Source organism: Atractosteus spatula, chromosome 11 (assembly GCF_055471065.1).
Source record: "Atractosteus spatula isolate fAtrSpa1 chromosome 11, fAtrSpa1.hap1, whole genome shotgun sequence".
Classification (NCBI taxonomy): domain Eukaryota; kingdom Metazoa; phylum Chordata; class Actinopteri; order Semionotiformes; family Lepisosteidae; genus Atractosteus; species Atractosteus spatula.
The window spans coordinates 28,786,303-29,074,660 of NC_142716.1; the positions used below are offsets into that span (position 1 = coordinate 28,786,303).

The 288,358-nt window shown below is 39.1% G+C and overlaps 6 protein-coding genes across 11 annotated transcripts; all 6 read right to left on the reverse strand.

Moving 5' to 3' along the window:
- Nucleotides 1–7,620: 7,620 nt before the first annotated feature.
- qsox1 (quiescin Q6 sulfhydryl oxidase 1) lies at nucleotides 7,621–58,168 on the reverse strand. Its single transcript, XM_088928294.1, has 12 exons — nucleotides 57,854–58,168; nucleotides 51,283–51,383; nucleotides 46,887–46,935; nucleotides 45,487–45,589; nucleotides 42,992–43,082; nucleotides 41,435–41,580; nucleotides 36,435–36,569; nucleotides 35,031–35,160; nucleotides 22,618–22,740; nucleotides 21,130–21,271; nucleotides 17,675–17,851; nucleotides 7,621–10,787 (listed from the first exon to the last, which is right to left on the reverse strand). The coding sequence occupies exons 1-12, from the start codon at nucleotides 58,134–58,136 to the stop codon at nucleotides 9,904–9,906; spliced, it is 2,364 nt and encodes a 787-aa protein (XP_088784420.1). The 5' UTR covers nucleotides 58,137–58,168; the 3' UTR covers nucleotides 7,621–9,903.
- Nucleotides 58,169–68,608: 10,440 nt separating this feature from the next.
- cep350 (centrosomal protein 350) lies at nucleotides 68,609–134,249 on the reverse strand. 3 transcript variants are annotated; one of them, XM_088927521.1, is made up of 40 exons: nucleotides 134,021–134,249; nucleotides 133,432–133,567; nucleotides 122,285–122,370; nucleotides 120,906–120,949; nucleotides 119,894–120,008; nucleotides 119,453–119,624; nucleotides 117,718–118,331; nucleotides 116,412–116,525; nucleotides 115,249–115,362; nucleotides 111,046–111,168; nucleotides 108,673–109,280; nucleotides 107,611–107,735; nucleotides 104,230–105,140; nucleotides 102,116–102,266; nucleotides 100,791–100,939; nucleotides 100,201–100,372; nucleotides 97,984–98,228; nucleotides 96,268–96,431; nucleotides 96,045–96,155; nucleotides 95,492–95,632; nucleotides 94,953–95,089; nucleotides 94,314–94,409; nucleotides 93,911–94,077; nucleotides 93,188–93,378; nucleotides 90,316–90,500; nucleotides 89,769–89,856; nucleotides 89,225–89,371; nucleotides 88,645–88,802; nucleotides 86,225–86,347; nucleotides 83,999–84,198; nucleotides 82,983–83,182; nucleotides 81,627–81,771; nucleotides 80,936–81,096; nucleotides 80,111–80,247; nucleotides 79,102–79,178; nucleotides 76,335–78,412; nucleotides 74,532–74,957; nucleotides 73,796–73,942; nucleotides 72,782–72,904; nucleotides 68,609–72,201 (listed from the first exon to the last, which is right to left on the reverse strand). In XM_088927521.1, exons 3-40 carry the CDS (start codon nucleotides 122,355–122,357, stop codon nucleotides 72,037–72,039), a joined length of 9,297 nt encoding a protein of 3,098 aa, XP_088783647.1. In that variant the 5' UTR covers nucleotides 122,358–122,370; nucleotides 133,432–133,567; nucleotides 134,021–134,249; the 3' UTR covers nucleotides 68,609–72,036. The 3 variants fall into 3 exon arrangements, with proteins under 3 accessions (XP_088783647.1, XP_088783648.1, XP_088783649.1); XM_088927522.1 differs by having other exon boundaries at nucleotides 94,314–94,406; nucleotides 133,432–134,249; XM_088927523.1 differs by lacking the exon at nucleotides 86,225–86,347 and having other exon boundaries at nucleotides 133,432–134,249.
- Nucleotides 134,250–138,783: 4,534 nt separating this feature from the next.
- On the reverse strand, nucleotides 138,784–157,036 carry LOC148823806 (legumain-like). Of its 4 annotated transcripts, XM_088926638.1 has the most exons (15): nucleotides 156,641–157,036; nucleotides 155,016–155,148; nucleotides 154,710–154,832; nucleotides 153,722–153,819; nucleotides 152,037–152,118; nucleotides 149,483–149,568; nucleotides 149,153–149,228; nucleotides 149,001–149,063; nucleotides 148,851–148,917; nucleotides 147,028–147,146; nucleotides 143,549–143,638; nucleotides 142,568–142,768; nucleotides 141,610–141,774; nucleotides 140,820–140,887; nucleotides 138,784–139,448 (listed from the first exon to the last, which is right to left on the reverse strand). In XM_088926638.1, the coding sequence occupies exons 3-15, from the start codon at nucleotides 154,782–154,784 to the stop codon at nucleotides 139,400–139,402; spliced, it is 1,239 nt and encodes a 412-aa protein (XP_088782764.1). In that variant the 5' UTR covers nucleotides 154,785–154,832; nucleotides 155,016–155,148; nucleotides 156,641–157,036; the 3' UTR covers nucleotides 138,784–139,399. The 4 variants fall into 4 exon arrangements, with proteins under 4 accessions (XP_088782764.1, XP_088782765.1, XP_088782763.1 ...); XM_088926639.1 differs by lacking the exon at nucleotides 155,016–155,148 and having other exon boundaries at nucleotides 154,710–154,818; XM_088926637.1 differs by lacking the exon at nucleotides 155,016–155,148.
- Nucleotides 157,037–159,110: 2,074 nt separating this feature from the next.
- On the reverse strand, nucleotides 159,111–165,744 carry LOC148823807 (legumain-like). Its single transcript, XM_088928185.1, has 5 exons — nucleotides 165,615–165,744; nucleotides 164,432–164,572; nucleotides 163,558–163,731; nucleotides 161,495–161,562; nucleotides 159,111–160,505 (listed from the first exon to the last, which is right to left on the reverse strand). The coding sequence occupies exons 2-5, from the start codon at nucleotides 164,564–164,566 to the stop codon at nucleotides 160,442–160,444; spliced, it is 441 nt and encodes a 146-aa protein (XP_088784311.1). The 5' UTR covers nucleotides 164,567–164,572; nucleotides 165,615–165,744; the 3' UTR covers nucleotides 159,111–160,441.
- Nucleotides 165,745–172,350: 6,606 nt separating this feature from the next.
- On the reverse strand, nucleotides 172,351–206,537 carry spata6 (spermatogenesis associated 6). Its single transcript, XM_088927560.1, has 13 exons — nucleotides 206,445–206,537; nucleotides 202,818–202,955; nucleotides 201,775–201,823; nucleotides 201,644–201,685; nucleotides 201,019–201,143; nucleotides 199,892–199,972; nucleotides 195,573–195,833; nucleotides 189,769–189,868; nucleotides 189,260–189,300; nucleotides 188,075–188,259; nucleotides 180,234–180,333; nucleotides 175,656–175,744; nucleotides 172,351–172,510 (listed from the first exon to the last, which is right to left on the reverse strand). Exons 1-13 carry the CDS (start codon nucleotides 206,535–206,537, stop codon nucleotides 172,351–172,353), a joined length of 1,464 nt encoding a protein of 487 aa, XP_088783686.1.
- A 3,821-nt stretch (nucleotides 206,538–210,358) lies between these two features.
- agbl4 (AGBL carboxypeptidase 4) lies at nucleotides 210,359–242,623 on the reverse strand. The gene is made up of 4 exons (XM_088928025.1): nucleotides 242,446–242,623; nucleotides 238,367–238,529; nucleotides 212,117–212,210; nucleotides 210,359–211,809 (listed from the first exon to the last, which is right to left on the reverse strand). Exons 1-4 carry the CDS (start codon nucleotides 242,551–242,553, stop codon nucleotides 211,698–211,700), a joined length of 477 nt encoding a protein of 158 aa, XP_088784151.1. The 5' UTR covers nucleotides 242,554–242,623; the 3' UTR covers nucleotides 210,359–211,697.
- Nucleotides 242,624–288,358: the final 45,735 nt, after the last annotated feature.

The window sequence follows — 288,358 nt, forward strand, 5'->3', positions numbered from 1 at the left end:
CCAGGATGTGCTTTTGCTTTTGTGCACTACAGATGTCTATACAGATGTACTAAACAGATCTATTCAAACCCACTACACCGACTATTCAAAGTACATTAGTATGGTATCTGGAACAATACTAAATGTACCGTAGGTGAAATGCCAGCAGTGTTAACATTTTCTGTGCTACTTTTTTGGATCGTGAAAGGAATAGTGTGTTCTCGCATTCAATCAATGTACCTCGTTAGATGACTAAAAGCTAAATTTCTTCATTTTATAAATTAGCACAGAATCTGTGATAGTGAGTTTACTAGACTAGTTCAGAAGAGAATGGTGGCACACTGACCTGTTTCTGCAGATTGTCATTTGGCATGGAAAAGCAACATTCCCATATAGCAGATCCTGTTGTACTGCTTGAAAATGGTTTTCTTCCCAGATCACACAGCGGTCTGCACTAGAAAGATGACATATCTAGTTCTGCTCTGAAGAGCATTTAGTGAACCTTTCAGGGCCATGCTTATACGAGACCAATCTCTCAAAAGTGTGAACACCTGGACTCAGTGGAAGAAGGAACTATACTCCTATGGTATCCCATGCTGTGAAGGTTTATTATTCTTGGGAGAGCCTGTAACAAGTGTGCCTTTTATCAAACCTCTGCTAAAGAAAGAGTAAAAGAGATCTATAAAAGCTTTGATGCCTTTGACTAATGAAAGACATAAGTTTAAAAGGAATATAGTTTTTTCTTTTGTTGATAGTTTATAACCGCTTTAAAGGCTGATGAACCTTCATTGTAGTACAGTACGTTAATGATACAACCAAAGTGCACTGTAATTTATTTCTAGAGCAACATTTCTACAGTACCTTCGACTGCCTGAATTTGTTATTATGTATTCAGGGTTAAAAAATGATTACATGGGGACGTTCGTTCTGGTAACAGAAATGCCACCTGCACTCAAACAAAACTCTTGGAGGTAAGCGCTCCAGAATCACTGCTTGAATCTGACAAATATGTTCTTGTTTTGAAAGGTCATGTAAATAAAGGTAACAATAAAACAAAGGCTGGCTTTGGCTTATAAAGATTACTTTTAAGACTAGACAGGAAGATTGATAAATTGAGAATAAACCTCATAGAATTTCGTTACAAGAAAGCAGGCCACATCATTCTAGTGAACGGCAAAAAAACATTATTTTGAATAATTTATCTGCCTTCATAGAACAATCCTTATGGGTTTACTGGCCTTGAGGAGATTTAAACTGAAACCAGTGTGTGTAACTGGATCAGTGGCATTAGAGCTGGAATTAGATTTAAGGATGTGGCTATTGATTGATTGTTTTTTAAGCAGAGATGCCTTAACCCAACTTTAGTGCTTTTGGTTTGAACTACATTACAACTCGAGAGTGGATTTTGAAGTCTGCCTAGAAGACTAAATAATTATTTCCTTCAATACAGCTCTCAGTAAATGTTACTAAAATTAAGATGACATAAGGCTGGGTCCCCTTCAATAAAGAAACCTTAGGACATCCTGAATTTAATTTTTATTTTTTTATTTCTATTCTATTGCAACTGAACCTTCATTTTTCTACTCTAATTAATCTTTATCCTTTCTGTAAAGTTTGTTTTGAGTTGTTGTATTGATTGTATTTTTTTAATTGTTGTCAGCTGTGGGCTTTTGGTTTCAGATATATACTGTCTTTAAAAGGTTTAAAGATGCTCAGTAAATGCAGCATTTTAAGGTTATCCTCAACCTGTTTAATAAATTGTTGCCTTACTAATCTATTGAAATAAATAGCTCAGTAAAAGAATATATCATTAAGACTTCAGGATTACAAATTGCCAGGCTAGTAATAAGGATTATTACAACCCTAGGTCTGGGGAACATTGCTTTCAGACCATGTTTGGAATATTATAAAACTAAAACATGTTGTGCCTTACCATGACCTTAAACCAACATTTTCTTCTTTTATGTAGATCACTTTAAAATCACTTACAGCGCTTAAAATCAGGTTTCTCACATTACCATTTCGTTTTATAGTATTGTTACATAACATGTTTCAGTTATGTACATATCTTTATCTAGTGGTCTTTCAGAATCTTTTTCTGATTGTTAACAAGAAGAATGTAACCAGAATCCAAATGTCTACCTCGTGGCATGTGGTTTTCTTTCATTTTTATTTCATCCAGCCTTTTTAATACACAAACTCACAAACTACAGTACAGATTGTCAGCAGATTTCAGCACCATTATATGATGGACAGCTCCCAATCTGCCTGTTTTTCAAGTACAGTAATCTGTGTTAATATCTGAGGAATGTTACATGACAATAAAGGGCTTCAGTACATCACCCAACATTCTCCATCTACAGTATTTCTCTCTTCTAGATGTTGAAATAATGTCACACGGATTCTCTTCTAGACAACGTTCTTGTGACTGTGCCAATAGGTGCTCATTTTTGCCAGGGCTGGCCCAAATAAGAATGTGGCTACAAGTCTTTCTTTCATTATCTTTTTTTATTGCACAATTAATCAGTTAGTTATCTAGGGAGGACACCACCATTATATGCTGGAGTGTCAAATAAAAGCAAAGCTATAAGTCTGTTCATTTGTGGATTAATACGAAAAACATAGATTTATAACCTCCTTTATAAATGATTGGAATTCCCATCTGGTATATATGGTTATTTTATTCTTGCCACTTTGCTGTAAACCTGTTTTATAACCAACAGAAGCCTAAATGTTCAAATTTTACTGTTTTTGGTGCACTCTTCCTGCCAGATCATCTTGGTTATAAAAGGAGGGAATTCCCATCTATCCTGTTAATTAGTTGACCTGAGGATTTTATTTAACCATTTCATAAGTGAAGTCAGGGTATCTGCTTCAACAACAGGTCTGGCTAGCTTTTCCTATACTCCCATGGCTTGGTATTGTCTCCATTGATCTCATTGCCCAGTCTTGCTAGCAAATAAAACCATCCTTCTGTTCTCACCATCAGTTAGCGTCTTTGGATTGTTGCTCCCATGAAGAATTCCTTGTTACCACACTCTCTTGTTCCAGTTCTACATCTGTCCATAAGAACAATTTCTGCAAATGAATGGAACCCACTGTTCCATTCATAACACTGTTATGTTAAGAACATACAAATAGGTACAAATAAAAGGAGTCATTCATTCAGCCTATCTTGTGCAGGTGGTAGTTAGGCTTTTTTTAAAAGAAGCTAGGGTACTGGTTTCAACAACGTGGTTGGTTAGCTTGTTCCATACTCCCATAACCCTTTATGAAAGATGTGCCTCCAGTTGTTGTTCTTAAATGGAGTTCCAAGTAGTTTCCACTTGTAACATTTGGTCTGTGTTTCACAGTGCGATCTGAAGGAATCGGTTGGGTTGACTGTGCTGGAAGTCTTTAAGGATGCTGAACATTTCCATCATCGTCTCGTCTGCTGAGCCTGTAAAAAGGTTCAGTTTAGGTAACATAGTCTTAGTATTGGTTAAAGTGAATCACAGTCTCAAACTAACCTCATGAAATGAAATTTGTGGCTGCAAATAAAAGCACAGACTAAAACCATTGCATCTGAAGATTCATAGCAGATTGTGAATCATTTCTTGAGAAGGAGAGGTTGAGGGCTCGGTGGCGTAGCAGCATGATCCAGAGGTACAGTACATTAGAGACGTGCCTACAGGCACTCTTACCACAGGGCACTTCCAGAACACGTGTAAGAAGGTAGCAGATAAGTAAATGCAGATACAACAGAGATGGTTGGTAATAATAATCATCTGGATCCCCTGCTTTGGTGTTGCTTAAATTCTGTGTGCAGGTTTAAGATGGATATACAGTACTAAGTTTTAGGAAGAAGAGAAACCCGGACTGCATTCCTATCAAGTCTGTCAGGATCTCTGATCTTTTATAGAGCATCATATATGCCTATAAATATATGTGGACCATTTGCAGCATAAGACTTTGTCACATTCATACTGAGCTTTTAATGCAAAGTCATAAGCTGAAGTCAAGGTTGGGATGTCCTTACAAGACCATTGAACACAGCAGATGACAACATGTATTTCTGTCCGTCCTCTATTTTCAGAAAAATCTTGTTTTTTTAAAAAAAATGCTTCTTAATGCTTTAAAGTACATAATGATACTAGTTGATGTAAGCAAATTGAACACAATATAAGTTATCAGAATTTAAAAGCAATCTGTGTCAACATTTGCAAAGTCTTCAGGGAGATTCAACCAGGTCCATGTTTAAATTACAATAATTGTGTGATCTGTAATTACAATTAAAATATAAGTGTAGCTGAGCTCTGACATGTCTAAATTACTGTAATTGTATTATATCAAATAATGTACATAAATGAACAATTACAGTAACTGTGCCTTTGCTAAGCTTTCCCTCGGAATATCATAATTTAGCCATTATACCAGTTTTGTTTAATGGCAATTTCAAGTATATAAAGTGAAAGTTCCTGTAAATAACATTTTTGTATAAGCATAAATAATTTATTTTTTTATTTGAACAGGTAGTATTGTAATTGTAGTTTTGAATTTTTCCAGTCAATATGTCTCCTGTGAATGCAGTTACTACAGACTGCTATAGGACTTGTGGTCTAGGGACTAGCACTGGTGATAAAACCATGATAAAGTTTTACAATGTTACAATATCTCAAGATCCCCTTAAGAAAGGTTATTGAGAAGATGAAATTACCCCCGGATTCTTTATTTTCCAGAAACAAGTGTACGGGGATTTTAATTAGAAGCGCAATAAAGGACACGCAATTTTACTCTGTAACTACAGGGCCGAGACAAGTGGGTGGAGACGAGGCAGTAAAATTAAATTAATCTGACCCCTTTTGACTCCAGATGTTAGGGGTATATGTAAAATCCTGGGTCATTTGGAAGATCGAACGTGATACGAAAACCGCACATACGTTCACCCTTTTGATCTGCCTCTTTAATTAATTCCTTCTCTCTTTTCGAAACCAGGCTTACACGAAAGCTTTATAGTATTATTAAAGTCAGGGGAACACGGAGAAAACCTTATCAGCCCTGCCCTGCATTTTAATATAAGGCTGGTCATAAACAGCGAAGTGCTTGTAAAACCGAACCTACCAATAAAGCTCAACATTTTTTCATTTGTGGAATACAAAAAAGCGTCTGTCGCTTCACCGCCGCCGCATATACCCCTTAATTCTGCCAGACGTGTTTGTTTGGTTCCAGTTTACAAACATAGATTCCATATTCATAGACTTCATATGCTCCAATTTCTCCTTCATTTTGCCTCATCTCGCATGAAAAAAAAAATTTGTAGTACCAAACTTCCCCGTGCGTACTGTAAATGAGGAAAAACGGGATTTCTTGAAAAAGGACTTCGTTTTCCGTAATGCAAGAATTGCTTGAATGTAGGACTATACATTTCAGTATACACTCCTTATAAAGTCCCCTGTAACTCATGAAGTACCATTTTCTTTATAGGCTGTCGGCGTGTGTGTGTGTAAATTTGGAAAAATACTGATTACAAGTTCAGGAATTGTAAAAACAAACAGATGGAAATAATCGGAAAATCCTGGATTCTGAGAAGTGCAGAGATACTCCATGCTCAGAGGCTCTCATGGTTACAACATCCTGGATTATGAAGTAGCCTCAACACAGAACATGAATTAAAAAACTCTCCCAGGTTTGGGGACCGGAAATTCACTGAAAAAAACACAGAGAAAAACAACCTTATTACTCTCCACTTTTAGAGCTCTAAATGAAAAAATATTTCCACTTGGGAAACTTTACACCAATAAATCCATTTTTAAACTGTAACTAAGAAGCTTTTACCAGTCTTGTGGGATAACATCTTGTCATTGGGTGTTCCAGAGTTTTGCCGTTAAATTATTGAGCAAAATATTTGAATGAGCATAACAAATCACTGGAACCTCAAAACTCAAAAGTTTTTGTTTTTGCTTCAGGTTTTATATTCCATGTTAGTTCTCAGATATACTGTACAGTAATAGTGCTCATCTTTCTGAACCATGTCCGAGATGAAGTGATAAGTAGAGCACCTGAATGTTGAGGTTTGTGGTAGCGATGGCTCTCACTACGTGTTACCTGTGCAGCAGTGAAATACATCCCCACAGGTATCAATCAGTACTCTGCAAAATCCCTTGAGGAGGCAGGAGCAGGTGGAAATTAAACGTGGTAAGACAGTGCCCCTCCTCAGTGCAAGGGCTCTGCAATGCCACCCATATGACAGGTTAAATTAGAGGGCCACGTCAAATCATTTCCTTTTTTGTTGCACTCTCTTGTTTTATCTGTGACTGATTGATTCCTGTTGCTGCTCCTACCTCTAAGACACTTATTGTTTTGAGAGACCTCAATAAAACCTCCCATGTGCCCTTAGTAAAAGTGAAAATCAGAAGCTGAGTAGGACTTTTACCCCAAAAAGCTTTCTTGACTTTGCCTTCAATATCCTTCAGGGAGACCATAATCGGGACATGAAGTACATCAAAAGCACCACATCTCCGGTCTCCCCTGAGGCCTGCGGAGCGCCTCACACCCCCTGCTGATGGCTTCCAAACTGTTTGAAGGAAAAGGCTCTGAAAGCCGATTGCGTTTTAATAAAGTTTATTATCGGGTGCAAGCTAATCCTACTGCTAATCCCCTCCAGTCCAAAGGGAAGCTGGATTACGCACTTGCTATAATCCCAATGAAATTGCTAGGATTTAGCCATTGCTACAGAGCAGATGGCCACAACAGTGCCCACCCTCCACCTCCACCTCCTTGCCCTTTACCCCTAGAGAAGAGAGACCCCTGCCCCCGAGCCACTGCACCATCCTTGACCATGGTTTACTACGAGAAATCTCCGGGTTAGTCTGTGGACACAGTGTTCCCAGCAATCTCTAAAACCAACCTGGCATGTTGTAGAGGAGGCTCAGGGTTGTTGATCCAACGAGCTCCTAATCATCTATCCATTTTTTAACCACTTTATCCAATTCAGGGTTGCAAGGGAGCCAGAGCCTATACCAGCAAGCAACAGGCACAGGGCAGGATACTCCCTGGATGGGACGCCAGTGCATCACAGGGCACACACAGACACAAACACGCACACACTCACAACACAACCTATTTTCCCAGAAAGCAATTTACCTATTGGTATGTTTTTGAACCGTGGGAGGTAACAGAAGCACCCAGAGGAAATCCATGAGAACGTACAAACTCCACACAGATAGCACCCCAGGAACTGAACCTTAATTCCCAGTGCTGTGAGCATTGTTGCTGTGCCACCCACCCAATCATTTGTCATGTTATGTAAATCTGCAGTGCTGTACACTATGTATAAAACACACCCACATCTTCCATTTAAAACGTGTTAACATACCCAAGTGTTCAGCAAATTGATTGCATGTGAACTCCAGGCTGAATTCTTCAGTGACTTTGGGAAGATTGTGTCAGATTTGTCAAGACTGACACTCTCTTGACTATTTTTCAAGCACATCCTTATTGATAGTTTCCCCATTGAGTTTTAATATGCTGGTAACTTAAGAGCTATGATAGAATGCCTTGTGCTTGTCAGAAGATTTTCTGTTCTTTTTACTAACAAGTCCTTAAGAATCCCAAATATTGCAGCAAAGGGTGTATACAATTAAACAAAGAAAACAAACTAAGTTCTTAGCAAAAATAATTTTATTGAAATTAGTTCAAGCTACTTCACTTTGCTATTTTAAGGCTTTTACATACCACTTCTTGTGCAGTCACTCCTGGAGGGGGTGCACAGATTCAACAACCAGTATTCAGAACAGATTTGAACAAGATGATCAGCAGATGGTAAACAAAAGACTACTGTTAAACAACTAAATTCTCCCCGTACATGTTTACATACCCTGTGTCACTTGGAAAATATCATTTTAGGTCTTTTAAAGGATTTGTAAAAACCAAATGACTCTTCAGAACAAGAGCAACACATCCCAGTGCCACCTTGGCTGGCATAGACTTGGTGTGCATTTTAGCAGAGTTTATGCCCTGGCAGGCTGACAATTTAGACCACTGCAGAAGCACTATGAGTGTCTCTACTGGCCTTTTACAGTAGCAATGCTTCACTGTACCTCTTCTGCCAAATGCATTTGCAAGCCATGAATCCTTCAAAACTAACCTGGAACAATAGTTCACAAATGTTGGACGGGATGATGAAGACATGCAAACTGACTTTCAATTCTTAACATTCATTGTTTCCAGATTCTCTTTGAACTTCAATTCATTATTTTTTTAAGTGGTCTCCGCATTTTCACAAATAGAAAGTGAATTCAGCTCTTGGGATTTGGATGCTTTCAACCAATCATTAAAAAATAAAATAAAAGAAGCTGCCTAAATGGCTATTTCATCTTGACACAGTATCTGTCATCCAATCTTTTGTTCAAGTACTACACAAAAATAGCAAAAGCACAAAATAACTGCACTTGTTGCTAAATTATATAATTGGAGGAATTAAATGCAAGTCAAATGTTGTGAGAGCAATCAGGGTCACCTGTCAACTCTGTTCGAATTACAGATTAAAAAAACAGTGGTAATCATTTTTTGTGGTCATAATAAAATAAACTGGCTTAAAATACTCACTAATGGAACATCACCTGATCACTAATAAGCACCAAAAACTGGAAACCATGTTAAGCTGTTATTTTACAATGAGTTGCCTATAAACAGTTAACAGGACAAATGCAACTTTCCGGTCAGTTGAACTTCTCATTGACATTGGCACAGCCACATGCAAAGGTCACAAAAACAGTAGGAACCAGTTTCTTTAACCTAACTATTCTTTAACTTCTTTTTTCTACCATAGTGACCTTAAATCCTGTAGTAATATTTACTTTCAGCTGAAGTTTGAGAAATAGTGTACAGTATACCTACTTATTTGAAGTGTGAATTACTGCATGCTTTAGGCATGGGATTAAGATTCAGATATTCAGATCAACATTCCCTGAAACAAAACCTATAATTCACTTAATTCAGTAAATCACCAATATGTTTTAATAAGATCATTTTTTCTTCTAAAAATGCTTTATTATCTACTTTTTAAATGGTCTTATCTATATAGAATACACAACTCCTCTTCTTTCTTCTTCAATGATATTGAGGGTAGTCATCTTCTGTATAATCAATTATTAGTGTAACTGCAGCTCCAATAAAATAAGACATCATAAGAAGGCACAAACATGCTTGAGAGCATCACCACAATAAATCTTTCTTGTGCAATTTGTTTTGTTTTATTTCTCCATAATTTGAATTGGCAACTTTTCCCCAAAATAATAAATAACCTCTGCCTAACCTTTGCTTTATCTTGGGCAGGTAATACCATTAACCTAAGTAAGCCTATCAAATCCAAATGATTACATCTTTCCTCAAATTAAGAATATCTTTTATATTTTGGATGTTCATTCTTTCAAAAAACATGGATTCAAATCATTCAGGATGGAAATGCAGTCAAATTCTCTTACGTGTGAACTATTGCATGTTTGAAGGGTGTGATTTTGCAAACGAGCTGTGCCGTCCATGTGATCTTAAGAACCATTTTTAGACATTTTATTACGCACTGATTACTTTTTTTAAAATCAAAGTCAGTTGTTTGAATATAGAAGGAAAAAAAATAAAATGCAACACATTTTAACGGGTCCTAAATGAAGCAGGTTTGGCCCTTCATCTGATTCCTTACTTCAGTGGTGGGCAAGCTTGGTCTTTGAAGGCTTCTAGTTTTTGTTCTATGTTAGCTCTTAGTTACTGCAGTTAACCATTTGCTTTCTTAATCTAAATAAAGATAAGATACTTCCAGGTTTTAAGAAGTTGGGAACCCTCGCTCCCCAAGACCAAGGTGTCCCACCACTGTGTTAGACTCATGACTCCAGAGTGGTGGTGTTGGGCAACAGACCTTCAGACAGGCAGAAAGGGCTGCCCCTCAAGTCAGGGCAGAGCCATCTTGCCCCTTCGCAGGCGCAGCTTCATCTTGAAGTACAGGTACATGGCCAGCAGGCACAAGGAGGAGAGGCAGTATAACAGGACACAGAGGCTAATGTCTAGCCGAGAGAAGCCTAGACTCAGCAGGGAGATCCAGTGCTTCTCTTGGGCCGCCAGCTCTGCTCCCTCAACTCCCAAGTACTGCCCTGTCAGGTCCCGCTTCTTCCGTATAGCCACGTAGTCTTGGGGCTCCTTGGGCTGGAGCTGGGGTGCCCACAGCCTCTCCTCTGCCTTTCGGATGGTTCTCTCTGGGACAGCCACCGCAGCGGCTGCATCACGGACGGCTCTCATCTTATAGTGCTGGTTGATGAAAGAGTCCAAATCCACAATGTCCTCTCCCCTTGCTTTCCGCCGCCTCAGGCCCACGATGCTGGGCTTGGGGTTTCTGGATGGACTGATGTGCCCCCACTGTTGGTCTGCTTCTGCTCTCTCCCTCCCCAGCTCGCCAGCTGCCATCTGCTCCTCCCGATCTTCCTCCTCCTCCTGTTGCTGCTGGTACTCTACCGGACCCTCTTGAGTCTCTTCTTCCTCCTCCGCCGCCTGCTCCCCCACTGTCTCCCCTGCCTCCCTGGCTCTCCTCCCGGGTCCCCTGACTGCCTTCTCTGCCTCCTGCTGGACTGCGTGCGTCTCGGCCTGCTTGGCTAGCAGCACCGCCTCTCCCTCCAGGTAGTCCCGCAGTATCCTGTCCGCTGCGAAGTGGCTCCTCAAGAAGTCCAGCACAGCTCCCTGCTTCCATTCGTGCTCGCCACCTGTCACACTGTGACATTGGGGGCACATGTCCGGAGGCGGCCACTGGATCTTGGGGAACTGGGGATCCTCACTTAGAGCGCCTTTTAACAAAGAAGACAAAATAAGTCACTCTAGGTTTGAGCCAAGACAAGTCGGCTGCTAGAAAGATGGATGGTACCATCTCAGCAGCCACACATTGTAACACACTGGTGTTTCTTTTTTAGAAGGGTGATTTTTTTCCCCCCCAAGTGCATTTCCACACCCTAGCAGATCTAAACCAACCCAAACTGTTATAACCAGGGGAAACACTGAGCCCAAGCTATTTTCAAAATGAAAAATATCACTTAAAAATTGCCGATATTTACAATTATAAGAGAAAGTGTTTAAATGCATATCAAACTTTCTCTCTCACACTCACTACACAAACTATAAACAAGGCTTAATATTCTATACCGACAGTATATATATATATGCACAGGCCTTATTTTTGGGAGATGAATTCCAAAAATATTTGAAATTATTCTTCCAATTCTTGTATAACCAGGAATGTTAGTACATTTTGAAGAGACGGTATTAAACTGAAAGAATAAAAACCAAATATTTTAATAAAACACACAGTGTTTGGCGTTTTATGGCCCTATGTTAAGACACTCCTCCAGAGCTGTGAGCCAGAGATGTTAAAATGTGAACAAGTGCCTGTTAACTCCACAGCCCTGTGGTCAACCTCCCGGGGGGGCTGCAGTAGCCCCAGTGAGGCATTCAGGGGGCAGCATATGCCAGCAGCACCTCGCTGAGGGCCAGGCTCTGGATGGGACTGCTGGTGCTGGAATGAGGAGGAGGCTCTGCGAGACACGGCGAGGGAATGATCAATGATGAGGCCCGGACTCCCAGGGGAGGACAGTGGGCTTCAGCGATAATGAATATAGCTGTGGAGGAGATTCCTCCCTCCCTCCCTGCACACACCCCTTTGAAGGGAGCACTATCTCCAGATTGGATGTGAAACCAGGCACCTCGAGGGGAGCTCTTGTTTTAATTGAATTTCCTGCATGTTTTCTCCCCCAAAAGGAGGCATCTGCTAATAAATTGCCCGTTGCCACAGTAGGACCAAAAAAAAAAACTCCAGCTGTTCTATCAGTTTGCAGTGCCATTGTTATGCATTCCATTTCAAAGATTTATATATCTAAATGCTGAATGTAAAAAAAGACAATAGATTGATTGTGGATACTAGAAACAAAAACATTTTCTATAAAAACTTTTTTTTTTTGCAGATTCAGCAATGGATCTGTTCTGGGTAGTACCAATGAGGTACACGACAGCATTACCTTCACTTAATTTTTTCATGCCAAATTTGTATTTGAAAAAGAAAGCGGTATATTGGCTGTTGAAGTATTATTGATTTATATCACATATACAGTATCTGAGGAGACGTCCATTCAATTAAATGTAAGGAAAAAATAAAAGCATGTATATGTACAGGGATAAATAAGAAGCAAATCAACAAATGTTATACAGTAGGGGCTATAGCTATACTGAGATGAATCATACGCTCCAAAAGTAATTTAATCAGTGGGAAGTGGAAAAAATATCTTCAGGTTCTGATCCATTTCACCACTCAGTGGAGTTTTTTCGTGGTTTATGATGGACCTTAGCCCTTCAGTGTAAAACTTTCTTTCAATCCATTGCATAGATATACTATCCTGTACAAGACATACTGTAGTATCAATGTTACTCCTTTGCTGGACACACTGGGCCATGTTACATTTCTCTCTGCAGCTAATTCATAATTTGAGAGCAACTGTTTGAGAGGACAGAACGTCGGGCTGTACGGCTGAATCCTGGCAACAGGCAGTAGTCTGGCAATGTTTTCAACTCCATAATTACTCATCCATTACTAAAGATCCACTGTGGATAAGCCTGAGCTTGTTGGACTGTTTTTATGTGTCCATATTCTTCAAGCCATTTTTCCTCAGTTTGCTTTTAGGAACAAAATAAAGTATTTTTATGTTTTTATTTTTCAAACCTAGTTTCCGAATGGATAAAAGCATCACTGTTTTAACAGTAGATGCCTGTAATAAATTTTAAAGTTTTTACCACTGGAATTATGATTATCTTTCTAAAAATACACAACTCGTTTCAGAAGACATCTCACAGAAAAGTACTGCAAAGTATTGCTATACTAAGAAGAACATGTTAAAATATTTCAGCCACCAGTGCTGCCTTCTGGAATAACTCAAGTATATGAAAAGAGAATCACTTATCAAACCCCAGATTTGAGACAGAAAGACAGAAAAAAGTTGATAAAAGCTAGAAAAATGTATACAGTGCTGGAACTGGAGTTGAGTTTGCATCGACCTAGATGCAGAGTGCGTGAAGTTACACAGTCCATTTTTTCTTATTTTTTAATAATCTCTCTTCTACTGTATTTAGTTTATAACCTATGCTATAATATAAAGCCTTTAATATATAATGCATGTGCAATACAATTTCTACTGTGGTAAATTTAAGACTGATAGAAAAAGCTAAAAAACTGATAACTTAAAAAGGTTATCGTAGTAACATAAATGCCACTATGCCTACTGTACTTCACTGTATTTAGTTGAGAATATCTAGAAAGCTTTCACAATAATAACATTAATGAAGTCAAAAGGGAAAATTGCATTGTTTCTACAAGACAATAGTTCTTCGTGACACACTGTTGAAATGTCAAGTCCCGTTATCATGAAATATGTACTCTGTTGTGTATCATGTACTCCATCAACTGGCGTTTTAAGAAGAAATTACAGAAGAAAATCATAGTCAGTTGAACTACACTGACTGAAGTCCTTCTATTTCTTGTTTCAATATTATTTAGACTTGACATTTAAATTCTATCATTCATGGATCAGTGGGTTGACATATGAAGGTCTGCAGCCTTGGATTAATGCTAAATGTAGACACACTCCACCATGCTCAGAACATAAGCATTGGTCCCTGCAGCATCATTCCCAGAGGACCTTGTGCGGAAATGACTTTTACACAGGTGGAGACACAGGGCACATCCTCCATTACTCTCTTGTTCCAACCCCAGAATTCAGCATGAATAAAGGAGTCACCAGGACAAACAAGTAAGTGAAGAAACAAATCCTTCTACTAGGAGCTACAAGGCCTCTGCCTCTTTGAAAGGCAGCCTGCTTCATACTATGTGCTCAAGCGGTCTTCTTTGTGTGCATGTTAACAAGACACACAACCCCTTGGAACTGCCTCAGGAACCACACTGCTGCTAGGCTTTGGCCTGTCCTGCCAGTAAAATTAATCATCTTGTTGCTTTACAAATCGGCCCCTTGTTCACGCTTTGCTGCTCCTCAAAGGGGATTTGTTAAACTGGCACACTCCGAGGGAAACTCCCTGGGGGCTGGGGGATGTGTGGGGGCAATAGTGCTACTCATTGCCACGTGCTAACAGCCCCCCCTCCCCACCACGCACACTTACAGCTCTGTCAAACCCCACGCTGTCACAACACTAACCAATTTACGGGAGGATTACAATGGCTGGCTGGTTGGGGCTTGGGCTTGACTTGTGCCACCTGCTGTCACAGCTATCCTGGGAATTTGCAATAGGTCCCTTGCTGCTGCTTTAGTGGATTGCATACAATATCTATTGTTCACTGGAAGAAATGTCTGTCTGGGGGAAAAGACTGCCTCAATTAGACGAAGAGCATGTCAGGGGAGAGGGGCTGCTCTGTGGCTTGATAGCTTCTTATTCATATCTCCACTCATCCCAAAGATTAAGTGAGGCTCCACAATCAGCCACCTGATTATAATTCATTGAAAAGATGATTTGATGAGATGTATTAAACTTTAAAATGATCAGGAATCAGCTGCCGAAAGATATATACTGCATGAACTGGTGGTGAATAACACAAAACAAGTTATTTGTACATCAAACCATCAGCAAGTTTGGTGATTTGCAGGACTTTTAAAGATTTGGCAAGAAACTACTAAAGAAGGTTCCCCACAAATCAAGAGTTTTATCATTCTGTTGTTCAAAATAATTAGCCAGCAGTCAGTTTTTCAAACTTTTAAATCAATACATTGATCCACTTGCCAACTGAAAAGTATAACCCTGATGGTGTTTTGTTTTTTATTAGCACAGGATGCTCTTGTCTATTCATGGAAACCAGCTGTAAAGTACTTGGCTTGTAAACTGGTAGGAGGATCAACTTTTGATTTAATCCTGGTCTTAAGAGTTATTTACCGGAGGAGGAAGAGTGGCTGGAAAACCAGAAAAAGAAGAGCTTTACAGAGACTAAGTATAGCAGTACTGTATAGATCATTGCTTCCAGGACAGAAATGATACAGCAATCAACAGTGCTGGGAAGACATTCACGAAGACTCATCTTTGAAAGCTGGCATTAGTGAAACTTTGTTCATGTTATGTCAAATTTTGCCCACATGTAACATTCAGTTTTGTCAAATATTTGTGGAAGGCAATTAGGGAAGAATGCCCTTTTCTGCAAAATGTGCCATGCAATAAGACTTCCATGTTAAAGATGTAATGGGAGCAGCTCCCTGCGAGTTCTGTGTCTCGGGGACACAGCTAATCCCATAGAGGAACAAGAGATCGGACTCTGTCAGGGCCAGCTGGTGTCTGCAGAGAGGATAGTCGAATTAGATGGATTAGGGATTGAGGAGTCAGGCAGCCCTTTAAAATGAAAACCAGCAGACTTTCAGGAGAATTCACCTGAGCAAGTCACTCTTTCAAGTGAAAGGAAGATTTGGATACTCTTGAAAAAAGCAGTTGTGGGGAGGACTTTGTGAGCTATCGTAAATTCATCATTTGTGTGCATGTGACATCTCAGTAGATGAGCCTAGACTTGAGTGATTGATGACAAATGTACACAGTACTGTATATTTGTGCAACTGCTCTAGACAAGCAGTTTGTATAAAACTATGGGGTACAACATCTCCTTTACAGTTAATGTGGTTCACAATCATTCTGTGGCAGGTGTTGAATTAATCTGACTACAGCCCACAGCCATTTCAGTACTCTCAATCTACTGCCTTCCTGGTATTCTGTATTTTTTTCAGTATTTTGTTCCAGATGCTCTACTGTTTAACTTTTGGAAGACGCAACATATAAGATGAGGAAAGTGGCAACTCCTCCGTCCAAAATTCATTTAGGGGTCATTACTTAGCAGGAAAATTATCTTTACTTAAGTGTTGAGAAAAAGGGTATCCCCTGTAGCAATGAGAACCCCATTGAAGTTGATCTTGGATAACCTGTATTTAATCTAACTGCTGTACTGTTCACAATCAGGACAAGACACTAAAATATTAAGTATACAATCAAAGGGATTTTGAGCAGTTTAATAAAATACTGCTGTAGTGATTAAAGAAGCTGCTAGAATTTACCCCTCAGTTTTCAGAATAAATGGCCTCTCTTTCTCAAGCTGCATATGCGGCTCCGATAAATGTTTTTAAAGCCAGCAAGCTGTTGTTTTTTTTTTGTATTGCAAAGGTAGCAACCCCTCATATGGACAGCCAATGATTACCCTAAATGCTATATATACAATGTACATTTTGTAGTTTAATTCTAGATGAATTATAGAATAGCTCTATTTATGTTAGGTTTTGATTGGGGCCAATATATCAAAAGGAGTGTATTGAGGTACACTCAATAACACAAAATCATGGGCAAAGACAGAATTGTCAGAGATAAAGGAAAAAATAACATTACAACTATACTGACAGCTATAAAACACTATATGATATCAAAGTTTCAAATGTAGTGCCCATTAGAAAGAGGTTCAAGGCTAATAGGATGGCTTCCCCAACCCCACCCCATGAAGATGTAATAAAGTGTGTATATAATGCACACAGAACAGTCAATTTGCAAAACATTTCTGGTCAGGGGTTTCATAGCTATTCATGTTCCACTCTGATATTCCCACAGACAGGGAGGTGCAAGAAGCAATAGCAATAGAGCCTCTGTACTTCCGCTAGCTGTACCAAATCAGTTTTTCCATCTAACTGATTTTACATTAAAACAGGCAGTCAGCTTCTGTTGTACTGTTGTAAAGTTTTTTTCATTATAACAGAGAAATGTTTAAGCTAAATCCTGCAAATACAACCATTAATACACAATAAATTCTTCTTTTTACAAAGTCCATTAAAGGTTTGCACTGACAACATGAAAAATTGTGCTCTAACCACCAGATTATTTTAACTACGACACTGGTTTTAAAAAGTACTAAAGTTTTCCACGTGTGGCTTAAGAATGTAACATTAAGGAACAGAAAATGTAACATGAATGAATGTTATTCAATTAGTCAGTTTCCGTTCCTGCCTGAGGGCTGGGTGGTATCTTACCAGATTAGCAACAGTATACGTGAAAATCCCCATTACTGAATGTGTTTAGCTGCACACATTGTCTCAAATGAATGAGACATGTTCAGTTCTCCTGCACCGCCGTAGGGGGGCTGAGTGACATCACTCCTCTCAAAAAAAGAAGGTGCTATATCTAGTGAAGGAAAGCAGCACAAACACTACATTTAATGTCACAAACAAACATGGTGACAGTCACTTATGATGCTGTTTGAACAGGGACCAACTTCATGGAGCTTATCGGGGGTGTTAGTGAACCAGGTGGCGATACTGCTTCATTCTCGACCAGAACCTAATGAACACCTATTAGTGGCAAAAGGGGACATTATGATGAATGAGGTTCCCGTCATTCAGATGAGATGTTCGGAATTCAAAATAATAGGGGTGTTAACACAAGTATCTATGCCAAAACTCTAGTTTCATGTTTATATTTACCTAAATTATTCCTCCTAGTTTTACTGAAGAAGCAATTTTTCAGTTCTCCACCTCTGATGTGTAGCTGAATTGCTGGTGTAGAATGGCTACCCCAGGCCATCCAAGAGGGAGCCTTCCTTCAGAGGAGGACTAAGTAGAATCACACCTGTACAAAAAGTGCCGTGGGGTTCTTCTGGATGAAAATGTCTTACCTGCCAGGCGGTTGTTGACCTGATTATGCCGTGCCCACAGCCAGAGCACAGATGTGGTGCGGTTGGTCACTTCGCCCATGCTGTCGTCTGTCATGCTCTCAAAGTGTGTGGCACACTCTCGGCAGCCGAAGAAGTTCTTCACGTAGCTCCTCATGGCCTTGAGAACATCCAGGGGGTCTGCAGAAGACACAACCCGAAGAGCAGTGAGAATCATGCAACATAATTACATCCCATATGAGCCTGCATTGCTAGAGGAAAACAACTGCAGCCACTTCCCCCGTATCATGGACTGGAGAAAGGTATTTCTCTACTAAGGTGTTTCTCAACTCAGCCTCAAGTACAAACCAGTCCAAATGTATCCTGAAAATAGAGTAGATTGATTAGATTCCCATGTTAAAATACAAAACGACATAAAAATTAAAAATAGGAATAACCAGGATGTCTCTTAAACATTTATTGCAATACACAATGGCCAAGAAATATACTGCAGGAACCAGGCTTGGCTTGTTAGGCTTGTTGCAGGACAGACATGTAGCTAATTGGTGTGTTAAGCTGTAGCACCACAGAAGCAATTTACCCATAAGTGTATCAGTCATGTATCAGTGGACTTTAGCTTTTCATGTTCTTGAAGTATATTGTGAGCCGGGGGGTCTTAACCTGTGGCTCGCAACCTAAAAATGGGTTGCCATGCCATTTAGTGAAGGTTGTCCCAATTCCTTTTTAATGAATTTAAATTTACTCCTACATAAGTATGTTTTTACAGAAGCCTGGTAGCACAGCAGAGAAAAAAAATACTATTGCTTTTTAACAAGATAACATTTTCTGATTTGCAAAAAATATTCATAAAAATTACTGAAAAAAACATTTTGCAACTTTGTTTAAAAATAATTGTTTAGGAATCTTCATTATGTGTTATAAAAAAGTAACATCACACTTCATTTTGTGGAAAATAATTATTATAAAGGAAGATGTTTAATAACTCTATTTTTAGACAAGTATATTTCCAGCAATCAAACACTCCTGGGCTACACGTGTAGCAGTAAGACAGATTTCCAGAAGGGCCGTTACATTGTAGAGGGTACAGTATGACTAAATACAGCTGGGTGCACAGCCCATTTGACACTGACATCCATGATCTGCCTGATGACATCTCTAGCACTGCCTTCGAGAACAGCTTATCGAGATCCAAAACGACGACATGCTGTACTACGATTTTCAAGAACAAATTCACTAAGCGTGTTCTGGATCAAAGTGAAAAAATAAAACAATTCTGGGATTGAGGCTCTACTACCCTTTTATGAAATTTACTTGTGTGAAGCAGGTTTTTCAGCTCTTGTCATCTCAAAAATAAAGCTTCTAAGATGATTGGACAACAGTCAATTAAAAAAAAATCATTAGAAACTGAACCATGGAAATAAAAGTGACTCCAAAACTTTATCCTAGCCAAGAAAAAGTTAAAGAACTCTTGTCTTAAGGGAGCCATCCATCGAAGGCATACATTTATCACAATCACCACTTCAGTGGTCCTGAAGAGTTTAACCCTGACTACTTCAGATTCGGCCATTCTCCCACTGCAAATTCCTAAACAATTCCCAACAGTAGTATGCAACAGGCTGAGCCCTACTTGGATTATGGTTGGGTGCAGAATCCAACCAGCAAACCCTGTCACTTAACAGGGTAGCGGTGGGACTGACTGCTTCAGATAAGAGCTCTATCTGTCCTCCATCTGACCGTAGCTCAGGAAAAAGAAAAAGCAGATGGTTTGATGTCTTAAAGTTGTCTCATGGCCAGGTGAGGCTGCATGGATAACTCATCTTAACTAACATACTGGGGCACCAAAATGAAATACAGCTATAAGTTTTAATTTTCGGCAATACAATTTAAATAAAAATACAGACAACTGCATTAAACTGAGCTCTGAGATAGTAAATGCATTTGTGGTAATATAACTAGATGAACAACCAAATATCTTAATCTGGAAACCTGGCTGTATGAGTCATGCAGAGCCTGAATTAGAAGGTTCTGCAGAATCTAAGGTGGAAAGAGAAATACTGTGGAAGAATTGGAAAATTATACTATTTTCAGTTCTGCCTTCAAAATGACACCTCTCTACAGTAATCAAAATCTCTTTGACCCTAGATAAAATGATCCACCAAATTCACCAAATAATCACTAGACTTTGTCCACTCTTCTGAAACAACACGGAAGCAGACGTTCGGGGTATATTTACAGTACATTTCTTACTTTTTTGTCTCTTTTGTTTAAAAGCAGCATTTTTAGAAGATCACATTGGTCAGATAACGTCTGAAATAATCCCGGGGCCGCAGGGGACAGATGGACATTTCTGTCAGCCCATCTGCGGGTCACATGATGTCCCCCTAAGATCTGGGATTAACCCCGCAAGGAGGGGAGAGGAGTGGCGGTCAGCTGCCTCTGTCATTAACCGCTCAAATTCCACTAATCTAACCAAATCCCTTTTACCCACCTAAACAAATTACTTTTCCAGTAGCTAAATAAAACAAAAAAAAGGATTTCCCTTACAACCTGAGCAGCTGTAAACGTTCTTATATCTCAGTTTGTCCGCTTAATTCAAGATTAAGCATTTATGGCTAATATATAACGGAACTGTCAACACCCATTTCCCATCCAATCAGACGTACGTTTTAGTTATTGCTGGAGAACCACAGTGAACCACAGTGAACCACAAACAAAATGAAATGTTTATGATACACGTTGCCCACAGTAAGCACTGATTGTTATTAAGGCATGTGTCAGAAAAATTGCACTTGGATTTTCATAGCCCCTGTTTTGCTAAACTTAACTACCACATTTCTTGGTTTCCTTCATTTATAGAACAGTGCTCTTTGAACTTTGAACTTTGTACAAAGACTAGCCAGCTGACATTTATACTGAAATTTATTAGCCCTGAAGAGACAACTATTGACACCTCTGCATCTGCCAAAAAATCCTAATTTAGAACATTCCTGAAATGTGGTTTAGAAGGAAATAGCCTCTTCTTTGATTAACACAAGGACTTGGGATGTCGGATGTTTTACTTCAGACTCATCCAAACAAACTTTCCCAAACAAATGCAAGTGTACTTTGAGACCATTGCAACCACATTAAATAACACAACTGCAGAACTCTAACACTGATTTATGTCTACACTGATGATGTTCAAAGAAAATGTTCTTTTCATACAGTACTATCTGTTCCTATCCAACTCATTCTGTTGTTCATTGAGGAAATACACTGCACTTTTCTTAAAAAATACACATTCAAGGAATATATTGTTGCTTTTCACATCTCTGCACACATACACTGTATATAGGTATGCAGGCACAAATTTGACTGCATTATATTTATATATATTACAAACTGCTATTCATTACTTTGCAACACGTATGAAAAAAGGGTAGATCTATTCATGTATGGCACTGAAAGCAAAGTTATACCTGAGGAGGACGTGCTCTCTGCAGCTTGGACTGTCAGCAGATGGAAAAGTGTCCACACAGAGCAGGGGTAACCTCTGTAATGTGGCTGTGACCCCTGACACCCCACCCACTTCTCTTCATTGGGAAGCACCGCGTTGGGAACCTGGAAGAACAGAAGCAGCATCCTGAGGATTCCCTGTCTGAGAGCCAAAGTAAAATCTGAACTTTCTTAGAACACCTCAGGGTTTGAAATCACCAGTGTGGAACCGTTGGGAAACACTTGTGGAACACTGCTGTTGTCCTCTCAAGTGGAGCATTTCACTTAGAAGACTTACTGTAGGTATCTGGTAAAGTGCCCAGCCATATATGGGGGTACAAATGTACGTAGCTTTGGATAAAAACATCAACAAAATTAATAATGATAAGATCTATTGATAACTACACACATAGAACTACATTATTTTTTTATAGAAATTAATTTAAGTGATCATGGTAGTCTGCTTTCAATGATGACTGCCTTTGGCTCATCCCCATTTGATGGCTCATTATGTGCCCAATAAGTGTGATCTGTGAAAGGAACAGAGTTGTAGGCAGCTTCTTTCCGATGTATTGGGATCTACGTACAGTATATATGGGTATGAACATCCTGCTACCCTCAAGCTAAAACTGTTTGAAATGAGTGAGCAAGTTCAGACAACAGCATTTCTTTTACAATTAAAGGGATCAGTGGCCTATACTGTATGTTCTCATTGCTGTCGAAGATTCATAGATATCTCACAAAAGTTTTAAATAATTTTAGAAATGCCTTAATGTAATTCATACATTTCTGATAATATGGACAAACTTTTATTCTGTCCTGTTCTGCCCTTTGAATGTACAACTGGACTCTGGATTCAAACAATTATCCCTGTTACTTCTGACCACCCAGTTCGCAAGTTTAGATGCCTGCTTGTCCTCAGCTGTCTGCTTTCCAACCGAGAACGTGCATGTTAATACCTCTCAGTTTGTTCCCGCCAATTTCAGCAGCACAGTGAATTTATCACTTTCCAAAAAAATGGACAAAAATATTTTTTTTAAAAATGGGATGCTCAGGACAGACTTCAAAATATAAAACTGATGTGAGAAAATGGGAATCCAACCTAGCTTTGGAGTTAAAAGAAGGGAAAATCCCATTAGTGAGTCAATAAACGTTTTTCATTCGTAACCTAGGAAATATGGAATTCCCATTGTCATACTTTAATTCATCTCTTAAAAACAAAGACAGCTGAAGATCACCAAATCTCCTGATATCACAAGGTCTTGCCAGACACATCACATCTGAGGATGTTTTGCAAGACAGGTGGTTGAACTGTGCAAGACTGAACTTGTGCATCTAGTTCCACAATGCAATTGATCACTGAGCCTCAGAAGAAAAAAAAAACACCAACATAAGAAAGAAAGCTTATGTGCCATTTTCAACATGACCCTGTCCAAAGACTGTAACCTGGGTCAACTCACACTGCTACTCACCTCCCCTGCGTTGTCTAGCACTGCCTTGATAGAAGAGTAAGACACCCTAAATTCCTTGTAATTCGTCAGCCAGCTGTCCAGAGCCTGCAGCAGGTTCATGACCACTGGACGCCCAGGGAAATACTGTGAGGAAACAACAGCACAGCACTCTTCTTTAGGAATGCCTTTACATTTACTAATACATGCACGCACACTAACATTATTTTTTATTGATCAAATAAAAACTTAGAAGGAAAGACAAAGATAGATTGTAATACTGTACATAGGTGAACAATGCTGAGAGAAATTCATTTAGTTAATAACATCACAATTAGGTAAGAATGATTGAAAAAGAAATGAATATATAACATGAGTACAAAGAACATCTGTAATCGTTACTTCATTTTGAATGATTACATCATTTTTGTTTTCTCACAAGTATAGCTTTTTTGAAATAGTGCCATGGTGGTAAAAGGCTTTGATAGACTGAAAGACTTTTTTATATGAGGAGAAAGTGTCCAAACTGCAATTGAAGATGTGCTAAGAGAAAACTTTTGTAGGCAAAGAAAAAAGGCATTAAGTAATGAAATAATTGTTACTATATTTGAAGTCAACATCTAATCTTGACAGAACTGTTGTAAAGGTATTAATGTTAAAAGCCCCCCAAAAATAACAGTGAGACAAGAATTGGGAAAGGCAAGCTAAATTTAATCCCTCATTTCTTTTCACTGTTAACTTAATGGCAGGGTTATGGCCTAATAACACTGTGATACCATGACAACCTCATCACTGTTGCAGTCCTAAACCCAAAACATAAGGATAAGGATCTAAAGTCAGGAAGGTGTGTAACAGGCTGCTGTCACGAAGCTGTTCACTTCTCAGGTGTTATTTAAAATCTGTGCTTTGCTTCTGAATACCAGCACCTTGACATCTGACATTTACTAATACTAAAACCGTATGAATACATAAATCAATAGAACAAAAATAATTTAGTTGAAATATAACAAAAGTCATTTTCTAGACTGAATAGACAAAACACGTATTGAACAATAATAGCAAAGCAGTGCCCAATATCTTCTTCATTGTGTACAGTTATATAAAACTGCCAAAGACAAAAAAATCACGAATCACTGCTAAGATTGGTAAATTTCTCTAATGCTTCCTCCAATCTACTGGAGGAACTCTTTGTTTAGCAATCAGAAGGTCAGCCTTGTGTTTACTCACAATGCTACAAGCATAACCCAGGCATCCACCAAGCATAACCTATCAGAACAATTATTTGTAAGGACATATACTTCATATGACAGCAACATTATTATTATCATCAAGTTTCTATTAGTACCATTTTTATTAAAGAAAAATTAATAAAATGGGCAGCCGTCCTATACTCTGATCCCACATATTGTTCTTTCCAGAAGTGTTTCTGACAGCAATACTATCCCCATGTGCTCTTTACTTGATATTCATACATCCATTTTCTAACCTCTTCTTCCAAATCAGGGTCGCAGAGTAGCCAGAGCCCATTCCAGTAAGCAATGTGCACAAAGAACTGGTTTATACTTTGTTAGAAGGTGGCACAATAGATTAGCATTGCTGCTTTACCACACTGGGACCCTGGGTTCACTTCCTGACCTGGGCTGTTATCTGCGTGGAGTTTGTATGCTCTCCCCATGTTCGTGTGGTTTCCTCCCACAGCCCAAAGACATACCGGGAGGTTCATTTGTTTCTGTGAAAAGTGGTTCTGGTGTGAGTGTGGATGCATCTGCGTTTGTGTCTGTGTGTGCCCCGCAACGCACTGGCATCCCATCCAGGGTGTACCCTGCCTTGCATCCCATCCAGGGTGTTGCTTGCACAGATAGGCTCTGGCTTCACTGTTACCCTGAATTGGATGAAGCAGTTAGAAAATGGATGGATACATTGTTATAAATACTGCCATTTCCAGCACATTGGAGAGATAAACAATCATTTAACCAGAAGCTGAAATGACAAATCATTACTGAACTGTCAGTCTTCTATCATTTCTAAGAATTTCACCTTGAGATTGACTCCAGACTGACTTTACTGTACATTAGATGTGGTGTAAGGAGGTCCAAAACTAAGACTGTGTTCAATACAATCATTGGCTTGTAGTATATAATATTGTATTTGTGTGTGTTGGGCTTGAAATTCAACTGTCCTGCAGACCCTTTATACATAAAAACCCACATTTAAATTCTCAGTAATCAAGCCTTTACATATGCCTTTTCAATTCCTTTTGACACAAATCTGCCTACTGCTGTTATTCTATCTATATTCAATCTGTGGTATAACATATCTACATCATTCGCACACTAGTTACATCCCACCTCAAAGCCTTTCACATACAGTAGGTTAAAAAATGAAAATATCCAAAGGCTTCTTTGCGTGCTGTCCAGATCAGGTCTCCACAGTTCAACTCCTCTTGATGTTATATATTTCAAATCGACTCCATGCTTTAGCCGGCTGTCAGCTGCATGTCAAGAAATCTGCTATGAAGTTTCATATAGTATAAGTGGTTAATGCAGAAAACATTAACTTTTATCCAGCCTGTATAACAGGTAAGTAGAACATGATAATGCACTGTCTGCAGTTTCATGAATTTCTCTGTAAATATAAGCTAAAATCAGGTATAAGATATTTCTAGCATGTTGCCTTACTGTTGAATAGGTGTGTTCAGGCAGGCATGAATCAAATCTGATGCTTTTTTAGTACATTTATCCAAGAGTCTTCAAGATCAAATACCATGCAAATGGAGCCTTTTCTTACTTTACTTTATGTAAAATTTTAATTTCTGTGCAAAATGTATATGAAGATCTAGTAAATATAAGACAAGAAAAAAATAGCAAATACAGACACTTTCAATCGACTATACACATGCACCAAATTTCAAATTTCTTGCACGCTGAAGCACTGGCAGTGTTTGTGCAGCTCCAGAGAAATAATTTGCTTCCATCGTAAAACAAAAGAGGGGCAGGGGATAAGAATCCCAGAGGCACGGCCTTTTTGATTTGTGCTATGGAGTCCTGCCATTTGTGTTTGCCATCTGTTCTACTTCGCCATGGTGGGACCCAGGTTCATTCATCACATTTAAAGGGAAATCCATTAAACAAATTCAAAGCAAAGGTGCCTGATCATTTACTTAAAACCCTTAGCGCAATCTATTTCTTTTGCTCAAAGCCTCAGAAAAAAACACTTTCAAGTATTCCAGACAAATGCGATCAAGTACTACAAATAGGGTTTAACAGAATAAAAAAAGGGCCATTCTATTCCTGTCATGAAGACAATTGATTTAGTTCAGCCATGTTTGCAAGATTAGGCATTTACTAGCTTAAAAAAGCCCATTAGCACTTGTTTGGGTCTTAGAAAAACACAGGCACAATATTATTGATCTTAAACATTTTCCTCATGTTATATCTTGTGTTTTAAGTTTACTAATATTGGGGTGATTTTTTCTTGGTTCTGCTTTGATTGCTACTAAAAAAGCTAGTGTATGTCAGTACAGTATATCAGACGAAGAAGAAATGGCATAGGGATGCAGTCTCACTGGCCACAGTGTTAGGAAGTCTCAGTGAGGCTTTAGATGAACTACTGTAGGTGCTTAGGCTAAAGATTGCACAAATCTCAGGCCTATAAAGAAGTGGTGCAACCAGTGGAATGCATTAGTCCAATCTTGCATACCCTGGCTCTCATACAACTGCGTCTGAAGGCAATACTACAAGAAGAATGAGATAGGATTGGGCTGAAGAGCTTGTGGAGTACATGTCTGATCAAGCTAGGCTTGCTGTTAACAAAGGCTCAGTTAGTATAGATCTGTCTTGCATTGGCCTAAATTCAAGAATATTTGCCACTGAGCTGCAGATAATAGTCAACACTAATCTTCCCCCCTTTTATGTTTCTTGTTTACAAACATTTCAGAAACTACTTTGCTGTAAGGTAAAATGTACAGAGATTTGGGAGAGATCAATCTGCACAAATGCCATTCTGTACCTTTGCTGTTAGATGATCTATACACACTCAAAGAACAAATCCCTTTCCATCCCTTATACTGTTGCAGTTAGGCACAATATTGGCATTGTAATCATGGCTTATCTGGTAAAAGACATGGGAACACGGCGACTTCTAGCTGTAAAAAAGAGGAAGGATGCAGAAATACTGTAAAAAATTGTAACAGACTGTTCATGGGTCCTGGCAGACAATGCCAAAGTCCTGGAGAAACACTGGCACCTCATTATACCACATAATGAACCATGGCCTTAGCAGCAATAAGACCATCCACGCCTTATTTCTGAGAGAAATAACTACACTTACGTGCCATTTAAATATGTTATTATATATACAGATTTTAAGACTGAAAAGTAAATCTTGCATTTAGCTGAAGTATCTTAAACTAAGAGCAGTAGGTGGACCTTATTGTAGCTGATTCTATGTGGTTTATAGGTGCAGTAACAGCTCAAAGTCACTGAACTCAAAAGCAAATTGATGGAGTCAGAATGTGCTGATGTGGGTCTGCTGTGCTATATTATTTGCTCTTTTAACAACAGAACCACTGACACTTAAACTGCTATCCAATACATCTGCAGAACTCCACACCATTGTGTAAAACACTGATTTTTCCTTGTTTCCTTACTAGTTTGTGCACCTTAATATAAAAGGTGAGAAACACTATACTCCATAAAAGACTTTCAATGTGCTTTGGTTCATTTCTTCAGAAGAAATGTTGTCATGGTGACAAGCAAGAATGAGAATCTGTATATATTTAAGTACTATTTCTGAACTACTAAATATACTGTGAAAGTGTGTTGACAGAGACACCAAATTAAAAACAGTGTTCTTTACACTGCTTTGTGCACACTGTAAATAAAGTACAGTATACTGTAAATACACAGTAAATGAAATTGTTAACGCTTGTTCTAATCTAAAAAATAAAAAACTAGGACAGTTCACATGCCAAGACATTGTTTTGTAGCTATTTGTTTTATCCCAAGACATTTATATTTGTACCAATTTAAACAACTGGGTAATTTACTGGAAATGGCAATTTAAGTGAGACATCTTGCTCAAGTATACGCTCCACCCTGGATTTGAACCAGTAACCTTCCAGTTACAAGTCCAGAGCCTTTGTCACCAGGACTGCTCCCCCTCCCCTTTAGTATAGGGCGTAGAGCACAAAACCCATTTGCCTGAATTTGACCAATTTATTCCCTAGTTATAATGTGAATGTTTTCATTGTCTTGCCTTTTCAGAATATTTCTGAAGCTTAAAATAAAGTGACCTTGAATATATGAGCTCTGCATAAGTAGCCCCTGCCTTTCATCCATAAATTATTATGAGTTTATTTGGCTAAGGCTTTTATCCAAAATGACTTATGGTTACTTTTATTTAGATGCAGATGTTTGGATTCATTGATACAGTTAGGTTTGATGGAACAATCTGGACACCTTGCAAAAGGGTACAGCAACATTATTTTCCGCAGAGATTTACTGTAAAAACAACTTTAACCCCTAACTGAAATTACTCTCCACTGCCAGCCACATACTGTAAGCAATATAAGTAGTTAGCCTGTGCTGTACCATGCTTTCCCTGAGCGCTGTTACTCATTTGCCATGTTAGATTTCAGCTTTTTGCACTTTCCTCTCCCACAGACTCGCAGTGCCTCAGAGGGCCATGACAATCCACTTCACCTCTGCAATATGTCATCCTAAATCCGATTAGTATCAGCACTTGAGAAACCACAGCCTCCTTTGAGAGCCGTTCAAAAGAGAATGCATCTGTCGGCTGGCCCAGGGAAGCCCTTTTTAATCCAGCCTCATTCCGCCATTGGGAATAACGTACATGGCACTGAGCAAAAGCTGGTTAACAAGGCACCTAAGCAGCACAAGCTTCTGTTTGCAGAAAGGCACTCAGCATATCTGTCATTCCACTAGGCTATGACACAGTGGGGCTTGGTTTGACAGTAAATAAGCCAAAAACAGTTTCCTGTACCATACAGTTATAGTGTTACACTTATAGTGACCAGACTGCATACTAATAATTCTACCAATAAAAACATCCAAGAAATGCCCAGATATTGGTAATTCAGCATATTCCAGAGCGCACAGCAAGAGTTCAAATTGTTTTACCCATTAAGCTTTTACTTTCTTGGCTGTTTTTCAACAAAAGCAGAAGAGCAATCCTATAAACCTAACTGTATGGAATACTATCTTACATCAAGCCCAGGCTTCCGGTAACAAAATTCATGTTGGATTTTATTTGGCTCTGTGGTACAGGACCTGGTGTATACTGTGATAAATCTACTTGAATATTAGAACTATAGTGCACAAACTTAAATAAGATACAGTAATTAATCAACATTACTCTGTAACTGAAAAAAAAAATTGAACATGATTTTTTACTCCATATTCTGAAAATTCAAAAAGGGAAATTCTCCTGGCAATGTACTAAGACATTAATGGCATATGGCACTCTAGTGCCACCAGAGAAGGGCCTGCATCAAATTAAAACTTTAACCCACAGGAAACTGCAAATTGCAAGTATAATTTATGATAGTGGCTATTTGTTTGTCCAATGGGGGTTCTTTCACAGAAGAAAGGCAAATGACAACTCAGATTTAAACCAGCGGTCTCTGGACTGCAGGGTCCAATGCCGAATAAAGTAATTTTACCAGCGAATCCATTAGCAGGCCCGTATAACATAAGAAACATAATACAGATTACAAACAAAAAGGCCATTCAGCTCATCTAACCTGCTTGGTAAAATGCTTCTAAGTATTTAACTAATTTCTATACATACTGTATATTTTATACACTCTAAGATCAAGGTTAGCTTACTGCAAATTTCAGTTGTGGGTTGTATCTGTAGAAAGCTGTTTCCATGTGTTTCAATTGACATACTGTATAAGCAACTGGTTCAATAAGAGATATCAGTAACAGCTTTGCAAAGATTCATGGTTCATAATAAAGTCTTTCCAAGGCTTTCGAATGATTATTTAAGAAGGTGGTACAAAAGAGAAGTTGCACTCTTGCCTATATTATTACCTACTAACCTTTTGATTTGAAAAGTATTTACCAATAATATGACTCAAAAGCTGATAATGCATTATGTGATGGCAGACTATTCCAAGACATTATTAGGCAATAACAAAAATTGAATCCAGTTCAGGACTGAGGTACTGTGGGCTCCTGAGTGACATTAACCTGCTAAAAACCACCTTAAATTAAATATGTAGTAAATTAAATGATATCCCATTCAACCCTTTCCCCCTTTAAGTATATGCTGTGTCATGTAGGGTCTATCCTTAAAGATAATGATGCATTAAACTAATGTAGTACACAGTTTCTGAGATGTCTCTAAAAACCTACTGTAAGCATACAAGTCATAATGGGTGGTAATAATAAAGGACAAAAAATAAGCAAACCTTAAATGGATTTATAATCTTTAATACCCTTTAATAGTACATGAATCCAGATCCAAAGGAAGTTGGCAGGACTACTGACAAAGGAAAAGACTCGATCAGTGAAAGTTACAGAAGTTGGTACAAACAGTGCCTAAAATGGTGCCAACAAGTGATTCAGCATAATTACTCATAATTACTCTGAAACCTTTTTCTTGAGGAGCATTACAAAAAAAAAAACCAACATTCCAGAACAGGTTCAATTCACTTCCCATTTGTGTTATGAACATTTGCTAAAATCAAGCTGCCTCACTGTTTTCTTAAATATTGAACATGTTATTGAATCAAAGTGTAGGTCTGAAAATATGCTGGGATATGCAGTTCTACGCAGAACCTTGCAGACGTGTGGTTAGCATTGCTGCCTTGCAGCGCTGGGGCCCTGGGTTCAATTCTGGACCTGTGGTTGTGTCTGTGTGGAGTTTGTATGTTTGTGCGGGTTTTCTCCAGGTGCTCTGGTTTCCTCCCAAAGCCCTAAGACATACTGGTCGGTTAAGTGGCTTCTGGGAAACTTGGCCCTAGTTGTGAGTTGTGTTGTCAGCCCTGCGATAGACTGGCGTCCCTTACAGGACGTACCCTGCCTTGCTCCCATCCATTGCTTGCTGGATAGGATCTGGCTCCCCCATGACCCTGAATCGGAAGAAGTGGTAAGTAGATGGATAGATAAGTTACCCTTAGTAATGGCAGCAAAGAACAAAGAAAAAAACATGTTTTTTGCATACGTATCCAGACCCCTGAACTCAATATTTGAAGGGAGAACACTTGGCAGCAATTCTAGACAAGCCTTTTTGAGTAAGTCACCACTACATTTGCCCACAGGCATAGTGCACTTTTTCCCTATTCAGATTTATTCTGGCTATCTCAAGTTGCGTGGAGATTGCTTACAGACAGCAGTTTTCAAGTCCTTCCACAGGTTCTCTGTAGTATTCAAGTAACAATTTTGACTGGGCCCCTCAAGGACATTTGTGTTCCTATTCTTAAGCCACTCCAGTATAGCTCCGATCTTGTGCTTTGGATTAGTGTCCTGCTGAAAGGTGAAATTTTATCCCATGTTTTAAGTCAGAATCAGGTTTTCCTCCATGAATTGTCAGTAATCTGTTCCATCCACGTTCCCATCAGTAATAACAATCTGAACATAATGCTCCCACCACCAAGCTTGATAGCAGGAATGGTGTTGAGTGCTACACTGTGTATGGTTTGTGTCAAATCTAACTCTTGTATTTGTATAACTCTTGTAATGAGTCCCCAAAAAGTATCTGTCTTGTCTGACTACAAAACCTTTTGCCTTATGTTTGCAGTATCACTTAGGTGCTGTGTTGTAAACCCCATAAAGGATCTGAGATGGTTTTATTTTCAATGTCATACAGTCTTCCTTTGTGGAGTGGCTGGGGTATTGTTGACACATGGACATTTTCACCCATATCAGCCACTGAACATTGTAGCTCTTTCAAAGTCACCTCTGGCTTCACAGTTGCATCTCTAATCAGTGGCTTTCTTGCCTGGCTGCTCGGTTTGCAGGGACAGCCTGATCGAGGCAGTGTCTTGGATCCTTCTATCAACTTCACCACATTTAAAAAGGGTCTTAATATCTCTTGGTCTGTGTCTTTCCACAGATGTAACTTTTTTAACTTTAACTATACAAGTCCTTCTGAAAGCTCCTTAGCCTTCATGGTTGAATCTTTGCTGGATTCCCAACCTGCATAAGACATCCTGAAGACAACTGTATTTATTCTGAAATCATGTAAGCCAGTACTATTGCACACAGACAAAAGGCCACAACAATTTGCGTGTCTTGTTAAGGTAATTTTGTGCCCCTAAAGCAATAAGGGTTTGCCACAGCAAAGTGTTTGAATACATATGAATCGTTACCTTTTCGTATTAAATTATTATCTATTTAGTTTATTTTTTACTTCGTATTTTCTGGAGTACATTGTGTATACGACGAACAAATATCTACTTAAGAGTGTCATAACTGCTAGCTTTATATCAACAAAGTGGAAAAACTGTGCAAGGGTCTGAATACGTTTGCAAGACAATGGATAGATTATATGTGTATAGTTGGAGATGGCTGAACAAAGGATTGTAAAAGAAAAGTTGGAATTCGGATTTGTACACAAGGTTGTATGCATTGTTTCTGAATCGTCAAGCCATTCCTCTTGTAACTCATATTATTCTTCACCTGGTTATACTGAAGTCCCTCTCTTCTGCCTCCAATGGAATCTGGTCAGCTGCTCAGTGACAAGAGGTTAAATGGTTTTTTTTGTTTAGACAGGCCCTGTGCCTAATTGATATCTCTGACACACGTCAATACCTGCCGTAGCCTCTATTTCTAAAGCCTGCAGTTTAAACGCAGCCATCCAGTCAGTTAAAAATCCAGAGGGAGCAAAGATATTGATGGGAAGAACTGGAGTTAATGGGGGGGTTGCACTAACCCATCCCCAGAGAGATGACAATCACAGAGATGGAAGTGGAGGGGGGGTTTGGGTCACAGCAAACAGGGACAAGTCTAGGGAGGTCAATGTCCTGAGCTCATTTAAAACCATACCTGGCAAAATCCAGGCTCCTGGCACTGGTTGCATACTGGATATGGAGACAGTATCACATTTGTTATGAAATAACCCAAGTTCTTGTCTCTCTTCAAATAGCAGGCAAAGCTTCTTCAGTGACACAGGCCTGAAGACTTTGCCAAGACACATCAAAACATTGTGGTCTTTATTAATCCACAATGAATAATAAAAAAAACAAAACAAACCTACTGTAGATCAACTTTGTTGGTATATTCATTCCAACATGGATATATCTAGACAAACACACTGCTAAACCAGGATTCAAAAATGTCCTTCAAGTAATTCTTGTTTAAATTTGAATTATTTTAGCATATTGCATTTGTCATCACACATAGTCTTAATCCATTCAAATATCCCAACTACGCAGATCTCCAAAATGTGAAAAATAGCAATCGGTTCAGTACGAAAAACCTAGAGTGAACTCTTTCAATTGAATGGGGACCTTCATGAACATTTGACTGGAATAAGACCATGAACTTAATGGTAAATGCCAAATAAATAACTTAAAACAAAAATTATTTTAAAATTGAACAGATATAGTTTACCATTACTACTATTACTTACATCATGGTTATATCTCATTGTAGAATGAAACCTTAACTACGTCGAAGAACATCTGCTTTAAAAATCATTCTTACTGTATATGGTCAGTATCGAGTAAATGAGTTTAGCTGTTTTGGTCCTCATTCAAAAACAGAGAAAGTCATGTTTGTGTGGCTTTCTCCCTCTGGTGGCTACTAACCTCAACTGCACCAGCCTAATTCAGAGGGAAGCCCTCTTCCAGTGCATCCATACCACTGCGAAGATTCTGAAAGAACATGGTCACCCTGCATGCAAGAGCGTGTTCAGACACACAATTCTAATCACTTGATTTGAAAAGGTGTGTGATAGTACCAGTTTAACAGACGAGATCCCAAAATATTATTTTAATATCCATAACAATATACGGAATGTGAAGTTTAGTTAGACTTAATTTGTGTTGAGGTTTGTAACGTTCAAAAAAGAAGTTGAACAAACAATCTGTAGCAGCTGTATGATTTTGTAGCACTTACTTACTTGACTAGAACCCCTAGTGCAATGTACGGCATTGATGAATACCTGGACAATCTATAGATTTTAAACCCTGTGTTAGGGTTTAAATTTATGTTACTACCAAGTATGTCCTTTTTCTTAACACAGCACTTATGGTTACACAAGCGTTGTTCATGACTGTCTTTTTTTATAAAAAGCACTCAGAATGACCTGTCTTTTCAAGTGGAATAAATGAGGACACACTAGTATCATCCTAGATGCCTCTCCATGGGCCTTCATAATAAAATTGCAGTGTAGACTTGCTTTACATATATTGTACCTCTATCGGTTTAAGATCTATGATCTATTAAGAGAAGCTGTGCAAGGCTGAGCCTGGTCAATACTGTGGTGGGAGACCTGCCAGGAAAAAACAAGTTGCTGCTGCAAGTGGCACTAGAATTTCCATTACAGTGCCAATGAACAGCAACAATGTGTTATAGGAGGTATCAACAGGATGAGTACTAAGGTTTTGACCACCTGGACATTAACATTTCCATGGCACTTTTTAAATGAATGGGTGTGTTAACACCTGTGTTCTAGCTTGGATCCACTCTGGGCTAAAACAAACAGGCTTTCCTAAATGTATTTGTTAATTCAGGTGGTGAAGTGATTTCTCTCTTCCCTGCCAGAGAAGAGCAGTGGTGCATCATCTAAGTGGGTGCTGCACTTCAGTAGTGGATAAAGAGGACCTTTGCTGAATGTAAAAATGTTGAAATTCTTTGAGATCCCTTAGGTTGAAACGCACTTTATAAAGCCAAAGATTTATAATTGTAAATTCAGAATAATTTTGAATTTAAAGTGAGTAGTTTAACAACAAAATCCTTTATATCAGAACAGGACTAACAAGAATTCCCCCACTATACACTAGAATAAAGGCTGTGCTCAGTGATTGAAAGAAGATGTACAGTATGTTTATAATATTGTATAATATCTATCTATGGAAAGTCAAGAAAACACAAACATTTGACCTTCTGAGATAAACACATCTCTTCTTCTGAGGCTGCACAACATTTCCAGATGCTGGTTTCACAAAGTACTGTATATGGAAATGGTATCTGAATGCTCTTTGGCATCACTTTCAATTTCAGGAAACACCCACACTTTGAAATCAGTTTGTTAGTTCATGCAAAAGGACTTGTAAGAACCATTATTTCACAGGACCACTGTCATTGTCACAAAGAAAAAACAATGGATAATCATTTATTCCTAGTGTGCAGAAGGGCCATACCATGGAGTCTCTCTATCTGAGGATACGGATACTTACCATAGAAGCAGTTAAACCTGTGTGGATTCAGGTCCTATGGCTCTGGACACCCCTCTGCCTCACTCACCTTGGCCAGCACAGAGATATAGAGCTTGAGAGCGCTGAGAGCTTCTCCTCTGATCTCTGGGTAAGCTGCCACCTCCACTCGCAGAGAATAATGCAGCGCTGACTCCAGATCTGCCATGTACACCCGCGACCTGCCAACACGGTGAAACGCAATTCACTTTTTACCCTTTGTTAGAATGGTAAAAACCAGGAGAACATACTTTCACCTTTCTTTTACTGTTTTAAAGTCATTGCATGTGCAGTACATCAAAGCCATCAACAAAACTGTCTAATTAACCTAATTTGACTTATAATTTATAATATTGAGATTTGATTTCACATTTCCAGCAAATATGAACTGCTGTGTATCAATCCAGAAATGCTTCACTCAACAGATAGTGTAGTGGTTTCAAAACAATGTGTTTTGAAATGTGTTGTGATTTTACACCTTGACACCTCTAGCAAACTCTGGATTCCTGATACTCCTTTCATCTCCTTTTACTCCACAAACCTCACGATCCTTACAGTTACTAAAAGTACACTAAATTCTTAAATGATTGACATTGGGCCCCCTGCCTGAGTCCATCTCTTAAAAAGTTTAAAGATCTTTTTAAATCATTTTTTAATGAAAAGCCAGCTTTTCATAACTCCCCTATCTCTGAGAATTATTATTGTTTTATTTTGAATTACTTGTATTCTATTCGATTTGCACCATTTGAAATTTGTATTGAATTAATCATGCACTGTACATCTCGTGATCCTAGGTGCTAACCTAATGTTTAATATAATGAAGAGCTTTTAGAAGTACTGCACATGAATTACTCTTCATAATATAAAACGATGAATGATTTTGTAGAGTCCCTAAGCAAAATCTGGACAGTAGCCAGTCACCCGGACCTGTCCTATCACAGAGTAGACAGGGAGGACCACAGTAAAATTTGGACAGAACACCCAGTGTCAGCTTCTGCATCACAGTCGGTTTTTGTAAATAAACGGCTCATGCTTTCAGTCTTAAATACACTTATTCTTACTAAATGTTTACTATTTAGGAGTGAAAACCATATTAGACTAGAAATACAAATTTATGTAATGCAGCCTTATACCACAAATGTCAAAAAACAAAAATGCAGACGTCCAAGCATTTTAAAATAGAATGAATAAAAACTGCAATTCAAAAAATCTTGGCTGGATACAGAAAATGCTTGCTCAGGAAAGAGATAGCCACCAGCCGCATTAGGAAATAATTTCAATCACCATCATTCTTCCAGGGATCAGATTTGTAGAGAGGGCAGATTTTGTTTGCCAAACTACCCAAAGAAAGCTTGTTAAACAAACTGTGTGGATGGCATAAATCCCCAGAGAGACGAGGGTTGGAAGTTCTTGAGATAATTGCTTGGCTCTGGTACCATGTTAACTCTGATCTTACCTGTTAAACTCCCTCCACTCTCGATCCACGGTGCTTGTGCTGTGACTGTCGTTCGCGCTCTGAGGTTTTCCTGCCCGAGCCACCCTGGGTAACTTCTGGAGGGCATAAGAGTAAAAGGAACGGGCCTCTATGTCCCTGTGAAGGACCGAAAAAAGGCAATGTCAAAAACACAGCAATGAGTCAACATCAGTGATTTAACAAATGTTCTTAAGTTAATAATGAAATTACATTATATGAAATTAAACTATGCAGAAGGATAAATGTAATAAGCTTTGTGAAGCAGTCCAACAATCTACAGTATTATAGTGCACATTTAAAGTGTTAAAATGCAGAGAAGCATGTATAAAATACAAAAAGTACAGGTGAACAGTAAATACGTTTCAGGGGTCCAAATCAGAACTCGGAGACAAAAGCAGGCCAAGCATACCTTTACTGTACTGTATGTACATAATTGAGTTTAAGAAAATGTGCATGTGGCCTGATAGCTTATTGTAGTGGGACCAAGCACTGCTCTACTGGCGATAAATCTGCAGGCTTAAAGATTTGGTTCCTAGCAGGTCAGCCTAAAAAACTAAACACAATGTCCATTTATGGTTTCCAACAACAAACTGTATGACAAATAGTATCAAGGATCAACTGGAGCACATATTTGGAAAAGCAGATATCTGGACTGGTGTGGCACTGCAATTAACCTCCTAACAGGAGAGCACAACACAAATTTAAAATGCAATGTCTCATTGCAGAAAAAACTCACATGGTCAATTGAGAGACAGGGAGTACAAAACAAATGACAATAAAATGAAAATGAATAATATTTTCTTAATTGCTAAAGAGCAATTTTACATGGACCTATATTTTGAATCTCTATTATCACAACTGATTAAGAGATTACTCTCCATGCTCAATAGGTGATTGTTTATGAAATAGAACACCCCATGAATTTCAGTAGTGTGTGCCACAAATCTCTCATGATAGAAAGTCTAAGTGAAAAAACGTAGTAGAATATTCTACACTTGCATTCCTAAATAGATGGCCACTACTTCAACTCTCTAAGCTTTAAGTAGTGAGTCTCAGTTACACCGGGGCAGCTTGCTAAACCCTGAGTTAAACAGTGTTGAAATAAAATGAGATGACAGGAAAATAAACACTTCGTATGTCAAGAATTTTAACAAGGGGAACTGCAGTTCTCAGACTGGTTATTAATTCATTCATTCATACCATAATTCATACCATATGAATTTATACCATAATTCATTGATGGTATAAATTGTTTTACAAATTTCAAATTATGTACAAAATCATGAACTTTGTGAAAGTACTGTAAGTCGCCATGTTGTAGCAAGCCTGTAATGGGCGAAAGTGAGACTTGTGACGCGAGGTGGCCCTTCCTGCTCGCTAGTCACTGTAATGACTAATGTCACGTAATGTACGAGCAAATAAAAATGTGTTGTGCAGCAGACATTTCACTGCAGAAATGTGCCAACATGATCTGCATGCAACAACAGCATGCAGAGTTAACAAGTAGTGTCTGCCAGCAAAACCGTGTTGAAATCAAAAATAATATTTCTACTGGATTAAAAGATATATTTACAAGATATCAGATTTACAGATATCACCGGAAGCTTCGTTGCCTCACTCTGAATCGCATCCTGGGAAATTTAGTCTACATTGTGATGTAAAATGAAGGTTTTACACTTTACTGTGTACATTTTACTTTTATTGTGCTTTGAAATGCACTCGTCAATGTTAATTCTTTCTAATCCCCAAAAATAAAAATAGTGTCGCAGTTCCGCTTTAACAGATTCAAAGCAAAATCACCATGCTGTCTTTAAATACTACATAGTTTTGTGAAAAGGGCACAAAACGGCCAGTAGGATTTTGTAATGTGCTTTAAGACATTTTTTCACCTTATAAATATTGTCCCCATTAGGCAATTTCTATCAATGTCTGAAGATGAATGTCTGATTCATGCATTTAGAACCTCAAGACACTTTTACTCTATGGGCTCCCCACTCTCTACTCAACAAGTTGCAATATGTCCAAAACTCTGCAGCTAAACTGCTGACTCACAACAGACCTTGGCAGCATATCACTCCTACACTTAAATCTCCAAATTGGTTGCCTATAAAGTCACGTACTTAATATAAGATCTTGTTACTGACTTTCAAGGCTCTAAATAATCTGGCCCCATCATACATGTCCAAAGTCCTCCATGTTTACACTCCCTCCAGTGCGCTGCGTTCATTTGAGGCTGGTCCTTTGCTCACTATATCTATGACTAAATCTCAGACTTTTGGTGACCGTGTCTTTTCTGTTGCTGCTCCTCGGGCCCTACGAAAGGCAAATTCAAGCTCAAAACTCACCTTTTTACCAGGGCCTATTTCTGATTGCCCTACATCTGTATCTGTATAAACCGCCATGCTCTTGCTTATTTTTCTTTACTTTATCACTACGTACAGCATCCTTGGATTTGGAAAGGCGCTTTATAAACAAAAGATGGGACGTTTTTGCAACTAGTATTCAAGAGCAATAAGCAAAATACTCCCACTTAATTACTCTTGCTGTTATTTGCTTCTTCAAATGATGAAAACCTAGACAAATTGTTTTTGAACTGAAACAAATTAACTATTTAGCTTAGCTTTCTGCTCTTGTTTCAGAAAGCCACTTCATTTCCAAATAAACCATATGTGTATAAAACTCTTAACTGTGAACTTGTAGGTTCAGGTACCCCATCTGCCTCAGTGTGAACATACTCACATCTGGTACATGAAAGTACAAAAGGGCAGTTCCACAAATAATTCTTAATATTCAGACACTGATATTTGAATGGAAAGCCGTTAAACAAAAAAAAAATTGAAACAAAAATGCATGATGAAACTGACTTTAGTGTTACACTGTGAAATATTTTAACATTTCAACACAACTCATGTCTCAGGGCCCCTTTCTTTATTCTTCCTAAATCATACTCACAGCTGAATCACAGTGCGACAGGTAGGCAATAGCTTAATCAATCTGCATTCAGCACTGCCCTAGTTTTGAGCAGATGGCAGGAGCAGATAACATCATGGATAATTTTCCCCTCGACTGCCCCAGCAACAAATACATAACAGTTTGTTTTCCTGTTGGTGTCTCTTCCCAAAAACGAAACCTGCCATTATCTGAAGAGAGAGAACAGAAGCAAGGCCTACACAAGCCACTGCAGCCTGGGACTCAATTACACTTGACTAGGGCCTATTCATCCACACTAGTCCCCAGAGCACAGGCAGCACGCTTCTGGGGGAGACCAGAGGGACTTGGTTCACCTGGGAGACTGCGTGTGACAGCTCCATGATCCACTGTATCAATCATCCATTCAGACTGATGAGTTACCATCTGCCATGGAGTATTTCTGAGGCCATTTGGCAGGTGAACTGCAGTAAAACACTGGCATTGTTTTCATGCAACAGATTAAAAATCTTTTCCCTCCTGTACACCAGAAAAAATCAGTAATAAATCATTTTTGCATTTGTAAAGTGAAGACTCTTTATCGTGCCAAGTTATTAAAATAAACAAAAACAATCTCTTGATTTATTCACAGGGTAAGTGAGCTTCATCTTGTAACATCAAAACAAAAATCCCTTTAATGATGAAAGCATGGCTAACTTATATTTTCACTTTTCCCATTCAAAATCTTTAAAAAATATAAATTATAAATAAACAGCATTGATAGCCAATTTGGTATTCCACAAAACGAAGAAATATTACCTTACAGAACATATTCTTATGCCATAAATTTTACAGTTCCTTCCATACATAACACCCCTTTGGAACAAAGTCTGCTATTCAAGCTACTGAGGTCAGGGTATGAGTTTGATTTTATTTATAGCATGAGAGTGTTTTTGAGTGATGTTTAAACACGACAGACTCATTCTATGACTATTAATTGTGAAAAGGGCTTCACATACAGCAGTTTGGTGTGCAATACCAGGAAATTCCTTTTTTAATGATTAATATGCTTATTGATTAATATGCATTTTATCGAAAGAATATTTTGAGAAGAAAGAAAAGGGTAAATCCGTCAGGGGCAGCAAATGCCCATCTAATACACATTTTCAGGCCAATTATAAATTTTCCACTGCTAAGGAAACTACCTGTCATGTATTATACAACAAGAAACCCACATACTGAGGACTGTCCTGTTGAAAATGAGGGAACTTTTGCATTGCTTGTCATCTACTGAGTGGGAAATTAGAAAATACTGTATGTCACCGCACAGTGTGCAAAGAAAAAACTGTGCTTGCCACTTGCTTGTGCATGCATAAAAGATGCATAGGTTTGCCAGTTTCAATCGCACTACAATCACTGCTGTCGTTCACAAAAAGAAAGGGCAGGGCGCCACAGGAATGTTGCTGGCAGGAACATTACAAAGTGCATTTGTTAGGGAATTCAGGATCCATCTATCAATTTCCTCTGGGCCCACAGCAGCACTGCCAGTTAACAGGAACCACCTGTGGTCAACCAATAGATACTCTAAAGCGTATACTGACCCCCGCAACACCACCTAAGAAACCACTTTTGTACAGTATTAGCTATGGCTGGAAACACAATAATCCATCATCTCATTATATGGGGACCCATAAAATGTTTTACAGGAATTAGGCAACTCAGAGACACCAGCATCCAACGTAGGCAAGCCTACAATGGAAACAAAATGACATAGCTGGGCTGCATGACTGGCTTTTGTGTATAAGTGCAGACAATCACCCTGGATTTCTGGTGAAGTCTGGCCCTGGTGTGAGTGTGGGTGTATTTGTATTTGTGTGTGCCCCATTCAGGGTGTGTCCTGGCTTGCACCCAATGCTTCCTGGGATACGTTCTGGGCCGTTGCATCAGTGAATTGGATAAGCAGGTATTAAAAGTGATGGTAATAAATAGGTGAATTGATTTTGATTCCTTCCTTAATTTAATGTCTGGCGGGCAAGTTGTGATGCAGGACCTCAATACAGTTTAAGTAGACTTACACCTTGACCCTGGTGTAGTTCCCATTGGCATAGTACAGGTAGCAGGAGGGGAAGTCTGTGACCCTCATTCGGGAGACCAGGCCCTGCTCACTGCTCAGCACCCTCCTCACCGCAATGTTCTCATACTGCAGCAAGTCCAGCGTTACCTGAAAACACAAAGAACACTTTTGCTACTGCTTCCATTCATACCCCTTCACAACACAAACACACCAGAAATACCGACACAATGACATATTGGTTTTCCTTGTACAGTAGATTCAAGCCACTTTCAGAAGCACACTTCAAAAAGCAATGAACGCAATACACCAAAGGCCAATGCCCTGCGTTGGAGCATCTGAAGTCACTTCAGAAGTCAGGAATGTCATGACACTGCAACAGGTTTGTTATTATCAATCAGTATTGCACTGACATCAGTTTCTTCTTTCGTGAGTTTTAAAGGAGTACTTTATTTTACGTATTCCTTGCTGAAAACTCTCTGCTATTTAATCAACTTGTTATTCACACTACTCAGCACTTCGACAAAGATACCTAAAAAGAGGACCAGGAAATGCACAAAAAAGGTAACAATCTTTAAATAAGTTAGAAATGAAATAAGACAATTCTGGGCTGCTAACAAGAAGCTTATAACCCAGACTCCCATTTACCTGATTCTTCAAGATTTCCAGAAAATCTATTTAATAAATATGCTTTTTTTTCCCCAGACATTTATAATTTGAGTAAACAAGAACCTCCAGTAGGCAAATTCCAATATTTTGATTCTATCATAAGAATATTGTTTCAAACTCTGAATCCCCTCCTTAAAACAAGTTCTACTTTTAGAATATTTTACTAATATAGCAAGAGGAAAGAGGCAAGAGGAAAGCCCTGGGAGCCAAGAAACAGAAAGAAAAACAAAACAAATACAGCTTAATGGGACATGTACAGTAACACATATTGCATTAAATTGCTGGCAAATTCAAATGACTAAATGGAATCCTTCAAACACAGGTCATACGTTCAAATCGCCCCACAGACCTTAGGGTGCAGCCAAAACCCAAGGATCCTCAGAAGGAACGGCAGCCATTTCCAATGATCTGTCAATTATACTGCCTATGTGGCAGCAATGTCAAAGGTGAAAGGTCACAGGGGCATGATCTTGCAGTGACTTTGGCATACATTTACTTGTGCAAACCTGCTTAAGAAATGATCTTGCCAATTCAGAACAAAGCTACCGTATTCTTTAAAGGTACACAGTTCATTTTACCATCACAAAACCTTGATATAAAGTCCTGCTATACAGTATGATAGCAGCATAGGAGTACTGTGATGAAGCTAATGTACAGCTTAAAGAACAGCATTCACATTCCTGTGATCAATAATCACAGTACATGTTCAGTCCAATCACTCCATCCTAAATATTCAGAACTGCTCTGACTGAGTCCCCTAATCAAGAGTAGACAAGATTTTGTCTTGTCACTGACCGTTCATTGTCCTGGCATAATAGAAGCATAATAGAGGCGTAATACGGCTGTTTTTTATTTCTATTTCATTTTCATTCACTCTGCTGTTGCAACTCACCTCTCGTCCCACGTAGGAGTCTGCTGTCTCGAAGATGAGAGCCAAGTATTCCACATTGTTGGATTCAAAAAAGTTGTCAATCTCCACCTCACTGCAGCGGAAGCAGAGACATAAAATTCATGTGAGGATTGAATCGTCTTCAGAAACAGAATTTCTAGATCAGAAGATGAAATAGCACAGCTGCTGTGCTATGTGTGGAGACTATTTCCTGCTATGTGTGGAAGGAGCTTCTGTCCTGCAGCCTCGCTCTGGGACTCTGGCAATCACTGTTAGAAATCCTACTACTTCCTCTCTCTGCTTAAATCTTAACTAGAGTCATTGTTGTATTTGGCCAAAATGGTTACTTTTATTACTGCCTCTGTGACACTACTTTCTGCCTGCATGTCTCTTTAACTGTGACTTCTGTTGTGAGACATCCTTAATTCTTACAAAAATAAAAAGACTTATTTTACCCTTCAACTCCCTCTGTGTTCTAGAAATGTACTAGAGTACACTGTACAGGCATAAGGCTATGCCTGAAAATTTAGAATAGTTTAGTTTTCGGTCTTTTATCAATGGCAACCCTTACCACTAACCTAATTTCTAGCTTTTATTTTCCTGCGTCTTTATTACTTGTAACTTTTTCATTTTTTCCTTTAGGTCAGACTTCATAATTCACCTTTATCAATCACCATGTCTGGGTGCTACAGTGCATCCTGCGCAACAAGCACTCAGTGTGAAAATGTATTTCACATAAGCATCATGGCACACATAGAACCTGACATAAGCATAAGAACCCCAGAACCCCCGTCCATCCAGAAAATACAACTTGAAGCTGGGGTGGTGCGGTGGCTCTGTGGCTAAGGGTCTGCACCTGTGGCTGGAAGGTTGGTGGTTCGGATCCTGTGGCTGGCAGAGGAATCGTACTCCGTTGGGCCCCTGAGAAAGGCCCTTAACCCCAACTGCTCCAGGGGCGCCGTATAAATGGCTGACCCTGTGCTCTGACCCCAAGCTTCTCTCTCCCTGTCTGTGTGTCTCATGGAGAGCAAGTTGGGGTATGTGAAAAGACAAACTCCTAATACAGGAAATTGTATATGGCCAATAAAGTGATCTTATCTTCTCTTGAAGCTGTCAAGATAATCAGAACCACCCCTATTAACCTAATGTCATGATCGCATCTTTAGTTGAACATGTTTCTATTCCAATTGATTTCACAATATATCTATCTCTCTAACTCATTAATAGTTAACTCAACCGGTCTGCACAATTGCATGAACCCTGAGAACAGTCTTCATACAGTATACGTATAAACTTTTCTCTTATGACAGTGGCTGTCCAGCCTCAATGGGTCTTGGAGACAATGTTGCTATTCCAATTAATTTGCATCCATACACATTTATGCATCCACCTGTTAAAATAATCACTCCATAGTATTACTGGATACTAAAATTCTTCACCACTGGCCCACTAAGCTATCTAACTATGTTGTGATGTACGATGCCATTTTAACCCTCTGTAATAAATCTAAAATGTGGCATGATTCTTTGTCAGCCCTTACATCTGAAGCTTTTTCCTGCAGTTAAAGTGACAGTAAGCCAATATGGAAACCAGAGAAAAACATAATAGGAGACATCCAGTATAAGTTCTTGGAATATTTTATTTCGGGTTAGTGCAATTAGAAAAGAATTTTACAGCACTGTTATAAAGTGATCCAAATACATTTGTTAGTTGTGTAAAAACAGACTAATATCTAAAAAAAGGGATCTATCACTTAAGTTAGATAATCATTTTATGAACTTAATTCAAGTGGAAAATCTAAGAACTGTTAAATACAGTATATATTAAGCATCAAGAGATACAGATCATTTATAACTGCAACAAATTGATAAAAATAAAATTATTAAAGGGAAAATTAAACTTTTTTGTAGTAGGTGCAATGACATTTTTTGACCAGACATGAGATAGGGAAATTAATTTAACACTTATTACCAATGGTGGGGTCAACAGCAAAAGTCACAATATAGTAGAATGTGTGGTTCCACTGGAAACAATACAAGCAGTACATCTGCTTTGCACCAAGTAGCAGATATCCTGGGATTCTGTCCCATTACTCTTGAAGAGCTTGGACAAACATGTGTTCCTGTTACTGGTCTCTGACCCCTACATGCCACACATCCTTCCACTTCACCCTACACATGCAACGTTGGCATTCAAGTTTGGAGGGCATCAAAACACAGCATAACTGTTACCTTGTCAATCTGCCCGATAGCTATAGCTATAGTAAGAATTACAGCTTCATTAAGGCTACCTAAAGTCTTAACAGGTCACTTATCAATGCTGTACAAAGGAGGGAAAGAAAGTTTAACACCGTAAACAGACTTAGTCCTGTATGGAAGCAGAATTGCCTAAAATGAACTACCCATAGTTCACTGAAACACCAGTCCTGCACAAGGGGAGTTGTGAAAACTAGCACAGGACTCGTGGCAGCTTTCTGAAGAGAAAGCACTGTTTCCTACCTGGCAGGCTCAAGGGGAGGACAGGCAGGAGGCCAGGCCTCCACATTTGACTCCAAGAGGTTGATGATTCCCTGGCGCAGTGCCTTTACATCATGGGGGACATCTGCAGCAGGATAAGAAAAGAGGTGCTGTATTCTTTCAGTAAGATCATCATCAACGAATTACCTCACAGAAGGGGGGAAAAAACTAACCATTAACCCTGTAGTTCTGAACACTTAAAATAAATACATTTAACATGCATAAGTTGTCCTTTGATGGCAACAGAAGACAACGTGGTCATAAAATGCAAACTACTGTATATTAAACAAAGGTGTGTAAAATCTGTAAAGAACAAATTAATACATTGTTTAGATAATATTTAATATGTGGGTTTATCAATGAAGAACTGTTGAATATTGTTCATTTGGAACACTGCCACACTTTCCAAAATACATCCAAGTTCTCCATTTTTCAACTTTCTCAGCAGCAATGCAACCCCATAAAACTAGATCTTGGTATGTGTCCTATCAGTTTCTTTAAAATAAAATGTTTTCACTGTTAATTATACGCTTCATGTATCCACCCCAATGATTAACTGTATCTGTTGTACAATGACTGTTATATTGCTCTCCAGTCTGCCTTCACACAAACAGCTGCTATTACCAAACAGCACTTTTTTTCCAAGGTTTAATCATGCCATTGTTTATTTTCTGTTGCCCATTACAGTCTTTTGTTTTATTGCTTCTTTTCAACAATGGTTTCTGAGTAGTTACATGTTCCCCCAAACCATTCTGTTTTCTTGCTCATCTTACTCTTCTTGGAAAAAAATGTTACATTGAAGAAATGTTAACACTTGCACTTGAAGCAGTGTCAATGGTAACATCTCTGCTGGTTCAAGATGAGCCCCTTCTATGAGGAATGTTAGTTGTTTTTCGTTTGTGTTTTCTTCCACGGCCACTCCCATTCTCTAAAGTATGAGTTTCAGAAGCCCCTGTCATGGACTTGCTTGTGTGGCATTGTGTGAAACGTAGAGTTGTGATCTGTCAACAGGAGTGACTTCTTCAGCTAAAACTTTGATTTCTATATATTGTAGAGTCTTTCTTTTCTTCTCAAGAGCTACTGTTTTCTCCACAAGTTTCAAACTCTAAACCTGTATCACTGCATATACTAAAATAAGCCTTGTACAGGTTTAGCACAATTAGATTAGTAGCTGTCCAGCAACTATTCACATTGTGCTATAACAACATTCCACTGCATTTAACAAGATTTCATTTTGACCCCCAAATACATTTTCTATCACTTGTATTTTGCATCATACACACTTTGTCCTCTGTTTCCCCACTGACTTCCAGTAACGAATATATATACTCTCACACCTCGCAACTGCACAGATTCATGGAACATAAACAGGAGCACTTTACCTCTGATATGCTGCCCTTTTGAACCTCTCTTTGAGAAAGACTGGAAGAACTATGAGAAAGAAAAAAAAGAAGGTATATACTATTTGCTTAACACAAGTGAGAAAAACAAACCCCGTTTTCTGATTTAAAGACCCGCCCTCATAGTGCTATCACTCCACAGTACATGAGAACAAACTTCAGTTGGCCATTTCAACCTTACGCAACTGAAGATGCTTTCCTTTCACAACTCTTCAGCAACAGAATGAACCACCTACCAGTCACAGTAGGACACTGCAGAAAAAAATCAAGCCATATATAGCTAATCCTAGTCCTTGAAATAACCTAGTTTCTAGTTTCCTACTGTAAATCTGATTACTTTTTCACTGTAAAGATGTGCTGATGAGTTTTCAAAATGTTTATGGCTGCTACAAAGCTGTGCATCTAAATTTTGTGCTAGAATACAACTGTCTTGAAAAGGTGTCAAAAGGTACTGGGGTTCCAAGTGTTTTACCTACATTACCTAAACACTCAGCATTTTTTAATCCTGGTACAGCAACCATGAGTCTGAATCTGCAGTCAGAAATGTCCATTGTCCAGCAAATACTTAAGGCAGGGCCATTTGAACAGGAGGCATTCTGTATTTTGCTTACATACAGGACACTAAACTGTAGTTCCACCGATTTCAGCTGTATATTAAAGAGACTAATGTTTAATGTTTAAAGACAATTCTATATTGTAGCACATTTAAAAAAAATTACACATGAAGCATCACAACTGTGCATATTATAGACAAACGAAAATAAATTCTGCAATTAGTCCAAACTGCTTTTAGGAGATTCCTACATTAATCTTCTTTCATAAAGTAAAGTATAGCCAAATTACCACTCTATTGCACTTTCTTTAGATTAGCAGATGAGCAAATGCATGTAAGTTTCCAAAGCTGCATCTCTATAATTCGTAATAATGTTCAGTGTTCTTCACCTCTGAAACACAAGACACAAGGAGCATTTGGTAAAAATGACAGTGACTGATTCCCTACCCTGACAGTCAGACAAAGAACAGCTCTTTAGAGAGCTGCCACATCACAGAATCTATTTCTACAGTTTCTAAAGCAAGCTAGCTGGCCACTTCCTCACTTCCCCTGTCAACAGAATCAACTACATGATCACTATCAACTGATTTCAAATGAGTTCTGTCAGAGTGATGAAACTACCACTTCAAGCAGCTGATACAGGTCTGAACTTAACCCTTTCATGTGTCACAACAGACAAATCAAAACAACAACAACAACAAAGTTTCCTTGTTTAGATGAAGTATGTTGACTCTGCTACTGAAAATCATACCAATGGTGAACAGTTCCAATCTGTATAGTACACTTAACGTCTTGAATGCAATTGATTAATTCCTGAGAACTCAACAGAATGTAAATAAGTTCCTCCTTTGATATATCTAGTAACATGCAAGCTGCATATAAGGATGCTATTTTTAAGACTGCCATCCTTAAGACACCTATGGGGATAGTAAATTAGAAAGTATAACAGATATTTATACTTGCTTTAGAGGGTGGTACGGAGACATGGCAGTTATAGCTGCTGCCTCAGATCTCGAGTCCTGGGTTCAGTAGCTGACTAAACTACCTTCAGTTTGGAGCTTGCATGTTCTCCTTGGGCTCATGTGGGTCTCAGTACCACAATGCTTTTATATTGATAGATGATAATAGTGTCCCGTAAAGCCAAAAGAAATACAAAACTGTGACAGTTTTAGACCCAGGGTAGACTTTTACAGAAGGGTTTTTAAAATCTGCTGTTCATTACAGCTGTACTCTGTACTTACTTCGATCATTCAATTTGAGTTTCCTGATTAAACAGTTTCTCTTCATTAGTCTTAACTCACCTGACACTTACAAATCAATTTATTTAATGATCTGATTTCTGAAAAAAGACAGGATATCAGCTTGGACAACACAGGCTTGGACAATACAGGTTAACTTGTTCCAGACTTCCACAAACCTTTGTGTTAATAACTGGCTTCTGTTCTGTTTTATACATTCTTCCACATACTGCAGTTTCCTCTTGTTTGTAACTGTTCTGAATCTGACGACTTTTACTTTGTAATATTTGCTTTGTATAAAATCGGGTGCCCTCATGGTCTTCATTTTGCCAATTCACATTATGGCAAATATGGTCTTTGAGAAACAGTCCAAAAAAATAAACTAAAAATGCAGAATGCTTAATACAGGACATGCAATCCTGCAATCAAAATACGCCCTCATATTTCTTCAAATTCCACACATTATTGTCAAAACATTCAGTTTGTATGACATAGTTCAATGTTAAAATGGTAGTGCAAAGCTAAACCATGAAAAGTGTATTAAATAAATTACAAACAAGCAATCCTTTAAATACATGGGAAATGAATACAAAAGCTTCACTTAAAATATTTCCAATTAGAACATAACCACTGGCAGGTGTTCAAACTGCAACCTGCAGATTGTGGGTGAACTGAATAGACGTTGATACTCTCCATTGTCTGTCATGTCTCTGCGTACCGCTGTACCAGGATGTTACCGTTTTTAATCTCTTCTTTAACCTGCAGCTTAGGAAAAATACCTTACCTCGTGCAATCCACCACTAATCTCAAATTAATCAAGCCCCCTTCTGGCCGAAGGCCAGTGCATCAAGGCGATTACCCTACAGATGAGGACCACAAGATCTCTTTTAAACACAAGAACATTAAAGGTCTTGTGGTCCCACAAAATAAACATTTAATAAAATTACTTATATATCGGGAAAATAATCCATTTTAACATTCCTTGTCTTCTTTGTAAAATTTTGGACTTTGAAGTGCAATATTAAATAGAACACATTGAATATTGTAATATATTCAAATATATTCTATAGCCTGTTCTACATCCTTTTACAATATGAGAGATACTGTATAACTTTTAAATAACTTACATATGCTCAGAATTTAACTTTCCAAATGCACATTAGCTACTGTTTGGTGCAGTCACCAAACATTATTGAAGTCAGTACCTCGGCTTCTTTTAAAAAATGGTTGAATGACACCCTTTGCTCAATTCTACCAAATGGGCTACTAAAGCCAAATGCCTCCTCTTGTTTGTAAGCTTTCTTATGTATTTTTTATCATTTATAAACTTTCTTTTGTATTTTGCAATTGCAAACAGTGTTTAGGAGAAAATATTGATAGATGGAGGACTGGGTTTCACTGTGGTCAATATAACTTACAACATATTGGAAATCCACAATTTTGGAACTGCAACTTGAAATAAGTCAAACTACTACTCAAAAGAAGTCAAGGATCCAGAGCCTATAACCACTGTATTATCAAGCTTTTTCTGTGAAAGCAGATATTTCTAATAAAAGGCCTACTATGATCCTTTCAATCATGAAATCATGACCACTCCTGACAGTTGATTTTCAAGCCAAAAACCAAATCAGCAGCATCACTTGGTTGCGTAATCCATCTGTGAAAGACACTTTTTTTCTAGCATGTAAACGTATAGATTCATTCTGAACTATCAGCATTCCATGAATATGTCATGGACCTATTCAGACCTAGTTTCATGGCCCTGCAGGGCCTTCTGGGGATAATACATAATAAAAACTAACCAGAATATTCATATTATCCTCAGTTATAAACTCCAGATTTTTATCTATGGTCCATAAACTTGTAGAGTAATAGGCACATGTAGCGTTGTTCTCATCTGACAGGACATTACAAAATGTTACACTGAAGAAAATATTGAGGAGGAATGACAGTTTTAAAAAACAAGCAATCTAGTTCTTATACAAAATACTCTTTACTGCCAAATACCCCATTCAAAATGGGAGAACCACTAGTTAAGACAAATCCTGCTTGCAGAACAAACTGTAATTGAGTATAAGCACAGTATACCTTAGGGCATACCTACTGGCAGCATAATGATAAGTGTGAATACAAAATAAGACAGTGCTACAAATGATTATCAAGCTCTGACTATCCCATGTGTGTCCAGTCAAAACATATGCAGCACAATGAACGTTACTATTTCATGAGCTATTTGCGAGTCCCTTGCTTTCACCTCTATACTGCTGTGTTCAGGAGCCCTCTAAACATGACATGACCTCTAAGCGAGACAATTAAGTTTCAGATATTATGTTACCGTCAGCCAGCAGATCCTTCATTCTTTAATGAACACCAGAATTGTCACAGAGCAGGAAAAAGGGGGAAAATGTAGGGCAGTTGCTAAGGTAACTATGGTTTGTACCAAAGAGACTCCTGACCTTTATTTCACCTCATCGGGCTCTTTCAGGTGAGGTAAAAGTCAGGTTCCTGTTTAAGTGACTGCATCAGTGGTGGTTGATACACAGTCATAAAACCCACAGTCTGGTTGTCTTCCCTGTCTGCTCAGTACCTTTATGGTGGGGTATCCTTGTATATTATAATTGTAGCAGGTCTCCCTATTGCTTCTCTCTGCACAGTCCATGGCTGCAAGGTCCACAGCAGGCTTCCATTCTGGAATAAACACACATAAGGAGACATAAGCCAAAAAACAAAACCACTATGTAGTCCAAAGGAATATGCTGCCTTTAAAGTAGTTCTGTCTGAACTGTAACAATTCTTTGCAATGCAAATGCTGTCACTACACTACATTAATCTAAGGTCTAATCTAAGGTGTACATAATCTAGGTTTAAAAGAAAAGGAAGGCACGAGCTTCAACTAAAACTGCACTGCAATTCACTTGAGTGGCAGTCTTCAAATTGATTTCAAATTATGCCTTTTTCATTGGTTTCAATTCAGAAAATAAAAATCCCCTTTTGATATCCTACCACAAAAAATGCAGGCTATAAATTGTGTTGCTCAGAAAAAAAGGAACTGCCACACATTTACACAAAGGTCGGAGTTTCAGTCAGAGTTTATTGCCTTCTGATCAAAGTGCTTGTTCCTTTTGCCTTATTTAACCATACAAGACCGTAAATTTTGAATGATATGGCGTGAGATTTTTACTGTTTATACTATCGTTTTTCTGTCCTACACACGTTACAAATGTGAGGATTTTACAAATATTTTTTGTTGCATACATTCACAAAAATAGGTCGTACTGTATATGTCTGGCTGTGATTCTGGTGCAGTCTCTTGAGGATAAGACTCTATTCTAGTCCACACCATCTATTATAAAAGAAAATACAGAGGGAATCTGGGGAAAATGGAAAGGATCTCAAAGCCGGAAAACAGCTGTAAATAAACCCTTTAATATCTTTCTGGTTCCTTAAGATGTATCCCAATCTGACACTTTTCTTGAGGCTTTTACACATGTGCTTGCAAACCTTGCTTGGCACATGAAATCTCACAGGACTCACTCAAACACTATTGGATTTCACAGAGTGAATGCCATTGGCTTAGATCCGGTGACACTGACTCGGCAACAGCATTTGAACAATGACTTCTTTCATATTAGCTAATGCAAAGCCCCGCAAATATAAAATACATGCAAAAATGGAAAAAAAAAACTCCTAGCTTTTCTTTAACAGCATTTGACTTATTAGTACCTGACTAGTACAGAAGTGCTCTCAAAGGGTGTGATAGCTTGAAACATGTAAATCAATTACTGCCAGTTGGCTAAAAGCATACACCCAACATGAATGAGACAACTCACCTCTAATAGCTGACAAGGCCTGCAGTATATTTTTAACAAAATATTGGCATATACATATATTATGTATTACTTTATATTGTTACGGTAAGTGAGAGGTGTTTCTTAGATTTTAGATAAAAGTTGTGACACTTGGCGGAGTAAACACTACTAGCTTCAAAGCAGAGAGGATGTTTGTTGAGATGTGGGGGTCCCCCGATCAGAAACCATTTTAAAGGTTACCCTGGTATAGTTACGTAAGTGGGTTAATGATTGTCAATCAGCAGCACAGAAAACACAATATAAGAGAGACAACAAGGAAGGGGAACAATGAGAAGGAGGGAAGAAGAGGACAAGAATAGAGGAGAGAGGGATGGGAACTTTAAGCTTATGCCAGGCAAGAGCCCTACTTCATGATCGATCATCCAAAGAAAACCTGACTGGATTTAAGCATCTGAACCTTGCTAGAGAAAGGTTGCTATTGGGTTTTGTAGGAATGTGGCTTTCCAGGGTTAAAGATACCATGGTTAAAACCATTTTTCCTGCTTAGTGTGCATTGTTAGAATAAAGAAATAGGCTTCCATTTATTTTGGGGCATCCGGGGTGCAGAGAGGTCTAACTGCAGGTTGTATTGCATTCCTTTAGAAGACAGCTTACAGGTATCTCTTATTTGGCCTCTGTAGGCATTATTTAAATGTTTCATACTTAATAGAAGTCTGTTTTTTGGGGGGTGATTAGAATGTTAGGCCCCTGAAACGTCTTTTTGTAAATACTGTACATACAGCAACTTGTGTGGTGTATGTTTTGTTGTGTAAAGTGTAGCTTGTGTCTTGACAATGTAATAAATATTTTTTTTAACCAAGTGTGCCCTTATTATTACTGTTCTCACCAAAGCTGTGCCAGAGAATAAAGAATTTGTGTGCCTCTAACTATACCAACCGCTTGGGTATATTCTGGAGAAATAATTTACAAGTTGGGGGTTTTGAATATTTATTTTACTTATGGACTAAATTGCTTGGTCAATTCCAGATTTTCACCATTTTCGTAACCCCACATTTGTAACTATATATATATTATTTCTTTAAAAACAAAAAAGTGATTTTTAATTTTTAGATCAGAATTAACCTTCACAATTTTGCCACATTACTGAATTGCAGACTCTCTGGTAATCTCTCTATCTCTGGTAAATTGTACTTGGCAAGAACATTCAGTGGTGAGGACTACAATTGCAACCCAATGCAAAGGTTTTCGACAATCAAAGTTGAATATATGTACATGATGATACATTTTAATTTCATCTGATGGAAATAGTCATTTTTCACCCTCATCTTTAGAGAATACAAAATTGTAAAAAAAAATGAATTCTTAAAAAAAGTGAAGGTAACATGGGGAGGACAGCTACTGTATTTTAAGAAGAAGGAAAACTAGGCTCTCCACTAGAGGGCCAACACCACGAATTTTGGTAGCTGTAACAGATGTAAGAAAAAGCTCCCGATATTCTCCAGTGCATATCACAATTCTCCCCATATAGCCAAATTCACATGCAGGGTAAGCTTTGACCTCTAAGCACCAGCTCTCTCAACATACAGAAGCTATACAACATATAGCAATTATATAGTAATTATATAGTAATTACTGTAGTAAGACAGCTAGTTTAGAAGGCAATCAAAAAAGTATGTATTAAGGAATGGAACCGTTTTTTATACATCATTAGCTGGTTAATACCAAAGTATCTGCTTTAGTACAAACTTTTATTTGGGAGTTATTACTGTATGCTTTTTTTCCTAATAAATACACTCTTGCAATTTGAGTGTACTGTTGAGCCAATTCGTCGATCCAGCTCAGTTAAGTGTAGCTCAGTAACCCAATTAACCTTTTTTTCTATGTTTTGCCCACACAGTCATTCTTGAAAATTAAGAGTTAAAAAAAACACCAACTAAAAATCAAGAAGGATAAAAATCTACATTTTTAGGATTGGAAATCATATTATATGGTGAAGGACTGTACACAGCTGACCAAGCACCTGCCTCCTATACTGAAGTAAAATTGACATTCTATTATCAGATATTCCTAATCAGGACCATGGCAAGCCAGTTATTGTCTTCCACTCAGGGAAGAATAAAGATTAAGGCTGGCCAACACCTTCGAGAGGATGACAGTCCATCTCAGCTACCGTACATACGGGACAATTCAGAGACACCAATTGACATAACCAGCATGTATTTGGTAGATGGGAACGAACAGGACAAACATGTAGACAATCCAGTTTACATCCAGATCCAGAGCCCATTAGCTAAAAATAGCAATGTTGACTGCTATGTCACCTACTCCAGTATACTGGTCAGTAATGATACACTGCTCAAAAGTTGTTTTCGTGTAAAATCAGTTTCACATCCAGAATAATGATAATGTAATGGATTGTCCTGTTAGAGAGTGGAAAATGCAATGCTACTGGCTAATGAAATGACATGTATTGTACTTTCCATCTGATGGTGCAACATTCTTACCACTCAGCTCAATACATGATCGTTTAGTAAAGCATTCCAGGTACATGTGGAGGTGCAGTATAAAAGTAAAAAACAATTCACAGACTGGAAGACAATCACAGCAGGGGTAAGAAAAAGGGCTATAAATAATGATGAATGCTTCACTGACAGCAGAATGAGGTTAGGGAAAGAGTGCACAGCCATCAAACAACAATTACTACACAAACTTAATGTGTGACAAACTAACCTCTAATCAAAGTGAGGCAGAGGGCTGGTTTAACTTGCCTGTGTCATTTTTAGTACAACTACAGTGGCTTTGTCCATCTGTCCTTTGCCTGCTCTGTCCCTGCTCAGCACTGCTATCCATGCTATCTTCTTCATCAGGGCAGGATTTCTTTCAGACAGACTATGAATTGCTTGTTTTCCAAGATGCGGGTCTGAATCGATGCTTGCTGTTCATGGCATCCCTGCTTCTCCTAGCTGCAGGTTGGCCTTTTAAAGACTCAAACTTTCTACATGATTCTGTCCTTTCTCTTCCCCTGAATGCAGGTTGTAGTGTCTCTCCATCCAACATATACAGTATTAGACAACTGAGTCTACTAGAAGACAGCCCTTCCAGCTTTCCTTTGCTCTTCATCTGGTTTCTGTTCAAATCACCTGGAATTGTAGCTGAAGCTCGATTCCTTAGATGTCTTGTGTAAGTGCCATTGTTCCTTTACCCTGTATGCAGAGGGGAAGATGCAGATCCCCTTTCTGGCTTTGCCTGCTGCCTTGTCACAAAGATACAGTACACAAGCACTAGGAAGTGACCCCGTTCTGATTACCCTCCTGTGAAGAATCACCATTCACACTGATCCTATGTCTAAGTTCATTTCCAATAACGACAATGCTAAATTGTGAGCAGAAAGGAACAGACCTATATCACTGCTGCATCATTTTGCTGTTTTTAGATGCCATTAACATTCTACACCCTTCAAAGTACAACGACGAACACGCTCATGCAAATACAGAATAATTATGGATCCGGCAGCATTTTGTTCTGTAGTTCTGCTCCTTCTCTAGTTTCAAATTGGACATTAGCTCTAATGTCTTACGTGTGGGCAGCTAGAGAGTACATAAGCCGTGCTGTAGCAATATGAAGATATTTGCACAGTTATTCCCTACTTTCTACTAGCAAGAGGTCTCTGGATCCTCTCCTAGGTAGGCCAGGCTAAAAACAAATTGACAAGCACTGAGTGAACCCAATGGCTTTGCTTCTTCTGAGCTTCTTAGACTCTTATACTGTAATGTTTGGTAGATAGACAATTTTGTCATCCAGAACTGGAACATGGTTTGCATGAAAATGTTTCTGTTATTAGAAGGTCACATCTCCTGCCATACACGATTGCTCATGACAATAATCGTTGTCTCTATAATGTATTCTCAGTTTTGTGGGCTCCCTAACCTAGAGAAGCTTTCTTATTTTACCTTGGATTTTGAAAATCTGAGTAGGCGATTTGTGACTTTGAAAGGGTGCACACCATGAAAAAGAACCTGTAAAACGAAAGTCATATTCACTGATTTGTTGTGTAGTTTTGTATGCACTTTAGCTTGTTTTCTTTTCTATTGCAACTTAATTATGCAATAAAATCTGCTGCTTTGTGACCCACAGTAGAGTCCAAGATCATATACATTAAAAATTAACACAGTTCTTAAGAAAATTAATTTAGATGTGTCCACCACAGTATTCCATATGACCTATTGGACATTATGTGGCCACAGAATTCGGAAATTAAATTAAGCCCTTTATTTGGTTTTTTATTAAACACATTTTCTCTCTTTGCTGATCACTATTGTTGATCACTTCCATTTCTAGCTCTTTGTGGCTTTAATCTTTAAAGGACATTCAGTGCTGGTATTATTTTTCCCATCTTACAAAGTTCATGAAATCCACAACAGCTCTAGTCGAAGGCAGGCACTACGCCAAAGAGTCTTCCCGAGAGCTGCCTCGAACGGCTAACAAGTGCACCTCAATCAAATCCTCAACACCCCCTGCCACACGGTCCTGGTTCTCGGCCAACTCCCCTGAGAAACTGTATCAAACCAGGCCTAATTGACAAGACCTTTTTGTAATGTGGATTAGGTGAAGCCTGAACTTTAAATCAATCCAGTGATTCTCACTTGAGCGCCCCATGTCAACTCTGTCCCCGCGTCTACGGACTGTAAGAACTGAAAAGATTACCGTTAATGCAGTGCTGTATATGCCCCGTGGCTCAGTATTGCAAAACGTACATCATAACAGAAAGAAAGTACAAACTAATTTAATTTAAATGCCAGACATACAGTACAACGTCTAACGTTACATTTCACCACCTGTAAGGGTAGGTGGTTGGTGTGCAAAGCTTAACTCTTGTCACCTGCGACTGCGAGACGCCCTATTCATGTCTTCTACCATAATGACAAAATACAACAATAAACAATAATAAAAGAAAACAATAAAAAATGCAATAGAATGTTCTCTTTCTAGAAAAAAAAGGAATTCCACATTATAAAATTGGAGAAACATTGTTTTGGGAAGTTCCCCTTTTGCTCATGCAAATGTTGCATTTGTCAAGTTAACATAGTACACGCAAAATAAATTGTAGTTCCCTTAATCATTTTCATTACGGTCACGTTGGACATAATGTAAAAAAAAATCACTACTTGGTAAAAAAGAATAACCATAAAGTTTGACCAAAGAAAACAGTAACATCTGCTAAGAAACTACGAAGCGCTGTAGTTCACCGATCATGCACTCTTTCCAGCGCATGACCTTACGAAATCCCAATTTGCAACCCTGCAGTCAGCAACAAAGTAAGCCGCATTTTTTTTTACAGAAGATACAAACCTTTAATGTCTCTCGCCAAACCTTTCCAGGTAGGAGAGAAGGCAATGCAGTGCCCACACCAAGAAGCGTAAAACTCTACCAGGAAGGATCGGGAAGAGTTAAATATCACGGAGTCGATGTTGTCAGGACTTAACAGAACGATCTGATCAGTCGGGGTGTAGAGCCCGGCTTTAGCGGTCACAGCGAGCAGCAACAGCGAAGTGAAAAGAGATGTCCAAGCCCTGAAAACAGTCCTGAGATTCTCTGTGTTTCGAGACGTGGCAGAGCAGCGCTGCTGCGCCATCTTCCACTGTTCCCTCACGCACTACACTGAGCCAGCCAGCTATCACAAACTGATACAAACTTTTTTCTTTCACTTTACTCTCCCACATCTGCATGAAGGAGGGGCCCACAGTTTCATTCTCATATAGGCTACACATTGCAAGGTGCTCAGCAAACAGCGTACGAGGATTGGTTTAAACAGGCGAAATTAGTGTTCATCGCGAAGCGTGTATCTTTACGGTTGAAAAGAAAACCGTTCGTTTCGTTCTAAAACATTATATGGCCGCGCAGCACTTTGCAACAGACGGGGGGTTTTGAACTACTGTACAATAGTATTAATCGAGTCGTTCCACCAGTGCGTATAATGAGCTCGATGTCGTTTTTTACGCATTATACTGTTCACTGACTCATACCCCAATAAATCTGAACTGACAGGCAACCCTAACGAAAAATTAATGGAATGCACTCCACGAATGTGAACTGCGATTCACAAAACATGCGAGGTTATTTTCAGTTTCTTTTGAATTAACCAATATTTGGACATCCTCAGCGATTTCTCAAACGAAGTTATCAACAAGTTGTCTAAATCTATTTCTAAGTGAAAACAGGAAAGTGAATGTTTATTTGCATATTCAGTAGCTGCCTCCCTGCTACGGAAATGTGTTCTGCTGCAGTAGAACAGCAGTTATCACATGATTATTTCAGCAGAGAAAATTACTACAGGAACCTTACAGAATTTCTTGTGGGAAAAGTACCACAGCTACATAATATTTCAGGAATAACTTCTCTAGTGGAAAGGCAAGTTAAAAGTTCACGTTTTTGCTTAAAGTTCATAAATGTAGAAACCAGTTTATTGCAGCAACAATTTAAAAGACAAAGTTTCCATTCTACTGGTAATTATTAGGTAATAGTATAGTATGCTAGTATTAGGTTATACTAGTGAGGAGTTCAAATCAGCTCATATACTGTACCAATAGATGCTATTTCAAATAATTAGAAATCACTTTCTAATCTCTATTTAAATCAGCTAGAATTTCCATTAGGGTCAGTACCTTGTGTAGTAAATTACTACAGCTATTGAATAGGACCAGAGTATTCTAAGACATCTTGTGGTGAATTACCAAGTAAACATGATATGAAGGAATCAGCTGTTCCTAAACCAATGCTTAGCAATCACTGGTTACATACAGTATTGTATGACAGAAGTGTCATAATATATTTTGAACCTGTCCTACCTGAGCCACTCCAAGAAGTGTTCTGTATAATTCTGGAGACTTGGTGTACAAGCACATTAATTAGAGGATCCAATTATTAGCAAATAACAAAAATGACAGGATTTTGTCATGGGATAAAAACCCAGGAATGCTACAACAGAAGAACAGTTCCATGGGACTGCTACAACAGTAAATATCATGTGGAATCTTGGGACAGTTGACATTTTTTACAAAATACCACATCACATGATCACTAAATTAACTAAAGTAAGGTTGTAAAGCTCTCCTAAATACATACAAACATGATATTGTGTTGTATTACTTTGCAAAAGTAATGGGTGACTCCTTAACACATAATACATAATAAAAATCTTCCAAATTTTTCTACAGGCTGACATTGCATTTGATAGAAATTAATTCTAATTAACTTCACAGTGACATTCACAGTTTTTGCTGGAGGCATGATGCCTAAAACTCTAAATTTGTATACTTTTGTTAAAAATCCAGTTTTCATAATTAGCCTGATTTTCATAAATGCCTTGGGGAATTATACCTTCATGTGTGTCTTTCTAGTGAGTAGGAATTAGTAACTTGATAAAAAAAAATGCTGACCTATGTGTTTATATGGTATCTTTCAGTGGTTAAGGACAACAGTACTGTTTCCAGTGTATTGCTCTTTATAAACATTTTAACACAACCCAAAAAACATTCTGTCAGACATTTTTCTCTTAACACTTACTAGAAATTGGATCACCTAGCCCAATTTATTACAGTAATTCTGCAGTCGTTTTGAACTTTCCCTACTATCCCATGATATTGTGAATTTACACTTTGGAAATTTCTGTTTTGCTGGATTGAAACAACTGGCAAAAACATGGGTAACAAGCCTCATTTCCCTCATAATGTTTATGGTCATACTGAAACCTGTTTATGGAGCTACAAAACTTTTTTTTAATTACTGCACAAACAGCAACACAAAAGAATGCTGTACATGACCCTAATCTTCTATAATAGACCACAGTTTTTGTTGGTACACAAAACATCACAAAAACACACATTATACAGATCTGCTCTCCATGCTTTGCAATAACTGTGGGGTGTATGAATGCAAGAACATTCACCACTTTCATGCATTCATGCATGCATTTCACAGGTACTCATTCACCAAGTGAAACCATGATTAAATAACAGGCTTCCACCACACAATTCTCCAAACCAATAGCCCCTGGCTGTCTCAAGTCCGTTCCAAATGGAGACATGTCTGCATCATTATCACAGTAAAGCCTTTGTGTATGAAAGAGGAGTGGCACAACAAGAAATGACATTTATGTGCCTAAGCACTTTTGAGTTGTGACTACTGTCATTGCCTTATAAAATACCTTAGATTTTAAATACAGCTACTTAATGATGGCACCTGTGCTCAATGTGTTCAACTTCTCCGTGTGATAAAACGTAACTAAAAAGTTAACAAATTTAACTTCAAAGTTGAAGTCTAGGGAGTCTTTTATCTGAAGGTGTTTTATGCAAACAGGCTGATGCTTTCATTAGCAAAGAAAGCTCTTCACACCAAATTAGTTTTGCTACTCAGACACAGCCCTTAACAGCAGTATCGTTCAAATCTGGACCTGAAGGGCCATACAGTCTTTTGTTTTTCATTTATCGGGGGCTCCATTAGCTCGGTAAAATATTGATTCACTTACCTGGATGAACTGAAATTGAAGAAACTTTAATGTTGATGCATTGTTTTCCGTTTTTGTGGTGACCAAACTTGATCCCAGAGAGTTGAAATCCAACAGGTTTTAAGGTTCACCATAATGGTACAACTTTGTCCTTAAAATCTTACAGTTCATTGAACAAGCAACAACAGTAATGTACACACATAGCTTACAATATGGTGTAGTTAGACTTTCAGAAGGTTTTTAAAACATTAATACAGGCAGTAGGCATTTAAAGAATATGTTTGGATTGAGAATTGGATTGAGAAAACACAGAGTACATATGGGCTATAGTGGGGTATATGCAGAGAGTACATATAGCCATATGATCCAATAGGGGTGATGTTATAAGCGGATTTCCACAGGGATCTGTGCTACTCTTTCTAATTAATATCAATGATATAGATTGTGCTTGTTAGATAATTGGTAAATTAGCTCGTTAGTAAACTAGCCATTTGCAGACAATGCCAAAACAGGAGAATTAGCAAACACTGTAGAAGCATTAGTGAAAGTCTACAAGATTTAGATAAAATTTAAAACTGGGTAAAAAGCCCTTAGCTGATGTTTGAATTAGAGAATTGCGGGCTTTTGCATCCAGGTAGTCAAAACATAAGTTCTAAATGCAAAATGGAAAAATATTTTTGCTCTAGAATATGTCCAGAGACAAGCCATTAGATACATGCTTACATGTAGCTTAAACGAATGTTCTACTCTGACAGAATGAAAGAACTAAACCTTTTTAGTCTGGAACGGTGAAGACTGCAAGGGGACAAGATCTGGGTATTTAAAATCCTCAAAGACATTGACAAAGGCAAACCAGTGGATTTCTTCAGCATCAATGATGCAACAAGAGCCAGGTGTTACAAGTGGAAAGCACATGGAAAAGCGTAAACAAGAACAGGATTAAGAGCTGGGAGTATGGAACACACTATTCAGCCTTGTTGGAACCCATACTCCAGCTTTATTTGAGAAAAGGCTGGATGAGATCATCAGCCAAATATGCTAGATCAACTGAATGGCCTCTTCTCATTTGTAATCTCCCTTATGTTCTTATGAACCCTGAAGTAGGTGAAATAGGCCATTCCTGACCTAATCAAATCGACCCATACATCCACCTTCTAACAGCTTAATCTAATACAGGGCCGCTGGGATACCTGAGTCTATCCTGGCAAGCAAAGCGCAAGGCAAAATACACCCTGGATGGGATAACAGTCCATTGCAGGGCACACACAGACACAACCACACACCAGGGCCGATTTTACAGGAGCAAATTAACCTACCAGTATGTCTTTGGAAGGTGGGAGGAAACTGGAGCACCAGGAGGAATCCCACTCAACCATTCCACACAGATAGCATCCCAGGAAGTGGGCCCAGGGCCTCAGCACTGGGAGGCAGCAATGCTAATCTCTGCACCACTGTGCCGTCTCCTAGTGCAAATCTATTCAATTAATACACTGATCAACACTCATGTATTGATTCCAGGGTTACCTGTAAGTGCTAGACCGTGTCTCCAGGTTTGGCCTCCCCTGGTGTCTAGAAATTCTGTGGAATAAAAAAGGCGAGAGTGTAAAGGATCATCTTACACTGACAGCCCATAAGTACTGAATCTCCATAGTTTAAACACAGATGACTAGGGGAGTAGGGGATTCAGGTGGATTTCAATTCCTGTATTTACAGTGTTTGACAGACCTGACTTCCTGGTCAACAGAAAATTACAAACTAGAGAACACAAGAGAAAATCATGAGTGTTTAAGAGTGATAACAGGATATACATCAATGCACAAAGGGGTTCTGGACAAAGCTACCTAGCCATGTTAACCAGGCTTAAGGTAACAGACCAAATCAACTCCTCTCATTTGTAACTTTTCTTGAGTTGTTGACTTTACACATTTTGTAGGCCTAAAGCATGTAAAGTATAAAGAGAGCTACTGAATATGCTGCACTGTGGCTATGGAGGAGCTTAATTGCTAAAGAATTGCTCTTTGTGTTCACTAGGGTACACAACAGCTAGGGTGTGGTCACCAGCAGAGTGGATCATGAACAGTATATAACAGTATCCAGATTACAGAGTGTTTGTCTAAGGGGAGTGTGACAGGTGATCATCATAATGTCATTTTCAAAGAACTAAAAAACCAAACAACTTTTGTCAAAGGCCCTTTTAAAATATATGTTGTGTCTGCTGTTTGTAATACAATATTTATCTATAAATGCAGTTAAGGGGTGGTGGCAGCTTAACCTTGCAGAAAACTCTCAGGCCTCATGACTGGTGGGTTATGGTTTCAAGTCCCTGCTGCAGATATTACTGCAGTACTCTTAGGGAGGTTCTTTACCCTGATTGCTCCAGTACTGTTGTATGAACTGAGGACCAGCATCTGCTGGAGGATATTCTCTGTGAGCAACTGATGTCCCATCCAAGATGGAAGTCACATGCTCTGTTATCTACTTATTGCCATGGAAACCAGGATAAGTTCTGGGCTTTTGTGGTGTGAATGCAGAAGTACCTTAAAAACACAATCCTCATTACAGATGTAAAAAAGGACAGTTTGAGAGGCAGTAAAAATGTTTTCTATCCATGCAGATAATTCTTTGATAAACATTTGCTATTTAGGAGCATTTCTCCTTTTACAAATTCGGAGTTGTTTGTTTTGTGGAATAATCTGAACAGTAAATTTACCAGAGGTGGCGGTTTGTGTCTTCCCATACCATCAATTTACTATTTGTCAAAAAACAGATCACGCATTCATCAGCTAATACAAAGTCTGTATTCTAAAAGATAGCCTTTTTAGAGGCTTCTGAGCACACTTCCTGAATAAGATATTGTTTTATCTCCTGTAACACATTCACCGTTTCATCGCATTCACAGAGCTGTAAAACATCTATTTCACTGCAACTTTGGTCAAAAGCAGGGAAACAAATTTTGGGTAAAATTCAATAAAATCATTATTTCTGAAATTCATAAAACATCTGTCTTGTGCAAATGTTTTGTCCATTTTTCCTTAATAAGAACACAGCAGTGTGGATGTAAACTGTAATGTAAATCTTCCAGGATATTAATCCCAGGGTGTCCCTGTAGGCAGATTACATTTCTGTTTGATGAACATGTGGAATTTGTACAGAAAAATGTGTTCTGTGTTCTGGGAAAGGTTTATGGCCCTGGTCATTATGAACCTATAGATTAATATAGTAGTTCTTCCTGTTTAAGAACCATACTTTCCATTTCTTTGCAACAATACAAACAATTGAAAGTGAAATCAAAGACATCTGGAAATGAGTGTTATAATAAGAATAAAAATTGTATGGCAAAAATGAAGGTCTGCAGAATCTTTGTGAGTGCAAAACCTTTTTTTGGCAGCTAATCTGAGTTTAATCAGATTGAATGAAAATACACCTGAGAATATTCCTAGAAGCTTCCCCTATTATATACTGTCTTGTTTTATATACTGTTTTGTTTGATGTCTTTTTTGTTGTTTCAATGTTGTTCAATTTGAATACCACCTAATTTGTATAGAAAAGCTTCTGGAAAAGAACAAAGTAGTTGATTGCCATTGCCTCAACAGGGAATCACAGAAAAAAAAATTCGACCATCATCCAAAAAGTTTAAAAGTGTTTTGGTGCTGCACAAGCTTAAGATCTTTATTGTTAATGAAAACCTCACTTTTATGAATCAATAATTTGCTTCCTCTGCATATTTTCTGGCAATCATTACGGATCATGAAGCTACTAACAACCACATAATAGGAGATACAATGTCTTCCTGTCATCAGTAACAAACTTTTTTATACTTGGTTGTTCTGTATGAGTTTACCTTATTTACTGCACGGTCTATTAGCTTTGAGATGCATTTTTAGCATCCAACTTTTAAACAGAAAAAATTACCTGTTAGTGGTAAATGATTTTCAATGTAGAAATCCAAAAGACCACTTCACTTTTACCACATTTACAATAAACATTTCAACCAGGTAAAAAAGAAGTTAGGAGTTAAAATCGTTCAGGGAGCATGGGAGCTTCCAGGCTGGGCTGTAAACCACAGTTTAGAAATTGTCAGCTAGAAAGGGAAAGTCAGAGTTTTCATGGAAGACAAACATCAGCCACAAACACTCATGGCAGTTAAACCATGGTGTTACTAATCAAAGTGTTGCTAATAAAAGACAGAAAAGACTGAGGGAACCCCCCCACACACACAAAACAACAGCTAGAGCCACCCTGCATCTAGAACAAAGATGAAAAGCAGATGCTATGTTATTCAAGGATGAAATTGAATCTATGTTCAGAGATGCTAATCTATGGAAAATTTTAAGAAGGGACAGCGCCAAGTGACAGCTCATTGTGATATTTAGCCAATGAAGTCCAAATTCGGTGACTGTGCAGTTCACATCCTGAATGAGACATTTTTAGGAATAAAACATGGTAATGCAAGAATTCTGGGATAGCCCCTGGACATTTAAGACGTGAAAGCAGCTGTGCTGACCAAGAATAAAAACATAGTGTCACGCATACGGCCGACATTAGAGGTTGTGCGAGCCGGTTTACCAGCGCGGTGACGTCACCACCCTTCCCTGTGAATAGCAGGGAACTCAGCCGCCAGGCTGATGGGAGAATTCCCTTTAGCTCAAATGGCTGGGTCCCTGTTGAGTGATGCCGGAGGCCCGGGTTTGAGTCCCCAGCGGTTGGGGGCCGACCTGAGGCGGCAGCGGCGAGGGCGCATACCCACGTGAACCCAAGAGTGCTACAATATGTTGAAATAAACCTTAAATCTGTGATTTCTTGTTCATGGTATGAGCAAACACACTCACAGATATGACTTGCAAATTATTCTAATTTAAGCCATATCCACCTGAACCACACAAATTGGTGTGAGACCAGCTATATTTAAAAATTATGGAAGGACTGTTGGCGATGAGGATTGACAGCATTTCCGTATTCTGCAAAACATATCGGCTTTCTCTAGACCTCAGGATCATGGACATTCAAAGCGTGAGATCAATGGACACAGCTGCAGAATCTCTGTAATCACATGGACAGCAGAGATCTGAGAGTGCAAAGTATCAGAAAGTCATCCCTCTGAGAGGAACAAGGAGACTGGAAACTGCTAGGAACTTGGGGATCAACAAGCAGAGAGCTCTTATGTGTCATTTCAAGATAGACATTGGCTCTTATTGATAAAGCTTTGAGTTGGTGGGGAAATAAACAGCATGAATGAATTATGAAGTGCCATTCAGAAATTTCATACGTAAAAGCTTATGCAATTTAAGAAATTCACTATTGAACTTTTGCCTGCCTTCTCTTGACTTTACAAACTGTTAGACGAGCTGAAGCACATACTCCACATGTTAGAGGCACACAAAGTGTGCTTGTTAATCTGTTACTTACATGTATTTCTGGATAAATCTTTTGCGTCACCTTCCTATTTTAGATGCTGTCAAGGGAGCTATATCTGCGGAGATGAAACATACAGTACACGTATTAAAACCATATAACTCCCAAAATACGTCTGCCGTAAGCTGGCAGGATAAGAAGATAAGTGCCAGGTCAATGGTTTAAGTTCATTTTATTATTTTGTCAGATCTTCCTGTGCAGCGGATTTCACAAGGGCAATGCCATCAAACAGCATTTATGGTCTCCTCATCAAAGTGCAGGCATCTCGCACTTTATCTTCAGATGCATCCCCAATCTATCTGGCCTGTAATAATGCAGGTTGTGCAATAACACTGTTTGAATGAGGGCGATTCAATGATTCTGTTTACCTCTTTAGACATAAAGCCTAGCTCAAGTCCTTGATCAATGACCTAAATCAATGCACTTTTAAAAACACGAAAGAAATCAAGAAAAATCTGTCGCTGTGCACATTACGTGACGGCCAAAAACTCCCCAAACTCAATGTGCTTTCTAGTTTTATTCTCAACGATTTACAGGACCATTGATTTGTGACTTCCTCGGCAAACTTGAGGAAAGGGGTGATCACAACATTCATCCATCCTGGTTAGGGATAAGCAGCCCTTCCAAAGACTGTTTTGGAAGTATAGTGTGCATGGCATGACTACCAGTCCAACACAGGGTGAGCATGCAGCCAAATGAAAGCCATCAGTTCAGGTAGCCAGCATGTAATCAGAAGGTGGGAGGAAACCGCAGTACATGGAAAAAATGAATGTGATTGGACAACACGTCCAAGGCACTGAAGCAGATGGGCCTTGATTTTGAGGATTATAACCAGTAAATAATGAACATTTTCTATTTCTCCAGCCAGGATTTATGCACCCCGCTCTAGAGCAGAAGTGAGGCAACAGCACTACCTGCCACGGCTGAAGACAAGGAGCAACTTGATATAGAAAGGATTTATTTGTCTTTTGGACACAGTCTCGATGCGTTTGATTTCTAAGGTAGAAATCGATATTAGGGCACGTTTTGCAACTGGATACATTCTCCAGCTTTCCTCGTGTGAAGGAAACATTCGTGGTTTGGTTTGTGACACCCCCCAGATAAGCCCTCATTAATAGTAAGCTCACTTTAACAAATGGCAGCACTGAAGAAATCCCCCAACCCAGTCCAAAGCATTCATCACCCTTTCATGTCCGTCAGCAGACAGGCATCTTGTATTATTCATGAGTGAAGGCCATTAGTACAGCTTCATCTGTCCTGTCCTAAAAATGGCATCCCGCGCTTGGTGTTGCTATAACTCAACAGTACAGAGACAGCGCAGAGCACAGCCTCCCGACAGCTCCTCTTCATCCTGTCATCTTATCACCTGCATCTGCTCAAGGTGACACATTGAGATGCGGCCATTTTTCATTCTGGAATCCCGCACACATTTATGGCCTTTTTCTTGTTTTATCTTCCTTCAGACTTCCTGTACACAGATAAGCAAAGGGAACAGCAGTTCCTGTAAATTCCATCGCACTTAATATTACCTGACACTTAAAACACTTTGTCTTCTGTTGCTAGGGAATAGGACAGAAAGAAAATGGGATGTTCGAAAGGAATCAAACGCAGATTGCCTCTTAGAACCACAGCTGATACCTATGTCCTGAACCTAAATGTTCTGAATAAACGTGATCACCGATATGTACATTGTTTTGGAAGCATTCGGCTAATTCAGGTCTGTACCTGTTCTTTGTTAGATCTATTAATGGGAAGAATATTAAATATCCTAAGATATAGCTATTTTCAGACAAGGACCTTAAATATGCTATTTTTCTCATGTACAGTAAGTGAAAGCCCCCTGTTTATATTTAGTAGGGTTTTCGCACTGATCTAAAATCATTCATATGTGTAAAGTGTAAAGTTTGTTTTACAAGTACATAGACTAGAGGTAATTTCCCACTTGTTTTTCCGAAACAAATATGTATGAGACAAACACTAACACTGGCAAAAAAAACAACTTACAAATAATACACTTATAAACAGATAAAGACTATTCAAATCATTTAGAAAAACCTGTAGTCAATTAGACAACCAAAAACGCTACAATAAATGTTAGAAGTTGCATAGTAAATTTCAGATAAATGCCGTTTGTAGATGGACAAGAAACACACCACATCTTCCTTGGAATAGTAAAATAATGAAAACGATTTTTTTTTAAATTTAGAAATCATTAAACCTTTATTTACAATTTTAAAGTTCAATTTAGTTAACAAATATATATATGTATAATATATACATATTCGTATACACATAAGGGAACCAGGTTATTTTACAACAATCTTACACAAGTTCATTAGTAACCGAGTCATATCAAACAGCAGATGAGAGCCTACATATTTACACCCTGTAGACAAATCATTAAGTCTTCATTTAATTTGTTTCGCTCACAGTACATTATTGTCATTTAAATAGTCACAAACTCTGAATTGCAATTGCCCTACATTAAGAATTTAAAAAAATGAACTGATTAGCATTTGTGCCTAGCACCACATTCTTTTGTAAAACCAGCCTTTGACTGCAGTTTATCCTAGGATGCCCTGTCTTACTAGGTGCCTCTAGTACTCTCACACCATTTATGGCTTCGGTTTAACCCTTATGCAAAAACACTAGCATCACTCTTCTTTGACCTAGCAGTTGTGGTCAGTATCAGATACTGACCACCGAACTTGCATAATAAGGTGTTGCAAACAGTACAGAATGAATTATTCACGTCAGCTCTCAAAGGTATCACCCTATTCGTGTTTACACAGGGACTGTACCATCAATACAAAACAGGATAGCCCCGCAAGAACAGGGGTGACCCAGATGAGTCTTTAGCCACACTGCATTCACAAAACACCAATGAAGGGATGAGTGTGGGTCAAGATGCAGCTTTTAGTGACCATTTAAAAATACTTTAACCGTGGTGCAACGGAGCAGGTATAAATCACTCCCATGACATTTCAAAGAGGGAAGACGTACTCCTCATGTCACACAGCATGAACACCGGGGACAGATTCAGAGACTGGTATCTAGGAACACCTTTGTATCAATAAACGTATGGTTTTACAACTCGGCTTCATTTACCATGGATGCTCTTCTTTCTCTGATAGTGTGGATTACCAACACAGAACCTAAAACAACGTCAAGATGCCAAACAATGGAGATGTTTTTTGTCTCCCTTCATCGTTAAGGACACTTTTAAAAAATACATTGACAAGCCACGGCTAGCAATGGGAGCAGTGATCAGTCATTATTAACTGGTTAGAATCTAATTAGATACTGAATCACTGATACAAACAGCCAGACAGTTGCTAAACTGCAATAAGAAACTCCTGTGGCAAGATGGAAATTGCTACACACAGCTGTCCCAGTCATATACAACAATATAAGCTGGACTTTCATAGGACTATGACAGCCCTTGAACTATCATTGCACCATCATTGGCAACATTTCAAAGTAAACAGCTACACATTTTCTTTCCACTACATAACTGTGGATCTAATCGATAGCCAGATGGACTGTCCCAGATTAAGAGCTTTTGTAGTACAACCTAGCCACTGAAAGTATGTGTATTTCCATTTATCTGACTATTTCTTTAAAGATGGAGGACCTAGGAATTCGAAAGTACCGTACCATTGTTGAGAAATCAGCTTTGAGAACAAAAAATGATAAAAGGCAGGAGGCAAAAGGTAAAAGAGAAAAACAAAAGACTGGATGCAATCAGTGACCTGTCATCTTAACATCTTAGGATTGCTACTGTGCAGAGTACTGATAACAGAATGCACCACAGCATCTTGTAACCTGAGTTCACTCATGTTTCATTTTTAAGCATTACACCTCTGTTTCTTTGCAAGGAAACCCAAGCAGTAACCTTGCTGCATCGCCTTCGGTAAATTAATCTGTTTGGTGGGAGTTAAATAAGGCTGAATTTAGAATAACCTGAATGGAAATGAAACATGATGCCTGGATGGTAAATGTTAATGTAGCCCATTAGAATAAAACTGAGGATTTCTACAAAAGCGTCAACACCTACATAACCTATGAGGCACTTAAAACAGAATCAAGTAACAGAAAAGGCAACTCTCGCTACTGAAAATCCAGCTTTGCAGTGCTTATCTTGGTTGGAAAGCCCTCATTTTATATATCGAATAAAAAAGATGATGTTTGTTGCACAAGCAAGACTGGTCTGCAGCACAGTGTCAAGTATCCAGGATGGGATTGGTACAGATCTATATTTTCAGTCCAGTGCTTATTTAAAGATAGGTCACCAGAAACAAAATCGCATTGCATCTTACTGCGTTTTAGAAAAAAAAAACAGTTTTTTTGACTGTATTTTCGTGTTTTTTGGGAACAAAGGATTAATGTTTTGTCCTGAAATATAACCATTCCACCTTGTAGAATTGACCTTGATGTATTACTAGGTCATTCTTCTGTGCTTGAACTTTAAATTCAGTTCTGCATTAGTGTACTAACCATTTAAATCTAAATCTTCCTAATACTCGCATTTAAAAACTCTTTTATGATGCAAGTGAACGCGGTCTTGCTCATTTCTGGGTTTCAAAAAAAAAATCCCCAAGGAATTTTAAAACGTGTCAATTTATTTTAGCCTTGCACATTACTCTAAAAAGACTTACCTCCTAACATTGAATTATGTGTTCTACTTAATAAATTAAGACAATGATTAAGGATACAACGTTACAAAAAACTTCTCTTTTCTACTATAAATGTTTATTTATATTTCTTATAGTTTTTTTTTCCCCCGTGCAGAATCCACTGGCCCCTGTGCAAAACCTTAACTGCCGGTGTCTGGGGCCTATCTTCGTTGTCCAGCTTAAGATCCAAATCTCAGATGCAACTGAAACAATCCACAGGTGCTTGACCATTTTTCTGCTTTACTCCCATAGACTGCATGTCTCATGAGTGCCTTGTACAAATCAAAAAGTCAAGAGACCATAGATGGGAAAATGAGCTGATGGTAAGAGCTTTGCCCTCTCTCCTCCTTATCTGGGTCTGAAAACCACCTGACACTTTCTGAATGCCAACATTGCCAATTGCTACATTTTGTGACACGCTTAAGGCAGATGAAATCTTGTGGGTACAGCAGGAAAAATGTGACGGCAGATGGGTTTCTGGGATCTTTCATTAATGAGCAAAGTTCTGCATCAAGGATGCACATAAAGTGAGTCCACTTATTCAAGTAATGCAGACTGAAATGCCTTACCAGTATATGGTAGAAAGCTGGCAAAAAAATAATTCACAAGCATGAATTTGCACAGATCCAAGGGGAAGAGAAGATATACAGAATTGTCTTTTTATAATAATCTTTAAGAACACGAATAAATATTGCTGAGGATAAATTCCATCATTTTTGATGATGTGAAGAATAAAGTCTGTGACAGGTCTGAGGTTCCACTGGTTGGCAAAGGTGGCATCATATGTCCAGGCAAAGGAACTAGATCTGAACAGGTGAGCTCAAAAAGGATGGCTAAAGGCATGAGGCTTTAATTGGCACGTTGGGTTCAGGTAAGGAGGTGACAAAAGTTGAAAAGTGAAGGGTAACAGGCAACTTGGACCTGTAAGGTAGAAGAGGAGTTCATGACAGGACTTCCTCGGCCTTCCTGTCCTGTAACTGGTTCAGGACATCAATTGTGTCTTTAAGTAAGGCATCAAAGATCCCATCAGCAAGCTGCATCTTCACAAAGAGCTCATCTTCATCATAATTAACCCACTGCGATTCCTCCTCATGCAGCTCCTGGACCTGTTGGCAAACAGAAAGGTACAGAATGAATGTCATTTGAGAGCTAGACACAATTCAGCTATATACACACTTCAAGGTGCTGAAGAATTGGCAAGAACTAACCACAGGGGACTAGCAACAAAACAACAGCATTTTTATCATCATTGTGATGTACTATTTCCGTTGACTACTAACGAAGTTCGAAAACGCAACATTATTTCAAGTAGGTAGCTCCATCAGCATACGCAGACTCTAAGGAACAAGTAACGGTTCATTCCATGCTGAAAAAAGACAAGAAACACAACGTTTCGGCTGTAGAGCCTTCCTCTCGAGCCGAAACGTTGCGTTTCTTTTCTTCTCTTTCCAGCATGGAATACACAGATTATTTGGTTACTGCGGATGAGAGGTAGGTATAATGAGAGGTAGCTTTAAATTAATTTTGAACAAATGGCCCACTCAAAGCTCCTATAAATGCAGGTGATTTCCCCTCTCATAAAGGATTTGATTGCCATTTATGTTACAAGCATAAAGATGCCCGACTTTATTTTTAATTTCCTCTCACAAAAACAAGGAATGAACAGAACCTGGGCACAATACTTACCAAGATGTGATCCACTCTGTCACGCTTTTTCCTTCCAAATTTGAGCATTTTCTGCCAGTCTGTTTTCTGATTCTGGTCTTTCTTCAGGCCAAACAACTTCAATACCTCTGCAGTAATAAAAGCCTAAGAGTGGAATAAAACAAATACAGTTAAGACCTGAGTCATCTTCAAATAACGCATACAGTCTACAGCACAAAAAAACCCAATCACCACTCATGAAAAGAAGCATAGCAAGGAAGAGGAAGGTACAATCCATCTATTTTTTTTTTGGTCCGTGTTTTTTTCCCCAACTACTGCTAAGATCACAAAAGTGAATTTGAATAAAAAATGTAGACATGGGTCACTTTTGAAGAGAAGCCTGTATATAAAACATATCTTACGACTGCTGAAAGAGAAACATTCCAACATTGATGTCAGTAGGTATTTTATAAAAAAAATTGGCTGCTTAATTTTTTTCTTGTAATTCAAATATTGCTGACATTTTCTGAAGTTCTATATAGTCCACAAGTGAGGTACGACTACTGCAAAAGGAATGAATGTAATAATCTGATATTAACAGATATGAAATGGAAAAGTTTAAAATGTTTAAATAGGCAGCGTTCAATGAACGGCAGAGCGTGTCTATAGCTCTAGTAGGCTGGGTTGTGTTTGTGAAGCAAGCAACTTGCACTGTTTACTTTTTGGTTTGTCCTGCACAGCCCAGCTTAATCAAGTCTTTGCCCACTGGCCTGATGTTAAACACACAATGATGCTTAAAGTACACATTGATCCCTTGTTGCCGACTCTGTAAACATTAGAGTTCAACATTTTTCCAGGATGGTGTGGTTCAAAGGCTGCAAGGTTTTGCCATCCATGTGGCAAAGGAGATAAGGACTAACAATCGCATTGCTTAAAGAACTCAGGTCCATTATTTGTCTAGCATTGTGGCCGCAGGAAAGGCTTTAGAAAATCTTACATTAAGGTCTGAGCTAGGACAGTCAAGCAGAAAACAGAAACTTTTAGAATTTGCCTCACCTTCACTTCCGAGATGTTATTGGGATTTTTCACTCTCCTGAAGTAAGAAGAGTTCAAGCGGCGAGGTTTCCTCCACTGGGGCTGGTTGACGTTGGGGTCTTCAGCAAAGATCTCCTGGAAGATCTCCTTCGTCAAGTCGAACACAGACTGATGAAAACAATGACAGAAACAATCAAGAGCACATCCACTATAACGTAGACTGGACTGGATAGACTTGCTCTGCATTATCATAAAAAGCTGTGTAGATATAAACTGTATGCAACAAAGTACAGAGTACTAAATGGCAGTACCCTGCCTAGTACTCCACTTGCAGTTGCTTGCACAGAAAGCTGATTTTTACACCATACATGGGGTGAGATCAGTGGAAAAACTATTTTAAAATATGTACATCATATAATACATGGGCCAGAATTTGAAAGCGCTCCCTTTTTAGACGGCACAAAAAGTTGATTTAAATGGTCCCTCATTTATTAAAAACCCATTATGCTAGCTAACACTTTGCAACAATCCTACCAAATGTAGAACTTTAACTTTCCACTCCTGAGAGCACTGCAAATGAGTGGAACCCCCCCCCCATATGGAAAATAAAAGGGGAATCGTTGGGAAACTGTTAGAGAGGAGTCAGTGTGAATAAAGAAAGGAAAGGCAAACAAATCTGTTGAACCTTAAGAGTTTAATGCAGCTGGAGGAGGCCTAACATCACTCATATTTCGGGGGGGAAGGGTCAGAGACATACCCGTTTGTAGCTGTGCCTGCTGATGCTTTCGATGTCCTGTCCCTTGGTGTCGTTACCCAAATAGTGGGCGGGGGCAGAGACATTCTGGACGCTGTGCCCGAGCTCCTGGAACTTCCACAGCTCATCAGTCGCCATGTGCACCAGCCTCTCAACCTGTGGCGCGACGTGCGGCACCACCATGAGGGGCTCCTCCCGGGGCTTGGCCGGAGACGGGGGCTCTGGGCGTGAGGCGGCTGCGGCCTGCTCCGCGGGGGCGCCTTGCTGCTGCTGTTTCTGCTGCTCCTTGCGGGAGCTCAGGCCGAAGTCCTCGTCGAACCAGTCCTGCTCGTCTCTTCCCAGCACGTCCAGCAGCTCGCGGCTCAGCTCCAGCTCTGCCAGTCGTTTGGCCAACTCTTCCTGGCCACTGGCTCCAAACACCGGACTCTCCTGGCCGGCAAAAGCACGGAAAACAAGTTTCAGGGATCGTCAACAAACAACTGTGATGCACTTATACTGATACAACTTATTGAAACAAAGATATTAATTTTTAGCAATATGTGAAAAGAAAACATCTATCCATAAAGATATATAAGGAAATATTTGTTATTTTTTGTGTTGACTACAAAAGAGTAATAAGTAATTACTTTAAGTGCTTAAAGCTAGCTAGGATATATGGTGCATTGACACATGCACAATATGAGGTGATTCACTTTTCTTTGGAATGAAAACCCACTTCTGAAGTCCATTTTTGCAAAACATTTAGGTACACTACAAAAACCATGCAGCTTACCAAATGTTCACCACAATGAGAATATGTTCCCCAGAGAGTGGAAACCAGCTTTCATTTTGTAGTGAAGATTATTTGAAGCATCATCATTAAATTTAGATTTGACAAAATAAAGACCTACTGCTGGAGGATTTGCACATTCAACATTTACTGTCTGGTCCAAAGTTAAACAATGTCTTGCTTTCTGCTGCAAAGTGAAGGTATTCTGCTTTTCAAATTGAATTAGTGTAACTATTCTTAAAAGCATGAAATGTTGTAATATTCTAAAAACATTGAATGATTACATTTTTTGAGTTTGATAGAACTGGGATTAACTATCTATTAATTATCTATAATCAACTTATACAGAAAGGGTATCTGCCAGCTGAGACAGCAACAACAGACTGCACTGAAAGTTTCACCTATTTTTTATGTCTATATTTACATAAACCTGTAGGGAAAAGAATCAATACTGAATAAACAAGTCTTTGGACTCTGTTAAAATGCTTTTCGTTTTAGACAGATGTCAGTATTGACAAACAGTTTCAGAATATGGATGATATAAAACTACCAAGCAGGTTTATCAGTTCCAATGTATAATCATTTACCGGATTGGTATTTAGTTTGTACAGGGAAAAATACACAGCTGTTTACAGTTGGCAAATTTTATCTAGGCTTCAACCTTTACCGACAAGAATAGAAAAAAAACATTATCTTCCTCTGGACTGAGTCTGAAGAACAGCACGAGCAACTATATTCATTTTTATTGAAATGACAGTAAAACCAGTCTCTTCACATTTAAGCCTGTATTTAAGCTCTATTTCTGATCTTAGCAAATATGCTCTGACAAATATCCTAACTTTCTATGTTCAAATTTGGTGAAGTAATAGATAAAATTGATTAATAGGGGTTCTTTAAAGCTCTTAAAGAGACTGCCATGAAGAATAATAGGGATTGACCGAATCTATAAAGGAAGGAGAGAGAGATTTGCATCTTGCCCACGGCAAGACACATATTAGTTTGCAGATACGATATGTATAGAATGGACATCAACTCACCGGTCTAGGACAGAGCTCTGGGGAGGAAGCTCCATCCCCCTCCTCATCCAGAAATTCAGAGGCGCCGTCTTTCAGCACCTCAGAAGGTAATGTTTGCTGTGGAGGATCTCGTGGGGAAGGTTCCTCTTCAAAGTCATCCAACACTTTCTGATTTGCCAAAGCAATCTTTTCATTTCGAGCTTTCTTAATTTGTTGTATCTGCTTAACAGCATCTCTCATAAAATTGTTGAGAACCCTATCGGCAAATGTGCTAGCTTGCTGCTCTCTTTTCTTGGGCGTCTCTTCTGCCTGAACCTCAGGGGTCACATCAGGCTCGAGGGGCTTCAGCTGAACCTCCAAATGGTCCTTCTCCCGAGCCAGAAGGTCAAGCAGAGGAGTAGATGACTTCTCCTGCTCCTGTTGGTTTGAAGCTTCCTTACTAAATCTGTTAACCTCTGAATTCAAGAGATTGCACTCTTCCACCGATGAAGTTTTCATGTCCAAATCAAATTTGTGTCTTCCATTCAGAATTAGATGCTTGTCTTCAGTTAATTCCTTATCAGATTCTAATTCAAGGTCATTCAGTTTAATACCCTTTTCAGCTGATGTATGGAGAGCAGGGGGTTCTTCTGGACTGTCAATGGTAGGTGTGCTGTCTCTCAAATTACCTTTAGGCTCAGTTTGCTCTTGCTTGTGGTCATGTCTGTTTTGCTCATTCTCTGCATCTTTCTTCCCATCTTTTCCTTTATAACTGCCATCACACTGGTCATCAAGAAATGAATCTTCATCTTCTGTGGTGTCCACGTACATCTCAAATGTATCTGGTAGCCGGGTAATTTTGTCAGGCGGAGCAAAGATGCCATGCCCTTCTTTGCACTTGAAGTAAACAACCCCATCATATGTTCCGTTGTTACTTCCCTCTGACTTGTCCAGCTCCACTCCAGCCCAAAAGCCATTGGCAAAGATGGTTTTGCCTTTGAAACGAAGCGTGCCAGGTTGCACACTGCTTACCAAAACCCTGTCCCCAAGGTTGAAATCAGACATTAGATCCAAGTCTGAGGTAGTTGGGGAATGAGGTCTGGAATTGGGTGATGATGGTATTGGGCTAAGGACCTCATTTTGTTCCCTGTTGCTACTCTCCTTGCCTTTTAAATCATCAGCCTGAGATGTCAGCTCCAGGAGTCTTCCTGAGTGGAAGCTGCCACTAGAGGAACTGGATTTTTCACTCAACTCTTCGCTGACTTCTTCACTGATTGAAGCAGGAGACTTGCACTGAGATCTTTCCTCCCCTTCCTTTTCAATGGATGCTGCCTTGGATTCAAGCGAATCTTTCAGTGATGAGGATTCTGATGAAGACTCAAAATCATCCCAGTAGTTTTCTACAGGGGGGTATTCTTCATTTTCCTGTGGTATCATTTCTTTTTCTGGTGACAACGCATTAATGTCAGGAGAGTAGGAACTTTGTCTTACTGCAGAAAGCATCTCTGTTAATGGGAGGTCAATATCTTCATGCTCCTCAGCAACAATGATAGTAGGCTTTTCTGATTTTTTAGGTCCTGATGAGATGCTAGACTTATTGCCCTCATCTTCTTCACCACCATCTACAGCAGATTCTTGCTGTTCCATTTTCTCTCCAATGGAAGCATCCTTTTCAAGATCCATTCCTTTTGCTGTTGTTAGCTCATTGTGATCATGTAGTTCCTCCTTCTGAGCAGACTGATCCTGGGATTCAGTAAGCAAACCCAGATCTAATTTGAGCAGATGTTTTAAGTGCAAATCTTCAGACTGGGAGTGCAAACTTTCAGAATCTGACTCTTCATCGTTCAGCTGCTCCAGTTCTTCAACAATTTCAGATCTCTGGCTTGAAACAGCACTCTCATCTCCAGAAATCTCTTCCTGTGTGTTGGCTGCTTCATTGTGAATCCCAGTGCCTGTAGAAAGGTTTTTGAAAACAGGTTCAGGTGAAGTTAGGCTCTCAGGAACATTGGGAGTTTCTGGACTGGCCTGGATGGGAGATACAGTAATAGTAGGTTCTTCATTGAAAGGCCTCTCCTTGTTTGTAGGTACAAGCTTCTCCTTGCTTGATAGGGTGTCATCATCTACAAATTAAATTAAAAATTAGATTAAAATAATTTCAATTATATGATATGAAGCATCCTAAAAGTACTATAATGTCTTGCCGATGCCCAAGTCAATTTAGACACAGTATGTAGGTACAGTAGAACCATTTATTTCAAAATCATGCATAACTTTGGTGTAACATGACCCGAGTTAATAATGATTTAACCTTTTACAAGAAAGAAGCATATTTACACAATTGCATACTATTCCTGGTAAACAATCTGTATGAAGGAGTATCAGTATGCACTGAATCTCTCTGGTGACAGGTATTATCTTAATACTGATTAGAGGAGAGGAGCATCCATTACCAAGAAGATTGCAAGTGGCAGTCATGAGCTAAACGAGCGGCGCTACTAGGAAATCTTGGTCATGGTCAGCTAGTAACGGAGACCTTTGTTTAATTTCCAACATTAAATTTACAGAGCTCAACCTACACTATGACTGAACGCTTTTACAGGCTGAGACAACCAGAATGCCCTACAACAACTGATCTTGTCCACACAAAATCAGATTAAGTATGATTGGGTTGATCTATTGATGAAGCCATACATTACATAATTTGAAATACATGTTTGTACCCGGCATAAAGGTTTTTTAGTACAGGTCTCTTTTCCAGTATATTCAAAGTTTGACTACAAGACTGTGTGCAATAAATACTAATACTTACCATGTTTTGCAGGGGAATCTGGCAAAGGAGATTTTTCCGATTCACTACCAATCTTCCAAGTCTTGTTTGTTTCACACCTAAAATATAGGGCTGGATTATAATCTTGTTGTTCCTTAACATTTTTATGTGATTTTGTAACTTAATTCTGAAACTGAATAGAAGAGTCATTTCACCTGGACCTGTGAGCTGGAAGCTGTTTTTCTCCCACTTTAAAAACAGCCTGCAGCTCAACTTTAAACTGCTTATATATATATGTATATTAAGGTTGAAGAATAGAATAATTTGGAAACAGGGAAAGCTGAAAACAGGAAATCCAAAGTCAATTAAGCAAATTCAAACTTACTAGTTTTACTCTTACAAGCCCAGCCAATAAAGTACACCTAGGTGTATTCTACAATCCCTAGTTAATAATATGATGAAGGGACCAGAGACCAGGACCTACAGTAAGAAGCAGTCTCTGAAAGAATGCACTGACTCCTAGCAGTGGAGATGGGCTTTTCTGCACCATATATGCTGCACTGACAAATCTCTCTGAATTGAATGATACTTGAATTGACAAATGCCTGCTGGCGTCAATAAGATGCCAATTTAGTATTCTGCACCATAGAGTGGCAACAGAACAATGAAAAAGTGAACAAAGTGTTACAAGGCCATGAGAATGTAAACTCTTGTACTTTAGGAGGGTCCAAACCCGGCCCTGTGGACCAACTCATCTGTTTATTTCACTGCATTGATCTGGACACTTAAAAAAAACCTTAAATTAACACACTGCTTAATCTGAACATTTGTAAGTGTGAAAGTCTCCAAACATTTGAATTTACTTAAGAAACACAACAGTTAAAAAGCTCTCAGCATATTTAAGAACGGAAATCAGAGTTCAAATTAAACCTATTGTTAAATTTATCAAGGATTAAATTATTTACTGAGTGCTTAGGAGGATCAAAAACCAGCAGGTCTGCGAGTCTCGGGAACCAGAATTGGGAAACCCTGTTGTGTTCATCTCACATACCTTTGCAGTGGTGGGGGTTTGATCTTGGGTTTCCCAGAGACAGAGGATGGTGTTTTGATCTGAGGTTTGGTTGTGGGTGAAGTGTCGGGTTCTTTATCCAGCTCAGCCTTGGTCTTGTTGATGAAGTCATTATAAGACTAGACAGAGAAAGTTGAGAAAAAGTTTAAGGTACAAAACAAATCGCCAGTTACACTAATAATGCATTTTAAAATAGTTTTTTTTTTACTTCTTACGGGTTCCAATTATATCACATTTTCTAAAAAGTTGTTAAAAAACAATATCAAGTATTTCCCAACTTTATAGTATCTCAAGGATATAAAAAATGTAGCTCTATGGAATGAAAATATTAAACCATTTTCTGACATTTAAGGTCTGTTATCTATGCTTAGATGGCATAAAATCCGTTCTAAAACAGATTTTGCCCAGACATTCCTGCCAGAAAACTTAATCCTTGTCAGCCACAAACCTGATGATCAGTAGCAAACTCCTTTACCTCAACAACACATCAAATGTTCTCTTTTGGGGATTTTGTTATATTACCTAAGGTGCTGCAAGTAAAGATCTTCAAACTTTTCATTTGTGTTTTTTCTCTGGTTAGGAAACAGACCTTTTGCCATTAAGCTCGCCTATTCACTTACAAAGGCTTACATTATTGCGAGTGGTTAATTCTGAAACTGAGTAAGCAACCGCAAGGTTCTGCAGCCGCCAAAGCGCTGTGGTTAATGGTACAGCGATGTAAATCTCGTGATTATAGCCAGAGATCTGAAGCGGGCCTCTCCACATCCAAACAATGCAGTGAGGCCTTGCGATGGAGTAAACACTGACCTCCAGCTGTTTGAGCAGGCTGGCCTCCTGTGCCTTCAAACGCTCCTTGTGCCGTTTCTTCTGCTCCTTCTTCAGCTGGTACACAATGGATTTGCGTCTCCGCAGCTCCTCCTTCAGAGCACGAATCCGGCTCTCAATGTCACTCTGGTCAGATGTCGTTTCTATAAAAACCGGACACAGAGGTATGTAGGCATGAAAAGGGTTTCTGTACATAAGTGCCAATATTATTGATTTACTAGCTCGTGGCTTACAGGATTTTCACTAACTAGAAGGCAATGCTTCATTATTGAAAGCAATAATCAAAAAGGGTGAGGAAACCTTTTTTAACAATTAAACTAAACCTCTCCCCAGAATTGCTTTTTCCCCTAGTACTTTTATAATAGTAATTATCTAATACCTTTGGTAAATGCAAATTCATGGCAGAACAACATGCATCAAAAATTGCATGAATGCACAATATGAATAAATGCAGTAATAACAGATGTACTTATGAATTTGTCAAAATACATTTTTCACGTGATAAGCAAGAAAGTGTTTTCTTAGTTTAAGTGTATATCCATTACATTTAATTCCGATAGCGCCATGAAATTGTTGCACTGCAACTTTCTATGAACCCCATTTTAAATTTAGAAACTGTTAATTAGGAGTCAGAAGGTGACCTCACAAACCTTAAAATGCCATTTAAACCTACCAGTGATGGATGGAGATTCATCAGACAAAATCTCAGGAGCTTTGCAAGGCTTGGATGCTGATCTCACTTGCATCTTGCTAGCCCCACTGCTGGATTTGGTCATGTCCTGCTTTGATTTGCTGATACTGGCTTTTGAAGACGTTGCCTGTAAAACAAGAGGACGACGGGCTCAGGAGGATTCAGGGTTTAAAAGTACATTCTTAGGTTTACAAACCCAGTCACCGAGACACTTAAATTAAAAACAGCAAGATGCACTTCTATACCACACTGCTAATTACACAAACAATTCCCAACTCAGACTTGCGTTAATGTGAAATAAAAAAATGAGAAAGGCAAAAACGTAAACAAAACCTGGTCAAATTTTAACTCTCGAAAAATATTTGCTTTCCTTGGAAAACCAAACAAGTGGATAAAAACTGCACATCACAGTCAGACAGGCACAAATATTTGAGGATTTGCTTTTGATGACTTTACCAACATTCACTCAACTCATTTTTGAGATATATATCTTCTTTACAAGGACTGTTTTGTTTTTCCTTAATTGAATGTGTGATGATGGTTTTAAACTTGTTAAATATCTACTGCAAGAGGTTGCCATGCACTCAGTTTCAACTGTTTTTAACTGAAATGACTGTGGCAGAAAGATTGAAGGATACTGCAATGGGCAAATGGTGAATGATTGTGCTGACAAACAGAGCCTTGTGAGAGCTGTGCAAAGCACACCAATCAGGACCATCAACAGCCTGTCATTTAAGCATGTACGAACAACAGGTACACTGCAGGCAAAAAGCTTAGATATTCTGCAGTGTTCTACTCTTTTCAGTCATTAGCTTTCCTTCCTTATGTAAACAGTACTAAACAAACATTTCTATAGTAATTTTTAAGCCATTTTGGCATTTAAGCCATTTTGTTCAAACCAACAATAATTTTAGAGCTTTAATGATGTGTAGAGAAAAGCAATCTTAATGACCAGGGACAGTGGACCAACTGTCAATTAGATCTGGTAATTGTGACTGATTAGCTACCACAACACTTGGTAATAAACTTGGTTTATTCTCACCCAAACTAAGCAGTTTTAATAGCAGATAATGTTGCTATAATAGCAGAAAACACTACTGGAGGAATATAGTAAACTGTTTATGTTCATAACATATACATTTTAACTCCCGGTTGTCTTAAGTACAGCAGTATAGCACGTAGATATTATAAAAAGCTATGTACGTACAATTTTCAGAATTTTTCAATGGCAATTAAAATCTTACATGTTACAGTAAGTCCTCAAACAGAAGTTTTATAATCAGGCCTGTTATAGAGTCAGAATGATGAGAAGTTCACCAGGCAGAATGATGGCCTTACTGTCTTGTCATGGGAAGAGGGACTCTCAAAGTCCTGTGAATAGGCAGAGCTCTCTTGGAGACTGGTTTCCTTATCTGGAGTGGGCAGCTCAGAAACAGGAGTCTCTGCAGGGGGGCTGCCCACCTCCTCAGGGATAGAAAGATCCGTGCGAGGACTGAAGTGGGTCTCCACAGCAGTACCCTCCTCCTCACTCCCGGGCTCTGTGACACAAATTACACACATTAACTCATAGGAAAAGAATAACCGTGCAGAAATATTTTGCATTAACAGTGCAAACTATTTTGTATTTTGACCACTTTACTTTTACATGACCATATAGTGTTTCTAATTCTAGTTTATTGAGCCACTTCAGCCTTTTATGTAAATTGAAATAAAGATCTGTATTGAATAAATAATAATATTGACATATAGCATGCCGAAATGCTTTGACTAATTAGAGCATACACTTAAATGTGAATCCACTAAACGTTAGCAAGATCATACAACCTTTGCACGTTATACAGTACAAATACATATTCTTGACAGGGACAAGATTAATATATGATATACAGAACATAAAAACCAGAACAGAAACAAAGCAGCAGTATATGACAGCTTGATCTGGTGCACAGTACAGAGCTTAAGCCCAGAAATTCCTGTAAAAGGATGATATTTTATGACATGGCATACAATTTAACAAGACATGCTACTTGCATACATCTTTCCCGGAGAATCAATATATCTGCACGAGACTTATTAAGATCATTTGCAAGAGAAGATTAAATGGCCAAAAGGAGCCCTCCCTCATCGTGATGTACTGATATAAAAGACCAGCAGCTGTGCTTTGCAATATGTTAAACAGCATTTCCTTTTCAAAATGTACAAAAAGTGCAACGTTTTAAAACGATCCCATGCTTGTTCCTATATTGTTTGCACAATTTGCAGGAGCTACTACCTACTCCCTTGCCTTCTTATTGCTCACAAGCCTCAGGCCCCCCCGAGCCCACGAAGATCTGAACTACGTCCTCGGCTCTCACCTCGGCTGCTGGGGCTGCTGTGACCCGGCTCTCTCCGGGCTGCGCTGTCCAGCAGCAGCTGTCCGTCCCACACAGCCAGGGCCTCCTTCTCCATGCGCCTCACCTCGGCCTCCTCCTCATCCAGCCGCCGCTTCCACTCCAGCAGCTCCTCCGCGTGGCGCCGCCGCTGCACGAGCTGCTGCTCTCGCTTGGTCAGGAACCTGCCCAGGACGAAACCTGTGAGGGGCCCCGCTGCTGCCAAGCTGGGCCCCACCAGAGAGAGACACCCACCACAGGGGCTCCTGGCTAGCAGAACACAGAGCCCCTCCCTCTGAACCACTGCAATCACTTAAGAAAGTTCTAGCATCTTACATCCCTTGATGTCACATTCATGCACCTATTTTGGGACAAAAAAAAGCACAAGGCTCCTGAACTGAAGTTGTATACACAGCATTTGGGCAACAGAAATGCCGCTGTGGATATAACTTTTGATCAAAAGTGTCTGACCAAGGTTGCGGAAACAGAGGACAATACATTTTAATAGAATGAAATGAGAGTTTGTATTTAGGTACACAGTGAAAAGGTCCAATTAGCACAAACTAAAAGCCCTCTGATGTTCTGGATCTTTCTGCCAAATTAATATTCCAGAACGTAAACCCCCCTACAGGTCATCCCTGCTCAAGAGATGTTCTCAACATTTTTATTCCTTTTTTTAAAAAATTAGGACCTCTAATTAAAAAAAAAACTTGAACAATCAAGAATGTGGTATTTCAGGAAAAACAGGGAGCCTTCTTCATGTAAAACCAACCCATTTTAGAACTCCATCAAGCCCCAGCAATACATTCTTATTTTGGTGCCCTATCCTACCGATTTTCTCCTTAGTAACAATAATTAGTTAATCAGCGACATTAGCTAAGAGATTTAGTTTGATCAATGGGTATATAACGGACAAGAAAATGGCATATATTTTATCATTGGTAAATAATTCAGCAATTAGCAGAATTACCTCACTGAACAGGCACAGTACTTTATTTTTTCTTTATATTAAAGGCCTGAAGATAGATTTTTAATGTAACTGACCATAATAAATTATCTGAGCCATTATTCAGATCATTTATTACCCTTACATTTAATATACAGAGTCCTGAAACTCTGGGGAAAAGTAAGTCAGAATCTTAAAGAATCCACTTTAGAAGACTTTAAAATCAACTAGACATAATATTCCTCAACAATAATTTTTCATAATCATAGAAGAGCCTCCTATATTTATCATCAGCCTCCTATATATCATTATCATTTACATTCATAAGTTGTTGATGTTACTTTACTTTTCCAGAATGGACAACAGACATCTCTCAGAGGGTATTCTGAGACATGAGGAAAAAAGTTTAATTTTAAACTTTTAACATTAAAATAGTTCTTGCTGCATCTTACTGTATTATTTACTAAAACGTATTGAGAAATCCTATTTAGGATAGTGCACCAACTCTAAAATAACAGGCTAAGGATGCTTCTTCAGTGCTTTAAAGCTCACAGGGTTCTGTCCTTTTATCAGTGGTGTTTTGTTAGAGTTGGGATGAAGGTGAGGTCGGTGGCATCACTATAGGGGAGGGAGGGTGCTCGTCTGCATTTTTCAATAGGAAAATATCCTTACAGTAAAGCCGACTGACAATGCCTCCACTGTATTGCATAATCCAGTGCTCACAGAACAAAACTAACCTGGACAAATTAACTCTGAATCACACTCACAAATATCAATTTATAAAACAACAAAAAAAAGTACTGTTAGATGAAGGAGTAAAAAAAAAAAACAACTACTTTGGAGACCAGCACCTTTAGGGCATGAATAAATTATAACGGGACAATCTTACCATTAAATTAAAAACGCATCTACCACGTTCTCGCTCTGAGTAACGACATGGTACACAGACAGGGATTCCTGAAAATTCACTCCCAGGGTGTATATCCGACTCCAAAATTCCCACCAACTCTTTTCACTTATTGCAAAATTAACCTGTGCAAATCAGATGAATCCCACTCAAAAGCTTGCCCCTAAACAACAGAGGTGTTAGAAGCCTGCCCTTAAACCCTGTGCCCAGAGCCCGTTTTCCTAGCAGCACCCCAGCTCTCCAGAAACCTTGTTCCCCAAGCCCGACACCACCTCCCACCCAGCGCCCGGTGGCCGCAGCTGAACAGAGCATGCTCTATTGGAGGGGAGGAAGCAGTGAGAAAGGCTGTACACTGTACCTGACCAACTGGTTGTAGATAAACAGCTGGAATTTGGGATGGAGGTTGGGGAAACAGACACTGAGAGAGGCCCAGTGGTGAGACGTAAAGACAGAGAAGAAGTAGTGGACAGGAGAGCAGTGTCTACAAAAAATAAGGAGGAAGATTTGTTTTTTTTTTTACAGAGGAGTTTCATTTCGAAATTCAGAAAAGAGATAGAGAGGTGGGGGGGGGGGGGGGGGAGAGAGAGACAGAGAGAGTGAGTGAATAAGCATGTGTTTATTGCATTTAATGTTAATGATTAAAATAGTGCGGCTTCTTCACAAGGCCATGTAGTTCATAACGACCCGGGTCCTGCTTCAGTCAACTCTTTAAACCAGGCTCTCTTCTCTTCAAAAATGATGTTTGATAAAGGAACCTTCAGGAGAGGTATCCACTTGTTTAAAGAACAGCATATTAATATTGACAAATGTTTTGCAATACATCATGGAAGGCTTTTAATTCCAGATGGAGGTGGCACGCATGCACACTCATGTGACTGATAACCACTAATCCCAAAAGGGAAAGCAGGATTGTTTCTAATTTTATGCCCCGATAGACTTCACTATTCCTAAATTAAATTTACTAGAATAAAGAATTAGGGATTTAAAAGCTAATGGCAAATATTTTAATTTGTTAATTTTGTTAATGTATTGACTTATCACTAAAAACCGATTAAGTCTAGCCCACATTCAAGTAACTAATGGCTTAACTGAAAGTGGACCTGAATCATCACGTAACAAAAATAGTTGTAACAAAAATAAAATTACAATGTTAGGAAAACAAAAAAAAACATTTCAGAAATATTGTTCATGCTCCATGTAGAGTGTTAGCTGAAGAAAATCTATAAGGAAAAATATGAGCAGAAGTTAATAGATGAGTTACATATTTATGTATTGAAATGTTAGGTTTAAAAAATACTCTTTCCCTTGAGGTTAGGATAGCGACAATTTGGTTACAATAGCAACAGGACAGTAAACTGGCATAGAGCATGCTCATATTCACAGGCACACCACAGACAGAAAGGGAACAGGAGGGTTTAATCAGGTGTCCTGCACTATAATCTGTATCCTATCATTTATAAGTCCCCACAATACATGCGCTACCACAAAACTAGGGTCAGGAGAACATAACTGTCTTGCCAATACTGCAATCACATAGGAAGAACAATCATTTTAAAAGTCAATGGTGACAGTTAAAAGTACAACGTGAGCACTTTGTAGCTAATGAAATGTTTTTATTAAAAAGGAAAACAAAACAACCTTCCTCTTAAGTCATTCCTTTTGCAGTCATGTATTCATGCTATACATTGCACTTCATCTCTAGAGCACGGCTGCGTTCGAGTATAAGAATATAACTGTAAAATGCAGGCCTGTGTAATGACAGGCAAAACTCTCCATTAATAATAATAAAATTAATTTAAGGCTCCAAATATCTATTCTTTTCATAAGCAGAGGTTTTTTTTTATCAAGAAATCATATTTCCCTACAACACGCATCACCTTCAGCTTCTTATCAACCTTTTCACATTGGTCACAGACCCGACGAGGACATTACTGACAGGGTTGAGCGTCGGTCGTGGTGACAGTGTTAACCAGTGGTACGTGAGACATGGATCCTCAAGTCACATCAACTGTTCACAGGGGGTTAGTCCCAGATAAGGTATCGCTGGAGCTTTGACATTCATTAATATTTGCTGTATTTCTATGATGTGTTGAGTAAAAAAAACACTAAGCAATAATTACTACCCCTACACTTGAGAGGGAACCACCCAATGGCCCTTTTTCCGAAGGCGAATCCAAAGCAGAAAACTATCAATAACAAGTTCTTCCAAATTATACTTAGTAGGGAGAATGATAAAAAAGCAGCTACAAAACAATGCCGTATGAACCAGTAGGCTCACGGCCTGAGAATTACACATGGGTGTAGCTCCAGAAAGCATCAGCAACATAAACACTCTTTGCAAATACAGGAAGTGCTTTTTTCAGCACGTCTGAAATTCACAATAACCCAAATGTTCAACTTAGAAATTTACTTTCAACAGTGCCTTCGTTGCACAAGGTACAGTATGTACTTCACTAATGATTCAGCACAGAACTGCAAATCGGTAACCTCTGAAAACCATCTGAGGTAAATAGCCAGTAATCTCTTCAAATCTACCACAAAAGGAGGAAAAACGTCCAAATGAAATATTCCTTTAAATACAGCATGAATAATGTTGGTAGAATAGCTTAAATGAGAAAGTTGTGGAGGAAAGATTTCAAGTGTAAAGGGTGAAGTACAGGAGTACACCCAGGATGAAAGTACTAAACAGAGGTTTAATAGGTCAACAGTGTAATTCCAATTTTCAATGTAACCGTATGAAGTGAAGTTCAAGAGAACTGTTAGTAAAGCAGTCATTACTTTTCATCCATGTGGCTGCGCATCTTCTTGAGCTTCTGCATGATGCTGCTGGTCTCGCTGCCGGAGACAGAGAGGGGTGAGGGGCTGCGTGTTTCCAGGTCCGTCTGGGCAGGGCTGGGCTTCAGCTCTTCTTCCAGAGTGTCCGAGTTGGCCGTCTCCTGGACAAGCAGGACCAGTTAAAGGCATGGTTCAAAACTGCCACAAAACGGACACAATGAACTCAGGCAGCACCGCCAGCAAGTACCTGTTCTTGAAAAAACTCCTGTTACACAAATGACCTATAGGAATATTAAGAGGATCATATTTATGATTAATTAATTTGTCTAAAAATACAAGCTGATTTAATTAGATAGGTAGCTGCACTGGAAAACAGAATAACAGAATTGTCCGAAGAGGCAGTAACCACTTCACTCTGACTTAATGAATTTTACGTAGTAGTTTATTTAATAAAATTGTCATAATATTTCATAATATTGTCTCCTGTGTAGACCAATATAAAAATATATCCACCTTGAAGAAGGATTTATGTATTGGTAGCAGGACAAGAAGAGCAAGTGAGTGGGAGTTGCTATGCACTAACCACATTTATGTCCCCTGCTGACTTCAGCTTCTCCTGCAGTTTCATGGTGGTGTGGCGCATTCTTGCGATCTCCTCCTGCTGCTTGAGGAGCAGCTGCCTCTCCCTCCGGGCAGCCTTGTTGGCCTCCTGAAGCCGCTTGATCTCCGCCTGTACCAGAGAGATGCCAGAGCTGCCGTAACTGAGCAGAAACCAAGCTACCACTCCAGAACAACAGGGTGGGTTTCACCATAGGCACTGGAATAAAACCATAACTGTCCATCTGGCTGATCATCCGTTCTCAAAAACAATTCACAGTTAAACACTGCCAACTTTATCATGAGTAACTGAAGAGAACTGCACTTCTGGATCTACACAAAGGTCTCGAGTTCATAATGGTTCAAGGAACAGCTTTGCTGCTTAAATCACCTGCTTAATTACTCTCAGGTTATATCAGATTGCTTCTTAAGACACACTAACTTTCTGAATCAGTACAGCAGGTGCTGATAAAAAGACATTTCCATACGTGCTCCAGAGCTCTCTTGATGGCACTGTGGTCTGCTTTTACCTGCTCTTGCTGGAGTTTCAGCAGCAGCCCTCGCTGCCTCTTACGTATGGGTGGCATTTTGTCATCCTCCCCTTTGTCCCTCAGCCGCCTGGGAGTCAAATCAAAGAAGCCTGTTATAAATGTGCTTCGAGGGCATTTCAAAGAAACCACAAGCTTTAAAACGCACGAAAAGCCTTCTCCTTCTAAAGAGGCCTATGCATTTCAAACAAGGGCTCCAAAAGTTTTAGCTTCCCACAAAAGGAAATAAAGGAAAATGTACAAAAACAAACAGCGGAAAGCTGGAAGTTTTTGCCATCATGTTATGTATGTGTGTGAGGGCGGAGGGAAAAACATGAGGCTGAGTAAATCATTTTGCTTACAAATCCTTTAAATTTTATAACTGGTTTAATTTAATTCATTTATGCTTGCAAACAGTCCTGTCATTTTTGTCTGTCCTTATATTCCTTCTAATTTACCACTTGTCATTAGCCTGACGAGCTTGGCGAGTGCGTTTTATTACTATGAAATGAAACATCATTTCTTAGGGGAGACTTGCGGCCCTTCTTGCCTCTTCTGGTGCTCCAGCCAGGCCAGCTCGGCCTTGGTCTTCTCTTTGAGGGCCTTCTCGCGGAGCCGCAGCAGAGAGGACTGGTGCTGGGCCCGGACCTCCTCCTCCTTCATGTACTGACGCACCATGTCCATGGTGAACTTGGAGAAGCTATCCTGACCGCTGGAGAACGGCATTCGTCCCTCCTGCGGCGGGAAAAATACACCAAGAGGTGGAGCTAAAAATAAAACCTGCAGCATTCCGCCATAATGAATTCCAGCTATGAGTGAAATAAAGTCTCTAAAGTGTTAACGGCCTTGTCTCACACATTTTAGTTTTGCTTTTGGATTTCAACTGAAGATTACTTTTAATAATGGCGAATAATTATAACACAACGATGTTAGTTTAAGACTCCCAAGACTATTAATAACTGTGAAAAATTCAGACCAAGCAGTGGAAGGTCTCATGGCTTCAGTCAGTCACAGGGATTCTTCCAATGTTTCCAGTGTTTTAAGCTATCATACCAATACTGAGGTTTTATTAGTGACAGGGTGGGACAAGTAGTAATTGAAGGAGGTCCAAATCCCTACAGATCTAAACACTCAGTAAAAAAGCAACCAGACTTATGACAATTCCTAGGGGCAAGTCACAGCAGCAGTTCTGCATACAGCTCTTTTCTAATTAGTCTGAGACAGATATATAAACGATTTGATAAATCACATGACCAATGTTACAAACATAAGACAGATACGGCTACCATTATTAACTGCAATCCAGTCATGATTCTATATAATCAAATAATGCATATTAAAGATAATACTGCAACTATGTCCTGGAATAAAACATAGAAGTATCAAAACTGCAAATCAATTAACCATAATCCAAAAAAAGAGAGATAAAGTGAAGCAAATATCACTCTATAAACGACAAGAAATCTCATTACATATTTCAAAGAAAAAAATGTCATTTCAGCTGAATGCCTCTGGTTTTAAAGACAAATTCAAGGGTAATTGGATTTATAAAGGGAGTGTTGCACCATATTTCTTTTCTATAATTTTTTAACGGCACATTAGTGGAATACAATCTTGTGTTTCACTCTTAATAAGGATATATTACAGGAACCTTTAAAATACAAAATGCACAACTGTCAAAGGACTCATCAGATGTTGCACAGGTTTAAATTAAAAACAATGTCATTCTAAATGCGAAATCTATCAGTCTGTTAACTGCTGTTACAAAACAACACTGACTGAACTGAGAACTGTAGATTTCACCTCTTAGATGAAACAAGCACAGAAATGTATCTATAGAAAAATATTCTTAAAATAAACGCATTCATCAAAAATTATTCAGTTGCTTTTTTAGAACAATAGTGGGATGGATGACATTATTTAAAATATATTGCCAACTTGAAGCTTTATCAGTGCCTATGAATTTTCTAAGTAGGTCTTACCAGTTAAAAAATCCTAAATTTATAATTCTTTAAATCTCTAAAGTTATAACCCAGACAAACTAGTAAATTAAAAACATAAGAATGGTAACAAACAGAGTATTATCATTCGGCCCATATGTCTCCTTTTTAGCAGCCATCTGAGACAAGGACCTAATCAAGCTGTTTGTTGATGGAAGGCAGGGCATCAGCTTAAATAAGATACCAAAGAATATGTCTATGTGATGCAGTGGTTAGGGTAAAACATTTTTTACCCAAGGGTTCCCAGGTTAAGCCAAAAGTCACCAAGTCATAGTGTTAAGCTGGGCAAATAATGTGTGTCATACCTTAACTAAGACATAATTATGGGTTTCTACTTAAGTGACTCAGTATTAACAATTAGTTAATGAGGGAAAATCTAAGCATCAAATCATCTTAAAGATGTTTCATTAAGAATTTTTGGTGTAAAAAGCAGTTTATTTAAGCCAGAAATGTAATCTACCTTAATAACCCTCAACTTCATAGGCCACTAAAGCAGGGCCACAATTAAATTTAATTCTACATTTAATGTTAAGGTCTCTGCGTTTCAAATGGGTTTTCCCCTCTCCTGGCAAAAGCTGTTTTTTGCTAGATGTGCTGCAATGGTTTCAGGCTTCTCTAAGGAGCCATTAAACCTGAGCACACAGCACTTTTATTATAGAAAAGGATTTAGTATGTTCAGCAGACTCTTGCACTTCACTTGCCAACACCAACTCCACAATCACAGGGGATAAAGCACAGTTTATATGTTAGGGGAAGTGATGAAGTATGTGTGCATGTTTTTCCATATTTCCTCTAAAGGGTTTTATTTAAAACAGGCATTCAAGAATCCTATTTCTCAAAAGCCTAATAGTTGATCAATTCCGCAACTAGGGAAGGACTACACATAGACATCAGGAGCTGCAGTAAGAAGATAGTAACTGGCTTAGAACTGCAAATTCAGGTTTCACAATTTTAGCAAGAAAACAATCAGTTACACAATACAGCAAAGCCAAATAGCAGTATAGAACAAAACCAATGCATAGAAGATAAAGATAAAAATAATCGTAAGATAAAATGATTAAGCTAAAACCACTCAATACAGCCTATCCATCCATCTTCTAACCCCATACAGAGTCACGGGAGTGCCGGAGTCTATCTTTGCAAGCAACAGGTGCAAAACATGATCCTAGACAGGATTCCAGCCCATCACAGGGCACTGCAGCCTATCATAACGAAAGATGATCTTAACAACTGTAGCCAATCACTGTTCAGAATTTCTAGAACATTGAACTCATAACTTTGGTTCCTATGCCAACACAGTAGTGAAAGGGGACAAAAATAACAAAATCATAACTTGGCACTGAACTAGGACAGGATGAGCTGCAGCTAGTATTGTTCTTGCAAACAAGGACACACTGAGATCTCCAAAAAGGAGTTACTGACAGCGTAAAGCGTGGCTTTGTCCTGGGAGGGCTCGTCATCCGAGTCTTCATGAGGGTCACGCTTCTTCTCAAGGGTGAACCGGCGGTGGGACTCGGACGGCAGGAGGGATCGGAAGGATTTCTCCTCAATCTCATCCTCCGTCATCGACTCGTCGAACTTCAGAGAGTACTCGGTGGCAACAGAGATGGTATCTGCAAAAAAAAAAAAAGAGATTCCCATAGGAACCTTCTGAGGAAGTCCTGGACTGATAGTTACCAACACACAGAAGAGTATTTCAAAGTCCTGTTTAAACTTGTCCCCCAACGGAACTGCCTGGCCAAAATAAAAATTCAAAGTAGCCTAGTACTGCATTTGATCATAATAAATGAGCACTTCAGTGTCTCGGATTTCACCCAACATTTTTTCTTCCCATCAAGAATTCAGCTCATACATACATAAGATACTTGTGTATCACAATTACAGCTGAGAAACATGTTAATCCAGGTTTGATTCCCTGCTTACAAATGAAAAGGTCTGGCTGTTTGATGATTTCACCAAGCAGTATTAATTACAAAGAGAAACCCTTATTTCACAATCAATCTCCGAAGTAGCTGAAGTAAATGAGCAATGGTGGAGGGGCCTGAAAATCGGGAGCTCTAAACACAAACCACATCATTATACACAATGGCATGATCCCACCAGGAAGAGCCCACAAGATACTAAAAGCAAAGGCAAAGCACTCACCTTTCTCATCAGGCAAGGAGGGGACACTATCACTGTGAACTGAATCATCAGCTGCTGCTTGGATCTCCTCCTCCACAGAGCTGCCCCTCTCATCCTTTACAGGTGATGCCTTCTCTTTCCTCTCCATAGAAGGCACAGACAAGCTCACTGGTTGACTGCTGCTGTTACTGTAAAGGGACGACCAAAAACCGCCTGTGAGTTCCATAAACCGCACATTGAACGCCACCACTGCTGCAGGAAGTGAATGCAGGGCATGGCTTTAAGATACATTTTGAAAGCAGCAGATGCCAACTAAAAATAAGAAGAGAACGAAGGGCATCAAATCATACAAAAATATACCGTAGCTTCCAGGTGCGTTTTATGATTTAAGGTGAAAAGTAATCTCTTAAGGAAAAGACCTCACCTGGGGGTCTTAGAGTGAGAGGACTCTGAATAGCTGTCCAATGATGAATGATGCTCCTCTGTCTTCATTCTCAAAGGAGACCCATCACTGTTGCTGCTGGAGGAGGCGAAAGGGGGAAGGGATGGGTACACAACGCCAATTAATGCCTTACACAAGTACTGATTAATAGAAGTTCAAAGCACGGCACTAATTAACCCACCCAGGCCAGTCTGAAGACTCAGACCTCCTCCCCCACAGAGAAGTAAGAAGTAGCCATTCAACTCTTTACAAATGAGAACTAGCCATTATGTATTTGTTGAACCATATCCCCCTAAGAAGCAAACCATTTGAAATCGCCCTGGAAAGGTACATTTTAGAAAAGCCTTAATATACACGTCTCTGGGAGGTGGCAGGAAACATGAACAGCCAGTGAAGACCCATGCAAACGCTGGCAGCAAAAGCCAACTCCACCGATATAATTCAATGCAGAACCTGGAGTTGTGAGGCTGTGGTGTTAAGTACAATGCCACCAAAAACCTGGGAAAACTGTCATTTGAACCAGTTGTGTAGTAAGAAAAGGCCTGTAATTAATCCCAGAAGTGACTACTGCCACACTAAGTGCATAACCCAAAGTCACTAGATGTTCTGTTTTCATGTTACCTGTCCAGGTCACTGAGGGAGCGAAGCTGCTTTATGAAGCTCGAGTGGTGTTGACGCTGCTGGTCGTACAGGGCTGTGATGGGGGCAGCGGGCACACTCATTGCACTAGCAATCTGAGAGCGTGCCAGCTCTGTCATCTGGGGAGGAAAGACCAACAAGAGAATCCTCAGTCCTGACTCAATCGTTAAACTTATCTACAGGAATACATGGACTAAACTCTCAACACTTTGGGGTCACAAATTGTATTGACTGAAATGATATAATTTTTAAAGCCCATATTTGGGGAAAACAGCTACAGTTGAGAGGCTTTGAAAACACCTTACAAATAACAGCTTACTCCCAACAACAGGACTATCTATGTAACATATACTACAGACCTAACGATGTATAAAACAAACGTTGAAGTATTACTAAATGAATTAAAGATTAAATAAAACTTTCTATGGAAGTACGTTTATGTATAGAACCCCCATTCTATCTTTGAATTTTCCAATACCCATTTTTCTACCATTTCAGAAACGAAAAGGCAGTGTTTGTACCTCCTTGATGTGCCAAGCAGCATCTGCAGTGTAACGCACGGCCTCAGCCTGCTGGGCGATCATCCTGCTGGTGGCATCCTGAAGGCCTCCCAGCGCCTCCTGCTGAGACTGAGCCAGCACCTGCTGGGACTCTGCATGAGCCTGGCAAATTCCAAATACAGGAGCAATATCTTGAGGACGCAAATCAATACACAGCTCGGCCTTTTCCAAGATAGCCTACCGCAGTGGCCACAAACATGAAGGCGACCACAGGGCCTCAGTCACGGCCTGCCTCGTCTTTGAAATGCTGCAGTGCGTGCTTTTAAAGAGCCACTCAATAATATAGTGAGTGCAGAAAAATTTAAATACACAACCATAGAAGTATCACTCAAACTAATCACAAAAGCAGAAAATGCATAACATTACACGTCAATGCGTTTTATAGACTTGGAACACACTGGCCCTGCTTATTTGAAGCAAAGAGAACAAGCACCTTCAGACCCAGGTTTGGATCCAGGGAAATGTATTATTATAATTATTATGGCTGTCTGCAGCCTACGCCCCCCCCATATACCTGTGCGGCCTTCTGCCTGGTCTCCTCCAGCTGCCGCTGACTGTCAAGAGCTTCCTGTTCGGCTTTCAGCTTCAGCAGGTACAGGTCGCGCTCATGCCTCTGCTGCTGGGCCTGGGAGTTCACAAGGTCAAGGCATTAGCTACAATGGCGGGTCAAGATTAGCCTTCTCAGTAACATGCCCAAGCACTGGGACAGTTGATAGGGTTATTCGCCTGCTGCTCACCTTGAGGATCTGGGCCAGAGAGACGCTCTCCTGCTGTGCCAGAGAGATTCCCCGCACGCGTTCCACGTCCGAGAGTTGCCGTACAGACTCTTCCATGGCATCGAGGTAGCTCAGCTCTGCTGTCATGCGCTGCTGGAGCGCACTGGGCGAGAACTGCAGAGAGCCTGTACAGAGAGAGTCCAGAGAGTTGAACGACGCACATCATAATCAAACAAAATTCAGAACAACAATTCTCAACATAAACCCCAACTTGAACATAATATTCTTTCTTTCGAAAGGTTTTATCCTGCTATTATAACATATATACGCAGAAATAATGTAATAGCTTAATAATTGTATTAATCGACTGCTTTTCATTTGTATCTCTATATGCTATGTGGTAAATGGATGGAGAAAGACAACAATTATAAAGAACTAATGGCTTATTTTCAAGTCACAAACAAAGTTAGTGGAAATCAGTCAGGTGATCCTGGCAGGTCCTAGGGAGGCTATGATATACCACCTTCTATGATCTCTCACTTATCACCAAAATACTTCCATATTATTTAAGCTTAAATACACATTTTGTATTAACTACATATAATAATAAACTATTAATGAATATGGACAATAAATGCAGAAAAACAGATGCCCAGAAATCGATTTTTACTGTTTTTTATATTTTGTATAACACTGTAAAATAGGTACCTTTCACGCACGGTTTCTTTTTACGCTACTGAAATTGTGTTCTGACTTGGATAAAGAAGCCATCTAAGAGATCTTACTAATTACACAATGTTTATTAACTTACCACACTTTCCGCACGTTGACATACCAGATCTTTCCTACTATATTAAATATTTTCTTCTATAACTTTAAGGAGAATGTAACACTACCATACAGTATCAAAATAGATCAAGTAATAACAGTAAAAGCTATGTTTTTCAAAACTTTGCCATATCCATGGTAACAACATACACAGAATATCAAGAGGTGATGTCACAATGCAAACATCTCATGAAAGTGCATTTATGCAAAGTAGCTATGCATGATGACAACATTCCACGTGATGTCATAAAGCTACAACCTTATATGGAAACTTTTAGGAGAACGTGGTCAAATTCAACTTCTAGTGTAATAGGTCTAAAAACCCAAAATATATTTAAATGGGTGACTGAAAACCACTTTCAAGTTAAGAAACTTTTTGTAACCTCTTAAGCACTATTATCTGTGAGAACACATTTAATTAAGTCTGCCAAGGGTTCAGGTTTACTCCATTCCAGAAGCGTTAGCACATATTCAAAACGAACATATAAATCAGCATAGACACAAGAAATATACAATATAAGAGAAATGCTACACTAATTACACACGTGAACAAGTGCAATTTTACGGAGATACTAAAAGAACTCATCTAGAAATATAAGCAGGCCTTGATTTTGGTGCATATTTTATTTACTCGGTCTCCGCATTCTTCCTGCTTTTTTAATTTTAATGCCTAGTCGTTTATAAACGACTGAAAAATACTAGTCGTTGTGTAAAAAAAACCCCAAAACAACTGTTTAGATGACTTCTAGAACACATTTTGCTCTGCAACATTCTTCCAAATGCTTCAAGTCAAACTCTACAATCTTTCTTTTCCATCCATACACCTGGATCTTTTGTCTGGCACAAGCCTGCGGTCACAGCACGGAGACGCCCTCGAAACGGACACACCCACAAGCTCTTGCTTTGTACCTGCAGCACTGGGCTCCACGTCAGCGCTGACACTGATCTCTGTGAAAGCGCTGGCAGCAGCAGTGGGCTTGAATCTCACGGAAGATGAAGGCAGAGAATTCGGGACAGGAGGCGCAGTCTTCATCCGGTCAGATCCGACTGAGGACGCTTCAGCCGGTGGGGTCTTCTGAGCAGCAGAAATTGTGGGAGAACCCGAGGGAGATGAGGCAGGATATCTCGGGGATCTCTTACCATCGGCTCCCAAGCTGAAAAACAGCGAGAAGAAATTCAGGAAGAGTGGACCGGGAAAAAAAACAGTCAACACTGGCCATAATCCAAGGTGGTTTATAATCGAGCGGCCCGAAAAATTGATCTACCACTCTGCTGATCAAAATTCTTGATTAAGATCTTAGGTTAGCTTCTATAAAAACGTCCAGTATTTGCAGTGTGCTACACGATCACAGGAAGGAGGTCATAGTAAGCCACTCTTTTAATTCTTTAGTTCCCTTCTCTCACCAATAGAAAAAGTTGACGTATTTTGAACATTTGGAGAAGTTGAAAAATAACATGACAAAGGGTAGAGTTGCAACTGGATTAAAGAGATTTTTGATTTTTGATACAGTAATCAGAAAATCTTAAAGTATACAAAAATCTCATTCTCAGATGCAAAATCAGTTATAAAAATGTACTTTTGGTAAATGTCATTGTTGTGCGATCCTTGTTACAATATAACAAATATTGTAACTGTAAATTGATTTGAAAGGTCCAGCTGAAGTGCATGTGAGAGGATTCCACTGAGGAATCCCACTGTCATACAACTAGCATCCCCCTCTGGTAATACTTCAGACTTGCACATTTTTCGGTTTCATTTCATCCCTTTGAAATGTACTCTCATTTTAAAGCAGGAAAAGGCAGCTGTGAAAACACTACTTGGCAAGAACATAACGGATGCCCAGCATGTTTCTTATGAAGTGACTGAAGTTAATCCAAAACCAGCCGATTACTGAATAATGATCAAAACGGCATAATTTATTAATCAGAATTAATACAGAAACTTAAAACACTCTGGACGAGTACAAAAGACGTCACGCAAGGAAAAGACATGAACATATCAGAAATATGGAGAAACACAAAGAAAGACGATATTGTTTGATAGAATCTTTGAAAAAAATGTCTTGATATACTTAGTTCACCCATTACACATTGACTTTTGCAGATCTACTTTCCAGAAGTAATGGTTGTGTTTAAAACAACCTTGGTTGAATGGTGTGGGAAAGACAAGAGAAAAACCTACACCCAAGCTTTAGTTTTCTCCTGGAACCGAAAGCAAAAGGTTCGATTGTGACAAAAATCTCCAACTGGCTGAGCGCCAAGGTTGTGCCAGTAGGGATCAGACCACCTCTCTTCTGAACAAAGGGCCCAGTGTCTGCCCACAGCCGCCCCCCGCTACGCTGGACACAGACCCTCTGACCAGACAGATCTGTGGTAACAGTAATATTTTAACTGGCAGCGTTTGAAACAGCTCAAGTTGACTTTAATTACTTGTATTATGTTTTGTGTGTTTTTTTTATCCAGACACCACTCTTGCAATGAAAGCAACTCTTGATTTATTTATGCCTGCTTTTGTTTTGAGAGCAGGTTCAAAACGACCAGTTGCAATATCACAAACGCATACTAAAGAGCATAGCTCTTTGAAACCATAAATGAAAAATACTTAGTACACTAACTTTTAATAAGTAGTTGCAAAACATGCAATCATATGACAAAAAAAGTCACTACCGGCATATGAAGTCTATGGTATTCTATTCAAAATTCACTAATGGAACAGCCCTTTAACTCAAATTAAAACCGCAATTTGGTAGTTTTAGCATTTTTCTGTACTGTGACTTTCATCACTCTGTTATTGTTGACATCTGTTGGCAAGACATGCAGGGCTGCTCTGAATGTGTTATGGGATTTAAATGGGAAAAGGATCTTTAACCAATGAAATTTAAGGTTAAATGACTGATGAAACTGAAATATTACATATTTCTAAGATTCATATATCAGCATGTAAGTTTTAATTTAAAATGATCAATCCACAGAAAAGACAATCAACTACAAAAGAGATCAAGAAAGATGGCTATCATTTCTGACCAGTAACTGCTTTTTTCAGACTGAACTCCATGTAGTAAGCTCAGGTGATCTGTTGCTACTAAACCCAGAGGGGTCGAGTGTGCGAGCCCAGCCGTGCGTCACCTGTCCTCTGCGCATCCGTTTGTTTCGGGGCTCAGCTCTGTGTTCCGAGGAGACATCTTTCCTGGGGATGCCCTCCTGTCCTGGCACACTGGCTCTGAGCCCTGCGAGGAAGGACTGTTATCTTCGACCAACAGCATTTGTCGAGGAGTGCTCTCCTCCGTCACGTCGCCACCTGCCAGAACAGATTCAGTTAATGATCCAGTGACTTTGTGGTGCAACTCCTTTCATCTTTCTACTCTGAAACAACAGCATAAACACGACATTCTTCCTTTTAAACAAGCAATACAAAGCTTGTAACTTAGTAGACAAACACGTTTATTAATAAATTCATTCCATTTGAATTGACACAAAATGCAGAAATATAACATTCTAAGCCCACAAGAAAGACTTTTTAATTCAACACATTCTAACTACATTTTAATTCTTCCCTTAAATAAACTGACTTGGTCCTCAGACCACTGACAAAACTTAATGCAATAGATAATTCCTGATTTTAAGTAGGGGTAGTCTATCAACCACATATATGCACAATTTGAGACAACTGAGATTAGATGAAATGTTATTAGTTTATTTGTTTTAATATTTCTCACCTCTCTTGCGACTGGAACTTGATGACTGTGGGGATGATGTCAGAGTGGACACGGATGAATGATGGGATATGTGTTCAGGTGCCTGAGAGTCACAGGGTGACTGATGACTGGGAAATTCCTCCTGAGGACTGCTAGCACTGCTTCCATTGCTGTTGATACAAAGCATGCATTTTATTATCAACAGTAGGCAGGGAATAAACAAGGTTTATATGATCTCAGTATTAAGTCCCATTACAAGATGGCCTGACTTTCATAGGCTGCTGCTATCCCATCATTTGACTGGCAGGTCTACCCAAAGTGACTTAAAGGATTACATACAACGATATACAGTACACTGCAATAAGATACATTTCCTGACACAAATGTCACCTATTAATATTATTCAATAACTTATTCAATAGATTAAGATACAAATTCAAAAATAAGTGCTTAAAGCTTATTGACATTGCTTAACTGCAACAGTTAGTCGTAACGATTCCAGCTGAAGTGAAAAGTTCATAAAACAGTTCCCATTGCACTAGTCTGGACGGGACACAAGGACCTACACTGTGGATAGCTAAAATATCTAATTTGATGTGATAAAAAGTGAACTGAAGGCAGAATTCCATTTTAATGGAGAACCAGATATTTAAAGCCTAAAACTGAGTTTTAAATGAGACATCGGGGAACAGATTGTGAAAAAAAGAATGTGATGTGCAGCATGAGCTCCCCCTGGTGGGCACAATGTACATATACCAATTTATATCCAGCTTGATGAGAACTTAGATTCTAAGACGCTACTTAATTATTGTTATATCAATATAAAAATGCATAACTAAATGTACTAAACTGATTCCAAATAATGCAAAAGGATCAGGTGTAGAAAGTGGTTGTTTTTTCATCTTGTCATGAATAACCAACTTTTCACTGGTGTGTAAGGAGAATTATTTATAAAGTCATGGTACAGATAAAACTGTAGTCTGGTGCATGATGGAAGGAGAATTTGGGGGATGGTGGGGTTCTACTAAAAATTAAATAGAGTGTCACCCCAGTTTGTGGCTGTGACAAAACCATCTTGGATATTTCTAACATCGACACTCCACAATTTAGTGTGATGTGCAGTGCTGCTAATAGTCTTAACTGACACCATCGTGGAGCTTGTTTTCCTGTCAGACTAACGCAAAGTAACCACCTTAGAAGAAACCCGCTTTTTAAATCCTTGTTTTCAATTTCCCCAGTGCTTCAGAACCTCTGACCTCTTAATTCTTTCGAACCTGTCGGGTTTCCTTGAAAACACCCAGGCTTTCATCTTGCATGCGATGGCAGAACACTCGCCCGACACGCACCTGAGCCTGGCAAGGCCTCGCCTGCTGGGGTGGCTGCCGCTGCTCGGAGAGGAGACGAAGTCGTCCTCGTACGAGGCCGATTCCGGAGAGCTGGTTACCCGCTGGAGGGGCTGCAGGGCTGGAGAGCTCCTCTCCAGCTTCTCTTCCAGCACTGGGGGAAGAAACAACCATCAGCCGAAAAATCCCACACAGGGCTGCAAAGGTGTGATGCATGCACCTCTGCTTCCTTTGTTCATCACCGATGATTGAAACTGATTAACTCAGTGGTTCTCAAACTTTTAGGGTCCAAGTACCACCCCTGATCAAACCAAAGCATTCAAGTACCACCTACAAGTCGTCATCTCAAAGAAACCACAAAAAACCTCAATGACCAACATGAGCGCGCGCACACACACACATTTAAAAAAAATAGCACCGAGCACTTATTTAATTTGGATCGTACCACCTTGTTCCGACGCTTGCTAACACTAGCAGTGCGGTCCGTGTCAGGTTCCGCAACAGAGCTAGTGCCGGTGGCCGATAGGGTTACCATACATCCGGATTTTCCCTGACACGTCCTCTATTTTGATCCTTATATCTCTGTCCGGAGGGAATTTCAAATATCCAAAAACGTCCGGGATTTCGACCGCTTTCTTTTCACCATGAAGAATAATGAACAAAAGTTTTAAAGATAGCAGATGAGGAGGGTAGAAAGATAGCAAGAGAATTTATTGACTTCTCTAGTTCGCTTCACGACCCACGTCGTTGTTCAGTTTGCGTCCCGTACGTGTATGATTATGTCACGAAAGAGCGAAATTGGGTGCCGATATCAGGGTCTTTACTCAGTCTGTGCAGTGCAGAAGCATTCTCTCGAAAGGCTCCCTATTCTGTTTCTCGTTTTCCTACCCTCAAGCAACGCCAAAGCGAAAGTGTCAATTCACAGCAGAACTAAAAAATAAATTTCCGTGTTTTCGAAGGGGCAAAAAAGACAGGGAAGCTGAATGTTTGGTGTGTCAGCCCGGTACTTTTGTCTCCGTGGCAAATAAAGGTGTACTTGACTTGCAAGCTCATGTTGACTCAAACACAAAAAGACAATTTGAGGAGAGAGTTCGCCAACCTAATTAACAGATTATTTAGTAAAATCTGGCATTAAAACAGAGGATACTGTTATTGCAGATGAGGGGACTTATGCATTTCACACAGTTAAACATCACAGTTACATTATCAATGAAAATAAAAGTGGGATATTTTGAAAACCCTCTCCATCCTGACCCCCTTCCCAGACAAGGCAATAGGAAAGTTCCTCAGGGTGTCCTCTTTTTTTGATGTTCAAATATGGTAACCCTAGTGGCTGCTGTATCAGAGCTGGCGCCAGTACTCTTGGTGTCTATTTCTTTCAGCCAAGACATAATACTTGATTTTTGCGAGGAATTCATTTTCGATCACTTGTTCTGTTGGCGAATGTGTCGCTAAGCTGTTTCGGAAAGTTCGAGAGGAGTATCAACACTCAAGTGTTTTCGTGCGCTGTATCAATGTACCTAAGTATGTAGGCTGCGTATTTCACAAATTAATTTAATTAAAATAGAAAAATACAAAAACCTGTCTCAAGCTTTCTGAAACCGATTAAGTAAATCACAGATGAAAAATTTACATCATTTTTAATTATTTAAATTTTTTAATTCCCAAATTTTCAGTGCACACAACAAATTTCCAGGGTCATCTGGCGTACCACCTGAGGGCGCTCCACGTACCGTACCACAGTTTGAGAGCCACTGGTCTAAAGAACAGACAAGATATTTTGCGTGAGTAACATCTACAAAAATCTCATCTATATTTATTTACACAAGTATTTAAAATGAATATTTATGAAATGAATAAACAAATGACTTGCTTTTTAACCCAGCTTTCAGTAGGAAAGCTATGATTCCTTGATTAAACTCACCACATTTTGTGCTCTATTTTTTAAAGAAAACACACCAGCTTACAGTCATATAAACAATTTCCCAGATTCACTGGTTAAATTAAACTTAGTTGGAGACTATAATAATGTTTTCTACAATGTCTTTTCTAGTGAAATGCCACTAATGGCCTACAAAACGCAAATACTTCATTTTACTTCTCTGGCAAATACTGACCTTTTCCATAGGTCTGGAGGCTCTTGGTGAAGATGTTGATGACACTGTGGGGGCTGCCCTTTGCAAGCTCCTCCCAGGGGCCTCGATCCCCGGTTTCAGAGACAGAGCTGAAAGCCGGATAGTTCTCCGCCTCTTTCTGGAAGTGAGAGATGGGACGGAAGGTGTTCTGCTCTGCCACACAGAACTCTCTGCTCTTCAGATGGTCAGCTGGTCTGGGGACACCTTTCAGATGGGATGTCTCCATGTCCGAGAGGCTGCCCTCGCTCAGGAGAGGCCCCTCACTGATGGAGTCAGCACTGGAGTCCTGAATGCTGCACTTCTCCTCCTCCTCTGAGGCTCTGGCCACCTGGCCAGCGGAGACGGACTGAGGCCTAGCTGGGTCTCGGAGCCTTTTGAAGTCATGGAGGTTACCTACTCCTGGCAAGGCACCATCAAAGGCAGTGTGGCCAGCACTCAGAAGCCTCTGGATTCTGACCGACAAGTCATCTGGATCACTGCTCTCCCGGACTGGGGGACTCACTGACTTTGCCCAGCGCCCGTTGTCGTGCTGACCGGCAGGCAGCATGTCCGTGTCCAAGTCCCTCACTGAGCCGTAATTAATGCCCGCTCCAGCCAGTTTCCGTGCCTCGCTCTCTATCCGTGTGGAGAGGGACGCGGCAGTGGCTTTCAGGGCTTCTATGCGGTTTATTTTGCTCTTGTTTTGAACACTGACTTTAGATAGATGGCCGGGAACTGAAAAGGGGGCGGCCTGGCCTCTGGTTTGGCCTTCCTTCTGCATCGACGACAAACCAGACTCCAGGCCCAGCAGCTGTGTGAAAAGGCCTCCTGCAGGGGGACCCAGAGGGACAGGTCCCCTGCCCGCTGGGCTCAGGCGGTCTGGCTGCATCCAAGACGCTCCTGCCAGATCACTCCTGGAGAGACAAGAGATACTAAAGCTAAAGATGGGCATTAAATTTAAACATGGTACTGTTTTACCCTAGACAATCTTAAAATAAACCCCCATCACTCTGTCTTTATTTCTTAAACCAAACTAATTATTTGCTTAAACCAATGCCCTAAGCAGTTAAGTCCTAAAACATCTGTCATTTTACAAACACTCCTGAAACCATTCAATCTAGTATCTAGTTGTACGCAACAAAATGACTTGAATTGGTTTAGCTACAGAATGTATTAGGGATGTATCATTTAAAAAACGCTATTGCAAGATACATTCCATAGACAACTTTTACATGTACACTTCCTAATCACTGAAATACAAACCTGATTAGGGAGTAGACCTTTCTCCTCCCAGTGATAATCACAGAACAGAAAAACACACCACGAAGAAGCTCTCTGAATATCAGAATTCCAGTACCTATGGTTCAGCGCACAACACCCAAATTGGGGTGACAAACACCTACAGATATTTTACATACTGTACCTATTCATGTTAATCTTCATCTTTTCATCAAAAACAAATACCGTTTATCAATCAGACACTGTTCTTCAATAAAATGGGTTTAAAATTACACAGCATTTTCAAAGCGTTATGTGAAGCTCACTGTACTGTACCCTATTGCTATGTGTTTAGTGTCCATGGAAAAACTGTAAACACAGAGCATAGATACAACCTGCATTTGCCTTGCAGATACCTCAACACATTCAATCTGCTAATGCAGCAATGCACATTTTAGAAGAAGGTTCATTTATTTTAAAACGTATGAGTGACCATGTTGGTTACTTGATATTTACACATAAAAGCAGAGATTTCAACAGTGCAACTTTTCACATCTGCTGTAATTAAGGAGTGACTTCAGTCACTAATACTTTTAGCTGCTTAACAGTCACAGCACCAGAAAGACAGTCATGGAAAGCCTGATCAGATGACTGAAACTGATCTATATCATAGGAGAGTCATGAGTCAGCACATGAAGAGGCAGAATGATGAGGAGAGAGAACACGACACAGATAAAAACGTTTCCTCATTAACACGACTGATGTTTGGTTTCCTGGTATATTCTTTTTACTGACCCCACAGCAAAAAAAATCCAATAGCGTTTCATTCATTTAAAACTTTTACAGACAAGCTCTGGAAATTGGCGTTACCTCAGAGATCCACCCAAAAAGAAAGGACAGAAAAGGAGAATAATAAAGATCAAAATATCTGCATGTTATTTTTATATTCTTAAGCCCATTAATATTGTCAGTATCTGCTTTAGTTTTTTTTTGTTAGAATGCACATGCAGTGGTTTAGGCTACTTGTTTACTGTATTTCTGACTCTGGGGAACTCACACATACTGCTGAAAGAGGCATATAAAATATCTGATGTAAGAGCTAATACTGCCTATCACAGACTTATCAGCACACAACATAGAAAGTCAGCAATTAATAAGCCTTGCTTTTTTTCCGATGTTAATCACATCACCATAAGATCTGAAACATCCATGCTCAATGTACTTTTTGATCAAATACTTTAACACTGTATAGTACAGATCTGTTAACAGCAGTATGACTCATACTTTTGAATTTCCCTTGTTTTTCTTTTCCAGCAATAATATACTGTTCTCACATCTCCATTACCTCAAAATCAGATTAGGAATTCTTGTTCTTATTTAATGTAAATCCACAATAAAGAAAATAAAAGCTTTCATGATAAAAAATTATAACTGTCGTTTGAAATAATTTCCCTAAATTCAAATGATTTTGTTTCCACTAAAACATGTTAATGCATGCAGCCTCAACATTCACTAGCTTGACTATTCTTCGACAATAGCCATCACATTTAAGTGTAGAATATCAGAAAAGTCATTAGAAATGTTTGACAAAGGTACTGTCAATCCAACATTTTTTTACTTTAATTGGAAAGTTTCTAATTACATCAGACAAACTGATTAACTACATCTAAATTACCTCATTTTAAGGAAGAATTAAATCACATTGAAGCCGAGGTTTATATATAATACAATATTTCCTTGGTAATCATTGATATACAATATGCAGCAAGTAGAAATTTGCTCATTTGGAACCCATCCTTAAAGAAGACAACAACCATGAAACCAAACCAGGTAAATACAAACAGGCTTTACTTCACTTGCACGCAAGGTTATGGACATATTATAATTAGAATTAAACTAGAGGCAAAATGAGAGTAGGGGATAGCTAACACAGATATAAAAGGTAGTCTTTCTTAACTTATCTGAACAAGCAACAACAGTAAAGGACAAACAGTACATGACATGCATATTCAGATTGTGAGAAGACTTCCTTATACAAGATTTAGAACAGATTTACTAGCAACCAAAGGCCTCCTCTCATTATAGGCATTTTGAAGTCATTGGTTTTCCTATCTAAGAATGACTTAATTGAATGGGTATATACAGTAAGGTATCATTTAGGGTTACCTGTCCAGAGGAGGGGGCCGTGGCTCAGACAGTGACAAATCGCTGCTTGAAGAAGCACTCTGAGGTCGTTCTTGGCCCTTGTTCTCCTTATCCGACTCTCCTGAAGGCTGGTATAGGGGTTTTGGCTGGAGGAATAAAGCAAGAACGTAAGTACAAGAATGCGGGTTTCTCACCTGAGCTACTACAAACAGAATGCAGGCTGAACCAATCCAGCAACTTTGTCGTTCATCTAGTAAACCTGCTGCTTCACCATATTCCTTTCACTTGACCAGTACAGTAATGCTGCTGTAGGCAAGTAGTTCAAATTCAGTTTTATCTATATATCTATCTTTAATATAAAGTAATACAGTAACAGCTACATTTATATAAGAGAAATATCTTCAATATTTTTTACACTAGGATTTAATTAAAATGTGATATAAATCTCTTCAAGACATATGCAATAGAAAACAAGTCATTTCACATTACCACGACACAGAACATAATACATTGTTCCTTATGGTACACACTTGGTAATCAGTGATACGCCTGGTCTTGGACAACCAAATGAGAATGTTTATCAATGAAAAATATTTATAGTAGTTATATTTACTTAATATTATAACTTACAACTACTTAATATTTATTAAGTAGTAATATAGTGACAAATATGATAACCATCCTCTGTTGCATACCCCTAACCCTAAGACCATCCCTGGAAGTAACACTGTAACGTATACACCATTAGTAACCTGTTAAATAATTGTTAACAGTCATAATGGAAAAAATGGAAACGGAATTATGGAAACCTAACTAAAGCAGATTTAAAAAAAATATTTATAACATAAAACAGATTTTACAAAAATGTATAACATCACTAACATTTCAAGATGCCTGTATACATGTTATTAACATGCACCAAAAACTACTATTACTAGTTCAGCAGCATGGTCAGACCAGAAGTGAACTTTCTTTCAATTAAAAGTGTATTTTAATATGTACATAGACTAAGGAAAAAGAAAACAATATTTCCATAAGGATTCGTCCACAGCTTAGCCCATCCTTCCGCTGTCGTCCTCTCACCTGCAGGCTGTTAACCACTGGCAGCGACTGAGGCAGCTCCTCCAGCCTGTCATGCTCCGCTAGGAGTTTGGAGTAGGTATCCTGGAGCCGTTTCTGCGCAGGGCCCTCGGGAGCCAGCCTAGCCTTGGCGAAGCTTTCTTTCTGCTTCCTGTAGAGCTCCTGAAGCCTCTTGTTCTTGCGCTCGGCCTCCTCCTTCTGCGCCCGCTTCTCCTCCACCTGCCTCTTCCTGCGCTCCTCCTGCTGTCGCGCGATGTACTGCCGCACCGTGTCGGCGTCGTAGTGCCGTTTCTTCGGGCCCTCCTGTTTGCGCTTCGCGGGACTGGCGCTGCGGGAGAGCCGCGAGGGGGCCCCCGCCCCTGGGCCCTTGCTCCCTGGCCGGCGCTCGGACTGGCCGGCCCGGCTCTCCAGCTGCAGGTCGTCAAGGATGCCCTGGATTTCCGCCGACAGGAAGTCGTTTTTGCGTGGCAGTTTGTCCTCAGCCACTTTTGGCTGGGAGCTCCTCAGCTGGCCCTCGGACTGAGCCCGACTTCTGGGGCGCTCGGCACTGCTGGCTCTCAACCTGCGTCTTGATTCCAGGCGAGTCTCGGAGGTTGTCCTTGTGGGGGGTCCTGGAACAGGACATCGGTTCAGGTGAGGAACACCAACCAACAGAGCCGAAATGAGAAAATAAATTCCTGAAATGATCCAGCACTGCTCAAGACAAATTAAAATCCATTTTAAAAGTGGAAGGCGAGATCTGACGTGGTGCACCGGCGACAACGTTTATCATAATTTCTTTGTTATACGGAAAAAAACATTTTTTTTACATTTTTGTCAGAATCAGGTCAAAAGAAACTGTCAGAAAACTGCAAGATTTTTTAAATTCAGTCTTGGGTCTCCAGGTGCATGAATAACTAACAATCATCAAGAATGACGCAAAATTTCAACCTAAACCAATACCTTTAGGACTGGAATCAGTTTTAAAAAAAATGTCTTAAGTAGTCAAGTTTAAGATACTCTAAAATGATCTAAGCAATCAAGAGTTCTGCTGGAAAGTTACCAAAGACACAGGGGATCCTGAGGTTTAGAAATTAGGAAATACAATCACAGCCCCTCATGTCTTACCAATACCCAGGCCTTTATGTGTTTTTACTTGTGCTGTCCCTTAGTATCCCACATTCCATGTTAGATGCCATTTTAATCTGGAACAAGGTCAACCCCAGGGAAGCGGGTCACACAATTGTGCAGCCAGTTAGAAAAATCAAGTCAATCCGCATTTGTTCCAGTCACTGCCAATAGCAACCCATTTCTCTAAACTACACAGCCTCCACTACAGACGAATGTTTTTCACTTTGCATTTTTCCCCCTTTGAAACACTATTGTTCAAAATAGCTGGCTTATTTTGATGTTTTTAGCTTAAATAATATCTCCGTTTAGAAATGCTGCATCTATAAGTCACACAAAGACATCTGGAAAATAAAACGTTATGGAATTCATACAGAAAATCATGATGGCTGTATTTCACAGCCTGCACAAAAACTTAAAAAGAAAAGCCTTCTGCAAAAGGCTAGTGTTATTTTAGCATGATTCTCCTACTTACACATCCCAAAAGGAACTGGTGATATTGTTGTTCTTTCATTATTAATCATTACATATTGAAATTATATGATATAATATGAAATTGATATTCTCTGGCTTTTCTAAAACTAGAAATTATTTTTATGGAGTTCATTAAAATTAATTACTCGTATTTACATCATATAAGACAGTAACTATCTTCATTCCATTCTCTGATTGTACTATCTGCAACTGTTTCTTCATTCATTTTTCTATAATTCATTTTCTATTGGGATCTCTTCCATACAAATACTTTATAAAACGAGTTTAAATTAACATCCCAATCAAGTGCCTCAGAATTGAAAAACACTGTTCTGGGAAAAACATTTAGAAATTTGAATGACAGGAAAAGCATTAGAGGCTACAAGCACAGCAAACCATGCTTTTCATACGGTTTGCACAGCAACAAATGTCTGAATGAACAATCACAAATGAACAGCCAAACAAAAAAATGTTCTTCAGACAACAAAGATGCCAAGTATATGACATTAGTGCAGGAATTTGTAAACTGCTTCCGAAAGCTAATCCAGCTCGATTTATAAATTGCTTTCAATCATTTCTATTCCTAGTTTTATCACAGTGATCAATGTCAAATGCACAGAAAAATAAAAGATGCAGTATGGCAGAACTATAGATATATCTGAGACAATTTTCTGTCATTTGATCAAGATTTTTAGAAGCATAAGTTAATGACTGTGTGTTAACTAGTGACCTGTCACTGCAGAATGATTGCACACAGCATCCACATATCCTATGGGATACTGCCTTTGTGCCCACCTGTTCTGCTGGATCTGTCAGCGGATTCAGCCCTCTGCTCCTGCATTGTCTTGGGTGCTGGCCCTAACACCATTTTTACCAGCTTCTGTCCTTCCCGCCATGATGCTGTGCTGATAACGTGTCCTGTTTAGATGACACAAACGAGGAACAGTTCTGTTAAAGCTGAATCTGCTCACACATTTCTCCTTACCACAATATCTCACATTTGCTGAAAACTTCAAATGGATAATTTTGTGGTGAATGATGTTACATTCAACAACCCAGCCACATGGAGTCTGCATTGGCTGTGAGCCGTTTTACTTTTAAGGATTCGTCTGTTGTCTGAAGGTGACATTTAAAAAAAAAAAAGATGCATCAAATGGTCATCACCTTGAGTTATTAACTTTGTGTATCAACAGTCGCCATGGAATTGCCCTAATGGAGATCTGCCTTTACTTGCAAAATGAATAATAAATACAAATGCAATTGCAAAATTGAAGTTTATCATAACATACTAATCAATCATAATTCAACTGACAACAAATTCCTACTTACAGTAATAGCATGACAAGAGACCAAGTGTTATATAAAATACTGTGATGTTTATAATTTTTTTAGTTGTCGTGTCACTTATGTCTTTTTTAAGGCAAAGCAATCCACAGGCTAGATGCACTATAAATCTTGCTCTCCAGAAAATTTCATAAGCTGTGCATGTAATTTTAATGGTTATGTTAGGCTCGTTTTACTTACACACCATTTAGTAAATTAAATTTGAATACATAAAACAACTCATGCAGGGAAAATATGCCAATGAGTTGTGGATTGATTGGTATGGAAAGACTTTGAATGAAATGATGAATAATATCCAGCATTTAACATAATACTTAAGATTATGAGACAGCACTGCATACATGCAACTGTATACTGTATAACCGAAGTACTGCGACTAGTTTCTAGGTCTTTTCACACAAACATCATATCAACAGTTTTTTAAAAGATCTGCACCAGAAAAATAAAGGATCACATACAGCTGACATTTATCTCTGTTACATAACTTAAAGAAAATCATGGATAAAGCATGTAATTTATATTAATAAGGTAAACCCTTGCTTTAGCGGACATCACTTTAACAGGCTTAGGATTTAACAAAATCTGGGGTTTTGGCCGCAAACGTGATATTCATGGTGTGATCTGTAGTCAATCTAGCTAAACACATGACACTGAATTTCAAATGCAGTAACGGATGGCACTGGCAACTGAATGAATAATTCAAAGACGAAGGCATCATAATATCCCAACTATACAATGCCAACAAGTCTGGCCTCTTCCAGCGTTAGCTCAGCAAGGAAAGTATCTCAGCATTGTGTGTACACGCTGACAGCTTACAGATTGACACCTGTAGTTGTCAGCAAGTGACGGAGACCTAGGGTTCTCAAGGATATCATGATCGACCACAGTTTACCTCTGACAATTTTTTGTTCATATACATGGACATAGACAGCAATACTGGACGCACTTTTCCCTTTTTAGTCCGGTAAAGAAAGGGTAAACTGTGCTGTAATAAACTACAGGGTATTAATATAAACAGTACAGTAAAATGTGTACAACTGCACTGCATATTAATACTGTACCTCATATAACAGTGGATTTTTCCATCATCATTAATTATTAAATCATCACTAAACATCGTTCGTGATATTCAGCAATAACAGAGACCCCTTCTCCCCATTAGTCCTTTAAACGGAGTATTTAGACAAAAGTGCTTTACAAAACCAAAATGCTTCTCTGAATGTGGGTTAGAATTAGTCTAACTTCATCTTATGAATATTGGATGGTTTTATCTATATTCTTGGAGCTGCAAAAAGTTTCAAGAGAAGATTACAGGGTTGCAAAGAATGGATTTAAATGAGTGAAATTAATCACAACTGTGATTAACAGCATATGCAAAATTAATTATATTCATATCCACAGCACAACACTATTTAATACACCATTCTTATAGATCTAGAAAAAAATAATTGAAATCTTCTCGACAATTGGGAGAGTGAAAATCTGTATAATTCAGTGTCTAAAACAACCCATCTGCCACTGTTCTTAAATAACTAGTTTGGGGGTCAAATTCAAACGTGAGATTATCAACATACCCAAATCTTTTTCTGCACCAGACAAAAAATGTTTCCAACATTGTTGTACTGCACTTATTGGAGATGAAATTGTAAGCAGTGAAAAAGCCACACCTCAGGAAACTGGGGACCAGAAATAAAAATCAAATACAGGGCACACCTAAATGTAAATTATTGTAAGTCTCCAGTACTTATCACCTCTATGTAAACCAAAGAACGTGCACAGGCAGTAGCGGAGCAGCTGTTTGGTCTGAAAAGCAGCTAACAAAGCTGAACTTGATAGCAAGACTTCGGCATCCTATTTTTAGCAGGCGGTGCTGAGCAATTGCTTACTGCAGACGGCAGTGCTAAGGGAGGATGCTGGAAAGAGGGGCTCCAACCACTCGGCACGCCACATTCCCCAGAGGATCGGGGCAGGGGCTCTGTCAAACAGCTGGGAGAACTGGTATGTGAATAAGCCCAGGGCTTCTCCCACACAACACCCAGACAACTGGATCATTCCAGTGACTCCAAGGGGCCCTAAGCCATAATCCAAACACTATACATTTCTCCACTGGCGAAGGTATGACAAACATGCCGAGCCCCACTTGTACCACGTGCAAAGTTATCATAGCACAGTCCAACATGGTACAAGCTTCAGATACCTTCCTTAGCCTCTTATCCTAGACTGGCATAGAGTTTAAATGGAAGATATAAAGGCAGCTAATGGAAATGGATGAAATGGACAAAACATAGAAGACCTGTTAGTTCTAGTTCATATTAAGATTTTTATTATGGTAGAGACTAGTGTAAGTTACATTTTGAAAGACAAATCTGTATTATATAAGTAACTTTAAAAGAGAAGAGCAGAAGTCAACATCTTTAGCCTGAAATTCGTCTGAAATTCAGGTACCCAGTATTCTGAAGGGAAATGACCAAATCAATACAACACAAGGTATATCCTAAGTGCATTTATCCATGCAATGTTTGACACAATGTATAGAATTTGCAATAAGACTTTTTTGTGTACTGTTCTGGTTTGTTCTTTGTGTGTTCTGGACTGTGAGTAACTCTTCTTAGTGCATATCTCACTGTACTGATTGTATTGTATGTATTGTATTATTATAATTGTATCATTCGTTACACTGTAGCTGTGTTGTCTGTGTTAAGCTGCTGTGGCACTGCAATTTCCCTCACGGGATCAATAAAGTATCTATCTATAACTCACAAAGGTGTGGTACATGATACACAGTAAAGCTTTAGAAATGTTTCAATACGATATCGAAGACAAACTGAAGACATTTCTCGCATTTGTAATCTGATTGATGTTCATTTGTAAAGTTTCCCATGATCAAGTGCAGCAGCACATTACTCAACAGTGTTTTTAATGTAGTTCAGGTGGGTAGCTGCGTCAGCATGCGTAGGCTGCAAAGGAACAAGTAATAGGTTTATTCCATGCTGAAAAAAAGAAGAAAGAGAACACAACGTTTCGGCCGTGGAGCCTTCTTCAGGTGTGACACCTGAAGAAGGCTCCACGGCCGAAACGTTGTGTTCTCTTTCTTCTTTTTTTCAGCATGGAATAAACCTATTACTTGTTCCTTTGAGTGTTTTTAATGTATGAGGATAACGAATAAAGGGCTGTCAGGTAGGATTTCTCAAATTCAGGTAGGTAGCTTCTCCAAAAGCACAACTTGATCTACTCCTCAGTCACCCATTTGGCCTTATCTCAAAGAGTAACCAATTGATTCTTTTCATTTCAGAGATCAGAAAGGTAACTGTAATACTAAAAAAAGGCTAACACGATGGCTCATCTTACTGTTTCCACACTTCATCTAACAGCTCAGTGCAGAATTTTTAGGAATGGGTGGAAATGATACACAACTATAGAAAAATGACCTAAAAAACTACCTAAAGGTTTCCTGTCAACCATGAAAGGACAAAAGTTTTTATTCAGGTGCACATGTAAACGCTAAAAAGTAGCACTGAGACCTCTACAGGATAAGCAAACTAACAACATGAATGAACAGATGAAAACTAATGTAGTACTCCTCACTTTATTTATTATGCTTCAACAAATAGTCTCATACAAAGAATAAAAAAAAGATTCCTTAAAAGATCAAACCTGGCTTGGCATCGGGACTAGGTGATCGAGCAGCTTTGTGTACTTTTCTCACAGGTTTCAAAGCCTTCTTGTCTTTTCCTTTCTCTGCAGGCTTGTCCTTTGATTTTGCACAATCTAAGAGACAAAACAAATAGTTAACAAAGAGTAAACTTGTTTATGAAGCTCAGATTATAAATTTGAAGCTCCTGCTTTGTCAGTAACAGTATGTGCATCTCATGGTTCTTTGTAAAGCAGATGAACTGTTCATTTCCTTTTACCTGATCAAGTATTTGTAAATATGGTAAGAAATTACACTGTGATTTCCTATCAATAACAAAAAAATTAAATATGGAGCTTGTGAATCTCTACTACACCACACTGTGCAATTGGATTTCTTTGACATTATGAAACTGAGGTTTTCAGTCTCAGAACCAGAACAAAAATGACTAAATGCTAATCAAAGACTTGCTCAAGTGGTGACTTGGCAGTTATAGGAAAATGTAAGAGCACGGTTTAGGAATCTAAACAGACAGCTGGAGGTTTACGGAATGAGAATCCATTGAAAAAACACAGAATACCTAATTTGGAAGCTTCTTGAAATGCTGCCTGGCAATAGCTTTGCATGGTAGCACGCCAAGAAAGACTGAATGATTTGAAACTTTAAAACTACGCAGGTTTTTTTTTTTGAATGTCTGTCAGTTTTTGAAATATTCAAATACCTCCACTGATGGATGGTTTTTATGTTCAATATGAAAAAAAACTGCTTTCCAAAAAAACATTTAAACTTTTGCATAAACATCCTTGACATTTCAAGAGCTTGAATTAAGCAGCTGCATTTTATTCTGTTAAGACCTAAATGTAACGCACTTAACAAATGCTTTGTTTAAACATACATGGAATAACTAAAAACACTTTAGATCTTAAAATTAAGATGTTTTTGAACTGTAATGCAATTTTAAAAACTGCTTAGGACAGATGTAATATTTTAGCATTTTGATTAAAAATTTAGATGCTACCAGAAGGTTAACAACAAGAAACATTCTGCTCTTACAAGCGAATCAGGGCTACATGAGCTGTCAATTTGCTTTTTAGTTAAAAACACATGATGACCTCAAATGCCTCTTCACCAGAGACATTTGAGGCATTTTAAGATGCAAACCCAAGACAAACTGGATGCCTCTCACCTGTCAGCTGCAAAGATAAATCCCTGTAGATCTCCCTACTAAGGTTCTGGAAGTCCTCTTCACGCCACACTGTGCCATCTGCGGTGCGAATCTTGGTCTCCGAAGGATTGAAACCTGAAGGATTAAACAGTGGCAAAACACTTATATCAGAAAGGACCAACTTGATCCACTAACGAAGTGAATCAACAAACTGTGTTACATGCAGCAGGCCACTACTCAGATCGGTGAAGTTATTAATGTAAAACAGCATGAAAGGCTTTTAAAACACAATGAAAAAAGATCTTCGTTTCTTTTTAATTTAAACCGAACGTATTCCTTCCCACTGTTATCCTCAAGAACAGCAGCACTTCCAGACCACAGCAGTGGTCTAAAATCCTGTATGAATTACCAATAGGATCACAAGATCCATTCAGTGAGAGGAAAAGACAAAAACATTACTGCTACTAAACACACTGAATTTCAAGGAAACGGGTCAAAATTATAAAGTCAAAGATTATATTAAACACAGTTCCAAGGAACACAACACAATAACACAGTGCGTGAATACAGTTATAATGTTAAAAGAACATAAATCTACTGACGTTGATTAAAAAAAAGAAATAACACTTATCTGGATTTCAAATGCTCCTATGAGAATTCACCTGCTATAACAATAGACTACAAGCCCATTTTGTGCAACTCAAAAAAACAAAGCCTAAACATTCCTCACGCCTCAGCAGTCATATCACCCTGCAACTCACAACTGGCAACCCACTGAAGCTCAGCAGGTGTGAGCCTGGTCAGTACCTGGATAGGAGACCTCCTGGGAAAAACTAAGGTTGCTGCTGGAAGAGGTGTTAGTGGGGCCAGCAGGGGGCGCTCACCCTGCGGTTTGTGTGGGTCCTAATGTCCCAGTATAGTGATGGGACACTGTACTGTAAAAAGGTGTCGCCCTTCGGATGAGACGTAAAAGCGAGGTCCTGACTCTCTGTGGTCATTAAAAATCCCAGGGCATTTCTCAAAAAGAGTAACCCCGGCGTCCTGGCCAAATTTCCCATCGGCCCTTACCAGTCATGGCCTCCTAATAATCCCATCTATGAATTGGCTTCATTACTCTGCTCTCCTCCCCACTGATAGCTGATGTGTGGTGAGCGTTCTGGCGCACTATGGCTGCTGTCGCATCATCCAAGTGGATGCTGCACATTGGTGGTGGTGGAGGGGATCCCCATTACCTGTAAAGCGCTTTGAGTGGAGTGTCCAGAACAGCACTATATAAGTGTAAGCAATTATTATTATTATTATTATTATTACAATAATAAGGCTGTACCTTTATATGTAGGTGCAGGAGGTGCTGTGGCCACCTTGCGGATTTTGGCTGTTGGTGCTGCAGTCTCCGTGCTGCTGACCTCCACAGGCTGGTCCAAGTGGCCCAGAAGTCGCTCCCTCTCGGCCGCCTCCTCCGAATGCTCGCGCTGCTTGCGGATTCGCTCCTTCAGTTTCTCCAGCTTGTTGTCGTGCCGCCGCCGCCGAAGGTTCTCCAGCCGCTGGGAGGCGGAGCCAGGGCTGGATGACTGTGACGACTCCACCGCCTGAGCCCCATCCTGGCCTTTACCACTGGAGGGACAGGGCCCTTCGTCTTTCGGCTCCCCCGTGACCCTACCACTGCAGTCCCTGTACCCATGGTGCTCGGTGGCACTGGACGGCATTTCGGAGGTGTGCAGGGCCTCCAGGGCCGTCAGGTCGTTGAGGTAACGCACTACGGTGCTGTCAACCGCAGAGGAGCGCGTACTGTCAAAGTCTCGGCACTGGAGGTGACGGGTGTCACTCTGGTAGATCAGGCGGCTGAGCCGGTCATCTCTTGCCTGTGTGCTTGAGGGGAGCTCTGACAGCAGACTCTGTGCTTCCAGCTGGCTGGGTGTCACGTGAGGTGGAATGGGGTCTCTGCAAAAGAGAAATTGAAAACCTTGAATAGTTATTGCAGAAGCCAATATTATCCCATTGAAAACAAGACCCTCTTTCCCCAAGAGTATGAGGCTGTAATATGCTTGATTGATATAAAGGAGTCAGAGAAGAAAAAGTAATACATATGGCAAGCCAAAAATGTAATTAGTGATCACAGATTCATTTAGCTGTCTAGTTTCACTTAAACGGGTTCAGTAAACAATGAATGCAATAACAGATTATCTTAGCTTTAACTGGATGTATTTGCTTAAATACTTTTGGATTGAACACGGCTAACATGCACACTTTATTTTACGCTTGAAAGCTATTGATAAGGACACATCAAAACCATATGAGATGGAGACAATCTGTCCTTTAACTAACACCTGTGTTAAGGTAGCACAGTCTGTTTTTAAAACCTGTTTGATGAGTGACCTGAATTTTTGTAGATTGCAGATTGTAGGTAGATATCTATAAATCTTACATGATTCTATTAAAGAATGATGTGCTCACCCACTTAACCAAACCTAGGTTTTAAGGCTATCCAATCCATATTTAAATAACAGAATGCACAACATTATGATCTACTTCAGATTTTGCAGACTCTAAGCTCTCAAATAAGTCAAAACCCGTGGAATGACATTTCAGTCTATAATTCACATTGCACGGATAGAGATCAAACAGGAATAAAGCCAAAAAAATATTGCACTTAAAACTAAATTCTGATAGAACATGCATTGCGCAAAACCTGCAAGGTTTTGAGTATATTGAATATCAAATGGTCAAGATGACCTCCTGTTTGCAACCATTCTTATTTATCAGGAACAAGTAATAGGTTTATTCCACGCTGAAAAGAGAAGAAGGAAAACACAACGTTTCGGCCGTGGAGCCTTCTTCAGGTGTCAAGGCTCCACAGCCGAAACGTTGCGTTTTCTTTCTTCTCTTTTCAGCGTGGAATAAACCTTTAACTTGTTCCTTTGCAGCCTACGCATGCTGACGCAGCTACCCACCTGAACTTCTTATTTATTTATCTACACACTGCTATGAATTAGGCAATGAACACCTTAGGGAACGTGCATCAGCAGAGCACTCCCCGGGTGAGACGGACAGAATCCGCTGACCTGTAAGTGACCAAGGGGTCCCTGAACTCCACGCCGCTGGCCTTCTTGACATTACTCTCCAGGGTGGTGGCTCTCAGGGGGCTGCGAGAGCCCTTCTCCCTGCGGGCCCGGCCGCGACTCCCCGCTTTCAAAGAGGGGGCCGAGTGGGAGGAGTCTTCTAGGTGCCGTCCGTCTGACGGAACAGGAGGTGGGCTGGTTAATGTGCTCGCATTTTTAAATACCTGAGCAAAGCATTCACCAGGCATTCGGCAGCACAGCAGAACTCAATCAAGCAACTTGTGCATGGCAGAAATCAGGTTTTACTCCTTACCTACTGATTAACTCATGGAATTCAGCAGGAATGTGTTACATATTAAAAACAAAACACAAAAACAGGAACGTCTTTGAAACAAGTATAGGAGCTAGAAGCAGGCTTTCTGCTGGCCTGCGTTTACTACCCACCTTTGCGGCTGACTTTCCTGGTGGCACTACTGGACGTTTTCTTGGTGTCCATCACAGAATCCAGCAGCACTGATGTACTGGGGGCAGCTTCCAGGCGATTTTCAATGTGTCGGAGCTGAACATACAAGGCAAAAAAGACTTAAACTGGTTCAGTAAACGCAGTAAAATGTTCATCAGTTTTCCCCCCACAAAGTAACAGGCTCTGAAAGCAGCTACAATTACTGCTCAGAACAAAGATTTTGTGTTGTATTTTAGAGCTTTGGAGAATACATTTTTTTTTTTAGACACAAATGTCATTTGTGTGTTTTTTAAACACCCTACATATAATTACAAAGACCTGTTTCAGTCTGAAGGGTGAATGTTTCCATCAGTTAATGTCAAACACTTGCTCTCCAAGGCAAACGGTATAAATGTACAGAACACAAGGAAACAACACACCTAACACAAAATGAAGCAGACAAATCTAAATTAGGTAGGTTTCTTACTGTTTAGTATTTCTGTATGTGTCCTGACCACGGTGTTACTGCCAAATCTAGACTTTTAGAGTGTGCAAATAATGCAGATTTAAAGTCCAATAATTATTTTCACTTAGGACAACATCCAGGCCAGACTTAACATAACGTAGCCAGAATAATAGCATAGGGATTTCCCAAGTGGCTACACAGAACCAGATGAACTCTGCCAGGCGCAGGGCTGGGATTAGTCACACAGGACTCAAAGACAGAAAGCACCACCTGTGACTAGCCAGGTGTTTGCAGGCTTTCGCTTACATCATTAAGTGATGTGCCACTCCTTCAAGTGTTCAAGCACCGTTGAGCTTACAATGTTGTCTAACGACAAAAGGCTTTCCAGATGGCATGCTGCAGGAGGCAAACTCTCTCCTGAGCAACACAGGAGGGTCACTCCCAGCTTTTAAGCCAAGTATGAAAAAATAACCGTAGAAGCCTGAATTGCCTGAGTTTTAAATTTTAATTAAATGCAAGAAAAGTGCAGATACAGTAGATGTACTTACAGCAGCTTTGGTCTGGCTGAGACTGTCCCATGCTGTTGACAGTTCTGAAATGTATAAAAGAAGCACATATCAAGCAGCCCAATTATAAACCACAACTTTCAAAAGTCATAAAATTATCTAGTATAAATAAATACACGGTATCAGTTACTCGCCTTCACCTGCCCTGCAATACCATGCTAAGAAAGATATTTTGGTATACTTAGTTTAAATGAAAATGATAAACAAATGCACTAAAAATGTTTTATGAAACAAAATCTTTGATCACCAGTAGAACACTAAGAAAAAACCTTCTCTTAAACAGCATTAACCTAGAACCCATTAACCAGAATCCAATATGAATTTAAAAACTTAGTATTCAGTGGCCCTTACATAGCAGTTGTCATATGCAGCTGTGTTTGACCCTGAACAGTCTTAGCTTCTATCTTTGCCTCCTGTGGTGCTTTAAAAAGTATCAGTTTTGCTTTTACACAACATTCTGAACCTGTTCTCCAGATCAGGAAACATGAATAAAACACCTTCTGACACATTAAATGTTCATTTAATAACAAGATTTCACCACACTGTGAAAATTACACCTGAGTGGTAAAAGCCCATACCTTGTGCTTTACTGTAAAATCATTAAAGGTAGATAACGTATTAGATATTTTGCATTTAACTAAGCAAATAAGCTTCTGAGTACACAAGTTTCATTTCAGTACTTTTCTATTTAATTTAAAGTAATCATACAAAAATCATGCACATAAAGCATTTGCTTGAAACATACTGTTCTTTGTTTGTACAAAATTCAATGTGCCTACAAAACCTTGCCTAGGGTTAAAACAATTCACAGTTTTTGTACAAGTTTAAATAATTATACTCTAGAAACTTTCCGTTTAGTTGCCACGTAACTAGTATAGTAGTATGTTAAGAGCTATGTCATTTTTGGAGCCTGATTTTGTCAGACCCCAGAAGTCTAGACCTCATCAGTACTTGGACAGAACTCCTACAAACGTCACCCTGTACCACCGAAAGGTACTAGCAGACAAAAGCGATATTATTAATCTGCATTCTTACAACACGTGTTCGTTATTAATCCTATGGCACTGATCATAAGAAAAAGAATGCAAATTTTCCTTACCTAACCAAATTGATTAGCTAGATTATCTCCTATGCAGCAAATTACTGTGCTTGTGTAATCGATGAAAGCCATTCTCTTCTTGATTAAGCACATTAGAACCCTTCTGGATGAAAAGTGAGTGTAATACTGTAAATAACCACGAGGGCTAGGAGGATGAATCTGGTCATATAAAACCATGCTATTTTCGAGAGGTCTGATCTATTTATTCAGCTCTGTCCTTCAGCAGACTCGAGCACTGAAATGACAGCAGATAGGCGCTCACCTCTGCCAGCGTCCCGGCCGGCGGGGTGCACGGGCGCCGTCAGCTTCGCCTCACTCTGCTTGCTGCTCCGCATCTCTCTCGTATGCCTGCAGTGGACAAACAGCTCTGTGTCAGAGTGCTCCTTGGACACTTCCAGCCAACAGTTATTGAAACCTCAACTGCATTCAATGACTGACACATAGGCAAAGAAGTGTTTTTTTTGTTGCCAACTTTAGAATACAGCTCCAGGAAAAGCCACTAAAAAGTTGCACACAATTTGGCGTAATCCTTAAAATGTGATTTGACATAGACCTAAGTCTATATTACAGCTTGACTGATCTGTTCTTGAAAAGAGGCAAAATTAATGCAGGGTAGTAGCAGGACGGATTATATTTGATTTTCTATTAGAATTACTTACAATTCTACAGAATTAATAATGCACACAGACCAAATGCACAAAAATATCTTAAGGACAGCAGATAAAGCCCAGTTTTTCTGGTCACCTCCATAGATAAGGTTAAGCTTGTTTGACTTGATATCTGAAGTGTTGTTTGAAGGTCTGAACCAACCCTTAATTAAAGGCAAAAGCAAAATATCTATTTAATGTCTATTTGTTATACAAAGTTCCATTAAATACAGAAAAAAAAGGTGTCATTCATGTTCACATTTTTCTCTAGTAGGATAATACAAACACTTATTGCCAATTATCAGGTTTTATGTAAAATGTAATGACTATTTTGAGTTCAAAACATAGGCATATATATCCCACACAGTATTTCTAAAACAAGAATTAAAAACATAGCATAGATATACATGTAGGAAAAGAGTGAACTGCAGAAGTAGAGTAAGAATATGAATACATGCTGAAGAAGCAGCTGAGGTAGCTTGTACCTGCAGTAAAAGTGAAATTGTAATAGTTACAGATATTCTTATTACTTGAAAACACGACTACTCACCCCCATATTATGTTAACAATAACTGTCCAAGTCAAGACAATGCAGCTTAGCTATGATGAACTGGAACATGTCATTTGGCCTCTAAGCCAAATAAATTCAATTTCAGCAAAGCCATCAGCTGCTTACAGAGATCAGATGGCAATGTATATCTCATCACTCTTGTTAGTTTTAGTTTTATTTTATATCTGCAAGGGACGAGCACAGGCCTGCACAGTTTTAACGACATATCATGAGGACTTCTTTCAGAAGCTTTGCTGCTCACGGTCAGTTTTCTCAGAAATCCTTCTTGCTTGAGAATCATGTAATCTGATTCTGTGACAAAGTTCAAACAGGTAAACAGGAGACTACCTTCTAAATGGACACAGACATTGTTATAACAATAGCACCCAAAGCAGCTATATTTTGTTATAAATACCTTTGACAAAACTTCTATCAAAATAGTTCTGATTCACCTTACACCTTTTTTAAAACTATAAATGTAGAAAAAGAAAAAAAGGAAAAATGTAAGAATCTGTAAAAAAAAACAACCTTGAATTAACCGGCTAATAACCTTTCTGAACTCACGCAGATGTATAAATACTTCTCCTTTTTCTTTCAGCTCTCTGGGCTGAACACCAGTGTTGTGCAGACAAAGCTTCTTTCCCAGATTTCATTAACCACTGCCGTTTTCTAAACGTGCCAACAATGCTTAGTAAGACTAAGCAGTTTTTGCTCTTCTACATGCCTGGATGGGAAAAAGTGTAGCTGGACGGGAAACGAACATTAAATCACATAGAGCTGATTTACACATGCAATCAAGGATCTCCCTGCACTCCAAATACTGGAAGCCCCGAGACAAAACACCCTGAATCACAGATTCTGAAAGAATACTCAGGCAGCTTTGCTTTATGAGAAGTTAAAAAGGTATCTGCACATATTCTTTTTAACCAGCAGGTCACTGAGGCTGGACTGTGACCCTGTTTACGTCATGCAGACAACCAAGAAGCTCTGGAGAATACCGGGAGTAGCTCCAGTTGTGACAGTTCTTAAATTAATTACTAAAGCAGAGCAGCTCATGCCAAACATAGGATGATAAATTGCAAGGCTGTACAGTATATGGTTTTTTTTTTATAACTGTTCTCTTTTTCAGACCTCGCATTTGAGTTTAAAGGAAACACGATCATCTTTTGCAGCACATGTTGCTTTTCAACACAGAACAACAAAGACATTTGGCACTTGCAGAACTATCCTACACATAAATGGTGTTTCCTTCATAGTAATATGCAAATTTTGCAACCTGTTTACTAAAGGCACTTTGAACTCTAGGGATTTGTCTTACAATGAAAAGGCTAAAGGTCAACAATACATTTTTCACCTTGGACAACTGATACATGCACACGCATAGCCAACATGACTAAATCACCACGAACCTGCATGCACTGTTGAGTTTTTAAGCTTTGGTATTAAATATAGCTAGTTTTGCAATGGTCTCACTTGCCTTTTAATAAAAAGGAAAGCCTGTTCACTTTCAATACCTGAAACTATTTGGAGCTCTGTAGATCTCTAATATATAAGCCAGCAGGCAACTGAGAAAAATTTTAAAAGTTGGGCAGACCATTCTGCCTATCAAATGGCTTATCAGATCACTTATTTATATTTTAGATTAACATTTTTGGTGGCTAGAGAAGAAGATATTTTGACTTCCTGCACTAGAAATATTAACAATAGGGAGGCTATGTTTTCATGTCTAAAAGTTTTTATAATAAATATTTGCATAAATATAATAGAAGGTTCTGGTCACTCTATTACAGAGGATCAATTCAAGTTTCCATACTCCCTTTTCTCAGAAGGCAACTTAGCTGGCACTGTAGAAACTAAAAATAGCCCCGACTCTCTACAAAACAGGCCAATAGTGGTCACAGCACCAAGTATGCCTCCAAGAGATTTCTGTTTCAAAGGGAATTTTTTCCATTTTCTTTTGGTCATATGACATTTTTATAAAGCTGCCTGCCCTACTACGGCCCACCACAAGTGCTTTAGCAAACCTTTCCACCTTAACCTCTCTAATGGATTTTAGGAACCAGGACTTGGAACACAGCTACAGAATTTCTGTGCAAATATTTGGATTATAAAAAGTAACACACTTAATTGGAAGTAACTTGAAGGACAAAACCCAAGAACACGAGTAAGAGCAAAGAATTAATTTTCTCTCCTATAAAGGAAAGCAAATGAAATCAAACTCTTGGAGCCCTGTTATGAATGTTAACCATTTCATTAAATTCCCTGAAAATTACACTTGAGCACAGCGATTCATTAAAAATTTTGAACTGTGTCCTTCTTCACTATGTATACTACCTTTTTACTGTGAATGGGGAACAGAATATGTAATTCTACAGGAATTCAGTCACAGTGCTGCAGACACCATTGTTAACTTCTGACCCAGAGACTCGCACCTAGTTACAGGAATGAGGATATTATGTATAGATCTACGAGGAGATTCTTAGCTAAAAATAAAGGGATCAGTCTTAAAATCTTATCGCAGCTGATAATATCACAACATTTACTTCTTTATAGGTATACAAAACACATAGGCAACTTAGAATTACTACAATTACTAACTTAAATTAGACCAGCTGTGTAACTCAAAAGCCTGGGTGCACTTCAAGCCTGTACTCTGTCATCAGTTCAATACGAGTGGAATTCTGCAACTGGCCAAGCCCATCAGGGTTCGAGCGAATTAAGAGTCAGCACAGAAAACCAGGGGCGGCGACAGGTAACCGCAAACTTGCTCTCGCTGTCACCAGGAGTCACTTCTCCACTTCCCTACAAGTTCCTTGGAAGGCTTTATCGAAAACCACGAGCAATGTAACATTACCACATTATTCGAAAGACTCTGACATTTGACTAAGAGACCGATCCAGCATTCATCAAAAAGAAAATCCTTTCTACTCCGGCTTCCAATGTGCTCATTTATTAAAGAAAACAATCCTTCTTTCGTGTGTTCAAGAGTTAACCTCCACACTCAGTGTTAATCTCATCTCCTCCTTGAAAACTGAATCATTTCTCCCCCCCCCCCACGAGAAAGCCCCCTAATTGTAATTCTTGGAGGGGTCACACTACATTGTACCGACAACCCACAACAGCCTCGAAGTGTTTCAAGCAGCACAGAAATCATCACACGCTCGTCGCTGTTTGCACAGAGATACTCTCCGTTCTCTGGCCCACATGCAGCCTGCTCTTTGCCAGCTCTCCTGCAAGGCCAGCAGACTGTACTGAGAGCACTGCATGGGCGTTCAGCTGCTAATGCAATGTGACAGCCAGAAATCATTCTGTTCAATAATAGATGGGATCTAGTCTCAATATCCTGGAAAGAAGATGATTAACCCCTTTAATCTAACAGAGAGTTTAGGTTTCATTACAACCTGCATGTTTTGTACAGGACAATCACGTATTTTTATCATGTTACCAATTTCTCACAAGACAAGCATTGAAGATCAAAATTAGAGCACATTCCAAACTATTCTGCTTTATCATCCGAAGCAGCACAGTGGTGTGGTGGCTGGCAGCTTTAGACACTTGGATACTGACACTGGGTGTCTATGTGGGTTTTGCGTGATCCTCAGTGTTTTCTTTGGGATTTTTACTGAAGGCTGATTTTCTCTGACCACACAGAGAGACGCAAGCCTGGTTAAACTAGGGTAAAAATCCTCAATGTCTCTGTGTGGCCTGAAGTAAGAGCCAGGAGGAGGGCAGTTGTATAGTTTTCATACTGCCTTGCTGTGATCCCCTCAAAATTGCAACCTAAACCCAGGGACGTGCTCTTACTGGCACACGAAGGGATTTTTAACAGCATGTCAACGAGAGAGGCACGTACAATAAAAATCCACAAAACATAAGTTAAAAAAAATAAATCTATGTTTGATTGTTCTACGATTCTCTACAACATGCTACCCAATGAAAGCTCTTCAGCATAGAAAGAATAATCACTTAGCTAATTTATTGCATTGTTTTTAATCTGCCTATAAAGATGTAAGTGTGGTGAAAATAATAATTCACAGTACAGTCAAATGGGTTTCATCTTTTTTCCTATTGTAACTTTATTATGACAGTTTATACTTCACTCACTAAACTAGATAAGAGTTCATTTCCATAGTATTTCACAAGTTCAAGCTTTGAGAAAAATGAACCATCATAGAGTATGAAAAATAAATCAAGCCAATCATAAAAAAGACATATCCTAAATTTAAAAGAAGGGCTGAAAATATCCTTTACACCCCAAAGACAAAATTTCTTGTTTTTACACAAAAGATAACTTTTTAGCTATATTTTCTCTTAGATAGGGTACACCTTTCTTACAAACAGACGTTAAACAAAATTTAAAGAAATATTAGTTTTCATTAAAACCTTTGTGTTAGCTGGACAAACCGCTGCCAACTGATTCGTCACTGGCAGAAAATACCTTAACACTAATATTTGGAAAAGATGTTTAAAGGATTCACCTTCCAAGTGCAATTCTAAAGAAGACAGAAAGTATTATACAAACTATATAGATCAGTAAATCACACACACACTGCATTAAAACTACACCAGTGTCAAACTGAAGGCAATGGATATGTAAAACAAAAAACAGTGGCGAAAAAGGTTCAAAAGAAGCCATTTTAATTTATTATATATTCCCATTTTCCAACTCTCTCGAGGCGCAACATCAAACTTGCCATTATTTATATTCAACAGCAAGGAAATTAATTTAAAAAAAATGCATTTATCATTCCATGTTCCAAGCACAGATGACGTTAACAAGGATTTGGGGCAGTTTCTATATAACCGTTTCTATTCACTAATGGACTAATTACTGTGCACTTTTAAAATGCTAGACAACTGCAGCTTACATTATTTTTCCCCTGGAGGTGTTGCCAAAGAAATGATGAATCCCACTTTGTCAGAATGTCAGAAAAATAACGTCCCTCTGATGTATGCAAGGTCAATCAACGACCAACTACAGAGGCCCTCTGCTTGTCTGTAATAAGCAAAGTATCACCACATTTCTTCTTGACAGAAAAGAGAAACAATGGATTTCCCTGAAAATCAAGGCTATGTTCCTTTTTTAAAAAAAACTGTGGCAGATAATATTTTTTTAATTATCCTTTTCATATCCACCTTATCTGGAATTGATTATCAGGTCTTTAGGTTTCAGGTCAGCTCTTACACTAAACTGGGAGAATGAGACAGAGCAGGCTTTTCCTCTGACCCATCAGACCACTCAGCGTTTCACATCAGAAGCTCTGCAGAGTTAGTGCTGAATAGACATCACAGGCAACCTGCAGGCACCCAGGCAACTGCTTATACTGTACGTTTTGACATACTTCTGGCATTTTGGAAGCAATGACAGCTGTGTGTTCGCATCTACCTGGATGGTTCTGCGGAACAGTTATACTCCTACATATTTTGACAAAAATGAATCAAAAGCTTTTTCAGATTTATTGAGGACAATCTAAATTTCTGAAAATAATCACAGACAGTGGCTTTAAAGGACTCTGGGGCAATCCTATGATTTATTTTTAACATTGCGGCTTCCATGCCTAATCAGATGAGCATCTTTTCAATCTGTTTCAGTAAAGAATTATATATGAAGTAAATCTACATTGAAACCTATAATCAACATGGTCACTGACAGTCAGGAGTGAAAAGTTTAGTGTCACTTGTGCTGAAGTATCTATTGCATTACTCGGTACCAAACAGGAATTTCTGGAATGGCATGCGTTCACAACGTCAACGAAAGTTACATCAGATAGTCTCTAACATTTGTTAGGAAAACATGTTTAACAGACTGTTGTCATTGGTTCCCTCATAACACCATTTCATTAAAGATTATACAAAGCCTTTCCTACCTTAGAGGATCTACATCAGAAGTCTCAAGCTTAATTCCTACAGGGCCTGGTGTCTTCTGGTTTGTGTTCTGCCACAGGCTCAGTCATATAGGTGGTCTACTTATTTAAGCAGCAGCATGCATAACTATAATACTTCACAAAAGTGATTTCAAATTAACTGTGCCTTTAAGTAAATGCTCCATGCAAAGAACTGTAAAACTTAATTGCACAGAACGCTAAAAAAAAAACTACCATAATGTTTGGAAATTTAGAAATTAGGTTGGTTGATTTACCACTCAGTTTGGATCAAAAGACACACAGCCTTCTAGGAACTAGTTTGACACCCCTGATCTAAATAAACATTTTTTCCCCCCACTCAGCTTCTTTTTTTTGGTCTACCTCCTACAAAGACACGGAAACCTTCACAACTCTGTCAACAGCTCTCCCCCTGTCTGTCCTTGCACACCTGAGGTCTGTCACACCCCTAGCGATTGTTCAAGCTGTCTGGGTGAAGGCTAACGCCCTTCATGGTCAACAGCAGGACTCATGAGTTTAATAACTGCTCCATGTTATGGGAAAACGAGCCACAATGGGCATGTGCAAGCTCTCCTCTGCAGTCCCTAAAAAAGCATGCCTGTCGAGCTGGGGTGGGGAACCTTTAGCCCCCAGATCTGGCCCGCGCCCGTGGGGAGTATTTTAAAAAGTACACAGACTACAAACTTTTTCCATAAAAAGTGCCGGAGTATGCAGCACTAATGGAGATGAGGGCAATGCTGGTAATGGCAGATACCATCTCAATCTTGAGCATATCCTTGGCTACTGTACGGTGATGGTATAGTTGGCAGGAATATAAAAGCAGGTCTAAATATACGCTACATTTAAAAAAAGTATCCTGTAAGCAAAAGAAGAAAATAGATATCAAGTGTTGTATTTTTAATGGGAAACGCACACAGTTTTTCTGAAGATGAAAGCGCAGGTGGAGGTCTAGAGGTTGCGTCACTAGCTGACTGTGACTCTGCACTGCCACTTGGTGAGATCCAGTGAGTGTTAGGGTTGGGGTTAGCTGGCTATGGGTGCTCTAGGCTCTGAGCGAAAGGACGACTTGCAATTTCCCAGCCACCTGCTGATTTTCATCTTCTCCGAGTCAGCGGTGTTTCTGCCAATTCCACTGTAACAGTTTGATCTATGGGCAGGTCAGAGGATCCTGGGAATTTCCACATTCACTCTGGGTAGTGTAGAAGCTTTTACTTTGTACTGAAACATAAAACAACCCACTGGAGATTCCCAGCTGGGTATCTATAAAACAAAACAAACATTTTGAACAATGCTTTCAAGTTCTAAACATATATCCAAAAAGTTTTTTCTTCTCCTGTGGCAAAGTGGTAATTATATTACCTGACAACAAATCAGCAAACAGTCTGAACTCTATACAGTTCATCAGTCATTCACTTACACGTGGCTCTTCGTTTGGTAATCTGTAGTTCAAATACAGTTACATGCAAGCTGTCAATCTTAATTTTCAACAATGTTACTAATTCATTCAATGATTTTAATTTTCAGCTAAACTGCATTTGTGGCACTTATTTCTTCTGCATATTTTGCCATTCAGAATGTCTATTTCTGCAATGTACCCACCCAGTTTGGCAATACCGGTTTGGTATATCCCACATCTCAGCTCATGCAAAGCGGAGCCCTCCAGCTGCACACAGGTAAGAATGAGAGCGGGTTCCTCTGGCCACTCTGGAGTCAGTCAGTGGTTAACATGGCACAGGCTATGCAGCCCAGTGAACTCCCAGGTGGTGACAAGAGCAACGTTCGGACCCATGTGATCGAGGATCACAGTGCTCAACCCACGCCTGGGAAAGGGGCCTTGGCTGATTGAAAAGACTTGAAAGACCTCATCCCTTCACAAACTTAGGACTCATTCATCCTAACAAGTAGGGCTTCCAGATTGATACAAAAACCTTTAATCTGACCATGATAGGGTTGAGTAGGGAGTTGTTTGAACCTGCTTAGGCTGCAAAGGAACAGATAAAGGTTCACGCCGTGGTGAAAGGTAAAGAAAAGAAGGAGAAGGCGGCAACAGAGGAGAAACTTAGCGTTTTTAAAGTGTTTACCTCTAAGCATGGAATGGCCCTTTATCTGTTCATTAACAACCTGGGAAATTGCAAGTCGTCCTTTCGCTCAGAGCCTAGAGCGCCCATAGCCAGCTAACCCCAACCCTAACACTCACTGGATCTCACCAAGTGGCAGTGCAGAGTCACAGTCGGCTAGTGACGCGACCCCTAGACCTCCACCTGCGCTTTCACCTTCAGAAAAACTGTGTGCGTTTCCCATTAAAAATACAACACTTGATATCTATTTTCTTCATTTGCTTACAGGATACTTTTTTTAAAAAGGAGCGTATATTTGGACCTGCTTTTATATTCCTGCCAACTTTAACATCACACAGTAGCCCAAAACAGGATATGAACAAAACTGAAAAGGTATCTGTTCAGAGCAAGCTGGGGTATGCAAAAAGACAAAATCCTAATGCAAGAAATTGTATATGACTAATAAAGTGGTCTTATCTTACCTAATTTTCAGAGACTAGGTGGCCTCTGTAAGTTGACTAATCTTAAAAACACTTCCACATTTTCCCCTCTTTTTTTCAGTATAGATTTTTGACTCAAGCAGAACAAGGATTCAGCACTACGAATGAACTCTTATTAATACACTCATCACAGGCCCGCAGTAGAATTCCCCACTACAGAGCTGGTGGTGTTGCACTGAATGTTGTTCAATGTTCCTCTGGGCTGACTGGTAACTTCAATGATATGTTATTAAAGCACGAGACACTTTAAAAGCAAGGCATGCATTGTTAAATGTGCTCAGCACACATCAGCATCAAACGCAGATTAAAGAACATCAACAGAATTAGGCTACAGAGATATTACCTTAAAGGAGCAGAGGTTCTTGTCATTTAATACATTTAAATTCTTAAATGTATATACACATGCATACTGCAGTATTTTCCGTGTAGTGATCTGTAGCTTCATCTTAGGTCGGACGTCAGAATCAGTTAACAGTCATCCTACTTTTAAGAATTATTGTAACGTATAATGTTATCGGACAACTGTGGAAACTACTAAACTCCATCAGAAGAAGGGAGATTGAAGATTTTTGTTCTCCTCAGCAGGCGCGATGGGGTGTTGGTATAAGAATGTGAAAAATAACCACATAAAACCCAATTACTGTGTTTCAGTCTTGGGACACAAAGCCATGGGACAGCAGTGCCCCAGTCACCAAGCTTCTGGAACATCGTGGGGGGAGCAGGAGCCTACTGCCGCAAGCAGTGGACGCAAGGCTGGGTACACCCTGGATGAGATAAGAGTACATCGCAGGGCACACGCTCAAGCCTGCAACAGATCCCCCAGAAGTCAATTAACCCACGAGTGTGTCTTGGGACTGTGGGAGGAAACTAGAGCACCCAGAAGAAACCCACTTGGACACCGAGAGAGAACATACAAACTCCCCACAGACAGCATGCCAAGTCTGGAACTGAACCCAGTGCCAGGCAGCCACACCAACCACAATCTTCTGGAAAAAGGCAAATTAATGTGCCACCCCCTTCTCTTTTAATATAAACAATGGGCATGACCTCAGAGATTATCTAAAAGATTTCTACACCTGTCTCTGTAGTCATCTGACATCAAAAAGACCTCTCTCAAACGCGGTGGAGAAAAGCTATAGGATTTGATTACTTGCACAGAAGGGAAATCCCCTTTTTATCTCAATCACTTTAGTGCTCAATACCACAGATATCCCACTAATTCAAGTGCATTTTACAAAAGTCTTTTAAATCTTCAAAAAGCAAACGATTTTTCCTAACTCTCGGCAAGACGAGTCGTGGACCAAAGAAGACCCTCAAGACGAGGTCGAGGTGGAGTGGGAACCAAAATCATTTTACCGACGCGAACAAACATTCCTTAAAATCGTAAATAATGCGAACGACTTTCAGTTTTTAAATGACACATCGTACAAAACACCCGGCTTCTATTAACGTCTGTCTGACGCACAGCTTACACTGTCAGCTAAGTTATGGGTTACAAACTTTTCCACGCAAATCGTTCAAGAGAATAAACTAGTGTACATGCCAGGAGGAACACAAATTAAAGGGAAGTTTCGCTTCCCACTGTAAACTACTTACAGTTTCATGATAACGAACTTATACAATATAAACAGGAATAATCTATCCCCTGACGTCCGTGGCAACAATCCAGGGAAATTTCTGTAAAACACCTACCACTGTGGACTAGGACAGGATTTGATTAAACGGATTAAGCCTATATCGTCAAAAACCAGTGGCCAGGACAGGTGGACTCACCTTCAGCGCCGCATCGATCTCTGTGGTCCGGTGTCCCGGGACATCAGCCGGGGCCCTGCAGAGGCTCCGACCCTGACCCCTCGGAGGAAGATCGCAAAACAGCGAAAACCGATCTTTCAGTCGCTCCTCCTGCCACCTTTCAAAACAACAATTCCCAGCTGAAACTCTCGGTACAGCCGCAGTCCGCGATTCCTCGAAACCCGCGGCTCGATCTTCCCCCGGGACAAGGACGCTACGGCAGAGACTACTCCCCTGAAAGGGTGACTCACAAACCGGCCGATCCCGGCGCCTCCGCCGCTCAACCGTCCTCCCACCAAACACGGGACACGGAGCCGATGATCGGAACACCCGGGTGAAGGTGGAAAAACCACGATGACAAGCGGGCAACACGGGCACTTGGGCGGCTGGTTTCAACACCCAGCATCCAGAATACCGGCTGGCGAGTCTCAACAGCAGTCCTCTGGCAGGCTCCCGTGCAGAAGACGCGGCGGCATTTCGGCTATATCGACTCAGCCCCCGGTGCCCACTCTTTGAGGAGTTTGGAAGTTGCTAGCACGTCGATTTCCCTGTTCTTAATTCTACAACCTACCGATAAAAAATCCAGCCCCGGGGTCTTCAGGCCGCTGAATATTGTACAGTATCTCCAATGTTCCCTTTCGCTTTTCTTCCCAGCGACAGCTCAACCCTTCATTGTTCCGTTTCTCAGTCCGCACGTCGGATCCGCACGAGTGATCGCATGTGTCAGTTTATCGTTACCCGCCCCCTGTGCTTTGTTTTCCCGGTTTACAAGCCGCACTAAACCAGCCGTTACTCCAACCCATCCGCCATTAACCAAACAACTGGGGAGACAGGAAACCAGTGAGCCTAGTCAGGCGCGTTGGCTCGCGGGAATCATGAAATACCGCGAGAGCAGGGATGTGCGAGACTGACCTTACTAAGATGGCTTTGGAGATTCACCAACTTCCAAAACAAAGATGGCTGAAATGTTGAGTTTGTCGCCCTGGTTTCCCGAAAGAATATGGCTTTATTATAGTTTCTTATAGTTTTTAAAATTGATTTTACATGTGACACGTAATAGAAACAAGATACGACAAATTAAGTCTCAGAGTAAAGAAACAGTACATCTTCACAAAAATACAATGAAAAAGAAAATTAAAATAGTTTATATACTGCATACTGCATGAACGGGAGCTCATACTAGTCTAAGATTGGTTATGTTGATTACGATTGAGTCTTAAGAAACGAATAGAACAATAACAGATGTAGTCTCTCCATTTAAGGTAAGGAGGGGTGGAGAAGTGGAGCTACAGTCATGTGAAAAATAAAGTACACCCTCTTTCAATTCACTGGTTTTACATATCGGCATAACTAAAAATCGTCTGGTCCTCACCAACTTTTATAATTAGACAAATCTAGCCTCAGATAATACACAACACATAACAGATTTCACTTGTCATTATTTATTCAACATAAGGTAAGCCAAAATGCAGAAACCATGTGGGAAACAATAAGCACTCCCTTACTGCTTCCATGGGAATTAAGAAGGTAATTAGCAGCCAGGTGCTGCCAATCAAATGCACTTGATTAGTTGATCATCAGGAAGTGTGACCACCTCTATAAAAGCAGAACTTCTGGCAGTTTGGTGGTCTGGAGCATTCAGGTGTGTGTTAACACCATACCAAGGAGAAAAGACATCAGCAATGAACTCAGAGAAGCAATTGTTGCTGCTCATCAATATGGGAAGGGTTATAAGGCCGTTTCCAAGCAATTTAAAATCCATCCTTCTACAGTTAGAAGGATTATATACAAATGAAGAACATTCAAGACAGTTGCCAATCTTCCCAGGAGTGGGCATCCCAGCAAATTCACCCCAAGTTCGGGCCGTATAATGCTCAGAGAAATTGCAAAGAAACGAAGAGCTATATCTAGGGATCTGCAGGCCTTGGTTAATGTTAAATGTTAAAGTTCATGACGGTATGATCAGAAAAAGACTGAACAAGTATGGCTTTCATGGAAGGACAGCCAGGAGAAAGCCCCTTCTCCCCAAAAAGAACATGGCAGCACAGCTTAGATTTGCAAATTTGCATCTGAACAAACCACAAGATTTCTGGAACAATGTCCTTTGGACAGACAAGACCAAAGGGGAGATGTCTGGTCATTATGCACGACGCCATGTTTGGTGAAAACCAAACGCAGCGTATCGCCACAAACGCCTCATACCAGCCGTCAAGCACGGTGGGGGAGGGGTGATGATTTGGGCATGTTTTGCAGCCACAGGACCTGGGCACCTTGCAGTCATCGAGTCGACCATGAACTCCTCTTTATACCAAAGTATTCTAGAGACAAATGAGGCCATCTGTCTGACCGCTAAACCTTGGCTGAAATTGGGTCATGCAACAGGACAGTGATCCCAAGCACACCAGCAAATCTACAACTGAATGGCTGAAAAAAGAAAAGAATCAAGGTGTTGGAATGGCCAAGTCAAAGTCCAGATCTCAACCCCATTGAGATGCTGTGGCAGGACCTTAAGAGAGCTGTGCATGGATAAATGCCCTCAAGCATCGATGAACTGAAGCAATGTTGTAAAGAAGAGTGAGCCAAAATTCCTCAAATGGTGTGAGAGACTGATAAAAGCATACAGGAAATGATTACTTCAAGTTATTGCTGCTAAAGGTGGTTCTACAAGCTACTGAATCATGGGGTGTACTTAGTTTTTCACACATGGCTTCTGCATGTTGGCTTATTTTTTGTTAAATAATGACATAGTGGAATCTGTTGTGTGATTATCATCTGAGGTTAGATTTACCAAATTTTAGGACCTGGTAAGGACCAGATGATTAGGTCCTAATGTATATAAAATCATAGAATTTAAAGAGGGTGAACTTTCTTTTCACATGACTGTATGTTTTCCAATTACTCCTTCTCAGATTGTATTTCTTTTCAAAACTGTTGAAACAGAGATTATACAGTGTCACCTTTTTCTTTATAATACTTCATTATCTCTCATTTGATGACTAGACTTTCTTGGAGTCTTAATAATGAAATAGCTACTGCATATATTAGTAAGGTGGGTGCTGGCAAAGGTATTTATATTTTTTTTTCTACATAAATAAATGCAAAAATGGAAACATCAATAACTATCTACTTCTTGTTTACCCATTTGCTGGCTTGCAGTTTTACTGAAAACCATTCAAGCATTAACTTGATCCTTAGAGAGAATTAACTTGCATGGTTCTTGTAGCAACACTGTGAAAATATAATTAATTTCCCCAAATGCAGCTCTTCTTTGTTCCTGTCAAAAGACTGCTCTGCTTTAGGTCATGATGGTGATGACTGCCGTAACAAAAGGGCAGTTCTTTTATCAAGAAAAGGGGAAAAGGAGAAGATTTGGTCTAGTCAAAACACAATTATCAGACTAGTGCAAGCAGTGTAAATTGAATTTGAGCTAATAAGGAAAACATAAATGTCATATAAAATGGTGATTCACCAAAACAGCTTTCAAGTACAATACAGTGCTAATGGTGCTATCTGGGCTGTTAAAAAAACTGTATTGAGAAAACTAAATTAGACACGCATGTAAATGAGACTTGAAAGGACACATAGATCACAATAATAGACATACATCTGCTCCATATTATTGTGTTTTCATCATGTTTTGGACACATAGAAGAGCACCATCACACTCCCTCCATTTTCTAACTGATTCATCCAATCTAGGGTTTTGGGGGAGTTGGAGCCTCAGCAAGCAACAGCTGCAAGGCAGGGTACACCCTGGATGGGATGCCAGTCCATCACAGAGCACACACAGCCACATACTGTATACTCTTAAACCAAGGCCAATTTCTGAGAAGTCAATTAACCTACCAGTATTACCAGTGTGTGGGTGACGTGTTGGTGCAGTGGTTTTGGTACATGCCTCTCAGACCACAGAGGTCTGGGTTTGATTTCTGCTTAGGGCACAAGTTTTTCTTCTAACAATCAAAGATGCTTTTTCCCAGGTGAACGTGAAGCTGGGTCTGTGGAAAACATGGTCGCTGTCCCTCATGGGGAAAGTGATGGTGTTGAAAGCAGACATCCTGCCGACTTTGGTTTACCTGGCAGTGCTGGCCAGACTCAGACGAGCTCTGCAAGGGATGGTCTTCAAGTTTGTCTTCAAGTTCGTCTGGGGGGGGGGCAGGTACGAATACATCATGAGGAACTGGATGTGCCAGCCAGTTGAGGAACGGGGAAGAGATGTGCCGCATTTCTGGGCTCATCGGGATGCAGAACCATAGCCACAGACTAGGCCCAGACAAGGACACAGCCAAGGACACAAAGACACAGCCAAAGGAATTGGACAACAAGCTGAAGGATCTTACCTGAATGGCAGGGCACCAGAGGCTGGCAACCAAAGAGCACGTGTTCTGGAGCTGGCCCTTCGCCAAAGCGGTGTGGGGCAGACTGGACAACACTATGCAACTCCTGGGAGCGGGAGCAGTGCTCAGTTACAGTACCTGCTGGGGCTGGCACCGACCGGACTGGACAAGGGGACACAGTACTTGCTTTGGCTACTGGTGTCCTTAACAAAACAAGGGCTCTGGAACGTGAGGAGCACTCTCATTCAGCACAACACAGAGTGGGGAGCGAGGGAGCTGGAGGAGAGGATCCTTGCGGACCTCAGAGGAAGGGTGAAGCGCAACGTCACCAAATGGGGCCTCTCCAATGGTGAGGGAGCGCTGGAAGTGGCTCTGGGCCCCGTACAGGGGCTAAAGCAGAAACCCCTGTTCCCTGAGCTCCTGCGGAGGACTGGACGACCGTGGTTTCAGAGCCAGGACAGGGAAATGGCATGGATAACAGCAAGTGGTAGGGCTTGGAGGAACTCTTTCATTGTGCAAATCCGGCCCCACAACCCACTGGAACTGATTGATAATGGACAATCACCTGATTTAGAACATTCTTAATCGATGTGGGCTTGATAAGTTGTTAGAGTGTGTACTTATTGTGAAATGTTTTTTTGTGAAATAAAGTTTACTTTTTAATTGGAAAAAAATGACCAGTGTGGGAGGCTTTTTAACAGTGAAGGAGCACAGGAAGGGACTGTGGCCCCTGAACAGGGACTAATGAGGAAATCCCTGTTCCCTGGAGCTCCTGCGGAGGACTGGACGACCGCAGTTTCAGAGCCAGGACAGGGAAAAGGCATGGATAAAGTGGTAGGGCTTGGAGGGACTCTTTTCAGTGTGCAAATCCAGTCCCAGCATCCACTTGCTCTGATTAATTGATAAAGGACATTCACCTTTTTTAGAACATTTGTAATATAGTAGAGATCACATGACCTTGCATGAGTATATATTTATTCTGAGACATTTATTGTGAAATAAAGTTTATTTTGATAGAAAAATTACCAGTGTGGGAGGAAGCCCATACAAACACAGGGAGAACATACAAACTCTCCAAAGATAGCACCTTAGGTCCGGAACTGAACCCAGGGCACTTGTGTTGTGAGGCAGCAATGTTAACTACTGCACCACCAAGCTGTTCCACGCACGATCATCTTCCAAAGAAATCAAGTCCCACTTTAACCCTTTAACCCAAGATTCAGGGATTTTTAGACCATTAACAATAACCATTTTTAAAGTAGTGACTATTTTAAAAAGTTTACATAAGCTATATGTAATATTCAGTTCATACGATTCTGTGTACCTGAACAAATGTCTTCAACTACTATCTTTGCAAAGTTCAATGCAGAAAACGTTTAATGCTATGTTCTAAGTACAGTATATAAAGTAAATACAGGAATATATAAAGAAAATGCATGCATTTTAAAACATCAGTAAAACAGATGGGTATAAACGGAAAACAAATCAAGCTTTAGAACAGGTTCTTAAAAACATTAAAAAGAGTAAATACATATGTAATAATAACTATACCTAACAGAAAAAATAATTGGTTTACATTCCATCCTTTAGAGATCTTGTCTTGAACAAAATATTCAATGCTTTTGCAGGGTTTTGCTCACTTCAGTTATAGCAGTCATAATTCTGTAGGAAAAAAAAGGTTACAATTATTTTATTTTAACATAGGTCTAATATATATATTGTAATTATACTTGCCACCACCACAAATATTACACTCCTGGAGCCAAGCACTGCTCACGATAAATAAATCTAATAAATAGAAAATAGGCTTTTAAATGTTTCTGTACGTGTAATTTATGTGTACCCGAACACACAATCATCTGCACCACAAGTTAATGTACTTATGTGAATTATTTTGATTGAAAATTGGGTTTATGAAAATGAAAATGTATGTGCCTACTTGATAATCCAAAATCTATTCCAATCTGATCCTATTGTAAAATTTGCAATGTACCCTACAGTCTACCTACAAACACAGTTAGCTTGGAAACAAATACAGGAAGAGAAAATGTATGAATGAACTATGCTGATGTTTTTCTCTATTATCCAATGGTACATATACGTACAATCTAGAAAAGATGTACCACAGACAAACACGACTATGTATCGAGTGTTTGTAGAATAGTTTGAAAAAAAAACACATACCAAATGTAGCACACTGTGGTTTATGTGTAGATTTCACTTTGGAAAATGAAACACAATTGCAATTGCACTATAATATATAGAGACAGGACAAGATAGAACTCTTTCCTGCAGCCAGCACAATGGAATCCCAGATTATTGACTGTTTTAGGCTTGGTGAAAATTCTTTGTAAATTAAAAAAATAATTCTCTAAATTATTCTTCTATGCTCAACATGGTTGTATCTTATATTTTTCTCTTGCTAAATTACATAATCTATTGAATCAATTCACACTGAAATCTATTTTATGAAAAATACTTCTTATAATGTACAGGTACCTCAAAACCTGTCAGTATCAGTAACCCACTAAGTAATATTATTTTATACAGGTGGGTAGCTTTGTCAGCATGCGTAGGCTGCAAAGGAACAAGTAATAGTTTTATTCCATGCTGAAAAGAGAAGAAAGAAAACAACGGTTCGGCCATGGAGCCTTCTTCAGGTGCTCACACCTAAAGTCACACCTGAAGAAGGCTCCACGGCTGAAATGTTGTGTTTTCTTCTCTTTTCAGCATGGAATAAAACTATTACTTGTTCCTTATCTTTATACAGAACAACCTCTTTGTAATTTCAAGGTTATGGATGCATATTTTCAAGAAATAGTGAATTGCACTGATTTAAGATTCTAATATGCTACCTGCATGTCTTTTGTGTTTGTCTGTTCTGCACTAATGCATGCAATGAAAATTAAAAAGAAAAGGATCTCACACTATTGAATCATGTCCACTTACTATTAACAATAATATTGTAACTTTGGTCTGTACATATGTATTCCTGTATATACAGCACTGATCTTACAAAAAAAGAAGACCAACCTTTCAACTGGTGTTCCCGATTCACACAAATTAACAAAGACATGCATGTGTGAGATAGCATATTTGTACTGTAAAGAAAAAGACAACAGTTATTATTTAACCAATACCACCCCCAAATTAATTAAAGAAGGAAACAAAAATGACTGGACTGAGAAAGACAATTCACTAGGAATGACACCCAAGAGCAAAGGGTGATGAACTATTATGGTGCAGATATATACCTGTACCTGGATCTGAGACCTCCTGGGAAAGCTAAGGTTGCTGCTGGAAGAGGTGATAGTGGGGCCAGTAGAGGGTGCTCACCCTGTGGACTGTGTGGGTCCTAATGCCCCAGGGTGTTTCTTGAAAAGAGTAGGGGTGTATCCCCAGTGTCCTGGCCACATTTCCTCCTGGCCTTTACCCATCATGGCCTCCTAATAATCCCCTCCATGATTTGCTTTCATCACTCTGTTCTCCTCCCCACTGAGAGCTGATGTGTGGTGAGAGTACTGGTGCACTATGGCTGCTGCTGCATCATCCAGGTGGTGCTACACATTGGTGGTGGTGGAGGGGAGTCCCCATTACTTGTAAAGTGCTTTGAGTGGAGTGTCCAGAACAGCACTATATAAGTGTAAGCAATTATTAATTATTATTAATTTTGTTCTTAATCTACCATCTCACCAGCCTTTCTGGTGAAAAACCAGAGAGTGAACTAATTGCAAGTTTGTGGAAGTGGCAGCCCATTGAAAACTAGAGTCACAGATCTCCTTTTTGGCATTTACGACTAATAACCTTTCAAATGCCATCTCACCTTTGTGTCATTCCAGTCATAACAGCAGGTTCTGAAGTGCTGTGTGATGATCTTCAGCTCACGGACTTGGGTTGGATCTCTTCTCTCTCTCAGAGCTCTCTCAGCTCCAGATTGACAAGCATGTTTTGCGATGGCATACACTGCCTTGTCAATTTCCTCTCTTGTCTGAAAAAACAAATTGTTAGCTCCCTGACTGATGAGGGCATCTGTTCTCAAGTCATAGGAAAATCCTAAATTTAATTTCACAGCATAAGTCAAGAAATATGTCTTACATAAAGTGAAGAGATAATATTATCTGTCTGTGTTTCTAAGCTTTCGAACAGTTCTACTGTACATTCAGGTGGGTAGCTGCGTCAGCATGCATAGTCTGTAAAGGAACAAGTAATAGGTTTATTCCATGCTGAAAAGAGAAGAGAGAAAACACAACGTTTTGGCTGTGAGGCCTTCTTCAGGTGTGAAGAAGGCTCATTACCTGAAGAAGGCTTCACAGCCGAAACGTTGTGTTTTCTCTCTTCTCTTTTCAAAAGGGAATAAACCTATTACTTGTTCCTTTACTGTATGTACAGTAAATACCTGTAGCTGTTTTGGGCTAAGCACACTACTTGGATGAACACCTGTTCTTATGTTACAGCCTGTCTTTGTGTTTCTGCCTGCTTTGATCAACATTTAAACCCTCATACCATTTTGTTTCTGTGGTAACAATAGGATATACAGAGCTTAGCAATATGTAATGGACTAATTATTTATTAATGTCTTTTTCATGATCAGTAGAATAGCACAGATCATGGGACAACAAATCATGAAAAGACTACAATGTATAAACAAATTTAGTTATACAATTATCTCTCAACAGTTTACACAACACCAACAGAGGATTGTGAGAATGATTTGATATAAGTAAAGATGAATACATGTCTCTGAAAGAAAAATGCAAATAAAAAATTAAATGCCTGTTTACCTGGAGCATCTTTTTGTACTCTCTTTCATGTATTGCTTTTTGTGCTGGGTCACGTGCTCTTTGGATTCTGTTATCTTGGATTTTCAGTGGGACATTGTAACTGGGTATAATATCTGTTGGCTTTGCAGCCGGAGACCTCCTTTGGATACGTGGAACTGCTGATTTCCCTAAAAACTCACTAATTGTATCCCTTGCAATGTCCTGCAAAATAAAAGAGAACCTAAGTGCCACAAAAAATTGCATCCTAAAAACTGACCTTACACATACTGTACATTGCAATGTTTGTGTATTTGGAAATATGACAAAATAAACATTTGAAATCCAATGAAAACCATTTTACTGATATACCGATTTTAACATAATTTAAGCATATTTTTAAATTTCACACATGTAAGCATGTATCAAGGTCCATATATAAACATACAGTATAAGAGGCAATCCAAGTCATATACTGTATGTATACAAGAAGATATTTTCTTTTCACTTTTAGTTATGACCTCAATTAATCACAAAACACAGGAATACAATGATAATATAATTACATATACTACATACAGTATGAGTGGAAAACTGTATTAACATCCAGCTTCAAAAGGAATAGAGATTAAGTCCACAAAAAGTTGGAAAGAATGCAAAAATTTGACTGTAGAGCCTTCTGCAGGTATCTTCTTTAAAGCTCACACCTTCTTTCTACTTTTCAGTATTAACTCATACTTGTTCCCTATTATTCACATACTATATAGATGCAGGGTGACAATACTAATGTCCTGTAATAACATGTACCGTATGTGTCCTCAGCTTTATTTATTCCATCAACTGTTGTAAATTATGTATTTAAAGAAAATGTTATTTGATATTCGGAATACTATACACATTAATAAATAATTTGCTTAACATACTGTATTGTACATTTTTTACAATAAAGCTATAGGAAAAAATAAACAAAGTTTAAAGAGAAAACAGATTTGTTTGAGAACATACCCGGTTTCCATACTGGCAAGGGACGGAATGTTTCATATTCTTCTTTACATAATTAAACTGCTCTTGGAGAGTCTCCCCTTCTAAGTCAGACTTTAAAAGAGAGAGCGGAGACAATCTTTAACAAGCTGGTTAGCCATTAAACACTATCATATAATAGAAGAAATAGCAGACAAATTTCAAATTTGCATTTAACACATAATACAGGGCAGAGACTGATACTTGAGCATGACAGTATTACCGTCCCAGTGTTGAGAGATCCAACAATCCATTCGTGTTCTAACCTCTTTATCCTACACAGGGTCGCAGGAGAGCTGGAGTCTATCATGGCAAGCAACAGGCTCAGGGCAAGATACACCCTGGACCAGTCCATCGCAGAGCACATACAGACACAAACACACACACACCAGGGCCAGTTTTCCCAGAAGACAATTAACCCATCAGTATGGCTTTGGACTGAGGGAAATTGTGCTGGGTCATACAGAAAGAAGAGCACGTCTGTACTACCTCTTCTGGAAAGACAGTGAGGAAGCCCGTTCCCCCTCCCCCTGCCTTTAGAAAGCATCTGAGGTAAAGGGGAATGCTAATATACAGTATACTCATATGGTATACATTGACTACCTCAGAAATGTACTAGTCACCCCCTAGCAGTTAGCAGAATAACCTGGTGCTGGCCCCGTTGTGACATTTCTGGAAGAAGCTAAAATTGCAATGGACAAACAGTGACATTAATAAAATCAGAGGTGAACATGAAAATCCTTTTCCAGACCCCCAAAGACCTTGAGGACAGCCTTCCTGGAGCATTTGGATCAGTAAAGCTCTCTGGTTAAAACTCTGTGGAATTACCAAGAGTAACTGGAAATTCCTCTCTTCTCAATTCATTTCTTTCTCAGACCCATCTTATTATTCCTGGAGTACACCTTTGTTTTAAGTTTCCAATTCTTTCTTCCATTAAGACTCCACGTAACAAAGCACAATCATCCAGGGTGCAAAGATGAAGGGTGACAATACTCATTTCTTTAATCTTTAATCATACAGTATCTACTGTACTGTATGTGACCTCAGCTTTATTTGTTCCATCAACTGTTGGTGATAAACGTACAAAAAGAACCAATACATAGGAAAACTACACAAGACAATCACCCACAATAGTATTATATGAGGTGAAAAATCTTTAGCTGCAATTGAGAATCTCAGGTGACTCAGGTGGTTCGCAATGTTGTCAAGTGTGTTGAAAAAAGCTGTGGCAGACAATTTGAGGGAAATTGTCATGATTGCACCCATACGGCATCTCTCAGCTAGCAGTTACCCTAGGTAACCATCACATTCTCACGAGGGCTCATGGTTTTCCAGGGCTTGCTGCATAAACCAGTCTGCTCAGACTCTGGTTCCAGGACACTTAGCACTGCTTCCTCCGGAATTGGACTGCTCGGCGACCCCAGACCTCCGCCCTGGGAACTCTTCTCTGCTGGTCTCCCATCCCCATGGTTCCGTCCCACTTCCAGAAGGCAGCTTCTGTCATCCAAGACCCCAGGGCTCTCTCAGTGCAGCCCTGCTGGTCTCTATCCTGGGAACCCTGGACCTTTTCTCTGCTGGCCTCACATCCCCATGCTTCCATTTCACATCCATAAGGCAGCTCCCGCTGTCCAGGACTGCAGGGCTCTCCCTGTGTAGCTCTCTGTCCAAGTTCCTGACTGCACGGCCCTGACCTCCACCCTGGGAACACTGGATTCTTCTCTGCTGGCCTCCTTCCTCGCAGTTCCGTCCTGCATCCAGCTGGTAGCTTCTGTCACCTAGGAGCCCAGGGCTCTGTCCTTGCAGCCCCTTCACCTCCTGTCCATGCAGTCCCCTCACCTCTTTGCCCGCAGCCCAGTTTTGTTCCCTGTCCCTTGCACTTTTTCTCTTCTGTCTTCTTTCTGACTGCCCTTCTACCTTTTTTTTGGGGAAGGCTTTCTCTTTTAGTTCAGGGCTGATTTCTATTCCTTGCCCTCCTGTTTCCCAGGCTGTCTGGGTTCTATTCTTTCTCCCTTTTCCCCAGTCTCCTTCCAGTGTCCCAACGGAGCCTTCTGCACCTTCCTGAGGCTTCTTGCAGCTGTGTGGACAGCTCTGAGAGCTGAGAGGGATCTTAGGATGGGTCTTTGCCTCCTGTCCTTCAAGATGTCGCCCGCAGTTGATCCAGAGGACACCTGGGTATCCGATTCTGCTCGCACCCAGGCGCCGTGGTCAGAGAGTGAAACCTGGAGACTGTGCTTTGACAGTGCACGCCTGGCCTGGGCTTGGAGGAGACCTGGTTCCTGGACCCTCTGACTGCACCATGGTGTGGGTATTTCCTGCCTTGCCAGTTTGGTGAGACCCCTCCTCTCAGTAAAGCCCTTGGGACAAAGCACAGCTGCACCCTGAGGAGACTCCTTTTCTTGTCCTGCACATCGGCCTGTGGGTTTGCCGGCCTGCACTCCTGGCTACCCAGATCTATGCGGCCCCCTTTTCTTGTGGAGGCTCGGTAGCTGGTTCCATCCCAGAGTCGAAGGTCCCAGTTTCCGGTTGGCGGCCTGGGATGAGCAGCCCTAATTTGGGACTGGTGCTTAGGTTGCCAGGGGTGCAGACAGCCAGTATCTTAGGGGCCATCGTCCCTCACTAGGTTTTTTATCTTGCTGCCTAGCTGGTGCTATCCTTACTCTGTCGGCCATTTCTGTCTGGCTTTTTCCAGTTTCTCTTCTTGTTACTGTCTGTCCTGGGCTGTTTTAGCCCTGCTGGCCAGTAATTATTCTATCATCGCCCTTTCTGTTTTCACTTTCCCTTTCTCCTGGAGCATCCTGGACCTCAATCAGCTGGGTCTCCTTGAGTGTTCCACCACTCTCTGGTCACTTGTGCTTGGGCTCTGATGCATCACCACCCTTGCGGCTGTAACCGGCCTTGGCATTTCAGCAACACTATGACCTGCCAGATATCTTCATTGATCCCGATCTTCCTAATGTCTTTGTGTAGCTTCAATGTGGTTGTTGCTGGGATTGAAGTCTTTGATTGTTTCCTTCCTTTAAGGCAGATGTAGCATAAACAGCATTGTGTGCCTTCCCATAAACAATGAATCCCAGACACAGTGGCACTTTGAACTTGTTAACACCTTCCAAACTGTTCTAAGCACTTGAAGACGCTCCTTGTGACCTAATCCTCTCCTGAATCCCACTTAATTTTGCTGAGATGAATATTACATGGAATAGCAAGTAGCAAGGACCACACCTGCTGGGTTTTGTTCCAGCCGAGCTCTTGGTTACACAATTGAACCAGGATCAGGAACCCTGTCTTCGGGAAGTTACACTGCCATGACAGGCTCACACAGAACAAGCCCTGTTACAGAAGCCGCCATCAGCTCTCAATCAGTAAATATTTTTATCTTTTTCTCATGGAGTTTATTGCATTGTTTCAGAAAAGTACATGCGAGCAAAAACAAAAAATGCAATGATTAAAAAAGAAAAAATACAAACCGTTTCAATGTGGTGCATCCAGGGCACACTAAATTCATCTGACAGATAAGCATTCCTGTCTCTGTCAAAATAACAGGCAAAGGTGGGTTGGTGTGGGCGGGCTGAAGAAACTCCATACACTACAAATGCAAACACAATATGACGTTAATATGAGCAAACATAATGCTGCTGCATAAATGTTAACATGCTAATAGTAAATAAGCAGAAATTAGTATTGGTTTTATATTCTTTTAAACTAGGTGTACTTGCAGTTGAGTTTTGTAGCAAAAACCTCTAGCTTCGACTATGATAACTGTAGCATATGCCGACTGATGCAATGTATGTTTCCTTTTGCTGCAATAATTTAAATTAAACCTGCTTTTTATTTGCCAGGTTTTGTTGTTGGAGACTGCAATACAGCAATACAGAGTAAATAACATTTTACATCATTGGTCCACGGTTTTGTGACAATGTCCTCTGGAGTCTATAAACTAGTGATGCTAAAATTACATGTGGTTCTGGATTCAGGAAAATACAGAATTGTATGAAGACCAGTTACAGAATTGTAACAGAAATGTAATTTTAAATGCAATGTTGCCACAGCATTTAGAGATACCACAATTTGACCAAGTGGTTTTCCGAAGGCAGTTTAATAACATTGCATTACAATATTCTGACACATCCTTTGGAATCTACAAACGTGCATTGGCAGAAGGGAACATCAGCTTTGCTTTGCAACAGCAGTACAACAATGTTGCATTAACACTGTGTTACTGTTACGGAATATTAACAAGGACCCTATGCAGAAAAATCAGGACGAACTCCAGAGGCGTAGTCGATTTAACAGTCCGAGGTCCGAAAGCCGAAGGAAAACAAACCGGTGCAAAAGTACAAAATCAGAATCGGAGCTGTATGCCATGAGGAAGCCAAGAGTCAAAGCCAGAACGATAACCAAAGTAACCAAACAAAACCTGGAGACGTAGTCGGAGAACAAACCAAGGTCAGAAAGCCAAAAACCAAGAATTAACTAATTACAAGAAGGCGAGGTAGCTCTAACCAGAAAAACCTAATACTGAGCGCAGGGGAGAGCATTAAATAGGCTGGGGGTAAATGGGCTAATTTGGAACCGCGCTTGAATGCGAGGTGGAACGACGAGTCCTCCGGGGGCGTGGCGTAACAGTGACATGGTTAGCTGGGTCTGGCCTGCATTATCCATTTTGAACTCTGGCGAGACTGTGGAAATGCTGTAAGAGCCAGGCTGATGCCTCTCACTACTTACTGTAAGTAAAACAAAAAATGCACATTTATGAATTCTATACTACAGCTCCGGAAGAGAGAAAAAAACACAAGCAGCTTGGCATGTGAAAACAAATTTATTGGTGTGAAAACAAAGATGGCAACAAGAGAATTGTTGACATAAGTAATGATTTATTGGAGTGAAAACTTGAACGTTTTCTTATAAAACTTAAGAGCACGCATTTTTTAATTTTGACTTGCAGTATGTGAAGTCAAACCCGTATTACTGCAAATTCTTGAAAATGGACAGTGCAAATAAATTATTGTGAATTGTAAATGCTTGGGACTTTTAAGGAGCTATATTAAAGTAGAGTGTATATATACTGTAGTATGTGAACTATTCACTGTATATTTGTGTGATCAAATAAATTACAAATTTGGGAGTGTTATAACAGCCCTGTTCATTACTATATTTGTTTTAGTAATAATCCTGTACAGCATTCCTGTATTTATCAAAATGTTAAGAATGCTAACAGATGAACAACAGAACTAGAATTTTACTGTAAATCATGTACATTGATACAATAAAAAATTCAAAGAAAATTTACCATTGACATCCTTTGGGAGATTTTTGATCATTGATCCAGAGTGGCAGCTTTCAATATAAATCACCATCTAAAATGTTTTAAAGACCATTTATTAGATTTAAACTTGTAGAATTGGGTCAATTTTATTTTTTCATTTTCTTTCACACTTACCTTGGAAAACTGACTATTTCTGGACATTTGTGTAACGGTTTCTACTAATTCCGGGGCCAATAACTGCAACAGAAATGATTCCACAAATTAAAAGTAATTACAATTTAAAGTAAAAACAATACTAAATGAATTCGAATAGCAAAATATCTTACTTCAGAACTAGGGAATGTAAATATCCCATTGCTGCCATGGTCAGCTAGATACACAAAAATGGTATCATAGTATCCGCTGGATAAAAACAAACAATAGAACGTCATTATTTCAAGAGGATAATAAATTGCAATTATGTAAACCTTTACAACAAGCTGAACTAAGGATGTTTTCCACTATTATGGAATATTTCAGAAAAATATAATAAATGATCAGATTAAGGGTGAATAAAAAATGTGTTTAATTTAAGGTTTTAACCAAATTCACATAATTAACACCCATTTTAGGAACATTCAGATTGTCACTAGAAGAAAGAGGCAGAACAGACTCACCTCCTTATCACTTTTTTGGGTCCCCTCTTTCTGACGCCTGACACATCTCCTTTGAGGACTGCAAGAAAGTTCTCAGCGGACACATCCTGCAGGAGAGCAGGGATTAGGAAAAGCAATGTCATGATGTCAAACTGAATGGTTCTGAGCAATCCATAATTTAGAACGAAAGGAGAGAGAAAGCAACTATTACAAAGACCACTTAAATATCTATCCATCCATCCATTTTCTAACCACTTCATCCAATTCAGGGTCGGGGGGAGCCGGAGCCTATCCCAGTAAGCAATGGGCGCTTAAATAGACGACAGGTAATTTATTCTGATAATCAAATCACTTCAACTCTAACTTCTCCAATTAGTCTTACTTGTGCACACAAAAGCAGTAGTAATGGAAAAAAGTGTAACTAAAAATGATAAAGATAAAAAACTACAGGATTTTTAAAGGAACAGCACAAAAATTAGATAAGCATTAAGGTGCTTTCTGAACATGAAACGAGACCACATCAGTGTTTCGGAGCCTTTTTTTGTCTCATAGACAAGCTCTGTAAGACTCTTCACCTTTGAGGACCTCTTACTGTACAAAGGATTCCATAGCAAGAATAAAACACTACTTGTTGGTAACACTACTAAAGGGCGGGGCAGGGACTTGCGTCAGTCGGCTGACAAAGGGTTAAGAAACATGGCCCTACAGCCCTTCAAATGTTTTTACAACTACTATAACATCATCACGGCCCCCCTCTACTGTCCAGCTAGGGATTTTCGCAATGACAAGGATTAAAAAATCACTTTTCCTCTTTTTCTTAACTGAGCATTGATACTTTGCTGGGTATTGCAAGATACATCTGTTCTTTTTCTTTTCCCATTTAAAACTGTTTTTGTGCAATATATGCCAGGGACCTCCGCAATACATTTATATTTATAGTCATATTGTGCAAAATGACTTTTTTGTGTATTGTTCTGTTCTGGTTTGTTCTTTGTGTGTTCTGGACTGTGAGTAACTCTTCTTAGTGCACTTCTCACTGTACTGATTGTATTGTATGTATTTTATTATTATTATTGTATAATTCGTTACACTGTGTCTGTGTTGTCTGTGTTAAGCTGCTGTTGCACTGCAATTTCCCTCACGGGATCAATAAAGTATCTATCTAAGATAGGTAACATTTTAAGTTGTTTTGCAACGTAATATTCTGGGAACAAATCAAATTTCGATGTGTACACAAGTTTGGATCTTGAATATAACCATTACCTTTGACATAATAATGTAACCCTTCATCCACCCATCTTTAATAAGCACATTATTTCAACTCATTACAGGCTACTGAAAATTATTTTTATTTAGCAAATAATACCATCACTGAAATACTTTAAAGGTGGATTGGAATGAAATCCCAAAGCTGGTGTAGTCAGTACAGTCCAGTGTTTCTCAGCAATTTTCAGCTGAAACATAACAATCCAGTAAACGCACAAGATTATGGCATAATGTACAGAACTTGATAAAAAGATGATCAAGTTATTGTACAGTACATTTTTGGTAATATTGGTACAACTCTTCCCTCTAGTGCCAGGAAGATGCAGCTCACCTTATTCTGTATTATTCCTCACATTTAGCAAAGAAGATAGCTATTTTATAGAATAGTTCCCCCTTGTTCATTGTGTTTTAATTGGAGAAATCCCTTTTTGTGTGATGTATGATAAGTGTTACCTAGACCTTTATTTAAATTGCTTTTATTCTGACTGCCTGTTGATCCTCTGTATAATGTCCTCAATGTGGAGACGTAGTTCTATACAGTTTCTTTTTTACTACTATCACTTTCTTTGTTACTACTATCAGTTTCCTTTTTACAAAGAGTCACTTTCTGACAGAAGCCTTCTTATTCTCTGAGACACGTGGGAGTAGTACAGGAATAAATAGTATTATCACTTTAGAATCTGAAAACATCCATTGAACTAAGCGAACCTACTTATTCAAAGATGAAGAATGTTTAAGCCCATCCTCTCAGAGAACCTCAAGAAAATGTTGCTCTGAAATATTAGCCTAGATCAACACCCTTAACCTGAAAACCTACTGACCTCTCATTTTCCTAAGCACGTGTGCATACAGTATATTTTAAAAATACACAATATCACTACATTACTTCAGAATAAACTGTACAGCACAGGGCTACTCAAAGAACAGCACACCTAGTGAAAGACTTCAGTAGCTCTCTAAGCCAAGCAAAGCCGTAAGTATTGTTTATACCTGGCTCTCTATAACGAGAGTGCTTGCAGTTCTCATGAAAGACATACTGTGGAAATCCATCCACCCATCCATCACTTTTCTCACCACTTCTCCCTATCGAGGGTCACAGGGGAGCCAGAGCCTACCCTATCAACCAACAGGCACAAGAGAGAAAACACCCTGGATGGGTCGCCAGACTGTGCAAATCATTCATTCCAAAACACACTCTTGATAAAGGAGTGTGGGCAAGTAAATCGAACTAAGAAGAGATGTGTTTTTAACTGTGACCCAAAGGGAGCAGCTATTGTAAAAGGAAAGACAGAAGGAAAGGGTTACCTACAGCTCCAGTATAATCCTTAGGAACTCCTACGTACACGTTTTCTCCTTCAGGAACATTAATGATATTCCCTATGTAAGGATTTCTGTGAGAGGAAATAAATATATATTACACATTTTATTATTGCTTGCAACTTGTTTATTATTATGATGGCATCCAATTGGCAGTGATCAATTAACAATTTTAATGCATGCTAAAAAAAAACAGCTGAATGAACTCCAGTACTCGCTTTCTTGTTTTCTCACAATGTCAGCGATGACTAAGCTCCAAGATACAGTACATCAAATTTGTGCTCAGTAAAGATATGGGATTGTCATGCAGTCTTGCAGGTAATGCAAGCTTTTAAAACAACGTTAACCCAAGGCTATGTTCGGTCCTATGGCAGTGCTCCGTAATCCTGCTTTGTTTCCAAAGTTTCTTTAACTTTTTCAGTCTTCCCCACAAAATTTCATCCCTCTAAGTTTAGCAGGTCAAGTCATTTTTGCCCACTCTTGCCTGCAATACCAGAGGAAGCTGTAAGTGAGCCCTCTTCAAGCTGTAAATCTCCTATACTTTTGGACCTTTCAGGATGAAAAGTATTGTATAAATACAATATATATTTAAAATGACTTTGTGCTGTTCAACATCCATCGACATCGAACATCACCTTAGGTGAAGCACAAGCACCTCCTAATCCAGGATTGCCCAAGGATCAGATCAAGCCGTGGGCTGGTGGGGACTGGGAAGAGCTTGAAGTTGGACAGAGTTTCCTTGGCTTGCCATGTAAAACTGTTATCTGCGAGCCAGGTCAGTCATGTGTCCAATGCCTTACCTCTGCTGTTGGCTTAGAGCATGAGAAGAAGAAAATATGGCAGAGTAAATTTTGGAGGATTGGCATATTCTGCTCTTCTGCTTCTTTTACTGAATTGGCAAGAGCCTGGAGCCTAGAATGGATCTGCTATGCAACGGGAGCTTTGTCACACTCCTTGCAAAGAGCTGCTGTTGTCAGAGAAGGCATTGGGAGCACCAGGTTGGACCCTATGCGGCGCTGAGACTGAAGGTTATTGCTACCGATTGGCATCCAAATCCCAAAGGCAAAAGGCAAAAGTCGTAGTCGAGGCAAAAGAACTAGGTCAGGTAGCCAAAAGAGTCAGGTCGAGTGAATCCAAATCCAAAATGAGAAGCAAGGAGAAGTCAAACCAGGAGGAAACAAGGTTGGGTAGCCAAAAATCAGGTCAAGACTTGTAGCGCGCACCAGAGAAAGCCAAGGGTAATTCTCAATAGCGAGCAGGAGTGAGAGGGGATAAATAGGGAAGAGCCTGAGGAATGACAATTGATTAATTAGTGCGCGGGTGTTGGCGGTGAGAGGTGCTCGTAGGAATGCGGTTCGTGACAGCTGTTTCAAATTCTGGTAGCAAAAAATCTTGCAACACGTCAGCTTTGTCTGGGAGTGCAACTGGGGTCAGACAAAGGTGTTCCAGGTTGGAAACAATGTAGCACACTATGAAAAATTATGAAAAACTTGGGATTTTAGGACATATTTTCCACACTTTACTTTGGGTACTGATAGATTAGGGAGGAGAGATTGAGGGATGAGTTCTGTCGGAGGGTAGGCAATACCATGCTGGGGTGCCAAACCAGCATGAAGCGTGTAAAGGACTAAAACACTTTTCACTGTGTACACATCTGAGAATGTTTTCAAAACTTACTCTTCATTATAGGCGATGTCATCATACATCATAACCACTATCTGCTCATCTGGAATCCCATTTCTCTTCGCAATCTGATATGCATGGCACACATTGGCCTGTGGTAGACAGTAGAATACGACGGAGAAACACTTGGCAATTAAAAAAATCTAAGTTCCTCTAGATGTCCAAATTCAAGTTACATGGTCAATGAGGTCAACAACATTAAAAAAGTGGAATTGTACATTTACAACATTTGTGTGCGATCTCGCCACTATTGATGATATTGATGCAGAGTAACATACATGAATTAGGTAACAAAAGGTTAAACCACACCGATGACCACTTCTCAGTCTTCTGCATAATGTGTAAAGCAGTAGTCCCAATATACTAACAGTATCTAAAGACACGTTCAAACATTAGTTTATCTGTTTATATCGATAGAAGAGGCATCGGACTCCTGGCAAATGAGGGGAGAAAGGTCTCATAAAATATAATCTGAGCATTTGTAGGTACTGTATTTGATGTACTGTGTCAGGAAAATCCTTGCTCTTTATATTGTTGTAACCGACTTTCTGAAAAAGAATGACACAAATTCACTTTTACATATTTTATTGGAAACACTTACAGTATCTCCTTAAAACCTCCCTATAAATGTCTGTACAATTTCTTTTTTTGCTCATCTGACAGAGTTCACTACACTACTTCAACATCCTAATCCTTTGATAGTCTGTATAGAACAGCACGCACCACTTAAACAATACTATATTACCTCACATCTCCAAAAAAGTTACATAGGCCTCAATTAAGACTAAGGTTTGCAGTATGAATGCCAACATGCTATGATGTATACAACTACCATCTCTAGGCACGATGTTAAATTAAATATGTCTTTTGAAATTTAAAGAAGACAGTTTGCTCTACAAAATGTCACATTTCACTATGACCGTTCCGTTTCATAAAAATTAGGATTTACAAAAAAGCATGTGTATACTGATGAGACACCTACTTGATGCCTGTAGTTTTCCCAGCCTTTAGATCCTGCTGCAAGCAGAACCCACTGTTTAGAGCTGTTTCCACCCATTGTCCTTTCTTTGGGTCAGTTCAAGTGCAATGGACTGTAAAACAAGACCTGGAAATAAGAAAATAATTAAATAACCAAGATACCAGTGGTCACGTGGCTGGGTTCAGAATGCCCAGAGGGTGTTGGGTACAGCAGAATTCAGAAAGAGCAACATCTTACCAATAACAAAATAAATTAAAATAAAGGTAACACAGGTGAAAAGCAGCACTCTTAATAATAATAATTGCTTACTCTTATATAGCGCTTTTCCGGACACTCGACTTTACGGGTAATGGGGACTCCCCTCCAGCACCACCAATGTGCAGCATCCACCTGGATGATGCGACGGCAGCCATAGTGCGCCAGAATGCTCACCACACATCAGCTATCAGTGGGGAGGAGAGCAGAGTAACAAAGCCAATTCATAGATGGGGATTATTAGGAGGCCATGACTGATAAGGGCCAATGGGAAATTTGGCCAGGCATCTCTGGTGCTTTGGGCTTTATTCTGTGAAGCTGCCCCTCCCAGAGCCCCTGCAAGTCCTCCATCGTCTCTCTCTCATCTTCCTGTAACCCTCTTTCATTCTACTCCTTTTGATCTGCTGTCCGTTTTAAAAGTCACCCCCTGTTTTCTGGCCAGCTACCTGACAGGCCAGCTTCTGTTTCAGACTCTGTAATTGGTGGGTGGTTCCTCAATACCTTCTGTAACTATCTTACACTTTTGCAATAGGAGTCAAGATTTTTAAGACAGGAGCCTGGTACCCCCAAGGCTTCTAACTCATCTAAAATCTGGATACCATCCAGGTACTGTACTGTAGCTCTAGTCCAGCACACATCATTCTTCAGGGATGTTTGATGTGTTGAAGTCTGGCTGGTAGTTTAATATTGGCAGTGTCTTCAGTGTTTTGTTTTATCTGTTTGGGCAGTCACAGTGTTACTGCACGCAATACATATGCCAATGTGCAGTCCCTGGCACTATGTACCAGAAAGATCTCTTAAGAACAACCAGATTCCATGCTAGAAATCAACCCCCTTTCTGAACAGGGCTATGTATACAGAAACATAGGACATTTAAAGAAACATCTTTCAGATGAGAAAAAACATTGCTTATATTGTTTAGAATTTGTAGGTTTCTCAAGTCCTTGAAATTCTGTGCATGTGAAACCAGACAGTCACCTGTTGTGTGAAACATTACAGAAAAAGTACCATTGTCCCACATATAGTAATCTGTGCATCTGAAAAGTTAATATAAAATTATATTATTATGATTACAAATCATATAAACTAAATATATACTGATGGAAAAAAGAAACGCAACAATAATAATAATGATGCATTTGTTGTCCTCAAACGTTTTCTAAGCTTCTTATTTTATTTACATTGTATTTACCCAAGGTGCATATCAAACCTTAGGAGGATAATTCATTGCAAAGCCCAAATACACGTCTTTGAATACCCAATCCCAAATCCTTGCACAGCTTTTACAAAAGCACCTTCAAGGCGTTTGAAGTTTGAATTTTTGCAGATTCTTGATAATTTCATAAAAAAATTATTAGAACAAAAGGTCGTCCCATTTACTTACCATCCTTCACAGCAGTAAAACTGTTGAAACAATCATTCCATTGCCTTACAGTGTTTTGTCAAAACCTTGTCAGACAACAGTTTTCCAACAGTTCATTTTTTTCTTTGAATTAAGCCTAAAACATTAAATGGGCCATTTGGCTTCCAATCATGTGTATCCTTTCTTATTTAATTAGAATATTACATTTTACACGTTGTGTTACTTATTCTAAACCTTCCACTATGCTTCTTATGCTGTTAGTTTATGATTTCTGGGATCACTCTAGTAAATGAAAAGAATTACATCTTGGTCTTACCTTTCTGTACTGTCCTTTGGTTAGGTGAACAGCAATATGAGGCACGTTGAGGAAATTTATGCCTTATATTTTTCCAATTTGTTCCAATAACAGCAGTATTTTATCCCACCAGGAATCTGAATGGGGGACAAGGCTGTGCCTTTACCATCTGCATACTGTAACTGTATAAAATTCTGTTGTGTAGAATGCAGTTTCAATTTCAGCTTCAAGGAAAGAAAACTGAAACCACAATCTGAATCATAACCGCAATACTGTGTTCACCTGACCTTTTGTTACCATGTTTCTGGATTTCAAATTAAGCACATACTGTACCATCATTAGCCATTACCAGTATTTTAAAATAAAATGTATATTAACTTGTGTCAAAGATGATCTTGTATGACGGAAAGTATTTGTTTTTCCAGTTTCACTGGAATTTTTATAAACTGTTTTCACGTTTTTAAAATTTTGAACATTACTTGTTAGCTATGAAATGTACTGTACTAACTGAACTATGTTAAATTGTAGGTGAAATAAGATATAAAAATCAGTAGTTCAATGAAGTTACTTGAGAGCTTGGTTGGGAGACAGAGGCACTCAAGCAGTAGTATTAGGAAACCTTGAGATCCATTACCATACAAGTCCCTGGTACAAACAGCTGCTTAGTTATACATTATAAAGTTGATCAATTCATCAATTCTCACAATGGAATTGATTAGGGGAGTCAGGATTTGACTAATCCTGTTACGAAGGTTAGATACTAAGGGTGTTCAGCTACAATCCTGGAGGGCTGCTATGTCTGTAAGTGTTTTTTCCCAGTGTAATGATTGGCTTAAATTGCTGAAATTAAAGTATTTTGAATTGAATTAAAATTAAATTAATCAGTTGAACACCAGTTCTTTACGGACCGAAGACAGAAGTATTCAAAATCCTCAAAAGCATGCTCAGAGGATTTCTTCAGAAACTAACAGTAAAACACAAGCCAGAGGACACAAGTGGAAAGTGCAGAACTGCATTTAAAACTTAGAACAGAAGGCACTTCTTTACGCAAAGATGTGCCGGAGTATGGAACACTCTACCCAGTCTATTAAAGCCAATTTCCTGGCTGGATGGGGCTCATTGATCAATTAGCTACTAAGTAGCAAACAGGCTAGATGGGCCACTTGGCTTTCTTGTTTATAACTGATCTCAAATTCTTATGATATAAAAAGACCTATACCACATTTAAAAACATTAAGAACTGAAGTTGAGGAGTCCTGTTAAGATATTAACATCGAATATTCCTAACCTGCCTCCAGCAATCTCCTTCATTTTCTGTTTTACACTGCAACTGAACTTAATTAAAACCTTAATTGAGCTCATAATTTGCTTGATTGAATCTTTTGATTTCCAGCTCTCAGTAAAGTGGCACATTTGCAGCTAGTTTTAAAACTTTATCAGCAGCTTAAAATGTCCAACTGTTTTACAGCTGAAAACAATTTAAAAAGGTCTAATTAAGCAACTGTTAGCCCAATTAAAGCTTCAGTTAAGCTCAGCAGGAACCAGAAAACCAGAAGGTTTTCCCTGAGGATTTTTTAAAGTTACATCACCACCACAGATAACTTCAAAATAAGAACAAAAAATAGCTGGTATTAATTTATATATGTTTTACTTCTTATCCAAAGGCTTACATTTAAAAAAAGTATTTTTTCAAGGAATACATGCTTCTTCTGAAATAAATTAAGACCTTCTTAATAGACAGTACAGTAAGTTTCCATTTCCACTGAACTCAGTTCAAGTAAAAATGAAACTTATCTTATCCTATAACAAGTGACTTGTCTGTTGGAATGTCATGAAATGTGTTAAGTACAAAGCATTGATTAATGAGATATTTGTATAAAAAATAAAAGTTACACATTAAAGTTCATTTATTTGGATTCATTCAGGTTTAATGTGCTTTGATCTTAACCAAATTAAGAGGTTATACTGTAGCTACTGAAATATAACTCTAAAAACATTGCTATGGAAACCATAATAAACAGATGGTTCTGTATCAGTTTCAAAATTAGGGTTTGTATGTCGCCTTTCTTGACAGAATTACAGTACAGAGGAAAGAACACCTGGCACTTCCATAAGCCTTCTGAGTATCTTCACAAATTATGTAATTGTACTGTTATTCTGAGTTCATAATAAGATCAATACAAATGTACAGTTTCAAGCTTGGGGTATGTATTGTATTATTTAGATCATTAGACCAGATCATATTATTTTAAAAGAGTTGGAAAGGGATCTCAGATAGCACATTGCAACAAACCATTAAAATAGGAACATAACCAGTACACATAATGTTCTGTTTAATATAAAATATTTAAACTGCAGGTATCATTATGGTTAGAAATTTTAAATGTACAATTCTTTAAGAACTCAAAAATGTTCACAGATTTATTTTTAACTGTTTAGATTAAAAAAAAAAGATTTAGGTTAAAAGAAAATAAGATTTCACTTGAAAATAAAGTATGAGCATTATTTTATTTTATTTTATTTTAGAAGAACCACAATCACCACACCACCACATACAAACCCTGGTTTGGGGTTTCTGGGCTGTGAGCTAACATGGAAAATTTTTCTGCAAACGTTGGAAGCTGGATGTAGGCAAGGCAGTGGGTGGCACTCTTCCAGGGATTTCCAAGCCAGTAATGGTCATAAGGCTCACTGTCCAGTAGAAAATGCCAGCATTACACCTTTGCAGCACAAATTAAGATCTCTTTATTAGCCCTATACAATTCCTTGCACTATGAAATTGTCTTTTTGCATACCCCAGCTTACTGTCACGATTGCACTCCTCCTCTTAAAGGCGCTCCAGCCCTTCCTCGTTCTGCCTCATTCCCCACACCTGTCCCTTATTCCAGCCCCTCTTTAGTTCCACCTTAAAAGCCAGACGCAGACATCACCCGAGGTTCCTCATTGAATCGCGTTTCAGGAGAGCCCGGGGTCCTGCTGCATCTGGCTCCGTTATGCTTTTAACTTTCTGTTCCTGATTTCCCCTCGCCGGTTCCGACCTGGTTTCTGTTCCTATTCCCCCCGGATGGATCGCCTGGCCATGGACTTCTGCCTTTGTTTCTGATTACCCGTTTGGATTTCCTATATGGATTGTTCGCCCCGGACTCACTCCCCCTGGACACCTGCACTCCTTGGACACGCCCCCTGTCTCCATCCCTTCTCCTGCATGATTTTATTCCTACTGTGTCTTCACCAACCGGATTGTGTCGTCTGCATAGGGCCCGGAAAGAACTGCTACGTGACACTTGCTCTCCATGAGACACACAGACAGGGAGTGAAGCTTGGGGTCAGAGTGCAGGTTCAGCCATTTATACAGCACCCCTAGAGCAGTTGAGGGTTCAGGGCCTTGCTCAGGTAACCGGTAACCTTCCAGCCACAGGCACAGATCCTTAGCCACAGAGCCACCGCTCCACCGCTCAAGAGCCCACTTTGAGCAAGAGAAAAGGTATTAGCTACTTTATCCAAAATACAGCTAGGTAGGTAGGTACTTTATTAATCCCATGCGGGGAATTCAAGTACTACGGCAGCCAGGCACAATCAACACAGTGCAGTAAAAATGTAGTTGTAGTAATACAATATAGTAAATACATTAAAAAGAAAAAAAAGGAATAAAGAATTACAAACAAAACAGGAAAAACACACACACACAACAGAATAACACTGTTTCCTGTTTCCCAGGCCTCTCTAGAATGAAAATATACAGTGTCTGCCCTGTTAGTGTTAGTTCAGCTGTGGCTCTGTAGTAAAAGAAGATGCTCCATTAGGGTCGGTTCTGGCTGTTGCTCAACATCCAGCTGCATCTTCTTTCTTCAGGTTTTCACTTACGACATCAATGGCTGTTTTAATGCTGTAAGAACAGACAAGTAACTTACTGTGCATATCTCTTCTACGCTAATCCTGTTTCTACATCAGGATTAGTAGAAACATGTCGTATCACCGAACCCTCAAAGTAAAGGATGCTGGGTGAAGGTTGTAATTACTGCAGCATTAGGGCAGCAGAAATAAACATATATACAGTATGTCATTCCTATGAGATCATTCATGCACTGGCTTTTACTCAAAAAGTCAAGGAAAAACTAGCCGAATCCCGTTAATTACAATGTTTGCCTTTTCTAAAAAAAAAATACATTGAGACGTTACAGGAAATTCCAGATGGAAAAACTTGAAACTGGAAATCTTGTCATTTATATAGCTATGCATGTCATTTGTTTTTCCACATCAGGCAAAATATGTTAATAGGAAGAAATTATTGTCACTTATTTTTATATTATTAATATTAATTTGGCTGTGACCTTCATTCAAAACAACCTGCAAAGATTCCTATCAGAAATACATTGCAATTAAAAAAAAACATTTTAGGTCTATTCAACTGTAACAGAAAGCTCAGCACTTTACACAAGGTAGGTAATGGCAAAGGAGTGTCAGAGTCGTGTGACAAGTACTGTATAGTAAGGTACAGGTATATGTGCCACGCAGCAGGATGGCAGCAATGCAGAAGGAAACATCACTCACTGGGTGTGGGGAAGGAGGAGCTTGTAGAATCTACTGGTCTAACCAGATGGGCTGGAAGGTGCAGAGTGCAAATTGATTTGGTGGTGGAATGATAGTGTTTGGTACAAATAATGGCAAAGTCAGATCTGAACTCACTGCTCTACATTTTAGTCTCCCTGCACAGTGCTGACTGAACACCATCTTACCACCAGTCCTCCTTTTATTGTAAGTGCAACATGTCAAATACACAGCTCAGTTTCCCCAGCTGCCAATGGCCGACCACTGCACAGCCAGGTCAACACTGTTCTAGACATCTATTAGAGTCAATAACAGAGAAAGACCTACCGCTCCACGGGCACATTCGCCTCACACAGATTTGAGAACAGGTGCAGCTGATGAAGGGCATATGCATACTGTGAAAGGTAATTAAAATGACAAAGATTAGAACAAGTTTAAATCACTTCAATGATTTAGAGATAAGGTCTACACCTTCTGAGTCCCGCAGGAAGGTATACTGTAGGTGCAAAATGCTAAAGTTAATTTAATATGTTCTAACTACTGTAAATTCTTACATATACTCATTAATGTACTATTACATTAATGAGTATATGGAAGAGGTGTTAGTGGGGCCAGCAGGGGGTGCTCACCCTGCGGTCCATGTGGGTCCTAATGCCCCAGTATAGTGACAGGGACACTATACTGTAAACAGGCGCCGTCCTTCGGAAGAGACGTAAAACTGAGGTCCTGACTCTCTGTGGTCATTAAAAATCCCAGGGCGTTTCTCGAAAAGGGTAGGGGTGTAACCCCGGCGTCCTGGCTAAATTTCCCATTGGCCCTTACCAATCATGGCCTCCTAATAATCCCCCTCTATGAATTGGCTACATTACTCTGCTCTCTTCCCCACTGATAGCTGGTGTGTGGTGAGCGTTCTGGCGCACTCTGGCTGCTGTCGCATCATCCAGGTGGGGCTGCACATTGGTGGTGGTGGAGGGGAGTCCCCATTACCTGTAAAGCGCTTTGAGTGGAGTGTCCAGAAAAGCGCTATATAAGTGGAAGCAATTATTATAATTATTATAACACAAGTGATACATTCCAGATAATGTATATGACATAGTTCAACATAGTTCAGAAAAAGAGGCTTGAGGGATGAAAGAAAGCGCAGCGAGTCAATGCTCCAGGGAATGAAGGAGCTCTTTCGGCATTCTCACAAGGAAAAACCCCAGGACACCAGGGTAGAGCCTGATTTCTCAGTATATAAACAGAGTAAAGGCAGACCAGCTCCACCAATGACCTTAGCCTCACCAGTGACTGGTAAAGTTGCGGGTCAGGCACCAGTTTTAGGAAGGCAATCTTATGAATTTCAAACCAGGAAACTTAGTGGTAACTAAATTCATCGGTTATTGTGTCAGATTGTCAGAGAAAACAGGCAACTTTTTATTCCCGATCTCTGGCCAAACAGTATCTGCTGGGTTAGCCTATAGTTTAAAAAAATACTAGGTTTCAAGAGTGCATCTCTTATGTCTGAACACCTGGGTGCGACTAAGTGAACATAAGGACCTCAAGGGAAAATGGAAAACAACGGATAGATCAATTCCTTACACTTATATAGCACTTTTCTGGACACTCCACTCAAAGTGCTTTACAGGTAATGGGAATGATGCGACGGCAGCCAAGTGAGCACAGTACACTCACACACATCAGCTGTCATAGTGAGGGAGGAGGGCATAATGACAAAGCTAATTCAGAGATGGGGGATTATTTGGAGGCCATGATTGCTAAAGACCAGGGGGAAATTTGGCCAGGAAACCAGGGTAACACTCCTGCTCTTTTCAAGAAACTCCCTGGGATTTTCAGGACCTCAGTTTTATGTCTCATCCAAAGGACGGCACGTTTTTACAGTATAGTATCCCCATCACTATACTGGGGAATTAGGACCCACACAGACAGCAAGTTAAGCACCCACTGTTGGCCCCACTAACACCAGCAGCAGCTTGAGCTTTTCCCAGGAGGTCTCCCATCCAGGTACTGACCAGGCTCACAGCTGCTTAGCTTCAATGGGTTGTCAGATGTGAGTTGCTGGGTGATATGGCTGCTGGGCAATATGAAATGGCAGGCAGATATGATTTCAGAACTGAAGCTTGTAGTAAGCTCGGCAGTCGAGGGATTTACATCACACATACAAGCATAAACCTACACATATACCACATGGAAAAACTTAATGTTTTGGGGACAGTCTTTTATCATTCTTCCATGAAGACTGCCTTTATGATCGTGCCACATTAGGCTGTATGCAACATATATTTAATAAAAAAAGTGATGTACATGTATGTATTGCTGTTAGCCAAAATGTTATTCACTTTACTAAAGAGGAGCAGCAGCACATGAATGTGATTCAAGTCATTACAAACCTTTGGGTTGTGCCAGTTAAAACATTTCTGCTTGTAATACTCTGTGACCTCCCGGTACACCTTGTAGTTGGTGATGTCGGCTTGTCCCGAGGTTTGGATTGACTGTGCTTGCTCTTTGGAGTCGGTGGATTTTTCAATGATCTGTATTACCGATGCCCGGATTAGCTCTCTTGTCTGTGGAAAAAAATGTGCTGTTTGTTTTTGGTTTCAAAAGTTTTACTGTAGATATATTTACAATCTGCATGGTTTTTAAATAAGCCTCATCTGCCTATTTGCATAATCATCTATGCTCACAGAAATTCTTTAGTAAATGTTGATCTGGCACAAAAATCTATTAACCTCTTTACCATTTGTTGAATATGTAAATGTCTTTAATTTGTGTAAATTAAAGAATTTATTTTTTCAACATTGTCAGCCACGTGTCAAAATAGACAGCACCTGTATATCCTGATAAACACGAGCAGAATCTTTAGCGAGGGAAGGGTTTCAAGAAATACAATAATAGATACTGCTCTTTTGTGCAGCACATTCCAGGTTTATTATTGAAGGAAATGTTTTGCATTCATGTGTAGCACAGATGGCTGATTTTTCTTTTCAGGAGCCATTATGTAAATGCATTTGTAACATGTTTCAGAAGTTCTTTTTGAAAACCGACATCAAATGTCAATGATATTTGATACTGACGAGCTGGAACATTGGAACACATAATTATTAAAACAAAACAGACTCTAACGCACCTGGAACAACCTCTTTCCTCATGGTCAGAGTGCCACACCTATAATTCACACAACCTCTATCTGGATATCGTGGCCTATGTGTTTCTTTCTTAAGCATGACACTTTAGCCAATGTTAAGTCTAATTAGCTACAGGTACCTGCATCAGGTCATCTAGGTCTTTCTTGAGCTTTTCTTTTTCTTCTGGGGTTTTGGCAGATTGTATTTTATTCTGCAGAGTCACTACAGGAACATCAGAGCTTTTCACGACTGGATCAACCGCTGGGCTTGTCATTATAACCTGCATGACATATGGAAACATGGTTCAGATCAGATTCCTTTTCTATTTCAAAACATCATCTCAGGCCTTAGATAATGTCAGTGGAAATACTGAAATATAGTATCAGAGAGATTCATAGCACGTGCCTTTGCACTGTCATGGCTTTGGGCTCCAAAACATTCTGTCCCCCAAAATACAGAAACAAGTCAAATACTGAAAGCTGTTAAGACACCACAAACTTTTAGACAAAGAATGACTGAAATACACATCGCAAGCCTTTTATGTAATTTTATTTTTAAATTACGCTGAATTAATCTAGTTACAGTAAGTGTACAGGGTGCAATGTAGACATTGCATCTTAAATACTGTACATTACTACAAAAACGGCGTATTTCTTTGAATGCTTCTTTTTTTTCAAAAAATGGCTCTTTATATGGGAGAAAAAATCAGTTGTCCCATCAGGTCACATATCATATAATCTGTTCCTTTTTAGAATATTTATAGGCTGAACATTTATAATTAAAGACTGAATATGAATTTGGACACGTATCAACAGAGTTGGCACACTTTTTGTCAATTCTGCAATTTCTGCAAATTCATAAACTTTTATTCCCAGTCCGTTTCTGGTTTCCTTCCCAGCAATGTGGTGGTCTAGCCCAGGAGAGCGTCACTTTAAATTCAATTGTCTCTTCGCTGCTAAATTCATGACACAACTGCTGTGAAAATGATGTCCGGCCGGACCAGGGACAAGCAGAAGTAATTCATTGTAAAATTAATAATAGTGACCCAAGGAAACATCCGTATCAGCATTCATTACAACAAGCATAAATATTACCGTAGTTTTAGAGACACAGGACTACAGTCAGCGTGGACTGGAAGAATGTAATTGTAAAGCTCTGTCCTGCGTCATACAGTATCTCTCAAACGATACAAAAACAACCTTCACCACAGCAGCTTAATATAAGACAGGGGTGTAATGTATGTTTCATTTCAACCTGACTTCATACTAATCGAGCAGAAAACTGAAATAACATCACAACAGACTCTAACAAAAACAGCTTACCTCTTGCTAAACCTGTATAGCAACAACTACGATCTAAAACACGAATTAAATCCTCAGTAGAGAGAAGTCTGCTGCCTCGTCACTGGTTCCAAGTTGTGATGTGGGATACTTACTGCCCGCCCTGCCGTAGGAAAATGAAAGTGAAAGTGTAGAGAAGAAAACAGTGCTGCCGCTCAGCGGCGAACATTCGTCAAATAACAACAGCATGTATAAACAACAAGTCAAGCAAGACTGCTTTTTAGAAATGGACGAGCTAACGCGCCGCAAACGGCAAAGGCGTTTACTCTCCACACCGACTGTCATTCCTTTAACCCAGTGGTGCTTAACGCTAGTCCCGGAATACCGCTCCAAATTTCGGCTTTCATTTCGACTGAGATGCACATTACCGATACGAAAAACTCCCTTTACTAGAGCTACTGTACTTGCATTATTGATTATAAAACACTCGGTCGGCTCGTTTAGCATGTTTGTTCGCTAGTGGCTATTTAATCCAGGCCTTTTACTCAAACGTTTCTTGAAAATGGCCGGGTATCAGCTCCAACAGCACTTCTTGCTGAAGACCCCTTCAACCTTCTGTGTAAAAAAGTGGCTTCTATTCTCAGTTTTAAATGCACTTCTCTATATGAGTTTTTCCTTGTACCCTCTAGTTTGTGTTTCACTATAGATTCTCAAGATGTCCACTCAACTGTTGGTTGCCGGGTGATTCAGTAGGTGCAATGTAGAGTATATATAGTGCAGATATGAATATGCTATATTTGCAAGCACTGTGTCACAGATTATTCGGAAAACATCTTGATGAATCGTTATATAATATAAATATTTTTTAGCTGTACTTGAGCAGCTCTAATTGGAGGTGGAAAACAAGTTATGGATATTTAACCATTCACAAGCAAATACATTTGTCTGTGTTGCACAAATAAAACATTGCAAAGACATATAATGTCTGTATACGTTAAACCCCATAGCACACAGTAATACCAGTACCTTCACAGCCGGCACAGAGAGTGGAACTGCAATCGACAGCTCTCAAAGTGCCTCCCCTCTTCCATAACGACCATCCCTCTCCCTTCTCTCCTCTCCCTACAAGACTGGAATCAACATTCAGGAAAGACCAAAAGACAAAGCCCTGAGAAATGCAAAAGGAACGGCAGCTTGTTGGAAGACAGTAGATAAAATTCACACCTAAACTCCCAAATTGACAGGACTTTCCACTAAATATACCTTAGCAGAATACATTAATATTGGTAGTGTCAAAAGCAGAATACGCTGAGAACTAGTAAAAACTTAGTTGCATGAATGAAATAGCTTAATATATATTCCATGTATAAGAGGTTCATTCATTAATCATTTGGTTCAGATTATCAATGCACAAAGCAGAGATAACGATCACCATCCTCAGTAGGTGATCTGACAGATATAATAATATTGTGTAGGAGTTACTGATGCCCAAACAGATCTTACCGTCTTGTGCCCTGCTTAATGAGGCATTGTCCAACACAAGCATATCACAAGTCATTGTGGAAGAGCTGTCCACACCTGCTGCAGGAGTCGCAAAAAATATTTAGTATTTTGTATTGTGATATTTTGTATTCGGATTGGATATTTTTGTATTGCGATATTTTGTGGCTAAAAAAGTTGCTGTTGGTGTTCAATGGGGCTTCAATACTTGGATATTTTAACCGTGAAGAAATCCATGCGTAACCAAGGATGTGTGCAGGCAAGCATTGTTGAAAAAAAGGTACCCATGTCCACCAGGATGCAGGTGTGTCTGAGGACTGGTCACTCATAGCAATGTCTTCTATGACCATCTGAGAGAAATGTTTCCTAATGCATGCAGTTGCTGCTTAGCTATGAACTTTTAACATTTAATTTTTCAGGTAGTCTAAACACTGGTGAAGGGACCAGCCCTCACCTCCAAGACAGCAGTTATGAGTGAGACACCAGTGGGGAAGACAAGGCAAGAACTGCCTGTAACCACTTTTTAACAGGAGTGTAATTGCAATACAAGCCTCATTCTCTATGTACATTTGCTCTTATACCAGACTATTGTTTCTGTTTGAACCAATAACAGCAGCAATTTTAACCAGCAGCCATATCACTCTGCAACTCACAACTGGGAACCCACTGAAGCTCAGCAGGTGTGAGCCTGGTCAGTACCTGGATGGGAGACCTCCTAGGAAAAACTGAGGTTGCTGCTGGAAGAGGTGTTAGTGGGGCCAGCAGGGGGTGCTCACCCTGCGGTCCATGTGGGTCCTAATGCCCCAGTATAGTGATGGGGACACTATACTGTAAACAGGCGCCGTCCTTCGGATGAGATGTAAAACTGAAGTCCTGACTCTTTGTGGCCATTAAAAATCCCAGGGCGTTTCTCAAAAAGAGTAGGGGTTTACCCCGGCGTCCTGACCAAATTCCCATTGGCCCTTACCAATCATGGCCTCCTAATAAATCCCCATCTATGAATTGGCTACATTGCTCTGCTCTCCTCCTCACTAATAGCTGATGTGTGGTGAGCGTTCTGGTGCACTATGGCTGCTGTCGCATCATCCAGGTGGATGCTAGACACTGGTGGTGTTGGAGGGAAGTCCCCATTACCTGTAAAGCGCTTTGAGTGGAGTGTCCAGAAAAGGGCTATATAAGTGTAAGCAATTATTATTATTATTATTATAACAGATGAATAAATCAATAAATTAACATATGTTAACTCAGTTCTAGAGCAAACATGTTGGCTGATCTCATGTTAGCTTGCAGATCTGGCAGTTTTCAGAGCCTCTTGGCAGTGAAAAGGCTGACGCTGTATAAGCAGTGAGCTCTAGAGAGCACTGAGTCGAGTTCCAGCACCAGGTGTTTGATTCACAAATGGAAATAGGTCAGAGAGGTGGTGGAGCTCGTAAGTGCCTGTGGGTCTCCAGACTACCTTGGGAACTGTGAAGCACTACATGCTTGGTCAGCCTTTTCTGATACAAGCCAAGGAAAATCTTTACTGCCTGGTCATGTGCAGAAATGACAAATTTTATAGGAACTGCTTCAGCAGTGGGCACTAATACAATGTTCTCTGGAAATGAAAAATAAAACTGGAAATGCTCACAGAAATATTGATAGAAATATGAGCATATATCTATAAACAGAACGCAACTTATTCTATTGGGAATTGCAGGTATTTGAAGAAATGTTTTTATGCTGATCTACCTATAGTTTCAAACTAAAATGCTACTAAGGAACAAGTAATACTGTAGGTTTATTCCATGCTGAAACGAGAAGAAAGAAAACACAACGTTTCGGCCATGGAGCCTTCTTCAGGTGTGAGGTAAAATGCTACTATATTGGTGCTTTTATTTTGTGATTAGGATTAAATAATGCCCATTTTTGAAGAAGCCAGCCATCGAAAGGAACATGCATTATAAATCAGGATAGTATGAAGTAGGACACATATTGTTTATACTAAATAAATGTGCTTTTCATTCTACTGTCTGTTCATTGGCACACCATTGGAGCAGTCCATTAAAAGAAAACTTCCACCCGGTGTGCTCCATACGTGTCAGTATGCATATTTTGAAGTGATCAGTAAACATGGTCAAGGAGGATACATGAAGCTTATTATTTAAAGCACACATTTATTATTCTTCCATAATCAAAATAACATTATCAGTGAATTGTTTAAAAAAATAGGCATTAAAATACATAGATCCTTTGGTAAAGTATTAGCATTAACATTTGATTAAATAATCCTGTAAAAAAACAAAGAATAACGTACAGTACGAGGGAGATCACATGTAACAGAATTGATATACAGTATATTCTGTAATTCATATAAAAACTTTTTTCAACCTGCATACTTTTCTGCATTTGACCCGGAATTATTTCCTCAGTTCGATTAAAAAATATTATATAGTATAATCACACATTAAGACTCATTATTTCTGAAAGATTTAAAACACTTAAATGAAATTACAATTTACCACAGTAGACAAAAGTGGAAAATTGAGTGGGTCCTGACCTCACAATCCAGCTGTGATTACCCATTGTTTAGAGATCACTTCTGCTGTTTTCAGGAGAGCACACATTCCATTAACGCAACACTTAACATTAAATACTCATTGTCCAGTTAAAACTAGCTCTAACGTGTGTTATTTATGTTTATGTCTGGACTGGTCTGGATTTTAATGTGAAAACTTTAAAAAACGAAGGCTTTTGTAGATTGTCTTTATAGTGTTAATCTGTTAAATATGTAAAAAAGAGGGGTAAAAGACTAAATCTAATTTTTGCCTTTTGTGAATATATTTACCTGAGCCTTTTCCCAGTACAGGGATGCTGACAGCTTTCATAAACCAAAAAATGATAAGCACCAAGATGTGCTGGATAGTTAAAGGGGAGAAACATATTCCTTATGGCAATTGCTATATACTATATCTAAAATAAAAAGATTATACACCCAATAATTTCATCCACCAATCAAGTCAGATTCTCCAGTCCTGGAGAGTTCATTAACCTAGAGTACATCTACAAAGATAACAGTTGTTATCAAGTTGCTATGTTGTTAGTAATGAAGTATGAGGTTGGTAAGTGATCTGCTTTTTCTTCAGTTAATGAAAAAGCCAAATGAGCTGCTTCTAACCATGTAAATAAAATGGTGTTTCAGGTGTTATTCACCATGTTTCCAATTTTTTTAAATTTGGGTGCACCAGTCGATTTCTATTATGCATTCAGTCATTCTGAAATTGCCACTTGTTCATTAGCTTAGGTTAACTGCTATGATCTCAGTATTACCTGCGGTCACACATGCCCCATTGTCAGAAATATTTCTCATTCTTAATGCTGCCTCTCAAGGGAGTTAGCACCACTTGGAGGAGCACCAGGAGACCCACTGATGTCATTCCAAGCTTGCAGGTGTCACGAATGATCAGCAGACAGATTGGGAGGATGAACCCTGTGCGGTACCTCAGTGGTCAGGAGACAAAAGTAAAAGACCCAGTAGCTTCCAATGCAAGAGAGGGCTAGGCGAGCGACGCGGTCAAGGGCGAGTACCGTAGTTCGTATCCAAAAGGGCGCAGAGAAGGCTTCTGATCCAGGAGAGGGCTAGGCGAGACACATGGTCAAGGGCAAGTTCCATAGTTCGTATCCAAAAGGGCGCAGAGAAGGCTTCTGATCCAGGAGAGGGCTAGGCGAGACACATGGTCAAGGGCACGTTCCGTAGTTCGTATCCAAAAGGGCGCAGAGAAGGCTTCTGATCCAGGACAAGGCTAGGCGAGACACATGGTCAAGGGCACGTTCCGTAGTTCGTATCCAAAAGGGCGTAGATGAGGCTTCTGATCCAGGAGAGGGCTAAGCGAGAGATGTTGTCAAGGGCGAGTTCCGTGGTTCGTATCCAAAAGGTCTTAGAAGATTTGGAAAGGACGGCGAGGTACGAGCTCTGAAGGGACGACCAAAAGCAGGCAAAGAACAGAGGGTTTTAGAGGGTTTAAATATTGTGAGAGGAGGGAGGTGCGCTGACAGGGAGAGTGTCGTGGTTGGTTGATTGACAGGAACAGTATCGTTTGGAAGAAGTGCTCGGGCTGAAGTGTAATTAGCATGAGGGCGCTTCCATGTGGGAATCTGGTTGGATGAGGGCGTGACAGCAGGCTGATGGGGGTGCATGGCACACAGAACAAATCCTGGCAGTGTCAAGCCCACCCAGTGTTAGTGGTTCTCAAAAAAGCTCCCCCTGTTCAGGATCCTGGACATAGTTGGCTAAAATCCGAACACTAGACATGTGCCAGACAAACAATGCAGATATAAAGGCTGGCAAACAGGCTGTAACCAAATCAGCTGTACAGTATTGGAGGCTAGGAATACTCTCTGGGCCTTTTAAAGGCCAAACTAATGCTAATATTTGTAACACGTCCTACATTCCACAACAAAATCAGAAGCTTTTGTTGGAAATAGACAAATAGAGAAAACTATTTTGCAGACACACAGCAACCTTCAAATAATTTAAAGTGATCTCCATACATCATATAGAAAGGCTTGAAAAGGACGTTGATTGGTAATTAGCTTGTTTGGACGTTCGAAGCTAAGTGATTATCCAGTTCTTTCTTGAAAGGTCTAGATGTTAATTTTAACCCTTTACCTTTCAGCAAAAACAACCATGATTCATCAGGACCAGCTCTTACACAAAACAGTCTAATGAAACATTTTAGAGGAAACTTAAGCTTGCAGGGCTTGTGTTACTCTTATTATAATTTTAAAAATAGGGGTTTTAAACTGGTCAAGCTGATATTGAGTAAAGGAAACATTCAATTGTTATTTCACTGTATTAAGTTACTTGGGCAAAAATACAGATCACTGTGAAGCAACATTCTAGAAACATAGCATATACAAGATTACCTGGATAAATTATCCATAATTAAGATAATAAATACAAGTTTTAACTGCAACCATCCTGTAACTGCTATATGATGGCCTTGCTGTAAGATGTTTACCCTAATTGTGTAGAACAGAAACAACTTAACATGTTGATTTTTGTTTTTTCACCACCAGGGTGTTTGCTACTATACATTGTGTGCTTCTTGTTCCTCAGAGACTGAAACACATGGATCACAAAATATTGATTTTTAAAGCAAACACAAACCCCAAATCCTTCGAGTGTTCTGTGGCCTCTCTTTTACACATGGATCTTTTAGAATAAAGAAAATAATACTTTTTGACAGTTCCTCTCCCTGTGTCGATGGGTAAACTCACACGGCTGATCACAGATCCCGCTCTAGGTGGTGCTAGAAGCCTTCTTGAAGAGGTTTCTGTAGATCTTCCCCAGACTGTCCTCAAACACAGCCCTGTGTGGCTTCCCTGTGTACTGGGCAGCCTGATTTGACCAGAATGTCCCATTGTCTAAATGGACTGTGGCCTCACCAAGACCTCTAGAGCTGGAGGGTAAAGATACGACTGTCAACAGATGTGTATTGTAGCAGGGAAAACATAATTACATTCTGAGACATCTTTCAGAATTCAGCATTTCAACAGAAACACAAGAATCACTGCAATACTTCTGTAAATCTAGTTTACTTTCATGTTTTAAGACATTTACAATATCTTTGAATTTTCTTTTATTCACGTTAGATAATTACGTGATTGATCAATTGATCTGACGTCATGTTTCATCCAGCCATTTCTTGAAAAAAAATACAGTTTTGGCTTCAACGGTCTCCCACAACCTTTTGTGTAAAGCACCTCCTGTTCCCAGATTTACACCCCACATACTTCCATGTAGTTTCCACTCGTGACCTAGTTTGTGTTTCACCTCTGGCACTGTAGAAGCCTTGTGTGTTGAATTTAATTACGTGAATTAAGTCCCCTCGCAGTCTTCTCCTTTCAAGACTAAACTAGTTTAGCCCATTTCAATTTATTGGCGTAGGACATTCCTAAGCTCAGGAATACATCTGGTTGTTATTCTCTGGTTTGATTCCAGAGCAGCAATCATTTTTTAACGTGGTAACCACGTTAACAGTACACAGTATTCTAAATGTGGTCTTTCTAATGAATTACATAAATTCTATCTTTTTAACTACTATATTGTAAACTGAGAGCTACCCATACAGCATACTGTTTGTGCTGTGTGTGTCCATTACTGTTGTTCCTTGTTCAAAGAACTGTAAATAGTTTTTAATTTAAGCAAGACCTAACTTTTGTGAAACAATGTTAATTATCTTCTAGGATCTTATTTACAAATACTGAAGGTGATCCTCTAGTTTAATTATAATTATTATTTCCATTACATGTAAGATCTAATTGGTCTGTACTTAGCAGGTTCAGTTTTGTGAATGTGTTTTTGGATGGGTATAACATCAGCAATGCTCCGGTCTGTCAGTACAACCCCTGCCTTGAGCGACTGATGAAACAGTTGCATCAACAGCTTCTGAACAATATCTCTTTTCTTAAGTATATTTGGTAGGATACTGTGGAGTTTTATTGATCTTGAGTGATTCCATAACCCTAGACACCCCTCCAGCTTCTATAGCATTATATCTACCAACAGCCTATACTATAAAAATAACTGAAAAATAAAAGTTTTTCCATGGTATGCAAGATTTAAATAAATAACAAATTGCTTTGAAATTAAGAAGCATACTGTAATATGGTTACATTTCTTTGTAAGGGTCGGAAGATTTAAATCCTTTACAACTTCAGTTTCCTTTTTCATCTTCAGTCACTTACTGTCATTGTTATTCAATTGTCTCCACAGTGCTGCTTGAAGGCTTGTGTACCCCTCTAGTTCTTTAAAGAACCATTTTTTTAAAGAACTAGAAATATTTCTAAAATAAAGGGTCGATATCCCCAAATTCTATGTAATGTTTAGAGAAATCTATGTATGTAACAGAAAAAGAAATAGTAAATAAGAAAATAAGAAGGTAAATAAGAATTAGTGTATGTGTAAAGATGAAGGGATCACATACTTTCAAACAGCACTGTACTGTATATTCCTCACTGCGCTTACCAAGTTATCAAAAACAATAAAAACAACAGCTTTTGACCTTTCTAGAGATTTCTATGTTATGCAGACAAGGTCTGTCATCACCCACTCTTTGACTAATTGAGTATATATTAAATCCACATCATTTCATGTGTTTATTGTAAATACAGGAGTTGTCTGACTATTATTACCATTTCATCCCGTATCATAATGTGCACCAATTATCATAATATTCTGTACTCTGTGACCATTTCAATTTTTTCCAGATCTGGCAATGCAAGGGAACGCTGATAATTTTCTCATTTAAAAATAATTTGAAGAATTCTTGGTTGTCAGAATCAGGATTAGTAAAAATTTAACATAAGAATAATCCTATTATGGTACAAACAAATTATGATTGCCAGACAATTGTTAGATCTGCTTTGTTGTATCAAACAACTGCATTACTCCAAACCTTAGATCTTACTTAATCTGCTAATGAAATAAATTACAAAATAATTTGAATTATGCACATTTAACACAATAAGAGAATAGCAGATTACATATACTACATGAACCTGTAGAACATGATAGGTAGTATGCATGAAAATCACAGAAAGAAAGAAATACTCTGAATTTCTAACTAGTGTGGTTCTGTGCATTTTTGAAAGACCTGTCAATACAAATTCACTGAATTTCATGAAAAAGTGCTGTTTTTTTCCTGAATTTGTCTTTATACTATAGGTTTATTACATGATAAAAGTTTGCCTGTGTATTTTGTTATGACAGTGTAGGCCTGCAGAGAGAATTTAAAGGTACAGTGCTATCATACCATATGGAGAGGCACGTTAGTTTGTTAGAATGGCTAGAAACTGATACCAGAGTTACTTGACTTTTTCTTAAAGAATCCTTTGACACTATCCTGATAAAATGATTGGATCCCTGTCTACAGGTACGGAGCAGTCATTTCCTGTTCTATTTAGCATGCACCTCCCACTATGAGGAACAGCATTTAAAGTGTCTTTCCCATAGGCGCTTCTTTACTCAAAGGGTTGTGGGTGTATGGAACATGCTACTCAGCCATGACGTTGAAGTTTATACACTGGCTTCTTTCAAGAAAAGGATGTATGTGATCCTAGGTTCAATTAGCTAACTACCAAGAGAGCTGGATGTGCTGAACAGCCTCCCCTTAACTGGTAATTCTTATGTTGTTATGGTTAGTTCTTCCCTGTCCTACACCCTGATACTGTGATAGAATAAAGCATGACCTTAGTTTTACAGCACTTGTCTGCCTCAGTTACACTCTTATTCGCTGTTTTCCCATTTGTTCTTCTATTTTTTTTCTCTATATAGTTGGATATACTTAAGTTTTTTTCATTCCTAGGGGAGAAAAAAATGATCACAAGAAACAAACAAAAAATAAATACAGGAGTGCAATTTAAATGTAATGGAAGCAGTAAAAGCTCTTGTCACAGCGGTGGTGATTGTCTGAGATTGGGCTATTAAGATAATCACCAGAAAATGTTCATTTCCTCAGATGTCAGGGATTAATATGCTAGCAGTTCAGCAATTTAGCATAGGGGAGAGCTTTGTAATCTAACATCTCATGACAGGATGTTTACCTGTCCTCTTGGACCTGGCTGTCACATAGAGAGTCGTTACAGGATGTGGAGGTCTTCTGATGCACAGAATCTGTAAGGCTCCCCCAAACCTGTGAAAACAATGACAGAATCATTATCCGATGGACAGGGGCAGGAGAGGTATGAAATATTAACATGCAAATCCTGGTTTGTACTCCCTAAAAATATAAAAGAAAATACAAGAAGGCATTCCTTTTGCCTAAACCCGTAGCTTGAATGTTCCAAGATATGCTTTTGACAGCTTTGAGTGCCTGTCTATGGGGAGTCTGCATGTTTGCTTGGCATTTCACAGGTTTTCACGTGGTGTTTCCATTTACTCCCACCTCCCAAAGGATTGCAGGATAGGCCTGACTGTCTGTCTCAGGGTGCCCATTCCTGATACCCACGAGAAAGGAAGTTCAAGATTAAAATGAGCACTTTGAAAGAAAGTGGAATTGTCTGTTCTTTCTCCACAAAAGTTTCTGTGTGGTGGTAAAAATAACACTTATCTTCATTTGAGCCTGTGTTTGCCCCTGCATGACATGACAGAGATACCAGGTACTCCTGTGCATGTGTCTACTTTGCTTTGTGCTTTGGATACTGGAACACGATATTGACTTGGGCTTGGTGATTGATGAACCTGAGTATTGAATTACACTATTAGCAGAGAAGTTTTATGCAGTGTTAGCATGTAATAACAAATGATGATATTTTGTTTCTTTTTTTCTCATACCCAAATGCATTTTTAAGAAAAAAAATATTTTAAAGATTAAATGTTTCCATGTAGACTTAACCAGCCATATTAATTTTTCACAGATGTAATCACAGGGCACACGCTGGTATTTTTGAACTGGGATTTGGCTTTTGCAATTACGACAGTCTAAAAACACAGCTTCGTATGGGGGGGAATAAAAGCAACCTCAAATAAACTGAAAGTTTCTTATGTACCCACTGATCAGCCAAATATTACTGCAGGTGCCATTTAGGATCCCTCTATGTCCTCAGACATTAAAGCACTGAAAGGCCTACAGCAGCCCATGGTTTTGTTGCTAGCCAGGACTTTTGAAACCTCTAATGTATTGCTGAATTTTGGATGAACCAAAACATTTTGCATTTGAACAGCAATAAGACTGAGGCCATGCTACTGGGTGATATTTCTACTCTTAGGTCTTCAATTCATACTGAGTTTGTCGGTTTGTTTCTTTCAGAATTTAACAGCCTTTAAAGAAATCCCATAAGCTGTTCTTTTTTTATTATGTGAGGATTATGGTTTATTCCCTTAACCCATTATAAAACTCATGCCATGTTGTCCTGGCACTTGCTGAGATGCCACTGTTATCTACTTCCTTTTCTTTGCCGTGAAGATGAGGTTTAGTGCCAGCTTTCCGTGAGAAGTTCCTCCTCCCAGAGCATTGCCTTACAGAAAGGATTTCAAGCTTTAGAGTAATTAGTTAGATGTCATTTGCGTTTCACCATAAGGATTCAAGCACAGAGCGTGGGAGGTGATGCATTTTATACAACACCTGCCAATTCCAAAGCTTTATGTTTCCTCTAAGGCTTTCAGCTTTCGAAGTTCTAAAGAAATTCAATTGATTTCAAGTGAAAGAAAAATACAGTAATGACTCCACTTACTAGGCCTCGGACACAAATCTGTTGAAGAGATGTTTCCAATTGAAATAAACCCAGACTGAACTCTATGTCTTGATGTTTTACTGCAAGGCAGCTAAATCTGATCCAGTTCTTCTAGATCATGTTCAGAAAACAGGTAAATAGAATAAAAATCAGAAAGCAGAAATGTTGCCCAAATCACAGAAGTCCACCACATCTGTTGTGATGGCAGTGAATCTTCTAAAGGCTAAGAGTTTTGGCTGAACACTTTTATTTATATGCATTCTGTCTTAATACGCCCAGTTAAATGTAGGAAAACTCATGACCTTACGAATGAATCCAAGATTGGGTTCTAATGTGTAACTCACACATGTATATGAATTAATGCTTTTAGAAATTCAGGATTAAACCCTGAATCTCTGCACGATCATGGTGGATGTTTTGACTGACACCACTTGACACATAGTGACACACTCCTTATAAGTATTGCTTTCCTTCGCATTTGTTCACTTAATTTTTGCAGAAGGGGTAATTTAGAAAGATGAATCCTAACCACAGATATCAAATAGCAGCATTTCTAGTGCGGGAACATTCTGTTGGTAATCACTATATCTACATGAGACAAATCACTGATAGATTGTCTTTTATGAAATGGTCACATTTTATTAGAGGATTCCCTATTTCACTTCCATTCCCTATTTCAATGTTTTCAATTAGTATTCATATCTACATCTACTGGAACACATTAAAAACATTCACTTGTTTGATTTCAATGCAGTCACTATTCATTTTCTTCTGCTTGCACAACTGGCCAGCAAGAGTTCTTAAGATGGAGCTCAGTCTTATGGCATCCATATGGCCTAAAGAGCTGTGAAAACACCATTTTATAAGACTTTTCTTAAGCATGGGATACACTGCCCAGTTTCATCAATGGTTTTTTGAGAGGTGATTTTACAGGGCTGAGAGATTGATAAAAAAGGCTTGCAAAGCTTAAACATATAGAATCGTTTGTAAAGTGATTCCCTCACATTCAGTAAGGCTATTATATTATATTCCCTTGCAAATCTTTCAACCAGAACATTCATGGGTTATGGCTTATGACTGCCCTCCCACCAAATGCCAAATTTTGGAGCCATGATAAGTACTGCATGAGGATCTGCTGGTCCACACAGTGGCAGAAGTGTCTCTACCTTAGCGTCACTTCAAAATTCTACTGTAACAACGCAATAACAGCTGAAGTGTACGATGACTTGCAGACAGTCCTGGAAATGTGCAATTGGACTGTAATTACATATCTCTTTTCTGTAACTGTCATTGCTAACACCATACATGTCAACAGTGGTGCCCAATAGTGTAATTTAATAGTGTTCATAAATCCAGTATCTTACCCCATCACCACTGTACAAGTAAAAACTATACAATGTTTACCGGGACCTTGGTTTATGTTTTATACCAGAATAAAATCAGAATATGTCCCACTTCCCTTGATTTCTTTGAACTGTGTGTGATGCCAGCTATTAAAGTTTTTTTTTAACCCCCCCCCAGAGAAATTTACGATTATTAGGGAGACCATATTCGCAAAGTGCATGTTTCTCATGAAGGTGCATACAATGGAAATCATTAGCATACCATTAGCCTAGTAAAATGCATTTTAAGAAGACACAGCTCTTACCGCAAGACGTGCAGGGTGCACCCGAAGACAGGTGTGCCTTAGGGAAATGCTGATATTCTTATGGACCGGTTAACATAAACGAAGGAGCAGCGACTCAGGGTGTGTGGGAAAACATAGGACAGTGGTGCTCAGACCTTTAGTATGCTGCCCCCTTCTGAAAATAATTTTTTATGCCCCACTCCACACAAACACACACAAAATGTGAAACTTTCAATGCCTAGAGTAGAAAAGCTTGTCCCAAGTTGAGGTTTACCCATCAGAAAACATAATGAGTATATATACATTTAATTTTTCAATCTTCTTTAAAAATACTAGACATACTTGCTAATGATATATGCCTGGTAACGGTGGGAACATTTGTTTTAAAGTGCACTGTCAGATGTCATTTATATGCTGTGTGCCTCTCCTACTGCTTTTTTATGCCCCTGGGGTATTTGGAAGGAATTGTTTTTTGGACATTTAAAAAAAACACTAAAAAATGCCGCAGATAATTGTGCCATAAAATATACTACTCATAAAATACATGCACTGTACATTAAAAGAGAAAGCATAAACATTTGCTGTTACAGAAATGTACTTTGCCATTAGTGAAATTACGTTGCCTCAAAAAAAAAAAATCCTGTTTTACAGCACTCTGAAATGACAGAATCTGACGAGTCTTCGCGGGCAAGAGGACGGCAGAGAAGTTCGGAAATGAAACATGTAAATATATACGGTATACAGTATATATAACTTGTATCGAATTTTATGTTCTAATCTGAATCTGGTGAGGATGGCTTCTTCTGAAGGGCCTAGTAAAGTAACACCTTCTAGTTGTCTCTGCTTTTGGGTTCTGGAACTTTCTCCCCTTGCTCCCTTTTGATATTGACACCTCTCTGTGGTGGCAGGGACTGCCTCTACGATAAGACAAACCGAACGGTACCTTTTAATGAGATGGAGAGCAGCTCGTATCACCTGCTTCCCATCAGTGTTACTAGCACAGCCAGTTTAAATACTGTATATCTTATGGTTAAGAAGTTGCTGTGAATACTACAGTATGTGCATACAACTCCCCTCATTAATGCTCTCTTTCTGTGACATTGGCATATTCAACACATTAATGAACCCATCATCTTGACTTTAAGAAGTGCATGCTGTCATACTGTATGTCCTTTCTTGTTAGACATGCCTTGTTAGTTTGTGAAAACGGGTTAACATGCCATTTTCTAAACTTTCAGCACTATTGCATCAGAATGATTTGTGAAAGAGGACCATAGAATCTAACTGCCTTTTGGAAAAATGAAACTTGGAGTGTTACTTACAGGTGTCATTCCATGCCGGCTGCGGTGGGTTTTGAGGATCTTCTGAACCCTCTCATGGATCTCTTCCCAGTGTGTTGGAGTGGAAGGACTGGTCTGGAACCTTTAAAACAAAGACTTCAGATGAAGTCTTGAAATGCGGAGGAAATAGCTAAAAATGCACAAGTAGAAGCTGACATGCTCTGACGGTCATTCATGAAATTTCATTTAAAACACGTCTGAGCTCTCACACTCGTCAACCATAGCATAATACCCGATTTTAATATCCTCTAAATGTTCTAAATTCTCTGTCCCAAATGCACATGCAATGCAAATCAGTGTCTTCTCTAATCTGTACATGAGATGTTTATTTTTGCATGTCTGTTTCCTTGTTTCAGTCTTGAGCTTCAGTCCTTGCCTGGGGTTAATTTAGTCAATACCATTAAGTATTAAATACCTGAATCTACTGTTGGAAGGAATGATGCAAAGGACAACTAATATAACAGTTCATTATAATGGATACTGTTTTAAGACACACGCCCACACAATAAGCTAGTTTTAATGACTATTACCACCAGCTGTAGCAAAGGCATTATACAGCTAATTTCAAAGAAATAACAGTAAAGGAATGAAAACTTTTCATTCTCCTCTGTGGAGGAATTAAAAGCAGGGCCTTATAAAAAAGGAAATCAGCTGTGCAAGCACACTTGGCTCTGACCGAGGTGGGTGCATGGATGACGAGACAATATTTGCGCAATGTGACATAAAAAAGTTTAAAATTCAGGGCAATAATAAAACCCAACAGAATTCCCTTTAAATAAATTACACGGGCAATGCCAACACAATTGTAAGAGTAGTGCCCCCATGTTTGAGCCAACAGTAAAGTGCTCTTACTAACGTGAGAAAGGTACTGTAGCTCAACATTACAAATATATCCCTTCTAATAGGTGTTATTTCATCTTATCTAGAAGTAGAGTTTCAATTCGGACTTGTTTAAGAATGGTAACAATCTTTCTATAAACAGCAAAGACTGATAAAAGAAATAATAATAAATCAGCATTCATTCTAACTTTTAAAGTGCTGCACAAGTTAACAGATTTAGCATAACTGCTTGCTAATATATCTTAGTGGGTGGATTTAAATAAAAACAAGAATTCTTGCATCAAACGTAGGAAATTATGCTTAACCGCCACTAGTCTGTGCTCAGGCACCAAGAACAGCACAAGTAGAAAAAGAGGTAGAACTGTTGCAGAGACTGCTGTCTTTATTTCATCTCAGGTTACTGAAGGCAGGGTGGAGAGGATATATAAGACAATGTAGATTTTTATAGTGTTTTCTTCAATTTTTTACACAAGGTTTACATTTTATTATTTTCAAATTCAGCAATATAATTTACATTTATGCCTGTAGCAGTTATTGCAGTCTTTATTTGATCACCTACTTGCCTTACATGTTTCTGACCTCTCCTTTTTACCCAGTACAAAAAGCCATATGTGATATCATTTGAAATTAACCCCACTAAGAAACTCATGAAAAAGTGTCATTTGCAATTTTGAAGCTGCCCTCCAGACAGGCCGGGACGAGCCAGAACACTGCCCCTTTTGCTTTGCTCAATCAACACACTCCTGAGCAATTGGTGGTTCCAGTTAAACATTTAACACGGCCATTACAAACACCAAACCACCTTCCCTATTCCAACAAATGTGAATGGATTTAATGTCAGAGTCATCTGCAGCTGGTACAGAACATACTTAAAAACACTTGAATTCTACAAAGGAGTAGCATGCAGTCACAAATGTCTTTTGGCACAGCATTACTAGGACAGCTTTAAATTAGGCTCTTGGAGATTCATGTTTATTATTCATTCTTACTTATTAAGAACCTGGGATTCATCCTAAATTTACTCTTGCAGAGAAACAGACATCAGTTGTATGTGTCATTGTGGGAATAAATGCAAGGCGGGGAGCCTTGTCAAAAACAGCCAGTGTGCTGGATGTGGAAAACCCCTGTATAGGTTTTAATGCATACAGCAGTACTGGAAAATGACTGGGGCTGTGCTCAGATTACACAACCTTCCTGATAACGCTTGAATTCAGATCACTGAGAAAGACGCAGTGTGTTCCAGAAGTTTGCCTTTTCGTAACAAATTAAAACTCATTTCAACCTTCGCTGCAGCGGGCTGTGACTTCTTACATCCTCTATACTTGCAAGCACCATGAAGAGCTTTATAGGAAACCCACATGACACTACATTCTGGAGATTGGCAAGGCCAAATTTACCGGAATGAAAACTTTTAATCTTGAGAATTAACCTGGGCACCACGTTGGCATGGCACCTGCTGCCGTATAGTGCTTGGGCCCGGGCTTTGATTCTGGACTTGTGCATCTGTATTTGAGAAGTCTGCACGTTCCCCTGTGATAAGGTTTTCATTTCCTCTCACCTTTCAAAGACATGCTAGCTATGTTTCAGTCTACGGCAGCCCGGCGATGGACTAGCATCCAGTTCAAGAGCGCAGTCATGTGTACCCACTTTGCTCCGTATGCTTTTAGGAAAGGATCCAGCTGTGAAGCAATCCTTATCAGGATAATAACTGACGGAGGAGAATTCACCTTGGAAAGCCTTGTTTTAATGAGAGCATGTTTCAGAGTGTAATACAACCCCTGCAACTTTATGTGAACTTGCACCTGGGCCTATTAAGATGTCTTGATGTAAACAGCTCATTCTTTCCTTCTTAAGGTCAATAAAATGCTGTTCTCACTACAAAGACCAAATCGTGGCTATGGTCATCCCAGTTTTTAAAAAAAAGCCAAACAGACAGGCTAATTAAACCACATGTGAAGAACTTGGAATTATAATGTGGCAAATTTCCTTTTTAATTAATAACAATGTCCTGGGTCATGCATTCTCAATACTTATACTGGCAAGATGAATGCATGTAACCTAGCACAGGTTACACATACACAGGTATTCAAGCAGAGACATTGTATTTTAGCATTGTGAAGAAAAAGCTTCAAAATCTATGTTTTAATATATATTTTCAGGCACGTCATGCATGCAAGTTTCCTACTGTAATAAATGTTTTAAATAAGATTTCTATTCTATGTGCTCGCAATCATCCAGGCAGTCTTGAAACAATTCGTCTGACAGACGTATATCATCAAGCACATTTCTAACAAATAGTTTTACCAGGTGTAATTCAAATTATGCAAATAAAAAGTACATGGGTTAGAAGACTGAATATTTGTCACAAGCTGTATGATAGAAAAACAGCTCATTGCAACACAGACAGTAAATCTGAAAAACCCTTACAAAAGGAAGAACTAAACAATGTGGCATTGCTATAGACTCTGTACTGCTGCTTTACAAGCACCTGTGCAAAAACGTGATCTCTCTGCTCTCGATTCACCCTTCAGAATCCAGAGCCAGAGATTCATTTTGAGTATTTGAAGTGCATATCACCATTAACAGAGGTGGAACAAACAATGCCTGCATGCTGAGGAATTAAAGCAAGATCTCGGCACCAAGACACAAAACATTCTTTAAAAGCATTTCTTCCATTATCGCCACTGTCCCCAAGTCTCCAAATGCACTATAGAAGCAATTAGACCATTTTTATATCACCTAACATACATACAGACTCACTTCCTTACCAAACACACATATATACATACAGTGACTACTCACAATTAATGTGCCGCCAGGAAATCATACTGCAACTACAACTATGAAATGAAGAGGCAAAAATAATTGCTTTTTAATTGCAAGCTGTTCTCATCAAAACATCTTTGCAATCACTGATTGCCATTTAAGCACTATTGATTAATATTGATTTATTGATTTGTCTCAGTATTATCAGTGGAAATAAATAATATTAAAGTAAATAATGAAATAATAAAAACAGGTCTTTAAATAAAGGAAACTGCTGCATACTTATGTATTCTACTGTACATAAATACATTCAACCTTAAAGGTGCTAGTTTTCCAGTTCTTCAATTACCATTATAAGATGAACCGAGACAGAAAAAAGGTGATTAGCATCATTTTTAGCTGAGAAAAAGACATATATATTTTTTTGGTGCAGAAATTCAAAAATGTAGTGTCTCTGCACAGCTCCCATGGTCAGAGTACTGAAGTATTGAAGTGTATACCCACGCTGTGTGAGTTTTAACAATAAAATGTTGATAATGAAACCAAAAGAAAAAATACATTGCCTAATTTTACTACATTAATGTTCAAGTGAAAATATCAGTTTGATATGGACAAAATGTAATATAAATGTTAAGAAATCGTTTTACACATTTACTTCATAATTAAGCATGATACTCAACACATAATCATAAATGCATCATAGAAAAAGTATTACTAAAATCTGTTGTCTTGTTTAAATAGGATTTAGACAAATTACAGTCATTTAAAAGCCTTTAATTGTGGAAATAAATGCCATACAGCATAAAGGTGCCGTGGATATGTACTTAATATCTTAAAAACGTAATATCGCGCATGCATTTAACACAAAAAAATTGCTATGAGTCAAGGAGTGGAATATAACATAAATCTCCCTTGCTTTTCCTCAGAGAGGCATGCTGGAATTAGTGTGTTTTTTTATTTAGAAATGTATGCCTTGTTTATTTTAACTTCTACCACAGGGTGATACATTTACATGGGCCTGCAATTTTTAATTCACTTGAAGTTTGAAAAAGCAATTTGATGTAGTTCCTTCTTGTGCTTTTCTCTTTAGCTGTGTTTTTTAAATTGGTATTGTACTGTACTTCTTTAAGTGCCTAGATTAAATAAATACTTTTAGCCATGTAACATATTAGAGTGTAAGATACAAAAAAATCTTCAAATATAAAAAGAAGGAAAATTTGGAGATTTATTTATTTCCTTAGATGCCTTGATACATTCCCGCAAATTGTTTGATTGCAGGCTTTGTTTTCATGTCAAACTTTGTCACTACCAGTACCAAACTGATGCATCTCATCTGCAAAGCGCCTCTTAAAATTATTATGCAGAAAGCTGTCGGTGTCTTCCAGCTTTGTATAATAAGCATAGTCTTACAGACAATTTGGAACAGATACCGCAAAGCTAGCAGATAGAACACATTGTTGCTACGTACTCCAATCTGGGCAGTGGGAGATAAAAGATAGCATGAAAGAAGTCGGAGAGAACGCTGGGTAATTCAAATAGAATTTGCTTAACTGAGTGTCCCAACAAAAAGGTCCTCTTTACGCATACATTAGGAACAGCTGTTGTAGATATTGTGTTCTACAGTTTTGGGTCTCCAATTTTCACATTAGAAAAACACTTTCCTGAGGGTACAGTATTATTTTGAATCAAGTGATATTTTATAAACAGTATTTGTTTACGTTTGTAATATATTGTACGATGCTGGCTCTTGTATCCAAGCATCACTGGGTTCCCTTTACCTATATTTTTCTTTTCACAGACTCATTTCGGTATTAATTTTAACTGCCTGAGCAGTCTGGGTAAAGCATCTTGCTCAGGGGTACAGCAGTGGTGTCCCCCTGGGATTTGAACCCTCAAACCCTCCAGTCAGGATTCTAGAGCCTTAGCCTCTTTATCTTCCATTTACACACTGTTCGATAACACGGTTCATACTCACTCCCTTGATCAAGTTTTATGGTTTTGCACCTATTCCGTTAGCACCATTCTTTTGAGTGGCAGCACTGTGTAATACACTGTTTTCTTTTATACATGTATAAAAGCAGATGTTTTTCAAACTGAAGCCTGCAGCTAGCTGAGTAGCTGGTTAGGAAAAAATCAACCATGGACAAAAAACCTTCTCTTGTAGCTGTTCTCCTTCTTTTGCTGGAAACCTTTTTAAAAAGTTTATGTTGACCATAAAGTGTTAATCTTTGTACTGTGCTACTCATATCATTTCATTATAAAAATGGCTTAATGTAACCACAGCATGAGTTAAAATAATGGAGAAAAAAAGCACCACAACTCAATGAGGGCAACACGTTTCTGTCATTTCCTCTTCCATCAGAGATTTCCAAAATCGTGCTTTACTGTAGCCAGAATATGATAAACTTGCTTTAATCTCCAGGTTTATGACTTTTGTCGCGTTTTCAATTTATGGAAGGAAGATCATAGATTTCTCAGTTTTTTCTCAGTTTAAAATTGTCTATTGATTTTAATGTTTACAATGAAGTGAAAAAAACATGCAGTTTTAGCTTGCAGAGCTCAGATCAATTGCAAGGTATCTCAGAATTTATTAAACCGCTTGTTGGGTCAAATGCATTCACACCAATCTTGCTGAAACACAATCAATACTATTTTAGTTTGTTTTCTCTCTGTCCTTTTTTTAAAAAAAAAGTGATGAACAAACATGACAAGACATCAGATCCTGTAATTTCAAGAAAGGGGAAACACATTTCAGTAGCCTATTGTGATCGAAATAAAGATCTGACTTATACAACCTCTTTTATTTGTTTGTGTGTTTTCATAAGGTTGAGATTGAGCCAATAATTCATTATTGGAAATTCAAATGGGATAAGGTATGAGCTCCCCTCCCTGCCTTCCATCTGTTAACAAAATGGAAATCGTTTCAGTCTGAGAATGACAAATTTCATAAGCACATAAAAACTGGTTGTGTGATTTGACCCAGGCAGCAAAAGTATTATATTTTTTTAAGGCTACTATGCTTTTTTAAGGCTATTATAATTTTTTAAAAAGCCTACACCCCTCATAGTCTCCTCAACAGAGACTGTAATCAGTAAATCCAGCAGTGTAAGAGGAAAGCATAAAGAAAAAAATTAAAAATACGACATCTAATTGATGTTTTTAATTATGCATCATTAAGCCACTTATATGTAATTGCATTATTCCCAGAGGACAGCTGTAAAAGTCAGGGAAATGTTGATGCACTCAAACTAGAATTATTCCTATATGAGATAAAAGCAAATAGCAACAGTGCGATTAAAGAATTTGTCACACCCTGATCCATTGATTCTGATGGAGATACAATAGTAACCCATTTATCTAAAGGAGCTAGGGAAACAAAGAGCATGCAGAGATGTGACATCTGTGAAAAATGGCCTGTAGTTGACCAAGAAGACAGGGATACTGAAATACCATAACTTCCAAGTTGATAATAGAACAGGAACTTTGGCACAACCAGCAAATTAACACAAATTTGAAATTTGGTTCAATTACTTACCTGGGTTGCCTGTAAAAGTGACCAAACCAGAACAGACTGAATGGTCTGGAGTTGCACTGCAGACACGTAACTGCTTTTATAGTCTATGCTGTTTTAGAAATTGCAATGTCCTTTCCATCCTTGAGAGGAACCTATATTTTCTGACTGGATGCAAACAAATTTATCTTTAGAGAATCAGGAGCGTTTTTCAAGCCGATTTGATTTGGAAAGGACAGGTTTTTGTCCTTACAATCTCAGTACCCGCACAGCAGTGATAAAGCCACAGAACTGCCAAGGCCTATTGCTAATTCTCTTGTTGTGGGCCATGGTATGAAAAGCAGAACTACAGTACATGAAACATCTGATTCAACTAAAAACACAAGGTGACAGGTTTGGGGGTACCTTTAATATACACCAAGCTTAGGAAACCACAGTTAACTACAGTAATGCTCAGACAATTGTGAACCACTACACAGTCAACTACTGGCACAACTGAAAGCAAGACCAGTGATCTCTAGACAATAGCACTGAAGGCACAAATCACTACTTGTTGTAATTCTCAAAACACCAAAAGGATATTTTGAATAGCTATTAAAGCTATATAGCCAGAAATCACTTAACCTGAGGTCTGGATTGCAGACGAGAGCAAGGGTATCATGGGACACGGGGGGATGTTTCATTGACTAGTGAAGCATTACTGTACCTCTCTCTCAGGGAAGATCGATTCAGCAGAGGGCTCGGGGGAGTCTTCACAGTGGACAAGGGAGTGGAATGTGCTTTCAGTTGCCTCCTGGGTGTACGGCATATACCTGCAGTCTCAAGGCTGGTGTCTTCAGACATGCCCCTGGAGGGCCTGAGCCTGTATCCCTCCTGGGGCTCTGCGATAACCTGGAAAGAGTCAGGGCTCAGCAGTAGAGAAAGGAGGTAGATCTCAAAGGCCCAAAGAAAATTAGACGATTTCCCTGCTGTGGGATCAAGAACAAAATGGAAGTGCATAGGTCGGCCTTGTGAAATACAGCCAGAATACACTAGAATAAAAAAAGGCGTGCTGGTCCAGTAGACAATGTCATCATATGTGAGGCTACTGGCTCGAATACCATTACAATGATGTCAGGCAATTGAGACACACACAAGCTTTCGCTTGTATTCCAGTAGGCAGGCAAACAATTTGCAGGAATTCTTTGACCAAATCCCTGGTTGACTATGAAACAATTGTGTGACCAAGAGGATAAGATCCTTCTCACTAGGATGAAAGTCATGGCAGAATCATGAATTGGAGGCTGTCTTGTCCTTTACTTTCTATTTGGGGTGCTACCTGTGTTAGCAGTATTGTATCTAGTGCATGTACACTGTCTTGATAGGGCAACACTAGCTTGTAATATTTTATGCTTTGGTAAATTAGTTAGGTTAAAATAAGCCAATCAGGTGCTCATGCACATGACGTTTTCGTGACTGAATCATCACATTTATTTCCACTTTTTCATTCAAAATATTTGCATTTTCACTTGCCCTCACATTATATTTTGCCAATATAGATTTACAAAACTTTTCAGGTTTATGGAGTTTATGTGACTGCATATTAATTAGCTCACTGTGCCGCCATCTTTTGAGTACATGCTGTTAAAATGCACCATAAAACTGAAACATGCTTAGTAATGGCATGCTGATGCCCTAACATGGGCGAAACAGCTATCTATGGCTGTTGATTTTGATTTTTATATATGCAGAAGGTGGAACCATAAGTTTTTTTAAACAGTTACACCTTTTTCAGCACTGTGAAATGGTAAGAGTTTATTAATACCCATTTACATAATTCACGCACATTAACAAGTTTTGCTTCTGAAATCCTGGTTACCAACTAAAACCGAAAGCATACTGGAAAACTCACTCTAGTAGTCTTTGGTCTGTAGCTGCCAAGGAGAGAGGGATCTGTAGAAAGAAAAAATATATAAGGTGTTTTAAAAAAAGAGTACCTTCTGAAAGCTAATCAAAACACTGTTTTGCTAAGTTTGGACTTTCAAGCATGTAGTATCCTTCTCCTTGAATTATCATAAATTAGGAATGGAACTGAGTGTACAGTACACGACTTCACATACAAAGGAAAAAGTAGAGGTTAATTTTACATTGAAAAGCAAAAAGAAAAAATGTTTTAGTAGTATGTTTTAGCAAATTGGAACGCTTTAATCAAATGAAATATCAGATTTCTCAATATTGTGCAACCAAGCCTGTTTTGCAAGCAATGTTTATATGCTTCATTTTCACATTCATTGACAGTGGATGCTCTCGATTTAGAATGCAGAAGTGACAATAAAATGATAGGTGCAGTAATTAACGATATCCACATTCACTTGTGAGTGGAGACAGTCAATAAATGTTTTACTTCAAACACAGACGCACCTTCACAAACATTCAGTCCTGGGGTTCGCAGGGATTTCTTTGTGGATGGGGTGCGGTAAGACAGAGAGTCGTTCATCGAGGATGTCTGCTTACTACTAACCTGGAACAAGAAAAAAAAAATCAGCACCTTAGTAGTGGTGCAAGGAAAAGAACCTTTACTTTAAGCAATATTTACCAATATAATTACAGGAAAATTATTTTGATTCCTTTAACCAATTGCTACGATAAATGTGTCAGAAGAATAAAAAAGTGTGGAACTTTTATACCCATCAATTCTGAAATCTGAGTATTAATCATCTCCCAGCTATGCTCCTGTAGAAGGAATCTTGAGGATAGTGCATGCTTCACTCTAAATCCTGCTATGTGAAGCCTTTTGTCACTCCTTACGCTACACGCAGAACAGCAAAAGAAAGTGTGACACAGCTTCCACTGATAATACTACAATCTTCCAGACGAATGGCAACCAAAAACAAAGGGTACTCTGGCTAGCTCATAGCCTGGCCCATTGTTTTGCACAAATGCTTATGTTCTGGTCCTTATCAGCTCATGACTGTAGCCCGAGCTTGAAGTAATATATGGACTACAAGCATCATTACCTGATGTCCATTGACATCTGCTATTTTTTTACTTCAAAGACTGGTCATGCACAGTATACATTCTGTGTTTCTCCAAGCAGGCATGCTTCTGCAGACAAAAGTTTGCCAAAGATGCAGAATATGACTGCAAACATTGCTTCAGAGTTAACTGTCAGATCAGTGTCTTTTCAGGTTATTGTGAACTTGAGTGGATGTTCCTTTGCTCGCAGCAAATATCTCTTAAGATGTTTAACATCCATTGGACATTTACTGCTTGTCTTAAAATATCCATATGCCAGAATGAAATGTTCATCTGGGTGTGACACTGGAATTGGGTATACCTGGACATTTATACTGACATGCAACTAAACCATAAAAAAAGAGCAATTTAATAAATCAAACAATAACTTTCTGCAAAGAAAATGAATAATAGGACAGGTTTTATGGGTATTTATCAGCAAAAATATTTTAACAAAATATCCAGTATTACACCTGGTCACATCCTGATCTTTTTCTTTTCAGCATTAGATGTTCATTAATATAATATTAGTACAGTGCGTGATCTCTGAAGAAATATTCATTCCTGCATGCACTTTGTTCTTCTCCCATTAAGCACACCCAATGGCATTTTAAGATATATTTAATTGTGAACTGCATCAATACACTGCATACATTTTAAAAATGCATTTTTTCCTGATGTTCAGCTCAGTTCATTTGTCATATGCACGAGAGCAATGAATTGCTTAGGTAGCAGGTACAGTAGCTAGAAATGCAGGCAGCTTAGCCTAAGCTTTGTTCATTGTTTAGGATCAATAGAAAGTTAGTTATCTTCCTATAGGTAATACATAATTTTGAAGATTGCATAATCTTGTGCTGGTGTAACCAGCCCGGGTACATTAAATTGGTGGTCAAATTAATTTAATATTAATCAGTGCGAAAGGGAACACAGTCGACATTTACGTACAAATGTATACTTCTAGTGTACTGGACTCAAGGAGGACGTAGTATAGAAGCTTCACCTTAATTGCTGCTCCAGTCCACCCAATCAACACTGCTGGTGGTTAACCTGTGAAACACTAATGTCCAGTAGTCTTGGACTCAATTAATGCAACAAAAATGGATAAATTCCAGCCTTTTTGGATTTACTACTGCAAAGGACTTTATCATAACTCCCAGTATATCAACAATTTTACAAAGCACTGCAGACTATGTTTAACGAACCCTCATTATCAATCTTTCATTAAAAAAATTAATACCTGTTATCTTTCTCAAAGAACTGAAAGGGTAATAGGAGACGACGTTTTTTGAACAGCAGCTCAGTTTTCCCACTGAATACAGGTGCTTATATAACTGCCACTGGCTTCAATTAAAAAGGCAGCACACCAATTAAACGGCAATATTATCACTCTCAGTAATGAAATGAGCTATTTGCTTGCTCATAAACAAGTGCACACACTTTAAACACACATCGATAATGCATTCGCTCGGCTAAGCTTCTTCATTAATGAACTGTTTTGTTAATTAGGGTTTGACTTCTAATTACCTAGGTTAATTGCAGCCCCGAGATTTATTTTAAAACGTTAATTTTTAAAGGCTATATTTTATAAAATGCCATTCTAAAATATCTCTCTAACACATTCAAATCTTTTTAATAACATGGACTGTTTGATATTTACACCCAAGGACTTTCTTTTAATTCCAAGCCAGATATTTAAAAAAAAAGAGTCATAGACCTAAATTAAAATTAATCCAAACAATATGGGGTAAAAGTAATTTCACTCTTTTAAGTGTTTAAGAAGAACAATAAAGTGGAAAGTTTACTGAAGCAACCTTCAGGTTACTTCGACTTCCACTACTGTATTCAGTACGGTAAGGTAAATAAATAATATATAATAAACAGATAACCTACTGTTCCAAATTTGTAACAACCCAATTAGGAATTGCCAATTGGTTTCAAGACTAATCTCTCTGGCATCAGCTTCTGCGTGGCTAGGGAGAGAATGACAGATGTAGACGCTCTTCCGAGGTGCCCAGGTCCAGGATTATCCATCGTATGACATGCTGTAATGATTTCCTGATTTTGTTCATATCCCACTGATGTCTCTGCATGATTGTGGGCTCCTGGTAGGGTGCAGTTTTCTGGAAAGCTGAGAGTAATCCCAACTTTACCCTGGTGCTGCTCTAACAACAGTGCCACTGCTTGGTAAATTCTGGTCACAGTCACGATAATGACATGAACCAGGCCCAACTTCACAACTTCAAGGATTCAGAGTTCAACATGAGCTTAAGGCAAGAGTCTTTGATGACTGAACCACTGTGTAGCCTCATTTATCATTTTGAATTATTTAAGTGTTCTACATTATATAAGAGACTTGCATGAAGGATAACAATATGTGAACATTTAAATACTAAATAATATGCTTTGTGAAAAAAGGAAAGAAGGTGCTGTGCTATAAGGAAGAAATAACTAAAGGGTTTACCACACCTAATTATAAGCAAAACAACACACAACTTCATATTTTATGAGGTTTCTGAAACTACATAATGAGTGTGCAGTGTATGAAGGATGTACCCAATGTCCTGAGCCTAATATAGAAGGATACCACAGAGATAATTTCTGTCGCTGCTATTTACAGTTCATGATCAATGCACACACAAAGCATCTCACCGCTGTGCTCCTTATTTATCTTTGTAGACAAGGAATCAAGCATCCTATCTCTGAACCAAATAAAATTTATGAAGGTTAGCTGGAAGTGTTCTCTAGCTTAATAAATTGACAGCAAAATGTTTTTTTTTTTTTACTTTTCAACATCCAATATGATCTACTTGTAATACACAAAGCAATGAAAAAATGTGTGGCTTGCTTGTACAAGTATACTCTCTATCCCTCAGTCATCAAGACAAAAGACAACTGTTACCAGCACAAAGAGCTAAACTAGTGCCAAACCAACTAGTTTAATTAAGACTGAAAAGTTTTGTTATTGTGGCTTCTTTAAAGTGACAGACTTATCTTAAAACTCATGGATGTTTGAGTAATGCAGATATGGAGAAGAGGGGCAATTATCTTGAAGTAAGACTTGGAAATCGAATGAATATGATCCAGGGAGATAAAATAAAATCTCATAAATAACGGTGCATTTATTTCCTTTCAGTTTTAGGCCAAAAGGTTCTGCTGATATGTCAGTAAATATCATGCTGTTAAACTTGGCCCAGACTGAAGCAGCAAACAATGTAAACTAATTTTTGAGATAAATCTGCTTAAGTGTAGATTGATCTTACACTTGAAAAATAAAGAAATACTTGCTGAAGAGTTATTAGTTGTATTCACTCGTTTGATTTATTACTCCTTAATTGCCAAGCATGATACCAAGTTTTCTTATTAAAACAAGTGAAATAACCATCTTTTCAGTCCACATTCCTCACCCCCAAAGATTTTAAAAAGACATGCATCTTTTCATAAAAGCAAGGAAATGTTCCTTAATAAAGGATTTTGCTTTGCGCTTTTCAATTCCTGTTCTGTCACTAGCAATACTTCCACCACAGCAGAATTCTATTCATGCATCTATTATTCCTATCCATCTGAAAGATGAGAAATGGTTGGAGACCGGTTGTGGAATTACAAAGCATTCATGAAACATCTACATCACTCTTATTTCAAGGGTGAGTGAAGCAAGGTATAAGATCAACTGATAAAGACCAGCGGCCATCCAGCAGACTTCTCTTTCCCAGAAGATTTAAGGAGGCACAGGTTCGTTCATGCCTTTCTATATGAAAACTGTTGGCAATTTTTAAGTCTTTAAAAATGAATAATGAGATACAGCCTTGATTTTAGAATCCAGTGTACAACTCTCCTGTGTTATTTTAAAAGTAGAGTCCCTTCAATTGTATCGGTTTTACAGGTCAATTGACCACACCAAGGTCTGTGCTCCATGTCATTCTTTGTCGATTTGTGCAGACATTACTATTGACATGCTAAATGAATATAAAGAAAACGAATAATTTCAGATTAGACAGGTAACATGAGAACACACTGATGACCTCATTGTATAGCCATTTAGTGATGCAACCCTACTGGTGTAACATCTCACCTGAGATCTGAAACCAGTTTCTCCAGCCCTAACTGCTACCTAACACAGCTGGCCAATTAATTTAGATCTGCATCAAAGCAGAAAAAGTTATTTTGTATTAAGTTTTGTTTTAAATTGTACAACCATTTATAATGTAAAATTTATAATCAAAACCATTGCTTCTCTACAAAGTACAAATGTAGAAAATGTATTAAAGGAAAGGAAATGATTGCCTTATTTTAATTCCCAGGGTTAAGAATGAATATGAGATAGCAAATGGTTTGTTTAAACAATTTCTATAGTTTCTTTCACCCCTACCTTGCCCAAAGATGCATTTTAACTTTTAAGAACTGGTTCTAACTCATTTTGGAATAAGGTTCCCTAAATTGTAATTCTTTATAACATTATCAACAGTATATACATTTCCTCAGAAAAAGTCTTAAATTCTAAATTACCTCACATGGTAGTTATTGTTCATTTGTAGCAAGCAGATGATGGGCCATGGGCCAGTGGTAGATGAATTTGCCACTTGGTGTGAACAAAACTTTGAAGTTTCTAAGATCAAAGACATGGCAATTGATTTAAGGAGGAACTCTCAGACCCCCCACTCAAACCTGTATCAGCTTCTAGTTTTATTAAAGGAAGCTTAAACATTTTAAGGTTGATAATTCATTTGTTGTTCATGTTTTATCAGCCTTTTATTGAATCTGCTTTAATTACCCTGATTTGTTGATTTGAGAATCTCAATCAAGGACTAGTAAGGACAAATTGGGGAATACAGTCAAACTATGTCAGAAGGTTTTGTGTACAGCATTTCCTTTCTAGAGGGCCCTTCATGGCCTTTGTTTAATGAATACCAATTAGTCCCCTCAGAATGCAGACACAGATTTCCCAAATTAAAAACAGATAGGTTACAGTTCTCATTATACCTCCTGTTATATCCTAGTTTAACAAATGATTCTTTTGTGTATGTACAAGTGCATAGTTTGTTTTTGGGTCTCTTCATATTGTTTGCTGTTGCCCCCTTTCGGATAATAAAGATTCTCGCTTTTTAATCACTTTTTTTCCTGGAAATACTCAATAACACTTGTGCCGTGTCAGAGGCAGCAGATCATGGTAAGCAGACTGACCAAGACGAAAGGACTAAAGAGTGAAGACCCACGTTTCGCACCACGAAGGGAGGCTGGCTGTCCGTTTCTTTCTTGAACCTGTAGGGCCCGAGGTTTAGGTGACCGAGTCGCTGGCTGGCCTCCTCCGACAGCTCGCACATACGTCTGTTCGTGTATGGAGAGGGGGACCGTGACTGGGAAGCCACCGTCGGCTGCTCGTACCGACAGACTGAAGGGTTTTGCTGGTCCGCCGAGCAAGGGCTCTTCTTTAGTCCCCTGCCAGAGCGGGGTTTCAATGGCGTGGAACGACGGGGCTGAAGAAAACAAAAAGTAGGGTTTTAGACACCTGTGAAGAGGACAAGGTTAGATTTTTTTCTTGCAGCTGTTTGATGGGATTATAGAAATGCATACAATATTTTCATATAGCACACTCCCTCAAGCACGTGCCTTGCAGTACAAAATTCAAGCAGGGTCCTGTCACTTATTCTAGCTCAGAATACATCAAGGAACTCTATTCCCAAATTATATTTAAAAGACTCAAATGTGATAGCACTCCTAATGGGATTCTCTTCGGAACACCAGAAAAGATGTAACAGCTCAAGACACTTTATTCCTGATTTTGTCGACTTCGAGAATCCATTGATCTCTCAGCAAACAAAAGATGTGATCAGGGCCTTACAAAATCAGTAACTTCTGAGAATACTAAGACCTAAAACCACGAGTTTTTGTTTTTATTGCCAGTTTATCTAACATATCTTGGATTATCAACCTTTATACAACCTGTATCCTTACTACAGTGATGTAGTGGTACTTTAAAAAAAATATTTTCACCACAGGAGACAACTGATTTGAAAGCAAACAAAAAATGGTTATCATAGTTTTCTAAAAACACTTAAAAAATAAACAAATTCCCAATAAATTATGTTGCATATTCATTCCCTTTTTGGTCAGACGTCAACTACCGTAAGTGTGTCATACATGATTACTGTATATAGGTTATAAAAAGATCAGTGTGCCATATAAGAATTCTGAAGTACTTTAGCAACATTCAGGTTAACAGTGGCTACATCTAAGCAGAGAAATCCCAGCTCATTCTTCAAAGGATATTCTCCAAATCTTAAGAACCTGGAACCATATATGAGACACAGTAACATTGTTTTTTCTTTAGAGAAACAGCATCAGATTACCTTAGATGAAATGAATGGTCAAACTATTTTGCTTTTCAACCCCAAAACAATTCTGTATACAAATAATAATAATAATGATAATTTCCTTACACTTATATAGCATGTTTCATGACACTCCACTCAAAGCCCTTTACTGGTAATGGGGACTCCCCTCCACCACCACCAATGTGTAGCACCCACCTGGCTGATACGACAGCAGCCAAAGTACACCAGTACGCTCACCACACACCAGCTGTCAGTGGGGCAAGGGGAAAATTTTGCCAGGGCACTGGGGGTATCACTCCTACTCTTTTCGAGAAATGCCCTAGGGATTTAAAGTCAGAAGTCTGTACTGTATATGGCTATTTTGAATCAATCATAAAATGGTGCCCTTGTGTTCAGCCTTGTAAACTTTAAGTGCTTATTACATGATCACAAAACAGTGCTCTGGCACTGAAAAACATTATTACTACACCACAGGTGGGGACAGGTTTTTAGACCTGCCAACTGTACTAATGTTATTATTTCCTTGGTCCTGGAGTAAGTTTGAAAAGTAATTCTGAACAACTGGAAAAATGGGCAATTTCAAAGAAGACGGATCAAACGATATTATATGATGTTCAAGTGGGGAGCCACTTCAGCATGTTTGGACTGCAAAATAACAAGTAAAGGTTAATTCCACACTGAAAAATAGAAAGGAGAAACAACATTTAAGCTGTGGATTCTCCTTATACACTCCTGAAATACGTTAAGACTTTTCTTTGTGTTTTTCAGGGTGGAATTAACCTTTACGTATTTGCATAATATTTGATAAAATATTCTATAAATGGATAAGACTAAAAGCACAAAATGCTGGCTGAAAATGTTGTAAACTTTTTTTCTATACAGTAAGGTAGCATAAAAAACCCCTTGTGTTTATGCTTACTAAACAATACCTTTGGATCTTACTCAGAGATGTTTGATGCCTCAGGAATATTTTAGATGCATTTTTGGTTCGTGTTTTATGGCCCTAAGTATGGAAAGGCTAATTAAATTTGTCTTAAACATTAGACTTGTGCTCCAAACAAAACACAATAAACAACAACTATGACTATGATATTAGTTTTGATGGGGGGGGGGGTCTGGCTTTGCTCCTTTCCACATCTTTGGGTCTCCAAGTGCTGGGCTCCTTTCCAGATATTCTTCTTATATCTTAGTCAAAAGCTGTAATCTCCCAGAGGTTTAAAAGCTTATGGCACAACATATAATTTCTTTACCCACACTTCTCTAAAAGTTTGCTTTACAATAGCAGCTATTTATAAGAAATGTGTCTCACCTGAATTAGTTTATGCCACAAGGTGTTGGAACAGAAAGTTTTAGCCCTGCTAACTCTGAGCAATCTCCCTCCCCCCAGCTCAACTGAGTACTAATATTCCTTTCTTGGCAAATGACTCCAATAATTCCAATAGCCAGCTAACATAATTTTGAGTCGCAATAACTGTTTTCCTGCAGGCGATGAAGGATAAATAAGTTTTTAAAAAAATGTTAATTGCATTTGATGGCCGGCTCCAGCATAATATGATAATGACATTACATGGCTATAAAAATAAAGATAATTTAAATGCTAATTGGAACATCCCAGCATATTAACTCATTTTAAAAAGTGGAATAAATAAATCCTGATTGAGATTGCTATTTGAAGTAGACAGATTTAATAAAATTAAACTTTAAGTAGTTTTTTTTTCCTTCTGCTTTTCATTCTTTTTTTCTTCTGGTTAGAAGACAAAGAGCCCTTTTATACCCACAGCCTTTTATACCCTGAGCCTTGGTGCTCTGATGAGATTAGCTAGTGTACTGGTATTGGTAATGGGTGATAAAGCTGGTTGTCCTTGAAACAACAAAGCACAGAGCCACAAGTAGCTTATTAAACCAGACATGAAGCCCTGTTCAAACACATGCAAATGCACTGCAAAAACAGTTTTAAATGAATAGTCTGTGTAGTCAAAACAAACAGATTTTGCAAAAGAAAAATAAAACAGCAAAAGATGGTACAAGGCAAAGTACAAGGCAAAACTCTAGTATACAGAATAACACCCGTATTAATGCTTACATGTGAAACTATTAAACTATCAGAAATACTGTTCATCAGAAAATGCATTTATTATTTTTTAGGTAGAGGGATTGTCATTCTGTATCACATTATGGATTTCTTTTTAAAAAAAAGGAAAACCGTCTTCACTTTTGTAAAACCTGCTGGTTAAATGTCAGCCCCAGGTATCTATTAGTAATTTTGGTGCTGGTGATGCCACAATTCTGTGTCTTTTGATTTCTGCACTCATTCAGGTATCTTTGGGGGTCATTACAGGCTTTCCCCTCTCTTCATAGTGTTAGAGTATCATCACTCAGCTCTAATAATGAGCCCTGCAGTCCGACCCAAGATTTCACAGCGCAGATTTGAATTGAGTCTCTAAATTTAAAAAACCATACACAACAACAAAGTCTTTAGCTGTAGCAAATCTTTAATTTCTGAAAGATCACTACCATATTCTGTAAGACGTTCTCTTCCATTTTACAGTTTTGAAGAAAGATAGTTAAAGAAGTAGTAAAAAAAAATCAAGTCTACTGCACATACCTACCACAGGCTTGATTAAAATATCAAGGATATTTTGTTACAAAGCATTTTAACTTCAGCACTCACCTTGAAACTTCAGGTATGCCACCAATACCCCATACTTCAAGGCTGTAAGTGTGTTTCTTTCAAAGAGTGTATAATTGTTTTTTTACATCCACTTATTTCCCACTCATTGTCATTAGTCTGCATGGACTGCAGTACATAAACCTGTACCAATTATCACTCAGTTTGTTCACTTTAAGAAGGAATTCAGAAAAGAAGCATGCACGTTTGTCTTCTTCTCAAGCTAACTTTCTGGGTAAAACATGTATCATGTACAGAGCACATTGGTATTCAGCTACTTTTCATTGTTACCTAGACCCAGCTTCATAAAATTATAAACTGAAAGCATAGAATTAAATATTGAAAGAGCAGTAGGTGAACTGGCATTTAACATTATGCACAAAGATTTTTAAGGTTGCTAAGCAGTGGACAGCTGCGTTTAATATTCTATTATCCCGATTCCTGTCTGACACAGCGCTGAATAAAGAAACTTTCCAGTGATTCCACAACAATAAAAGGTTTGAGCAGCGATTAGAAAAACACATTTACTTACAGAGGATGTTTGCATGGTGTCTTTCAAATCACATTCCTTAATGACAGATACTGTTGAGAATTCCACCTTGGGAGCGATTCCCTTTGGGAAAGACAAGTAATTAAACTGATGCACAAATAAAAAATGTACAACATAACTGCAAACAGAGACAAGCAAAAAATGTGTTTTAGTGGCATCTTTAAAATCAGCTATTGCCTATTTGTAGAGTTCAAGCTCTGACTACTATTGCAGCTTTGTTAACAAAATTACATGTCTGCTCTGCAAGATTGCCATTAAACGCCTTGCTCTTCAAAGTCAAAACAGCTGTATTTGTGCATTGAGGCATTTTATCTCTTTTTGGGGTAAAGGCTCAGCTACATTTCAACATATTCCTATGAATGTCAGTTTCTTCTTCTTCTATCATCCATCCTTTTCCATCCTACTGAACTACTACCATCCTTTTCCTAGCCTCTTTATCCAATACAGGGGGCGTTCGCGGAGGAGCCGAAGCCTCCTGGCAAGTAATGGGCAAAGACAAGATACACCCTGGATGGGATACCAGTCCGGTGTAGAGCATTCTATCATACATATTTACCAAAAAATACACATATTGTGCTCGTCATGCTCTTGCCTTTTTAGCTATTAGTTACCATGCTTTTTGAAAGACTACTCTGTAAGTGATAAGAATGCCTCTTCTTTGAAATACACAGTCTGATTTTCTAGTTTTTTTTAATTCTGTCTTTATCGTTGTGGATTAACCTTTTCATAACACACATCCTGCTTCTTCTTGTTTCAAAACTGATGCATATTCTATTGGCTGTGCTCTGCACAAATTGTGCTATGATAATATAGCTGTTCTGGTGATATATTTGAAAGCAATTCCTGAAAACTACTAAGATGTATGTATACAAATCAGTATATTTGAAATTTGTAGGTGAAGTCTTTAGACCTTTTTTTTTTACTGTTTTTTTTTATTCCACGTGCAGTAAGCTTCTTCATTTCACTTTCTCTCTTTCTACATTCTATCAGATTCTCATTCTTATTTCTAACAGATACTAACAGGACAGTCAAGACTGTCAAGACAAACAACACACAGGGTGTTAGTAAAGCGCATTCAATAGTTCAAACAGTCCCAGATATAGACTTACAGGAAAAGATATAGATCTTTTCATTAGCATCTCCCTCTCAGAACCTGGGTATCTGGGGGTGAGCCTTGGGCCAGGATACAGGAATTCCCGTGTATTTTCCACAAGCGTTGCTAAGGTTTCCCCTACTACAAAAACAAGAGTACTCAGCATGAATGTAAAGACAGATCCACAGAAAAGATCAAGAATGGAGGTGTCAGATTATGGGTTTCATCAGGGGAGAACATGAAGTCATTAAATAAATAAAAAATGTCCAGATTTTTCACAGTATGAAGATCAAACTATGGTAACTCTGTGAGCACATACTATTTTGGAGGGAGCACCTGTAGAAATAATGGAAACGCACAAAATGTTCTCATCAGAGTCTGATCATATTGTTTCATAAGGGATTAAAAAGGTTCACCTGCACTGGCAAAGTACCTAAGCTATATGGACATCTCTCCTGTGTTTGACAAAAATAATATTAAAAAATTTGTAAAATAACATCCAATTTAACATTCAAGACACTAAAGGCAGAACATGCCATGAATTAATCAATACATATTTGAGCAGAAGTGACGGCAACAAAAGGAGATTTATATAGGTCCAGTCTAAATTTAGTTACAAAAATGAAAACATAGTGGGGTACCTGGTGGAACAAGTTGAATGAGCTCAAATGAGGTTGTATCCACTGCGAGAAGAGGAAAGAAGAATTTGGATTAATAATGCTGAAGTATTACAAAGTTCAAAACTGAAAATGCTGTTTAGGAGATAACTCACATTCCAGGAGCTCAGCAATGTCCCCTGGGTCTACTGCATCTGCAAAGACCTTTGAAAAAACAATAACATGTATGTTTTTTTTTGTGTTACCATTAATCTCCCCATTTTTTAAACTTACGATTTAAAGCCCAAGGCACTCACTTCACAAGCTTCAGATAAACACACAGCGCAGAGGAGCTGTGTTCTTGAAGCTGCAGTATTCTGTAAATGTCACTCACAATTATTTTCATTTAGCGGACATTTTTATGCACAGTTGCTTACCACTGACTATTTTTGTACCACTTTATACACTTGGCATGGCTGGAGAAAATGTAGGTGAGGTACAGTAGTAATATCTAACCCAAGGGATCGAAACTCTCTTTTTGCACTCTGTGTGTATACAACCTTCTCTCCACAAACCACAAAGACTTGAACAAGTTTAATACTGTCCACCTTATAATGCAAGATAAGATAACATTGCCTCTAAACTATTTAACAGGACAAGCTGTTGATGTGATGGGGGAGCATGATACAGTAAATGGTATGAGGAAGAGACTTATTTTATATTCCTCTTTCATGCTTTTTATTTCCTGTTTTTGTTTAAATGTATCTGTGTGAATAGTCTCTACATCAGGAGTTTTAAAACTTTTGTGACTGGAGGTCCTCTTTTCAGGAAACATGACTCAAAAAGGATCTCTAATTTCAATGTAAAACCAAATGGACGCCTATAATTATTACAAAACATTTACTATGAAGTATTAAAATATTTAAAGCAGAACAAAAGATAACCATCCACTGGATCATCATCAGAAAATCAACATTGAGAATACTGTTTCTGGGGAACCCCTGGATAGGCTTTGAGGACTCCCAGATGTCTCCCTGCTGAAAGGGATATTTATTAATGGTTTATAAATAAATGTCTGAGCATACTGTATATATGAGGGTGTAAACCAAAGAAAATGAACAATTTAAATTTAAACAATTTAAAAATGACTCAGAAGCCTGCCTGAACATGAAAGGCACTCTATAAAACTAAGGCAATGCAACATAAAAAGTACTCTTACCTTCTCAAAGTTTAACTTTTCATGGAATAGTAAAGGAAAGATGGGAGGGAGACACTTTGTCTTTTGGTATTTCCCCATGATACAGACACTGAGGTATACAGCCTCTTGATCTGTGAGTACCACTCCTGGACAGGTTACCTGTACCATATAAAGAAAAGATGTTGTAGAGTAAAGATGATTAAAAATTTCCCAGGAACCACAAACAAAATTGTCTAAAAGATGTGAGTGCCCCTCTGGTGGACCTTGAAATGAAAGGGTGATAGGTTTTTCACTCATTACTGATCCAAAAGCCTGGCCGTACCTTTCCATTTGCAAGGGGTCTGCTTTGGCCTTAAGCAAGTCCAAAGAGAGAGTGAATTCACTGAGACTAACTGGTATATTTGTTTTGTTACACAGGCTTGAGTTTGAGGTTGGCTTATCTGGAACCGTCCTTAAGTAGATTACTTCATATTTAAGTTATTGTTTTCGTTATGTTCAAATATCTAATAATTGTACTGCTTCATCAATATCACCAGTTCAATTTGGGGTACCACAGGGATCAGTGCTGGGACCAATATTGTTCTCTCTCTACATGCTGCCACTAGGTAGGATAATACGAAAACATAATATTAACTTTCATTCATATGCCGATAACACGCAAATATACATTTTGTTTACACCAAACGACGACTCTTCTATTATCACTTTATTTAATTGCATTAATGAAGTAAAGACTTGGATGTGTGAAAACGTTTTGTTACTTAAGTCTGGTAAAACTGAGGTTCTGTTGTTTGGAGGAAACAATACTGATAGGACTACTATAACTTCAGCACTTAACTCAGAGGATTTAAAAATTTGCCTGAGTTACTCAGCACGTAACCTAGGCATCATATTAGACACAAGGCTCTCATTTAACTCTCATGTTAAAACAGTATCTAAAACATGCTTCCTACAGTTAAGAAATATTGCAAAACTACGGCAGTTTCTCTCCACTCAAATTACAGAGAAATTAATACATGCTCTTGTATATAGCAGGTTAGGCTACTGCAATGCCCTATTATCAGGGAGCACCCACCACTCTTTCAACACCTTACAGTGAATTCAGAATGCAGAAGCTAGAATTGTAAGTACAACCATATAACCCCCATACTTATCTCTCTTCATTGGCTTCCTGTCAGGTACAGGGTGGACTTCAAAATCCTTCTACTTACTTACAGTACAAGTCTCTCAGAGGTTAGGTACCTGTCTATCTAATGGAACTTATTAATGTTTACCATCCAAGTCGCCTGCTTAGATCACAGAATGCAGGTCTTCTTCATATTCCACAAATTAATAAAATAACAGCTGGCGGTAAAGCCTTTAGTTACAGGGCCCCTAGCTTATGGAACAGTCACCCACCCCATATTAGGAGCCGAGTCAATCTCAGTATTCAAATTCAGACTGAAGACCTATTACTTCAGCCTAGCCTACTCACACCTTACATTATAGCCTGCTGCAACCATTGCTGCTGGTGCTGCTGTACATGCCATTGTGTGTTTCTATGTTGGCCCACCAGGTAGATACATCTGTTCAGACCAAACTGTCCTATTCTCCTCCCCACACGTCCAGATGGTGCCTGGGCTGGGTACCATCCGAGTTGGATCTGCATCACTGCCATGGATCCAAGAGGGACATCGTGGATATAGCTATCGTTTAGGAGGAATTTACTGGTCTACAGAGATCTGCATGGAGTACTAACACACAGAAGACATGATGGATGGATGGATTAATACCCTCATCGTTTCCTTTTTTAAATTATATAGTGTAAGCATGCCCAAAGGGGTTGGGCAACCATTTGACCTTGGACCCCTAGAGGTTTTTTCTCTCCTTATTAAGGAGTTTTTGGTTCCTCTCCTCTGTTGTCTTCTGTTCTGTACTGACAAAATGGATTGTCAATTGTATTGTTAAGCGCCTTGGGGCAACCTTGTTGTGAAAGGCGCTATATACAAATAAATTGAATTGAATTGTATATTTCTAGAGACTGACATGAGAGGCCTGGATTTTACAGTCATATTTTACATATTACATATTACAACATACAACATATTGCTAACATTATATATAAGATGGTGGCCACTGTGGTCGCCACTAGACTGAAGTATAGCAACCACCTGGGTAAGACATAGTAGACATGGTGCATCTGCAGGCCCACTTAAGAGCAGAACGGGTAGGGGAGTGAGAAATGACTACACCAACTGAATTAAAGGGACCTGAAAAAAGACAGGTTACACTAATCCGGGGCTGAATTTAGCCATGGCACTGTGAACATCCCTGCTCTAACACATAGTGCCATTAATGTCTCACCCTATAGCATATTTTCCCCAGTAAGTACTCTAGGACAGTGGTATGGAAATATGTTCCAGAGGGTAAGGCTGTTATTTAATGTTCCACCAACAATTTACAGCAGCGACTTGGTTTTCCTTAAAGGTGTCCCATCTCAGTACTGACTATGCCCAGCCTTGTATAGTTCATGAGATCTGATGTGATCCGACTAGAAGGTATCCATTAAAATTCAAACAACACAGTGTATTTACAAAGTCCCATATAACTTGCGGTTTGTAATGTCTATTAAATATTTAGCATCTATTTAAGCCTAACCGGAGGACTTTTTCTTCCTCTATTTACACAAAAGTACATATAGGGGTGTAAACACTGTCATACTTTCGGTTTTGTGATAATGTGAGTTTACCTTTATTTACACAAAAATCAGTTTGATTATTAAGTACACAACTGCAGGGTGGCCTAGTAGTTAGCATTGCTGCCTCACAGCGCTGGGGCCCTGGGTTCAATTTAGGACCTGAGGTGCTATCTGTGTGGAGTTTGTATGTTCTCCCCGTGTTCACATGGGTTTCCTCTCACAGCTCAAAGACGTGCTGGCAGGTTATTTTTTAGAAAAAGACTGACCCTGGTGTGAGCGTATGTTTTTGGACTGTGTAAAAACACCACACAGACAGCACCCCAAGTGCTGCAAGGCTGTGCTAACCACTCTCCCACCCCTTAAGGCACGTCTCCTCTTTAAATGACTTCTCAGATTGACTGCTGCAGTCAGTTACATACATAGCAACAGCCTCTGCCTCAGTCCGTCTGCTGCGCTCCTAGCACACCCACTCTTCTTCCACGAATTCAAATCCATTACTTGCGTACAAACGCACAAAACCACGCCTCAGTTAGGCGAGCATTGGCTAAAGGAAATTCCGCCCAGCCACTCGATTGGCCACATCAGTAAGGTCCTTTGTGGCGATTTGTGAAGCTCAAGCCACTCAAATTCATTGTAATCCGTTCTCATCCTCTGTATTCAAGAAGAAGTTGCGCCATGATGGGCAGCCTCTTCAATTCACTTACAGAACTTCATACGGAAAATGCCTACACAAAGATGCACCCTCAAAGAAATAAAAAAAAACACGAACAACTTACTCACAGAAAACCGATTTAACGTAACTCACATGTAATGTACAAAAACGAAGACTACAACCTCCTGTTTACGTTTCTACTGTATTTTACACTCGACGACCAATTTCCATCATTACAGTAAAAAGAATGACTCAGAAACTCTTCTTCCTTTTCACAACAAATGAGAATATAATTAACATCTCTTTAAAATCAACTTACAGCTTGAATTTCTAATTCGATGATGCATTTCAGAACTTTATGTGGCATTTTGCAACTTCGGTAAGTCCTGTTTTGTGCAGTCAGTCCACCCATGTTTCCACTCCCGTTGTCATAGCTGCTAGTCTGTTTCGGAGGACGCTGCAGTTGGAAACAGGAAATGAAGCTTCAGCATCGGTCATGTGACAATTGCTTAGCAAAGCAAAGTTCCCCACTTATAAAAACGGTTAGTATAGTGGTTGGTTTGAAAACTCACATATACTGTATATAATTGTGAATAATTTTGTTAGTACATTGCGAGACAAAGTGCGTTTTAATGAGTAACAGTAAATGTAATGATATATGATAATATATATATACAGTAGTAGATGCATGCCGTTAGATGAAAGAAAAAAATACAGGGCAAACTTCTGACTTGAGCTTGTTTTATTTCACTTATTTGACACATCCATAAGTATTAAATCGCCTTTTAAGTGCCCTTTTCAAAGACTTTTGTGAAGTTTACTGAATTTAATGAGTTCAAAGAGAGGGTGCCGGTACTCTGTAGACAAATAGCACCTTCTCAATTCAGATAATTACTGCTACTCTCTTGGAAGAGATAGATGATCAATGTATTGTATCCCACTGTGCTTCAGATTTCACAATTATGAGTATATTACTATATTTGTAGAATAGCAGAGTGCAGTAGTACCTACCTTAAGGAAGAATTTTAGCATTTACCTTTTTTAAAGTGTATAAGATAGTGACTAGTTGGCTTTGAAAAATGCCTTTTACCCAGCAACAGTATGAAAGAACAATTGCAAACATATTATTTGACTTTTTGATATTAATGGTACAACTGCAGAATGTCTAGCTCATTTCACACCTTTTATTTATATACTTACTTTTGTCTGTATGCAAGGTAAAACTGCTTCTTAAGAACAACATGGTCAATTACAAAGAAATGTTTGTAGAGAGAAAAACAACTCCTAATATGGAAACTTGTATAATATTGAATGAGCTTTCCTGTGTGAATTTGCTGTATAAAACTCATTGCATTTACCATCTCGGTGGAGAGGTTACTCACAGATCTGTATGAGAGGCTGCTTTCAGGTCTGCATGATTATATCCTCCCCATGCGCATGAATAAAGGGACTCTGCTTGACCACACCTAACCTGAGTGAAGACTTTTCTTCGACAACCTAGAACTCTGGACCTACAAACAAAAGCCAAAGCAAAAACCTCTGCTGTTGGACTCTTGACTAAGACCTCAGTTTATCCCAATAAAGTCTCTGCTCTATGAACAGGAACTCTTAGGTTCATTGTAAAAGAGAATTCATTCTCAATTGATTCACCTGGTAAAATAAAAGTATGATAACAAAAGTCCCTACCCCCAACCTCCTAAGAGGAAGGTACAATTGTCTGTACTTATGGCAACAGTGTAAATGAGACTGTTTTTTTTAAATACAGGCACCCAAAAAGTTATATCACATGTAAAACAAGGTTAAACTGTAACACCCAAACACACCCGCTCAATAATGTCACAGTGATATAGTCAATAGCACTAGGGAAAAAGATAATCCAGGGGTTTGATGTTTGTCACCACCATCTTCAGGTCTTACAGTATTTTTACAAGACATGAAGCTGCAACTTAAAAACTAATTTCACATCAACATCATTTAGAAAAAAACAAACTGAAAAAAATATATGTATAGTGGAAAGCATCAGGTGACAGTGAATTTACTGAAATTTACAGATTTTAAATGCTGCTAAAAGAACATAAAATTATATTATTGTTGAAATAAAAAATGAGAGAAAGTGAAATTAGCTCTGAGAGAAAATTAAAGTTTCTACACTAAATACAGGTCTGAGTCCAACATAAAGTTTGTTAAAACTTCAGGTAGAAAGATTAAACATATAGACATTTTAAAACCTACAGGTATAACCTATTTCCAATGAATTATCCTTATTTTTCATCTTTCACGTAAAATGTATATTTCAATGATGTTTTCCATTTTTTTCCCAGCATTCTAAAAGAACTCTTAAATGCAGTTAACCTTGGTGTCTCTAAACAAATCTCTGTAAACAGCTTCCCAGTCTGGGACTGAAACTAATGAGTCACTAAAACTACCCTGCTTTGCTGTGGTGCCTGAAAAAACCTTGCTGGTTTAATGAGGTACAGAGCCATTATTATAAAGCCCAGAAGGGATTTGGAAGCACATCCCCCATTGAGAAATAATTGTTTAGGTTATTTATGTTAATAAAAAATTTAAAGCATCCATTCCTTTTTAATTTTCTTCTTTCCCTCTCCTTTGCAAAGGGGAGGGCTATTTCTGCTGTTCACATTTGCTAATCACTCAATTACCCTCGCTTCTTGCTACAAGACATTAATTGTAATGTGAATTAATCTGTGCAAAGTGTACTAACTTAATTGGAGTATAATGAACTTGCCACACATGCCTGTGTGAATAGACAAATTCCACTAATGTACTGTAAGAAAAAAACATTTTTGCTTCAATTCATGTTTTTGCAACATTGTGGTGTTTTATCCTTTGTGAGTCTGGATATTCAATAAACACATCAGCTCTTTTTTTTATTTTGGTTATGTACAGAGCACAGTGTCGTGCATTTTTCTGTAGAGCTGAGAACAGAATTGCTGCTTTCTGTAAAACTAACTAGACTCTTGGGTACCGAAGATTGCTAAGGTCTGTTGAAAAACTGATGCATTACTAATAGACACCAAAACTAATGTAGAAGAGGTTTGCTTTGTTTAGAAGAAGAAAAAGATATTAAGAATTTATATGTCTTCAGGCATACTTTGTAGTGTATACATAATTAGGATGTAATGTGTCTAGTCTAGTGAAGCAAGCACTAGAAAATAATCAGGCTTGATATAGGTTAAAACACTGGCACAGCAGGGAGGAGACTGAATAGATCAACTTAGGTTTCTTGCCGGCTCTTCTTGCTTTGTTTAAGTCCTAGCATGTGAACTCTCCAGGAAGAGTGAGCTGCTGCAATTCACAGTCGGACTGAATCTTACATGCATTTATATTTTTTCTCACTGATAAGCCGATGGGGAATTATATGGGTGAATAGTTCACTGACTGAAATGGTAGTAGGGAGGTGATAAATATATTATTATCCACCAGTCTCCCACTTCTCTGCCCTCCCTGTTATTTTGAATAAGAGGGGCAGTTTCACTTAAGGGGGGAGACATAATTAACTGATTGGAACATAATCATTCCATTTCCCTTCCCCCTCAGAAACATCCTGCCACAGAGATGCTGCCGGGTACAATTGCTACAATATGAAATGGATTGTCATTCCTGCCACCATTGGCCTGTTGATGACAATGCCATGCCACGTACTGTATCCGCAGCCAGAGGTAGAGAATTGTAGAGGGTGTGTTGTTACATTGATGAGACAGTGGGACAAGGAAAAGTGCCGCTTCAAGAACACCCAAACGATTTAAAAACAATCCATTCGACTCATATTGAATGTTTGGGTGTTGCAAGCTTATGTGCTGTTAATGTCTCATCAAGACATTTTTTAACAGGTCCTGTTAAATGTATCCACCACCATTTGTGTTGAAACGTGCCTCTATTCTAATAAACTATTCTAATTGTACAAGCCAAGGGTAATCCCATGCTCAAAAGTAAAAAGTTATTTTTGTTTCTACGTGTCACATCTCTTCCCTTTATTTCTACCCTCTCTCTCAGGGAGACTGCACAGCCAAAACACAGTGAATTGAACTCTCTCCCTTTACTTTCATCATGGGATTAGATTCTGCTTGTCTCTTTAAAAACTGAACATGAGTGGAACCTAAAGCTGCTTTGTTTTAAGTGAGATCTTTAAACACTCAAGCACAAGTATACATGGGAAGTTATGCAGGAATTAAAAGGCAAACTGAAGAATGAAGAATCCAGACTGGAGAATGCAGACACTTTTTTATTCAAAGAGAAATGAATGACAGGCAAAAATCAGGCCCGGCCATTGACATAGTATTTTGCAAAAACGTAAAAATCGTGCGGCACTGCTATTCAACTCATCTACATTTTCATATCCCACTGCAAATAAGCTGAGATCTTTTTGACACAAATATCCATTGAAGGATCAGTGAACGGATGTCCTTGTTCATTTTTATTAGCACTGTATATCTCGGTGCCTGCCACGTAAAGCGAAAGTCATTTGTTTATGTTGTTTCTGACTGATTGCCTCCGTTATTCCAAATGACTTGTTTGAAAAATACATTGTTCTTCACGCTGCTTATGACTGATAGCCTAGGCTGTTTCTTTTCCCTGACACATTTGGTGGAAGGAAAACCCTATGTTTCATATCTTACACAATGGCACAAAAGCATTTATTGCCATATGCTAGAAGGCAAAAAGATTTTTATGCCCCATAAGTTGACCAAAAGGAGTCAAATGGACCTCATAGGAATTGTGCAAACTTGCTGTTTCTACGCATTGATGGGGCCTGTTTTATATGGCTCTCTTGAAAGAAAAACAAAACAAAAAAATGTTCAATAACACTTCACCTGTAAACACAAAAGGAAAACATGTAGTCGAGTTATATGATTTCTGACAAAGGCAAAATCAAAGGTTAAATGAAGTACAGAGTACAGAACTTCCATATTAAAACAAAGAGTGGGCTAGTAGATTTTTCTGAGGTTCTACATCATACACTCCAGGCTAATCCAAGACTGCAGAAAATAAAAGTAGTTTGATAAAAAAAAGAACAAATTTGCCCATCAGTTAGCATTTGGTCGCATTTTCACTGTACTGTATTCTTGGAGGTGTCTGAGATTTCCACTCCTGGTCCATCTTGGAGAACCTTAGTCCAGAATGTTTTACAGGCCCGTCCCCCTAAAAGCTTAAAGGCCTAAAACAATTTAACTATGATCAATTAAACTGGTGGTATGATCAATTAAGTTATGTAGAGGTGGTTTGTAAGAAAAATTGGAATATCCTTCAGCGCTCCAGGACCAGTGTTCCCTTCACTGAAACATTACTTGCTTAAATGATCAATTGCTTAAACAAATGTTCCTAATCTTTAAAAACATGTGATATACTGTAGGGTAACCTAAAAGAATAACTGGACCAGGGATGGAGACCACTTCTATACACCATCTTGCCAGCACTGTATGATGTAGCTCTTTCTTCCAGATGCGTGAGAGCTTTGTTTTCCAACAGGCTTGGTGGATCACCTCTTGTCTTGTCTAGTCTAGACTGATTGTGAGCAAAACAACAAGTTTTCTGCTGGGAGCCGAAACCTCGCCTAAGAGTCTCCTCGAAGTCCATGACGTCTTCTGTCTAGTGTCTCTCCCTCACGGTTCCTCCCACTTCTATGGCTGTTTCCCAGTCTTGCATTGGACGAAAGATCTGAGCCGCTGTAAAGAAGAATATGACAGAGCTAGATTACATCAAAGAAGAGCAAAGTTTTCATTTCTTCCAAAAAAGCTGCACTTGGTACCACCTTATTCCTTCTTTACTTTAATTGACTACACTAAACACTTATAATAGGCACTGCAGGATTACTTGCTAATGCTCTCTGCCACCACTCCATTGAATGAAAAGACTGCATTTAAGCAAAGATGATATTTCCCATTTAGCATTTGCGCTATGTCTTCTACTTTATGCTTAAGCACACAGAGTGTGTAGAGGGCCTTTCCCATAACACAAGAATCATTTCTGTACCTGTAGCTGTGACATGCTGGCTTGTCTTCTGTCAGGTTGTTGAGTCTGTAGTAATCGAGGAAGGTACGTGCCACATTCCTGCCCAGCTTCATGTCTGAGCGACGCAGGTTAAGGAAAAAAGCCCTTTCACTTCCTGTCTGAGGGAATCTACTGTAAGTAGATTCATTATGTGCTATCTCTGAAAGCCAACCTGGCAAGTTACTTTGAAAAGAAACATTACCACAGTCCTGAATCTTGTGCACATTCCCTCCTCAAATAAGTGACATGTTTTCTCAATTGTTTTTGTACTAACATTTCATGTCTTTATCCTGATTTTCCAGTATGTTTACATTTTCACTTCAAAATAATATCCTTCATACTTCAAACATGCATCTAAAAGCTATCCTGTATAAAACCTTTTCATTGTTTCTGAAATTGCTATGGTAGAGTTCCATCTAAACATGATTTAAATTTGAAACTGAACTAAAAAGTTCTCAAAAATGCCGTATATGGTTGTGAAATAGTACTTTCTCTCTTTTGACTAAATTGTTTGAAAACTTTGTTTTGTGATCATACGGCCTGCGTCAATTTTCTTTTCATTCACACAGTTAAAAAAAAAAGTATACCAGCTGATTGGACTTAAACAATACCATGCCATTTGCAATTGTTTTATCCTTTTAGGAAAATGAATCTGTGACCCTGCTTGGAAATAAGAACCAAGGCTATTTGGAAAGGGGCTTTTTTAACATTGATTAAAAGGCGGCTTACTTCCACCTCAGCTGTCTTTCAGATTTCACAGGCCAGCAGTCCCACTGGACTTATGAGACACTGTCTCCTAGAGCTTCTAAATCTTGAAGACTGAGCCTTTTTCTTTAATTGAAAAAAATAAATTAAAAAATCCTATCTCTCTTGTTTTTTTTCCTCCAGAACCATTGCAACCATTTGCAGTAAATAACAGGCAAGTCCTCAGTCCAGAAATAGAGAGGATAAATAACCATGGACAGCCCATTGCATTCTGCATTAAGACTTGGTAAATCAACTACATTCTAGTGAAGTCAGCCAAAAATACAGAGGTGGAAAGCATCTAATACTGACAATTACATACAGCCTGGGCTTTATTTAAATTCATAACATCCTCTCCCTCTACCGTATTACTGAGCACATCAATAACTTTAGACAGTCTATCATAAAACCTGGGGCTGCTAGGTGCTTCAGAACCAAACTGCATTTCTCATGGCCTTCAACACACCAGGGCCAAGCACAGGGCAATGGGAGGACTTTCTTCTCATTTCAGGAGGCATTTGAGAAATGGTAAACGTTTGCTCTTTGAAGCCTTGAGTCAAAATACATTGTGGGATTTCATTTCTTTAGAGGCCTCTGAGATCATAGAAAGCTGTGTTTGGCAGATGAGGCCCTGGATATCACTTGTTTAAACTCCACAAAATGACCATAATGTAAATGCTTGTGTGCTGCGTGTGGGAGCTACAGAATGTTCCCATTTCAGCGTATTTAAGGCATCAGGAGGTCTATCCAGTGCATCCACCTCAAGTTGGAATAAAACTCAAAGTGAGTACATTCATTCTGTTTCACATCCATCCATTATCAGAAACTCCATTATTCTCAGAACTAGAGTATAGAACGCGAGCAGGACTACACACTGCACAGGTCACCAGTTCATCGCAGGGTGCACACACACAACTTAGAGATACTGAAAAACCTAGCTAGCAATTGTTTCAAAGGTGGGAGGAAACAAGAACACCTGGCTCAACTCCATGTAGATATGGACCAGAGGACTGACTGATCACACTCCACACAGAAGGCACTGCAGCCTGGGATTATACCCAGGACCCAAGAGCTGGGAGACAGTGCTGCGATCCGCCAAGCTGAGCGCAACCTACGTCACACCTACTGTAAGCATCTGCAAATGTGGAAATGACTGAGATTAAACTGAAAATGGATGAAAGAGAAATGAGTCCGTCAAAAAGTACAATCACAACACAGGTGTGCTAAAATGATAAATAATGCAAATTAAAAAATAAAATAAAATGGGAGAAATAATACCATTCTGCATAACATTAAGCTTCTTTCCACTTTTGTACAAAGTGATTGTTCATACAGTGGATATAAAAAGTCTACACATCCATATTGAAATTGCAGGTTTTTGTGATGTAAAGCCAGAAATCAAGATAAATCATGTCAGACATTTTTCCATCTTTAGTGTGACCTTGCAACCAACAAAATTCAAGAGAAAAACGAATAGATAATTATTAGGAAAAATAATTGAAATTAAAAAACGTACAACACCCTGGTTGCATAAGTCTTTTATAATGGGGGCTGTAGCTGTGTTCAGAGTTAGCCAATCACATTCAAAATCATGTCCAAAGGTAAGTAGCATACACCTGCCATTAATGAAAGTGATTCTGATTAACCTCAAATAAAAATCAGCTGTTCCTGTAGGATTTCCTTGAAACTTTCGTGGTTGCATCCTACTGGGATAGTCATGGTTCGCAAGGAGAAGACAAAACATCTACAGGATCTTATTGTTGAAAGGTACCGAGAGGGGTACAAAAGAATATCGAAGGCATTAGATGTACCATGGAGTACTGTGAAGACTATCATCAATAAGTGGAGAAAATATGGCACCATGGGAACATTGACAAGATCAGGACAACCCTCCAAAGTTGATGACAGGACAAGGAGAAAACATATCAGGGAGGCTACCAAGAGGCCTACAGCAACATGAAAGGAGCTGCAGGAAATTCTGGCAGGTATTGGTCACTCCTTGCATGTGACAACAATCTACCGTACTCTGCACAATTCTGGGCTATGGGGTAGAGTGGCAAGACAGAAGCCATTTCTCACAAAAAAGAACATCCAACAGCTCATCATCCAAAGAACACCATACCTACTGTGAAGCACGGTGGTGGAAGCATCATGCTTTGGGGCTGCTTCTCTTTAGCTGGGACAGGGGCTCTAGTGAATTTAGATGGGATAATGACTGGCTCCAAATATCAAGATATTTTGGCACAAAACCTGCTGGCCTCTGTCAGAAAGCTGAAGATGAAGAGGAATTTCACCTTCCAACATGATAATGACACAATGCACACATCCAAGTCAACCAAGGAATGGCTTCAGAAAAGGAAGATCAAAGTCTTGGAATGGCCCAGTCAGAGCCCAGACCTCAATCCCATAGAAAACTTGTGGACTCACCTAAAGAGAGGGCTGTGCACAGGAGATCCCCTGGCGATATGAACTTTTTTGCAAGGAAGAGTGGGATAAAATGGCAATGTCCGGGTGTTCAAAGTTGCTAGAGACTTATTCACAAAGACTTACTGCTGTAATAAATGCAAAAGGTCCTTCCACAAAGTATTAGTTGGGGGGGTGCACACTTACCAGTTTTTCTCTTGAATTATGTTGGTTGCAAGGTCACATTAAAGATGGAAAAATGTCTGACATGATTTATCTTGATTTCTGGCTTTACATCACAAAAACCTGCAATTTCAATAAGGGTGTGTAGACTTTTTATATCCACTGAATGTGTAATTTAGCTTTTTTCAGTAACCTACTATAAGTGGATTATAAGACAAGATCTTATCCTAATTTCGGAAGCCTAAGAGTCCAAGATTCCTTTTGGATCTTCTTGGATAGGATGAAACCATTGTTTGCCAGTTTGCCAATAAATCCAAGAAACCACTCTTCACACCTGGATGTTAAGGAGTCATAAGGGTAAGTGCTATGCTAAACCATGTAACTCTAGTGACTTGATAGATGATCTCACAACCCAAAGCCCTAGATAAGATTTCACACCATCCTCTCTTATACAGTATACCTAACTCACAAACCAATATGAAGCAGTTTTTGGAACTCTAAACTAAATCTTCAGGAATTTCAAATATTTGTTTTTAAATTGGCAGGATATTAAAGTACCACTGATATCACAGACAAAAATGGCATTTTTGTAATAACCAGGTATTCTCATGACCTTCTTTACATTCTCATGCCTCAGACCGGCCTGTTTGGATTTCGGCAATAGGCAGGTGCTAGTCTTTGCATAGGTTCAATTTGTGAAATTACTTAAGAACAATAAAATGTTTCTAAAATAGCGAGCCCATTTGGCCCATTCTGCTTGTTTGGTTGTTATTAGTTTAATATCCCATGAATTCTAACTATCCTTTTCTTAAAGGATAGTTTCGGCTTCAACCACATGACTGCTTCTAGACTCCCACAACAGTTGCTCTTGTTTTCTGGCTTAAATGACCCTAAACTGGATTTCTGCATGTTCTTGTGTTGTTGCTGATCTTCAAAATGATCCCGGGGTTTGTTTGTTCAGTGTATGTCAGAATTTTCAGACTTCCCTTCAGCCCAGAGTTAAGTTTAGTTGGTTACCTGCTTTTCCTCTAGATTAGCAGCATTTTTCTTACAGCATGGAGACCAAAACTGAGCTCACTACCTCAAACAAGGCTAAGATTCCTACGCCAACAACGCTACTCTATAGTAATATTCTAGGACTGGCTTTAGTTTACATCTTTGCCAGGGTTCATTGGCCTTAGTCATTCGGTGATCCACAAAACGTATGAAATTCATATAGGCATTCACATAAGGAGTAGAGAACCGTTTCCATAAGAGATAAGCTTTGCAAAGTATATTAATCTAAACTTCAAACTTTCTTAGTGGTAATTCAGATGATAAGATGATACACATGACCAATGTGGCGTTCTTTTCCATTGTCCATTCTGACTCATGCCAGAGCAAAATTTGCCCAACTGGAACACTGTAATTGAATTTCACAAGCGATGCAGCAGAGGTAAAGAGTACAGATAAAGGACGGATAATTCAGTTTTCTCATTTTTTTTTCATTAATTTGTTTTGTGTGATGAGTCAAAATGTCTCAGAAACAGAAATTCCATCTAGGGTGAAAGTCTCTTATCCAGTCTGATGACATACCTAGGCAGGCAGAACCTGGTGAGGTTAGAACTGCATTTGAGGCATGATCAATTATTTTTACCTTAGTGACCACACTCCCGTAAGGGGAGCGAATCATATGCTGGCCTCCTTCCCACGAGAGAAACCACAGCAGAACAAAACTGATATAAAAATTAGCAAGGCATGGTCTCACCCATCATGCAGAGTTTGGATAGACATGACGCATCTCATCGCCCTCTCTGCCCACACTGCTTCAGCTGTTCAGTGTGCGTTTTGCCAGTCACCTTGGCCTGGAAACGTCCTGTCTCCGTGGGCCACCATTCGTCAGTCAGCAGGCTGTCGGGCCCCTTACTTTTCGGCTTTCATCTGCCGTATTTACAGCCCATCTGTCTGATGCTGCAGCACCTCAAGTCCCGGCAGGAGAATCACTTCCCTCTCCCATCCAGCTGCATCTCGCTGTCCTCTGGTGCCAGATTACTCTAGGAAGTTAATGTTCAGCCAGACCTGTAGACGTGCCCTGATTACCGCAGACTCTTCCTTCAGCGTGAGGAAAAGTTACTTACTGGAGACTTAAAAAGAGCTGAGCTAAAATCTTCTCTGATCTCGAATGTCAGGAGCACAGAATAAACATATTTACTATACCTATATAGATTTTAAATACCTGTACTATATATTTGATATATATATATATGACACAATACATCTGATTGTAGGTGGTATAATTAATGTTATATAGTGTACATGTATGTATACATATATCTTACACCAAGAGTAGATGAATAAGTAAGACATTGTGATGTACTATAAGCCACACTGCTGTAACAGGAGAATCTCAACTACTGTATATGCTAACCTGCTGCCTGAATGGATCCATATTGGCACACACCAATGTGTGTCTGTGCCAGTACATGAAATGGCATTTTGGAAGTCGAGATTGATTAATGAAGGTACAATACTTGTTTTCACAATGTTTGATTTGGGTTTTGTGTTTGATTCCTTGAATCCTAGGTGGGAGTGGGGTAGTATTAGGTAATAATCCCAGGAGTGTTACCTTCTGTAGAGGTTAGCAAAGCAGCTTGAGAGAAGGCAGAAACTGGTATAGTGAAGTCTCAAAAACGGGTGTCGTCTCTTCCTAGATTAGCACATTAGAAGTTTTACATTTACTTTCAGGAGACAGAGAAGCAAATCTTTCCCTTTGGCGAAAAAAAAAATTAAATCTGTTCTTTTGAAATGTTGTAAAACATCCCAAAACACTTCTCAAGGGGCTCTTGCTTTCAGTGCTGGAAAGTTTAGCCATGACAGCCTCTTCATCTCTCAACATGCATGCTCTGAGCAGCACTGCCCTGATGCCTGGTACAGGACAAAAATAGCTGAGCTCCCGAGGAGAGCAGATGGCTTCTCTGCTTGTGATGTCACAAAATCATATCTATTACTGGAAGGCAGTGATGAACGGAGAGTTCTGAAGGATAAGACTTCATCTGCAGCCCAGCTGCAAGGAGCACCAGAAAACTGGCTGGTTGGTGGCTGCATGTCAAATGGAAAACAGTTGGAATTGCAGAAGCCCTGCAGGAAAGGAACTCCTGCCAGAACACGAGCTGAAGGCCAGGGCGTTTGGAATTTTCCAAAACACAAGGCCAACGATGGCACAGTACGTTTTGCCTCCATCCAAAAAAAACAAAAACAAATAATAAAACATCGTCCTCCCATCTCCTCACCCTACGTTAAGACACACATAGAAAACAAAAGGTTAGGGATGATAGACCAGCCACAAACATTGGCTGTTCACTAGCAACACTATGCGTTAGCTCAGTTAATATCATTACACATTTTGGAGTTTTAACGTCTTCCACTACTTTAAACCCCTCAGCTCTCCATAGACAGCTCTCCAAGTTCTGTCTGGAAGGATGTGCCCTTAAGCATCTTGCATGATCTTGGAAAGTTTGGACAGTACCACCAGTAGGCCTAGTTGAGACCTTGAGTTCAAGTTAACCCCTTGGGTATCAAGTCTGATCCATCAGATTTTGTAAAGTATATGTCTCACTCAGTACACACACTAGTAAGAAATATCCAAAACTAAAACAAAAAAATAGAAACGTACTTTATTTAGACTTTATTTTTTTTCCAAATGATTTTTTTTCAAGTTATAGCACATGTAGTATGCAAATTTTCTTTCCAGGCAATAGTTGTAGCAATATGTCTACAACTTTGGATCTTTTCCTTTTCCTTTTCCTTTTCCTTATTCTAATAAACTACAGAGACTGTTTAGTTTGTGAAAATAACCTTTCAAGACTTTAGGATCCTATCAGATAAGGGCTAGTTGTGATCTTCACTTGATTGACAGAGAGACAAACAAAGGGAAACAGATAACATTTTGGCATTTGTTCAGAACACCTATAAACCTCCCAAATCTCTAAATGATCAGATCCCACTGAGTGAAAGCTATTTTCACCTATCAGATCAGCTAAAAAAAAGAAGCGCTCCTTTCAAATTTGTTATAGTGACCCATGCAGTCATTTCTGTGCTTATTACTTGGGATTTTGACTTGAAAATTGAGAAGATTTTCTCTGCTACAAAGTCAGTAGCAGAGTGGGTCTTTGTGATTTTGTGATTTGGAAAAGTTTTGCTTTTGCAGTATTATATTGTGCATAGACAGATTTGAATTTGAAATACATCATTTTAAAGGGGAGCTTGTGTTACTTCTTATGATATATAGCTTGTGACTGTGTGTTTTAATTTGCTATAAATTTATCTATCAGCACATAGGGTTGTATTTGTTGTATGTGTTTTAATTTCTGTATTCAGCACTGGGTCATACAGTTATTCATTATTTTAAAAATAGTTTCACTGCTGTGAAAAAAAAATAATAGTTGGATTAAGACAATATTGGAGATCACTTACATGGCAATATTTTGTGAAACATTTAAAAGTATGTTATTTATGACAGTGTAACATTCCAACATATCCAGAACTTGATTTTGCCTATATTATATTTTTTAAATGTACTTCAATTTGTTGCTTCAGCTTCTAGACAATTCTCTACAAGTGCTGAGAATAGACATAGCCTTCGTTGTTATTTTTTATGTTGGTATATAAATCAAAATGTCATACTGTATGTATACAGTACTTTGAGATATACAGTACTGTACTGCATTCTGAAGCCAAGATCCACCTTTGTGTCCCAAGTGATATATGTGTCAAAGCCATGCCTCTTCTGACAGAACCACAGCTGTTTTTATTGATGTTCGTTCTTTTTTAAAGAAATTCTGCAAACTAATACCAATTTATTTGTTTGGTATTGTATGTTTGGGCACAAAATTGAATTTCCAACTGGATTCTTTAGCCAAGGCTTCTCATAAGTTACATTTCTAAAAAACTGGTGTGTTTGAAAGAATATACCTGTTCTACCTTTGAAGCAGAGCCATTGTTGGAAGGGAGGTGGACAAGATAAAACATAAAAAACATGCAGTGTAAACAGCTATAAATTAGACATGGTAAATCTAGTAGAAGCTTAGAAATTAGAAATATAATCTATTAAAAGGTAACAAGACTACCACGGAATATTTATAGTACCTCACTATAGGCAGGTTTTTTAGCCTCTAGGTTATAATGTCTGTATAATGCTAATATCTAAGTGATTTTGAAGCAGAATTAAAAATGTTTCTTTTCTGATGTTGTATATGTTACAACAATGTATTACCATAATAAAAAGCCATTGAAACATTTATTTGTTTCATTTTAAATTCCTTGAAGAATTTCTATATAATATTTTTCTTCAAATACTACTAAGAAAATTTACATGGAATACTACAACTAATGATTGATATTGGTTAACGTCCAAAGCCTTCATAATTTAGTTAGACTTAATGATCAATCAAATACTCATGTAATTAGTCTTTTATTGCAAATGGTCTGGTCTAATGTTTGGTTTTAAGTGTTTAAAACCCTGTCAACAGCATATTTTCTATAAAGCTAATCTTAATTTCACTGATGCCTATACGCTAGGTTTACGTCAAAACAATGTTGATGATGCCTAACAGTATTGTTACTAGAGTGTTTTATTTCAGCATCTGTTTGTGGGCATAACAAATGCTCAAACTGACAGGTAATTTCACATACAGTACATTACATAATTTAAATACCAGTTGTTATCTGAAAGAAATTACAGGTAAGGTTAATGGTCATTTATGTGGGAGCAGATGATCATTGAGTTGAAGCTCAAGCCTATCTAAGTAATCTGCCCAGTGTTTTTTTGACATATTCTAGCTTTCAAAGAATTAAACAACAATGACCTTCATAGTATGAAGGAAAATGGACAGACAGCCTTTTCAAAGCCTCCGCAAGGCTGCTGTACCCCAGAGTTCCTTCCACCCAAAAATAAAAATGATGTTGCTTTCAAGTCAGTTTTCCTCCCCAGCAGCTCTACAATTTAAAAAGATGGCAAAGCATTAGAAAACGCAGCAGGGCCTCCTGCTGTTGCGGACACTCTCTCCTTTCATGCTAATTCCTTCGCACCCCCTTGGCGCAGCTTGGGAACGGGACTAAATTACTGGACGCTGGGCAGCGCCCTGCTTCTCCAAACTCATTAACGGTTTATTCTCCTGCTGTTTGCCTCTCTGCCGCTTTGCAGCAGGTACAAATTGGATGGCTACATGCTCCAGCCAGAACACAGCAGTTTGCACTTCTTCCCAACAGGCGCCAAGACTCAAATTAATTCAAAGTTTACCATACAAACCAGTCTTTCAAAGGCCCTTTGGTAACTACAAAGCAAAGCTGATGAGTAGCTGTGTTCATAAGGATAGGTGGCTTGAGAGCAAAATAGTGGGAGGAAATTCTATGCCTCAGCGGCCAGAATTCTTTAAACGATTAGGGAACGTCTGAAGCAATTGATTTGTGTATTTATCTTTAAGTTCATAAGATCAGAAAAAAAAAATTAGGCTCATTCAGCCAAAGAGAGCTAAAATCGAACGCAAATCAGATGAACGAACAACATCCCTTTGAAATGTGGAGTATTCTGCCACTGATTTTGAAGGCCCTGTGTCACACTAGTAAATCATTCACATCCCAAGCTACATTTACTCTTAGTTTCCTCTTTTACTATGGGTACAAGACTATTGCACAAAGCAGCTTCATGTATTTAAGTGAATAATTCGTGTTATGGAATTGTTTTGCCTAAGAGCTAAATTCAAAATGTAAAGTGTTTTAATGCTTCAGGTGTTTCAGGCAGCTAGACCCAGGTGTTTAGACTATGATATACTAGACTATACTAAGCTTATTTCTTCAGGGATCATTTCTATAGTTTTTTTATTACGAAATGGCTAAACGTGAGCTGTACTTCATGTCCCTGTCCACAGTGGGATCTGGCAGGAATCAGGTGTGGAATAGCTTTGGTCCAGGCTGAGATGGGTGGTGGTAGTCTAATAAACCCTAGTTCCTTCAGAAATTATCCTATTATATCATTTAACACCCTCCCCCAACCTCTTCTTTCAGTATCTAACATGAAAGCAGGACCTTCTCCGACAACCCCAGTGCCTTCTCCAACTACTTGTTTAATAATCCTTGAGCTTTCACTTCAAGTTCACTATGTAGCTCATTTCCCACATCCATCGCTCTCTGTAAAAGAAGGCCACTCCTATTTTCAGTTCTGCTTCTGTGTCCTTGTCAATTGCTCACATGGGTTAACATTGTCAATATCTTTGAAAGTAATGTAATCTTTGAATGTTCTTGACATTGGGGTGCGTGAGAGGCTTAAATATTTTTAAAATGCTTGTTCAATCAATAACTTGCTTTGCTGCATCTCAAGTGCAGCGAAGAACATGTGATACTGAGATGAAACAAATACTGTGCAGCTCGTTGAATGATCTGCATAATCAAGCAGTGTATCTGTTTTTCAGGCAGCCAAATGTCAAAACAGACGGGACACAATGATGCCTGAATGACAGTACTAGATGCGATGGTTTTTAGTAGGCCTTCAACTAACAAGCAGACAAATTGGGAATGTCATTGTCATCAATACAATCAAATGCCAGTACTGCCACCAGGGTGTCAAAGGAAGCAATTAACAATGCTAATTAAAACAGCAGACTACAGCACACAGAAGGGCATTCTTTTTTTTCTGCTCAGGTTTTGCAAAGACCTTTTTGTCCCCTTCGTGCAGGACAAATCAAAGTAGAACCTGACAAAGAACACAAAGGACTGCAAAGGAAAAGTCTGGAGTTGGTACATAGGTCTTTGCTGATAAGGCCTCACTTTAGGTGAAGCGATTTAGCTGATTTTCCAGTCTATACCATCGCATTGTTTTGTTTCAAGCAGCTCTTTAGTGGTTGATCACTTGATTCTCTGGCTAAATGTGTCGAAGCCATGAAATAGAATGGAATGAGAGGCCCAGTAGTTGACAATCCTTGCCTGCATGGTCTTAGGTCTACAAACATTCTAGAACCAATTGCAGAGTATTGCGTTTTAGCCGGAAATGGGAAAATCAGAGTAGATGGCTGGAATGGAACACAGAGGAGTAAGGGACCTAAAGGGGAACAGGTCAGTGAATCAGGAGCAATCCTTTTCATTATCTCTTGCCTGTTACCTACTAGTTTGGATTGGGAGAGTGACTCTACTCTGTCAGCATAGATGACCATACAGGTGGATTATAAATGCAAATAAAAACCACTTAAGGCCACAAACCCATTATATATCATAAATATTCCATGCAGTGATGCATAATTCCAAAACTAACCTACTTGGGGGGGGGGAGAACTGTCAATTCTTGATACTGATGTAAAAACAAATGTTTTCCCTATTTTTACAAATATTTTTTCTGCTGATTTAATCACCCCTTATATTGTGTAATTTGTTTTTGGAGCTTTGGAGGATCTGTTTGGAAAGTTTGGTTTTCAAACACTATAAGTGCCTACCGGTGCAAAATAAACACTCCTCAAGAGGGGCTGCCCAGGCTGTTTCATAGGTACCTCTAAATAACTCACTGCTTAAGGCCTGGGAAACTGCTAAATTAAGCAGATAATTAGTTCAATTAAGCAGCTCAGAGAGGAAACAGAACATAAACCCTCAGAACCTCAGGCTCCAGAGAACCAGTGTCATGCACCACTAGCTTAATCTGTCACAGTGAAACACTCGGTTTCATTTAAACTTCTGACTTGTAAGTAAAGAACTACGAGTTGCTGAATCTTCTGCCCTGGAGTTTTTCTCTCTATAAATGAGAGAAAAACCACCTATCATAAAAACTCCAATAGGTCTGCTTTTTTAAAACCAACATTAATGTCCTCAGCTTACAAATGAAAGGCTGGATTTGAAAATCATGAGCCCTATACAAAAGAAAAAAAGACAGTTTCAGCCACTTACCAATTACTATGGTAAACATCCTGCATAAAGTAAAGAGATGTCCCAGCAGTATATGTAGATATTAGTGCTTTGTCTGTGTGCATGCACTGCAAACTAAAATTAATTCTGAACAAAGAAACATTATCAAGTAGTTCTCAAATCTTTAGAATTTTTAAAAAATCTTTGTTTCAGTGTTATTGTCTAACAAAAACCTGATGACAAAAAATATGCTTGATTTCTATTTTTATAAATAAGGGTCAATGTAATCTAAGGGATGTCATGACTTGGAGGATTAAGTGTTCTCCATGCGCACTACAACTAGCTGCAAGCGCCAATGATGTCTGGTGATTCCTTCAAAATTAGTAGGATGACTCTTCAAACCACCTTTTGTAAATCCAATCAGCGCCAAGCCTGCAGCAGTAAAATTAATCTTAGGACAAGTAACAGTGTTTTCACAATAAAAAAAAGCAGGCATCTCATTAAATCAGAAAGATATATACACAATCAAACTTCATGAATATTCAATAAACCACTCAAAGGACCAAGTAACATGACACTGATGATAACGTAGTCTTTGAGTTGAATTTGTCAACTGGACTTAGTAAACCTTGGGGCACAAGGAATAAATGAAACAAAATTCCACTCCTTTCTGGATGCCGGAGATCAATACGTTTTCATTTTTTTGTTTTTGTTCATTTTAGTTACATATAACCCATATCACCCTGCCTATATGGAATCTTTTGTCATATTGTAATAGGTGTCTTTATATGGCACAAAACTTACAGCTCTTGATTAAGTATTTGACACAGAAAGTGAGGTCACAACAGAGCTATTTCGCTTTACTGCGTTCATTTACAGCTGTTACAAAATCAGATGTAAATTTGTTATAAAAACAAATGTAAAAATCAATAACACAGAATAATTATGGGTTTTCCAAGGTATCACATGAAGTGTAGGGCTTGCATCGTAATAGTATTTACCTAAGAAGAGATTAGAGTGCAGTCTATAATTTGTTGCTTCATTTTTAAAAGTGCTAAACCCTGCTAGGTTGATTTAGGGGTATATTGAAGGTTGAGGCTCTGTTATTTATGCCTTGAACATTCCTAATGCTATTTTGCACTGGTATGTAAATATGTATTCAATATAAATTAAGAGTGGCAATCAAATCTCTAGTATATTTTGATAAGGATAGATTAGTATCAATTGAAATGAGACTACAGTTCTATATTCTTTAGTACTGTATATCTGAACCACCTAAAGCTTACAAAATATGTTTGACACATGAAATGGGAGTTAAAAATCCTGTACCACTATTTCCTGGTATTTAACTCTTTTGACCACCCTGAGCAAGTACACCGGGGAGTCTGCCGATACCCTCCCTTCGTCACTTTCTGCTGTCAGAATGCAATGAAAATCACTGGTAGCACTGCTAAAGGTTAATAAGAACAATGTAAAGGGCACACAGACAGTGCTCAATAATGTCATTAAAAGAAGTCCACAAAGAAGATTGTTTATAGGAAATAAAAGTGGGATAAAAATAGCTGTAATAATTTTTCTTAATGTTTCATGCAGTGGAAATTAGTAATCCTGAGACTGCATTTCATATAAATAAATATACAGAGGAACTGAAGGAATTGAAATTACTGAAATTGTTAAGAACGTTAAAAACTACTGATTTCTTAACTGAATTGCTGGCTATAAAGGTAGTTAGAGACATGACTTTACTAATTAAAGACATATACTTTTGTAATTCTAACAAACAGTACAAAACAACAGGCATATTGGTATTACTACTTTAAAATCGGTGTTTGGGGGTGAAGCTTTGGAATTAGTCGAATGCTAAATTAGAAAGGGTGCACACATATTTACAGGTTTAAAACAAGAATAAGATTGTTACTGAAGAGTTTTCTTCTTTATAATAATAACAATAATAATAATAATAATAATAATAATAATAATAATAATAATATACTGCACATAAGAAGGGTGGAATGGAAACTAAAAAAGTATAATGTCTATAATTTTTGTATTTAAATAAGAGAAACAGAGTGATTTGGGCACATGACACCTGATTAAACCTGAAATTGTTCTAATTCAATGACATAGCAGCTGCTCACTGTGTGCCATTTTACCTGTGTTTTAAAAATCGAATTATTGGAATTAATCAAACAGAACTGCTTTAACAGCTCCCCAATTTCTGAGCTATAGTCAGTGATTTTACCAGCTAGATGGGAAAGTGTCACGAAGCGTTCTTTCAGGGCCCTATGCAGAGAACACAATCCAGGGGAGAGTGAAGAAAACACGAGGAAAAAGGCATGCTAGGGGCTGGCAGGAAAACAGGGGGCGTGTCCATGGTGCGCTGGTGTTTGGGGGAGGAGTGGCCGAGGCAAATCCAAGAGTGTAGCAAATGTCCAAGACTGGGTGATCCATCCTGATAGAAAAACAGAGTTAGAGTTGATTTTACCAGCTAGATGGGAAAGTGTCACGAAGCGTTCTTTCAGGGATCCTGGTTTTAACTTTCTGTTCCTGATCCCCTGCCCCGCCGGTCCCGACCCGGCTCATGGTTTTAACCCCTGGATGGATCTCCTGGCTTTGGACTTCTCTCCCGTTTGGATTCCCCGTTTGGACTTTGGCTTTGTTTGTTCACCCGGACTCACTTCCCCAGGACACCAGCTCACCTTGGACACGCCCCCCTGTATCCTAACCCTTTCCTGCATGACTTTCTCCCTCGTGTATCTTCACTATTCTGGATCGCGTCGTCCGCATAGGGCCCGGAAGGAACTGCTACGTGACACTCTGATCACTACCTCATTTCATGGGCTAGCCCAGTCCCTCAAAGCCTTGGCACATTCTGGTGGCCATAACATTTTAGGATAAAAACATCATAAGAAACAGACAAGGCTCTTTGACAATTCAAGATCTGTGCATTGAGCTATGGAGGTTATAAACTATAGCTATGCATGGAACCAACCAAAAACTCTCCTTATAAGACATTTTTATAGTGCTGAACTATCTCACCTAGCTTGAATGTTTGAAACTATTCCATTCAAGCTGTGAATGGGCTGGAACTAAGAACATAAGAAAAAGAGATTATACAGTGTATGACAAGACAAGCAATTTAAGCCATTATCTTCACAGAATGTTAAACCAGACTTAGAAAAGCATCTCAAAACAGCTTCCATTCTAGTGGCGATGATTCCCACTTTTGTCTTACAGCTAAGAGTGGTGTACTGATTTAATTCAGACGTTTCAGCAGCTGAAAGAAAAACTGAATCACTGAAACTAAACCTGCAGAAAATCTCCAGAACGGGCTTACTATATAGAACACAATTCTCCGTATAGGCACAGATTTATCAATTAAATTAAATATGTGACACCAAAGGGGAAAAATAATGTAACTCTTTAGGAGTTCCTTATTTCAGATTCCAAAAGGAGTCCCAGGGGGATTTTTCTAATTGAATTCCCTGACAGTACAGCTAAAGTGGCAGGAAGAAGCTTCCCATTGGAGCCTGTTTTATAAAATCATCTGTAGCCCAGAGCTCCGCAAAAGCTCTAAGTGCTGGCTCTTACCAGGTGATCTCTGAGGACTGTTATTAATGAAACGGACTGAAGCTGTGATGTTCGGTGGCAGGACTTACGCAAACGTGCGAGCAAACAGAGCCTTTTGAGTGCTCAGAGTGAGTGGCTGTGTGTGCTTTTAGTTTAACACCAGGGGTTGATTACAGAAGATAGATTCAAGTATGTTAAGAGAAATGGGTCCTTCAACAAGTGGGAAACAGACAGGTAGTAAAAAATATAAATACTAAAGAAATGCCTTCCTTTTAAGCGTTTATTGAGAAAGACTCTGAGAACCATTTAACACTGAGCAAAACTGTAACTGCTGAAGAAGAGACAAGAGGAATTGCTTTAGATATACAGTGTTTTCACAGTCTTTTAGAATAAAAAGCACTGAGCATCACTGAAATGACAGGGTTATTTAGAAGACATTAAAAACAATCACATCACAGAATTCCTAAATGATGGATATTAAGTATGCATTAGACAGACTGATTTATACTGTATATAAATTCTAGTTTGGGCATCAGAGAACCAAAAAGCAGCCCTATAGCTTGGCTGCAAATACAACTTCATCTGCGGGAGTTGTCAGTCTTGTTGTCCAAAACTGTGGGCCCCTTGAAATCCCAGTGAGCCCAGAAAACCAGCAGTACTATCCTGACAGATGAGCCTCCCCCTCCCAAGCCTGGCTGCCGGATAGAATAAAAGGTCTTTTGATTGGTAGCCTGGGGAAAATCTAAGCTATTCCACCTCGTTTCGGTGCCCTGAAATACGTGCCGGGTCAACGATGATTTATTTAAGCGCAAAAACGCTGACGTTCACAGTTCTTTCTTTCTGCTCTTTTCTTTTTTTCCACTTTGCGGCACCTCTGCTCCACAATATTTATAGCTTAATGAGGGCTGTGTTCTAGGGCGTTAGTGGCAAGGCAGAGGGAGCTGAAGGTTAACGATGGCTGAGGGGGATGTGCTCCACCTTGGCAGGTGGCAGGTGGCAGAGCTGTGCAGCCACAATTGCCAGTCACTGGTGTCACACGGGGCCACTTCAGAACTCATGATCAACCGTGTAAACCAAATCAGCTGCCATGCAACCTGTTGCTAAGTGTGGAGCCGTGGTTGATTCAACAGTTCCTTAAGCCCTTTATTTGATGATGCCTGTGATCAAATCCTCCTTTAGCTACAAGTACAAGAGGTGAAGGCACCAGCATACTGTATAATCAGTGCTTTGCCTAAAGTAGGACCACTCCTTTTCAGACAAATGAAGGATTTCAACTAAAAACTGGCAATTACTCAAAGTAGCCATCAGGCACATTGTTATATTTTTAACCCCTGCTAAAAAAGGTGCATTATGCTTTCAATTACATGTGCTTGAAATGTAAACGCAGATTCATACTAAAGAATTAAGAAGAGCACATACTGTAGCATAATCAAATGAGATTTAATGTGTCAAATGATTAAACTTATGTGATATTATGTGACGAAAACAAATGAGCTGTCCAGTGTTCAGCTTGAAAACTAGGAATACACTTAAGATTTAAACACAGAAGCACAAAAAAGAACATAAGCAAGGTTACAAACATGGAGAGGCCATTTGGTCCCTCTAGACAGACAGATCAAATAGTCTGTTTGGAAGATTCTGTGCTTAAAGCATTAGTGTTCGTCTGTCTCAGCTTCTTAAACGTTATTCTGCAACTGAGCAATTTACCTTGTTACAGCTTAGTTTGCAAGAACCTTTTTTGTATGAAGGCATGATGCCACTTTCATCAGGATGTGCTTCTCATCTTATCCTGGTGAAGGTAATTTATGTACTACACCTGTAGGGCCCCAGGTTGAGGTACTGAGAGCAGACAAGTTCTAGGTCTTTTAGTTACGCAGATCTCATCACATAATAAGGAAAATTTATTGCCTGCCTTCTTACAGACCTAATGATCCCAGGGGAGCTCATTCTAAAGAGATTAGTCCACTTTGCAAAATCACAGTAAGTTCTGGATTCCTTTTTGACAGCAATGGTCAAGGATGGACAGAGACAAAGGAAACCAGACAGCTGGTTTCTTCAGGGCAGCATGAGTATTTGGAACCAGACTATTCAGCACCTGTTCCGAGTGTGTGTACAAAATGTCTTCATCAAACACGACTAAGTATTTTTTAATGAGTCCTGCTGTTATATCAGCAAACACCAAAGCACACAAATAAAGTAAAGTGGAACATTGTATGCCCAAAAAGCATTTATGGCTTCAGTATAATTTCCAAATACAGGGATGCTATACTGCTTCTCAGGTATCTTGGTGACACAATACTGTTTTAGAACAAAAAGCTGTAATGTAAAAGCCCTGATTACCAGACTCACGCTTCACAGATTCCTCCCATTTTGTGAAAACTAAATGTAGTTATAAATCATTAAGCTTCAGAGTAATATTCCCTTTACCGTTCTACAGCAGATTCACTGCCTGCACTTCCATTATAATGAGATTTTCAAACAACGCAGGTCCCTGCCCTCAGCAACACCGTCCCGAACCCAGTGATCAAACACTGTGAAGCTGGAAAAGGTTAGGGATTGAATTTTGGTTATAACGGTGTGGAGGGAGGGTTTCACACAAGAGAAATTATTTAGTAAATTTGTATTTACTTATTAATTTTTTTCGAAAAACAAGCAGCAACGTAAAGGTCTGTGTTTAGATTTTGTACGCTCGTTGGCACAGCCAACTCAACCGTAAAAAGAGACATCGCGGGCTCCTTAGACCTCTCTGACCCCAATCTCTGTGTTACAAGAAATCCATGTCACCTTTCCTTTGGCAGCCTGACATTTCTCTCCAGGAGCTCATATCTAACGCTAAATTTAACTGCCTGCCTTAGCCCCGGGACGTGCTTTCATGTGACCTTCAGCGGGAGCTACGTCTCTCTCTTCGCTATGGTTCAGTCCCCTGCAACATGGGTGTGATCAGAGCCCCTCAGAGCACCCTCTCCCCCTCCCTAACCCCCCCAACTCTGGCGCGCTAGGCTTAGAGCACATTAATTCATCCATCCATTATTGGAAAGCTGCATATTTCTGCTAAGTGTCACAGCCCACCCTAGAAGCACAAGCCACGAAGTGGGACGACACCCAGTCTTTCATGCTGCATAAATAACTATTCAAGTATTGTGCTATTTTGAGTAATATGACACTCCACTGATCTTCCTTTTTGTTTGACACCTTACACACAGAGAGAAACTACCCAGAGTCGTATTCCATGGTACTTTGTATTGTATCCTTTTTTAACCTTGTATTTTAACATTGACACATTCTTTTTCTTAATCACGTGTGGGCTAAAACCGACATCCATTCATCGGCACCATTGAGATAACTTCAACTTTGTTGTGCCAGGGTTGGTACAATGCCAATATTTCTTGTGTGGGAAGATGGGATCGCAGCATCAGATGGACGTTATATTTTTATTTGGTAATACAGAGACCTAAGATCCATTGATTTGATATTGGACCAGCACCTACAGTATGATTCAAGACCACATCTGATTCATGACTGGCAGTGATTAATGGTGCCAAACGTAAAACATCAACGTAAAAAGTCAAGTAACGCTAACCACAGAGATCAGGTAGCCATGGTTAAGCCTCACCAAATCAGATAGACTAAAATAAAATCTGTAACTGTACATAAAAAAATCTCTTCAGGTACTATGTAACCAGAATTACTTTTACATCCAAAAACCTGTAGATTTATAATTATAGCTGGAAATGCCACTTTTCCCAAAATACAGTAAAGCCTAAGGTTCAGACCTCAGGTTCAGAGCCACTTACCCTTGATATTGGAATTAATGTGTGGAAGGTACCCTTGATTCACAGAATGATTAGCACTTTGCATGGACCTATGGGAAGATTGGTAACACATGAATCCAAATTAAGTGATAATCAGAGTGTGACAATTCAGTTACCGTATATGGGTCACAGTTTAATTCGGAGAGTCATAATAATATATTTTAACTGGGTAACCATCCAAGATCATTCTAATTGAACAGATTTGGCTACAATATTCGAAAACAAATCTGTTCACTTAGGCAAACTCAATGTCTAGTGTATGTTCTGGAAGTAGAAGTAGTAGAAGTCCCAGTAGGCTTATATTATATGGTCATTAAATGATATAAAAATGATTTTTTTCTTCTTTAAACGTTTGTGCAGCAACATTCAGATTAACCTGTTTCTAAGTGTGACCAATTGAACGAAAACTTATCATTCAGCCAAAAAATCTAACATTATTCTGTTTTTCCTCAGTTTGTTTAACATTGAAATGTAAGTGACTTATATGTATAACACATCATAAATACCAAAGTGCATGAGCTAAATTCAATAGTAGTTTCTGTCTAAAGGAAATGAACAGTAACCCAGAACCAGAATGGACGGCCTGATCATTTCAATCATTTATGTGTATAGCTGCACAATAACGTCAAAATGTTCAACAAAATACACAGTATTCTTAGTATTAGCAATAATAAATTCACTGGGAAATTATATATTATACTAAATTCATTATGTTCAACGCCAAAGGCATGATGACATGTCTACAATATTTGTAAATTAATCGAGTGTTTTTCTTCTGGAGAAAGTGACACTAAAACACCATCTTAAGAGGTGTTTCCAGGTTTAACTTTTACTTTTAGTTAATGTATGCCTAGTACACTGCAAACAAGACTCACTCTGCGCTGAAAATTAATTGAAAAACCTCCATCTGACTTCCTTCATCTACTATAGGTAGCTATACCTGATTTGATGGGAAAGACTTTGGCAGACTTTGTATGTGATCTAAGGCAATGTCAAGTACACAGTTCTGTTCTTCTCATCATAGCCTTTCAACAAAGGAGCTTTTTTACTTCACTTGATTGTACAAAGAAATCCACTTGGTCTCTTCTTAGATAATCCACCTTCTTCTTCTACATAAAAACTTGTTAGGTTGCTCTAACAGCTATTTAACTCTAGTAGAGTAGCTGAATGTTCTGGACAAAATCAACCTTCTGCTCACCCACCAATTGCAAATGAAATATCAAGTCAGTACCTGATGGCAGATTTTTGTCAGAGTACTGGGTTTGTAATGTACTCTGTAATTGTGAATTAAGTGCCAAGTCAGTACCTGATGATAGGTTTTTGTCAGAGTACTGTGTTAGTAATGTGCCGATGCCAGATATGTTGATGTCTTGATTTAATTTAGGCCTTGCCTGCAAACTAACAGGACTAACAATTTAACCTTTTTATCTCATTTCCCGGTGTCCTCAGCAACAATGTCTCAGGAGTAGTGTTATGCATTGTCAGTACTTGTTTTACAAAGACATACTTCCCTTTAAAAGGCAATTAGCAGTCATTGTCTTCACTAGATCTGAATTTAGCAAGGTTTACTTATTGCCCTCTGGGTATACTGTATAGTTATTGTTTATCATTATGAATCACAATTAATTTACATACTGCAGTTGGGATTATTGCATGCAACTCCATCGTATTTAAAAGAATATTGCCAGGATGTCTTGTTCAAGAGCAGGCAAAAATAAATGCACAACCATATATACATTTGTATTAGTTTGCAAGCTGCAGGGCTGAAATACAAAATTAAACGGGCTCTGGTATTAGTGATCAGTGTCACTTTGTTTTCTTTCTCTCCAAGGAGTCATTAATGTGCTAGGCTACAAGGACTTTAGTTTCATAACCTTCATTTGTGTAATCAACACCAAAGCTTCGTAAGCTATCCCCTTGCTTTTCCTGCAGTTATTCATTGGATTGGTGAGCATTGTTTTGGTGTTAACATTATCATTTAAAAAATGTTGCTACTTCTTCTGCTACTGCTACGGTTTCTACAAAATCAGAAATAATTGACATGAACGAGGGCATTCTTATTCTGAACCTGCTCTATAAAGTTTACAGTAGCACAGTGACAGTAAAATGAAGGAACTACAGGAAACCAGGGTTCAGTTTTGTGTTATTTGCACAAGCCAAGACCTGCAGGCCAGCATGGCTGTCGTTAGCCTCCTCTCCCTGATTCACACATACCTTAACTTGAACCATCTTGATAAAGTCTAAGTGAAGAACATGTTGAATTCTGATCTGTCCAGAATACACATGGGAATGTCCAGCTGTCTTTTTTGTTATGCGTAATAAGCAGGAAAAGAAAAAAAATGAGAGGCTACAGGGAGGGGTACAGCACCAGCTGGTAAGATTTGTCTTACCCCGGTCCATGTAATGCTCGGAAGAACTTTTTTTTCCAGCCCCACTCAGCCCTAGCCGAAAAACAATCCCCTGCCTGCGCAGCAATTCTTTGTGGATGGGTTCCTTATTACAAATCGCCTTGGAGTTGACAGTTCAGTGGAGCACTGGGTAAAACACTAAGCTTTATGTGGTACAGGGGCATAATGAAAAGTTACAGCTCCAGTTGGAGGCTTTTTACAGACCTTTCAATAAAAAGCAAAAACACAGCGTTGTAAATATGAGCTGATGGGACCTGGCTCTGTGACAGAACAAAGCCAGGACCACACAGGGCCCCTGCTCACACAGATCGAACTGCAGCAGCACAACAAGAAGAGAGCAGGTGTTGGTCACTTACCAGCACTAGAGGGCACTTGGGCTTTATGTTTCTTATTAGAGCAAAAACTCTTTCCAGCGGGAGTTTTGTCAGCAGTCACTGTTCAATGACTTGCACCCTACTTTAACCAGCCACGGAAAGTGTGAACAATATCCCTAAGGTTTTGGTTTTTCGTTTTTCTTTTCCATCCTGAAAAACACTACAAGCACTTTCATCAAATCATCTGTATTTTCTGAGGGGAAAAAAGGAAACGCTTAACTCTGAAACTAGTTTAAGCTTCACATATTGCCCTGAATTTAAATGTCTTCCTGCCCTCTGCCCTCTTCCACCTACAAAAGGTCAAATCCACAAATATCATCAGGAAGATGTATCTTTTTACTTTATTTTTGAATGCCATTACAGATTTTTCAGCTTTTCGTAAAGGTATACAGATGCAGCTTGTCTTGTTTGTTCTTTTAAATGAATCACTAAAACTCCTACAAGGCAAGAATACTGCATAGATCTCTAATTAACTGTGACCTCCTGAGACAGGGTGACTTTTAAATACCACAAATGCACTTTGGAAACAAAATACAGGAAAGTTGTATTCTTCAAGAACAGAGGTTCCTTGCAGGAGCAACAGATGTTATAGCATATCAGAGGGACATATGTTGCTTTATAAAGCAAACTTTACAGTTTGCGACAATATTTTGAGTCTAGGAAACATTCTCTGCTGTGTTGCTGTGACTCATATCAAGTCAGTTGGTGCCTCTCAAGTCTCTGAGGCTGCAGTCATGTAAATAGGGTCATAGAGCTCATGTATATGATGAACCTGTTATAGTGATATCCCTTACACCATACTGCAGACATTTTAATGTATTGGGTCAGGCACTATTTTAAGTTTGGAGATGCATCTGAAGTGATAGTTGTTATCTAAGTTCTGTCTACACTACACATTACATCACAGTACCACTTAAAAAAGATTTATGTCTTTAAGTTTCTGGGTTTGTTACAAATAACAGTCGAAGTAGTGAAAGAAGACTTCTGCTGTGTGATCTGCTGGGCATCTCACTTTTAAAAACAGAATATTTTAGTTGCTGCCCATCCGGTCTCTGTCTCTGCATTTACCTTTGCCAGATGAAACCTCATTCATTTCAGCAATCAGCTAAGTACAAGGTTGGAGAAATTAAAATACAGAAGGTATCAGAGTAAAGCAAAAATGGAAGCACAGGAATCTGTTGGCTCTAGATACCTTCCAACATTCTGTCAACAGTAAAACATTAGACAAATGCATTCATTCATTCAATCAGAATATTTGGTGAAATGTGTAATAAAATGCTGTGATGAAATGTTTGATTTAGAATCTACAACTTATAGCCACATTGTACACTGCCCTCTGTACACAACTCGACACAGCTGCTCTGTTAGGCCTAGAAATTTCTGTAATACTCATTGTTTCAGCATTTAATAATGGAAAACTACTGCAAAATATAGTGCTGTGAAACTCTAGCCCTGCATCGTCTTTAAAGTTTCTGACAGTCTTTGTCTTCTGTTGCAAGAGGATATATCTTAATCATGCTGACCAGAACCTCTTCTGTTAAAAGGATTATTTGATATTTACTCTTGAAATTGTTTAATTGTTGTTCCACAACAGAACCCAACATGTATTTCTGGTGTTTCATCAAAGCAACCTAAGTAATTTTTGGAAATACTGTATACATCATGTATATGGTAGAGAGAAGGACATTCTGATTCAATGGTTTTGTCTCCAGTAGCATCTATTTAGAAAAAAAACATACTTACATTGTCAAAGGTATCTTACTCTAGAGAATACCAATTCAATCTATCCTGGTTTCACTCAAAACTATTGAAAATTGACTCTGGAAGAAATTCAATTCACACATGACAGTTTTTGCAGCCTACAATAAAATAAAGCACAGCCCCCTCAAATACTATTGTAGTAATATTTCACCCAGCAACCCAAAATGCCTTACAATGCATAACAGAGATACAATACTCGAAAGCGTAATAATATATCCGCCAACTATAACATGGCAAAACTCAAACTTTGAAAATATTGGAATTCTCCAAGGTGGTAATGTTGCAGAAATCATGTTTTCTGTCATCATACCAAGTTCATTTTCATTGGAATGAAAGACTGTGTATTGGACTATTGCAGCTCAATAAGATTTGACTGGAGTAAACATAAAAAATCAAACATGCCTGCTAACCAGGGCACATGGATACAGTCCAAGTGACTAGCTGAGTTTAACTCTTTACATCAAAGCTTTTGGCTGGGAAAGAGGTCATGAGATCTTTGACAACAATGGTTGAAAATGCAAATAGACCTAGAGTATTAACCTCACAAATTTCGTTTTGGAAAGGCAGCAAATTTACTATTCTTGTATGAAGGAAACTAACATTTATACACTGGGTTTGTCCATAACTATCACTTTGTGGATACAGTAGCAGTATAGGAGAAGAAAGTAGCGCATATGACTGGGGTAGTAACATAGTGCTGGGCAACAACCACCACAGTTTTAAGTTCAATTGATTCCTCTAGCCACTAACACTGGCTTCAATTGCAAAGCTATTCTGTTAAGTTCAATTTGTTAAATATGGATAATGTAGCTTGTCTTTGAATTTTTTCAACACTGTCTATGCTTGAAAATAATAATAGCTACAAGATAAAAATGAAATTACCAAGATAACAAAACATTCAGTATCCATCAACTATATTCATCAGTGAACTGTGTATGTGATTGTTAAGCTATATACTGTAGTGTACTGTAGCTCCAAGGACTTGGGCGGCTACTTATAAGTGATTTTAGGATGTATGAGTCTTATAACCAAAGTTACATGGTCAAAGGGGAATTATTTAACTTATGTGAATTGCAAGCCAGCATTGTATCTCTTTATTTTTCTGCACCAAGCCTTATCACATATTGATGGAATTTATTGCTTCAGCCTCTTGTATCAGCAGTTCACTCACAGAAACACAGCACAATAGGCGCCTGTCAGTATTCTTCTCCTTTATGACTGAGTGCTTGAAGGATGAAATGTCAGTATCAATGCAGTGATCAATCAGACGTCCAGATTAAAAAAAAATAAATTACATATTGCAAAAAATCTTCCTGAAGAGGTAATCTACAAATAGCTTCTTAGCAATTCATCAGCCTTACAGAAGAAACTCACATTTACTTCACAACAAACTTTTTTTTCCCATTTTGTAGAGGCCCATCATGAAACATTCTGCAATTGGAAGGAAAACTCTTAAACGAAGCAAAAATAGTATCTTTCTGTATTTGAAATAATGTAAAAACTACATCTAACATATTAAAAATCAAATGGAATGACCGACTTTCAGAAAAAGCAAGTCTGCCCAAATCAATTGTAATTTACTAAAAACAATCAAAAATACTTCTAAGTAGTAATCATTTTACCCGATGACATAGAATATAAGGAAGGTGTCCACTACCTCCCAAACAATTTAAGTTCTGTAAAGAATGTATGACTGAGCATGTTAAATTATAGGCGGCTCAATTTTCCTCTAGCAAGACAGGATATGTACTGTAGGTTTTAGACAAGAACAACATGCCAGCAGAATAAAATTCCAGTGGCAGAGTCACATTTAGAATGGGCAACTGGTCTTCTTTGTTCTAGCCCATAAAAAAACACAGTTTTGTGGATTTTATCAGTTATTCCAAACCACTTGCACTATATACTGTATACTACTACAGTATCTATCTGTTTATGCAACAGATACAGCAATCTTAATAGTTTCCCTACTTGTCATTCCCTACTCCTTAAGTTATTTCCAAAACATCCAGGTTTTCCACTTCCTACAAAATACAGCAGGCATTTTTAGCTCTATATTGTAAGGCCTAAGAAAGTGGTTAAGTGGTAAACAAGTAAGAAATTTGAGTGAAAGGATACAGGCATCTTCAGTGTAGGGAACGGGCACAGTGCTCCCAGCCACCACAAAGCTGTAGAAGGACACCTCCAGAGTGTAGCAGTAAGACGTGTCGTCAAGAAGGCCACCCAGGAAACGCCGGCCTGTTCCTGCCTTTACCACATCTCGGTTAAAGGAAGTGCTGGACTGTGGAAATATGAAGCCCAACACATGTAATTGATCAGGGTAAAATGATACACGTTACAATACAAAACAATAGAATGGCTTGTGAGAAGACCCCGTTAACTTGTCATATCTGGACTGATGAACTAAAAGCAAAAACAGTGAACTGATTATTAATTTCATCTTCTATTTATTTGTCTAACCTTTTTCTGAATGGAAAAGGCCTATGAGCCAGACAAATATTTTGACATCTGAATTTAATGCCGGTTGTTACTTTTCAAGATCGTCGGTTGCTTTTCAACTGCTAATGCCTGCGTAAGTCAAAACAGCATTTCCAACACCGCAGGAGCTGAGGAGTCCAATTGTGAAAGGACTTAACTCCCATTCCAGGCCCAAGCTCTGCACTTGCCTCACTGACAGGTACGCTGACAAGTGTCATGTCAAGCATATTACTGAACCTCCTTGTGCTCCACCCATCAGATGATAAAACTGAGGTTGTGTTGTAAACTATTCTGCAACAGTAGCTGTTAATGCATTGTTCGCCGATCGTTGTCTCAGATAAAAGTGTCTCCTAAAAGTCTACCACTGTCTCTAGGCATGTTTTCCTCTTGTACTCAGGCACTTCTTGCACACCAAGGCTCTCCTGTCTCCTATAAAATGCAGCGGACACTTACAGATTGATTTTATGTTCCTTCATTAATCTCTCCTTTTGAACTGTCACGGCAGGCTGTCACAGGGAGTTGCGTGCAGTGCCTAGTCCCTCGACAATGTTAAAAGTACAGGGCATAAAGAAGAGGGCAGAGGGACTTTCCACTTTAAATGAGAAAAATGATCATTGGAAATTTTGAGACGGAAATTAATGCTATACAAAACTGCAGCAGCTGAAAAGAACATGTTGTAAATTGGTATATTGTTGCAAATGTTTCTACTCCATTTTGCCAAATTATACAATACTGACATTTTGCTTTCAACCATTTAACTCTATCATCACTGTATATCCACACTGTGATTACATTAACACCAATCCAACACAACTACGACTCAATGGCCTCTAGACAGATGCATTGCATTTAAAAGATATTGAAATGTACATTAGTTGTCAGATAATTTCCTTTTACCTGATGCAGGTGTAGAGATAATACAATAGTTTTAGTCATTATTGTATAATGTTGAGATTGTCACTTTAGGGTTAGCAAGGTATTGCTGAGAGCCAGATGTGTCTGCTGAATCAAACTGCTCCTGTCAAACACAAGCACTTCAATCAGCTGAGGATGAGTCAGGGTTTTTTTTCACCCTCAGGACATCAATGCAACAGTTTTGCTCTTCAAAGTGGCTTTGAAAGATTTCTTTTGTTTGTATTGCTGATAAAAGTAAGTCAGCTTCAACTGATCTGTAATTTTTCCCACAAAAAAAAAGAAAAAGTCACACGTTTGTGCCGAAAACAGATATTCTGAAACATATGCACTATAGTGGCAAAGTGTCTCAAAGACTTTTGAACGCATAACGTATTTGATCATTTATTTGTCTAAATGTGATGTAAAATGTCATATTTGCCCAGCAGTGAAGGTCAACGCAGTATAAGCAAGACATATTCAGAAAGAGTGCCATTTTTAAGAACAAGGAGGTTGTTTCACCTGCCTGTTTAAAAACACCGTCGCAGTCCCTAGAGTGTATTTTGGTTTTAGTTTTTGACACTCACGCTAACCTTTCCTTTCTGCGTCTCTGGTTCGAAGACTGAAAGCCTACTCAAGGCTGTTTTTCTTGTGCCTGGAGGACGGGAATAATGGCCAGGGCCTCAGAGAGCAATAGATGCACTCCCCGCCTCATGAGCGAAAGGCGCTGTTAATGAATGGCATGCCTAGGAGCTGACACGAAGGTCAAACTCCACCATTCCAAGGCTAAAGAGTTTCTCGATGTGCTCAAGCGGCTGTCTCACAAGCATTACGATTAATCCAATCTTGCTAATGCGGATCAGCGAGACAAACAAGTCGTCTCTGGAATGCATTTGCCGAAGATGGATCACGGGGCCAGGCCCTTCGCCGGTCTGTCAACAGGCGGGAGAGACGGAGACCGGGAGCTGCAGAACACACCCATTCTATCTGGCAGGCCCCGGGTCCTGGTGGGGGGGATCGGGACAGGGGAGCGGAGAGGAAGCAGAGACAGATTCGCCAGTGTCACGAAGCTCCCCTGCGCTGAATACACAAAGCGCCAACTCCTCTGACTGCTTCTCCTCTCCCTGAGTCACACAACCAACCAGCGCGTGAGTCACAACCAGCAGAGCGGAACACTCAGCAGAGCTCAGAGGAGAAGGCTGGGATGACAGGCAATGCGGATACATTCTGATGAAAGACACATGTTAATAACTGGAGATGGCTGCACTAATCTCCTCTCACTTTAAGCGTTTCCACCACAGTGAGCCTCTGAAAAGTAGCCAGTGTAGATATTCCGACTGTGCTCACGTTTCGCATTTCTTTCGCCTCGAAATTAAAAACAAAAGAAATATTCAAGACCAACAAATCAAGAAGGAGCTGTCCAACACAGTAGAGAGGTACAATGAAATGTAAATTCCAGATATTGAGGGTATTAAAACAATAGCTACTGCATAGATTGACTTGCTTTTAAAAACTATTAATAAATGTTTAACATTTCAGTACACAATATCCATCTTAAATGTCTACGTGTGACTGGAGTATATTTGTACTGTATAGTGTATATCATATATAAAAATGTTAGATACTATTTTACTATATTTTTTATACATTTTTGTGAAAAACATTTACTTAAAGTATTTTTAAAAGTAATCAATGGCCTCTATGACCCTATAGTATATAGTAATATTAATTATCTGTTTCATAACCCTAGAAATCAGAACCTTGTAAAATGACTTCTAATTCCACTTTGTATATAATATGTCTAACAGTTTAGCCCTGCATAAGAAGTATATTTATTCCATACATGACATGAGTCCAAATATTTTTCTTCATATGTAATATGCTGAAATGTCCTGTAATACAGTACATATGTTTAATACTTTTGGAAAAAAAATAATGAAATAGACGAGCTTTATTCTGCTTCATGAACACTGATATTAAAAAAGAATTTTATCTGTATCACTAACACCAGCTGTAAATGATTTAATTTTCCATTGCAGCTACACAATGAACTTGGCACTGGTTCCTGTCTGCTGTCTACTGTCGGTCCTCTGTTCTTCAAGGTCACTGTGATCACAAGGTCTCACCACTCTTTCACTGTGTTTTATTCTACTGTACAGTGTTATCATAATAAAACAACTGTCAAAAGAGAAACATACTGTAGTTTCCTTTATGCCAGTTATTTTTATTGCTTTTTGATTGATTTTGGTAAAAGACTTACAGAAATGTTTTGCCCTTACAAAAAACAATAAAATAACAAGACAAACCATTTTTTTTCTAATATACTGTATAAGTAAAATTATATCTATTTTTTCTTCTTTTTCCTGTCATCTGTTTGCCCTTTTTTTGTGCTGTTTAAGTCATGTCAAGGTTTGGCTCCACATTATTTTGTTCTCTGTCATCTTGGATGATAGAATATGTGCAGCTGTAACAAAGGCAAACAGTAATTTAGAAAACACTTGAGTTTCCCAGATTCATATTGTGTTGAACTGGAACTCTGGGAAATGATTTAGACATTTTTAAAAAAACTTTTATAAAGGTGTGTGTAACTTAAGATAAAAGAACATATGATGAAATAATAATCCTTTTTGGATATACTGTAGTGCAGCAGGCAGGCAGCCAGGTCCTTGAAGCTATGCTATGTGTAGTGATGCTGATTGCTTTTCACTGGTGATGCGTTTTGGCTGCTGAATGGGCTGTAGGGCAGCAGACATGTTCTGCTTGACCTGGGACGGGGCTTTTGTTTCAGTGGCTTTTGATGACACCCTGATCTCTTGAGGCGTACTCACAAATGAGAAGTCGGGCGCGTTGTGGCACAGCAGCCGGGGGAAGACAGCCTGCCTCTGGACGCGCTCCTCTTCTTCAAACACATTGCCGTACATGAAGCCATTCATCATGGTGGAGTGAGCGTGGATGTCGATGTAAAACTCCAGGCTCACTTTCTGTGTGGACAAAGAGAGATTTCTTTCAACCAGGTAGGCAGCGGTGGGACCCGTGTTCGTACTGCAGGCCGTCACCAGTTTGCATTTAAATAGTATAAAATGGCTTAATTTAACCTCTTTTACAAAATTGTGGATAATGTAATGATGAAGCACATGGATATAACTTATTTAAACCATTGCTGTAACACTACACAACCAATGTGTGGCCTAAGGCATTTAGTTACGATACACAGAGGAGTGAAGTATATAACTGCAGTGTCTGTTTTGAGATACTGTAAATACTAACAGAGCTGAGTGGAGCGGAAATACAATTTTATCTTGGGAAAGAATAGAAATGTGTTCTAGATGGCCGTATCTCATTTCCAATGGACCAATGTATGCTCATGAGAAGCAATGGCTTTTTTTGAGAACTGCTTAATTTGTAGCAGTTTAGAAACTGTGTTAATAGGAATTTCAAGGGGGAAATTGACCTTATGGGTGGTGTAGGGGCTAGCATGCTGGACCTGGCAGTTCTAGACCAGGGGTGCTATCTGCATGAAGTTTGTATGTTCTCTGGCAGGTTAATGGGCTTCCTGGAAAACAGGCCCTGGTGTGAAAATGTGTGTGTGTCCTGTTCAGGGTGTATCTCCCCCTGTGCTCATTGCTTGCCAGGATAAGGCTCCGGCTGCCCTGTGACCCTGAATTGGATGAAGAGGTTAGAAAATGAATGGATGGAAAACAGACCGGAAAACAGTGAAAATATATTGAAAGCTCCAGTACATGTTTTTAAAGTGAAATTAATTTTAGACTGAAAACTATTTACTTCCTTGAACAAAGGTCTGTGGGAGTCTACAAATGGCATTTGTTGTCAAAACTGATACCCTGACTTCTTTCAAGAACATGACTGGATGAGATCCTCTGATTAAATATCTAATAGAAACCAAATATGAGCTAGATAGACCAATGGATTTCCTTTGTTTGTATCCTTTTTTATGTTCTCTTCTTAATGAATGATAAGCCAGGACTTAACCGTACACATATTAAAGCTTTAAAACTGACCCTCTGAAAAGCATTTGCCTACCTTTTCACATTTTTAGAGACATGGCTTTAAAGTTTTTAAAAAAGGAAAAAAGAAGGAAGAGTAATCATAAAAATGCTCACAGCACACTCATTTTTGTTTGGGTTTCATAGGGGCCTGATAAATAAATCACTTCAGGGATCACTGTGAATCAGTCTTTTCTCAGTCATCTCACCTGCTGCCCCTGTTTTCTGACACATTCGCACTACTCGTTGCCAGAGAGAGGGAGAGGGTGACAGAAGAGCTCAGTGAAATGATCGTCTGATTGCTCCTTCTGATTCTGCTTGTGCTTTCCGAGAAGAGGGTCACATTGACACTGCCTTAGATGATTAACACTTAAAACTGCAGAACAACTCCAGTAATCTGCCTTGATTATTCAGTCCTTTGTTAAATGAAAGAAACGGCAATATTTGACAGGAAAGGAAACAGACGGATTTTTGCATGTGCCACTACGTGGTTTGTAATGATTCATTTACCACGTGTAAAAGTCCTTATTTTTAGTTCTGGATTATATTACTTTTTTGTTAATTTCATCGGCGCCAAACTACCAATTACTGTTAATCAGCAGTGTTCCATATAACAACCTTCATATCACTTGATGATTTTTCTAACCTTCATGCACAGGAGGGAACAAGACAACCCGCATGGGTCCTGTGCTCTGCAATGTACCCTGTCAGGCCATTTGCTTCTTTCCATGTTCAAAGCCCATAGAGCTAGCAGCAGAGTTCATTGCCGGATTGAGAATCAATATAGCTGTCTATAACACTGCTAGCTCATAGGCTCCCAAATTTTAAAGGTAAAGGGGTTACTACTCATTAATATAAGTATTTCCTAGTCAGTTGTGCACAACCTTATCCCAGCAACCACCACTGCCCAAAGAAACTACCCAGAGTTATACCAGTGATGGCCTGGGTAAAGCATTATATCTGTCATTTCTCATTACTGGCTGATCCACTTACTGTAGGAGCCCACAAAACTGGATTGAATTAGAAGAGCAACCACTACTTACATAACAGGAGCAATCTCCTAGTAACACACTGGAAAGTCAATTTACGAATTCCATCAGATCAAGCAAGTTAAACTACCCCTAGTAAATCTGATCTAAAAAAGAATAATTATTTTCTACAGCTCCAATGGATAGTGGGTTTTAAGAATGGAAACCTACAGTACAGGCTTTATCAGGTAATACTGCAATACATTCACTGATGCATCTCCCTTTTAGTAATTTCTTTTCTCTTGGTGTCACATTTTGTAATGCCATTTTGGAATTGCAATTTCGTTTGGTTTTTTGTCTGTGGAAGAGATTGTCTAAGCACAAAGTGAACATGATGCGGAGTGAAGGAATCGAATAAGAAACTAGCCTTTATTTTAAACAGGAATAACAAAAGAGACAAGCATAACAGCTTTTACATGTACTCAGATCAAGAAGGCCTAACCCCGAAAATAGACAATCAAGGAGTAACTTAGGTTTGTCAGAGGTATTTGCTCATCGGAGCTTAATCCTAGCTGAGTTCTAGTTAACCCTGCAAAGGGTTCATTCCACACAACCACATGGTGTTGATTAACTATCACCATGTAGGCGAGTATGGAACTGCCTTATGCACAGATATTCCCACTAGTGTCGACTCGAAATACGTTTCTAAGGTTTCTAAGTCTTTTCGCTCTGACTGACATCTTTTCTCTGTTTTCTACAGCCTTGAAGCAAATTTCCAATGTGTCAAAAAAGATAGTTGTGTAGAAAAAACTTTGATCATGTGGCACCTTCTTTCATGAGCTGGGTAGGCAGACATTACACATTAAAATTACCCAAGGACAAGTCCGAACATATTGATAGGCCACGTTGGTTTTATTATGTATCTCGGAGTAGGGAAGAAAACAGCAGTCCTGATTTTTTAAAAAGGGTGAGTTGGTGCTTAGAACCAACAGTTTTTAAATCATCTGCTGGTGAAATCTGCTTTGGAAATCACCTGGACATGTACAGTGCCTCATCATATTCCTGATGCCACGCAATTGCGTTAGCCTCCAACCCACGCAGCACGCTCAGGTTTATTAATAACAAGAGCTGCATAAAGGAGTGCCAGGCATCCACGAGAGCTTGTGGCTTTCCTCTATCACAGCCCTGGGAGGGTTCTGAAATGTATAAAACACAAGAAACAACTGTCAGGACTAGCTATACGGCTTTCTTCAGACTTACAGCGGCTTTCATTTTAAAATAAATCCGACAGTGACTCCATAGCAATAAAACTTTTAAAAGTATTGCCAGTAACCCTTGCTGCTTCTGTCCACACAAGCTCTGTCAATGCTGAACTATGTACTGATGAGATATTAAAAGACCTGATTCTGCTTTGACCCTGACATGGGCCAGTTTGCTTACTGAGATAGTTGCTAATGCTCACAAGAAGGGCATGAGTGTTGTGGAAAACAGTGTGTTAGGAAGTTAGGGCACTCCTCAAACCTAATGAAGAGATGAAGGACTCCTCGCTATAGGATCACAGCTGCTCGGCAAGAACTACAATACTCAACCTTGGAATAGGGTCGGGGTTCTTTTCAGGACGGAGTCACTCAGGGGTTCCCTGAACCTGGAGGAGTCTGTACTAGTAGCTCTGAACCATTGCACAATTCATTGCCTGATAGCCTCATCATTTGTTTTGCTACAGTATGTTTGCTGCTTAATGTTTTATTTAAAACTCTTCCACATCCTGGGACTCAAGGTAACCTTAGTTATTATTGGTTGTGCATTTCCAGGCATCCTATAAATTTACCTCTGTACGCTATGGTACAGGTGAAGTATAATAACGCACAGTGAAAACAATATAAAAATAAAAGACATGGAAAAACAAGATCAAAGAATGGGGAAAGAATGTGTGAACACTGCAAAACGTAACTACAAACAGATCTTTTCCCAATAATATTAGAATCTTGGAAAACAGGAAAAACCTATTTACAGTAGCATGCCTAAACATTTACAATGTCATACAGTTCATACAGGAAGAACAGGAAGCAAAACAAAATGTTTGTGTACTAAAAGAAAATCCATTCACCAATCCTGCAATTTCCCTCACGGGATCAATAAAGTATCTATCTATCTAATATGGGGTTAATTGAATCAATGACAATCATAAATGTACATATTACTAATTCGTGGGAAGGTAAGAAAGTCACTGCTAATTAGCAAAAATTTAAGTCATGTGATGGCAGACAATATGCTACAATGATTTGCTTCTGGACAGGTAACAATTTAATAATGGTTCTGTGTTTTGGATGAGACATTAAACTGAAGTCACACTGTGGGCAATAGTAGGGGTACTAACCCTGGTGTCACGGCTAAATAGAAAAACCTCTGATATGGAATTCCTCTGACGTCAGTATGAGGTTTTAACCAGTTAGAGTCAGATGTGCAAAGGAAGGCTAGTCACAGTACGAACATACAATTTTTCAGTTGTCTAGTGACAACAAGCAAAACAAAATGTTTGTGTACTAAAAGAAAATCCATTCACCAGTATCACAACAATTGAAGTCAAATTGAAGTCAAAAGTGAGAAAAGCAAAAATCTATCTTCTCTGATGACAATCTGGAATTGTCACTTTGCTCTTCCCTCAGTTGGGTACAATAAGCTTATAACAATAAAGAAGTCAGCCTGGGATACTCGACTACGGCACTTGGAAGTAATAGGTTAAAATCAGATGCCACGTACATGTTCATAATATAGGTGTGTTTCCTGTTGTTATAAAAATACTTACAGTGGAATGAGCTGTAGGTTTTAGCAGCATGCATGTATAATCTATTGATTCTACCACATTTGAGAAACAAAAAATTCCACAGAACTTTATTTTTAAGCCTTGTAGATCAGAATTGATTTTAAAGGAAAATAGCAATTTGTGTGCTTGTCTTAATAAAGCAATAAGCACAACTGCTAACAGGTGAGAAAATGTGGGCTCGGAGATGCCAACAAATACAACCACAGACTCCTGAAAAAAGAAAGAGACACAAACATGCAGGATGGATAATGAGGCCCCAGGTCATTCTTTAGATCATACAGTACCTGTTCCTAATTCGCTCTTCACATAATTAGAAATGAATAGTTCAGTTCTGAAATACCCTTTCTTTTGTCACCTTATGATTCACTAGCTGTAGCAGAAGACAATGTCTCCCTTCTACTGCAATTATAGTGAACATGCTTATACTGTAGGCCAGCATTTGCCCTACCCTTTTAAAGACTTGCTGATTGCTTTTAAGACATACTTTCTGTAATTCTTTAAAAAATGGTGCAGTTATTAGTGTCCAAATTCCTGGCAGTCTTTAAGCATCTAATTTTAATACAGTAATTGAGAAGACGTATCTGCAGATACTACACCCCATTTTTGTGACTTCTAACTGGAACGTCCAAAATTAAATACAGTATATCAAGAATCAGACACAAAGATGTATTACTGCTTCAAAATGTTTCTTAAAACCTGGCACTACCAACTCATTTGCAACATGTTTGCAACTGCGCGGTACGTCTGACCCTTGTTGTGTGGGTTCTATGAAATAAACACCTGCGCTTTCAAGTAAATGCCTTTCCGTGCCTTTGTGTGATTTTGGAAATTCAGACGAAAGGCAGGCGATGATACAGAGACAAATGTGCATCTAGTGCATCTATGTTAAATGCAGGAGCAACAAAAAAAAGTCAAGGTGAAAGCAAAGAGCAGGGATCTTGAAAATAATAACACAAAGAAAGCACCACTGTCAAAACTAGAGATGAGAAGAGCACCCCCGCATTGATCAGGAGCTTTTATCGGGCACTGCAGTGTAGCTATGAAAGCAGCAGAGCTCCCTGAGCAATGCAATCCTCTACCCACACAAACTAGCAGCTGCTGGTCAGTGTGAGGCTCTGAGCTCTGACCCCTCGCTTCAGCCAAGCCCTGCCTCCCTCTCTGCCTCGCCTCATTATCCATTCTCCTCGGTACTTCGGGCTCCCGGGGGTCATAAAGCAGGTAGAAAAGCTCGGGAACGCAGTGTTTGAAATTCTGCTCACAGCCAAAGCAATTTCCTGGCAAGCGCAGCGCTGTCAGCTCTCTGATGCCTGCTTGTGAAATATAGTGGCTGGGAGCGGGCCATCGGCAGCCGGTGTCAGCCTGATGGATGGAGCCCGAGAGGAAGCACAGCACCCGCCATTAAGGCAGCTCCATCAGCCACTTGAAGGAGATCCCAGGGTCTAATAGAGGTAAAGAGCTTTCTAATCGCTGCCACGCACCCCGCTAAAAAGGGGGAAAGGAAGGCATGGTGTTTGCACCTCCCTTTAAAGGCCATTCCAGAGCACAGGGTACTGTAGGTAGACCACAAGCAGATCCATCTTTCACTAATAATAATAATTGTTTACACTTATATACTGCTTTTAGGAACACTCCACTCAAAGCACTTTACAGGTAATACTATTACTAATAGTGACTCTCCTCCACCCCCAATGTGCAGCCCCACCTGGATGATGCGATGGCAGCCATAGTGCATCAGTACGCTCACCACACTCCAGCTATCAGTGGGGAGGAGAACAGAGTGATGAAGCCAGTTCATAGATGGGATTATTAGGAGGCCATGATTGGTAAGGGCCAATGGGAATTTGGTCAGGACGCCGGGGTTACACCCCTACTCTTTTTGAGAAATGCCCTGGGATTTTTAATGACCACAGAGAGTCAGGACCTCAGTTTTACGTCTCATCCAAATGTCGGCACCTTTTTAAAGTATAGTATCCCCATCACTATACTGGGGCATTAGGACCCACATGGACCGCAGGGTGAGCACCCCCTGCTGGACCCACTAACACCTCTTCCAGGTCTCCCATCCAGGTACTGACCAGGCTCACAACTGCTGAGCTGTTGGTGGAGGGGACTCCCCATTACCTGTAAAGTCTTTGAGTGGAGTGTCCTGAAAAGTGCTATTGTATATAAATGGAAGGAATTATTATTATTTACCTAATTAGGGATTATGATTCAGTTGCCAGTTTAGTGGTGGCCTTATAGTGCAGTGGGTAGCATTGTTGTGGTATACTGCTGGGGCCCTGCTTTCAATTCCTGACATGGGATGCTGTCTGGGTATAGTATGTATGTTCTCCAGTGTTCATGTGGGTTTTCCCTCCCATAGTACAAAGACAAACAGTGGCTGTCAAAAGTATTCACCCTCCTTGGACTTTTTCACACTTTGTTGTGTTACAATATGGAATCGTAATGTACTGTATTTCTGATATTCTGTCATTGCTCAACAGAAATACTAGGTGAAAATTCTACAGATCCTAAATTAATTGAAATATAAAACAGAAAATAACTCATTGCATAAATATTCACCCAGGTTGCTATGACATGCCTAAATAGGCTTTGGTGCAACCAAAAGTGCCATAATTAGTTTAATGTAGCCCGCCTGTGTGCAATTAAGGTGTTTCACAGGAGTTTAGTCTAATACACCTATCTCTGAAGTGGATATAGCTTTTAATCTAAGAAATAGCTTTTTATGAGGATCATTATGAAAACCTTTCTGTTAAATTCAAATTTAATCATCTACTTTAATGCTATATACTGTCCTTGTTATTTATTCAAACAATTCTAGAAGGCAAGTTACTGTACATAAGACCTCATTTTTTAATCTATATAAATGCCATTATTTTATAAATATTGTTCTATTTTAGCACCATCGTAAGTAAAACTAAACAGTATATAACTCCAGTCCTAGTCTTCTACTGTGGGTCTCTTTAACTCAGTTATAGCTGAAGACCTTTGAAAAGTGTTGAACATGTCCAAAAAGACTTTAAAAGCATGTTATTGACACTTTTAAAACCCTGTGTGAAATTCCTCTTTTTTGCAGAAGTTAAAATCTCCCATTAGACCCATATCACCATCTTATTACTGCAGGAAAGTAAGTTAGGCCTAAATCGGGGACTCTACATAACATACACCTTAGAACGACTATTTCTCAGAAAAACCCATAGCAGTTCTAAACAGACCATTCACTCTTCCTTCACTTCACCACCCCATCTCTTTCCTGTTTTCACAAAAACTTGTGCATTACAACATGCATTCGTATAAAAATGGACACCAGGAAACACAATCTTTGAGATTCCTTCTGTTACTTCTATTACTATTACCAATTAGTTCTATCACTGCCACAAATACTGCTACCCATCCTCTTTCTCATCCTAGTACTACTAATGTTATTTGTAAACATGATATAGCACAGGTATACAGTATCAATATTTTAAATCTCGAATGGGAATGTACATGATTTTTAAATAATTATTGACTGGGATTCCCCAAACGGCAGTAAAGAGCTCAACTGACAACAGCATCAAAATTAGTTGTCCAGACATCATTTGACTCTCGGCTGATTAGTGAAGCTTTGGGTGACCAGTTGGACGACAGTGATGTCACTGAGATACAGTATGTGCTGCCCCTTCGGTACTACACAGTGGAGTTTGCAGCATCTGAAACGATGCATGGGCGGGACACAAATGTTGCCTGCCCTCCTCATTCTGCCCATGCAGTACAGAACATATTGTGATGTAATAACTTATTAATAATAAGAAGCAATTCCAATTTGGGTAGGTGCTGAATGAACAGAAAAACAGCAAACAATTCACAGCCGAAACGTTGTGCTTTCTCTCTTCTCTTTTCAGCATGGAATAAGCCTATCACTTGTTCCTTTACTGTACTGTATGTGTAAGCCATTATGTTTAAAGAATTTATCTGGGAGTCAATGGTTTTCATGTCTGGAACCAGTCTGTTTTATACTGATTAGTGATAGCCTTCCAGGATTTAGTTTAGTTCTGCTAATATTCAAATCTCAAATGAAGGCCATTGGTATTTATGTAGGACTAAAGCTACTGAAAGGAAGGGCGACCTTAGCTACACTAAGTGAAAACATATTTTTTAATGCTGATAGATTTACCAGCAAGTGCTTTGTTTGAAACACTTGTTTATGCTAGTTTTGTGTTTGTTTTTGCTTCTTTGCTTCTATACTTTTTAAGGCAGTCATTTCTCCATTTGTGAGTACACTATCGATGCTATGATCCGCTGGTTCAGGGGTGAGAGTAAGATATGAATGACATTATTAGCTCTAAGATCTTATATCATTGTAGGAGTTTATCATCACAGGCGTACTTCCCATTCTGTAATGAACATTATGGTTTGTGCTTGACAGATGACAGAAAAAACCACCACATGACAGCCAGAGTAAACAGAGTAAAATAAAAGAACTGACAAGTATTCCTAATGGAACCGACCATCATAACACATATACACTTGTTTATTTTCCAAAAAAGAAAAGTGACACATACTGTAAATCCCTAAGTGACAGCTACTGTAAATCTTTCAGGCACTTTCTTCAAAATGGCCCAAAACAATAAAGGCCTGTTTTGTGTCTTTTCTCCCCATTTAACAATGCAGCCTTGGCTAGCTGAGCCAAAAAAACGTTACTCTTACAATTTTTGAAAAAAAGTTTCCCTTTCTAAACAGAAACAAGTTGGCCTTTCAGTATTGATGGGCTAATTTGGTACTTTTTCGCGTAATGTATTTTTTAATCAACAGCACTGGGCAGCCAGAATGGCCCATGTCATCAGCCTGTTAGTGTCTAATAAGCAGATGCATCTGTCTAGAGCTTATTTGGGCCAAGATTAAAAAATAATAAAATAGCCAGCAATCTGTGACTCAGTCTCCCTCATTGCCTCATGAGTCAATGATTAAATATTCCTGCAATGGCACTTTTACTTAATTTTGGAGTCCCTGTTTGAACTAAAGAAAGAAAATACTGTAATCAAAAGTTCCCCTGTCAGATGTGCTTAGTGTTTCCTTCTACTGAAAGGGGATATGCTCAGGCGTGCAACGTGGGTGAAGCCTTTAGACAGAGAGGGAGCAATAATGGGGAGAAATTGGCCGCAAATATCAAAAATTTACAAGGAATGGACTCATGACACAAGGGGACGCTTCAGCAGACAGGCGTACGCTGCATTTTCAAACGCCAACCTAAATTTGCCAACCAAATACTACAATACTGCTTTGTAATAAAGGGGGTTTTCAAGGTGCAATATTCATCTAGGCTGTCTGACAGCACCTAATACATTTGTTTCAGACAGAAAATTAATTTTCTTATATTAAAAAGGTCAAAAATGAACTATGGCAATACGGGCCTTTTGTCATCCTTAACAAATTATCCAAAATGGCATTGTCAGATCGGAGGGGATACGTTTGCTGTGATGAATGTTCTGAGTAATCAGCCAATCAAAATGAATTCTTCTTTGCGTTTGATAAATGGAGTGGAAAAGCATCGTTCGGGTTGGGAGATGGCTCCATTTGTTTCTTTTTTACTTTAGTTTTTTTTTCCCTGAGAGAAACACAAAGAAGCTAAGAAACAGATTATATTTACTTGCTTCACTTGCTGTATTTCAGTTTTTCTTTTTAAACCAACTTTTGCTTTGAACTTAAAATGTCATCCTCAACAAGACTTATAATTCCTGCATTTTCACTGCCAAGCTTTTTTTTTTAATTATTACATCTCATTTGAGATAATGATCATTTTCATCAATCAAATTCTGCACACTGTTGTCATTTTACTGGCATGTTGGACATTTTGGTTTCAAATATGAAGCAATGTATGATTATTTAAAGAGCAATTGGAAAGAAAAAAACAGGACTTTTTTTCATATGGTACATGCTCAGAAAGTAATGGGAAATTTAATGTCTGACTCGGCAATAGAATAATTCATGTATATTTTCAGAAATGACCTTTTTGATTTATCTAGCATTAATCTACATAAATAATATTGCTACTCACCTAAAGAGTATTTTTAATATCTACTAAAATACTTTAACTATATTTCATTATTTTCATTCTCTGTATTTACAGGCTTGCACACTTCCTAAAGAATGGGAAAATCTATTATTTGTGGTGAAAACAGCAATATAATTTATTTATATGGTGCTAATTAAACATATTCAAATTAATTAACTCTGTTAAGTAGAAAACATAATTCTGAAAATAAATTATGCAAAAACATTTGTTTCTTAGGTCAAGTAGGAAAACTTTCTGGATGATTCAGAAAGCCAGGTATCTGCTGTGGAGTAGTTCATATGATACTTCAACACCTCTGGTGCACTAAACCACTGATCTCTAGAGCACCCTGCCTCTTAGTTGAAGTGTAAAAGACAGGTGGAGAGTTCTTCAAGCTATCAGACTTGGGCCCAGAGGCCAAGCACGTTAAAATGCCCTTCATCACATCACTGCATAACAACCACGAATAATAACTTTACAATACATGTAATACAGCTTTCATACAAATTGGCATACAGTATGTTACCAAAACCTGCCTCCCTCCAACCTCAATGGCACTCTGAACAAATAAAACGTTTTTTTTTTGCGTTGCATAATACAGCTCCAAGATGTTAATACTATAGTGCTGCACAAACAGCTATATCTGGAGTAGGTTTGGGAAGTCAAGTACAGTATATGGGCTGCCATATAGACCCTTTTTGTGCTGCAGCATTATGAGGTAAGCTCTCATCTGTATATTGTAACGCATACGGCCAACAGGCACTGTGTAAGAGCCGGCTTACCAGACGTCACCACCCTTCCCTGTGATAGCAGGACCACAACCCCTGGGCTGTAGAGAGATCTCTCTTTAGCTCAACAAGCTGGGTCCCTGTTGAGTGACGCGGGAGTCCCGGGTTTGAGCCCCCAACGGTGCAGGGCTGACCTAATGCGGCAAGGGCGCCCACCTGAACCCCGTTGCGTTACATTGGTGTTAGAAGGGGGGTGGGATAGCCCTTCGCCGGGGACAGCGAGTTAAGCGGGGGAGAGTGTAATGCATACGGCCGACAGGCACTGTGTAAGAGCCGGCTTACCAGAGCGGTGACATCACCGCCCTTCCCTGTGATAGCAGGACTACAGCTACTGGGCTGTAGAGAGATCTCTCTTTAGCTCAACAAGCTGGGTCCCTGTTGAGTGACGCGGGAGTCCCGGTTTTGAGCCCCCGACGGTGCAGGGCCGACCTAATGCGGCAAGGGCGTCCACCTGAACCCCGTTGCGTTACAATATTATGTTCAGTCTGTAGAATGCAATGGATACTATGAAATGGACCAATGCTCTGAGATGAAATTTTTGCTTGGAATGGACTTTTTTGGAGTGTACACTTTCAAAGGTGATCACATACAATGATGCTGATGTCATGACAACGATGATCAAGATGCAATTTATGTGATATGAAACGGGTGCCTGGTCAATGCAGGTTTCAGTGTTTGATCAAATGAAACAAAAAAGACTATGATGTCTGTCATTAATAAACAAAGGGCACAGTAGGATGTGGGAAATTGTCTGTAGGCTATTGGTTCAAGCTCTAGCTCCTGCCAAGTTGCTTGCAATGGCCTTCATCTTGGGAAGTGGTTTGCAGTAATTGGCTGGGCCTCACTCCCCCCTGCAGAGCCCAGTGTTGATAGGTATAGATCTGCCGAGCTGAGCATATACAAATTTTCTGGGCTGCAGATACTAAAATGTAAGACAAGGCCTGTAGCGATGGACTGGCACTGGAACTGGCAGCTTGTTTGCCTAAACTTGAATTTTGTGTCTCATCACATTAGCTTGACCTCAGAGGCCCTGTCCTCTCGTGAGGGCCCCAGCTGGGCAGGAGAGCATGGCGTGTCTGCAGTTTTGTGGCCTGGGGTTACGAAGGAGGTTACCAGGGGGTTAAAGCAGGGAGCCAGGAGTCACACATAATGCCAGCTGCGCCCCTGGGCACACCTCCCCAGCGAGGTGTCACTATAAGCTATCTCAACGTCAGTAATTGACTGACACCTTCAGTTGTGCTTGCTAACAGCTGTGTCCTTGACTGCCTCCATTAACCTGCTAATTTGGCTTGGACATCTGTCCCCAGGCTGGTATCACCTCCCTGAGCTCCACTGAGGGTCTCAAAAGCTTTGTTTACACCAGCTGCGCTGCTCCTCATATATTTCACTGTTTCCTTGTTGCCAGCACTTTACTCAGTGGATGAGTTTTCTTTATTGTTGTTTAAAAAAGGGCCTCTCGATTCCATGGAAGCGTAGAGAGAAAACATGTCTACTGCAGCATTATTGTATGAATGACTGATGTCCCTGTTCAAATTTCTTCTGGTTTAGATCTGAGAAGTGCTTGTAGGAGATCCAGTGATGAAGTAGAACCAAGTACACAAAGAACCATTTATTTTTAGTATTCATAAATCAACTGTTTATAATGGTTATTCTATTAAAGTCCCGTTTTTTACCCCTGAGCATAAAGTAATTGACTTCACAGTAATAACATATCATCATCTCCAATACCTCTGATAAGTTTTTTCCTAGTTCTGTAATGTAATATTAGTTATGTTGTGACAGGAACAAGTAAGATATGTTTTTCAGTGATGAACGCACAAATCCAAAATTGTGAAACATTCTCTGATGAACTCTAATGAACCATTGTCCATACACTTTGTTAGGCACAAGTTCCTGCAAATACAGTACAGTATATCATTGTTCTGGTATACAGTAGCACCTCTCAGATATAGTCTAAAAACTCCCCATCTTTGTTACAGCAGTTTTGCGTTTGCCCAACCCAACATTCTCAAACCCAATTTTCCAAATTACATGTAACTGAGTCTAAAGTTTGGAGGTTAGAGTTTTCACTCCTTTTTGATCAGTTTCTTTATTAACATTAGTTTGCTTTTACAATCCTGTTGATCATTTATTTAACTAAAAATGTAGTAAACTATTGGACTCCCCTGCTGTAGTATGCAAAAGCAGTCTTTTGAGATAACAACTCAGTTATCCCCTATACATGACTGAGTGGCTGTTCATTGTTGACTGCCTGAGAGGAAGGTGTTGCTGACAAAGAAAGAGGCTCTAATGTCTTTTAATGTCTCTGGGTTTTTAGAATTTTGATGAAGTTTACTGCAAATGGAGCCACTAATAAAATATATCCTATAGTAGTATCCCATGCCTTTTTTTTCAGAACATGTAGACAAACCCTATGGCGTGAATTTTACACTGGCTTTTTAACCAGCTCTTAACCAGCTAGAGGGGTAACATCCTGTCCATGAGAACATTATGGAACATCACCCCTTGGATGAGTTGACCCAAGTGCTTGGAGCAAGAACGGATTGGTGGAGAGAATGCTGGCAGGAAATTCTGAAGGACTCTTAATTACACGCAGTTTGGACCAGGGGATTGGCTGATAGGGGTCTCGTCTCCTCCAAGTTTTGTATTGTGATCAATCACAGTTTACGATCTGAATTATTGTTTTGGAGCATTAAGTGCACTGTAGCTGGTGTTGCAACAGAGACACCCGCCTTCCCTGTCCTTTACATGACTGTCTTGGTTTTCATTTTAAAAACTACACAAACTCTTAACAGCTCATAATGATCATTTCAAAGACTATTTGGCCTCAGTTTATTATATACTTGTGCACAGCAACACCTCCTAGTGTCAAAAGTTGACCCTGACACAGTGGAGCTGAAAGAGTCTAGTAATATACCTGATTAATTGCCTATCAATCCATCTGTCTAGATTTTTGTTAGAATTGATTTTTGCCAGTAAAGTCTGAAGGTACATACAGTATTTTTGGTGGTGTGACTGTTGTGTTTATTAAATGGAAGTCATGGTTAGTTATTCATTTCTAATACTAGTATGTTATTCATAGTAAGAGGGAGGAGTTACAGGACAGATGATCGGAAAACATGGGGAAAGTAAATGTTTACTATATAGCAATGCAGTTACTTTTTTAAGAGTATAAAATTGAAACTATACTCTTTCAGGTTTCAATCTGTAGGGCCCTTTGTGTACAAGTGAAGACAGTTTGCTTTTAGGTACTAATCTGAAGCTAAAACACAGAGCGGATGGTGTCAGTTGTAGGCAGCTGCATTGTTTATCATCTCCAGAAAAAGGGGGTTGACTTCTTTGTATCAGTGTGGGATCAAACAAGACAAATTCTCCATATATTAAAAAAAGAAGAAAAAAATTCAATCATCAAAATGGTTCCTAAGACTGTGATGTGCTGCTTGTGCAAAATATGGAGCCACATCTTTAAAAAACTAAAAACCATTCTAGTTCCTCCTTGACAAAATGAATGTGAGCATGAAGGATCTTTGGGAACAGAGAGAACACCATGAGATGGAGGAACTTGCAAATCATACATTATTGGAGAAATGCAGACCAAATTATCAGAGCAGCCACACAGAAATTAATGGTCCCAGGAGATCAAAGATAATAAAATGCAGAAGCTTATCTTGACAACCCCACCTAACATAGCAAAGCCAAACAAATTTCCTCCACTCCAAGACCTTGAAACAGGCAACCAAGATGTGGATGTTCGAGACAGCAGCTTCCAGAAGAACATCATCTCATATCCTGAAGATTAGACACCAGGCTCAAATTCAAACACTGCCAGGGCCACCAAATGCACAAGGCAAAGACGAAATGGTTGTCGTTGACTGTCAGGAACACTACTTTCTACTACTACTGTCCTTATTAAATTCCTTTCCAGTTTTCTTGCTTTCCTATCACACTAGCACTTTGTAAACCAGAGAACACGAGAGGAAGCAGAAACTGAAAGCTGCGGTTTGCTAACAGGCTACAGAAATCCGAATGCAAGAGCTCAGTGATTTCCGGAGGCTTGCGGAAAAAGCCAAATTGGTGGAGCTTGAAAGCCGGCAGAGATGTTGAAGGGATACGGCAGATGAGAACAGGACTGTTCCTGATGAATAGACTATGAGACTGCACTGCTGTGAGGGGAACTGGTTGAGGAGTAGGAGCCACTGTTCCAGTACTGAGCAGGAGACCTATGTAATCGCGCAGATCAGGTTTGGGACTGATTTGGAAGTCTTCGGGCAGATTCAGGCAGAAAATAACTTTTGGAGTTCAGAACTGTGAGTGCACTGCCGTAATCCAGAAAGCAGCTCAATGACAGAGCACAATATCAGTGGCCAACACGCCATATCACGCCAACACCCTGGCTTCTTTTAAGGAATGGTTGGGTGAGATCCTTGGATCAATTAGGTATTACCAAACTGGCTAGGTAGGTCAAATATACCATTTCTTATCTTCTTATGTGAAAACAGAAGACAACCGTTTTGTAGGTAGTCCAGTCCTCAGAAAACATTACCAATGACGAAATCCAGTTGAGAATCATCAGCATGACCTTGAAAGCCTACATTCATAAACGCCATCTGGTCTACCAAAGTGCATTGATGATCTGGAGCATTAAAGATAGAAAACACTTGTGATAGAACCTTGTGATAACTTGACAAAAATACAAAGAAGACTATTAAAAAAAAATTCTGTGGTAATGAGTTTGAACTGAGTATGTATTGGTAATGGGAGGTCCATATTTCTAAACAAGCATGTGTGTGGTTTTGTGTGGGTGTCAAAGCGAGAAATTTGATTTGTGACTCTGTCTGCAACTGGGCGTTTTTGCATGTGAGAGGGACATGGTGAGAGCCCTCTGCCCTGAAGGAGCCCTGTTCTGCATCAATCGATCTGCACATCAGCCAGGCTGCAGCTCTGGAAAAGGTTAAGCTGAGAGCTGCGTCCCTTTTGCTCACTATAACGGCCGCAGTCTTATCAGAATTGAAAGTGCAGGAAAGGTCAGACAATTCCCAGGACAAGCTCTGACCTTCAATAATCCAGCTCCTGCCTCTCTACTTATAATTAAAATAAAGGCACAAAAAGTGCTTTTTTTCTCTAACAAAGACAGCAGGGTTGGATAGGGAGTTATAATACCTTGCACATAAATTTATGAATTTGTCTGATTTCCACAGTGGACAGGATTATGTAAAATTCACATGAATTTCTTATTCCTTTTCAAAGTCTACCTTGTTATACTAAGCAAATGTACAATGCATCCTCTGCTGTCATGCACTAAATGTATTGTAACCGAATAGGCTTTTATTAAAAAGTTAAGACGATTCATATAATATACATATAAAAGCATAAATATCAATCAGAAAGTAAAGTTAAGCATGCACACATTCACCCTAACTACTCTAAAAAGACAATTTTTCAAACAGCCAGAAAATGTAGCTCCTAATTCTGTTATGACAGTGACTTTTTAAATCTAAAAGCCAAACAGCAGTCGCGATCAATAACGTCCAAAGGCGGAATTTTTTTCTAGTTTGGCACTGAATCGCCATCACAGCAGGAGGCTCATTTTTCATTATAATAATAAGTCTTAAGAAAGCAGGGTGTCCTTTGAATAAATAATGGAAGCTCTGCGTATGCGTGTGTGTGTGTGTGTGTGTGTGTGTGCTTGTGCTCTACTGAAACCCAGTTTATTGTGGTGACACGGAGTAACAAATTACCTCGATGTTTGCTGTGAATAAAGAATGCAGTGTGTGTTGATCACTGTAATAGCCCAGAGTAAAGTATTACAGGGGTTTGTCTGCGTGGGTGTCTATGTATGCAGAGGTTACAGCTGTGTGTGTGAAGGTATGGGTTTTGTGAGATAATACTTTAGCTAATGGCAACGACTGACTGACACCTCTCCAGCATCTTTGACACCCATGTCCTGCACAAGCCTGGGGATTTCCCTAATACAATTGCAGGGCGTACACATACTGTATAGAAGCTTGGCTTTTCACAACCTGAAAGCCATCTCTATAGGAAATGGAAACTGTAGGTCAGGTATCATTTTCATATAGTGTACATACTCAAATACAAGGAATAACAGGGGTTCACAAAAAGAATGATAAAGATTGCAAATCAAATGAGCAGCTTGATTCGTGCCTAATTGCATTTAGAATTTCTGTGCTGATCACAAAGGGAAATATCAGAGACACATTTTGCTACAGCTTCCTACAGTCCTTGTGGAGTTAACTGAATTGATGCTGAAAAACCTGAACTTCATGAATGCATGTTGAAAATTCAGCATAATGTTCAATATAGTTGATTTCAAGCTGCTTATGCGACACAAAAAATTAAATAAGGAATAAAGCAATAAAGAAATTATAACCTGGCTATTGTATAGTCCACTCGATATGGAAAACACGAAGTCCCAGAATCAATCTCTGTTTGGCTCTGGGGGTGCCTTTCTGTGTTAGACTGAGAATGTGGCAAAGCTCTTAGTATGAAGAATATTTGTCATTGTAATTACTGGGTTGTGTGGCACAGGAATCATGACAAGTCCTCTGACAATTTGCTCACCATGTGACATCTGCTTGGCATTGTTCCTCTGCAAAATGAATCTTTACTGATTCTGAAGTTTGAAGATTTAAATTCTCTGTAGTGGTTTTTACGTAATTCCTCATCAAAGCATATTCAAAAAAGAAACTGTTATACTCTTTTGAAAAATAAATGGTTTTAGTACTATGCTATGGGTAAAGATATCAGACTTGTTAGTTTGACAAACATTTATGTTAAATTTTGGTTTAGAACTTTCACTTATATTTACTTTTGAGCTATGTGTCTTGGACTTTCAGCACATATCCTATTTACATCGGATGTTTTTACAATAAGTGAACATTATATATTGTATTTATACATCTATACAGCATATTTTACATAAGAGAATTGTAATTCACAGAGCACACTTATGTTAGCATTCTTTTGAAAATTCTCTGCAGCAGATGACCACATAATGTGATTGTTAACCTGTCAAGTGGATAAAGCAGGAGCTACACTTCATTTTAAATTATGTAAAAAAATAGATCTACACTTCATTTTAAATGTAGTTTAGTGGGAACTGTTGTCTGTTTTTGTGGACCTTGAGTCAAAACCCGTCTCAATTAAAAAAATGAAAACGGTTTTAGAATCTTTTTGAGGTTTATGTTACAGAGCTGAAAATGAAAAAGCCTTGCACTCACTCCACCACCAGCTCTTCTGATGACAGAGCTGTTTCATTCTGCAGTGAGCAGAGGAAGTGGATGTCACACAAAAGAGATTTGAGAAACAAGGTATAAATCTGATAATGAAGTAAGAGAAATAGAGAAGAATTCTGGGTTGCTTCCAAGCAGAGAACAAGTAAGTCAGTTAACAATATTAAAAATGCTTTGTCAAGAGCATTCCAGCCAACAATAATTCTGGAAGGAAGAACAAAACATTGTGTATTCTCTCAATAACTGATTTAAAAGTCTATCTTGCTTGTTTTACCATTAGTATGCACATGTTTCTTACATACAAAAATTTGCAGTTGTGTAAAATATGCAGTTCTTCTTTTGATAGCTGTGAAAACAGCTGTGAAACACCAGTTTGAGATGGATTTGTAACCACTCTTTGGATTTGTAACCAACGGTATCACGACTTATTAAGCATGCAGCTACTCATAGGTTATAGGTTATCGTTCAACATAAATTTAAGAAAGGCATTTAAATTAATATTATAAAATATAACCAAACTAGCATAAAAACGTTATTAATGAGAGGAGGCCAATTTATATCTAGCTCATGTGGTGGTTAGGTGTGAATTGACTTGACAATCTCAAGAGGATATTTAGCTCTGACAATTTGCTAACCATCTGATATTTTCTTGTCGTCGTTCCTCAGTTATGAGAGCCTTTACAACACAACAGGTGTAGGTCCTGTAAGGATCTAATTGTTTGTTTGGTAGAGCAAAGGTAAACTCATGCATGCTTAACTTCAATTTCTGTAATAAGGAGAACTCTTTTTAAATAATTCAACTGGATTACAAAGTTTCATCACTAAAATGTCACAGATGCAGACAGATTTCCATTTTTGTTTAAGACCATCCCATATTGATAAGTAAATGCAGCAATGAAAATTGCAGGTCCAAATGAAAGGCCTGTGTATTTCTCAGTCCAAGAAAATCTAAAGATGAACTAGAACTTCATTACAACAGCTTGAGACATTTTGGTCCTAATTTTCACTGTGGTCAGACTGTGAGCCGCACGTCATCTAATTTGTTCACTACAGAGTCTTTAGAACTAAACGTCCTTATTCTCCCAGCAGGCAACTCTCGTTTGCTCACTGGGAGAATAAAAGCCTTCAGCTGGAAAGACAGAGGTGCAAAGATGGTGAAGAAGAGCCACTTGTTTTCTCTCATAAAAAAAATCATTTCTGACACAAATATGCTCAAGTGATCATCTGGTGGGTGACAGTGTAGCGGAGCTAGTTCGGATACGGTGACGTCAGCGCCCTCACTGCGCGTAGCAGGGACCTCAGCTGCCTGGGCTAAGGGAGGTCTCCTTTAGCTCATGCGGCTGGTTCCCTGTTACGTTACGCCAGAGACCCGGGTTCGCGCCCCAGGTGCTGCGGGACAGAACGGGTGGCGGAAGGCACGAGCCCGCGCGGAACCGCGACAGTCACATTGGTGCCGTGACTCGGACGGGAGTGTCCTTCGCCGAGGCGAAGTTCAGCAGGGGAGGGTGTAGTGGAGCTAGTTCGGATACAGTGACGTCCCCACCACTCACGGGGTGGCGGAGGGCACGAACCCGTGCGGAACCGCGACGGTCACAACAGTGAGTTCTGCGGATCGCAGAAGAGACTCACTTGGTCTTCATTCATGCTGACGATGAGCTGCTTCACGGCATGCAGAGTGGGGTGGGCCCAGGGAGAAGGGTCCTGCCAGTGGCGGTTCAGGTCAAAGCCCATCAGCGAACACCTGGAAAAAATGTCAGTCCTTAATTTATTGGACGCTTGGGGACTGACCACATTGACTTCCTCAACTACATCAGTGAAAGACAATAGACCACTAGATGTAGCCTCACACGTCAGCCATGAAAGACTTTAAATACTAGCTTGCTCCGCAGTAACAAGATTCCTGATGCTTTGAAAACATGTAATTTGCATGGCACTTAACTCCTATACTATAAATAATACAACTGTTGATATTATTTAATTTTTCTTCAATTCTTAGAATCCCTGCACAAGAATAATGTATGCAGAATCAAGCAGATTCCCTTGCTTGCTTCCTTATTTCATTGCCATTCATCTGTGCTATGAATATGTGGCTTGTATTACTTTGAATTATAAGTGAAAGGAATTCTAGACATTGTCCTGTTTCAAGTGCCAGGCTATATTATGGTGATGAGCAAATTTAAAAAAAAGAACACATCAGGTCCAAATAAAGAGTCACTGTGTTTCTTAGAATTTTCTTTAAAAAAATCCACAACTAAATTGCTGTAGATTAATGTACTACACTTGAGATTATAACTGTTCGTTAGTATTGAGTATTTTGTGGGACCTTTCTTCTGGAATGGTTTTTCAATTATCTTTCTTTGTCTTATGGGACACTCCAAATTGTAATAGCCTCTTCCACATATTTGTATGAGCTGATAGCTGTTCCTATTGTAGAAGTCCAAAAATTATTTATAAAATGTTTTAGTTTTGTACTTTTAAAAAGCACTGTCATTCACAAATGAATTTACATTACATTCTATGAACCATTTTAGGCAACAGAGCAATCTTGCAAATAATATTGTGCACAATTTACTCACTTTTATATGACTCAATTTGTGCTTCATGGACACACGTTTTTTAAATGAGTCCAATCATAACACAAAATGATCCCGACAACTTTGAATAGCCATTTCCAAAATTATTCTAGTGACAGGCCATATTGGGATGATAAGTAAACTCAACAAAATATTTCAGGTTCCAATAAAAAAGGTCAGTATATTTCTCAGTCTGGATTTGGGCCTTCCAGGAACACCAATATCTCTGTCCAAGAAGCTTGAAGATGACCACTGGGGCTTCATTACAAAAGTCTGAGACTGTAAACATTTTGGTCCTGATTCTCACTGTGGTCAAACTGCGAGCAACAGTCTTTAAAACTAAATGTCCTTATTTTCCCACTGGACATCTGTTCTTTGCTGACTGGTTAATGTCTTTAGCCCTAACGATAGAGGTGGAGAACATGTGAAGAAGAGCTACTTGTTTTTCATCACATTAAGAGAAACTGAGAAAAAATAAAAATTGATTTGATGATAAAAATATACTGCACTATATAAGGCACATCAGGTGCAGTTAATTTAAACAAAGCTTTACCACTGATGTGCAGACTGGGTATCCATGACTTTCTCAACAGCTGCATCAATGCTGTTTTGTAGAATTAGGTTTGAAAGGCTAAGCTGTGGTCAACACTGATCGATAAGGATTTATGCATGCATTCGTTCGATCGTACTCCACCTGCAATCTGCTGCTAATTAGTTAGATGAACAGCCCTGTTCCCATCTCGGTGATATATGTACTGCCTCAAAAAAAGTACCCGAAACCCAAACACAGACTGGAAGTGGAAGCTGTGTTGTTCATTTGAGCTCAATCAAACCTTTTCAGATAAAGACTTGGGCTCTGTGATCTCTAAAAAATATTGTTGATAATGATATAACCATGGCATCCCTAAATGCAAGTGCCATAGAGCAGGAAAAATCAAAATTATAGTGTAAAAAGCAAAGGACATCTAAATTTAAAAATACAGCATGTGGAGCGTACATACGATCAAACAACAGGTTCACAGGAAAAATTGTGCGAAACAAGAAATTCCTATTGATTTTGCAAAAATCTGTACTAACTTTAATGCTCAAAAAGTCAACATTTGTTTTTCCTTATTTTGTATTTGGTACAAAATGATTCTGGCCACCTTGTAACATGATCCGATTTACCTTGGTACTACCTGAAAAAAAACTATTATTTTGGAGGTTATCTTACAAGACAAGATAAAACCTTTCTACATTCGAACTGATTTGCTAAAAATAGAGAAAATGGTCGCATTTTACTTTCAAAATAATTCTAATGGGTTCCACAGACAGCAAAGTTGTGTCTGACCACATGCCACATCAAGCTCAGAGCAGAGAAACTGAAATGGCACAGATTGTTCACTAGATGGAGACAGAAAGCAGCTTGGTGCGCCTGCTTCTAGAGAAGACAGCACATTGGTATTCCTCCTGTCCTTTCCATTATGTAAAGGCAATTATGCACTGGGAAGCAGTTCTTGCTGGGTAAACGTTGCCCACAGAGCCAGTGCCACTTGTTATAAACAGTGACTGTGCTGTGCAGTGGCGCAAACACAGCAGTGTAGCTGAATGCAGGCAAAACATGTAAAGCCACCGCAAGCCTGGTAAGGAAATTAAACATTCAGTGCAGCATGGTATAACATACGGCAAAAAAGTTGAAGAAAACATCAGGATGACAACGACTGCAGGGACTGGGAATATGTCTCTGCTGCCTGCTGGTCCCAAATCACATGGACCAGTGGAAGAGACTTAAATAACTTCCATACCAAAGCCACAAGCCTTAACCAACCACTTTTGAAAACCTAAATAAATGCTTAAAATCCTTTGGCTAGGATGTGAAGTACAGGAAGGTATACAAAAGTAGTGTATACCATATGGTATGATCATTACAGTACGTGCACCATCCAACAAATTCAAAATCAAATTCAGAATCAACCCATCCCCATGAAGGTATAATGGATTTTTTTTCTTTAATCGGTTAATTAAATGTATTTATGTATTTTCTGCTTTGTACATTTTTGACAAAATAGAGAAATTTACCCTGACTGTGCAGTGCAGGAGGTCTTTTTTGTCTTGCAATTTCTATTACTATTATTTTTTGATCAATTAAATTTCACGAGGAATGACAGCAGCCGAAAGTTGGGGAGAAATTAGAATCGTTTATTGGGATGTGGAGATTTGGCGTAACCCGCTTGGCTGAGGGCCAACCTCCCGGCCGTTGGACAGGGAGGATAGGACCCCCATGCGACCAATTGGGCAGCTGCAAAGGTGGAGAGGGGGTGGAGGAAGGATGCAGAAAACGAACGAGGAAGAAGAAAGGGTGACGTTTGATATATATGGAGACCGGTTGCTCACGTCAGGATTAGTGGGAATTGCAGCAGCTGTGTCAAATGAGCTCGGCTGCCTTCATTCCTCCCGAACTTTCATTAAAAACTCAATTTAAAATAATTTAAAATGAATTGTATGTCCAAAGCTTGTTACACATATGACAACACTGAAATATTTTGTTTGGAGGGTACCAGGATGCATCAGGAGACTGACAAAAAATAAAATGGAGACATTTTCAAGTGAATAAAAAAATACTGCGTTAAAGACAGCTCTTAGTGACTATTTCATTAAAAATGGTCTGCCTTTGAAACAAAACCAGAATCTTGCTGGATATAAACACAAAGATTTTCTATTATTTTATGAGCCATCACTGCAACAAAAAACGTATTAGCCCCTTTTGTACCCTTCCTTATGAAAGTGTAAAATGGTAAAGTTGCAAATATTTTAGATTTTTGTACAATAAATTTAATTGCACATATGCCATGCAATTACAGAAATGTTTTTGCTGTGGTCAAGATCAATAGTTCCCAGCCCTGGTCTTTAGACCAGTGTCTCCACATTTTTACTCCAGCTGAGTTCTTAATCACGGGCTAATTGATATTACTTTTCTGTTTGGGGTATATATGTAAATATTTGTAAATTTGCTTTTGCCTCAGGTCAGATGGGATTTGGAATCAACACAATTTTTGAGTTGCCCAAATTCAGGTGTGTTGCATGGAATTTAACCAATTTATCCCCTGCAGAAAGAAAAATCTCATTGTTGGAGTGTCTGATACATTCCCACCTATTCTGTTCATTATAAACTGATTAACTAGTAAGAACTGTTCAGCCAGAAATAACAGCAAACAAGACAGGGAGAGACTGCATACTCTACTTTGAAGCTGTTGGATATAGAACCCTTGGATGAGGATATTTTAACACTCAGGACTGACTAAACAAAGAATTTAAAAGCCTAAACAAACAAACAAATCAGTTAAAGCATCAATTAGCACTTGAAATTTTTATATCTCGGCTGGAATGAAAACTAGCAGACAGCGTTCCTCCAGGACAGGGCTGGGACCATTGGTGTAGATGGTACTTATGGGTTAACCATACCTCTACATGATTTCATGGCTTACCACAGTAAAAGGACAATGATGGTGTTCTACTAATAGTGCCTGAAAGTGAGATCCAGAAAAAAGGTGCCTGAACATACCGGTAGTTGCCCAGGTAGACACCATCAGGATTGAGCATGGGCACAATCTTGAACACCACATGATCTCTCAGAACTCGGGCCACTGGGTGCTGACTGAGCAGGAAATCAAGGATTCCTGAAGGAGGACGACAGAAAAACAAAACAGGGGTGGGGTTCAGTCACCGCTCAAACAGTGCCAATTTTCCAACTCTTTTATCTCCCTTGGAAACTTTACAGTTTTTAAGAAGCTAAACAAAATCTCTTCAAAATGCAGACATAGCCAAGAAATAGGCAGTGGGGCCTAGGATTCGTAGTCTCGAGTATATACTCTGACGGAAGGTGTCTTCTTCACCCTATGAAAAAATATTCCCTTGGATCAAACTAAAAATTAGTCCCATATAATTTTCCAAAGTTGCACTGAAGTGGGAAACAAATCTTTTCCTCATCTCCACTTATTAATTCTTGAAATTTTTAGAATTCTACAAATCAGGAAACTGAACTCTGTATCAAGGCTTTTCAAAACTACTTTATCACAGGTTGGTAGCGGTTACCTCCATTTTTTATCTCTCCGCTGCAGAAAATATAGTTGCTGCATATGCACAGTTGTTCTAGTAATCCATTCCGCAGTGATAAAGACCAGATGTTAAACAGGTAATGCAATAAAACCAGGCCTGTCTCTTGAGGTCATACATGAAGTCAGAGAAGATTACCAGAAATATGAGGCAAAAAGCACAGTGAATGCAATTGTGATCTTCTTTCTAAAAAAATGGCTTTCACAAAGAACAATGCCCCTGGTTAATGAAATAAAGGATTGTCTGAAAAAGGTAAAAACCACAATGGAGGGCTTATGGAAATAGCAAATGTAAGAAGTCTACCCATAATCAATACAAACCGAATTCTGTAAGCTGGTGGTATACATACAGACAATGTAATGGGCCTTATTAGGAGGGCAGGAATACTCAAGTGGGAAGGGTAATGCTATTTGTCTCTGTGGGAGAGATGCTAACAACACTGGACAGTCTGGCCATTTTAAACTCTCACCTCTAGAAAACTGAAACAGATAATTGACAGGTAAACAGGGAAACAGAGGAAGGAAGTCTGTCTCGACCCCCCTCACACACACACCCCCCCCCCTTTCCCCTCTGTCCTCCTCATTAGCACTAATAGAGGCATAACGAGCTCTCTAATTGAGTCAATGTGCCAGCTATGAGGAAGTCTGAAGTCTTGGACTGAAGTTCAGGGGCTCTGGAGCATTATGGGAGTAATCTGCTGCAGTGTTCCAATTCAGCTCTAATTGCCCTGTTTCTCTAGCTTATTCATGCAATCAGGAGGTCGTGGGGTTGAGTCCTGATGGGGAGGGTCTTGCCCAGAGACTCGCTTGCTGTAGTTTCTGCTCCCGTGTTCTCGTGAGGTATTGAGAAAAGCCGGATAAGGGTGATACACTTGGCTGAGCTGTGGTGACCCTTCCACTGAGGTCTATTTTCAAAGCATTTTTTTCTAGCTGACAATATTTATGGCTTATTCTGCTGCATTTATGATCTGTGGACTGAGCCACAAGAGGTCAAAGAATGGCCTGCACAATGAATCCACCATGGTTTTATCTGGGTGTAGCAGCAGGGCATCACCATGTAGTGAGGTTCCTGCACCCACACTCTTCTGTTTGGCGTCTTAACCGATGGTGTATTTTAGAATGTGAAATTCCACATTATTATGAATTGACTCTCAGAATTAGTTAACAGAACTAATGAAGAATTATTCCTCTTTTGCTATTAGAAAAAATAATAATAAGCATGCTAAAATGATTGAACAGGCATTTAGTTGCCTGAGCAATTTTAGTGTAATTCAATAAACACATCAGGCCAGACATATACTCACATTGCCTTGGTTTCAGCACCATGTGGAGTAGAAGGGCTTTCACTATTATAGCCGTTTTATCACAGTATCACAGAGGAGAACATTCTGTTCTGACTCCTGTTACTTCAAATGAGCAAAATTCCTTTTTATAATAAAATGACTAGGTGTTCAAGTATCTCACGAATCGCTGCAGTTTGATTACTGTCAAAATATTCTGAGGTTACCATGGGGAGACAGCAAGTACCAGATATGAGGGTAAATTTTTGCTTGTGCTTTTCCCTGGCAGAGTTAGAGGTCACTTTGACCACAAAAATGACAATCACGGCAGGGAGACACAGTGAAAATGGGTATACTGTAGAGCTGGAGTGAAGACTTCCATTAATTTCGAATATTGCAAAGACAGACAGTGGATCAGCTAATCTAAAAAGAAGATAAAAAATGACATTACAAAAAGGAAGAACTGGGAATGGGAGTACATGTTTTAAAACTTAAAATTGAACACCATTTTGAAAGTATATTTGCTATTTGAAGCTAGACCTTGCATTATCTTACAAGCAGCATGGTGCAGAATGTAGAAAGAAGATAAAAATTATGTTGCAGAGACACGAATGCATGCTTTTAAAAGAAAAGAAATTGAATTTGTGATGTCTAAACTTAAAAGCTTGTATCTCCCAGGTGCAGATATTTTGAGCACAGTGCAGTGAAGATTTCAGCGCAGCCCAAGCCAGGGAAGAGGAGTATGTGTCAGTAGCATTGGGGGTTCTTACCTTGGCAGACAAAGGAAGCTGGGGACTCACCAGGGTGCACTCGAGCGGTAAGAAACACCACCTTCTTATCTGTCTCTCCCTTTAGGTTGGCTGTGGAAGAGGAGAGACAAAAGCAGGTCAGCCACATTGTTAGATTGGCTGGCAGTTTTTCGGCTATCAATAATTAGGGTCACTAATTAACACTTGTAGCCTTGCATGTCTTGAGAAGGAGGCCAGTACATGTTAATCAGTTGGTGCCTGCACTCACAATACACAGTAACTAGCGGATCTCAGCTATGCTTCTGAATACTTAGGAACAAGTAATAGGTTTATTCCATGCTGAAAAAAAGAAGAAAGAGAACACAACGTTTCGGCCGTGGAGCCTTCTTCAGGTGTGAGAGAGACAGGGCAGTAGGCAAAGGTAAAGTAGCGGGAGAACAAAGGTTGGGAGGGAGGAGGAGTGAGAGGCGGGAGCAGGGGACAGAAAGAGAGGCCAATCAAGAGGTGTGAAGTCAGAATGGGTGCAGAGAGGTGTGAAATGAAACTTCCAATGAATGGAAAAAATTTAAAAGAACAGTAGTCTGTCGTTAAGGGAAGGGAGAAGGTGTGATCCTAGCTACAGAATAATTTTAGTTTCGGTGGTCTTTCTGATGTATGAGTTTGGAAAACCGTCTTTGAGAACACAGACGGAGAGATTAGAGTGGTCGTGGCCGTCAGAGGTGAAATGAGAAACAATGGGCTTGGAGAGATCTTTAATCTTTACAGCCCTGACGTGTTCTCTGAAACGGTCCTTCTGAATACTTCTGAATATAAGTATCATAATACCTTAATAATACCTAATAATACCTTCTGAATACTTAGGTTTAGAAGGTTTTTTTTCAACACACAAGTAGAACCAGTCTCGAAAGAAGAATTACTTTATCTATAGTAGTTCAGGTGGGTAGCTGCGTCAGCATGTGTAGGCTACAAAGGAACAAGTAATAGGTTTATTCTATGCTGAAAAGAGTAGAAAGAAAACACAATGTTTCGGCCGTGGAGCCTTGACACCTGAAGAAGGCTCCACGGCCAAAACGTTGTGTTTTCTTTCTTCTCTTTTCAGCATGGAATAAACCTATTACTTGTTACTTTATCTATGACACTTCTTTTCAGGAGCTGTTGTCTCCTTGGACTATGGAGGTGATATGGACGCCTTTCTTTTTGTCACTTCAGCCAATCCAAGCCATTAAGAGCAACTATCAAGAAAACAGACTGTAGTATCTAACAGTAGTATCGGGGGCATTACATTTTTTATCCTAGTGGCTTAAACCTCAAAGATTACTGAAAACAACCAATGTCAAAAAATGTATTAATTTCTGATTTCCTTCAAGAAACAAATGGATATGGTTCCTTGATCAAGTAACTGCCAGAGATCAAATGAGCTCCTGTAGATGTGCCAAACACCTCTTCTCATTTGTAACCTTTTTTATGTTCTTAATTATGGAGAAAACAAACACAATATAATAATTTTCCGTTAGTTATAAATACTTATAGAACCCAAATACTCTATTTGCACGCAGCTTCTTTTCACCAAATAAAACAAAATGTTTATTGTACAGTACAACTGTTTATTCATTGATCTTCAAGAGTTTCTTACCTCAGAATATGCTCAATGCCACATTATCTACCTAGAGTCACGTAACACTGTGTCATTGAACACAGGGGCCTGGGAGTGATGTAACGTGTACTCTTTGCCGTGGGAAACTCTTTGACTTGTGATATTCTTCATTTCAATTATTGAAACGTTCGCCCCCAGAATACAGCAAAACATAAAAGGACAACAATTCAAAGAAGGAAATGTAGTGGTTAGAGTAAATATTTAAAGCTTCTCGATGAACTTCTCAGCAGCCCGTCACAAATTTCCTTTTCCTCATATAGTTTTAAAGCCCGTGGCAGTCAGATACTTGTCAGTTGTATTACAGTACTCCACTGCTGCCAAAAAATAAAAACAGCCGAGACAAAAAGAACTTCAGATCACCTAACCTCAGTGAGAACCTTTGCTGGAAAGGATGGAGCTGAGACAACCACAGCTGACAACCCAGTAAACCACAAAAAAAGTGTAGATGAGCTTAATCATTCTGCACTGAAAGAACGATTTGTGAATGGTCTGCTTGTCTTTAGCATAGGATTTTAATCAGAACAAAATCACAAAAGTGACTTAAGCTTTACATGGGAAACCTTCCCGAACTAGAGCAACACAGAAACAGACAGACAGAAAGATATAGAGATAGTCCTGAATTATCAAGTATGTATGCACTGAAATGGAAGGTGTTTCCAGTAATGTACTGCTGAGATTATATAGCAGATATTGTATATTAAAGCTACTGTAATTATATTACAGAGACCTTTTCAGTTTGCTGGTTATACCTGGAGCCTTCAGATAACCCGCCAATCTTTGTCCCAGTAGGGGGCACTATTTCCAGTCTAAACCTGATAGCTGGCCACAGCGATCTGGAGAAACTGACAGTCTGGACTACATTTCCTTAAAGAAGGCATCAATAAAGTTTTGATTTCCAATACTCTTTTAAAACTTAACTGCCTACTTGCAGCCAGCATGCATTATTCATTTATAAGACTGACAGCTTACTAATTGTAAAATTAGTTTTTCATCGCTCCCTGTACTAACAGTAAGCAATTTCTATTTCTGTTGCCAGAAAGGAACAAGAAATCTGTGACTAACCAATATCTTGGTATTAATACAAGTGAAAACTGAAATCCTAGCAAAAACTACAAAGCTTTGGGTTAAGTGATGTTTTGTCAGGCAGTAGCACATACTCTACAGCTAGCATTGTTTAAATGAGGATTATAGCACATTAGTGTCAGTATGAAGAAAGAATTAAAAAATATGTGAGAAGTTAACAAAAGAAAAGCAGATTCAGACATCAAATACTAGAAAATCATCTTGAAGAATGTTTGAAGACCTTTCTGTTTAAATATTGACTTAACTACAGAAGTTATACTGCTCTCAAGATGCACTCTGTAATATTCCATGTTCAATGCAATGTGCTGGAAGATCACAATAGACTACTCATTTTTAATGTAACATTAGTAAAATGGATATTATTTAGGGAAAAAAAAAACAAACCCTGAAGCAGAGTGCAAAAAAGGAATGAATATAGCTCAGAAAAAATGATATTAAAACCTGCCAGACAGAATCTCCTTCCATTGTTAATGTTTATACCCATTGTAAGTTACATAAATTCAGATTTTAACATTTAACAAATAATATTTTGTATTGACTGCATCTAGCTGTTTGTCGCTATTATTCATATATCTTGATATTCTTTTTGAACGACAAATTGTTTTACTTGAAAAAATAATGAATAGTTATGTTGATACCTTATATTATGTAAGGTATAGCTTACATCTCTAATAACAAAAGAAAAAACGTTCCATGTCTGAAGTGAGTTGTACTCATTAAAAAATAATAATTAGCTGCTGCATACACAAAAGATGAACAGGAGTCCTGGTGCCTTCGCTCGATGATGATCACTAATGCCAGGGCTGTCCTGTGTAGGTTTAAAACTAAAATTAAGTCCTGCTTATAAATGAAACATTAAATAATGCAGCAAAGAGTGCTGCATTATTAATGCCCCATTTTTAGAATATATTTCGCTGGCTGTAAAAACAAGCAAGTTCTAACACATTGTGTGTATAATTCTCGGGCTGCTCTGTTGACACATGAGTACAATGGTGGGGGGTTGTAGATGGATGAATGGGTGCTGTGCAGCGATGCCCACAGAATTTCACTCATCAAAGACTCAGGAATAAATGTCCTTTCTTTGCAGTAGAACATCAGACTGGGCACAAATGTAAATGATATCTGACCATTTAAGATGATGTTATGACATGGATATTATATTAACCTCCTAAATATATGTAGTAGAGTGAGAAATTGCTTCACCGATTGAATTAAAAGGGAGAATTTAGAGATCCCAGATTGTCCAAGCCAGGACACTCAGGTTAACACTGATCTGTTCTTACGAACATATACAGTATATACTGTAGGGTTAACATCTGTATACCATACTCAGGCACTGGCTTATTGGAAATTCTGATCCATACAGAACAGTGCAACCTACTGGTCAGGCTATTCATCTAAAAGCAGCAATTTAATTTTCCTTCAAGGTCACCAACCCTAGTATTGTACTAACTGGCACCAAGCTTGCTTGACAATGAGATGAAGACCCTGCAGTACGTCTTAGATGAGCAAATAGTGTGTACCCAAAAAGCAACTTGCAAACTGGTCAGAATGTTTTATGAGTTTTTATTGTGTCAGGAACAGACTTGCAATTTTGTTCAACTCTTCTGTGTACTTTTCTATATGAAAAAGGTTAACAGTTTCTCATGGAAAAGTGAAGCTTATCTGAAATAATGGAGACAATTGACCATAATTTCAAAAAAGACTAGGCACTCTGCTTGCGGAGTCTTTAGTAGGTTTGACAAAGGGAAGATGTCTTTCATTCTCATCAACAATATGAATGAATAAACAACTATAAAAAATGTGTTTTTTAACCTGTTTCCACTCACTTATTTTCTATTTCTCTTTTGTACCCCATATCTCTAATGGTGATCTGCAGTGGTACATTCTGCATCACTGCCACTGTGCCTCACATTTCTGTGGGAAGCTCTCAGCCACAGTTCAAGGAGACTGCTTGACAACAACTGCTGAGTACTTTTCAGCACTCCGTCAGAGTAAAGGAACTGACATTAACAATCACGATTGCAACCTGCCAAAAACAAAACACATCTTCTGAAATGAGCAGGTAAATAAAATGATTTAACATTATGTGCAGACAGGTTCACCATTTAAACCATGACATACATTTGTAAAAAAAAACAAAAGCATGAGTCTCAACATGGGCAAAACCTACCAAAGGAAAATAGAAAGTTTCCAAGGTTATTGCCAGACCCCTGACACATTTAAAAAGAGTATTCCCAGAGAGAATGAAATTGTTCAATATTTCCTCACACCTTCCACAGAAGTGGTTATATATATTGACAATCTGAATTTACAACCATATCAGGCCCCTCAAGATACAGACACATTGCCAGTACTGATATTCTTGTCTTCTCTATGTTGTGCTAACGTTAAATTAGGAAGTTTGGTGTGGCAGGGCTTTCTAATCTCACCTGCTGCACCCCCTTGCCCGGTATATTGAAGAGTTGATATATCTAAATCTAATATTACTAAAGGTCAAAATGCTAGAAATTACCAAGGGAGTATACAACTTGACTATGTTCTGGGCCAGAAGCCTTTTTTTTCCCTGGGCTTATTCCTCCCTCATGTTCTTCCTGAGCAGCTTTCTCAAAGTCAAACAGCTGAAACACACAAGTATTTAGCGAAACAAAATGGAGCTCTCACTAGCTCCGTGTCTCTGGAGACGGGTCATGCAGCGATGGGAGGTTAATAATATTTCATGTTCTCAGTGCTGTTTCCCTGCACACACGTTGTACTAAATGACTCAAAGTGATTGCATACTTCATTGTTATGTACACAAGCTTAATATCCTATTGATCTCGGCTGGTGTTGTGCTGAGCACAGAAAATGCTAATTGGCAAGAGGCACCTTTTTTTACCTTAATGCTAATTTTCTCAAGCCTCGTAAAAACATTAATTTGGGGGAAGGAGGGGTAGAGGGGTTGTGTGCACATAAACTATGCTCCCATTTCAAATTGAAAGAAAAGATGCTTTTTCCTCTCTTTTACAGAGACTGATGGCTTTGCTGTTCATGACTTTCTACAGAGAAGGGAGGGCATTTGTTCTAACTGTTAGCGTTTGTGTTTTGTAGGGCCTTGTCTTTGCCGTGTGTGAAATTCCATTAGCCATAAATTTTGCTTCAGCCTTGACCTGACGGGCTGGGGTTTCACATACAGTACACTGAGCGCTGAGTGGAAAACACTGCTAAGTGGCAAGAAGAGATTCAGCAAGAAACACAATTATGAACCTTGCAGACTCCACAACTTACTAAAATTCTGAGCAGTCTTGACACACAGCAGCCAGAAACACTGCACTTCCTACAGCAGTAGCAGAAGTGGACATACCAGAGCAGATATACTGTTGTACAAAAGGTTTAAGAAATTTAGACACGTGTATTATGAGCATTCGCAATTAACTCAAAGCCTTCAACAGTGTCTTCTACTGGTATAGGAATTTTGACAGTTCTTTGCACCATTTCGTTTGGGTGAGAAGAAGCCAAGCCAGTCATGAAGCAATCTTTAATTCACATTGATCTAAAAATTAAAAACAGGACCACCACCATTCTAGGTAAACTACAACATGGTAAAAACATGGCACAATTAATGGGAGAAAAAGAAGGAGACTGATAGATATAATGCTTTAGATCAAAGGGGTACAACAAGTAACATGTTTAAGTAATGAAAAAGAAGAGGGCCTTTTTAAAGAAAGACAAATGGGCTTTGGAGATTGCTGTGTCAGTGATTGTTTTGGTTTGGAATCTGAAAGACAACCTGATCTATTGTGTATGTGTGCTGTCCTCTCCCATTTATTATGATCAGCACTCAGGCCGACATTCCGAAAATAAAACACACTATTATTAAAACAGACAGACCTTTCTATAACAGACAATATTTAAAAGATGAGCTAAGTGATTAATTCTCCTACACAAGCCATTTGGAATATGAAGATACTGCATCGAGGTTTACTTTCTTGGCTTTTAACTCTTCTTCATTTTGGGCAGATAGAAATCATGCCCTCAATTTAATTAAAACAACAAACTCTAATTGTTTTTTGAGCTGAAATTGCTCCATGAATAGCCCAATATGAAAAATAACACTGATATGAAGAAAGGAGCTGGAGATAAGTGATCACCAAGCATAAACAGAAGGGGGAAAAGGAAAAGAAAAAGCACTGCGACTTAATGTAATTAAGTGTATACACGTTCCAAAAGAAGAGACAAGTGATTTAATATATGCATATAAATGCATATGCCCTTTTACAATATTTTGGTACATGGGATACAGGCTTTTCAAAGAGAATAAGAAAGACTGCTGAAGTAGGTTTGATTTGTAATTTCTCACTAATTTCCATTATCTTATCAGTTCTCTTTGTGATTTTAGCACGGATGAGCATTTGTCATTCTGACTTGCTTCATCTGGAAAGGATCCACAAGGATGGATGTAGAAAAGAAAGAAGGAAGTATTTCCACCCTACACATGAATGTGCAAGGACCTCAAGATCTTAAATGAATCCTTCAAGCCCGCCAAACCAGTGATTAGTCCTTGCTTCTCTCTCATACTCACTCCAATGAACTCAAGCCGATATCCTGAATGACATTAAGACCCCTTACTTCAAGAGGGATACACTGTTCAATGATAATGTCAGCTACATCCGAAGTACAGCGCTGAACTGCTCAAAGGTGTCTCTCAACAATGAGGTGTTGCATGTGCCTGTACAAGGTTTCATAATGCCCTCCATGATATGCTTGCCTCCTTAGGTGGAACTGTAGTAGCAGTCCATGGTTCAAAAGATAAATCCTAGAGCTGGAACAGGTGAATAAATGAGGAAGACAAACGTGCAAAAACACAGAATCGTGGTCACATGCAGTGTACAAAGCCGGGTGACAGGAAGCAAAGGCGTAAAAGGGAAATGTACAAGCTGAGGTTGGAAATTACAGTAACTTCATAACAAACCACCGACCACTGCTCTGGCAAGCCTTGAGGAACTTGCTTCACTGGTAGGCGGGGGAGGAGGTGATTGCCTACAGGTGAAGTTTCCTGTCTGATTGCATTTCCGCAGCAACCGGCCTGACTGACAGGTGGAAGAGGCGTGGCCGGCTGCTGGGGTAGAGCTAGCTGATTCTGCAGTGATCCCATGAGGATGGGCATGACAAAAAGTGTTTGAGAATTATATCATGTACACAAAAAAGTGAAGGATTCAGTCACTTCCACCTAGCCCTTATCAAAAATGGACTTTTTCCTACCCAGAAGAAGCCCTGCTGAAGATCGCCTGCAACTAATTCAGGATTTACTGAAAAAAAACAGTACAACACGCTTTAGATTAATCAAAACTGGTCTGAAAACCTGGTTTTGAATGGTAATTGTCTAAGGCCTTTCTAGAAATCAACAAGCAGATACAAACTAGATTATTAGAGAATTATGACGTAAACATAATTTCGAAACTACATTAAAATTGAATGTTTCTCCATATTCAGCTATCTGGTATGTACTGTATATGTAAGAGGTGCCAGAGGCTATGGAATTATATTTTGTATATACTGTACTCTTTTTTTATAGGCCCTGATACATGATGTAGCTAAGAATTGTTATGTTTATATACATACTGTACTTGTAGAGTATTTCGACAAAAATAACATTCGTTTTTAAGTGCTGTTTTTTCAAAACTTGCATACACTTATGCTGTATGAGTTTGTGATAACAAATGCCAACAAACAACAGTTTTCCAATATCTTAGCACTGGGCGCTCCGGCTGTTTCACTTTGGAGTTGATTTTGTGCACCTGCTCCCAGTTCCTGCCTCCCTATAAGAGCCAGACGCTCACTCTGTTTCGGGCTCTGCATTGATTCCAGTACCAGGCGAGTCCGGGACCAGTAGTGTCTGGTCCCGTTCCCCCCGTGTTCCTCCCGACCCTCCACCGGATCCCGCTCTGGTTTTTAATCCTGTTTGTCTTTGTCTCGGATAGACTGCCCAGCTTTAGACATTTGCATCGTCTTGGATTTCCCTTTGGACTCTGTTTTGGATTGTTTGCCCCGGACTCACCCCCCTGAACACCTGCGCACCATGGACACGCCCCCTGTTTTCATTCCCGACTCCTGCATGCTTTTTTCCCCGTGTTTTCCTCACTCTACCCCGGATTGTGTCGTCTGCATAGGGTCCGGAAAGAACTCTTTCGTTACAGAAGATGATGAGCTGTGTCCTGCAGAATCTCTCCAGGGCTCATACACCCATACTAGCCAAATAAGAAAGTTTTGTACAATAGCTGAATGACATGAGCTCAAAAATGGAGTAGAATTACTTACAAAAGTGAAAAAAGCAAATGATAGAGTGGGAGAGTAATTTGTGCCCACACCCTTTGTGGATTAGAGAGCTTTCTCAGCATATTTTTCACCTGAGAAAGTCACATTTGCCACGTTAATGCTTAGAGCCGAAAAGGAAATAAAAAATTAAAGAATGTCACATTCTGATCAGGCCTGATAAATATGTAAATTGCTTCAAAGAGGAAAAGTGGCTTTGGCAAACAACCTAAATGTAATGGAATTTGAAGGTTACTCAGATTGTGTAGTTCAGCCTTTTTTCTCTCTCTCCAGACCTCTCACCACTTTTAATTCAACATGATAAGACATGAAAAGATTCCTGACATAACACAATTAGCTAAAGTCACTGTTTGATAGCCCTGATGTGCACAGGACACACTTTTCTGCAGAAACTGCATCTTTTTTAAAATAAATTGAGCAAACCTGCATTTAACCTTGTCTGCTTTTCAAATGAAGATAACTAAAACAAGTCTTTAAAAAGTATAAGATTCTAAATTAAATGTTGCTTGTAGCTTGTTTTTCAAGTTTTTACTTATACTCTGCTATTTGGAGCTGGACACATCATCCAATCTTCTTTCCAGTCTTAAGTAAAACAAAGGTTTCAGCTTTTCTTAGTACACACACAGGACTAGTTAACATTAGGTTGATTACACACATCCATGTGCATTAAGGAAAAAAAAAACAAACCTAGGGGGACAGTGGACAGCATTGCTGCCTCACAATACTGGGGCCCTGGGTTCAATTTCAGGAGTGCGATCTGTGCTGTGTTTGTATGTTCTCCCAAAGATTGTGTGGGTTTTCACCAGGTGCTCCACTTTCCTCATACAGCCCAAAGACATACTGGAAGGTTAATTGACTTTTGTAAAATTGGTCCTGGTCTGAGTGTGTGCATGTCTATGTCTGTGTGTGCTGTGTGAAGGACTGCTGACCCAACCAGGTTATACCTAGCCTTGTGCCCAATGCTTGCCAACCCTATACTGGATAAAGCAGTTTACAAAATGGAAGGATGGAAAAAACAAAATTAATAAATCAAGATACAGTGCCTGGAAATGAAGAATTACATAAGAACATACTGTAAGAAAAGTTAGAAATGAGAGACCATTTGGATTTTCTAGCCCATGTGGTTGCTACCAGCTAATGGATCCAAGGACCTCATTCAGTCACTTCTTGAAAAAAGGCCATGGTATCAGCTTCAAGAACATGGCTTGAGAGATTGTTCCTCTGTTCTCAGTTTTAAATGCCGTCTCCAATGGTTTCCACTTACATCCTCATGTTCATTTGCAATGCCTCTTTTGAATGTTATTGTTTTTTTCATTTGAAACCACTCTTTCTGGCTTCCAATGGATTCTGTTTGCTGTAGCTGAGATTTAGTCTCTTATTTAGTCTGTAAGCATTCTCAGGTTCAGAAAGCATTACATTTTTGCTTTTTTACTATCAAGATAATACTAATACTTTAAAACAAGGGGTGGCAGTTCTAGTCCTTGAGGGCAAAAAGATCCTCTAAATTATGTTTCTTCACATCCTACATTAGCTATTTGGATAAGACAACTAGTCATCTGCTCTTGTAGATCTTGATTGAGTTGTTAATTGTAAAGTACAGGATATGTAAATCCTGCAAAACTAACCTCCACTACTGCACCCCCTCCCAGCTTTAAATAAAACAAAAGAATAGGAAAACCAAAGGAACACTGCAACAGAAATTACAATTAACGGAATAAATGCTAAAAACTGCTAGGGCTAAACCTGGAACGACAAGCAAACCACATTATTAAGCAAACATTGCTATGTTTGCTAAACATTGCATTGTCTACTAAATAGGTTCTGATTCTTCCAACTCATTAATTTCGAGGATCTGATAAACCGAGCATGAAACAAAATAAATAATACAGCTGCTTGCTGAACACATTATTTCCATCTTTTCAATAAATTCTGAGATTAACGGGGAAGTGAGACTTCTGTCTATTCTGCAGGACTAAGTCTCCTGTCATGCACCGTGTCTTCTGTCATGGGAGCCCAGAATACACAGGAGTGAAAAGACAGTTCTCGCTCTCAGCCTAATCTGATACCCGCTGCAGAGCTCCGAAAGACTTCATTAACCCACTGCGCCACCTAGCCCTCACAAAAGTCCTTTTGTTTTAAGCGCGTTTGCTTTTATGTTGTAATAAATTAGCTTCATTTTGCCAGAGCGAGAGCGTGACACGCTCCCCTGCTCGCGCGTCATCTTTGAACGTGCACTAGCTGTAAATTGTCACTTGCATTAAATTTAAACAGCGCCTCGAATAAGATGCAGACTTTTGTTCAGTCCACAATATGTAAGAAACCCCCCCTTCCCTTCCCGTCAAGGACAGAGATAGATTGAAAGCAATCGAGCTTTACTTTGTGTGTTTAGCTGGGTGTGAGGGCTCTCCAGTATGGGCTGCAAAGAAAATAGAACTATTGAAACCCTAAGCAGCTAATAGTGACCAGATTTATGCTGCTCATCACTTTCCAGAGAGCACTAGAATGCAAACGCTGTGGCCTCTGCACACTCATAAAAACATCCTCTGCCCTTTTTATGGCAGGCAAACAAAAACACTTTAATGCCCTCAATGAAGCCCTCTGATGCAAGGCCAGCCTGTCAAAACTCCAAAGTCCATTGTCATAAAATGTTCTCGCCTCAGGTAAGACCCGGTACACAAAAAATTATCTAAAACTGCTCTGGAAAATAGCAATTACAGACTACATAGTCAATAAATTAGACTAATGTTACCCTGTTTTCCACATGTGACTGCTTTCAGAATACATGTACTGAATTGGTTCTGTGGAAAAATGCAGGCTTCATTCATCGAAGGTCAGTGCCAACCACAAGATAATAAATTACATTAACGAGAGGAAGTGACAATAAGTTTACCCATTTCTTGGGGTAGTATTTATTGCGCCAGATCAGTTATTGATAAAACAGACAAAGATGAACGTTACAAGCATGGAAGTTGAGTTGCAGTATAATTAGAAACAAAACAAAGTTACTTTTTTGTACATTTATTTCCTCCTCAATTTAGTAGCTACCATAAGGAGGCTGGATTGACTGAAAAAAAAAACTTAACACTTTCTTGGAAACATACTCTCTAAAAATGTTCATGAAACCAGGGAAATAATGCAGTTTCCTCATGTCAGAAAATAAACCTTGTATGCTACCAGTTGATTTGTCATTAAATTGCTATAATCTCATCAGAACAAAGGTAACTCAATGCTGCAATGTTGCACTCTTCAACCATCAATCCATTATCAGAAAGCCTCCTACTGTATACTGGTGGTTTGAGGCACGTTGATCCTATGAAGGAAGAGTCTGATGCAGGGCGGGACTGACAGCACATGACTACTGTGTTACTGGATGGGACACTTGTCAATCACAGCACAGAGAGAACTGTACACTTCATGCAGGCAGACAGACACACTGCAATTGGATGTAGGACCCCAGAAGTGGGAGGCATCTGCACTTACTTCCACACCACTGTACTGCCTGTAGTATTCGTCAGTAAGCTCTAAATAACTGATTATTGGACACCTGTCAATCAAGTATTGTGATGGTGAGTAAAAATGCAACTTCTTTCTTTTTTTTGGAAAACAATGGAAAAGTTAGGAGTTTCTAAAATCAAAAGTTCAAGGTCAAGTGCGTAGTTTAGGACCCTATGCAGACAGTATAATTCGGAAGTAACTGGAAAAGGGCAACTGGTAAAACACGATGTGGATCAGGACGGGATGACAGACAGGGGGGCGTGACGACAGTGATCTGGTTGCTCGGGGGGAGTGGTGCTGGCAAACAAGTCCAAACAGTCCTAAAAGGGATACCGAGGCGCAGTCCAGGGTCCAGGTGCCGGGAGAACCATCCAAGACAGACAAGGTTAAAATCCGGAATGGGATCCGGAACAGGAACAGGGAGTTAAAAACAGGATAATGAGGCCAGGTGCTAAGAGCCCCGGACTCAGACGGTCAGGACGCCGGGGAATAAGACCAGCCCTCAGGCTACCCACGGGAATAGACAAGCCTTGTGGCATCCATCTTCCAATGCTGAGCCAGGAATATTGGGAGGGCCAGGCTTTAATATTGACAGGCAAAACAGGGGGCAGGTGCACATAATAAACTAAAATACAGAATGGTTTGAAGCGCCCTTAAGAGGAGGGATGACGTGTGACAACAGCATGATCACATGACCCAGTACAGCTGTCAAATGTGATGGGATAAGAAGCCCCTGCTGAATTATACCCCCCACCCGGATATTTCTGGTTCTGCTGATGAAGAGGCGAGACACTTGAAACAAGGAATTCAAAATGAGAATGAAAAACATTCTATGAGAAAAGTCAAGGATGGCATGTTGTTCCACTCATATTCGAATCACTTTGTGAAAAAAAAGTACAGTACATAAATATGACCTAGGCTTTTAAGCTGCAATGAAGGCTACGAGATAGAAGTACTGAGTTCTGTGATTACAGATTGATTTGCTGCAATCAAGGCTCTTGTGTCTGTTCTCTGGGAATCTGAGAGATTTCTGTTCTGAAGTACAAAAAAATGACAATGGAGGTCACATGCAGTGGAACTAACAGTGAAGTAAGGGAGTGGGGGCTCAAGGTTTTCTAAAGGATACTCTAAAGTAAAAGTCTTGGTTGAACAGCTTTACTTTATATTCACATGGCCCTTTGGAATTGCTTTGGATACGGCATCAGGCATCACTGGTATCAGATGAACAAATACTAAACTAGAGCTAAGGTCCTGCTGTAATTCTTCAGTGAGATTGTTCTTTTTCTTGTATTCTACGGGATTTCCATGTAACCTTATGATGGGGTATCCCATGACAAAATAGTGATCTGGAAACCTGATAAGTTATGGGAATAAGTTTGTCTGTAAAGATGTTTCCTGCCTTGCTAGTGCATAGTGGTTTTAGGATACCAAACTAGTTCTGATTAAGGGTCATGTTCTTTAGCAAAGATCTGAGGAACTTTTTACAGAAGAGAGGGGCCTATTCAGCTGATGTAGCTCATTCCCATCCCGCTGTTTCTTGAAATATATTTCAGAGTTGATTTTAAAGAAGTCTATTGGTTTGACATTGCCAATGCCTTTGAATACTGAATACAACAGTCAAGTTCTCTTATACATTCACCATCCACATCTAAAAAGATTTAGTTTTTTAATGAGGGCTTACTATTGCATTCTCTAATTATAACATACTGTAGTATTCCTTATTTAAATGATGGGCTTTAACTATACACACCTTCTGTTTTCTTTTTTAGTGCTTCCTCAAAGCACCTGGAAGATGAAGATGAAAACGAACTGACTACATCTCATAAGTAACTTCTTCAAATCATTTCCAGACCATTTATAAAAATCAGAAAGGGCATTGGTCCTGCAGGTCTCTGTGGTACTCCACTAACTACATCTCCCTAATACAAGCATTCAGCCCTTATCTGTACCCTCTCTTTTCCTTTCCATTAGCCTATTTTTAATCTACAGTACCTACATGTTTTTCTTTGAATGACTACCATTTGCAATTTGAGAATTTGCAGTCTCTCTTTTTTATTGGTAGGGGCTACATTAGCAATTTTCCAATCAATGGATATTACCTCTGTCTTGAGAGTGCTGCCTTTTGTTAATGGCCTGTGAATAATCTTTTTTCCTTAAGGAGAACTGAAAGAATACCACTGGACCCTGAAGATTTATCTTAAGTGGTTGTCGTACCTATGTCATGTTTGCCTTTTCTATGCTAATAAAATAAAAATTTGTCCTATATAAGGCATGATCTTTAAACAAAGTGTTATCAAATAATATTCCAAATCTGTGAAACGAAAATAAATGCACCTACAGTGAATGCAGTTTCTACTTTATTTTCAGTTCTCTACTCTACTACTACTATGGCTTTTCATGGCCAATGTTAAAGACACCTGGGTTAAGGTACAGGGCTTTTTAGAAGTAGGTAACTGGTTTAAGAGATGAGTTTTACATAGAAAGTTTACTTTCAAGATATACATCACCATTCTTGAAAGGTGAATTAATACTGAGGGTCTATTCTACGTGACTATGTGGCAGCAAATGTTTGATGTACAGTTCACCTGAAAGTCTTTGTGTGATGCAATCAAACAAAATGTTAGAAAAAAATCAGACTCGTTATTACCAGAAATCATCACTACAGCCTTTCACTCTTGGAGTTCCTCACTAACTTCAAAATTACGTTTTAAAAAGAACTGCTGACTGAAGAAGTGTAATTACAATTTAGGGTTATGGGAGTATGGAACAATCCAGCCATGTTGTTGAAGCTGATACCCTGGCTTCTTTCAAGGAATGGATGGATGAGATCCTCATAGTAGTTAACTACTAACTAACCAATGGGCGAGAAATCACCTCCTACTATTTCTTGTCTTATGTTGTTATACTGCTAAAAAGCTCACTTGTGAAGAGAACCGCTTTGCTCACAGAATAATTTACTCTGTCAGCATCAGCTTTTTAAAAAGTTTTTACAAATAATAAAATGCTGTGGATCCAACGCATCTAACCCACCCCAATGTATAATATCAAAATGTCATATGATCATGGCACATCAGCCATATCTGACAGCTGTAGAACTATGGTTGGGCAATTTTCAAAACAAACGGCAGAGTGCTGTCAACTTAAAGAATAAAAGCTGAGTTACTTTTGAGAAACATAACAGTGCCCATGAGCAGCAAGGCCTTCAAAAGCCCTTGTGTGCCTGTTTGGGTGATGCTTGTGTTGTCTTGTGGGGGAGTGCAAACTTCTAATGGAGTCCTGCTGTCAATTTCTTAGCACTGGTCACGGTCCCTTCCTCTCTCTCTTGCTGACTCTCTCCACATTTCCTTCAAAAGAAGGAGCTCCTGCTCCCTGCACGACACAAAACCATACAGAAGCAATAATAGCCTTTTGAAGAATGCACCACTGAACTTTAGGTCTGTCTTGCTCGAAAGGACATGTTAGAAATAACAAGAAAGGCAAAGAGCAATGATTTGCCTGGGATATGTACCCTCCTGCTGAGGTGCCCTATCCTGTAGCAAAAAGCTGGGAACACATGGTATGAGCTTTCATTGTCAAGCAATCCCACCAAAAAGAAACATTCTTTCTGAATAATTGACTTCCAGACCAGTTACCATGCATGCTAAAGATGTGTTCTTGCTTTAGACCGAGTGTTGGGAGATACTAACACAGTTCTGGACAGGATTATTAGCTTAGGTAAAGGTATCCAAATCTATGTGGATAAAACCATAAAAAAGGGGGAAACAGGGACAAAGCCAGTTTGCTCCCTTGTCAATGGCTATGCTCTCCAGGACAGTAGGAATATCATGTGTCACTGTCTACTTTTTTACATTGATTCCCAGATCAATTAATTCTTCTGTCTGACTGAATGTGACAGGTTTCATGAAAAGCGCCCTCTTAATTCGTATCGCCACTGTGTCAGTTCACTCTGTTTCAGGCTGCATTGATTTGGAATGAACAAATGTGAACGCAAGGTGGCAGAGGCCACTACTTTTTCCGAATTCCTATCAATCTATACATCATCACAAGTCGCTGTTGTTCCTGCAGGCACTAGATATCCCATGGCTATCTTTAAAACTCGTTTCTGGCCAAAGGCTTCATTTGTAAAACTAAAACTGAAAATGCCTTGAAATCACCTACAGCCTCATCTGGAAATAGGCAACTCTCTGAAATACTGAAACCCCAGAGAACCCTTGCATTGATAAACTGAGCCAGAACTCAAATGAAATCAAGAGGAAAACTGTTTTATTTTTTCTTCCCCTTACAGAGTTATAAATAATTTTTGAAAGCAACAAAGGCCAAATCCGGCATCTCATCCTCCTGCACCAAGGTTTATTACAGTGTTACTGCTCCAAGGTTTAATTTCTCTAATCTTTTTATTTTTTGCCGCGTTGGGTGAGATCCATGACACTCAATTTATGGCCCCTCTCTCTGTCTGTCTCTCTCTCTCGCTCTCTATAAATATATACACAAAACTCCTGCTTTTAGCCTTAGGCCTGAAATGTGGATAGCACAACCGCTTTGTTAAAAAACCTCTTTTTTTTTTACTGCGAAACGCAAGTGCAATGTTGAAAGGCAGTGAGCTGTCAGGAGGATATTGATTAAGCATTGAAACGAGCAGCCGTTGTGTGCATTCCCTGCAGTAATCGTCGGAACAGGGACTACCTCGCGTGGCAGAGCGCTGGCTCAGTGTTGACATTGAGAGGTGTCAGTGGGAAAAAAAAAGTCCTAAAAACAAAGTACCACATTTGTCACAGAAATGCCATAAACAGAAAACAAACTCACAAAGTTTAGAAAAAAAAACCCACTCAATTATATAAAAATACAACTGTCACTGCTTTAGTATTGCTTGCCAGTATAAAATACCACTTATTTGAGAATTTGAGATGCAACAGTACTCCCCAGAGTTGGAGGGATAAACTTTTAAAACTCCAAGGTTTTCTTCACTATTTCCGAGAACAAATGTGAAAGGATGAATGTATAGTAAAGCTCAATGAAGAATCAATTCAGCTGTAAAACAGATAGAATATCTACAGACTCCCCTCCTGGGTATTTTGTCACAAAGCCATTAATTCTGTCAGTAAAAAGCAAAGTGAATAGGAAGCTGTAGAGAAGAAATTTAGAAAATCACCCCAATATACCACACAAACTCATACAAATTTCCCACAAAACTGCAGTTATTTTAGCAAATACTGAAGCATTACTGGGTTGAAACAGAGTCTCTTCTCTCTGGCTGCTGGTACTTTTGGCTTCATTTGATTAAAGACAAAGGACTTCCAACACAGCTAGTGTGAAGAAATCCAGGATTTAAATGTTCTCAGGTAAACCTCATTACCTAAAAGAGATATACCAGATCCAGCGCTCCAACGTGATATGGATAGAAGGTATCTCTTTCAGGTGTTGGACTCTAAATTACGATAGAGAAGAAGGTTCCTTCGAAAAGACCAGGCTTCTAGGATCCATCTTGAGTGTTAGCAGCCAAGCAGCTGAATCTCATACCACACAGCAATCCTTATCCACATAATGAAACATAGTTTGCCAGCAGCTCATAATGAAGCCTCCTGCTGGTGCCACCTATATTAAACCCTGTTTTTGTAACCTTTACACAGTGAGTAAAT

Coding starts and splice junctions, on each gene's coding strand:
- LOC148823807 (XM_088928185.1), bottom strand. CDS start 164,566: ATGACAAGCCCAGCGGTTGATCCAGTCGTGAAAAGCTCTGATGTTCCT. Junction 163,732..164,431: donor ACCTAGATGACCTGATGCAG/GTACCTGTAGCT, acceptor TTTTTTCCACAG/ACAAGAGAGCTAATCCGGGC. Junction 161,563..163,557: donor TTAACTGGCACAACCCAAAG/GTTTGTAATGAC, acceptor TACCTTTCACAG/TATGCATATGCCCTTCATCA.
- cep350 (XM_088927521.1), bottom strand. CDS start 122,357: ATGCGGAGCAGCAAGCAGAGTGAGGCGAAGCTGACGGCGCCCGTGCAC. Junction 111,169..115,248: donor TAGTCCCGATGCCAAGCCAG/GTTTGATCTTTT, acceptor TCATCTAAACAG/GACACGTTATCAGCACAGCA. Junction 93,379..93,910: donor CTCCTTGCCTGATGAGAAAG/GTGAGTGCTTTG, acceptor TTTTTTTTGCAG/ATACCATCTCTGTTGCCACC.
- LOC148823806 (XM_088926639.1), bottom strand. CDS start 154,784: ATGGGTGGAAACAGCTCTAAACAGTGGGTTCTGCTTGCAGCAGGATCT. Junction 147,147..148,850: donor TCTCCCAAAGGATGTCAATG/GTAAATTTTCTT, acceptor TTGCATTTGTAG/TGTATGGAGTTTCTTCAGCC. Junction 142,769..143,548: donor CTTGCCAGTATGGAAACCGG/GTATGTTCTCAA, acceptor TTTATTTTGCAG/GACATTGCAAGGGATACAAT.
- agbl4 (XM_088928025.1), bottom strand. CDS start 242,553: ATGATGAATGGCTTCATGTACGGCAATGTGTTTGAAGAAGAGGAGCGC. Junction 238,530..242,445: donor ACGCGCCCGACTTCTCATTT/GTGAGTACGCCT, acceptor ATATTTCCACAG/TCCAGCACTTCCTTTAACCG. Junction 212,211..238,366: donor TCCCTACACTGAAGATGCCT/GTATCCTTTCAC, acceptor TGCGTCGCTCAG/ACATGAAGCTGGGCAGGAAT.
- qsox1 (XM_088928294.1), bottom strand. CDS start 58,136: ATGGCGCAGCAGCGCTGCTCTGCCACGTCTCGAAACACAGAGAATCTC. Junction 22,741..35,030: donor ATATCTCTGTGCTGGCCAAG/GTGAGTGAGGCA, acceptor GTTTCCTCACAG/TATTTCCCTGGGCGTCCAGT. Junction 10,788..17,674: donor GGTCAACAACCGCCTGGCAG/GTAAGACATTTT, acceptor CTTTGTTAAAAG/GCGCTCTAAGTGAGGATCCC.
- spata6 (XM_088927560.1), bottom strand. CDS start 206,537: ATGGGTGGACTGACTGCACAAAACAGGACTTACCGAAGTTGCAAAATG. Junction 202,956..206,444: donor TCGAATTAGAAATTCAAGCT/GTAAGTTGATTT, acceptor TATATGGTACAG/GTAACCTGTCCAGGAGTGGT. Junction 175,745..180,233: donor GCCGGCATGGAATGACACCT/GTAAGTAACACT, acceptor TTGTTTTCACAG/GTTTGGGGGAGCCTTACAGA.